Genomic DNA, 240,643 nt, shown 5'->3' with positions numbered 1-240,643 from the left:
TGCCCCCCACCCCCCTTAAAGATGATGCCCCCCCCCCATGCATTTACCTCATATTCCAGACAGACAATCTCAAAGTGAACTACTATTTATTTAACCTTTATTTAACTAGGCAAGTCAGTTAAGAACAAATTCTTATTTTCAATGACACCTCGGAACAGTGGGTTAACTGCCTTGTTCAGGGGCAGAATGACAGATGACCTTGTCAGCTCGGGGATTCTTGCAACCTTCCAGTTACTAGTCCAACACTCTAACCACTAGGCTACCCTGCCGCCCAACATGTAGTGATGTACTACAAATTGTAACATGTTTATGCACCCGCATGCCTATCAAATCAATGATGGAAAGCCTATGGTGGCGGGGCATGCTTTGCTTTAACTAATGGATACTTGTTTATTGGTAGGCCTATTTTTTTCTCAGGTTATGCCAAACATTTCATGAAGCTATACACAGTGTTGCAATATTGCAATTTGACTGCTGGCTGGCGACAAAAATGTAACTTTTTCAGTCACCCCTTACATCGCAAAGGTGTTCAATAAGGTTGAGGTCAGTGCTCTGTGTAGGCGAGTCAAGTTCTTCCACACCGATCAACAAATAATTTCTGTGTGGACCTCGCTTTGTGCACGGGTGCATTGTCATGCTGAATCCGGAAAGGGCCTTCCCCAAACTGTTGCCACAAAGATGGAAGCACAGAATTGTTTAGAATGTCATTGTATGCTGTAGCGTTAAGATTTCCCTTTCCCCCAAGATTCTGAGCCTGCCTTGCAGGGTTGGTCCTGCAAAGCCAGAGCCCCCTGATGGGAGAGCATAATATACAAGGATATTCTAAAAGCTGCTAATGAGAACCTTGACGACCTTGAACCTAGCCGGTGGGGATTCCGGTGGGGTGCCCCCACCCAGGCAGTGGCAGTGCTGGCAACATGGGGAGGGGTCACACTCGGACATTCAGAGAGGGGGAATATTATTGTGGCCCTGGTGGCACAAAATCAAAGGTCTGACTGCACAGAGATGCTTGGGAATATGGTCAAACCGGGGGACCATGTGTGGGTATTTCAGGCGAAGGGGGTATATCTGACTTCCACCTAGGACGTGACAATGTTTAATCAAATCTCCCCATTTGCAGGCCTTACTCATAAGGCTGCAACTGTATGTCCATTTGTAAATCAAGACCTTTGAGTTGGGCTCTGGGATGGTGCAACTGTTGAGAATCTAGAGTCTATGGTTGTTGTGGGGGAAAGGGGTTGAGTGTGTGTGTGTGTATGTATCCCACAACTATTGCGAGGGAGTAAAAGATGTTCGGGAAAATAAAGGATGAATCACAAAAATTGTTTGCTAAAATAATAATTGCTTGTCATACTGTAATTTTGGTAATGGCGAGACTGGTGAGAGGTAAACATTCCATTAACTGCCTACATTACTACAAATATTAACAGCTATTTATGGAAAATAAGATAACAGGATTTTTTTTTTTACCGCTCAAAGTGTTTGGGGTCACTTTGAAATGTCCTTGTTTTTGAAAGAAACAATTTTTTTTGTCCATTGAATAACATTAAATTGATCAGAAATACAGTAGACATTGTTAATGTTTGAAATTATTATTGTAGCTGGAAACGGCAGATTTTTTATGAAATACCTACATAGACGTACAGAGGCCCATTATCAGCAACCATCACTCCTGTGTTCCAATGGCACGTTGTTAGATAATCCAAGTTCATCATTTTAAAAAGCTAATTGATCATTAGAAAACCCTTTTGCAATTGTGTTAGCACAGCTGAAAACGTTGTGCTGATTTAAAGCAGCAATAAAACTGGCCTTCTTTAGACTAGTTGAGTATCTGGAGCATCAGAATTTGTGGGTTCGTTTACAGGCTCCAAATGGCCAGAAACAAATAACTAATGAAACTCGTCTATTCTCGTTCTGAGAAATGATGGCTATCCATGCAAGAAATTGCCAAGAAACTATATCTCGTACAACGCTGTGTAGCACTTCCTTCACAGAACAGAAAAGGGAGTGGGAGGCCCCGGTGCACAACTGAGCAAGAGGACAAGTACATTTGAGTGTCGAGTTTGAGAAACAGATGCTTCTCAAGTCCTCAACTGGCAGCTTCATTAAATAGTACCCGCAAAACACCAGTTTCAACGTCAACAGTGAATAGGCGACTCCAGGATGCTGAACTTCTAGGCAGAGTTCCTCTATCCAGTGTCTGTTCTTTTGCCGATCTTAATCTTTTCTTTTTATTGGCCAGTCTGAGATATGGCTTTTCCAAATCTGCCTAGAAGGCCAGCATCCCCCAGTGCCACCCGTGATAATGGCAAACATTTGTATTTTTTGGAGGAGTGTGAAAGGATAGCAGTCCTAGCTGTCAAAGTGAGTAGGCTATTCTGGATACAGCAGGTACTTTTGTGTAGTCTATTTATTGTGAGGTTTTCTGTCCTCAGATACAGAGAGCCTGTCTGCAGATTAAGAGGTCCCAATGAAGAGCAGCGGTTCTCAGTCCTGGTCCTGGGGACTCAAAAGGGTGCACAATTTGGTTTTTGCCTTAGCACTACACAGCTGATTCAAATGATCAAGTCATCATCAAGCTTCAAGTGGTATTTATGTATTCATTTGTGATGTAATCCTTGATATGATCCTGCTATTGTCACATGCATCTATCTATCCAATGTCATCATGTTTTGTTGTAAGGGATATTGTACTTAGATTATACAGGAAGTATTATTAAAGAGATGCTTTACATTGAAATACAGATACAGTTGTCCCAGAGTTAATGATCCAAGGTCAGTTTTGCATTTCACCTCCTGATGATTATGATGACTGACCATGTTAGAATAAAAAAAAACAAAGCTTAATCATGTCTCTCGTTTGCAGGTATGTTTTGATGTGAGAGGGGAAGCCAGTCCCGATTGGGAGCCCAGGGCTGGTTAGGAGACACCGCTAGAGACACTATGTAATTGTGATGAACTGAGAGAATATTATGGTAGCACTATAATTCATTAATCTTCCCTGCTTCTCTGTTTTCTATTTCCTGTCTTCTACACACCACTCCCCACCTCCTTTCTTCCTCTTTTTTTTATAATGAACACCATTGTGCATTTAAGTACAGATTGAACTTGTTTTATAATATAATATTACAACTATAATATTTATAATGAATGTATTTATAACACCTGGATAATTAACTTTCAATCAAGCATTTCACATTATCCACTGGTTGAAATTAAGTATTTCATTGGAATACATCCTGTGTCCTCAGATTAATGCAGATGAAGAAAGTTAGATATGTATAGTGTCCGTTTGTTTCTGTATATATGAATTACAAACAACCCTTTATTTAAAATCATGTTTCTAGTCTATTGCATAGTTACAATGTGTAATCATTGATGGCCCAGGAGTGGTAAACACTGTTGAAGTGTATAACATACATACATACATACATACATACATACATACATACATACATACATACATACATACATACATACATACATACATACATACATACATACATACATACATACATACATACATACATACATACATACATACATACATACATACATACATACATACATACATACACATACACACATACACATACACACACACATACATACATACATACATACATACATACATACACACACACACATACATACACACATACATACATACACACATACACATACATACATACATACATACACACATACATACACACATACATACATACATACATACACACATACACATACACACATACATACACACACACATACATACACACACACACACACACACACATACATACATACATACATACATACATACATACATACATACATACATACATACATACATACATACATACATACATACATACATACATACATACATACATACATACACAGCATCATTCAAAGAATGGAGTTTGATACACCTGGTATTGGATATGACTGAAAAATAATGTCTCACAGAGGTTCATACCTGAACCGCACCTTTACTTGCCAAGGAAGAGTACATGATCAGTGAATATATTCAATGTACAGGCTACAATGTGGGGATCTCATGCGTGGTAATAACTACAGTACATGTATATAGGACTTGCATCCTTGGCACAATAAAGTTATTATATTCTACTCAATCCATAGGCTTCATTAATGCCATTCAGACTTGAAGTCGATACAACTAAACTCAGCAAAAAAAGAAAACGTCTTCTCACTGTCAACTGCATTTATTTTCAGCAAACTTAACATGTGTAAATATTTGTATGAACATAAGATTCAACAACAGAGAAAAACTGAACAAGTTCCACAGACATGTGACTAACAGAAATGTAAGAATGTGTCCATGAACAAAAGGGGGGGGGGGGTCAAAATCAACAGTAACAGTTAATATCTGGTGTGGCCACCAGCTGCACTAACCTCTGAGCACGGAACCCTGTAGCGGGCTGAAATTCCACAACATATGGTGATCGCTACATAAATAGTCATATTAAACATTCATGAAAATACAAGTGTCTCACATGTATCGAAAGCCTAGAATCTTGATAATCCAACTGCGTTGTCAGATTTTAAAAAGGATTTACTGCGAAAGAATACGATGCAATTATCTGAAGATAGAGCCCCATAAAAAATATATATATATTTCAACCAGCACAGGCGTAACATCACAAACTGCATTAAAATAAATTGTTTACCTTTGACGATCTTCGTCTGTTTGCAATTCCAAAGCTCATTGTTACACAATGAATGATCTTTTGTTTGATAAAATCAGTTTTTATAGCCTAACACTAAACATTTTGTGAACGGCTTGTCGTAAATTCCGTCTCATTCCATTTTCAACGACACATTCCAGGTAAATAACCCACACAAAACGTGACTTTTCCAGTCATGTTTGGTTTCATTGCAATCAACTGGTTTGTTTGTAACACAACCAAACCTGATGGGCCATTTCGCAGGACGTATTGACTGAAAGAAACCGATTTGAAGACAACAAGTAATGACATCACTGTGCACCAATGATATGACCACTGTTTCGTTGATTGACTGTATTTTAACCCAATGACCACTGATCATCTTGAAATCTAGCTGGGTAGATAGCCAATGAGCTGAGGTAAACGGCAATACGCAATGGCTGTGTGTGTAAATGTGTGTGTGTAAATGTAATTTTTTTTTTTGGGGGGGGGTGAGCATTTTGCATGCATTTTGGCATTTCGTATATGGTTATTTGTTTCAAAATGTATACCTTCACCAATTTGGCCACTTGGGTGGATTTGGGCTACTTGTGTGGGACACCTGGGTGACTTCATAATAAATGTCATGTAGCATACTCATTTTGGTAGTTATCATTTTGAAACTTTGCACAAGTACTGTTGCCCTCTTATATTTTTCACTGAAATTGTCCCCATCATCCTTTCTGAATGTTTGTTTTGTCTTGTTCAATTTATAGATACAACAAATGTTTTTCATTGTATTATCTAAACCAGATCTATTGTGTTATATTCTCCTACATTCAATTCACATTTCCACAAACTTCAGAGTGTTTTCTTTCAAATGGTACCAAGAATATGCATATCCTTGCTTCTGGGCCAGAACTCCAGGCAGTTAGATTTGGCTCTGTCTTCAGGCGGAAATTGAAAAAAGTAAGGGGGTAGCTCTAAGAGGTTTAAGTACTGGATCTCCTCATGGACTGCACCAGATTTGCCAGTTCTTGCTGTGAGTTGTTACCCCACTCTCCCACCAAGGCAACTGCAGGTTCCCAGACATTTCTGGGGGGAATGGCCCTAGCCTTCACCCTCCGATCCAACAGGTACCAGACATGCTCAATGGGATTGAGATCCGGGCTCTTCGCTGGCCATGGCAGAACACTGACATTCCTGTCTTGCAGGAAATCACGCACAGAACAAGTAGTATGGATGATAGCATTGTCATGCTGGAGGGTCATGTCAGGATGAGCCTGCAGGAATGGTACCACATGAGGGAGGATGATGTATTCCCTATAACGCACAGTGTTGAGAATGCCTGCAATGACAACAAGCTCAGTCCAATGATGCTGTGACACACCGCCTCAGACCATGACGGACCCTCCACCTCCAAATCGATCCCGCTCCAGAGTACAGGCCTCGATGAAACGCTCAGTCCTTCGACTCTAAACTCGATTGCGACCATCACCCTTGGTGTGACAAAACCGCGACTCGTAAGTGAAGAGCACTTTTTGACATTCCTGTCTGGTCCAGCGACGGTGGGTTTGTGCTCATAGGCGACGTTGTTGCCGGGTAAGGACCTGCCTTACAACAGGCATACAAGCCCTCAGTCCAGCCTCTCTCAGCCTATTGTCGACAGTCTGAGCACTATTGTGCGTTCCTGGTGTAATTCGGGCAGTTTTTGTTGTCATCCTGTACCTGTCCTGCAGGTGTGATGTTAAGATGTACCGATCTTGTGCAGGTGTTGTTACACGTGGTCTGCCACTACGAGGACGATCAGCTGTCCCTCCTGTGGCGTTGTCTTAGGCGTCTCACAGTACGGACATTGCAATTTTTTGCCCTGGCCACATCTGCAGTTCTCATTCCTCCTTGCAGCATGCCTAAGGCATGTTCACGCAGATGAGCAGGGACCCTGGGCATCTTTCTTTTTGTGTTTTTCAGAGTCAGTAGAAAGGCCTCTTTAGTGTCCTAGGTTTTCATAACTGTGACCTTAATTGCCTACCATCTGTAAGCTGTTAGTGTCTCAACGACAGTTCCACAGGTGCATGTTCATTAATTGTTTATGGTTCACTGAACAAGCATTGGAAACAGTGTTTAAACCCTTTACAATGAAGATCTGTGAAGTTCTTTGGATTTTTACGAATTATCTTTGAAAGACAGGGTTCTGAAAAAGGAACGTTTTGTTTTTTAGCTGAATTTATGATAGCTGAGGTTCAGAGATTCTGAACTAATATTCATACCAAGTTTTAGGGTCCATACACAGATCGGCTACATTCTGTAGCTGGCTACACATCCATAGGCATACAGTTACAGTGGGGGAAAAAAATATTTAGTCAGCCACCAAATTGTGAAAGTTCTTCCACTTAAAAAGATGAGGCCTGTAATTTTCATCATTGGTACACTTAAACTATGACAGACAAAATGAGAAGGAAAAAAAAATTAATTAAAAATCCTGCAATGTGATTTTCTGGATTTTTTTTCTCATTGTCGGTCATAGTTGAAGTGTACCTATGATGAAAATTACAGGCCTCATCTTTTTAAGTGGAAGAACTTGCACAATTTGGTGGCTGACGAAATACTTTTTTGGCCCACTGTATTTTGTCCTCCACTACACAATAAGCAAATAAATAGTTAGCTATGTTACTTCAGCTGCATTGAATGGTAAATATAAGCAAGGAAACCTTACACAATTGTACATACAACTTACAGTAAACACTTTAGCTAGCTAGATTCTTTACATCCACTGTTTCACAAGACAACAGCCTGGCTTGCTGGTTCTCACGAGTCCCTAAAACAACACAAATTACAAATTCATACTCCATGTCATAACGCTGGCTAGCTGGCTAATGTTAGCTAGTCAGCTAACTTGCTAAATAGCGATTTTTGTAAATTAACTTTTTGACAAAAGATGCACAATCGTTTGTCTCTACTTTAACATATTGCTCTCAATTGTAAAATTTTTGCTTAACTCGTTATGACGTAACTAATTACATTTGCTTCCACCGTGATGTTTTGTCAGCCATCTTTGCTGAAGGAAGTCACCAGGGACATGTGGCTCGCATCAAATTTGTCATTGGAACCGTTCGATATGATTGGTCATATAAAACCCAAATGCATAATGAGTGCTCTAACTCCCCCTTGTGGTGGTCTGGAGCAATGAAGCCGTGACACTGGGTACCTCTAAGTCCCGCGGTGTAAGCGTGCAACTATTTAAGGAGGAACCACTGTAGTTGCTGCTCAATCCATTTGCTCGAAAAATTGATAAATGTAAAAAATAAATAAATAAAGGCCCACATCCATAGAGACACATACCAGCTCTACTGGTAGTACTGCTACTACCAGTAGTACTACACCTACACCTGTCGACGACACAAGTTGTTCTGCTTCCACGAGCACATCCAATGCTAGCATCAGTAAATCTACATTTGTTGTTAGCCCAGCTAGCATGGACACTGACTGCCCCCTTACCTGGGAAAGCAACGAACAGACAGGGACGTTGGACCATCGAAGAGGCGCAAATATGATGAGAACTACATTGGTTTGGGGTTTACTTATATTGGGAGTAGTGCTTTTCCTCAGCCACAGTGTGTTATATGTGCCAAAGTACTATCTCCCAACTCAATGAAACTGCAGACATTTAGAAACAAAACATGTCAATTTCAAAAATAAGCCACAGGAGTTTTTTGAGCGAGAAATAAGACGACTTTCGAGTAGTAAGACATGTATAAAAGCAACAGAAACCATTAGAAGGGGGTAGAAGAGTGAGCTTCCGTGGTGAGCTACCGAATGGCTAGGACAGGCAAGCCCCATAATATTGTGGAGGACTTCATTCTTCCTGCTGCTGTGGATATGGCTGGTACAATGCTGGGGGAAAAGGCCCCCAAAAAAACTCTACAGACAATGCCTTCATCAAACAACACTGTTTCACGACGCATCTGTGACATGGCAGGATGTTTTGAAACAATTACTGCTTCGCATACAAGCCAGTGAATTCTATGCTTTACAGCTGGATGAGTCAGACGTGGCGGGCCTGGCACAGCTCCTGGTATATATCCGTTATGTTTATGGGGGGGTCAATTAAGGAAGACATCCCGTGGAGTAACTTCCTTAATATTAGATTTTGTGCACCAGCTGACACAGACCACCCTCCTCGTCTTACCAGAGGCAGCTGTTCTCTTGCCGATGGACGGAAAACCCAGCCAGCTGTATGTTATCCATGTCGTCGTTCAGCCACGACTCTGTGAAACATAAGATATTACAGTTAATGTTCCGTTGGTGGGATAGTCTTGATCGGAGCTCATACATTTTGATATCCAATGATTGCACCTTGGCTAATAGGACTGATAGTAGAGGGGGATTACACACTCGCCGTTGGATCCTTACAAGGCACCCCGACCTACGTCCCCGATATCTCCATCTCATCAAACAAATCTATAATAAAGCATTGTAGCAAAGAGTGGTAGAGGAGGCACTGAGAGGTTGCACACATGGGAAACATTTTTAGTAGTGTCCTTTTATAAAAGCATTTCATGCCATTCTACAGAATATGTTTTAATACCACACAAATGATCGAAATGACAGGCTACTTTGACACTGACAAACTGAGAATCTGAACCTTATAAACAACCTTGTCTTGCATCCATCAATAGCTTAGGTGTATTCTACAATATACCCCTCTTCTGTTTTACTTTGTAAAGCAATGTTCGCTCAATAGGCTTTTTTGGAAGTTGATCATATTTTGGTCACCTACAGCAGACAGATTTCAGCAGGATCTATTTGCTTTCCAACCGGTGTTGGATTATATTTCAAATATTGTGAAAGGCCAGTTATGTCAGCATGCTATACACAATCCACAGCTAGGCATTTTTTTAAAGAAGCTATTGATCTTTAATGGCTAAATTATAGCCCTACTCATGTGGTACTAGGCTATTCTAAATTATTTCAATTCTTTCTGAACAGACAGCGGTAATTCTATAACTGTCAGCTTCAGCACCCTTCTCCGGCTAAAGTCTTTTGTTTTTGTATATACAGTAGCAGTCAAGTTTGGACACACATTCAAGGGGTTCTTTTTATTTTTACTGAGACATCCACTCTGAAATAACACATATGGAATCATGTCGTAACCCCCCAAAAAGTGTTAAACACTTCTAAATAAATAAATAAATAAATATATAGTTGGATCCTGTGTTTTACATTATAGCCATTACCATATATATGATTGAATATTATCTGCTGTTGGCTTGTGTGGATGTATGTATGTGTTATGCAACATGACTTGAAACATTGTTAAAAGCTTCAGGGCCATGGGCCTTTCTCATGATGGAAAAATACAGAGTAGCATGGGGTTGCAGAACAAGCGATCTTTTGTTAGATAACAGGAGCCAGGTGCGAGATAACGGTATCGAGCATGAGCGCATGGATGTTCTTCACAGCAACAGTTACATCTATCAACAGAAGCGCCAAGAGGCGGGGACCCGTCTGAGCGCCTGCAATAGGCTGAGCAAGTTTAAACCACGCCCAGTCTCTACTGTGATAGGCCAACAGACGGGTTGGAACTGTCTATCACAGTATAAAGAATACTGTTTACATACATCTTGTCAGTTCTCTGTTCTGCCCCGCGTGGTATTACAGTGAGCCCGTATATACGAAAGTTGCATTTGCCATTTATTACTTAGCAAATAAAAAAATACATAGTATAAAATCTGTGACTCGTTGTTATATTTATCCTGATACCAGATTCGAATTTACGCAACTCTAACAATATATATATGTAGCCATCCTTTTCCTTGATGACAGCTTTGCACACTCTTGGCATTCTCTCAACCAGCTTCATGCAAAAGGCTTTTCCAACAGTCTTAAATGAGTTCCCACATATGCTGGGCACTTGTTGGCTGCTTTTCCTTCACACTGTGGTCCAACTCATCCCAAACCATCTCAATTGGGTTGAGGTCGAGTGATTGCGGACAGGTCAGGTCATAGTGCTTCATCAGATATCACTCTCCTTCTTGGTCAAATAGCTCTTACACAGCCTGAAGGTGTGTTTTGGGTTTTTGGCCAGTTGAAAAAAAAACAATATCCATCTGGTTTACGCTTAGTGGGACTATCGCTGCAGAATGCTGTGAGCCTTGAATTCTAAATAAAATCAGACAGTGTCACCAGCAAATCACTCCCATACCATAACACCACCTCCTCCATGCTTCACGGTGGGAACCACACATGCGGAGATCAGCCGTTCACCTACTCTGCATCTCACAAAGACACAGAGGTTGAAACCAAAAATCTCAAATTTGGACTCATCAGACCAAAAGACAGATTTCCACCAGGCTAATGTCCTTTAGTAGTGGTTTCTTTGCAGAATTTTGACATGAAGGCCTGTTTCACACAGTCTCCTCTGAACAGTTGATGTTGAGATGTGTCTCAACTCTGTGAAGCATTTATTTGGGCTGCAATCTGAGGTGCAATTAACTCTAAATGTATCCTCTGCAGCAGAGGTAACTCTGGGTCTTCCTTTCCTGTGGCAGTACTCATTGCCATTGACGTGATGGTTTTACAAATGCACTTGTAGAAACTTTAAAAATTCTTAATTTTCCGCATTGACTGACCTTCATGTCTTAAAGTAATGATGGACTGTCATTTCGCTTTGCTTATTTGAGCTGTCCTTGCCCTAATATAGACTTGGTCTTTTACCAAATAGGGCTATCTTCTGTATACCACCCCTACCTTGTCACAACACAACTGATTGACTCAAAAGCATTAAGGAAAGAAATCCCACAAATTAACAATGCACTACTATTAATTGAAATGCATTCTAAGTGACAACCTCATGAAGCTGGTTGAGAATGCCAATGTGTAATTTTACAGTATGTCCATTCGAGTAAACTTGTCCTTTCTATTGCTATTATGTTGTGTTATGATTTCCTTGACATTTTCTTCAAATATCGCTTAAACATGAAGCGTCATTGGACTGGACTGAACAAACATTCGCTAGTGGGGTGCGCGAGTATGGACGGTGTCAATTATGCTGAGTGTGATTATTGTAACTTTTATAACATTTGCACATGTAAGATTAATCCTGGAGTCCAAAAGGTGGCAAACCGGGAGAAGCAGGCTGATAACTATGAGGGTTTGCCTGATCCCTGATCCTACCATCCAGCAGTTGAACAGGATAGGTACATTTTCCCTATATCCATGCAGTACATGAGGACAAACAGCGCGGTGCACAGTGCTTGCTTTGCAAGTAAGCTAGGTGTGAATCTCTCTTGTGATTAAACAGACATAAAAGGTTATTTTACTGATTTACAGATCATGGACTGTTTCCCTGTTTTATATTAGGATAAGTTTTATTATATTTAAATAATGTTTCCATATCGCAGTATCTTTAGAGTATCCTGTGAGGCAGATCAAAGTGCCCTATGGCCAGGAGGAGAGCAGCTTATTTTAGGTTTTGGGTGAATCCAAATGTATAGGCCTTTAAGACAGACAGGATGAGGCTCGTTCCCCTACAGCTGGAGAGCATGTGTAATCAAAGCATATGCAATCAAATCAGCTGGGCTCGGGAGGTCTGCTCTGTACTTAAGATTGAAGGTATTTGATAGTTTATGAGTTAGGAAGGGGGAGGCAGATTGCGCTTTATTATGTCATGTGATAAATGCCATAGCTAATTAATTCATTTGAAAAGAAACTGGATTTCCCTTTGTGTACAAAAGTTTTAAAATAATTGATCAACTAGTGATTTCTTGTATTTATATGTTAAAGGAAACTAAGGGAAAAGAAAACCTCAGACAGAGACTCTGCCTATGGAGATAGACCTCCGTTACCTCACAAGCTTCAGTGACATGAGGTTTGGAACAGTAAATGACCTTTTCCACTTTTAGCATCAAATTATAAAAGTATAATATTCATTATAGGATTCTCATTGTAATTTAACAATCAGAATGGCTTTACCTGTATTGATTTCAGTCTCTAGAGGAAATACGGCATCTCCAAGACGATGCCTACAATCTGCAGAACAGGAGAATGTATAATAGTTTAGTAAATATGTTAATCACACATTGTCGGTATTCCAACAGGAAACATTTTCATACACAAAACAGATGAATTCAATACTTATTTTTGCCACAGGAGATGAAACGTCTCTAAACCATAACAGGTTCAAATATGGCCTCAACTCTCTTGGGCTGCTCGAGGCATTGGGGAACCGCCCAGACAGCCTCCGAGCAGTTTGTGGACTCCCGCTGTGTCTTTAATTTTTAGTATAATGATGCCAAAAATCTGTAATTATTATTACGCGATTAAACTGATTAATCATGTAACTGTAATTAACTAGGAAGTCGGGGCACCAAGGAAAATATTAAGATTAAAGTTATAATATTCCTAATATAACTTTTCAGATATTTTATTTCTGATCAATTAGTCTTCTGATTAATGACTTATTCTTATTTTACCTCACGTTAGTCTCATTCCAAATGTCGTAAATTGTTGGTTATCTGCACAAACCCAGTCTTCACTATGAGTCATCCATACATCAATTGTCTTAGTAAATATATGATTTAACTAAGTAATTCACAGAAATGCATAAACAAACAGTAGTCACAAGGAAATGATAACGGAGTTTCCCTAGTGGGATAAACTGGCATCGCGACTTGGTGTACAAAAGGGAAGTGGGGTTCGACTGAGATAAGACAACACACAGTTGATAATTATAACAATTTAAATGCTAATCCTTTGCACAGGAACACTCACTCATTCGGGGAACAATTGCAATCAATATATATATTTACGCTCAGTGTGTCGTCGGGGTCTCTGTTGAAAATTTTGTTTCTGTTGGAGAGTTTGTCCTCCCTCTATGTCATGGTTAGAATGGATAGTTCAGTGACATTCATTCATGTCGTTATGGATAGATATTTCGGCAGTTGTCGGGTCTTTGAGTTCAATGATACCGAATTCCTAGCTGCAGACTAGTAATTAATATCAACGGCAGCGTAGCCTAGTGGTTAGAGCGTTGGACTAGTAACCAGAAGGTTGCGCGTTCAAACCCCCAAGCTGACAAGGTACAAATCTGTCGTTCTGCCCCTGAACAGGCAGTTAACCCATGGTCCCAGGCCGTCATTGAAAATAAGAATGTGTTCTTAACTGACTTGCCTGGTTAAATAAAGGTAAAAAAATAAAAAAAAACGACTTGTTCTTATTCTGTCGGTATCAATGGTCTAAGAGTTTAACCACGTGGGATGGTTAAAAGATTTGGCAGTCTGGTCTCAAACCTTGGCCCTCTCGTTATCAAGGTAAGCTGGTCTGCAACCTTTGTCCTCTCGTAATTGAGAGCAACATGGTCTGTTGAGAAATTCTCAAAGTGAGGGTTTTATTCGGGAGAGCAGAAAAAGTCTCATGACGCCAGGTCCGAACTGGGCTCATGGGCAGTCCTCTGATTAAGTTCACCTCAAAAAGGGAATTGGAGTTTCCTTCATTAAACAGTCCACATTACACAATTTTACAAACAGTATCATCTTCACTCATTCCTCTTATACAACAATTAGATGGACACCTCATATCTGAGGCTATTATATAAAAGAGAGTTATGGTAATGTGGCCGTATCGTCTCCCATGAGTTTCACAAAATTGTACCAAACGGACCAGTTCATAGCTGGATTCTTCACCGATCTTTTATACCTTCTCCAGAACATAAATGTTGTTCGGACCTCAAGTTCTGTGAGGTGGAAGAAATTCCTTTGTTCTCTATGAAAATTCACTCTCTCTATACTGTGGCCATGAGGAGATAATCTCCTGTAATTTACAACCTCTCTCTGACCACAGCAGCCTGGGTGTAGGAGACAGGGAGGGGGGATGGGGCTTTCAGGCAGTTAACCCACTGTTCCCAGGCCGTCATTGAAAATAAGAATGTGTTCTTAACTGACTTGCCTGGTTAAATAAAGGTAAAAAAAAAAAAAAAAAAAAAAACGACTTGTTCTTATTCTGTCGGTATCAATGGTCTAAGAGTTTAACCACGTGGGATGGTTAAAAGATTTGGCAGTCTGGTCTCAAACCTTGGCCCTCTCGTTATCAAGGTAAGCTGGTCTGCAACCTTTGTCCTCTCGTAATTGAGAGCAACATGGTCTGTTGAGAAATTCTCAAAGTGAGGGTTTTATTCGGGAGAGCAGAAAAAGTCTCATGACGCCAGGTCCGAACTGGGCTCATGGGCAGTCCCCTGATTAAGTTCACCTCAAAAAGGAATTGGAGTTTCCTTCATTAAACAGTCCACATTACACAATTTTACAAACAGTATCATCTTCACTCATTCCTCTTATACAACAATTAGATGGACACCTCATATCTGAGGCTATTATATAAAAGAGAGTTATGGTAATGTGGCCGTATCGTCTCCCATGAGTTTCACAAAATTGTACCAAACGGACCAGTTCATAGCTGGATTCTTCACCGATCTTTTATACCTTCTCCAGAACATAAATGTTGTTCGGACCTCAAGTTCTGTGAGGTGGAAGAAATTCCTTTGTTCTCTATGAAAATTCACTCTCTCTATACTGTGGCCATGAGGAGATAATCTCCTGTAATTTACAACCTCTCTCTGACCACAGCAGCCTGGGTGTAGGAGACAGGGAGGGGGGATGGGGCTTTCTGTACCCAAAGAGGGCAACGTCATGACATTCCATAAAGCCTCCCACTGCCAGGGACCTGTTTAAAGTAACCCATTCCATACATGGTGGGAACCGGTAGTGTTTGGAGAACGACACCATTTACCACTGGTTCAACTGGCTGACAGAGGTACAAGGTAAGATAGTAGTTAAAATGTTCACGTTTAAATCGCTAACTGCATATTATTCCATTTTGTGATTTAAATGTGCATTTTAAAAATGTCCTCCTCTCACAGTGGAAATGGTGTTGGAGTGTGCTACTGGAGCAACGGTGGTGCCACCCCTGGGGTTTGAGGACACCCCGACCATCGAATTCCTCCACACAGCGCGAAGATGTCTCTCCGGGCAGTAGAAGAAAAAGTACCCAGAGGCAAACATGTATGCTGAGAAACTAAGGCTCCCTCTTCATAGCACCTACAGTGACTTCATGACCTCCAGGGAATTCATGACCTCCAGTATTCTGAATTCCTCACATTTCTACAACACAGAATTGTATCTAGTAGCATTAAACTACAGTAGCAATTGAGTGTTTGAAAATGTAACTGCACATCAACATTTATCTACTTACATCTATTGTTAGAACAGAGCATTCGGAAAGTATTCAGACCCCTTGACTTTCTTACGTTACAGCCTTATTCTAAAATGGATACAATATTTTTTGCCCCCTCAATCTACACACAATACCCCATAATGACAAAGCAAAAACAGGTTCACATTTTTGCAAATCTATATTGTATTTAAAAAAAATGGAAGTATTCAGACCCCTTTACTCAGCACTTTGCTGAAGCGTCTTCGGCAGCAATTACACAATCAAGTCTTAGGTATGACGCTACATATTTATTTAATACGGCAGGTTAGCCTAGTGGTTAGAGCATTGGACTAGTAACCGAAAGGTTGCAAGTTCATATCCCCGAGCTGACAAGGTACAAATCTGGCAGCAGGCAGTTAACCTACTGTTCCTAGGCCGTCATTGAAAATAAGAATTTGTTCTTAACTGACTTGCCTAGTTAAATAAAGGTAAAATAAAAAAAATACATCAGAGCCTTATTCTAAAATGTAACAAAGTCAAGGGGTCTGAATACTTTCTAAATCCACTGTATTTCCATATTGGCTGTTATTGTTCACTTAATGATCATTACTATTAAATGATACAGTCCATAGTTTGTCTTGGTGTTTTTTGGTTATTTTTTTAGTAACACTACACTCAACCAAAATCCTTTGCTGATATTGACTGAAGTACTGCTGCCATATGACAGCCAATTCATCCAAATCTGATAATTTGATGTCCTACATTTAAGAATAAATTAATTTCAGCCATTATAATTTAATTATAACTAAATGCAATAAGAAGGCATCCCATCCATTGCATTAAGTGACAGCTCCCCTTTTGGGAACCTACAAGACGGTAGGTAGCTCTCCCGGAACAGGGTTGAGAGCCCGGCACTAGTCCATCTTCAACCACAATGTGTCAACAATGTTATGTTACTAACTGTAATATAGTAGGTTGCTGTTTATCACCATGATATAAAGTGTAACAGGGACAGAACCCCTATCTACATAATGTTTTTATAACTATAGGAAGTTACATGATTATTTGTTTTAACGATTTATAAAAGTCCCGATTGGGCATTAAAAAAAGGTAAAGTTCTTTTTTAATATAATGTCCATTCAGCATGTTCGGTTGACCTCCGACGGCAGGCACACTGCAGACTCGAATCCAGTGCAGACTCGAATCCAGTGCTTGCAGTAGGCCTCTCCTGGGTTGTGTTGTACTGAGTGGAAGACAAATATTGTGTCAGCAGATGGGGCTGTTGTGCTAAAGCACCATAGAGCAAAATACAATTGATCTCAACCATAGGCTGTATATCTTAAATTGGAGAAGTACTTAACGATTGTTAAGATCACCTGTGTCTAAACTCTGGGCCCCATCCGTTTAGAGTTGAAGATCTGTCATACCTTTCTAGAGACCCAATCATACAGAGTGTCAAGGAGGGTGTAAGGGGTTTCCAAACGCAGGACTACAGTAATGGCAAAGAAAAAAAACTATGAATAGTAGATGAATCCACAACTCAACAGGGAAATGTGTGATAAGGTCATTCAAAATCAAAGGTAAATGGATAGGAGGGGAATATGTTGAATGGAGAAGAACTTAGCAATAAGAGACCTGCCCAAAAGCTATTGCCATAGCCCACTGTAGAATTTAAACTCCCAGGCGGCCTCTGGGGCCTTCCAATGGATTTATTGTCCACAACAGTTCCATCTGTGCTTTGCTGATGGTGAACTGGATTTGTGGCACAATCACCCCATCCGACCAGTAAAGAGCTGAGGCGCTAGTGGTTGGTGGAGCTGAGGTGGTGGTGCTGGTTGGAGGAGCTGAAGTGATGCTGGTTAGAGGAGCTGAAGTGGGGGTGCTGGTTAGAGGAGCTGAGGTGATGTGGTTGAAGCTGGGGCGAACAAAATCCAGTCCGAGGGTCAGATAGGCGCTCAAAATTGCCAGGGAACCCGATACGAACAACTGCAGTGCTGACTGCCGTTGTTCAGTCCTCAGCTCATGGTGGTTCCACTGACTGGCACAGCAAATCTCTTTACGCCTGTGACAGGAATACAAAGTGCAGTGCCCACAGGTGCACCTCATTGTTGATGTCGATGATCTGCTCCGTCGCCAAGAAGGTGAACTCCAAGAATTGTAAACGTTGGAGACTCCATGCCAGATGTCCCCCCACAGCAGCTCTATCCTCTGGTTGCGAGTGCTCCTTCCTGAGGGCACTTCCCCTCTCACCATCCCTGAACTGCTTCGTGAAGGCACAGATGTGGTTGTTTGCACCACCCCGATGACATCTCACCCGGGTTAGTACTCCATAGCTGGTGATGGCTGCTTCAAATGACTCCATGACTGTGGCACTCCTGTTGCCAGGGGCCTTTAGAAACCCAAGCCTGCTGTAAGCATCCACAGCACCATGGATAACAAACCACCTAAAAAAACAAGATAGACAGTTTTATAAAAACATTCTCTTATAGGTGACACCATTGTTTTTATTATTGATAACATTATTAGTGCCTTGAGATGAGGTAGTCATTAAAAAAAAAAAAAAAAAAAATCATTAACTTCACTAGGGTAGGGGGCAGAATTCAGAATTTTGGATGAAAAGCGTGCCCAAAGTAACCGGCCTGCTACTCTGGCCCAGAAGCTTGGATATGCATATACAGTGCCTTGCGAAAGTATTCGGCCCCCTTGAACTTTGCGACCTTTTGCCACATTTCAGGCTTCAAACACAAAGATATAAAACTGTATTTTTTTTGTGAAGAATCAGCAACAAGTGGGACACAACACGCCCAATTTTTCAGTTTTTGATTTGTTAAAAAAGTTTGAAATATCCAATAAATGTCGTTCCACTTCATGATTGTGTCCCACTTGTTGTTGATTCTTCACAAAAAAATAGTTTTATGTCTTTATGTTTGAAGCCTGAAATGTGGCAAAAGGTCGCAAAGTTCAAGGGGGCCGAATACTTTCGCAAGGCACTGTAATTAGAAGATTTGGATGGAAAATGGAGATCGACCGATTATGATTTTTCAACGGTGATACCGATTATTGTAGGGCCAAAAAAGCCGATACAGATTTTAAAAAAAACAACTTTTTTTTAAAGTAATAACGACAATTGCAACAATACTGAATGAACACTTATTTTAACTTAATATAATACAAAAATAAAAATTTATTAAGCCTCAAATAAATAATGAAACATGTTCAATTTGGTTTAAATAATGCAAAAACAAAGTGTTGGAGAAGAAAGTAAAAGTGCAATATGTGCCATGTAAAAAAGCTAACGTTTAAGTTCCTTGCTCAGAACATGAGAACATATGAAAGTTGGTGGTTCATTTTAACATAAGACTTCAATATTCCAAGGTAAGAGGTTTTAGGTTGTAGTTAATATAGTATTTATAGGACTATTTCTCTCTATACCATTTGTATTTCATATACCTTTGACTATTGTATGTTCTTATAGGCACTTTATTGCCAGTGTAACAGTATAGCTTCTGTCCCTCTCCTCGCCCCTACCTGGCCTCGAACCAGGAACACAAACAACAGCCACCCTTGAACCAGTGTTACCCATGCAGAGCAAGGAGAACAACTACTCCAAGTCTCAGAGCGACTGATGTTTGAAACGCTATTAGCGCACACCCCGCTAACTAGCTAGCCATTTCACATCGGTTACACCAGCCTAATCTCGGGAGTTGATAGGCTTGAAGTCATAAACAGCTCAATGCTTGACGCACAGGGAAGAGCTGCTGGCAAAACACACGAAAGTGCTGTTTGTATGAATGCTTAAGAACCTGCTGCTGCCTACCACTGCTCAGTCAGACTGCTCTATCAAATCATAGACTTAATTATAACAACACACAGATATACGAGCCTTTGGTAATTAATGTGGTCGAATCCGGAAACTATTATTTCGAAAACAAAACAATTAATTTTTTCAGTGAAATACGGAACCATTTGGTATTTTATCTCACGGGTGGCATCCCTAAGTCTAGATATTCCTGTTACATTGTACAACCTTCAGTTTTATGTCATAATTACGTAACATTCTGGCAAATTAGTTCGCAATGAGCCAGGCGGCCCAAACGGTTGCATATACCCTGACTCTGCCTGCAGTGAACACAATTTTACCTGGTTAATATTGCCTGCGAACCTGGATTTCTTTTAGCTAAAAATGCAGGTTTAAAAATATATACTTCTGTGTATTGATTTTAAGAAAAGGCATGGGTGTTTATGGTTAGGTACAGTTGTGCAACGATTGTGCTTTTTTCGCAAATGCGCTTTTGTTAAATCATCCCCCTGCGTTGCGTCGGTTATATGCAACACAGGACACAATAGATAAACTAGTAATATAAACCATGTGTAATTAACTAGTGATTATGATTGATTGATTGTTTTTTTATAAGATAAGTTTAATGCTAGCTAGCAACTTACCTTGGCTTCTTACTGCATTCGCGTAACAGCCAGGCTCCTCGTGGAGTGCAATGAGAGGCAGGTGGTTAGAGCGTTGGACTAGTTAACTGTAAGGCTGCAAGATTGAATCCCGGAGCTGACAAGGTAAAAACCTGTCGTTCTGCCCCTTAAGGAGGCAGTTAACCCACCGTTCCTAGGCCGTCATTGAAAATAAGAATGTGTTCTTAACTGACTTGCCTAGTTAAATAAAGATTAAATAAAAGGTGTTTAAAAAAAACAAATATTGGCCAAATTTGGTGTCCAAAAATACAGATTTCCGTTATGAAAACGTGAATCGGCCCCAATTAAAAATCGGTAAACCTCTAATAGAAAACTCTAAAGTTTCCAAAACTGTTAAAATAATGTCTGTGAGTATAACAGAACTGATACGGCAGGCGAAAACCTGAGGAAAATCCATCCAGGAAGTGCTTTTATTTTGAAATGCCTGTTTTTCCATTGAAAAGCCTATCCACCATACAAGACTTAGGACACAGTTCACGATCTCTATGGCTTCCTCTACATGTGGCCAGTCTTTAGGCATTGTTTCAGGCTTTTACTCTGAAAAATGAGGGATAAACAGCACTTTCAATGATAGGACAGTGGAAATTTCCAGACATGAGTCCAGCGCGTGTCACTCCTTGTCACTAGAGACTCAAAGCCTCAAGAGGGTAGAACACATTTCAAACTTTGCTTGTTAGGGGGAGGTAGTTACAGAAACAATGGAATGTTTAGTCGACTTCCTCAATGGTTGGTCCAGATGATCCAACACCTCTCACCTTTCTTGTTTCTCCTTTTCTATTGACAAAGCTTTTGTCCGGTTGAAATATTGATTATTTATGACAAAAACAACCTGAGGATTGATTTTAAACATCGTTGGACACGTTTCTACGAACTTATGGTACTTTTTTGATTTGTCTGTCTGTTGTGACCGCGCTTTGTTCCAATGGATTGCTGAACAAAATACATTGCTGAACATAAAGTGGGACATTATCGAACAAAACGAACATTTATTGTGTAACATGGAGTCTTCGGAGTGCAAACATATGAAGATCAAAGGTAAGTGATACATTATCCCTATTTCTGACTTGTGTTACTCATCTACTTGGCTGGTTACTGTTTGTAATGATTTGTCTGCTGGGCGCTGTTCTCAGATAATCACAGTTTGCTTTCGCCGTACAGTCTTTGAAATCTGACACCGTGGTTGGATTAACAATAAGCTAATATTTAAACTGATGTGTAACACTTGTATGTAACACTCATACATTCTTATAATGAGTATTTCTGTTTTTGAATTTGGCGCTCTGAAATGTCACTGGATGTTGGCCAGGTGGGACTGTAGCGTCCCACACCCTCTAGAGAGGTTAACTTGTTATGGCTGCAATCCCAGTACCGTGCTCGATATGACAACTACCAGTGAAAATAGAGGGAGCTAAATCTCATAATTACAATTCCTAAAACAAACATGTCTTATATCATTTTAAAGGTAATCTGGTTGTTAATTAATCTCACTAAAGTGTCCGATTTTAAATAGGCTTTTCAGGGAAAGCACTACAAACGATGGAGCTAAATCTCATAATTACAATTCCTAAAACAAACATGTCTTATATCATTTTAAAGGTAATCTGGTTGTTAATTAATCTCACTAAAGTGTCCGATTTCAAATAGGCTTTTCAGGGAAAGCACTACAAACGATTATATTAGGTCTCCACCAAACCATAATAAGCACAGCCATTTTCCAGCGAAATATAGCATTCACAAAAAGCACAAGTAAAGATTTATCACTAACCTTGAATTATCTTCATAAGATGACACTCATAGGACTTCATGTTACACAATACATGCATGTTGTTTGATAAAGTTCATATTTATATAAAAAAATCTGAGTTTACATTGGCTTTCCAAAAACATCAAGTGATTTTGCATAGCCACATCGTTTCAACAGAAATGCTCATCATAAATGTAGATGATAATACAAGTTATATACATGGAATTATAGATATACCTCTCCTTAATGCAACCGCTGTGTCAGATTTCAAAAAAAGTTTACGGAAAAAGCAACACATGCAATAATCTGAAACGGCGCTCAGAACAGAAGCCAAATTAGCCGCCATGTTGGAGTCAACGGAAACCAGAAAATACATGATAAATGTTTCCTTACCTTTGATGAACTTCATCAGAATGCAGTCCTAGGAATCCCAGGTCCACAATAAATGCTTGATTTGTTCGAAAATGTCCGTTATTTGTCCAATTAGCTACTTTGGTTAGAGAGTTTGGTAAACAACTCCAAAGTCACAAAGCGCGTCCACTATAACATGACGAAATGTCCAAAAGTTCCGTAACAGTCAGTAGAAACATGTCAAACGATGTACTGAATCAACCTTTAGAATGTTGTTTACATAAATCTTGAATAACGTTCCAACCGGAGAATTAGAATGACTTCAGATGAGCGATGGAATGCAGGTCCTTCATCTGTGAACGCGCATAGTGAATGCATGGTCCACTCATGGCTGTGGTGACTATTTTCTGTGTCATTCACCCTTCACATGAGAGTCATCAGACAAAGTTCAAGACAGTTGACATCTAGTGGATGGTGTAGGAAGTGAAAACTCATCCATATCTCACTGTAATTTCAATGAGAGCTTGGTTGAAATTCTGCCACCCCCAGAAAAACAAAAAGCAGGAAGAGGAATTTCAGGTTTTTGCCTGCTATATGAGTTCTGTTATACTCAGACATAATTCAAACAGTTTTAGAAACTTAAGAGTGTTTTCTATCCAATACTAATAATATGCATATATTAGCAACTGAGACTGAGGAGCTGGCTGTTTACAATGGGCACGTTTTCATCCAAGCTACTCAATACTGCCCCTGCAGCCATAAAAAGTTAAGCTAAAAAGTGTACAACACCCATTGAATATGGCTCGTGCCAGTAAACATCGGCAAAAAAGCATAATGACATTGTTGCCAGCAGACCTGGTTAGGCTGTTTTCATGTTATCCAGAGGTAAACAAATCATTGGCCAAAGCATCAAGTGTGCGTTCTGAACGCTCAAAGAGGGAAACCCAGATGGGGGGGGGGGGCTAAAGCTTAAGACGGTGTGAACGATGCTGAATGGTGTAGACAAAGAGCTTTTAACTAGATACCAAAACATTCAAAGGCCAGTTTCTCAAAAGTGAGTTTACAAGTTGATAAAGCAGAATTACTTTCCCATTGTTCCTCAAAAATGCAGTGTATGATATACCATTTTGTAGCTCGGAGTCTCTACTTTTATCCAATGTAAATAACATGTAAAGTGTAGCTATGTAAGACCAAATCCAGGTGGCAAGTCACTTTTTTTTTTCCTTTTTCATTTTGTGATGGTCGGATTTGCGTTTATTGTTGAAGGAATGAGCGTTACACCGAGGCCTGTACTCTGGAGCGGGATCGATTTGGAGGTGGAGGGTCCGTCATGGTCTAGGGCAATGTGACAGCATCATCGGACTGAGCTTGTTGTCATTGCAGGCAATCTCAATGCTGTGCGTTATAGGGAAGACATCCTCCTCCCTCATGTGGTACCATTCCTGCAGGCTCATCCTGACATGACCCTCCAGCATGACAATGCCACCAGCCATACGCTTGTTCTGTGTGTGATTTCCTGCAAGACAGGAATGTCAGTGTTCTGCCATGGCCAGCGAAGAGCCCGGATCTCAATCCCATTGAGCACGTCTGGGACCTGTTGGAGCAGAAGGTGAGGGCTAGGGCCATTCCCTCCAGAAATGTCCAGGAACTTGCAAGTGCCTTGGTGGAAGAGTGGGGTAACATCTCACAGCAAGAACTGGCAAATCTGGTGCAGTCCATGAGGAGGAGATGCACTGCAGTACTTCATGCAGCTGGTGGCCACCGACTGTTACTTTTGACCCCTTTTTTAGGGACACACTATTCCATATCTGTTAGTGACATGTCTGTGGAACTTGTTCAGTTTGTGTCTCAGTTGTTGAATCTTGTTATGTTCATACAAATATTTACAGTTGAAGTTTGCTGAAAATGTTAAAAAGGTAAAAATAAAAAATGACACTCTTAACAAACAGTTCTTGTGCTGACGTTGCTTCCTGAGGCCGTTTGGAGTTGGTAGTGAGTGTTTCAACCCAGGACAGACGATTTCGCACTTGGCTATCCCGTTCTGTGAGCTTGTGTGGCCTTTCACTTCGGAGCTGAGCTGTTGTTGCTCCTTGACGTTTCCACTTCACAATAACAGCACTTACAGTTGACCGGGAAGCTCTAACAAACAAATGTTTAAAACATTTATTAAAACAAAGCAAACAGTGACCGAACAGATGAGGCAGGACTTGGAAATCCTAAAGGGAAAACAAAGGGAACATTCAGGCTAATGACAGCCAACCGATGATGGGTGACAGCGGGGATTCCCAACCACTAGGCTGTGGACTGGCCTGCCTTTGTTTTATAGTTTATAGCTTGGCTCATGCACAGATCTGTGATACAGGTCAGATAACCATTCTTTCCTATGCAATATTCAAAACACAAACAATCAAGATGGATTTAGGGCCTGTCTAATAACACATGTAAAACCGTGAGCCCTTGGTCTGTATGGGTCGATCTGTAACGTAGTCAGTAATGTCCAAACAGGTATTTTCCATGAATAGCCCTGCATGGTTATTACCTGTATCGTAGGTTTAGTATGAATGAGTCTGACATGGATTAAACCCACTTCAAATATACTGGGTAAAACCATAGTTTTTAGTGTCAAGGGGTATAAGTATTTGCATGGGGCGAGGCTCCCAGCACTATTTCTGATCAATTCATTGTTGCAGAACTTCTGAAATATGAACTGAAGCTAACTTAAAAAAGGTTCTACCTAAAAGCTAGCACTTTGCAGTGTACATTTTACAGACTAGTCACATAACCAATATGAAAAGAGCCAGAGGCTGGTGCTTTGGTCGGTTCAGATATTTAATTCTCCCCAAAATAATTTTATTGTTGTTTCTACTGGAACCAAAAATGATGAATCAAGCAATACTTACCATCTATGGCAGGTATATAATAATCTACAGCAACCAGTTGGTTCCTGTACCTCTTGCTTAAGGGTAATGGGATCATCCTCTGCTGATGAGGCCATCTTCTTGCTTTGTTTGTAAGTCCTTTTAGTGACATTCTATGGATGAACAAAGTACACTGTTTCAGAGTAAAGCAAAACAGTGTTGAAAAATGTGTCATGCACTCCAAAAGGAATTCATTATAAAATGTGTGGGATATACAAACATAGTTTTCAGAACCACTAAGGGTCTAGTGAGCTCTCACATAAAAAGTAATTTTTTATTCATTCTAACTATGGTTATTAACAAGTGCAACACTGCATAATAATTCGAAGGTCAATTATATTAATAAAACAGGTATTACTGTAGGAATGCATACATAAGTACAGATATAGTTCCTATGTGATAATATTACTGTATGTCTACATTGTATATTTTGTTGTATTCAGATATTGCTGTTGAAATTTCACTTCTTAACTAACAGTGCATCGTTGTTAACTTCTAATGAGCTAGCTAGAGCATACAACCACCTAACAAGCTAAAGCAGCCAACTTACTGTCTAGTTAACAGTAACTACCTACAAATGGTTTGGCTGAGCTAACCTTAGCTAGCACCACACTGATAGTAGACTGGCCTAGCTAGTAACATTAACCTTAGTTTGCTTTTTAACTGAGGTTGCTAGCTAGCTAACTTGGCTAATGTACAGGCTAGTTACTTTACATTTATGATGGACATTAAATTCGATCTGGACTATTTGAGTGGGCTTCTATCCGGGTACACATAGCCAAGCTATAGCCAGGCTAAACATGGTAAATGGCTAGTGCTATTATAATGTAAATAGCTAGTTTCATAATGTAATTAGCTAGCAATCAAAGAGTTAGCTGACAGTTGGGTAACCAATAAACTGGCTAGCCTAACAACCACTGTCAGCAAACTGGTTTATCCTGCCATGGCAACGATTAACAAGCTTTTTGCGTCAGTTATATTGTTAGCTAGATAATATAATTCGCAAACCAACAAGCTAGATACTGTTTGTGTAAACCAGCTAAATTCCAGATGTGTCACTTAGTCCTTGGTTAACTACATAGCTATGTTGCTAAAGACTGGCTGGGGCCGAGAAAAAGATGGTCCCAACAAAGGGCGCCTTATTTGCATCGAGTTTTTATTTGCATCGCTATTGCACATGAAATCCACCCACTGTCAAGACAAACATGTGAACACCACAGTGACAGTCAACGTTTACCAAGGTAAAAAAAAGAATAATACGATACATGTAGTTGAAATGTTGAATTGAATTTGTCTTGACAATGGGTGGATTTCATGTGACAACTCGATGCAAATAAGGCGCCCTTTGTTGGGACCATCTTTTTCAGTTGAACGACATCGAGGTTAACAAGTGAACTATTAACGTTTGGGGCTGAGTAACGGCTGCTACAATTTCCTGCACGTGGGTATTTCACGATAATTTCTACAATTTCCAGATGGATACATAAAGTGCGTGCTCAAATCCAGTACTGTTTTTACCTACCCCATGGATTTTTAATTGAACATGGCTCAGGTGCTAATTGATATTGTCTGCAAAAAAAAAACAACTAAAAAGAATGTTACAAATACCTCCAGAAGAAAGGCCCGCTCAAGAAATCTGTGAGGTGTCCTATCTGTGGCCACAAGCAGAAAATGATCCTGCATAATGGTACAACTGGTATTGATTGGCATAGAGAACTTTGGAAAAGTTTGAAATGAGGTGTACTGTAAGAAATGTACAGTGAATCAAATTTTCATTTTGAGATGCTATGTAGTCATTAGCTAGTGTCATAGATTCTAGGCCTGTGCACAGCCAGGCCAGGCTGACATTGACCTGTGGAGACTGGTGGGAGGAGCAATAGGAGGGGCTCATTGGAATGGCTGGAATGGAATTGACCACAAACATGTGGTTTCTATATGTTTGATACCATTCCATCAATTCCATTCCAGCCATTACAATGAGCCCATCCTCCTATTGCTCACCCCACCAGCCTCCTCTGACATATTATTTCACCAGCAGGAACACTTTTTTAAAAGTTGCTATGAACATGCATTGAAGACAATCTAAGCTTTCCAGTGGCCGGTGTCCTTCATAATTGTGTATGTCCTGCTCGGGAAATTTGATTACCAGTCTTTCTGCAAGGGCTCACACTCCTGTGTCCAGACTGCATTCCAACTCTGGACACTGAACAGCAAGGGAAGAGCTAATTGAAGAGCTTAGGAGAAGCACACCCTACCTTTGGCCTGCAGCCTACCACTCAAGATATTTAATGTCTGTCTGGAAAGCTTTTGTTCTCCTATTTACAACAATGTGGATGTATTTCAACTGCTACAGAAAAGTTAATTGATAATCATAGTGAATTACTATGATTATTGATGAACTTTTCAGTAACAGTAGAATGTAGTAGAATTACTTAGTCTACGTTCCATTTCAACTATCACTTAGTGTCTCAGTGTACTGCCCCAATAGATCCACAGATGCAATCGCTATTGCACTGCATGCTGCCCTATCCCATCTGGACAAGAGGAATACCCATGTAAGAATGCTGTTCATTGACATTTGCTCAGTCTTCAACACCACAGTACCCTCCAAGTTCATCATTAAACTTGGGGCCCTGGGTCTGAACCCCGCCCTGTGTAACTGGGTCCTGGACTTCCTGACTGGCCGCCCCCAGGTGGTGAAGGTAGGAAACAACACCTCCACTACGGTGATCCTCAACACAGGGGCGTGCTCAGCCCCATCCTGTACACCCATGACTGCATGGCCAAGCACTCCTCCAACTCCATCAACAAGTTTCCAGACGACACAACAGTAGTAGACCTGATTACTAACAATGACGAGACAGTCTTCAGGGAGGTGGTGAGGGGACTGGCGGAGTGGTGCTAGGAAAATAACCTCTCCCTCAACAGAACGAAGGAGCTGATCATGGACTTCAGGACACAACAGAGAGAGTAAGCCCCTATTCGCATCGTCGGGACCTCAATGGAGAAGGTGAAAAGCTTCAAGTTCCTCAGCGTACACGTCACAGACAATCTGAAATGGTCCACCCACACAGACAGTGTGGTGAAGTTGGTGCAACAGCTCCACTTCACCCTCAGGAGGCTGAAGAAATTCAGCTTGGCCCCTCAGACCCTCTAACTTTTACAGATGTACAATTGAGAGCAATCTCTCAGGCTGTATCACCACCTGGTACAGCAACTGCACTGCCCGCAACCGCAGGCTTTCCAGAGGGTGGTGCGGTCTGCCCAACACCTCATCAAGGGCAAACTACCTGCCCTCCAGGACACCTTTAGCCCCTGATGTCACAGGAAGGCAAAAAAGATGATCAAGGACAACAACCACCCAAGCCACGGCCTATTCACCCCGCTATCATCCAAAAGGCAAGGTCAGTACAGGTGCATCAAAACTGGGCCCGAGAATCTGAAAAACAGCTTATATCTCAAGGCCATCAAACTGTTACATAGCCATCAATAGCCAGCTCCCACCCATTCGCTCAACCCAGCACCTTAGAGGCTTCTGCCCTATGTACATAGACATGGAATCACTGGTCACTTTAATAATGTTTACATACTGATTAACTCATTTCATATACTGCATTTAGTCAATGCCACACAGACATTGCTCATCCTAGTATTTATATATTTCTTAAATCCATTATTTTACTTTTAGATTGGTGAGAATTTTTAAATACTACTGCACTTTTGGAGCTAGGAACACAAGCATTTCGCTACACCCGCAATAACACCTGCTAAATATGTGTATGTGAACAATAACATTTGATATGGAGAAGAAAAAGAAAAAAAGAGCGCTTACCCATTTTGTGTACAGAATTATTTGATAAACACATCTCAGTGATGTTGTTTCCTAAGATCATGTTTCGGGTCTTTCAACATTATACAATTTCACCCATCAGACCTTAGTTTGTGTCATAAGTGATATTATGCTAGTTCCCATGGATTTACTGATCCCCCGCCATTTAAAAGCATGACTAACCACTAGCCAACTCCATTTCACAAAATAACGATACGCACTTGTTCCGATCTTTCAGTACAATCGTGGAAGGATTGGGCCAATGTGGAGAAGACAGGGATGGGTGTTTAGGATGATGGTAGATCTGGAAGAGTCTGGCTGACTGGCAGATCTGGAAGTGTCTGGCTGACTGGCAGATCTGGAAGAGTCTGGCTGACTGGCAGATCTGGAAGAGTCTGGCTGACTGGCAGATCTGGAAGAGTCTGGCTGACTGGCAGATCTGGAAGAGTCTGGTTGACTGGCAGATCTGGAAGAGTTTGGCTGACTGACAGATCTGGAAGAGTCTGGTTGACTGGCAGATCTGGAAGAGTCTGGCTGACTGGCGGATCCTGGCAAACTGACGGCTCTGGCTGCCTCATGCTGACTGACGGCTCAGACTGCTCCATGCTGACTGGCGGCTCTGGCTGCTCCATGCAGATTGACAGCTCTGGTGGCTTCTTGCAGACTGACAGCTCTGACTGTTCCATGCAGACTAACAGCTTTGGCAGCTCCTTGCCGACTGGCAGCTCCTTGCAGACTGGCAGCTCCTTGCCGACTGGCAGCTCCTTGCAGACTGGCAGCTCCTTGCAGACTGGCAGCTACTTGCAGACTGGCAACTCCATGCAGACTGGCAGCTCCATGCAGACTGGCAGCTCTGGCTGCTCCAAGCAGACTGACAGCTCTGGCCGCTCCATGCAGACTGGCAGCTCTGGCTGCTCCATGCAGACTGACAGCTCTGACTGCTCCATGCAGGCTGACAGCTCTGACTGCTCCATGCAGGCTGACAGCTCCTTGCAGACTGGCAGCTCCTTGCAGACTGGCAGCTCCTTGCAGACTGGCAGCTCCTTGCAGACTGGCTGCTCCTTGCAGACTGGCTGCTCCTTGCAGACTGGCAGCTCTGGCTGCTTCATGCAGACTGGCAGCTCAGGCTGCTCCGAACAGGCAGGAGGCTCCGGCAGCGCTGTAGAGGAGGAAGGCTCTAGAAGCGCTGCACAGGCGGGAGACTCCGGTAAGCGCAGGAGAGGAGAAAGGCTCTGATAGCGCTGAACAGACAGGAGACTCCAGCAGCGCTGTAGAGGAGGAAGGCTCTAGAAGCGCTGAACAGGCGGGAGACTCCGGTAGCGCAGGAGAGGAGAAAGGCTCTGATAGCGCTGAACAGACAGGAGACTCCAGTAGCGCTGTAGAGGAGGAAGGCTCTGGAAGCGCTGAATAGGGAGAAAGCGCTGGCTGCGCTGAACAGGTGAGGCGCACTGAAGGCCTGGTGCGTGGTACTGGAACTGGTGGTACTGGATCGAGAACACGCACAGGAAGCCTGGTGCGGGGAGCTGCCACCGGAGGACTAGTGTGTGAAGGTGGCACAGGATTTACTGGACCATGAAGGTGTACTGGAGAGCCTGAGAGCAGGACTGGCACAGGACGTGCAAGGCTAGGTAGGTACACAGGAGGCCTAGTGCGTGAGGCTGGCACATTTTTCACCAGCCGACTAACACGCACCTCAGGACTAGTATGGAGCGCTGACCCAGGTGCCATTAAATCCCCGACACGCTCCGTCGGACAAATCTTTTACCTAAAGCACCAAGTTAGCAACTCCCTCATTACTCTCTCCTCCAATTTCCCCATTAACTCATTACTCTCTCCTCCAATTTCCCCATTAAATGCGCAGTTTTTCCTGAAAGCGTCTGTGTGTAGGAGAAATCGCTCCGTTTTGTACATCACATTTGGCTACCGAAACGAACCGAAAATTCAGTCACCTACAACGTCAAACTTTTTCCGAATTAACTCCATAATATCGACCGAAACATGGCAAACGTTGTTTGGAATCAATCCTCAAGGTGTTTTTTCACATATCTCTTCATTGATATAGCATACTTGGAAGCCTGCATTCTTCTCTGAATTCTGTGGAAAAATACTTGCAGCTGACTTTTGCGCACCAATTTCGGCGCAGGACACCGGGCGGACACCTGGTAAATGTGGTCTCTTATGGTCAATCTTCCAATGATATGCCTACAAATATGTCACAATGCTGCAGACACCTTGGGGAAACGACAGAAAGGGCAGACTTACTCCTCTCGCATTCACAGCCATATAAGGAGACAATGGAAAACAGAGCCTCAAAAATCCTGCTCATTTCCTGGATGCCGTCTCATCTTGGTTTTGCCTGAAGCTCACGTTCTAGGGCACGCACAGAAAATATCTTTGCAGTTCTGGAAACGTCAGAGTGTTTTCTTTCCAAAGCTACCAATTATATGCATAGTCGAGCATCTTTTTGTGACAAAATATTGCGCTTAAAACGGGCACGTCTTTTTATCCAAAAATGATATAGCGCCCCTAGAGTTTCAAGAGGTTAAGAAAAGGCTAAGCTTGAGAGTAGGCGCATTATTTTCATTTTATTTGCGATTTTCAGAAATCGTTAACGTTGCGTTATGCTAATGAGCCTGAGGCTTTAGTCACGATCCCGGATCCGGGATGGGGAGTTTCAAGAGGTTTTAATGAATGAATCGTGGTACATGAAATAACTGATATAAATAAATAACAACAAAACGGAACGTGAAACCCAATTACAGCCTATCTGGTGAAACTACATAGAGACAGGAACAATCACCCACGAAATACAAAGTGAAACCCAGGCTACCTAAATACGGTTCCCAATCAGAGACAACGAGAATCACCTGACTGATTGAGAACCGCCTCAGGCAGCCAAACCTATGCAACACCCCTACTCAGCCGCAATCCCAATAACTAAAAAACCCCACTATGAAATACAACAACATAAACCCATGTCACACCCTGGCCTAACCAACTAATTAACGAAAACACAAAATACTAAGACCAAGGCGTGACACTGGGCCAGACTACACTCAATCATATGACCCACTGAAGAGATGAGTCTTCAGTAAAGACTTAAAGGTTGAGACCGAGTTTGCGTCTCTGACATGGGTAGGCAGACCGTTCCATAAAAATGGAGCTCTATAGGAGAAAGCCCTGCCTCCAGCTGTTTGCTTAGAAATTCTAGGGACAATTAGGAGGCCTGCGTCTTGTGACCGTAGCGTACGTGTAGGTATGTACGGCAGGACCAAATCAGAGAGATAGGTAGGAGCAAGCCCATGTAATGCTTTGTAGGTTAGCAGTAAAACCTTGAAATCAGCCCTTGCTTTGACAGGAAGCCAGTGTAGGGAGGCTAGCACTGGAGTAATATGATCAAATTTTTTGGTTCTAGTCAGGATTCTAGCAGCCGTATTTAGCACTAACTGAAGTTTATTTAGTGCTTTATCCGGGTAGCCGGAAAGTAGAGCATTGCAGTAGTCTAACCTAGAAGTGACAAAAGGATGCATTAATTTTTCTGCATCATTTTTGGACAGAAAGTTTCTGATTTTTGCAATGTTACGTAGATGGAAAAAAGCTGTCCTTGAAATGGTCTTGATATGTTCTTCAAAAGAGAGATCTGGGTCCAGAGTAACGCCGAGGTTCTTCACAGTTTTATTTGAGACGACTGTATAACCATTAAGATTAATTGTCAGATTCAACAGAAGATCTCTTTGTCTCTTTGACCCTATCATTTGCTTACTGTGACCACAAAAAAAAGAAAATATATCTTGTGCATAAGCACTTGACCACCAAAACTCAATTGGTTTCAAGCTGAGAAGTGAGAAGATAGGGCAGGAATGAGGCAAGCGATATCCCAGGAGCAAGAGTGGCTTTGAGCTGTTGAGAGAGAGAGAGAGAGAGAGAGAGAGAGAGAGCAAGAGAGAGAGAGAGAGAGAGAGAGAGAGAGAGAGAGAGAGAGAGAGAGAGAGAGAGATATACTGTGATATGCCTCTTTATTTCAATACCTGTTATTAGGGAGACTCACATTTGATTGAGATGGGCTTCAAGTGTTTAGAAAAGTGAATTGATCGAGACTGACAATACGTGGATAAACTGGAATGTGAATGGTTCCTATCAGTCCTTTACGAGCTGAGCTCATATCACCGAAATAGCAGCTCCATCAACAGAGATGTATGCCAGACACCCAGTAGGCTTGTCTCTCTCTCTCTCTCTCTCTCTCTCTCTCTCTCTCTCTCTCTCTCTCTCTCTCTCTCTCTCTCTCTATCTCTCTCTCTCTCTCTCTTGCTCTCTCTCTCTCTCAACAGTTCAAAGCCACTCTTACTCCTGGGATATCGCTTGCCTCATTTCTGCCCTATCTTCTCACTTCTCAGCCTGAAACCAATTGAGTTTTGGTGGTCAAGTGCTTATGCACAAGATATATTTTCTTTTTTTTGTGGTCACAGTAAGCAAATGATATCTTATGAAGCCATCATAAGCCCTTCATAAGGCCTGAAGCATTTACAAGCAGATGTTGAACTATATAAAAGGGTAGTATAAGGCTTATGCCACATATGACAAAGCAAAAGACATGAGGATGGTATGGTAGACATTAGCTTCTAAATAATTTGTGACGCATTATTGGTGGCCTTAAAAGGACTTATAAGGGCTTTATTAAGCGTTATTGGATATACCTTGTTTAAAGTGTGACCCTTCATTTTTTTAATGTGTAATTACTGTCAATTCATTTTAACCTTGGAAAAAATTGCACTAGCAGGTTTGAAGGAAAATGAAGGAAATATTGAATGGTTTATTAATATGTGGTCAAAATACTGTTCTCAAAATACTTTTAGTATGAAATGTTTTATGCACTGTACCTTTGAAAATCAAGTCAATGTTGAGTGAGCAGTTGAACTAAGGTGTCATGTGTGTGTGTGTGTGTGTGTGTGTGTGTGTGTGTGTGTGTGTGTGTGTGTGTGTGTGTGTGTGTGTGTGTGTGTGTGTGTGTGTGTGTGTGTGTGTGTGTGTGTGTGTGTGTGTGTGTGTGTGTGTGTGTGTGTGTGTGTGTGTGTGTGTGTGTGTGTGTGTGTGTGTGTGTGTGTGTGTGTGTGTGTGTGTGTGTGTGTGTATCAGTGGGTTGGATAAAAAGCAGAAGGAAAATTTCCGTCTCGTCTAATAAATCTCTCTATCTTGACAGCTGCTGGAAAAGTTCCATTGTGAAGTGAACGGTAAGTGGTTCTATTTAAAGTTTATTCCTTTTATAGGCGTCAGTGTATTGGTTTAGATAACCCTTATCTTATACGCACTAAGAACAGTATAAAAGCTCTAGAGGCTTGCACAGTGTGCCCTGTATCACTCGCTCATTTTCTCCTCACATCCACACACATTGACGTGGCAGTAGGTATACTGGCAACATGGCCCCGAAAAAAGTGGAACCCAAGAAAGTCGAGCCTAAGAAACCAGAGCCCAAAGCAGAGGCCAAGGCAGAGCCAGCAAAGGCCCCTGTACCTGAGCCTCCCAAGGAGCCTGAGGTGGACCTCAAGAGTATCATTCTAGATTTCACACTGGACCAGATTGAAGAGTTCAAGGAGGCGTTCACCTTGTTCGATGAAACACCGACGGGCGAGATGAAGATCAGGTACGCCCAGTGCGGAGACCTAATGCGGGCCTTGGGTCATAACCCCACCAACACTGATGTGCTGAAGCTGCTGGGCAAGCCCAAGGCTGAGGAGATGAATTCCAAGCTAGTGGACTTTGAGACTTTCCTGCCCATGCTGCAGCATATCTCCAGAACCAAGGAGACAGGGACCTTTGAGGACTTTGTGGAGGGTCTGAGAGTCTTCGACAAAGAGGGGAATGGCACGGTGATGGGGGCCGAGCTCAGGCACGTTTTGGCTACCCTTGGGGAGAAGCTGATGGAGAGCGAAGTGGACCAACTCATGATCGGACAAGAGGACTCAAGTGGCCATATCAATTACACCGAATTTGTCAAACACATCCTCTCTACGTGAGCTGCTCTTTCTTGAGTCACATTACAAATTCTACTTTAACATTGCCTGGCTCAAAGGACTGAATGGAACATATATTGGCCTTTCTGTCTGTATGCTGAACAATGTTGATTCCTAAATAAATGCCCAGCATTCTAGGTCTGTTCAGTCATTTTTTGAGAAATACTGTTTAAAAAGCAACAGCAGCAGTAAATATAAGCCTCCAAAGTTGGCTAGGTTTGGTGATATACGGTCATTGCTGAGAAATACTGTCAGAATGTATCTCCGGTAAAGACAAGCTGTTGAAACCCATTTAGTGTCTGATTCAAAACCAAATAAGTCACAATACGGACTTTGTATAAATACAGTACATGACATCAATTAGTAAGTGTGAGAGTTGGGTTTGTGAGTAAATCACAGGCTTCCTACAGGGACAGATCACACACCAGCTGCTTTCCAGAGCTCCAGACTGATTGATACCCCACATGTCACAACTAGGTCTAGGATTTGCTATATTTTTGAAAAGGTCACAATAGATCATAGGCCAGGATTCAATCTGAGGCATGTTGTAGGGCGCTGTCGACAATGCGCCTTCTGAAGCCAAGGTCCCCACGTTCGCTGAGATTGCATTCATTACCTTTCATGTCAAGCGCTGTACAGCGCGTGTCAGATTGAAATTCATTGACTCCCAAGCACAGTTTCTGAATATACAGTGCCTTCAGAAAGTATTCACGCCCCTTGACTTTTTCCACATGTTTTTGATTTAGTGCCTGAATATAACATTTATCACGTTTAGATATTTTTTTTGTCACTGTCCTAAACACAAAACCCCATAATGTCAAAGTGGAATTAAGTTTTTTGAAATGTCTTGAGTCAAGAGGAATACAACGCCTTTGTTATGGCAAGCCTAAATAAGTTCAGGAGTAAAGTTTGCTTAACATATCCCATGATACGTTGCATGGACTCACTCACTGTGTGCAATAATAGTGTTTATTAACATGATTTTTAACTGATTACCCCATCTCTGTACCCCACAGATACAATATCTGTAAGGTCCCTCAGTCGAGCAATACATTTCAACCACAGATTCAACCACAAAGACCAGGGAGGTTTCCAATGCCTCGCAAAGTAGGGCACCTATTGTTAGAAGGATGTAAATATTCCTAAATAAAAATATTCCTAAACATGCATTCTTGCAATAGGGCACTAATGTAAAATTGGAAAAATGTGGTAACGAAATTAACTTTATGTTCTGAATACAATACTGTATATACCACTCTTTATATTTTCAAGAATATTCTCAAGCGTGGTGATGTTATGGGTATGCTTGTCATCTGCAAGGTCTAAGGAGTTGTTTTAGGATAAATAAAACCGAAAAGAGCTAAGTACAACCAACATCCTAGAGGAAAACCTGGTTCAGTCTGCTTTCCAACAGACACTTGGAGACACATTCTCCGTTCAGCAAGACAGTAACCTAAAACGCAAGGCCAAATATACACTGGAGTTGTTTGTGACATTGAATGTTCCTGAGTGGCCTAGTTATGGTTTTGACTTAAATCGGCTTGAAAATCGATGACAAAGCTTGAAAATGGCTTTCTAGCAATGATCAACAACCAACTTGACAGAATTGATGAATAAAAAAAATTAAAAAGTGCAAATATTGTACAATCCAGGTGTGCAAAGCTCTTAGTGACTTACCCATAAAGACTCACAGCTGTAATTGCTGCCTAAGGTGATTCTAGTATGTTTTGACTCAAGGGTGTGAATTAATTATTATTGTTTTATTTTTTTTTATTTCACCTTTATGTAACCAGGTAGGCTAGTTGAGAACAAGTTCTCATTTGCAACTGCGACCTGGCCAAGATAAAGCAAAGCAGTGTGACACAGACAACAACACAGAGTTACACATGGAGTAAACAATAAACAAGACAATCAAACAAATCAATGACACAGTAGAAAAAAAGAAAGTGTGCAAAAAGCATGAGGAGGTAGGCAATAAATAGGCCATAGGAGCGAATAATTACAATTTAGCAGATTAACACTGGAGTGATAAATGAGCAGATGATGATGTGCAAGTAGAGATACTGGTGTGCAAAAGAGCAGAAAAGTAAATAAAATAAAAACAGTATGGGGATGAGGTAGGTAGATTGGGTGGGCTATTTACAGATGGACTATGTACTGCTGCAGTGATTGGTTAGCTGCCCAGATAGTTGATGTTTAAAGTTGGTGAGGGAGATGAAAGTCTCCAACTTCAGCGATTTTTGCAAATTAGTTCCAGTCACTGGCAGCAGAGAACTGGAGAGAAAGGGGTCCAAATGAGGTGTTGGCTTTGGGGGATAATCAGTGAGATATACCTGCCGGAACGTGTGCTATGGGTGGATGTTGTTATCGTGACCAGTGAACTGAGATAAGGCGGAGCTTTACCTAGCATAGACTTATAGATGACCTGGAGCCAGTGGGTCTGGCGACGAATATGTTGCAAGTGCCAGCCGACTAGAGCATACAGGTCGCAGTGGTGGGTGGTATAAGGTGATTTGGTTACAAAACGGATGACACTGTGATAGACTGCATACAGTTTGCTGAGTAGAGTGTTGGAAGCTATTTTGTAGATGACATCGCTGAAGTCGAGGATCGGTAGGATAGTCAGTTTTACTAGAGTAAGTTTGGCGACGTGAGTGAAGGAGGCTTTGTTGCGAAAAAGAAAGCCGATTCTAGATTTGATTTTGGATTGTAGATGTTTAATATGAGTCTGGAAGGAGAGTTTACAGTCTTGCCAGACACCTAGGTACTTATAGTTGTCCACATATTCTTGGTCGGTTGCGGGCAGCGAATGTTTGAAAAGCATGCATTTAGTTTTACTAGCGTTTAAGAGCAGTTGGAGGCCACGGAAGTAGTGTTGTATGGCATTGAAGCTCGTTTGGAGGTTAGTTAGCACAGTGTCCAAGGAAGGGCCAGAAGTGTACAGAATGGTGTCGTCTGCGTAGAGGTGGATCAGGGAATCGCCCGCAGCAAGAGCGACATCATTGATATATACAGAGAAAAGAGTCGGCCAGAGAATTGAACCCTGTGGTACCCCCATAGAGACTGCCAGAGGTCCGGACAACATGCCCTCCGAATACTTACAGTACCAGTCAAAAGTTTGGACACAACAAACCATTCCAAGGTTTTTCTTTATTTTTACTATTCTCTACATTGTAGAATAACAGTGAAGACATAAAAATGATAAAATAACACATACGGAATCGTGTAGTAACCAAAGAACTGTTAAACAAATCAAAATATATTTAACATTTTAGATTCTTCAGAGTAGTCACCCTTTGCCTTGATTACAGCTTTGCATACTCTTGGCATTCTCTCAACCAGCTTCATGAGGAATGCTTTTCCAACAGTCTTGAAGGAGTTCCCACATATGCTGAGCACTTGTTGGCTGCTTTTCCTTCACTCTGCAGGTCCAACTCATCCCAAACCATCTCAATTTGTACTTGTATTTGTATTTATTATGGATCCCCATTAGTTTATGCCAAAGCAGTAGCTACTCTTTATGGGGTCCAGCAAAATTAAGGCAGTTTAAAACGTTACAATACGTTCACAGATTTCACAACACACTGTGTGCCCTCAAGCCCCAACTCCACCACATATCTACAGTACTAAATCCATGTGTATGTATAGTGTGTGTGTGTGTGTGTGTGTGTGTGTGTGTGTGTGTGTGTGTGTGTGTGTGTGTGTGTGTGTGTGTGTGTGTGTGTGTGTGTGTGTGTGTGTGTGTGTGTGTGTGTGTGTGTGTGTGTGTGTGTGTGTGTGTGTGTGTGGAGACTGTGAAGAGACCTCTTGTGGCATGTCTTGTGGGGTATGCATGAGTATCCGAGCTGTGTGCCACTAGTTTAGACAGACAACTCGGTGCATTTAACATTTCAATTCCTCTCATGAATAAGGAGTAGTGATGAAGTAGGTATCTCCTCCACTTTCCACCAGGAGAGATTGACATTATAAATATTAGCTCTCTGTGAACATCCAAGGGCCAGCCGTGCTGCCCTGTTCTGAGCCAATTGCAATTTTCATAAGTCCTTGCATCAATATGTTTTGACCATGACAGTTTACAATCTAGTGTTACTCTAAGCAGTTTAGTCATCTCAACTCACTCAATTTCCACATGAGTTATTACAAGATTTGGTTGAGGTTTAGGATTTAGTGAGTGTTTTGTTCCAAATACAGTGCTTTAAGTTTTAGAAATATTTAGGGTAGAGGTCGGCCGATTAATCGGAATGGCCGATTAATTAGGGCCGATTTCAAGTTTTCATAACAATCGGAAATTTTTGGACACCAATTTGGCCGATTTTGTTTTTTTGTTTTAAACCTTTATTTAACATTCTTATTTTCAATGACCGCCTAGGAACGATGGGTTAACTGCCTTGTTCAGGGGAAGAATGACACATTTTTACCTTGTCAGCTCCGGGATTCAATCTTGCAACCTTACAGTTAACTAGTCCAACGCTCTAAACACCTGCCTCACATTGCACTCCACGAGGAGCCTGCATGGTACGCGAATGCAGTAGAAGCCAAGGTAAGTTGCTAGCTAGCATTAAACTTATCTTATAAAAAACAATCAATCAATCATAATCACTAGTTAACTACACATGGTTGAGGATATTACTAGTTTATCTAGCGTGTCCTGTGTTGCATATAATCGATGCAACGCAGGGGGATGATTTAACAAAAGCGCATTTGCGAAAAAGCACAATTGTTGCACAACTGTACCTAACCATAAACACCCATGCTTTTCTTAAAATCAATACACAGAAGTATATATTTTTAAACTTGCATATTTAGCTAAAAAAATCCAGGTAAGCAGGAAATATTAACCAGGTAAAATTGTGTCACTTCTCTTGCTTTCATTGCATTGTAGTAAAACGCTAAATGGATCTACCTCCTGGTCCTCTTCCCCTGTCTCACCCACCAAGGGTAGAGACAGAGATGACCTCACCTACTGAAATACCGGATTGGGCAAAGCCACCAGAAGACGACTCAAGCCAACCAACTATTGAACCTGACTGGTGTCAGGAAGAATCACCCTCTGCCTCAAGTGACACCTCTGAATGGGAACAGCTGATAGACTCATTGCTGATAGAGTAAGGGCACTGTCATAAACAGAGGCCCATATACGCACTGTAAGAAAAGTGTTTCCTCATTGTTGCTAGAATAATAGGCTCTGTCATAACCAGAGGCCCATATATGCACTGTAAGAAAAGTATTTCCTGTTGTAAGATATGTCATCACCCTCTCTGCTCTGGGGGACTGGGAGGAGCAGCGGATCGGGTGCAGAGAATCAAAAGGTATATAAAGAGACATTTGCCATTACTTTGGCGCTGACTTCTTGAATTCTGAATTGAATTCATTTAGACAACCATTTGACTTCGGGTAAATTGACACCTGACTCAAATTACTTAAAGATTCTAACTTGTTGGATCTGAGAAGTGACTTTCCAATATACCGTTTAACTATTGAACAGCTGTTTTGTCGCATATTGACCAGGTGCGTGTGTCTCAGAACCTCGGCCTCGTTGTGTGCCACGGACGCTGCGGTAGTTCAACGGGACTGAGAGTCACTCTAGTCCTTTAGTTGATCTCTTGTTTATACCTATGGTTATCTGAATTGACCCTGTAAGCATATTGACCAGGTGCGTGTGTCTCAGAACCTCGGCCTCGTTGCGTGTTACAGACTTTTTGATATTCTATTGGGGCAAGGGATCACCAACGGGTCCTCTCATCCAGTCCAAACTTGAATCTCTAAATTTAGTAAACCACCGACTTCAAGTCAACCTCTCAGCCAGTAGAGGGGAGTTGCTACTAACTAAATTCTAAAAGAACTCTGACCGATTGAAACTCTGCTCCTGATCTTGTGGGTCTCCTCGTCATCTCTCAAAGGTAATTAAATAACTATTATAAGAATTTAATATAGAGATAAGTGTTATCATTGTACCAGGCATTTTATGAGAGCATTAAGTCATTTGCATGTTTTTGATTAACGCTGTGTGTGACCGAGTAACAAATTGTGTATTTTGAAGTGTGTTTGATTGTAAAAGACAAAAAAAACAGAGTGTTTTCAAAAATAAACGGTAGTCTTACTTTGTCTCGAGCAAAAGGTTCTCTCAAAGACAGTTAACGCACGGGAGATAACAACTCTTACACTTCCCGCTACCGGGACACTGGAAACGGGGATCAATGCTCTATGACAGAATGAGTTACCATTAAAAGACAAGGAGGAAGGTGTGTCCAGTAGTGATTCATTTAATTGTCTTATCGATCTATCTAAGTTTTATTTTCCAAGCGTTACATAGCCGACGGGCAGAGTAGTGAGACTAAGTTGACTAAAGTTCTTCACACTTTAAACTAGATACATCACAGAGGGGAAATACTCAACCACAGGGAAATCATATAGAGACTGGTAGGACTAGTGCTTAACAACAACTCAAGGATCAATTAGTGGTGAAACAAAGAGTCTGGGGGAGAAACGTGGGGTTCACACATCCCAGCTAGAGCTAGACCGTTGAGAGTGACAAGGCAAAAGACCTCTCTACGCGGACAACGTATCGATACAGAAAGAGAGGCAGGGCTACGCGAGCGGTCCTGGTTATACCGAGATAACCTGAAGTATCTATAGTGCCCTGTCCAATCCAGGGAACGGGACGCTAACCACCTCTAGCACCCTGCTGCCGGCCAAGGGGCGGGGCTGAAGGTTTCGTATCGCGACACTATGTAGAGTCAGGGTATATGCAACAGTTTGGTCAGCCTGGCTCATTGCGAACTAATTTGCCAGAATTTTACGTAATTGTGACATAAAACTGAAGGTTGTACAATGTAACAGGAATATTTAGACTTTGGGATGCCACCCGTTAAATAAAATACAGAACGGTTCCGTATTTCACTGAAATAAGAAACGTTTTGTTTTCGAAATGATAGTTTCCGGCTAGTGTAACTGATGTGAAATGGCTAGCTAGTTAGCGGGGTGTGCACTAATAGCGTTTCAAACGTCACTCGCTCTGAGACTTGGAGTAGTTGTTCCCCTTGCTCTGCATGGGTAACGCTGCTTTGAGGGTGGCTGTTGTCTGTGTTCCTGGTTCGAGCCCAGGTAGGGGCGAGGAGAGGGACTGAAGCTATACTGTTACACTGGCAATAAAGTGCCTTTAAGAACATACAACAGTCAAAGGTATATGAAATACAAATGGTTTAGAGAGAAATAGTCCTATAAATACTATATTAACTACAACCTAAAACCTCTTACCTTGGAATATTGAAGTCTTATGTTAAAATGAACCACCAACTTTCATATGTTCTCATGTTCTGAGCAAGGAACTTAAACGTTAGCTTTATTACATGGCACATATTGCCCTTTTACTTTCTTCTTCAACACTTTGTTTTTGCATTATTTAAACCAAATTGAACATGTTTCATTATTTATTTGAGGCTAAATTGATTTTTATTGATGTATTATATTAAGTTAAAATAAGTGTTCATTCAGTATTGTTGTAATTGTCATTAATACAAATACATTTGAAAAATCGGCTGACTAATCGGTATCTGCTTTTTTTTTGGTCCTCCAATAATCGGTATTGGTATAGGCGTTGAAAAATCATAATTGGTCGACCTCTAATTTAGGACTAAAGTATTCCTTGCCACCCACTTTAAAACCAACTGCAGCTCTTTGTTGAGTGTTGCAGTCATTTCAGTCACGGTAGTAGTTGACGTGTATAGTGTTGAGTCATCCGCATACATAGAAACTCTGGCTTTACTCAAAATCAGTTGCATTTAATTAGTAAAAATTGAAAAAGTAAGGGGCCTAAACAGCTACACTGGGGAATTCCTGATTCTAACAGGATAATATTTGATAGGCTTCCATTACCTTCTTATGGTATAGAGGACGGTTGCGTCCCACTTGGGCAAAAAACACGGGAAAATGCAGCGCGGCAAATTTAAAAAAAAGATATAAAAATCAAACTCATTAAATCACACATGTAAGAAAACGTGTCAGATTTTAAAAAGGCTTTTCGGCGAAAGCATAAGAAGCTATTTTCTGATGATAGCACAATAGTAAACAAAGCGGGTAGCATATTTCAACCTTGCAGGCGCTACACAAAACGCAGCAATAAAATATAAAACATGCATTACCTTTGACGAGCTTCTTTTGTTGGCACTCCAATATGTCCCATAAACATCACAATTGGTCCTTTTGTTCTATTAATTCCGTCCATATATATCCCAGTGTCAATTTATAAAGTGTGTTTGATCCAACAAAAAACAGCTTCCAAAAAACGCAACGTCACTAAAAAATAGTTCAAAAGTTGCCTATAAACTTTGCCAAAATATTTCAAACTACTTTTGTAATGCAACTTTAGGTATTTTTAAGCGTTAATAATCGATCAAATTGTAGACGGGTCTATCTGTGTTCAATACAGGAAGACAAAAAACCATGCTACTTTTCACATCTTGCGCACTCTCAACAGTGTTACCCAGTTCCTAGATGGCCTACTTCTTCATTGCACAAAGGAATAACCTCAACCAAATTCCAAAGACTGGTGACATCCAGTGGAAGCGGTAGGAACTGAAAACCAGTTCCTAAGAAATATCGTTTTCCAACGAGACTCACTGAACAAACCTAAAAAAAAAAATCTGAGCGTTTAGTCCTCAGATTTTTGCCTGCTACATAAGTTATGTTATACTCACAGACATGATTCAAACAGTTTTAGAAACTTCAGAGTGTTTTCTATCCAAATCTACTAATGATATGCATATCTTATATTCTTGGCATGGGTAGCAGGAAGTTGAAATTGGCCACGCTATTTATCCAAAAGTGAAAATGCTGCCCCCTATCCCAAAGAGGATTTATTAAAGAACATCCTATGTGTTCTGTTTGACAAGTAACTCTTTATCCACCTTATAGCAGGAGGTGTAAAGCCCTAACGCATAAGTTTTTCCAGCAGCAGACTCCGATCAATAATGTCAAAAGCTGCACTGAACTCTAACAAGACAGGCTCTCTAGGTGGCTTAAATTGAAGATGTGGCAAATAGGAGTGGCAATATCGTCTGCTATTATCCTCAGTAATTTTCCATCTAGATTGTCAGACCCCGTTGGCTTGTCATTGTTGATAGACAACAATATTTTTTTCACCTCTTCCACACTGACTTTATGGAATTCAAAGTACAATTCTTGTCTTTCATAATTTGGTCAGTGTCAGTAGTGTCAGTGTTTGTTGCTGGCATGTCATCCCTAAGTTTGCTTATCTTGCCAATGAAAAAGTAATTAATAAATCTTCTTCGTGCTAGGCCCCTTTTTTTCTCAATTTCCACCTGAATGATGTTCCCAAAGTAAACTGCCTGTCGCTCAGGCCCTGAAGCCAGGATATGCATATAATTGGTACCATTGGAAAGAAAACTATTTGAAGTTTGTAGAAATGTTAAGATAATGTAGGAGAATATAACATAATAGATATGGTAGGATAAATTTGTTTTGAGAGACCATCCTCTTAAAATGGCAAGTATAAAGTCATATTGAAAATTAGCTCCCTGGATGCAATTCCCATGGCTTCCACAGGCTGTCAGCAGTCTATGTTCAAGGTTTCAGGTTTGTAACTTCAAAAACAAATAATAAATATCAGTTTTAGTACAGGGACACAGTCTTGGAAATGTGTGTTTGCGCAAGCCATGAAGACAGGACGCACCTGCTAAAATCCTATTTCCTATTGAACATACTTCTTTCTGTAATACATATTATAGTTTGATCACATTTTAGGGTATCTGAGGAGTGAATAGAAATGTATTTTGACTTGTTGAAACAAAGTTCCACAAGTCAAATGCCCATTGCTCGTGTTTCTTGGCCCAAACAAGTATTTTCTTATTATTGGTGTCCTTTAGTAGTGCTATCTTTGCAGAAGGCCTGATTCACGCAGTCTCCTCTGAACAGTTGATGTTGAGATGTGTCTGATACTTGAACTCCATGAAACATTTATTTGGGCTGCAATCTGAGGTGCAGTTAACTCGAGTGAATTTATCCTCTGCAGCAGACTTAACTCTGGGTCTTTCTTTCCTGTGGCGGTGCTCATGAGAGCCAGTTTCATCATAGCTCTTGATGGTTTTTGCCATACTGTGGACTTGGTCTTTTACCAAATAGGGCTATCTTCTGTACACCACCCCTACCTTGTCACAACACAACTGATTGGCTCAAACGCATTAAGTAGGAAAGACATCTTAACAATGTATACCTGTTAATTGAAATGCATTCCAGGTGACTACCTCATGAAGCTAGTTGAGAGAATACCAAGAGTGTGCAAAGCTGTCATCAAGGCAAAGGGTGGGATAATTTGAAAAATCTCAAATATAAAATATATTTTCATTTGTTTAACACTTTTTTGGTCACTACATGATTCCATATGTCTTATTTCATGTCTTGTGTCTTATATGTCTTTTGTTTTTTATACGTTGTATGTTTGAATGTTGTAAATCTAATAAATTGTGTTCATGCAGGGCTCCCTTTAAAAAGAGGCCTTGGTCTCAATGGGACTCCCTGCTAAAATAAAGGTTCAATAAATAAATAAATAAAATATGGCTGTGGTCTAAAGTAGTGCAATATAAAGGGATATGGTGCCATTTGGGATGCACCAGGTGACTACCCAGTGAGCAAAATTAGTTTGGAATAATGTATTGACTCATTTTGGAATCACTTATATTGTAAATAAGAATAGAATATGTTCCTCAACATTTCTACATTAATGTGGATGCTACCATGATTACGGCTAATCCTGAATGAATCGTGAATAATGATGAGTGCGAAAGTTACAGATGCACAAAAAGTGATACCCCAAGAGATGCTAACCTCTCACCATTACAATAACAGGGGAGGTTAGCATTTTTGGGGGTATGATATTTATGCATCTGTAACTTTCTCATTCATCATTATTCACAATTATTCTTATTTCCAAATTGAGACAATACATTATTTACCATTCATGTGTTATAGGCACAAAATAATCTGAAACACAACCAACACAAACAGCAAACGCATCCAACAAATGTGTAGTCCCAAGCTTGATGTAGTCATTGCATACTATGAATATGGGACTAAATACTTAACTTTTCACTACTTTAATACACATAAGTGAATTCCTCCAATTACCTTTGATTCTCTAAATAAGGGGACTGTGTACAAAAAGTGCTGTAATTTCCAGACAGTTCACCCGATATGGATGGAAATATCCTCAAATTAAAGCTGACAGTCTGCACCTTAAACTCATAGTCATAGTATCATACAAAGTGCTCGAGGACCGAGCAAAAAAAAAAAAAGTGTCACTGTCCCAATACTTTTGGATCTCATTGTATATTTCCACACTATAAAGTTGGAATAATACTGTGAAATTGTGAAAATTGTGATTATGCCCTGTTAGTGTAAGAGCTGTTTGAAATATTTCTGCCTGTTTTGGTAGGATGGAGTATTGGCCTTCCATCGTGACATCACCATGCAGTAAATTAATAAATGGACAAATAAGAAAGAGAGTTTCAAACCTCTCTGCCAATAACAGCTCATTTTCAGTTTTCCCTTCCCCACTCAGACCACTGACAGACAGTCCTAGCTAAATTCTTACTTGAGAAATTACACTTTGCTAAGAAGCTATTTTTGTTTCTTTTCGACCATTTTAATTAAAAACAATCACAGTAAGGCAAAGCTGAAAAAATTCACACGCTCCTTAAGAGGTTCTGTTACCCTGAAATGATTTCATATTGAGATAAAAACAGCTGCATTGGACCTTTAAACATCCTCTGTATTATGTGCTTATTGTTTAAGGATGTCTTCTAGGTGTCATGTTGTCTGCCAATGGCATGTCCATCTTTTTGTGAGAAACTGCACTGGTCACTCAAAACACTTATAAAGTATTTAGAAAGTATAAATAGCCCACACTTTAGATGAGGCCACGCAAAAATATTTAAATAATGATTCATAAATGGTTTATAAGGACCTATATTTAAAATGTAATGAATTAATTGATGAATGATTATTAAATACTTGTTGTTTATACATTTGTGAATAACTAGGTTACTAACATTTACAAATGTGGGAGTAATGATTAATAAATTATGACTACACTATTTACTAATCCATTATAAATGCTTTATTAGGTGGAGGGTAGTGGTCACCATAAAACAGCAAGTGGGATCACCATAAAACAGCATTTAATGCCCTAAGTGACATTCCTGGGGCTAAGGCCAATGGCTGTAATTCAGCTAAGCACTTTAAAGTGTTAGAGACGTCTACTCCTTTGTTCACACTGGCCTTGCAAGTTGACTTGTGTTTTGACCAGGGAGGCAGTTGGTGAGCGAACAGAGATAAGGATGAGCAGATTACTACAAACCTCTCAGAGGAAAGTGTCGGTCTTCATTATGTCTGTCAATTGTTTGTCAATTAAACCTTTAAATTTAGAAGTTGTTTGCCTTACCATTGGGCTCAGCATGTTCCACTCCTTGAGCAAATCATTATTCCCGACAAGGTTATTATTTAGACTTCTGTTATTAAAGCAAGCTATTGATTAGGTGAATATAGTACACCGCTAAATAGTGAATATAGTACACCGCTAACTAATTACTAGAGACAGTCTTTTTGAAATACAGAATTGATTACTTTTACTCTGGCAGTTTTTGTGCAGTTACAATAAAAGAGAATGACATCTAACCATCTCTCTCTCTCCATCCCTCTTCCACGAAGGCTCACTTTCCAGGACACCTACAACACCCGATGTCACAGGAAGGCCAAAAAGATCATCAAGGACATCAACCACCCGAGCCACGGCCTATCATCCAGAAGGCAAGGTCAGTACAGGTGCATCAAAGCTGGGACTGAAAGACTGAAAAATAGCTTTTATCTCAAGGTCATCAGACTGTTAAATAGCCATCACTAGCCGACCTCCACCCAGTACCCTCTCCTGAACTTAGTCACTGTCACTAGTCAGCTACCTCCTGGTTACTCAACCCTTAGAGGCTGCTGCCCTATGTACATAGACATGGAATCACTGGTCACTTTAATAATGAAACACTGGTCACTATAATAATGTTTACATACTGTCACACCCTGACCTTAGTATTTTTGTTTTCCTTGTTATTTTGGTTAGGTCAGGGTGTGACATGGGTGATGTATGTGTTATGTACTTGAGTGAAGACCCAAAAGCGGTTTTAACAGAAAACAGAGTTCTTTAATGAAAAAACAGGAATGGCATAAATCCTCTTCCAACGTAGTCAATGGAACAAAAAGAACGTTAGTATAATGCAGGATGCACCTGCCAGGCAGACTCCGACAGGATAGGACAAGGTGGAAGCAAACGAGACGACAGCTTGCTTCTGGCATCAAAAACACAAACAAGAATCAGACACTGAAAGTAGCAGGAACAGAGAGAGAAATAGAGACCTAATCAGAGGGGGAAGAGAGAACAGGTGGGAAAGAGTGAATGAGCTAGTTAGGGGAGATGTAGAACAGCTGAAGAATGAGAGACAGAAGGTAACCTAAAAAGACCAGCAGAGAGAGACAGAGTGAAGAGAAAGGACAGGAACAGACATAACAAGACATGACAGTACCCCCCCACTCACCGAGCGCCTCCTGGCGCACTCGAGGAGGAAACCTGGCGGCAACGGAGGAAATTATCGATCAGCGAACGGTCCAGCACGTCCCGAGAGGGAACCCAACTCCTCTCCTCAGGACCGTACCCCTCCCAATCCACTAGGTACTGATGACCACGGCCCCGAGGGCGCATGTCCAAAATCTTACGAACCCTGTAGATGGGTGCGCCCTCGACAAGGATGGGGGGGGAGGGAAGCGGGGCGCGAAGAACGGGCTTAACACAGGAGACATGGAAGACCGGGTGAACGCGACGAAGATAGTGCGGGAGAAGAAGTCGCACTGCGACAGGATTAATGACCTGAGAAATACGGAACGGACCAATGAACCGCGGGGCCAACTTGCGAGAAGCTGTCTTAAGGGGAAGGTTCTGAGTGGAGAGCCATACTCTCTGACCGCAACAATATCTAGGACTCTTGGTCCTACGCTTATTAGCGGCCCTCACAGTCTGCGCCCTATTACGGCAAAGTGCCGACCTGACCCCCTTCCAGGTGCGCTCGCAACGCTGGACAAAAGCCTGAGCGGAGGGGACGCTGGACTCGGCGAGCTGAGATGAGAACAGCGGAGGCTGGTACCCGAGGCTACTCTGAAAAGGAGATAGACCGGTAGCAGACGAGGAAGCGAGTTGTGGGCGTACTCTGCCCAGGGAGCTGTTCTGACCAAGACGCAGGGTTACGAAAGAAAGACTGCGTAAAATGCGACCAACAGTCTGATTGGCCCGTTCGGCTTGACCGTTAGACTGGGGATGAAAGCCGGACGAGAGACTGACGGAAGCCCCAATCAAACGGCAAAACTCCCTCCAAAATTGAGACGTGAACTGCGGGCCTCTGTCGGAAACGACGTCAGACGGAAGGCCATGAATTCGGAAAACATTCTCGATAATGATCTGAGCCGTCTCCTTAGCAGAAGGGAGCTTAGCGAGAGAAATGAAATGAGCCGCCTTAGAGAATCTATCGACAACCGTAAGAATAACTGTCTTCCCCGCTGATGAAGGCAGTCCGGTGATAAAATCTAAAGCGATGTGAGACCACGGTCGAGAGGGAATGGGAAGCGGTCTGAGACGGCCGGCAGGAGGAGAGTTCCCAGATTTAGTCTGCGCGCAGACCGAACAAGCGGCGACAAATCGACGCGCGTCACGTTCCCGAGTGGGCCACCAGAAACGCTGGCGAATGGAAGCGAGCGTTCCCCGAACGCCGGGGTGGCCGGCTAACTTGGCAGAGTGGGCCCACTGAAGAACGGCCGGACGAGTAGGAACGGGAACGAACAGAAGGTTCCTAGGACAAGCTCGCGGCGACGGAGTGTGAGCGAGTGCTTGCTTTACCTGCCTCTCAATTCCCCAGACAGTCAACCCGACAACACGCCCGTCAGGAGAATCCCTCGGGGTCGGTGGAGACCTCAGAAGAACTGAAGAGACGAGATAAAGCATCAGGCTTGGTGTTTTTGAGCCCGGACGATAAGAAATAACAAACTCGAAACGAGCGAAAAACAGAGCCCAACGAGCCTGACGCGCATTAAGTCGTTTGGCTGAACGGATGTACTCAAGGTTCCTATGGTCAGTCCAAACGACAAAAGGAACGGTCGCCCCCTCCAACCACTGTCGCCATTCGCCAAGGGCTAAGCGGATGGCGAGCAGTTCGCGATTACCAACATCATAGTTACGTTCTGACGGCGATAAGCGATGAGAGAAAAACGCGCAAGGATGGACCTTGCCGTCAGAGAGAGAGCGCTGAGAAAGAATGGCTCCCACGCCCACCTCTGACGCGTCAACCTCAACAACAAACTGACTAGAGATGTCAGGTGTAACAAGAATAGGTGCGGATGTAAAACGATTCTTAAGAAGATCAAAAGCTCCCTGGGCGGAAACGGACCACTTAAAGCACGTCTTAACAGAAGTAAGGGCTGTGAGGGGAGCTGCCACCTGACCGAAATTACGGATGAAACGACGATAGAAATTAGCGAAGCCCAGAAAGCGCTGCAGCTCGACGCGTGACTTAGGAACGGGCCAATCAATGACAGCCTGGACCTTAGCGGGATCCATCTTAATGCCCTCAGCGGAAATAACGGAACCGAGAAAAGGGACAGAGGCGGCATGAAAAGTGCACTTCTCAGCCTTCACATAAAGACAGTTCTCCAAAAGGCGCTGGAGGACGCTCGCACGTGCTGAACATGAATCGAGAGAGACGGTGAAAAAATCAGGATATCGTCCATGTAAACGAAAACAAAAATGTTCAGCATGTCTCTCAGGACGTCGTTAACTAGTGCCTGAAAGACAGCTGGAGCGTTAACGAGGCCGAAAGGAAGAACCCGGTATTCAAAGTGCCCTAACGGAGTGTTAAACGCCGTCTTCCACTCGTCCCCCTCCCTGATGCGCACGAGATGGTAGGCGTTACGAAGGTCCAATTTGGTGAAAAACCTGGCTCCCTGCAGGATCTCGAAGGCTGAAGACATAAGAGGAAGCGGATAACGATTCTTAACTGTTATGTCATTCAGCCCTCGATAATCCACGCATGGGCGCAGGGACCCGTCCTTCTTCTGAACAAAAAAAAACCCCGCTCCGGCGGGGAGAGGAGGAGGAGACTATGGTACCGGCGTCGAGCGAAACCGACAAATAATCCTCGAGAGCCTTACGTTCGGGAGCCGACAGAGAGTATAATCTACCCCGGGGGGGAGTAGTTCCCGGAAGGAGATCAATACTACAGTCATACGACCGGTGTGGAGGGAGAGAAGTGGCCTTGGAACGACTGAACACCGTGCGCAGATCGTGATACTCCTCCGGCACCCCTGTCAAATCGCCAGGCTCCTCCTGTGAAGAAGAGACAGAGGAAACAGGAGGGATAGCAGACATTAAACAGGTCACATGACAAGAAACATTCCAGGATAGGATAGTATTACTAGACCAATTAATAGAAGGGTTATGGCGCACTAGCCAGGGATGACCCAAAACAACAGGTGTAAAAGGTGAACGAAAAATTAAAAAAGAAATGGTTTCGCTATGATTACCAGAGACAGTGAGGGTTAAAGGCAGCGTCTCACGCTGAATCTTGGGGAGAGAACTACCATCTAAAGCGAACAAGGCCGTGGGCTCCCCTAACTGTCTGAGAGGAATGTCATGTTCCCGAGCCCAGGTCTCGTCCATAAAACAGCCCTCCGCCCCAGAGTCTATCAAGGCACTGCAGGAAGCAGATGAACCGGGCCAGCGGAGATGGACCGGAAAGGTAGTGCGTGATCCAGAAGGAGAGGCCTGAGTAGTTGCGCTCACCAGTAGCCCTCCTCTTACTGATGAGCTCTGGCTTTTACTGGACATGAGGTGACAAAATGACCAGCGGAGCCGCAGTAGAGACAGAGGCGATTGGTGATTCTCCGTTCCTTCTCCTTGGCCGAGAGATGCGGATACCCCCCAGCTGCATAGGCTCAGCATCCGAGCCGGCGGAGGAGGGTGGCAGTGATGCGGCAGGTGGCAGTGATGTGGAGAGGGGAGCAACGGAGAACGCGAGCTCCTTTCCACGAGCTCGGCGACGAAGATCAAACCGTCGCTCTATGCGAATAGCGAGAGCTATTAAGGAGTCCAGACTGGAAGGAACCTCCCGGGAGAGGATCTCATCCTTAACCTCGACAAGGAGACCCTCCAGAAAACGAGCGAGCAAAGCCGGCTCGTTCCAGTCACTAGAGGCAGCGAGAGTGCGAAACTCAATAGAATAATCCGTTATGGATCGATTCCCCTGACATAGGGAAGACAGGGCCCTGGAAGCCTCCTCCCCAAAAACAGAACGGTCAAAAACCCGTATCATCTCCTCCTTAAAGTCCTGATACTGGTTAATACACTCAGCCCTCGCCTCCCAGATTGCCGTGCCCCACTCACGCGCCCGTCCGGTAAGGAGAGAAATGACGTAGGCGATGCGGGCTGCGCTCCTGGAGTAAGTGTTGGGCTGGAGAGAGAACACCACATCACACTGAGTGAGGAATGAGCGGCACTCAGTGGGCTCCCAGAGTAACACGGCGGGTTGTTGATCCTGGGCTCCGGAGACTCGGAAACCCTGGAAGTGGGCGGTGGATCGAGGTGGAGTTGGTGAACCTGTCTTGTGAGGTCGGAGACTTGGACGGCCAGGGTCTCAACGGCATGTCGAGCAGCAGACAATTCCTCCTCGTGTCTGCCTAGCATCGCTCCCTGGATCTCGACGGCGGAGTGAAAAGGGTCCGGAGCCGCTGGGTCCATTCTTGGTCTGATTCTTCTGTTATGTACTTGAGTGAAGACCCAAAAGCGGTTTTAACAGAAAACAGAGTTCTTTAATGAAAAAACAGGAATGGCATAAATCCTCTTCCAACGTAGTCAATGGAACAAAAAGAACGTTAGTATAATGCAGGATGCACCTGCCAGGCAGACTCCGACAGGATAGGACAAGGTGGAAGCAAACGAGACGACAGCTTGCTTCTGGCATCAAAAACACAAACAAGAATCAGACACTGAAAGTAGCAGGAACAGAGAGAGAAATAGAGACCTAATCAGAGGGGGAAGAGAGAACAGGTGGGAAAGAGTGAATGAGCTAGTTAGGGGAGATGTAGAACAGCTGAAGAATGAGAGACAGAGAAGGTAACCTAAAAAGACCAGCAGAGAGAGACAGAGTGAAGAGAAAGGACAGGAACAGACATAACAAGACATGACAGTATGTGTTTTTTGCCTTGTCTAGGGGTTTTGTATGTGTATGGGCTGTTTCCTTTCTAGGTATATTGTATGTCTATGGTTGCCAAGATTGGTTCTCAATTAGAGGCAGCTGTCTATTGTCTATTGTTGTCTCTGATTGGGAACCATATTTAGGCAGCCATACTCTGTGGGTACTTTGTGGGTGATTGTTTCCGTGTCTGTGTTGTTTCACCACACGGTACTGTCTCTCTCTCTCTCTCTCTCTCTCTCTTTCTCTCTCTCTCTCTCTCTCTCTGTCTCTCTGTCTCTCTGTCTCGTTTATTGTTTTGTACTGTTTCGGTTTATTCATTAAGGAGGAGGAAATCAGCCATGACACATACTGTTTTACTCATTTCATATGTACAGTATATACTGTATTCTGGTCAATGCCACTCCGACATTACTCGTCCTAAAATGTATATTTCTTAATTATTTTACTTTGAGATTTGTGTGTATTGTTGTGAACTACTGGAGCTAGGAACACAAGCATTTTGCTACACGCACAATAACATCTGCCAGATATGTTTATGTGACCAATAACATTTGATTGGATTTAGTTTGATTTATGTGGTGGGGAAGTTGTTTAACTGCTTAGCTGACAGAGATAGGAGCTACAGGAGTCCACTCTGTTCCAAGTACATGGCTCTTCTCTATGCCCAGCACACTGGGGACTTCCTGCAGGTAACCATGACTTCTATCAATCACCCCCATAACTTAATCATTAGTGGTACTGAGAGTTCCAGCTTTGACTCTGCATGGAGGCATTGTTATCAGGACATTTGTTCACGTAGAGGGTGACGTTAATGACTTTGACCAACTGCTTTTTTTTTTGGTTAAAAAGATGGTTGTGTACAGTGGATTGTTCTGTACTGAATGTGTACAAGTAGGTTAGGTAAGGAATGAAGTGAAAACCTTTAGGAGGATAGCTCTCCATGAAGAGGGTTGGGCAAAATAATTACAGCAAGCTGTTCAATAGTGAGCCATACTGACTGACGAGTGGCGTGGATTGGTACAGCTCAGCTCAGTACCACAGAATGTTAAAACTCATTTTACTAAATTATTATATATAGTTGCCTCTTTTGATACAGCATCAGTTGTAAAATGGGCTGCTACCGTGAATGCAATACTCAGATGTTGAAACTTTTGAACTTTTTTATTTTTATTCTCTCACTGCAGTTGTTCTCAGGAGACTGGTCAGTGTGTGTGTGTGCAGAGAACATACAATGAGTGTACAAAACATGAACACCTGCTCTTTCCATGACATAGACTGACCAGGTGAATCCAGGTGAAAGCTATGATACCTTATTGTCACTTGTTAAATCCACTTCAATCAGTGTAGATGAGGAGGGAGGAGACAGGTTAAAGAAAGATTTTTAAGCCTTGAGACGTGGATTGTGTATGTACAGTGCATATTCAGACCCCTTATCACACATGATACTGACACTAACGTGTCACTGTTGCCTGTGTTGTGGACAAATGTCTTGGTCTTCATACTGTAGTTTGTTCAGCTTTCTTAGGTTCTATTACAGTGTTGCGAGCGCGAGAAAACAAACGCTCCTCAGTCCCTGAAATATTCACTGGGGCTTGGTCTCGTCGTTATTGCTTAAAGGTAACAGGCCTTGTGATCATTGATCTTTCTGTACGTTGAAAATAACTGGGTTGCACATCACCTCTATAGTGAAGCCTGTATCCACAGCATCGAGTTTAGCACAGGACGTCTTAGGCAAATCCTGATCCTGTGCATTCCCCTCTTCCTCATACTTCTTCTGGAAGTTTTCAAAGAGCTCCTTCCTATCAAACGGGAAAGGAGATCCTGTCAGGGAACTTAGTGACTGCTTTTGGAGAATTGAGAAAGATGGACGGATAAAAAAAAATTCTGAGAGATGAGGCCACATTGAGTAAAGGAGAGAGAGTGTTTTTATTACCATTCTTTTCAAAAGACCACAAAGAAATGGTTCATATGACCACAAAATCAACATTGTCCAATGGCCATCTGTCTCTGGACTTGAACGTAGAAGAGGGCAGTCCATAAGAGCAGACAAATTATATCAAGGATCTGGAAAGACTCTGTATGGAGGAATGGTCTATGATCCCTCCCAACATGTTCTCCAATGTCATAAACCACTTTAGAATGGCTCAGTGTTGTTATCCTCGCAAGTGAACTGTCACATGCGTCATAACAATGAGACCAAGGCGCAGCGTGGGATGAATACATTCTTCTTTTATTAAAACGAAGAACACTTAAACAAAACGACCATGACGCTATAAACACACAAGAGTGTTGACATGCAACTACACATAGACAATAACCCACAAAATGGAAAATGACAACCTAAATAGGATTCCCAATCAGAGACAACGATAAACAGCTGCCTCTGATTGGGAACCAATTCAGGCCACCATATACCTAGACATACTAAAACCCCATAGATATACAAAAACTCTAGACAGGACAAAAACACCTAGACAATACAAACACTAAACCAACCACCCTTGTCACACCCTCACCAAAATAATAAAGAAAACAAAGATATATATATATATTCTTTAGGTATCTTGTGGGTGATTGTTCCTGTCTCTGTGTTTTGCACAAGTTAGGATTGTTTCGGTTTTGCCACGGTTTCTTATTTTGTATAGTGTTCACGTTTTCATCTTTCATTAAAGGTGTTTATTAAAAAAAAACACGCTGCATTTTGGTCTTCCTCTCCTTCCCAGGAAGAAAATCATAACACGTACAATATAGCTCAGTATTTGTATTTATTTTATAGTCTTTTTTTTAAAACATCTTTATCAAGGGTGGCAATAATTGATTGATTAATTTAAATAAAAGATTTTCTTTATCAATCTACACACAATACCCCATGATGACAAAGCGAAAACAGGTTTTTATGTAACGACGTTCTTCGTTTGTCGAAAGAGAGTTGGACCGAAATGCAGCGTGTTGGTTACTCATGTTTATTAATGGAACAAACGCGGTACATGAAACAACTGATACAAATACAAAAAAACAACAAAACGGAACGTGAAACCTAATTACAGCCTATCTGGTGAAACTACACAGAGACAGGAACAATCACCCACGAAATACAAAGTGAAACCCAGGCTACCTAAATACGGTTCCCAATTAGAGACAACGAGAATCACCTGACTCTGATTGAGAACCGCCTCAGGCAGCCAAACCTATGCAACACCCCTACTCAGCCGCAATCCCAATAACTAAAAAACCCCACTACGAAATACAACAACATAAATCCATGTCACACCCTGGCCTGACCAACTAATTAACGAAAACACAAAATACTAAGACCAAGGCGTGACAGAACCCCCCCCCTAAGGTGCGGACTCCCGGACGCACCTCAAAACCATAGGGAGGATCCGGGTGGGCGTCTGTCCATGGTGGCGGTTCCGGCTCGGGACGTGGACCCCACTCCATAAATGTCATAGTTCCTCCCCTTCGCGTCCTGGGATGATCCACCCTCGCCGCCGACCATGGCCTAATAGTCCTCACCCAGAACCCCACTGAACTGAGGAGCAGCTTGTGACTGAGGGGCAGCTCGGGACTGAGGGGAAGCTCGGGACTGAGGGGCAGCTCGGAACTGAGGGGCAGCTCGGGACTGAGGGGCAGCTCGGTACTGAGGGGCAGCTCGGGACTGAGGGGCAGCTCGGGACTGAGGAGCAGCTCGGGACTGAGGGGCAGCCCTGTACTGAGAGAAAGCCCAGTAATGAGAGGAAACCCAGTACTGAGATGAAGCCCAGCCAGGCAGTTGAATCCGGCAGATCCTGGCTGACTGGCGGATCTGGAAGAGTCTGGTTGACTAGCGGATCTGGAAGAGTCTGGTTGACTAGCAGATCTGGAAGGGTCTGGCTGACTAGCAGATCTGGAAGAGTCTGGTTGACTGGCAGATCTGGAAGAGTCTGGTTGACTGGCAGATCTGGAAGAGTCTGGTTGACTGGCAGATCTGGAAGAGTCTGGCTGACTGGCAGATCTGGAAGAGTCTGGCTGACTGGCAGATCAGGAAGAGTCTGGTTTACTGGCAGATCTGGAAGAGTCTGGCTGACTGGCAGATCAGGAAGAGTCTGGCTGAATAGCAGATCTGGAAGAGTCTGGTTGACTGGCAGATCTGGAAGAGTCTGGCTGACTGGCAGGTCTGGAAGAGTCTGGCTGACTGGCAGATCTGGAAGAGTCTGGCTGAATAGCAGATCTGGAAGAGTCTGGTTGACTGGCAGATCTGGAAGAGTCTGGCTGACTGGCAGGTCTGGAAGAGTCTGGCTGACTGGCAGATCTGGAAGAGTCTGGCTGAATAGCAGATCTGGAAGAGTCTGGTTGACTGGCAGATCTGGAAGAGTCTGGCTGACTGGCAGATCTGGAAGAGTCTGGCTGACTGGCAGATCTGGAAGAGTCTGGCTGACTGGCAGATCTGGAAGAGTCTGGCTGACTGGCAGATCTGGAAGAGTCTGGCTGACTGACAGATCTGGAAGAGTCTGGCTGACTGGCAGATCTGGAAGAGTCTGGCAGACTGGCAGATCTGGAAGAGTCTGGTTGGCTGAAGGATCCTGGCAGACTGACGGCTCTGGCTGCTTCATGCTGAATGACGGCTCTGGCTGCTCCATGCTGACTTGCGGCTCTGGCTGCTCCATGCAGATTGACAGCTCTGGCGGCTTCTTGCAGACTGACAGCTCTGACTGTTCCATGCAGACTAACAGCTTTGGCAGCTCCTTGCCGACTGGCAGCTCCTTGCAGACTGGCAGCTCCTTGCAGACTGGCAGCTCCATGCAGACTGGCAACTCCATGCAGACTGGCAACTCCATGCAGACTGGCAACTCCATGCAGACTGACAACTCCTTGCAGACTGGCAGCTCCTTGCAGACTGGCAGCTCTAGCTGCTCCATGCAGACTGGCAGCTCTGGCTGCTCCATGCAGACTGGCAGCTCCTTGCAGACTGGCAGCTCCTTGCAGACTGGCAGCTCCATGCAGACTGGCAGCTCTAGCTGCTCCATGCAGACTGGCAGCTCTGGCTGCTCCATGCAGAATGGCAGCTCCTTGCAGACTGGCAGCTCCTTGCACACTGGCAGCTCCATGCAGACTGGCAGCTCAGGCTGCTCCGAACAGGCAGGAGGCTCCGGCAGCGCTGGAGAGGAGAAAGGCTCTGATAGCGCTGAACAGGCGGGAGACTCCGACAGCGCAGGAGAGGGAGAAAGCGCTGGCTGCGCTGAACAGGCGAGGCACACTGAAGGCCTGGTGTGTGGTACTGGAAACTGGTGGTACTGGATCGAGGACACGCACAGGAAGCCTGGTGCGGGGAGCTGCCACCGGAGGACTGGTGTGTGAAGGTGGCACATGATGGACTGGACCGTGAAGGTGTACTGGAGAGCCTGAGAGCAGGACTGGCACAGGACGTGCAAGGCTAGGTAGGTACACAGGAGGCCTAGTGCGTGAGGCTGGCACATTTTTCCCCAGTCGACTAACACGCACCTCAGGACTAGTATGGAGCGCTGACCCAGGTGCCATTAAATCCCCGACACGCTCCGTCGGACGAATCTTGTACCTAAAGCACCAAACTAGCAACTCCCTCATTACTCTCTCCTCCAATTTCTCCATTAACTCCTTCACAGTCTCTGCTTCGCTCACCTCCAACACCGGTTCTGGTCTCCTCCTTGGCTCCTCACGATAAACAGGGAGAGTTGGCTCAGGTCTGTCTCCTAACTCAGCCACTCTCCCTCTGAGACCCCCCAATAAATTTTTGGGGCTGATTTTTGGGTTTCGCTCTGCGCCACCGTGTCTTTCTTTTCGACTCCATTCTCCTACAGCCCTCTTCGTACTGCTCCAGCGAATCCCAGGCGGGCTCCGGCACTCTCTCTGGGTCGGCCGCCCACCTGTATTTCTTCCCACGTCGTATACTCCAAGCCTCTGCTGTCCATAACGTCCTCCATTCGCTGCTCCAGCTGCCTGTTAACACGCTGCTCGGTCCGTGTGTGGTGGGTGATTCTGTAACGACGTTCTTCGTTTGTCGAAAGAGAGTCGGACCGAAATGCAGCGTGTTGGTTACTCATGTTTATTAATGGAACAAACACGGTACATGAAATAACTATAATATAATATAATTATATAATATAATATAAATACAAAAAAACAACAAAACGGAACGTGAAACCTAATTACAGCCTATCTTTTTTTTAATAAAAAGTAATTTATTATCTTCAATACCATTCATTCTTTACAACTCATAATTTACATACATACTCAAATAATGGTATTTTAATTAAACTAATTAAACTAAACATAAACCCCAAACAAAACCTCAGGGGAGCATTTTCCCTCCCCATCACCCTACAAAATACCTTTCCTTATCTCCCCGTCCCTAATCTATCCTCTTACAAATCTAAATGACACCCAGCCCTAAACCCCCCTTCCACCTCTCCCGAGCAGCATGCTGCCCCCACTTCCTCTCCTCCCTCTTCATCCTCCCCCTCAAATCTCCTTCCACCCTCCTCACTATCCCTTCCACCCCCCAATCTCTCCCTGTCTTCACCATGTTCTGCCTTGCTTCCCACAGCCCCCGTTTAAAGAGACTCATGAGAAGCCAGAGCAGAAACCTGTCCCTATCCGTCCCTCTCGCTTTCCCTACACCCCTCTCTAACCTGGCCCACGTCAATACAAAATCCCCCTTTACCAAACCTAACAACACCCGTGCCCTAGCCCATACTACTCCGGCAAAGGCACAGTCCCAAAAGACATGGCGCACAGTCTCCTCCCTGCCACAAGAGAATCTTGGACAGGTGGGGGATTGAACCAAACTATACCGGTACAAGATGGAACGTACCGGCAAACCCTTATGAAGGCTCAACCAATTCAGGTCCTTGAGCCTGTTGTCCAGACCCCGCGCCTGCACTCCCTCCCAGACCACTTCCGAGATGCCCACTACAGGCGCCGGACTCCCTGCCTTTCTGACCTCCTCGTACAGGTGCCTATGATCTAAACCTACTCGGGCAACTTCAACCTCAGGGTGCGCACGCAGCCACTTGGCCGCATGACCAAAGTGCCACGGCAGCTGTTCCGCCCGAGGACCCGTGTTAGACCACACCATTATGCTTCTCGCCTGATACGAGAAAAATACCCGCAGGAGGTAACCGGACGGGTGTATCACTGGCTGAGCAACCTCCGTTAACAAGAAAGAAACAAAAATTGTGTCCAGCTTGAGGGGGAAATGTGGTAACCCCCTACCTCCCTCCCCGATGGGACAGATCATGCGTGCCCCTGGCGACCCACTCGCACCTGCCACTCCACATAAACTGAAACACAAGCCTCACTAGAGGCCTCCTCAGACAAGCCGGCAATGGGTAGATGTATGCCAAATACAAAAGAGACGGCAACACATCCACCTTTAGGACCAGGACTTTGCCCATAAAAGACAAATACCTAGCTTTCCACATTGCTAGCTTCCTCTGTACCGCTGCGATACGCATGTTCCAGTTTAGTGTCGCTGAGCCGGAGGTCTCAAAATGGACCCCGAGAATCCTCAGGGCCCCCTCACAGAGAGATAACCCCCCAGGCACATCCGTTCTACCGCGCCATCTTCTGAAAAACTTGACGGAAGACTTTGCATGGTTCAGAACTGCTCCCGACGCTCGGGTGAAATCCCCAAAGATGGCAAGGGACCTTGTCAGGCACGAGTCCTTGCACAACAGCAAGGAAGTGTCGTCGGCGTACTGCATCATCTTAACACGCAGCCCACCACTTCCAGGGATCAGCAAACCTTCCACCCCTGTGTCTGCCCTAATGGCAGCCCCCAGAGGCTCCATGTACAAAACAAAGAGGAGAGCCGAGAGTGGGCACCCCTGCCTGACCCCAGACGAGAGGTCAAAAACGTCACCCAAGTGACTATTTACACTAACTCGGCACCCCGCTCCGACATATAATGTACGAATCCATCCTATAAACTTCTCCCCAAATCCTAATCGACCTAACACTCTGAATAAAAAGGATCTATTCACGCGATCGAAGGCTTTCGCCTGATCTAGCGCTGCTACCATAAAAGGCAGTCCTCTATCTTCAACCCAAGCGATGGAGTCCCTGATTATTAACTGTAGGTTCCATCTAATAGAGCGGCCCTCTACCCCGCACGTCTGATCCTCATGAACGAAGTAGGGAAGGGCTGTGCGCAACCGGTCTGCTAAAACCTCTGCAAGTAGCTTGTAATCTACACACAGCATGGTCAACGGCCGCCAGTTGCCAAGGTCTGTTACTTCCCCCTTCTTATATAAAAGTGACAGCACACCAACAGCCATTGATCCCCCCGGGACCCCCGTCTCAAGGATGGCCTTCAAGACTTCGAGGACCACTGGTCCAAGTATACCCCAAAACTTGAGATAAAACTCAGCCGGCAACCCATCCATCCCAGGCACCTTCCCTTTTCCCATCCTCCTAAGAGCACTCTCAACCTCTTCTAGTGAGATCTGGGCCTCCATCACTTCTCTAATGTCCTCCGGCAACCGCCTGGACAAGTGTTCTAAAAACACATTTCCCTGCTCTACATCTATTTCCCTTTCCTTAAATAAACCTTGGAAATGATCAGTTGTCACCCTGACCATATCCTCTGGTTCTCTAACTATACTACCATTTTCTTCCCTAACACCATGCATTACCTTCCTACTCTGTCTTGCCCTAACCAACTAACCAAGAACATAGCAGAACAAGTCTCATTATGTTCTAGAAAGCCACTATGCGCACGCTCCAGGAAAGCTCGAGCCTTCCGCTCCTGCAACTCCCTGAGCTGCGCCTTTAGGGTTGCGGATCTCTCCCAGTCAAACGACCCGCCGAGGTTGCCTGCCTCATATTCGAGTTCAATTAACCTTTGGATACAATCCACCTCCCTCCTCTCCTCCCTTTTTTTCCTCTTGCAAATACCCTATTATAAAAGCCCTAATCCTCACCTTATCTAATTCCCACCACTCTAACACCCCCTCGCACATGGACCGGAGGCCCTCAAGCCTCCAAAAGAAACCATAAAACCCGTCAACAAAAGCCTGCTCCTCCAGCACATCCCGATCTAGCTTCCAGTACCCCCTACCAAAGAGGCAGACTTGCGACCCCACCTGCAGGAGCACCCCGTCGTGATCCGAAAAGAAAACAGGCAACAGCCGCCCAGACAACTTACCCAAAGACCTGGGTACATAAATAGAGTCGAGCCTCCGCTCAACCCCCCTGGAGTTGCGCCATGTAGGACCGTCCATTTTCGGAGTAGTGTGCAGACCACCATCTACCAGACCATGGCAAGCCATTAGCCTGGCAATCGCGCCTGCACTGCTATCCCCCCTCTTCCTAAATCTGTATTAAAATCCCCCCTATCACTAATTTCCTATTTGTGACACACAGGGGCGTCAGACAGTCCACCATCTCCCTCCTGTCTGCCACCACCTGTGGCCCATACAGCACCACTAATCTAAATTTACAATCCCTTATCGTGACATCCCCCTTGTCCCACTCCCTCTTAAACCTACTAACATCCCCTCCATCCCTCAGGTGAACCTCCTGTAAAAAACAAAAATCAAACCCCACACCCTCCAAATAACTAAAAACCGCCCTCCTCTTAACAAAATCCCTTAAACCCCTTACATTTAAACTAACAAAAGTAAAATTAGACTCCATGAAAAAATAAAAACATGTAATACACTCAAATTCTAAACCCAGACAGAAAAAAAAAAAAAAAACAGGAGACTCACCCGATGCTCCCCTGCTCCATATCTACCGGTGAGAACACCATCCGTAATCCCGACATCCCCCCCTCTTCCTCCATCACACCATCCCAGGATGCAGGAATAGTGTTTGGCTCCGGGGTGCCCTGCACCCTGGGTCTACCCCCACAATCCTCCCCCTCCCCTGTGTTGCAGCTGGTTTGGAAAAAAATTGGGGAGGCTGAGTCCCCAAACAAAAAACTCCCCACCTCCTCCTGTACCCAGTCCTGAGTCTTGTTAGGTGTGTCCCCACCCAACAGAAGTTGAGGGCCTGGGGAAACCAGCAGCAACCCAGAGGTTTCTCCCACCCCCATCACTCTCTTGGCCATCCCCTCCCCCTCACTGTCGGCCAATCGCACCCTCCTCTTCATTCTCTTCTTTGGTGATGGCGGAAGTGGAGAGATACCACCCTCCCCACCCGCCAGCTCCTCCACCATACCCCTCATCTCTTCCACCAGGGCACTTTCCCCCCAGTCCACTTGCTCTTCCACCGTCTCCTTCTCCACCACTCCTCCCTCGCTTTCTTCTCTCTCATGCTCCTCCACTCGGTTGCCTTCTTCCGCCGCTTTTCCTGGTTCTCCTACTCCCGTGCCTTCCGTTTCCTTCTCTCTTCCATCCGCCGCTTCTTGCTCCTCTTCCTTCCTTGTGGCCTTCCCCTCTGGACCTGTACTCTGGTCATGAGGCATGCTTCCTTCCCCTCCTCTTCTTCCCCCATCCCCCGCTCCTGCTCCCCCCCCAGCCGCAGACGCATATGACCTCTGACGGGCCGGGCACCCCCGCCACAGGTGTGCTGACGAGCCACACCCATGGCACGTCTTAGGCTTGTCACAATCCCTCGCCTCGTGATCCTCAGATGCACAAAATCTGCATTTTCTTGTACTGCACGAGGCGAATATGTGACCGTAGGCCATACAGCGCCTGCAAAATGGGGGCTGACGTGCATAAAACAACGTCCCCCTTTCAGCCCCTAGGGAGAACATAGCAGGAGGATGGAGGTAGCCACCATGTCCCTTTGGGTCCTCTCTGAGGAGGGCCTGGAAGCCTCTCCTCCCATTCCAAAACCCAAGGGAGTCTTTGAGGTGCCTTGCTGAGGAGACGATATCCATGTATCTCCCCAGAAAAGCCCTCACCTCTTCGTCCTTAACGTAAGGGTTGTAAATGTTGACAGTTACAACCCTAAAGTTATTCTTCGCCAGGCTTGTTATTTCGTAGTGGCACATCGGCCTCTCACCTCCCACTGCTCTTGCCCTTCTCAGGATATCATCGTGTTTTTCCTCTGTAGATAGTGCCACGTCGTATGCTCCCTCCAACGAGTTGCCTTGGAAACAAAACACGTCCTTCACCGTCAGCTTTAGAATCCCCATCAATATTATCCTTCCAAAAGATTCCCGTCCTAAAGGCTCCAACTCCTTTTCCTTCCAAGCAAACCGAATCGTGTTGGCCAGCCCAATCCCAGGGACCGACCGTGTTGATGTATTTAGCACCATCTCCGAAAGGAGAATGGCGCTCGTTCTCTTCTCTTCCAAAACAAGTAAAAAGAAAAACCAAAGTGACTGAGCCTATCTGGTGAAACTACACAGAGACAGGAACAATCACCCACGAAATACAAAGTGAAACCCAGGCTACCTAAATACGGTTCCCAATTAGAGACAACGAGAATCACCTGACTCTGATTGAGAACCGCCTCAGGCAGCCAAACCTATGCAACACCCCTACTCAGCCGCAATCCCAATAACTAAAAAACCCCACTACGAAATACAACAACATAAACCCATGTCACACCCTGACCTGACCAACTAATTAACGAAAACACAAAATACTAAGACCAAGGCGTGACATTTTAAAAACTTTTAAAAATGTATTAAAACTGAAATACCTTATCTACAGAGGTGTCAACTAAAAATACTTGAAAGTACTACTTAAGTGGTTTTTCTGTACTTTACTTTAATATTTATATTTTTGACTACTTTTACTTTTACTTCACTACATTCCTAAAACAAATTATGTACTTTTTACTCCATACATTATCCCTGACACCCAAAAGTACTCGTTACATTTTGAATGCTTAGCAGGACAGGAAAATGTTCTAATACACAATCTTATCAAGATAACATCCCTGGTCATCCCTAGGGCCTCTGATATGGTCGACTCACAAAACACTTGCCTCATTTGTCAATTATGTCTGAGTGTTGGAGCGTGCCCCTAGCTATCCATAATTTAAAAAACAAGAAAAATGGTGCCTTACAATTTGATTAATATAAGGAATTTTACTTTTGATACTTAAGTATATTTTAGCATTTACATTTATTTTTGATACTTAAGTAAATTTAAAACCAAATACGTTTGGACTTTAACCCAAGTAGGGTTGTACTGGGCGACTTTCACTTTTACTTGAGGCATTTTCTATTAAGGTCTCTTTACTTTTACTCAAGTATGACAAATGGGTACTTTTTCCACCACTGCTTAGTTATTTACAAAATTATTCAGACTCTTTAATATGAGACTCCAAATTGAGCTCAGGTGTATCATCCATTGATCATCCTTTAGATGTTTCTAAAATTTGATTGCAGTCCAGCTGTGGTAAATTCAATTGATTGGACATGATTTGGAAAGGAACACACCTGTCTATATAAGGTCTCACAGTTGACAGTGCATGTCAGAGCAAAAACCAAGCCATGAGGTCGAAGGAGTTGTCTGGAGAGCTGTAAGGCAGGATTGTGTCAAGGCACAGAGCTGTGGAAGGGTACAAAAACATTTCTGCAGCATTGAAGGTCCCCAAGAACCCAGTGGCCTCCATCATTCTTAACTGGAAGAAGTTTGAAACTATCAAGATTCTTCCTAGAGCTGGCCGTCCTGCCAAACTAAGAAATTGGGGGAGAAGGGCATTGGTCAGGAAGGAAACCAAGAACCTGATGTTGAAACTGACAGAGTTCCAGAGTTCCTCGGTGGAGATGGGAGAACCTTCCAGAAGGACAACCATCTCTGCAACACTCCACCAATCAGGCCTTTATGGTAGAGTGGCTAAGCGGAAGCCACTCCTCAGTAAAACTCACATGAGAGCCCACTTGGAGTTTGCCAAAAGCCACCGAAAGGACTCAGACCATGAGAAACAAGATTCTCTAGTCTGATGAAGCCAAGATTAAACTATTTGGCCTGAATGCCAAGCATTACGTCTGGAGGAAACCTGGCACCATCCATATGGTGAAGCCTGGTGGTGGCATCATCATGCTGTGGAGATGTTTTTCAGCGGCAGGGACTGGGAGACTGGTCGGAATCGAGGGAAAGATGAACGGAGCAAAGTACAGAGAGATACTTGATGATAACCTGCTCCACAGAATTCATGACCTCAGACTGGGGTGAAGGTTCACCTTCCAACAGTACAACAACCCTAAGCACACAGCCAAGACAACACTGGAGTGGATTCGGGACAAGTCTCTGAATGTCCTTGAGTGGTCCAGCCAGAGCCTGGACTTGTGCCCAATCGAACATCTTGGGAGAGACCTGAAAATAGCTGTGCAGCGACACTCCCCTTCCAACCTGACAGAGCTTGAGAGGATCTGCAGAGAAGAATGGGAGAAACTCTCCAAATACAGGTGTAACTTGTAGCGTCATACCCAAGAAGACTCAAGACTGTAATCACTGGCAAAGGTGCTTCAAAATACTGAGTAAAGGGTCTGAATAAATGTAAATAAAAATTTTATTTGCAAAAATATCAGTTTTTGCTTGATTATGGTGTATTGTGTGTAGGTTGACAATTTAAAAATAAATTAATTTTAGAATGCGACTTTAACGTAACAAAATTTGGTGTAGCTCTTGAAAAACAAAACAGTTAAAATAATTTTTTGTAAAGGTCACGCCCTGACCTTAGAGCCTGTTTATGTCTCTATTTGGTTTGGTCAGGGTGTGATTTGGGTGGGCATTCTGTGTTGTATTTCTTTGTGTTTCGCCAAGTGTGGTTCCCAATCAGAGGCAGCTGTCTATCGTTGTCTCTGATTGGGAATCATACTTAGGTAGCCTTTTTACCCACCTATGTTGTGGGATCTTGTCCTTGTATTGTTGCTGTTGAGCCCTACAAGGCTGTACGTTTCATTGGTTATCTTTTTCTTGTTTTGCGGGTTATCATTAAAGAATATGATTAATAATTAACCTACCCCACGCTGCATCTTGGTCTAATTCCACCAACAACGATCGTTACAGTAAAGTCTAAAGTGGGTGGGATGTGGAGGGTTTAGTTGTTATTCTATTAAAAGTTATAGCCATTAGAACAAACACCGTGTTCAAGTGAAAATGCTCAACAGTAAAATGCTCCTAGTAGACTGTTTGTTTAATGCAATCTGAAAAAACAGCAAAAGACAGGTTAGAATTATTTTCATAATTACATTTTTTATGTTTATACTATTGCAATGAATTACTAATCAAAGATGGTTTAAATATAATCAAGCTTTTAGGAAGCAAATTCTGAGATTTGCTTGTTATGCTTTTGTTGTCATGTTCTTGAGAATAGTGCACAAATAAATATTCACAGGGCGGCCATATTCTTTAATGAGGGTTGAGTGCCATGAAGTGGCAGGCTTTGATATTTACATTGTTGATCAATAGAATTAGACGAAGTAAAGTCATAGGCTGTGGTCCAAACACTTAAAAGACACACTTCCTCATCCACTTCCTCATCCACCTCACCTTATGCACTTGGGGGAATCACCGTCACCATCATAGAGGGCGGTCCAAATGATTAGCCAACCAAGGAAAGTTTGCAACCTAAGCCCCTCAGCCCTCCTTTTTAGTCGGCTTTGCGAGTGTACAATTACAGTATGTTCACTACGGGGCCTGAAACTCCACATGATTAAATTTGGAACGATTGTACATCCACTAAGAAAAGTCTGCGAAAACTTAAACAACATCAATGGAGAAGTCAACATACAGGTGTTAGTAAAAATGAATGCAAATAATTTAGAAATTATGCTACTAATGCACATGACGGCACAAATACAGTTGAAGTCGGAAGTTTACACACACTTAGATGCTGACCAGACCAGACACGTCACCAAATAAATGTAGAAATCCATGCTATTCAATTATTGCACCAACAATGCTCACGCGCGCCAACAAGCATCTGCGATGCCAAGGGCTAAAATAGAAGTCATTCCTATTTCTGACGCAGATCGCGTTGCAAGTCCTGCCTCTCCCATCTCCTCATTGGTTTATAGAAGCAGGTACCCACATGCCATCTCCTCATTGGTTCTATCCACGTGGGTGATTGAAAGACGAACGTTGTTTCCTGTTGTCGTGGTAATACTATGAACGTTTAGATGCGATCACCATATAAGTTCAAAGATGAAAAAGCCTGGAAGGAGGAGAGATGACAAGAAACAATTCGGTTGGCCGTTTCATGTGTGAATTAATTGTCGGAGTAGAGGTCCTTGTGCATTTCAGGTAAAATAACAACTCAATGTTTATATCCCAGGACAAATTAGCTAGCAACAGCAAGCTAGCTAAATAGGACAAATTAGCTAGCAAGTGCAAGCTAACTAGCTAAATTGCCATACATGTTTAATGTTTTTCGACCTGTCCCCAAATTAATGTCATTGGTTCAGAGCTTGTTTTGATATTTTAATCTGCGTGTCGTGATCGCGTTTCGTGTAAGGGGGACAAAATGAATTTATGCACGATAGCGCATGATGGCGCACGCGCGCAGCCAGTTTGGGTTCCGTGTTAGGTTGGAATCATTAAAACTCGTTTCACAACCACTCCACACATTTCTTGTTAACAAACTAAAGTTTTTGGCAAGTCAGTTAGGACATCTACTTTGTGCATGACACAAGTACATTTTCCAACAATTGTTTACAGACAGATTATTTCACTTATAATTCACGGTATCACAATTCCAGTAGGTCAGAAGTTTACATACACTAAGTTGACTGTGCCTTTAAACAGCTTGGAAAATTCCTGCAAATGATGTCATGGCTTTATTTTTTAAATATTCTATGTTGTGTGTCTGGTTTGTCCATTTCTATGTTAGGCCTGATATGGTTCTCAATCAGAGGCAGGTGTTAGTCATTGTCTCTGATTGGGAACCATATTTAGGTAGCCTGTTTTGTGTTGGGTTTTGTGGGTGATTGTTCCTGTCTTTGTGTTTGTGGCACCAGGTAGGACTGTTTTGGTTTTTGCATGGTTCTTGTTTTGTAGATTGTAGCACTTTCATCTTTATTAAAGATGCACAAAACTAACCACTCTGCATTTTGGTCCGCCTCTCTTTCCCCACAAGAAAACCATTACAGAATCACCCACCAACCAAGGACCAAGCGGCGTGGTAAACAGAGGCAGCAGCAGCAGGAGAAGTGATAGGTGCAGCAGGAGCAACAGCAGCAGCAGCAAAAGCAGCAGCATGAGGAGCTAGCACGGCAGAGCGGCTGGAAGCCCAAGAGGCAGCCCCAAAAATTTATTGGGGGGGCACAGGGAGAGTGTGGCAGAGTCAGGAGTCAGACCTGAGCCAACTCCCCCTGTTTACTGTAAGGAGCCATGGATGGATTTGGAGCTGTCGGCGAAACTGAGTGCTGAGTCTGAGAGTGTTGAGGATATATTGGACAGAGTAGAGAGAAGGCTGTTGGTTTGGCATAGTAGGCAAGGCATTCGCCCTGAGGTGTGTGTCCCCAGCCCGGTACCACCAGTGCCGGCACCCCGCACCAGGCTGTCTCTACGTCCCATCAACACAGGTGCTCCCGCCTGTCCGGCGCTACCAGAGTTTCCACCCCTCAGTCCAGAGGCGCCAGAGCCCCTCAGTCCAGAGGCGCCAGAGCCCCTCAGTCCAGAGGCGCCAGAGCTTCTCTGTCCAGCGCCACCTGAGCTACCCGTCTGCCCAGCGCCGCCTGAGCTAGCCGTCTGCCCTGCGCCGCCAGTCTGCCCCGCGCCGCCAGTCTGCCCAGCGCCGCCAGCGCCGCCAGTCTGCCCAGTGCCGCCAGTCTGCCCAGTGCCGCCAGTCTGCCCAGCGCCGCCAGTCTGCCCAGCGCCGCCAGTCTGCCCAGCGCCGCCAGTGCCGCCAGTCTGCCCAGCGCCGCCAGATCCGCCATTCAGCCAGGATCTACCAGAACTGCCAGTCAGCCAGGATCCGCCAGTCTGCCAGGATCCGCCAGTCACCAGGATCTTCCAGAACCGCCATTCAGCCAGGATCTGCCATTCAGCCAGGATCTGCCATTCAGCCAGGAACCGCCAGAGCTGCCTGTCAGCCAGGATCAGCCAGGATCTGCCAGAACTGCCAGTCAGCCAGGATCCACCAGTCAGCCAGGATCCGCCAGTCAGCCAGGATCCGCCAGAACTGCCATTCAGCCAGGATCCGCCATTCAGCCAGGATCTTCCAGATCCGCCAGTCAGCCAGGATCCGCCATTCAGACAGGATCTGCCGTAACCGCCAGTCAGCCAGGATCTGCCGGAACCGCCAGCCAGCCAGGATCTGCCAGAACCTCCAGCCAGCCAGGATCTGCTCCATTCATCAACCTGCCTGAGCTTCTTCTCAGTCCTGAGCTTCTTCTCAGTCCTGAGCTTCCTCAGTCCCGAGCTGCCCCTCAGTCCCGAGCTGCCCCTCAGTCCAGTGTGGCCCGTTGTTAGGCTTCCTAGGCCAAGGTTAGCGGCAAGGGTCGCCACTCAAGGGACGCTAAGGAGGGGGACTAAGACAATTATGGAGTGGGGTCCACGTCCAGCGCCAGAGCCACCATCGCGGACAGATGCCCACCCAGACCCTCCCCTATAGGTTTAGGTTGTGCGTTCGGAGTCCGCACCTTGGGGGGGTACTGTCACGTTCTGTGTTCTGTGTTTTCCTTGTTTTAGTGTTGGTCAGGACGTGAGCTGGGTGGGCATGCTATGTTGTTTGTCTGGTTTGTCCATTTCTATGATAGGCCTGATATGGTTCTCAATCAGAGGCAGGTGTTAGTCATTGTCTCTGATTGGGAACCATATTTAGGTTGCCTGTTTTGTGTTGGGTTTTGTGGGTGATTGTTCCTGTCTTTGTGTTTGTGGCACCAGATAGGACTGTTTTGATAGGACACGTTTCTTGTTTTGTAGATTGTAGTACTTTCATCTTTATTAAAGATGCACAAAACTAACCACGCTGCATTTTGGTCCGCCTCTTTCCCCACAAGAAAACCATTACAGGTAGGTAAAGTTGGGTGGGCTATTTACCGGTAGACTATGTACAGCTGCAGCGATCAGATAGCAGATGTTTGAAGTTGGTGAGGGAGATAAAAGTCTCCAACTTCAGTGATTTTTGCATTTAGTTTAGAAGCTTCTGATAGGCTAATTCCCATCATTTGAGTCAATTGGAGGTGTACCCGTGGATGTATTTCAAGGCCTACCTTCAAACTCGGTGCCTCTTTGCGTGACATCATGGGAAAATCAAAAGAAATCAGCCAAGACCTCAGAAAAAAACATTGTAGGCCTCCATAATTCTGGTTCATCCTTGGGAGCCATTTCAAAATGCCTGAAGGTACCACATCCATCTGTACAAACAATAGTATGCAAGAATAAACACCATGGGACCATGCAGCTGTCAAACCGCTCAGGAAGGAGACGCGTTCTGTCTCCTAGAGATGAACATACTTTGGTGTAAAAAGTGCAAATCAATCCCAGAAAAACAGCAAAGGACCTTGTGAAGATGCTGGAGGAAACAGGTATAAAGTATCTTTATCCACAGTAAAACGAGTCCTATATCGACATAACCTGAAAGGTCACTCAGCAAGGAAGAAGCCACTGCTCCAAAACCACCATAAAAAAAAACAGACTATGGTTTGCAACTGCACATGGGGACAAAGAACATACTTTTTGGAGAAATGTCCTCTGGTCTGATGAAACAAAAATAGAACTGTTTGGCCATAATGACCATCGTTGTGTTTGGAGGAAAAAGGGGGAGGCTTGCAAGCCGAAGAACACCATCCCAACCGTGAAGAACGGGGGTGGCAGCATCATGTTGTGAGTGTGATTTGCTGCAGGAGGGACTGGTGCACTTCACAAAATAGATGGCATCATGGGGCTGGAAAATCTCAAGACATCAGTCAGGAAGTTAAAGCTTGGTCGCAAATGGGTCTTCCATATGGACAATGACCCCAAACATACTCCCAAAGTTGTGGCAAAATGGCTTAAGGACAACTAGTCAAGATATTGAAGTGGCCTGCACAATGCCCTGTCCTCAATCCTATAGAAAATGTGTGGGAAGAACTGAAAAAGTTTGCGCGAGCAAGGAGGCCTACAAACCTGACTCAGTTACACCAGCTCTGTCAGGAGGAATGGGCCAAAATTCCCCCAACTTATTGTGGGAAGCTTGTGGAAGGCTACCCAAACATTTGACCCAAGTTAAAGAATTTAAAACTTCTTATGGCTTGGGGGCAGTATTTCAACTTCTGGATGAGAAGAGTGCCCAAAGTAAACTGCCTGTTACTCGGGCCCAGAAGCTAAGATATGCATATAATTGGTAGATTTGGATAGAAAACACTCTAGAGTTACCAAAACTGTTAAAATAATGTATGTGATTATAACATAACTAATATGGCAGGCGAAAATCTGAGGAAAATCCATCCAGGAAGTGGGATTTTTTTAATGTGGGTAGTTTTCAATTGAATGCCTATAGAGAATCTAATGGGTTAGAACCCAGATTGCAGTTCCTATTGCTTCCACTAGATTTCAACAGTCTTTAGACATTGTTTCAGGCTTGTTTTTTCAGAAGAATGAGACCTTTCTGTCAGTGGACTGTAGAATCATGAATATGCTATTGTCCGGTTGAAATATTATCGATTATTTAGACAATTGACAACCTGAAGATTAATTATAAACATCGTTTGACATGTTTCGACAAACTTTACCAGTACTATAAGGATGTATTCGTCTACATGTTTTTACCTCCTTTGAGCCAGTGGATTACTGACCAAAACGCGCCAACAAAACTGAGTTTTTGAGATATAAAGAGGGACTTTATCGAACAAAACAAACATTTATTCCGTAGCTGGGACTCTTATGACTGCAACCATATGAAGATCTTCAAAGGTAAGTGATTCATTTTAGCACTATTTCTGACATTTGTAATTCCATTACTTGGTCGTAAAATGTTTGTATGCTTTTGTAAGCGGGGCGCTGTCCTCAGATAATCGCATGGAATGCTTTAACCGTAAAGCCTTTTTGAAATCTGACAAAGTGGCCTGATTAACAAGAAGTTAATCTTTAAGCCGATGTATAACACTTGTATTGTTAATGAATGTTTATTATGACTATTTCTGTATTTTGAATTTGGCGCTTTGCAATTTCACCGGATGTTGTCGAGGTGGGTCGCTAGTGGAATGCCTGCGCCAGGCAATGCTACCAAATAGTAATTGAGTGTATGTAAACTTCTGACCGACTGGGAATGTGATGAAAGAAATAAAAGCTGAAATAAATCATTCTCTCTACTATTATTCTGACTTTTCACATTCTTAAAATAGTGACCCTAACTGACCTAAAACATGGAATTTTTACTAGGATTAAATGTCAGGACTTGTGAAAAACTGAGTTTAAATGTATTTGGCTAAAGTGTATGTAAACTTCCGACAACTGCACATCCCGTAAAAAGTAAATATGTTTTTGTTTGGTTATCTTTTAGAAATAAAACATTTTCCTTCTTCAGAAGTTCCAGCGAGGCAGGCTAATGTTAGTTAGCTAATGAATTTACTATCTATCATACAGTAGGCGTATATTAATAAATATATATTTAATATAAGTAGACATGCACTCATAATTAACTGTAGAGCATATAAAGCACCCATAAGCTACAGGTGGCTGAAAACACAATCATTGAGGGATGAACGAGTGATGAATTTCTGGCCAAGGGTGGTCAATTTAAAAATAATTCCTTCCTCCCTTGCCCCTTGCCCTGCAAGTGTAAACTCATCAGACATAATTTTACATCAGCAGTGTCCACCTAATTTGAGGGCTGAGGGGATTGGGTGTGTCTTTTTAGTGTTTGGACTGCAACCAGAGTGTTCGCCAATGCATTGATCATGTGACCTTTAAGCGGAAACCGCATCTGAGAATTTGTTTTCACCGGACGACGCCCTCGTTCAGACTTTTGACCCCCCCAAAAATTGGGTAAAGTAGATCATACACAGATTATACATACTTTGTTATAACCCTCATGGACATGTGAATCCATCATGTAATTTCGTTTTAACAGAAACACATATATCTAGTTTATTTTCCATTAAAAAAACGGAAATAGCGTCTGATAGGGGGCATCTATACGCTAAATTAATTTTGGGACAGGTCGAAACACATGAAACATTCATGGACATTTGGCTAGCTAGCTTGCTGTTGCTAGCTAATTTGTCCTGGGATATAAACATTGGGTTGTTATTTTACCTGAAATGCACAAGGTGCTTTTTCTGGATCTTTGTAGAATTTTAACCAATTTTGAGTCACACAAAATAGTGTGTTCTCTACTCTGACAATTAATCCACAGATAAAAGGGGAAACCTAGATAGTTATCTCTCCTCCTTCAGTCTTCTTCTTCTTTTGTGGACTTTATATGGCGATTGGCAACCAACTTCTAATAAGGTGCATTACCACAAATAGAACCAAGTTCTATTTTAGCGCCTGGCTATGCAGATGCTCGTGAGCAGTTTGGATGAAATGATTAAATAACATGCATATGTACATTTGTTTTGCAATAATAACATATGCAACACGGGGCGGTATGGTCAGCATGTAACCTGCTGACTACACCGAGCACGCGCATGCACACGTTGATTTTGTCCATCCACACCAGACACAATCAGGACACGCAGGTTGAAATATCAAAACGAACACTGAACTAACTAGATTAATTTGGGGACAGGTCGAAACACGTGAAACATTTATGGACATTTAGTTAGCTTGCTTGCTGTTGTCCTGGGATATAAACACTGGGTTGTTATTTTACATTAAATGCACAAGGTGCATTTTTTCCTGGATTTTTGCAGAATTTGTACCCTTTCTGAGTCTCACAAAATTGTGTGTTCTCTACTCCAATAATTAATCCACGGACAAAAGGGTAAACTTAGTTTGTTTCCAGTAATCTCTTCTTCTTTTGTGGACTTCATATGGAGGTTAGCAACCAATATTAAGGTGCATTACTACAAACGACTGGATTGTGGACCTCAGTTCAGCTTTCAATCACCCACGTGGGTATATGCTCTTAAAAACCAATGAGGAGATGAGAGAGGCTGGACTTGAAGCACATTATGCATCAAAAATAGAACCAAGTTCTACCCAAAATTACAACCAACTAATTGCAGCATTACCGCAAAAAATGGAAGAGGAAAGTGGAAGGGGGAAAAAGTAAGGAATTTGTCTATACTAGTTTCATTTAATTTAAGGACCAAAAAAATGTACAGCCGTGCCGTATAGATTGCAAAATAGTTGGGAAGAGATTTTTGATGTACCGATTCCATGGCACATGGTTTATGAACTGATATGCATTTACATTTTACATTTAAGTCATTTAGCAGACGCTCTTATCCAGAGCGACTTACAAATTGGGCAAAACGACACCCTATTATACAGAATTCTTGCAACCAGCAGAATGTTATTTATATGGGGGATACAACCTTCCGAGCACTGCAGATTTTACTGCGAAGAGGCAGAATCATTAGATCATTTGTTTTGGTACTGTCCATAAGTAGCTTGTTTTTGGTCACAGGTCCAGGAACGGTTGAAGAATTGCAATATTTATCTGGAGCTAACCCTGCGGACAGCACTACTGGGCGATCTGAAAAGTCATAGTCAGTCGATCAGTAATATAACAATACTTTTAGCAAAAATATTTATTTTCAATTTACAATCTGTAGGAACAATGAGAATAGAAAGGTTCAGAACTTTTGTGAAACCTCACAGCACAGTTGAAAAATGCATAGCAAATAGAAATCCAATATGGATGGTGTTAAGAGATAGATGGGAGGGATTGAATGGAGCTGAAGGTTGGGACTAATAACAACAAGATAACAAATGTAAAACATACATAATGTGCCCGTAAAACGTATATTGCTTAAGAACTTTTTGAAAGAGCACAGTTTGAAATATATGGCAAATAGAAATCAAACCGGATGGATATCATCCATATATGGGAGAGGTTGAGGAAGGACAAGAGTTAAAAACAAACAAAATAAAACTATTGTAAAATAGTGTCCATAAAATGTATATAGTATGTATAAGATGGAAATACAGGTCTGTGTATGTATGTATATAAATATATATATTTGATAAAAAATATATGGGGGATTGGAAGTGATTCAGTCAATTACATTGATCTACCTGCAATATTAAAGCTGATTCCCCCACCCCACAAAAAAAATAAATATATTAAAAGAAAGTTAGATTTTAGCATGCACGTGAGCAGGTATGTGTAACAGGTGTGATTGAATAACAAGTATGTGTACATTTATTTTACAATGCTTGTACGCAAATCGCAGGCGATGTGGTCAGCATGTTATGTCTCGATTACACCGACAATGTTTTTGCACTTTTGCATTTTGGTACAACAGAAGTACATTAATTTCCAATGGAACATTGCACCTGCCTTGCAGCATTGCGTTGCAGAGGCAGTTGACGTGCATTCTGTGTCTCTTATGTTGGATTTATCGAATATATTCTTCAAACTGTATGCACAGGCCGCTTGACAGAAATGGTAGCAAGCAGAAGGTGATTTATGAACTTTTGTTGCACACATATCCAGACGATGCTGCGTAATCATCGTTGGTGTGATCCGAAGCGTTAGTGGAAGGTAGCGAGATAGTGTATCCAACATCAGACCAGGGTGACCGCTGAAGCACATTTATTGCACCGAAAATGTACAACTACCGCATTGACTTTTTGTTTAAAAAAAATCGAACAATTCACTCGGATAAAAACGGAATCACTCTGAACACTCCCAAATCCAAACTTCGGCAGACACATTTCACAGTCTCGCTGAAGATTCTAGCCGCAATCACAATATTTTATCACAGATAACACAATCATAGATATTTTAACGGATGTATAAATCATCCGCTTTGAGAGAGGAGGCCACTGGCCGGCAGTGGGGGAAGCAGGAACGAGATGGATTTTGGCTGACATTCTGCACATTTTCTCATCGATGAAACATTTGATCTCAATACAGTTTCCTATTCCCTACAATATGTTATTTGTTTTAAATCGTGTTGTTCAGAATGAGTACAAAGGCGAATTGGGTTATTGCACACGCGCACTTCACAGAGGAGGCGTTCCCTAACGGAGATATGCAGATGTATGCTAGAACGCGCCAATAGGATCTCGCTAGCTAGTGCCCACCTTGCTTGTTCTGCCCACTATGGCTCATTCGTTCCCATTGGAGAAGACAGGCTGTGGTATATCTTGGTTTAGTTTAACAAATCTTTGACTGAACCGAATCCGTTTGTCTCCACTCGATATACGTCATCAATTTTGGCACCAGGCGTGTCCGTCCGTAGCCTCTCACTTTCCATCTCCACATTGTCTTTACGATATGGCGACTCTGTGTGTTGACGGCTGCCCGTCGCTCCGAAAAACAGTTTTTTTATTGTTCAAAACGAGCATGTTTTTTGTGTTTCTATTTAATCCGTCTCTAACCACTCGGCTGTATTCTGAGGAGGACCCCGTGGTTATACTGACAAGCGCGACTGTCAAGCAGACTTTGGTCAACTCTTCCACAGCTTGGCTGGTCCAGTTCTACTCATCATGGTGTGGTCACTGCATCCAGTACTCTCCTACCTGGAAGGCACTAGCTGGCGATGTAAAAGGTGAGTCTTATGGATATTTAGCTAGCTAGCACGGTCAAAGAAAATGTTTGCTAGCCTTTTCTAAATTATCTCTCCCTGTTGTGTTTCTGCTTTCTTCTTAGCGGATAGCTAACAACGTTAGCTGGCTAATATTATTAGCTGGTTGATAACTAGCTAGTTTGGTAGCTACCTTTAATTGAGTTTGGATTAAAATGTGATACACTAGTTAGCTAACATTACAAATAACAATAACGGTAAGCATCATCATAATGTTAGCTATTGCGTGCATGTTTTCTTAGCTAACGGTAGCTATTTGGTTCTCGATGGGTTTTTTTTCTCCCTCATCTGCTCTTCTAGTCCGTCAACATATGGTACGGTTTAACACCGTGGTTAAAGTTGGTTTGAGTTTAGATATTTGCCGAATATTCCGACCTTGTATCTTCAATAGGTCGCGAACGATTTGATCTAACGTTACATACACCAGATGAGGCTCTTTTATGAAGTAAAAAAGCTATACAACATTGCAAGGGTCTTATTCTTAGACAGCCTTGCACACTGACACTAGTTAAAGAACAGTCAACAAAGTGCAATATTCAATAGCTTTTACACCACGTGACTTGGCAACCTCATTTGTTGTTTGAATAACAGTTTTAACATACTGTATACTGCACACTTAATGAGTGTATATAATAGTATACACTATTAGTTAATTTTAGTATACTGTAAACGAACGGTATCCTTTCAGTTGAGTGTACTAGCTCTTCGCTTGTCTACTGGAAGTTGATCCTGTTGCTATGCAACCTCTTGCTAGCTTGTTAGCATAGCAAATTACTAGCTAGACATTTTACGACTACGGGTGTGTTTCTAAATTCAATTTGTAGTGCCAGAGTGCTCTCTTCAGAGCATTCAAAGTGCACACTGGTCGAGGAGTAGGGTTGATCTGACCTCACAAAGGCAGTCAAGCACCCAAGCTAACTGGCTAATGTTGGCTAGCTTGTTAGCTACTTCCATACACAAATGAGAGAACTCCTCACTCTGACCATTTCACTCTCCCTAGCAGAGCTGATTAAGCTGTTTTCATGTTGTCTATAGCGTTGGTGTCTGTAACTGCTGCTGTATCAGTAGGCAACTAACATTAGGTAGCTCGCTAACATACAGGCACATACCGCTGTAATGATATGCAGTTCGTAAGGATAGCGTAGCTAACAAATTGTCTGCCAACATAACGTGTAACTTATTTGAAAAGTCATTACTTTATTACATTGCTCATCATTTTTTTAACATGTCATAATTATTTAAGGCAATGAATTTGTTGGACTTAGGCTAAATATTTTCTGAAGAATTGCATTATGGGCTCTAAAAGCACAGAAATAGTGTCCACTGCTTGTATACTTGATGTTTTGGTGTATTTAGTACAACATCTGGGAACTTTTGGCGTACCATACTGCACCCTCAATTTATATCACAAATAGTGCGGTTAGTATGAGTATGCAAACACAGCTTCAACTTTGTATTAAAGGCTTTATCATACTTCTGTGTTTTGGAATGCGGAAGCATCCTTTGTTGGGTATGAATAATTCCAGTCCCTTCCTTGGTTACTGAGTACAAACAACAATGGCGGATGCTAAGTCAGTGTTTTTGTATCTTACTTATCTGTACTAATAACGGGCAAAAGCACCCGTACGTACATACGTTTCCATGCTTTTCCAAGAAAATTGGAAGAGAGCAAAAAATTGGTTCATGCTTGTGAAAATAGTTGAATGCCCTACGTTTAATACTCTGTGGTACCACCTTTGTATGTAGCCTACATTTCAACACAAACGGACTACACCATTGCTGCTGGTCGCAAACTGCTGAAGATCAGAGTTGTCCTGTCCCGGTTTCGTTGGAATAACTGGGGGGAAAATCTGCCACAACAGGAATCAGTGTATGAAAGGACGAGATCATCTCGGAGATGATATTCATCCCATCCCTTCTCTGATGAAGAGGACGAGGACGTCTCTCTAGAGGTTGCAGCAGCAGACTACAACTACACGACGACTCCTCCATGTATTCCACGTCCTATGTCTAACATTCAGCATTATAGTATTAATGTAATTCTATGTCAATACACATCAGCTATGTAAAGAATGCTATGTAAAGAATGCAGCCTAACATGCTGACAACACCGGTCGCATCGCGTACCCGACCGTTGCAAAATAAATGTACATGTTTTTCAATCATTGCACCCACACTGCTCGTGCTCACCAACGAGCGTCTGCATTGCCAGGTGCTAAAATAGAAATTGATTATATTTGTGATGCAGAACGCTCTGCAAGTCCTGCGCTCTGCAAGTCCTGCTTCTCCCATTTCCTCATTGGTAATGCACATTATTAGTCAGTTGCCAATCGCCATGTAAGGGAATACCCCCCTGAAATGGACAAAAATGAATGGGAAAACTTTGGCATAGTACAAACCATGTACACGATGGACAATACCACCCAAATCGGCGTTGATTCATGCAAAATGTTTTGCAAATGCCATATGGCAATTGCCAGTTGTAACACTTCAAAAATCCAACAGGTGGCGTGTGCGCTCCACCTTGGTTTTTCATATAGGAAATGGACCCCAAGTCAACATCCAAAAGCCAAATTTTTGAAAAAATGATTTTTTTGTCAAACTTATCACCCCTTAAAAAAGTGCTTTCTGGACCGTTTTTCGAAATTCTTTCGCTTTTTTTGTCAATTACACATGTGTAAGAACTGTATGAATATACTTTTGTCCAATTTTATTATCATAATTTTTTTTTAATTACTTGCGCATAAGGCACATGTTTTGTCCATTTGCAATATGATTTCATAGGAAGTCAAAAGTCAAAAATTGCAAAATTTCATAAACTTCACACACCCCTAAAGTGCTTTCTGGACCGTTTTTCGAAATTCTTTAGAATTTTGTGTCAATTACACACGTATAAGAACTGTATCAACATACTTTAGTCATATTTTATTATCATATTTTTTAATTTTTTTTTTAACTTGTGCATTAGGCATATGTTTTCTCCATTTGGAACATGATTTCATAGGAAGTCAAAAGTCAAAAATGGCAAAATTTCATAAAAAACTTCACACACCCTTAAAAAGTGGCATATGTTTTGGGGGCCAAATGTCATAAGAAATTTGACATGCTCAAAAATCCTGCAGAAATGCAAAATTGACTGGCCTGATGAACTCGGGATGGCCGGGCATTGATTGTTGTTCCTTTCCATCACTCGTGGTGTTGATTTCATCATGTCCATTTGTTTATGTTTTCTCACTTTTGCAAAGTCACTGTGCATTTGCAATATGGTTAACTAGGCATTCACCATCACGAATTTGTCATGCTATAAAAATCGTGCAAGAATGCCAAATTGACTGGCCCGATGAACTCGGGATGGCTGGGCAGTGATTCTGGTACCTCTCCATCGCTCGTTAGGGTTGATTTCAGAATGTCACTTTTGGTGATGGTACCTCACTGTTTAAACATATTGCAAATGGACAAGAGTCACCAGCAAGTCACCGTCCATCAGTCAATTTGATATCATTCTGACACCAAACTGATACAAACTGACACCAAACCCACTTTTCCCAACTCGTTTAGTAGCCAACTATCACATACTTCAGAGCTGGCCCAAAATTCACAACGCCTTCGGTTCAAACCATAAAAAAACCATAAAACACGTAGTTACGTTCTAGCTGCGGGTCCATTTCTTGTGTTATGTGTAGGCCTAGCTGAGGCGACCCCGAATCCCAAGTTTCGGCTCGATAGGTCATTTGGTGTCCGAGTAAAACCCTAATTGGTGCTGAAAATCCATTTTTTTCAATTACTTGCTACGGGGTCCTTGAATGAGCTATCGGACAGAAACGTTGGGTTCTGTCTCTATGGGCCGAGACGGTCACAATGCACCTAGTCTTGTGACTCTGGGACATTTCTAAATGTCAACATTTTTGTAATTGGCAAAATGAATTGAAGTCATTGCAAATGTACGAGGCTGTTTCTCGGTCCGAGAACCTTCTAGAGCGACGTAACTCACCACGCACTATCGACCTGAGGTCTAGAACAGGATTCTAAAGTTTCGGAACTCTAGGTCTGACGGTTCTTTAAAAGTTCCAACAAGGTTAACTAATGCAGGGAGTGTATGTCTCTACGCACCCCAATGGGTCCCTACTTCCAAGCTGTGTGTGTGTGTGATTTAGTTTTCCTTTGAAATTTTATGGGAAAAATGGGGGTTGCCTAATCACATATATGAAGTTTTGGAAAGATCAGATTTTTTTAACCCCTCGAAACAGCCCATGAGACACCAATTATGGCACTTCCGGTTGGCACAGGAAGCTATAACTCAACACATATCCTCATTGGGGTATTCTATTACAGAATCCTGAGTTAAGTCTTTACCATAAAAACTGACTGAGTTACACAGGGTTGAATGCAGAGTCATTTTCACCTTTTCTGGTGATGTACATCCAAATACATTTTGGGTGAATTTAACCACTTCCGGTTGCTCCAGGAAGCTTAGAATCGACACAGGTAGACCTCATAGTGGTCTGATGGACTGTCATAGAAGACAGGTACATAAGGCATTCATAACCCACATAGGCTTCAGGTTGAATTTAGTGGTGAAGGCAATGTATTCCTATGGGGAGTGAAGTCAATGCAAACTGTTTGATGTAAACACCTTCTTTTAACTGTGAAGGGTTAATGCCACACGGTCAAGGTTAGGCTTGCACAGATTGGGAGGACCTTAGGAACAGTCCTGTGTTTGAATTGTCCTTCTAAACCTAACGGTTCCGCCGCTGTCACCCAAATGACGTTGTGGTGCAGGCTTCATTTTGGGCCTACTTTTCTCATGGTCGCTGCACTTAGACCGAGCGAGCTACGATCGGGATATCTCGTTGAACTCGGCAGGGCCTTGGGATTATGTTTATGCCATTGCCTGCTCTCTGTGTCTTTAAGCACCGCGCTTTGTCACTCCATCCTTGCTGTGTGTGTGTGTGTGTGAGAGAGCTTTTCTTTGACATCTGTTGGGAGAAATGACTGATTTTACAGTTCAGGAGGGTTGCTTAATCACACATATGAAGTTTTGAAAAGATCTGACCTTTTTAACCCTTGGATACAGCCACTATGACACCATTTAACCTCTTACACTTATGGTGGCGCTATTTCATTTTTGGAAGAAAAACGTTCCCGTTTTAAACAAGATATTTTGTCACAAAAAGATGCTCGACTATGCATATAATTGCTACTGTTCGAAAGAAAACACTCTGACGTGTCCAGAAATACAAATATCTTCTCTGTGCGTGCCCTTTAACGTGAGCTTCAGGCAAAACCAAGATGACTTGGCATCCAGGAAATGACAAGGATTTTTGAGGCTCTGTCTTTCATGATCTCCTTATATGGCTGTGAACGCAAGAGGAATGAGTCTGCCCTTTCTGTCGTTTCCCCAAGGTGTCTGCAGCATTGTGACGTATTTGTAGGCAGATCGTTGGAAGATTGACCATAAGAGACCACATTTACCACGTGTCCGCCCGGTGTCCTGCGCCGAAATTGGTGCGCAAAAGTCACCTGCCAGTATTTTTCCATGGGGCACAGAGAGAGAAGCAAGCTTCCACGAACTGCATGTCAATGAAGAGATATGTGAAAAAACACCTTGAGGATTGATTCCAAACAACGTTTGCCATGTTTCGGTCGATATTATGTAGTTAATCCGGAAAAAGTTTCACGTTGTAGGTGACTGCATTTTCGGTTCGTTTTGGTAGCCAAGCGCAATGTAGAAAACGGAACGATTTCTCCTACACACAGACGCTTTCAGGGAACACTGCGCATTTGGTATGTGGCTGGGAGTCTCCTCATTGAAAACATCAGAAGCTCTTCAAAGGTAAATGATTTTATTTATTTGGTTATCTGGCTTTTGTGAAAATGTTGCGTGCTACATGCTACACAAAATGCTATGCTAGCTTTGCATACTCTTACACAAATTAGTCAATTTCTATGGTTCAAAAGCATATTTTGAAAATCTGAGATGACAGTGTTGTTAAGAAAAGGCTAAGCTTGAGAGCAAACGCATTATTTTAATTTTATTTGCGATTTTCAGAAATCGTTAACGTTGCGTTATGCTAATGAGCCTGAGGCTTAGTCACAATCCCGGATCCGGGATGGGGAGTTTCAAGAGGTTAACACAAACGTTGAGAGTTTTGGGCCATTAATTTCTCACAGATTTGTTGTGCAATCATGGACTGAAATATTCTGCTGTGTGGAATATAGAGGAGGTGGTTGCTGTGTGGGTGTCACTTGTTCTCAACAGGCAGCCAGTCTCAGAAGGGGGACTTGAAGAGGGAGACTGTAAAATCCAGGCAATGCTGCTCTCTTTGTTCTGAGTGTGTGCAGTGCTAGTGTTTTTAGTTAATCTTTGTATCTCAAATATTATGTGCTCAGTGTAATAGAGCAAGAACTTTCTTAGCAGATCATGACAGTGGCTGTAGATGATGTAATGAAAAGTTGGAGGGTGGTTGTTAATGGAGGACATCAGGTGAATACGTGTCTGGGTGTTGGGCAGAACCCCTAGGTCCTGGAGAACAGGAGCAGAGTTAAAAGGAACAGGGTAGGAGACAGAGACTTAAACAAGCAGACACACAGGTTACACTTTACTGTGAAAAAAATTACTGGATTAGTGCAGTGTTAGAAATGGGAGATATGTACTTTTCAACACTTGGAAGGTATAGCCTAACTCAAACTGATCCCCCTCCGATTCAGAGCACAGAGAATCAGACTGATTTGGACTCACTGGTTCTGGTGGATGGTGGATACCTCCTTGGGGGCTCGGACAGTCGATGGTCCTAAAGTCATTTCAAGAGGTACATTTTTATACGTTTAGCAGAACTACCATTTCTTGCTATCTCAACCAAAGCTTAACATACTTTGTCTTTTGGGCTTCACTGAAGTGTAGGGCGTCATTGCTTCCAGTGGTCGACCGACCAACTTCTCCAACTGTAGAAGATTGTTGGCTTCCACCGAGGTAACCCTAGGAAGAGAAAAATATCAGTGTTAGGGTAACTTAAACTAGGGTCAGGTTATTTTGTGTGCAAATGCAAGTAATTTTGAGAATTTTTATATTCACTTTAACAGATGTTGACCCCAGCTAGTAGCGAAAGAGCGGTGAGGTGTCCCAGGTCTCGCCTTCCCTTTGTCCTTCTTCCAAACCAAGTAATTCTCCTGGATGTCGCAGCACTTGGTCCCCTTCTTGATTCTGCTCCGGTAGCTCTCCATCTGTTTCTCCTGCGCCTTGTCCATGTTCAGTCTCACCTTGATTGATGACAGGAATGACATGCAATTATATTTCATGTTACAAATACATTTCTTACATATCTCTTGGAGGGCAAGAAAATAAATTAACAGCTGACTATCATTTTTACCTGGTCAAAAATCTCCACATCCTTCTCAGTCCGTGCCTGAAGGTAGTCCTCGAAGGTGTTCTGATCTGGTTCGACAACTTCCACCACATCAGGTGGAGTTTCAGTGATCTAAAAGTACGTTATACAAAATAGCAATAGTCAAACAACACTAAGTCGATCACAAATTTATAAGACTACAGTATATGCAATAATTGTATATACAATTGTGTTGTTTGCCTCATTCAACAGCTGCGGCTCCCGCCTGTACTCGGCCTAGATGCTGCTGTTGTGTGCAAAGAGAATTAACTTCAGGTTGTTCTACCACCCTTCCTGGTACCAATCAAGGAAATTGCCCATGGCAAGAGGGTCTGGGTTGGTCCTTTCACCAAACCTGGAGGAGGGGGTAGTAAAGCGTTATCTATTGACAATGTAAGATATTAAAATGTCTGATTTATGTAGAATGGAAAAACAAAAACAAATGGTAAAAAATAAATAAAACTAACCTTTGGTGACAGAATATAACCTGTAACATCTGTACCTTGTTAAGGAGATTTACTTTTTTCTTACATCTATTGTGTCATACAGAATGCAGATTTTCATATTTGTAAGGACACACACACACACATTCTTTGATATTGCACTCTACTGTGGTCAAATAAAGAAACCATTATAACATTTTAATTGGGACACTTACCGATCATGTGCCATGGTGAAACAACTGATGGGCTTCAACCACAGCCTTCAACCTCTCAAACCTCTGCATGCTAGACAGGGTACTGACCTTTTAAGCAAACAGTGACAAATTGAAACATTATGTGCTCTCTGATAAGACATTCATTGAAATAATACTAATTTCAGATATAATAGAATGTACTTAACCTTTTCTTTATTAAGTACATTCTATTATTATTTCACTTGCCCAGCTGTCCACCTCCTTGACAATTCCCTGTCAGAATAAGTGTAGGTTGATTTTGGCAATCATGTGTCTCACTCCGAAATGGCCAGCATGCATCTGTCAGCACGGCCTCCTCTTTAGTAAAAGTCCCCCTCCTGTGTGGCTGGTCATCCTTCCCCCTGGTTAAGGGTATTTGGAATTACCATAATTGCTTTACACCTATCCATTTGATTGATCAGGTTTAACTTATAGCTAGACACCTCAATATGACAGATCAGTGGAGGCTACTGAGGGGAGGACGGCTCATAATAATGGCTGGAATGGAGTCAATTGAATGTATCAACCACATGGGAACCACGTATTTGATACCATTCCATTTACTCCATTTCTGACATTATGAGCCATCCTCCCTTCAGCAGCCTCCACTGAACTACATGTATAGCTCGCAACTAGCTAACGTTAGATTGAAAATGTTTGTTGAAAAGGGTTGTACATAGCTAAAACAGACCAGTTATCTAATTGAAGTTAACTTCTTAACATTACCTTGAATTGTGAAATTCTCAATGTTGCGATCAGTCTTCATAATACTTTGCCTGGTTTGGAAAGACGAAAGAAAATCTCGAGGGATGCCTTTGAAGTGAAAGCTACATACAAACAGAATGCTGCAATAACAGTTACAGTAGCTTACTTGCTAGCTAACGTTAGCTAAATAAAACTGTCTGGCTAGCTAGCCAGCTACTGTAGCTGGTTAGCTGACTAGGCAGGCTGAGGTATAAAATTGTAAGTATATTAGCTAGCAACGTCAATCTTAAAACAGCTTAAATTATTTATTCCTATTTAACAATATGTACTTATATACTGACAAATACATGGTAAATAAAGTTCTCTTTCCAGTATTTTCGGTCCTCTGAAGCAGTAGGCAGGTTGTCACAGTCAAAAACACCAACCTTGGATTGCGATTCTGAGGTAATAAATTTGTGTGGACTGAGCGTGCGTTTGTGGTGAACTAGAACTGCCTGCGTCCTCCTTCCTTCACGACTGCTACGAAGTAAAATAGAGCCAAACAACCAGCATAGCAACGGACGCTTTGGTTCATTAATCCGGTCAGCATGTTGCAAGTTGTAGCAACAGCCCTAGCAACAGAAGCTTGAACTCATCGAATCCCATTGTGACGTAGATGGGGACACTATTTGGCATGACAGGTCCTCAGTTTCCCACGCCAGCGAGTTTGGGACAGACACTGTTGTAGGCTATTTGCGCAAGGCATAAGAAGCAGTGCTTGACTTGGGCAGGAGCTCACCGGAGCTGAGTACCGGCATCTCAAATGTTGTACTGCTTGAGCTCCTGGTCCTCCTATAGAATATTAGCTCAAAAGTATTATGGAGCTCCTACACCTAAATTTAAACAGTACCAGCACCCAAAATGATTACCGGAACCTATTTCAGTCAAGCACTGGTAGGCCTATTTCTTGATGTTTCCACTGGATCCGATCATAACATTTTTGCATTTCACGCTGATTATCGTAAGGGAGAAAGATGGAAATATTTTTTTCAAAAACGTTGAACTCTATTGTGATTCTCAATGGTTGTAAAAACACACTATTTTTTTTGCCTGTTTTGAGGTGAAGAAAACATTTTATTTGAGAAGCTCCACAGCTTGTTAGTGGTGGTGCATTAAGCCAATCAGAAAAACTATCAGATCCCCAAATGGGCACGTTTAATATGCCTACATTTGGGCGCAGGCCAGGTAGCCTATAGGCCTACTTATGTGCTTGCGCATCCCTACTCAACATTCACATGAGCACTCTAAACAAAAGACAATGACTAAATGGACAAAACTCATAAGAAATAAACCAAAATTGGTTTCTCACATGTGTAGCATAGTTGGTGCGCTCTGCAAACAATTTGTCCACTTCGACAATGAGAATGGTAAGACTGGAATAATAATATTTTATGCATTAACAGAAATGACTGAAACAATCATTGTAGATTAAGAATTAATGGTAAATGTACAACTGGTGACGTCTACATTGGCCATGCAGCAATTACGGTGTACGGCCTCAGCAGAAGGCAGGGCATTCATACTGCAGAGCTGTTGTCAGGGAAGTAAGTTTGTTTATACAACATGTACCACCCCCACCTACCGTCAACCAATTATGTCAATGCGGAGAAGCTATACAGAGCCCTCAGCATTGTTACAAAATTTGGGAGGCGCATGGAAATGCCCTTGTTTTGGTAAAACATGTAAGATGTTTGGCAGTAAGTCCAACCGGCCTCAGAACTGCAGACAGGTGGGGTTATGGTATGGGCAGGCATGAGCTTCAGACAATGAAAGCAAATGCATTTTATCAATTGCAATTTGAATGCACAGAGATACTGTGACAAGATCTGAGGTCCGTTATCATACCATTCATCCGTTGCCATCACCTCATGTTTCAGCATGATAATCCACGGCCCCATGTCACAAGGAACTGTACACAATTCCTGGAAGCTCAAAATGTCCCAGTTTTGCATATTCACCAGACATGTCACACATTGAGCACGTTTGGGATGCTCTGGAACAGTGTGTTCCAGTTCCCGCCAATATCCTGCATCTTCGCACAGCCATTGAAGAGGAATGGGACAACATTCCACAAGCCACAATCAATAGCCTGATCAACTCTATGTGACGGATATGTCCTACTGCATGAGGCTAATGGTGGTCACACAGATACCTGGCTGTGGTAGCTGCTAGTGTAGGTTATTCATTCATCTCAGTCGAGAGGTGATTAGACATTTAGCTAACATTACTGTACATTTCAGTTACAATACGTGCTCAGCACTGTTAAGTTAAACAGCAGTTACCTTGCCAGCAACATCAGTCAACTAAAGAGTAGACAGTTTCTGATCTGCTTTCTCTTACAATTTGATGAAGGAGCGCAATACATACAGTGCATTCGGAAAGTATTCGGACAACCTTGACTTTTTCCACATTTTGTTACGATACAGCCTTATTTTTTATTTTTTAAATAAAAATCTGCACGCAATAAAAAAAGTTTTTTTTTTTAAGACATTTTTACAAATGTATAAAAAATAAACAGATACTTTCTTGCCACTGTATGTGAACCCTTTGGAAATGCCTGGATTTCTGCATAAATTGGTCATAAAATTTGATCTGATCTTCATCTAGGTCAGAACAATAAACAGTCTGCTTAAACTAATAACACACAAACAATTATGCGTTTTCATGTCTCTATTGAACACACCATGTAAACATTCACAGTGCAGGGTGGAAAAAGTATGTGAACCCTTGGATTTAATAACTGGTTGACCCTCCTTTGGCAGCAATAACCTCAACCAAATGTTTTCTGTAGTTGCGGATCAGATCTGCACAACGGTCAGGTGGAATTTTGGGCCATTCCCCTTTACAAAACGGTTTCAGTTCAGCGATATTCTTGGGATGCTTTTGTCACCAAAAGCACTCACAAACTTCTACAGATACACAATCGAGAGCATCCTGGCGGGCTGTATCACCGCCTGGTACGGCAACTGCTCCGCCCACAACCGTAAGGCTCTCCAGAGGGTAGTGAGGTCTGCACAACGTATCACCGGGGGCAAACTACCTGCCCTCCAGGACACCTACACCACCCGATGTCACAGGAAGGCCATAAAGATCATCAAGGACAACACCCACCCGAGCCACTGCCTGTTCACCCCGCTATCATCCAGAAGGCGAGGTCAGTACAGGTGCATCAAAGCTGGGACCGAGAGACTGAAAAACAGCTTCTATCTCAAGGCCATCAGACTGTTAAACAGCAACCACTAACATTGAGTGGCTGCTGCCAACACACTGACTCAACTCCAGACACTTCAATAATGGGAATTGATGGGAAAGGATGTAAAACATATCACTAGCCACTTTAAACAATGCTACCTAATATAATGTTTACATACCCTGCATTATTCATCTCATATGTATACGTATATACTGTACTCTATATCATCTACTGCATCCTTATCTAATACATGTATCACTAGCCACTTTAACTATGCCACTTTGTTTACATACTCATCTCATATGTATATACTGTACTCGATACCATCTACTGTGTCTTGCCTATGCTGCTCTGCACCATCACTCATTCATATCTTTATGTACATATTCTTTATCCCCTTACACTGTGTATAAGAAATTAGTTTTGGAATTGTTAGTTAGATTACTTGTTGGTTATTACTGCATTGTCGGAACTGGAAGAACAAGCATTTCGCTACACTCGCATTAACATCTGCTAACCATGTGTATGTGACAAATAAAATTTGATTTGAACCATCGGGTTGAGGTCAGGACACTTACTGGGGCACTGTAGAAGTCGTATTTTCTTCAGTTGAAGTTATTCTGTTGTTGATTTACTTCTGTGTTTTGGGTCATTGACCTGTTGCATCACCCAACTTCTGTTGACCTTCAATTGGGGAACAGATAGCCCACCATACTCTTGCAAAATGTCTTGAGAAACTTGAATTCATTTTTCCATCAATGATAGCAAGCTGGCCATGCCCTGAGGCAGCAAAGCAAGCCCAAACCATGATGCTCCCTCCACCATACTTTACAGTTGGGAAGACGTTTTGATGTTGGTGTGCTGTGCCTTTTTTTTCCACACGTAGTGTGTTCCTTCCAAACAACTCAACTGTAGTTTCATCTCGTCCACAGAACATTTTGCTAGTAACGCTGTATAACATCCAGGTGCACTTTTGCAAACTTCAGATGTGTAGCAATGTTCTTTTGGACAGCAGTGCCTTCTTCTGTGGTGTCCTCCCATGAACACCATTTTTGTTTAGTGTTTTACGTATCGTAGACTCGTCAGAGATGTTAGTTTGTTCCAGAGCTTTCTGTAAATCTTGAGGTGACACGAGAATTTTTCTTAACCTCATTGAGCATTCTGTGCTGTGCTCTTGCAGTCATCTTTGCAGGACAGCCACTCCTAAGGAGAGTAGCAACAGGGCAGAACTTTCTCCATTTATAGACAATTTGTGCTGCCGTGGACTGATGAACATCAAGGCTTTTAGATATACTTTTGTAACCCTTTCCAGCATTATGCAAGTCAACAATTCTTTATCTTAGGTCTTCTGAGATCTCTCTTTGTTCGGGGCATGGTTCATATCAGGCAATGCTTCTTGTGAATAGCAAACTGAAACTTGTGAGTGTTATTTATAGGGCAAAGCAGCTCTAACCAATATCTCCAATCTTGTCTCAATGATTGTACTCCAGGTTAGCTGACTCCTGACTCCAATGAGTCATTAGCCTAGGGGTTCACATACTTTTCCCAGCCTACAATGTGAATGTTTAAATTATGTATTCAATATAGATAAGACATAAACAATAATTTGTGTGTTATTAGTTTAAGCAGAATGTTTGTCTATTGTTGTGACTTAGATGAAGATAGATCAAATTTGATGACCATTTTATGCAGAAATCCAGGTAATTCAAAAAGGTTCACATACTTTTTCTTGCCACTGTACCTTATTTACATAAGTATTCAGACCCTTTTGCTATGAGACTCAAAATTGAGCTCCGGTGCATCCTGTTTCCATTGATCATCCTTGATGTTTTTACAACTTGATTGGAGTCCACCTGCGGTACATTCAATTGATTGGACATGATTTGGAAAGGCGCACACCTGTCTATATAAGGTTCCACAGTTGACAGTGCATGTCAAAGCAAAAGCCAAGCCATGAGGTTGAAGGAATTGTCCGTGGAGATCAGAGACAGGATTATTTTGAGGCACAGATATGGGGAAGGTTACCAAAAAATGTCTGCAGCATTGAAGTTCCCCAAGAACACAGTTGCCTCCATTCTTAAATGGAAGAAGTTTGGAACCACCAAGACTCTTCCTAGAGCTGGCTACTCGGTCATACAAGGTTCGTCACAAACATTATTTACCACAGCCTCAAATGTCATAAACCCTGCCTGTTTGTACAATTTTGCCTTTTATAATCTGATTTTAAACTTAACCCTAACCTTAACCACACGGTTAACATTATGCTTAACCCGCCTAAACATAAATTAAGACCAAAAAGCACATTTTTCTTTTCATACATTTTTACGATATAGACAATTTTGACGTTGTGGTAACTAGTGCAAATCCTTAATTTGGCTTCAATGTGCTGATGAGTCTTTACATAGGAATGAATGGTATCACCTGATCGATGGCTTTTTCCATTCATATATACAGTCATTGGTTTCAATGCTTACAATTTCTTGGAAATGCTTTATCCTAGTAGTAGATACAGGGGCAAGGTGGGCCTACCCTTTTTTTTTCTTAATCTCGTTTGTCCTCTGTGACCACCTAGCCAATTATTTTGTTTTCCAGTAGTTTCTTTTTATTCTCTTTAACAAGCAGCAGTTTAGCTATAGTATTATGCTCATCACATCAGGAAGTATGAACCGGTGTAGCACATAGTACTTATTTTAATCAGACGCACGAAAAAGACATTGTTTCGATCCAAGTTGGATCCTCGTCAGGTTTCGGTCTGAGTTGTATCTTCGCCAGCACGAAATGTTGTTGTCTTTGTGCGTCTGATTAAATCACCATACCAGAGTTGCAGATATTTACTTTTTTATTTAAAATGTTCATCTATCCTGCACCTGATAAGTTGGATGTGAATATTTTTCATTTTCCCCCCGTTATTCGCTCATGTATACAATAGACAAGATTGATCATGTTGGCCTAAATTCTCATTAAGAAGCATTCTGCCGAATTGCATGTTTTTTAGGGAGGCAGACTGAGTTCTTGAGAAGACGAGGAAGGATCACATCAGAGAGAGCTGTTTAATTAATACATTATACCTCTCTTTTGTTGGCACATGCTGTCGGCTGGCTGGCTCGTGAATGGGCGCCGACCAGCTGTTACTCTCTCAATGGGGGTCATTCAGGCTCATTGTTTCCTATTGACCCATGGGCTTGCATTTCTCCACATGAGCCCAGACACATTAAGGATTGTAGGAAGATGGAGAATAGGAACAGCCCATGAACACCACTGGCTCCACGCACAGCCTTTTCTTTCCATACAGTTGCGGGGGGTTAACCAACAGTTGTTTTGTATTGCCTTCAGGCACAATTTAAATAAACAATCTGTTGCTTTCTCCACCAACAATCTATTTTGCCTGTCCTTTAACTTTTTTTCCATTAGTGCCTTCCTGTCGGCTAATCAGCCGGTTACAGACTCAGTTTCAGCTGGCTACCTTTTCCACTTCGTCTTAACTATGCTACTTTTCAATTTGCTAGTCCGTCGATCCCTCTCCCACTAGAATGAACAATGTGCATATTTTAGTGATCTATTGATAGTATAGGTGCCTGTCACTCACAAAGCAATTGATGACAGGGATTTTCAGTCTGCTGTCAGTCCCGCTTTGCGGTGTTTGCGCAGTGGTTCGGTTGCTGTCAAATTTCGTTACACAGAGGAGGGGGAGAGCATGATGCTTGTGAATTTGCACGTCCCATGTAATATAAGTGGTAACAATGAGTCAAAATCCACTTAGCCTAATTATTGTTTTCTGGAAGATTTATTTTCTTTCGCGTGTTTCACATAGCCAACCACAGGATCGTGGCGCATAGGCTATTTACTGTGTTTTGATTGACAACTGAACAGCAAGTGTTGACTAGTTTATAAAAGGTGATGAACTGATGGAATAAAGTCGATCTTCTACATCGTTTTGCCATTCAAAAAATTATGCAACGTGGTTATATGTCCATGGTATTGCATTGGTACCAATGGTTTCCTTTCCTAGGATGTCGGGGCTTGGCAGACAGTGATGCTAAAGTGTGTCAGTCAGTGTAGCCTACCATTTCAGATGAAACGTGTTAGCCATCCTGATCAGCTTACCGGGTGTTTTTATTTGCTTAAATCACTGAACACAATAGGTTCTTATTAGAGACAGGCTTCTATCTCCCTGACCGCACATCACTGAGGTGAGAGCCTTTAATTTGCCTCACTAATTAGCATAGGCTACTGGTAGGCCTGGGCTTTTTGTCGATTTGCTGCAGATAAATTATGAAAACATTTTATGAAGATGGTGAATCATCATAGGTAGTGGAGAGCCTCATTCTGGTCCAAATATCAGAATCGGGGCATTAAAACGGAATTCAACAATATAAAATGTTTTATTGATGTTAGTAGAGAATCAACTAACTGTATTGAAAGTGTATTAATTTGCCCAAGTTTATCATAAGACATGAACAGAATATATTATTGATTCGTATTTTTCTTTAACTTTCTGAAGAGGCAACAACTATGCCCCTGTCTGTGTGGTGCACGTCTAACACTTTGTATAGCCGTTAGTGATGCTAATGTAAACAGTTTCATTTCGTTTACAATAACGTCTTCATATCGCAATCATGTGGTTAATCAAAATTCTATCAATGAAATAAAAAAGACACAAACCAAAAAAGTTACTTATGTTGCCATAGCCAACTACATTAAAAATAACCTACATAAAGCCAACAAATAAAAACATTGCAGCCTGCAGGTAGAACATGTACCTGATCTTAAATATCCTATAAATCACATGGCCTGTCTGCAACGAACTTGAAACATTGTATCAACTATTAACTTGGATCCAGCCCAAAGCTTGTGCTGGCGAACTTGCAACATTGTATGAGATCTGCACCAGTGAGATCGGGACAGACACAACTATAGGCTATTTGCGGAAGGGATAAGAAGAGGCAGTGCTTGACTTGGGCAGGAGCTCACCAGAGCTGAGTACCAGCACTTCAAATTTTCTTCTGCGCTCTAAACAAAAGACATGACGAAGTTGACAACTCGTAAATAGAATGAAATTAACCAAAACTTGTTTCTCACAAGTGTAGCATAGGTTGTACACTTTGCAAACAGTGTGTCCACTCTGACAATGAGAACGGGAATGCTGGAATAATATTGAATGCAATAAAATAAACTTTGGTTACAGTAATTTATTTCACATTTATTTAACCAGGTAGGCTAGTTGAGAACAAGTTCTTATTTATAACTGCGACCTGGCCAAGATAAAGCAAAGCAGTGTGACACAAACAACAACACAGAGTTACACATGGAATAAACAAGCATACTGTCTATAACACAATAGAAAAGGTCTATATACAGTGTGTGCAAATGAGGCAAGATAAGGGAGGCAAGGCAATAATTTGGCCATAGTGGCGAAATAATTACAATTTAGCAATTCAACACTGGAGTTATGGATGTGCAGAAGATGAATGTGCAAGTAGAGATACTGGGGTGCAAAGGAGCAGAAATAAATAACAGTATGGGGATGAGGTAGTTGGATGGGCTATTTACAGATGGGCTATGTACAGGTGCAATGATCTGTGAGCTTCTCTGACAGCTGGTGTTTAAAGTTAGTGAGGGAGATATGAGTCTCCAACTTCAGTGATGTTTGCAATTCGTTCCAGTCTTTGGCAGCAGAGAACAGGAAGTAAAGGCTCCAAAGGAGGAATTGGCTTTGGGGGTGACCAGTGAAATATACCTGCTGAAGCATGTGCTATGGGTGGGTGCTGCTATGGTGACAAGTGAGCTGAGATAAGGCGGGGCTTTACCTAGGAAAGACTTACAGATGACATGGACCCAGTGGGTTTGGCGACAGATATGTAGTGAGGGCCAGCCAAAGTGAGCATACAGGTCACAGTGGTGGCGAGTATATGGGGCTTTGGTGACAAAACGGATGGCACTGTGATAGACTACATCCAGTTTGCTGAGTAGAGTGTTGGTAGCTATTTTTTTAAATGACATCGCCGAAGTCTAGGATCAATAGGATAGTCAGTTTCAAGAGGGTATGTTTGGCGGCAAGAGTGAAGGATGCTTGATCTGAAGATGTTTGATCTGGGTCTGGAAGGAGAGTTTACAGTCTAACCAGACACCTAGTTATTTGTAGTTGTCCACGTATTCTAAGTCAGAGCCGTCCAGAGTAGTGATGCTGGACGGACGGTCAGGTGCGGGCAGCGATCAGTTGAAGAACATGCATTTAGTTTTACTTGCATTCAAGAGCAGTTGTAGGCTACGGAAGGCGAGTTGTATGGCATTGAAGCCCGTCTGGAGGTTAGTTAACAGTGTCCAAAGAAGGGCCAGAAGTATACAGAATGGTGTCGTCTGCGTAGACGTGGTAACAAGTAACAAACATTGTAGATTAGGAATTAAGGGTTAATTTATGTAATGGGGAATTGTTAGTGTATATCAATCAAACAAACACAATGACGTTATGAAACAATGAATGTGCACAAATTGGCGGGAGAGAGCACATTCTGGGGAGAGAAGTACATTGTGCATCTGGATGCTTGGTCATTCTGACATCTGTATTGGCCATACAGCATTTACGGTGATATGGCCTCAGCAGAAGTCAGAGCATTCATTTGCCTAGTTAAATAGTGTTTGCGTTTCTCAAGCAGTGCAGAGCTGTTGTCAAGTGAGATTGTGTTCATACCGGATGTACCGCCCCCGCCTACCGTCAACCAATCATGTCAATGCGGAGCTATACAGAACCCTGCGGTACAGAGCTCAATTTTGCCTCTGCATGTCTCTGTCCCTCTAATATTAATAATATGCATGTCACTCTCTCCTGGCTCAAAGCTTTCTGTTTGAACTACTACCTCAAAGTGGAGGAGAGATTAACTTCATCAATACTTGTATTTCTGAGAAGCATTGACATGTTGAATACACCGAGCTGTCTGTTTGAACTATTGGCGCACAGCTCAGACACCCATGCATATCTCACAAGACATGCCACAAGAGGTCTCTTCAGTCCCCAAGTCCAGAACAGACTATGGGAGGAGGTGCACAGTACTACATAGATCCATGACTACATTGAACTATATTCCACATCAAGTAACTGATGCAAGCAGTAAAATTATAGCTAAAAAAACGATTCAAATGCACCTTATGGAACAGCGGGGACTGTGGAACGGTCATTAATGTAATGTTTGTAACTTGGTAATGTAAACATGTTTATTCATGTAAGACGGATGCATTCTGCCATCTGGGAATCCGTTCAATGTTCCTATTCATGAAATACAGTACCAGTCAACAGTTTGGCCATACCTACTCATTCAAGGATTTTTCTTTATTTTTTACTATTTTCTTCATTGTAGAATAGTAGTGAAGACATCACAATTAGGAAATAACACATGGAATTATTTAGTAACCAAAAAAAGTGTTAATTTCTTACGGGCAGGTGGGACGGTAGCGTCCCATCTCGACAACTTCCGGTGAAATTGCAGAGCGCGAAATTCAAATTATATAAATATTTAACTTTCATGAAAATACAAGTGTCATAAATCAAAATAAAGTGTTACTTCTTGTTAATCCAGCCACTGTGTCCAATTTCAAAAAGGCTTTATGGCGAAAGCACACCATGCGATTATCTGAGGACAGCACCCCGCATACAAAAGCATAAACATTTTTCAACCAGGCAGGTATGCCATGAGTCTGAAATAGCGATAAAATAAATGCCTTACCTTTGGAGATCTTCTTCTGTTGGCACTCCAAAAGGTTCCAGCTACATCACAAATGGTCCTTTTTGTTCGATTAAGTCCTTTATATCCCCAAAAACTCAGTTTAGCTTGCACGCTTCATTCAATAATCCACCGGTTTCCCTCCTTCAAAACGCATACAAAATGAATCCCAAACGTTACCAATAAACTTCTCCAAACAAGTCAAACAACGTTTATAATCAAACTTCAGGTACCCTAATATGTAAATAAACAATAAAATGTAAGACTGAGAATCGTTATGGTCTTTACGGGAGATAAACAACAAAGAACGAGCTCTCATCCACATGAAAACACTACAGCCAAAATGGGAGCCACTTAGAAAAACTACAAATTCTAGCTAATTTGTCCAAAAACAAGCCTGAAGCTCTTTCTAAAGACTTGACATCTAGTGGAAGCCCTAGGAACTGCAATCTGGGAGGTTTTCACCTCATAATAAACATGACAGCCATTGGAAACAGTGGTAAACTGAAATAATTTTTTGGGATGGTTTGTCTTCAGGGTTTCGCCTGCCATATCAGTTCTGTTATACTCACAGATACATTTTAAAAGTTTTAGAAAATTTAGAATTTTAAATCCAAATCTACCAATTATGCATATCCTAGCTTCCAGGCCTGAGTAACAGGCAGTTTACTTTGCTTTTCATCCAGATGTCAAAATACTGCCCCCCTAGCCCAAAGATGTTAAGACATGGTCATGAAAATGTCAAGAACTTTGAAAGTTTCTTCAAGTGCAGTCGCAAAAACCATCAAGCGCTATGACGAAGCCGACTCATGAGGACTGCCACAGGAAAGGAAGACCCAGAGTTACGTTTGCTGCAGAGGATAAGTTCATTCGAGTTAAATGCATCTCAGATTGCAGCCCAAAGATATATTTCAGAGTTCAAGTAACAGACACATCTCAACATCAACTGTTCAGACCAGGTCTTCATGGTCGAATTTCTGTATAAGGACACCAATAAGAGGAAGAGACTTTTGCTTGTGCCAGGAAACACAAGCAATGGATATTAGACTGGTGGAAATCTGTCATTTGGTCTGAGTCCAAATTGAGATTTTTGGTTCCATCCTTTGTCTTTGTGAGACGCAGAGGAGGTGAAATGATGGTATCTGCATGTGTGGTTCCCACCGTGAAGCATGGAGGAGGATGTGTTATGGTGTGGGCGTGCTTTGCTGGTGACACTGATTTATTTAGAATTCAAGGCACACTTAACCAGCATGGCTACCACAGCATTCTGCAGCGATACGCAATCCCATCTTTTTTTGAGCTTAGTCCCACCTATCATTTGTTTTTCAGGACAATGACAGTAACCCAAAACGCACCTCTAGGCTGTGTAAGGGCTATTTGACCAAGGAGAGTAATGGAGTGCTGCATCAGATGACCTGACCTCCACAATCACCCGACCTCAACCCAATTGAGATGGTTCGGGATGAGTTGGACCGCAGAATGAAGGAAAAGCAGCAAACAGATGCTCAGCATATGTGGGAACTCCTTCAAGACTGTTGGAAAAGCATTCCTCATGAAGCTAGTTGAGAGAGCTTTGCACACTCTTGGAAATCAAGGCAAAGGGTGGCTACTTTGAATAATCTCAAATATAAAATATATTTTGATTTGTTTAACACTTTGGTTATTACATGATTTCATAGATTTGTCTTCACTATTATTATTTTACAATACCGTAAATATAAATAAACACCCTGGATTGAGTAGGTGTCCAAATGTTTGACTGGTACTGTATTTACAAACAAATATATATATGGGGAATTGGAAATTATGCTGACAATTACATTGATGGAAGCTACATTCTATCTGCAATATTAAAGCTGATCTACTGCCTAAACATATAAAAAATCTATTTAAAAAATCACTAACCAACTCTAACAACTCCAACAAAAATAAATGTATGTAATTTGGGATATGCAAAAAAAAAACCACTTTCAGATCACGCAAATTAATATACACGTGTACATGTGTGAAATTGGACAGAATAAGTATCCACCAATGTATTTATTTTAAATGTAACCTGTTAAAAGCTCCATATATAGATAAAGAATGCCAACCTATGGGCACTGCATGACCCCAATGCAATAAAAACTACACCATGTCCGGCCAACTGGCCCGGTCGTGCCAGTTAAGGAAAAAAAAGTTACCGTTGGATCCTGTCATAGCCTACAAATAGGACCCAGATTTTTTTTTTTACCTGACGAGGCCATGAGATCAGGAAAAACTCCAGGCCAGAAAAGACACGTACGAATTTAGCCACACCACTTTTGAATCTGTGGTGACGCCTTTCCTTTAAATATTAGAACTAACAAACGTCTAGAGCATAGCTTAACTGTCTTACCCCATCATAACCCAAAATATAAGGTTGCATTACTCCATTGTTTACAACAGGAACGTAAACCATGCATTAGGGCTGACCCCATTTAGTCGACTGGTCGGTTGTTTGGTCGACCGAGATTCTTTTTAGTCGAGCAGTGGCAAATAGACTTTTTTCCTCATGGCACACGAGGCACCCGTCTTTGCGCCTGTCTCAGTGGAATAATCCATTGAGACCGCGCGGATGCCACGGTCTAAGAAAAGTAGGGGTCAGCAGTACAAGGCACGGCTCTCTCCAGATTGTGCGCTCTCCCGCTAATATTCATTGTTTCATAACTTCATAGTGTGTGCATGGTTTGCTGTGTCTATCAATTACCCATTTATTTGTCACCAGGTGTAAGCCTACATTTTACTGTTAATTCCCATAATTTCTAATCTGCAATGTTTATTTGGTTACTGTAAATTCTTTTAACACATTCAAAATATTATAATTAGTCGTTTAAAACCATTGTCGGCATGGACACATAGTTTGAAGAAATCACAACCTATGCTACACTTGTGAAAAACAAGTTTTTTAAATTTCATTCCATTTATGAGTTTTGTCAATTTATTCATCAACTTTTAGTTTGAAATGCCCCTGTCAATGTTGAGTAAGGACACACACCTGATTACAAATATAGAAGTAGGACTAATCTACCTGGCCTGCGCACAAATGTAGGCTTATAAAATGTGCCCATTTGGGGATGTCTAAGTATTTCTGATTGTCTTAACTCACCACCGCTAAGGAGATGTGGAGCTTCTCAGTCATTTTTTTTTATTCACCTCAAACACCAAGTAAAATTAAGTCTGTTTTAGAATCAAAAATATTTGAAAAGTCGTAACCACTCGGCAAGAAAGGAAGGGAGAAATGTAATGTTCTTATCCAGCGGAAACGTCATAAAATACCATATTACTTCTTATCCCTTGCACAAATAGCCTACAGCTGTGTCTGTCCAAAGCTTAGTGGTGTGGATAACTCTTGAGAGCCCAGAACATTTTATACAATGTTGCAAGTTTGCTAGTGAGTTTCGGGGTGACCAAGTTGACAGTTGATACAATGTTTCAAGTTTGACTATGCATGGCCTGCCTGCAACAATGTGTTTTGTTTTTATCAGGATATTTTCTGCCTGCAGGCTGCAATGTTATTTGTTGGCTTTATGTAGGCAATTTTTACATAGTTGGCAATAAAAGTTACTTTCGATGTATATAATTTTCTTTGAGATAAAATCATTGTCTGTGTTTAGCGATACAAAGACTATTATAAATAAATGAAATAAATCTGTTCCATGAAATGCGCGTGACATATCACAACTGGCACTCAGATCGGTAGAAATGGTAAGATAAATTGGCGCTCCAAATGGAAAAGGTTGCCGACAGCTGGTGTAGCCTATTACCATTAACTTCGGGAGAATAATGGCAGATTCTGCGAAGGCCAGCAGCAGGAGGAGGAGGGTCGGGAACAGTTTACATTTTTTTTATTCTGGTTAGGCTGTCACTCCTGCTTGAGTCAGTTGTGTGTCTTATTTAATACAACAGTGTGCTTAAAACATCAGACAAGTTCAGTACATACAGTGCATCCGGAAAGTATTCACATCCCTTCACTTTTTCCACATTTTGTTACGTTACAGCCTTATTCTAAAATTGATTCAATAGGTTTTTTTTACTCATCAATCTACACCCAATACCCCATAATGACAAAGCAAAATCAGGTTTTTAGAAGAAAAAAAATGTGAATGTATCACATGTGCCCTTTACTCAGAACTTTGTTGCTCACAGAATCAAGTCTTCTTGGTTATGACGCTACAAGCTTGGCCCACCTGTATTTGGGGAGTTTCTCCCCCATTCTTGTCTGCAGATCCTCTCAAGCTCTGTCAGGTTGGATGGGGAACGTCGCTGTACAGCTATTTTCAGGTCTTTCCAGAGATGTTCGATTGGGTTCAAGTCCGGGCTCTGGCCGGACTTGTCCTGAAGCCACTCCTGCTTTGTCTTGGCTGTGTGCTTAGGGTCATTGTCTTGTTGTAAGGTGACCCTTCGCCCCAGTCTGGGGTTCTCGGTGTTCTGGAGAAGGTTTTCATCAAGGATCTTTCTGTACTTTGCTCCGTTTATCTTTCCCTTGATCCTGACTAGTCCCTGCTGCTGAAAAACATCCCCACCTGCTGCTGAAAATCATCCCACAGCAAGATCTGCTGAAACCAGATGCTGCTACTTCATCTGGTTTCCTCCAGATGTGACACTTGGCATTCAGGCCAAAGAGTTCAATCTTCGTTTCATCAGACCAGAGAATCTTGTTTCTCCTGATCTGGGAGTCTTTTGGCAAACACCAAGCAGGCTGTCATGTGCCTTTTTAATTGAGCAGTGACATCCGTCTGGCCACTCTACCATAAAGGCCTCATTGGTGGATTGCTGCAGAGATGTTTTTCCTTTTGAAAGTTTATCCCATCGCCACAGAGGAATTCTGGAGCTCTGTCAGTGACCATTGGGTTCTTGGTCACCTCCCGAACCAAGGCTCTTCTCCCCCTGATTGCTCACTTTGGCCGGGCGGCTTGTTCTAGGAAGTCTTGGTGGTGCCAAACTCATTCCATTTAAGAATGGTGAAGGCGACTGTGTTCTTGGGGACCTTCAATGCTGCAGACATTTTTTGGTACCCTTCCCCAGATCGGTGCCTCAACACAATCCTGTCTCAGAGCTCTGCAGACAGTTCCTTCGACCTCATGGCTTGGCTTTTGCTCTGACATGCATTGCCATTTGTGGGACCTTATATAGACAGGTGTGCATTTCCAAATCATGTCCAATGAATTGAATTTACCACAGGTGGACTCCAAGTTGTAGAACAGGGGTGGGCAAACTGAAATTCAACAGAGGGCCGCATTTTTAAAATCAATTTGCTGGGGCCTCCCGGGTCGCACAATGGTCTAAGGTACTGCATTGCAGTGCTTGAGGCGTCACTACAGACCCGGGTTCAATCCCAGTCTGTGTCACAGCTGGCTGTAACTGGGAGACGCATGAGGTGGCGCACAATTGGCCCAGCGACGTCAGGGTTAGGAAATGTTTTGGCAGGCTGAGATTTCCTTGTCCCATCGTGATCCAGCAACTTCTGTGGTGGGCCGGGCGCATGCACGCTGACATGGTTGCCAGGTGTGCTGTGTTTCCTCCGACACATTGGTGCAGCTGGCTTCCGCATTAAGCAAGCATTGTGTCAAGAAGCCGTGCGGCTTGGCTGGGTCGTGTTTTCCGGGGACGTTCGTCTCTCCCAAGTCCAAACGGGGGTTGCAGCGATGGGACAAGACTGTAACTATCAATTTGGATTCCACGAAATTGGCGAGAAAAAAGGAGTTACGTTTTTATGTCTCGTGGGCCAGATTGGAGTGCCCGGCTGGCTTGATACGGCCAACGGCTGTACTTTGCCCCCCCTTGTTGTAGAAGCATCTCAAGGATGGTCAATGGAAACAGGATGCACCTGAGCTCAATTTTGAGTCTCATAGCAAAGGGTCTGAATACCTATGTAAATGTTTTTGTAAATACATGTGCAAAGAAAATCTACAAACCTGTTTTCACTTTGTCATTATGGGGTATTGTTTGTAGATTGGAGTTGCTCATTGGTTTTTGGAAATAGTGGGGTGCCTGGCTGGCTACTTTACTTTTTCTATACAGCCCCGGAATCCTTATTTATTGGCGGTAAGACTGACCTGTGAACGTTGGTGTTTTCCGTATCAGAATGTACAGTCGTGGCCAAAAGTTTTGAGAATGACATTCATTTTCACAAAGTCTGCTGCCTCTGTTTGTATGATGGTAATTTGCATATACTCCAGAATGTTTTGAAGAGTGATCAAATGAATTGCAATTAATTGCAAAGTCCCTCTTTGCCATGCAAATTAACTAAATCCCCCCCAAAACATTTCCACTGCATTTCAGCCCTGCCACAAAAGGACCAGTTGACATCCATGTCAGTGATTCTCTCGTTAACACAGGTGTCAGTGTTGATGAGGACAAGGCTGGAGATCACTCTGTCATGCTGATTGAGTTCGAATAACAGACTGGAAGCTTCAAAAGGAGGGTGGTGCATGGAATCATTGTTCTTCCTCTGTCAACCATCGTTACCTGCAAGGGAACACGTGCCGTCATCATTACTTTGCACAAAAAGGGCTTCACTGGCAAGGATTTTGCTGCCAGTAAGATTGCACCTAAATCAGCCATTTATTTGATCATCAAGAACTTCAAGCAGAGCGGTTTCCATTGTTGTGAAGAAGGCTTCAGGGCGCCCAAGAAAGTCCAGCAAGCGCCAGGACCATCTCCAAAAGTTGATTTAAGCTGCGGGATCGGGGCACCACCAGTACAGAGCTTGCTCAGGAATGGCAGCAGGCAAGTGTGAGTGCATCTGCAGGCAGGTGTGAGTGCATCTGCACGCACAGTGAAGTGGAGACTTTTGGAGGATGGCCTGGTGTCAAGAAGGGCAGCGAAGCCACTTCTCTCCAGGAAAAACATCAGGGACAGACTGATATTCTGCAAAAGGTACAGGGATTGGACTGCTGAGGACTGGGGTAAAATAATTTTCTCTGAATCCCCTTTCCGATTATTTGGGGCATCCGGAGAAAAGCTTGTCCGACTAAGACAAGGCGGGCGCTACCATCAGTCCTGTGTCATGCCTGAGACCATTCATGTGTGGGGTGGCTTCTCAGCCAAGGGTGTGGGCTCACTCACAATTTTGCCTAAGAACACAGCCATGAATAAAGAACAGAACCAACAGCAACTTCTCCCAACCATCCAGGAACAGTTTGGTGACGAACAATGCCTTTTCCAGCATGATGGAGCACCTTGCCATAAGGCAAAAGTGATAACTAAGTGGCTCGGGGAACAAAACATTGATATTTTGGATCCATGGCCAGGAAACTCCCCAGACCTTAATCCCATTGAGAACTTGTGGTCAATCCTCAAGAGCCGGGTGTACAAACAAAAACCCACAAATTCTGACAAACTCCAAGCATTGATTATGCAAGAATGGGCTGCCATCAGTCAGCATGTGGCCCATAAGTTAATTGACAGCATGCCAGGGCGGATTGCAGAGGTCTTGAAAAAGAAGGGTCAACACTGCAAATATTTACACTGCATCAACTTCATGTAATTGTCAATAAAAGCCTTTGACACTTATGAAATGTTTGTTAATCTACTTCAGTATTCCATTGTAATATCTGCAAAAATATCTAAAGACACTGAAGCAGCAGACTCTTTGGAAATTAATATTTGTATCATTCTCAAAACTTTTGGCCACGACTGTACTTTTTGCCTTTTCAGTTTCACTAAATTCATTAACGGCTTAATTAGGATTTGTACCACTGCCTTATAAGGCATCCGCATGCTTCCCAAACAACAGTTCAGAAGAGTTTGTGCATATATTTGGATATTTTGTGACATTTTGTTAATTCTTTACTTTGGTGAGTTTTTCCGGCTGTTCAGGCAAACGTATTTTTTCTAGAGGCAAACCGAATTTCGGAGCCGAAGTCTATGCCCTTTCGTCAGTGATTGGTCAACTTTATTGAAGAATCCCTAAAGTCTTTGTTGTAATCCAATGCGAATGCACATTTTTTCATTAACAAATACTGCACCAAACAGATTTTACATTTTAGATATAAAATTGCATGACTCTACAAAAATGTAAAAAAGAATGACATTTCTTGAGTTACTTTAGATTAATTCTGACTATTTTTGAGGAAGTGTATACTGGCCATGGCATCTCAAAATAGACTAACAGTATTGCCGCTTCCTTCTCGTTTTTCAAGCGACGGTCTTTTAAGGGAGTATGCGTGCACACTCGTTAGGCTAAGCCACAGCCGAACTGAAGCATGCTGATGACTTTACTTTACCTTTGTCCCTGTAACAACAACTGACATCCATTTTCTCGCTCTCACAGATTGGGAGCATGCCATACGGATTGGAGTCCTGGACTGTGCTCAAGAGAATAACTTTGACATCTGCAAGGAGTTTGGCATTCACTTCTACCCCACCTTCAGAGTATGTGCCAGCCAAGATTTGAATCATGTTGGCTCCTAATATGCCACTATTGTTTTACAGTTCTGCCGCTTGTTCTTTTTTCCCTCAGTACTTTAAAGCACGTGGCCCCACATTTGATGTTGGAAAAACATACAGAGGTAAGATTTTGGTACTTGTAGGTGCATTTCGGGATTGTTTTTGGAACAAAAAAAGTAGTTTTGATTTGGATTAACTTAAATGTTCACGATATTGTTTGTCTGACAAGGTTATGCAGTTTGTAAATGTTGTGCCATACTGCCAAATGTAGACAGACCCGTACCACCGCTGCATTCTAGAATAATATATCCATCTCAAGACAGTTGTTTTCATATTTGACATTCCCCTGAAGTTGTTTCCATAAAGACCTACTGTTAGGGCTGGGATTTATGCCCTAGGAGTTACCCTCTGCAGGTACCAGGCTGCTCAGGCTTACCCTCCGGGACTTACAATAAAGCTGGGACCAGTCGGAATACAACGGGACTACTGAATAAGTTCAGGCTTTCTAGGTCCGTATGCTACAAATCTTCCCAAGATTTATGAATGAGTGGTAACAGGTGTAGGATCTGTGCCAACCCTGTTTTTGGTACCGGCTCTTGTTTCACTGATTCGTAATCTCTAGTTCGACTGTAAATTGCGGTGAACCCTGCTTGCAGCGCCAACTGTTAGGTTCTAAATAAACAGAGTAAAAAAAACTCACGGACGCTTAGTAAAGCTCAAACCAAGTTTATTCACCCACTGGGTCATACAGCTGCACAAGACAAAGAACATATTCACATAAGTTCTGGTATGTAACCCTTTCTCCTATGCTGAGTCTCCTCCTACACATCTGAAAAGCCAATACATCTCTGTTGCTTGACAGAACCTTAGTGATATCTGTTCTTCCTCACGTCATCTGACCTGACCTCTGCCCAAATTCCTTACTCCTCCCTATAAGGTCCCTGATGTCTAACAATAACGTATTCTGACAATGTAAATGTTCTACATTACCCTGTCTCCCTCTGTCATGAATGAGAATATGTCATATTTTAAAGTTAAGTCAGAACCCAGCAGCGCAAACCAGATGGGATGGCGTATCGCTGCAGAATGCTGTGGTAGTTATGCTGGTTAAGTGCACCTTGAATTCCAAATAAATCACAGACTGTGTCACCAGCAAAGCACCATCACACCTCCATGTTTCACAGTGGGAACCACACATCATCCATTCAGAGATCATCCATTCACCTACTCTGCATCTCATAAAGACATGGTGGTTGGAACCAAAAATCTCAAATTTGGACTCATTAGACCAAATTACAGATTTCCACCGGTCTAATGTCCATTGCTCGTGTTTCTTGGCCCAAGCAAGTCTCTTATTCTTTTTGGTCCTTTAGTAGTGGTTTCTTTGCAGCAATTCGACCATGAAGGCCTGATTCACGTAGAACAATTGATGTTGATATGTGTCTGTTACTTGAACTCTGAAGCATTTATGTGGCCTGCAATTTCAGAGGCTGGTAACTAATAAACTTATCCTCTACAGCAGAGTTAACTCTGGGTCTTTCTTTTCCTGTGGCAGTCCTCGTGTGAGCCAGTTTTGTCATAGCGCTTGATGGTTTTTGCAACTGCACTTGAAGAAACTTTCAAAGTTCTTGAAATTTTCCAGATTGACTGACCTTCATGTCTTAAAGTAATGATGGATTGTCATTTCTCTTTGCTTATTTGAGCTGTTTTTGCTTTAATATAGACTTGGTCTTTTACCAAATAGGGCTATCTTCTATATACCACCCCTACCTTGTCACACCACAACTGATTGACTCAAAAGCATTAAGAAGGAAAGAAATTCCACAAATTAGCTTTTAAGAAGGCACACCTGTTAATTGAGTTGCATTCCAGGTGACTACCTCATGAATCCTGGCTGAGAGAATGCCAAGAGTGTGCAAAGCTGTCATCAAGGCAAAGGGTGGCTACTTTAAAGATTCTCAAATATAATTCTGGGGGGAATTGTTAAACCCTTTTTACTACTTGATTTCCTTATGTTTTATTTCAAGGGGTTGATGTCTTCACTGTCACTCTACATTGTAGAAAATAGTAAAACATAAAGAAAAATCCTTGAATGCGTAGGTGTGTCCAAACCTTTGACTGGTACTGTACATAAAGAAACATATACAGACTTTTGTGACTCTCATAAAGGCAGTGTGTCTTTCACACAGTACTTCTCCTTTCCCACTCTGGGATAATGTGATGGGCTTTCACTGTTAAAAGTAGCTCTCTGTAGCCCTGGAGAGTCCATCCATCTGTAGGAAGTTGCCAATTTAATTGACAACTTCAGCTTTAGCTTGCTTATATTAACAGGGTGCTACCTGTTTGCTGAAATGGGTGCAAGAGGGCGATGTTTGTCACGTGTTTCGAGCATTTTTCTTCTCCACCGAGAATCGGCGCATATATGCGGCTATAAACACACTTATCGGTCTTCTAAATTATTTGGCCCGGTCAAAGTCTGCTGCAAAGGGCTGCTTGAATGCAGAGGGGAGACAAAGTTGTTTGGTAGGAATACTGGGGTGATCTTGGTATAAATGTGTCAACATGTTTTAGATGTTGCCAGCTGCATAGACTATTCTCTCTGTTTGTCACTGTTGTAAACCACTGGGGAGCCAAAATGTTCCCAAACTGGAGATTTAGACGATGGAGAATCCTCCTGGTTTATTGACCTCGCCATTGTACAGAAATAGTTCCTTGCTGCGCCTCAGAAAATGTGCCAATTAAGGTATACATTTTTATTACAACTTGCACGTAGGCTCTAGTTTTAACGGAATAGCCTGAAATGTTATTTTAAAGCTGATATTTACTCAAGAAGCCAAGAGGCCTCGGTTTTATTTTATATAATTTTTTTAATGTATTAATTCAGGTTTAGTGTGGACCGAACGGTTCGGTACAAGTACGTGTACCATTTTAATAATATTAATAATAATAATAATAATTTTTATTTTTGGGTGAAATGAATAGCTGATTGAGGACAGGAAGGCCAGGCATTTGTGCGGTTGATTCCGTTTCGGCCGTAACATGGTCTCTTAACATGAAACTTTTGTACTCCTTCCTGAAACAAGCAAATAAGTGTTTCTGTCACCTAGGCAATGCCCACCACCATGCAATGCAGCAGAATCAATAGAATCGGCTTGGAACCTCTAACTCTGGTAATTTGACTGGTGAACTCAGGTTCTGACTAGAGGGACTACAGCTACAACCGGAAGTGACGTAGCAGAATTTACAGGAGAATTTACACAGCAAGTTATGAGACTTTGGTTAAGAAAAGGGTTAGGGTTAGCTAAAATGCTCTCCTAAATTGCTACGAAAAGTAACTTACGGTCGTAGCTGTACTCTCTCTAGTCACAACCCTAAACTCATGGGTACACTTGGAATGGCTGCCCGGGAATTGTGATGCAATCATTTTCAAGGTAATATAACTTATTCATTCAAATGTTGTTAACTGATGTGGCTCATGCAATAGAATGTGTTTTTTTGTAATGTCGGTTTCCATTATGCCATCATTGTTTGAATGGCAGCATATGCGGTCAGAGGCAGAGGAGAGTAGAAAATGTGCAGCTTAATTTTTTTTGGTGTGTGTGTTTCTAATATATATAATATATAATAAAGTTTTCCCCACAAAAAGGCTTTATTACAGACATACTCAGCGTAATTTTTTTGTGTGCGTATGGAAAATTTCTGTCATCTTTTATTTAATCTCATTAAACATAGAACCAACACTTTACATGTTGGATTCATCTGAACAGAACAGTCAATGTTCTGGAATGAGCAGGTAGGTGTTCGTAATGTTTTGTACAATATTGTGAAACTAGAATTAAATGCTGAGTCTCAAATAGCCGCCTATCTCTCTTAATAGTCCGGGCAATGGCACACATTTCAGCAAATAAACACACATTTCAAGTAAGTGTCGCGTCTAAATTAAATATTTACGAGGTTACCATGAATTGTTACAAGGTTTAATATTTGATTTGTTACATTAAATAATTCCATAATGTCATGAAGAAATTATGGCAATCATCTGTTTTTATGCTCAGTAAGAAGCTGCTAGCCATTAGCTGTTGACAGCTGAGAACTGCTAGCTAACTGGCAAGCACAAAAACAGTCGTCAACTTCGGGAGTACAGACCCCCGGAAATCGTCTTGTCGCCCTCTAGTGGTGAAAACAATTGCACATTCAGAGGAGAATAATTATCGTGAATAATTAAGGATTTTTACGTTTTTAAATAGAGGCATATTAACACAAAATAAATGTGACAGTATGTAAAATAAAATATATTTTTTGGAAACTCAATGCTGGAAGTGAATGTGGAATTATTGGTAGAAATTGTAAGATAAATTGGCACTCCAAATGGGAAAGGTTGCCAACCGCTGGTGTAGCCTACCACCGGCAACTTCAGGAGCATAATGGCAGATTCTGCAAGGCAAGCAGCAGTGGAAGGAGGTGGTTCGGGATTATTTTTTTTCTGGTTAGGCTATCTTGATCTATTGCTCCTGCTTGAGTCATTATGTCTTTATTTAATCCAACCGTGTGCTTAAAACATCAGACAAGTTCAATACATACAGTGCATCTGGAAAGTATTCACATGCCTTCACTTTTTCCACATTTTGTGACATTTACAGCCTTATTCTAAAATGGATTTAAGTGTTTTTTCTTCCCCCTCACCAATCTACACACAATAATAGGCTCATAGTGAGAAAGCGGAACATGTATTTACATAGGTATTCAGAGACTTGAAATTGAGCTCAGGTGAATCCTGTTGATGATGACCATGAGGTTGAAGTAATTTTCCGTAGAGCTCTATGACAAGATTGGGTCGAGGCACAGATCTGGGGAAGGGTATGCAGCATAGAAGGTCCCCAAGAACACACATTCTTAATGGGAAATGGGAGAACCTTCCAGAAGGACAACCATCTCTGCAGCGCTCCACCAATCAGGCTTTTATGGTAGAGTGGCCAGACAGAAGCCACTCCTCAGTAAAAGGCACGTGACAGCCGGCTTAGAGTTTGACAAAAGACACCTAAATGACTCTCAGACCATGAGAAACAAGATTCTCTGGTCTTGTGAAACCAATATTGAATTCCGTGGCCAGAATGCCAAGTGTCACGTCTGGAGTAGAGCTGTTGCAGGCGATGCTAACAGGCGATGCTAGGCAAATTCTCCTCCGCCCTATGGGACTCCCAATCATGGCCGGTTGGGAATTGAACCAGGGTCTGTGGTGACACCTCTAGCACTGACAGAGTGCCTAAGACCGCTGTGCCATTTGGGAGCCCAAGCTCTGATGCTGCTGATGGTCATTAGTAGCCTACCAAACTTGCTAACTGCCTGGTACTCAGCACTCTATTATCCCTCTAATCACTCTGACATCAATGCAAATATATTCAAAAATCGAATCAAACACTTCATGAGAGTCCATGAGCTCATGTTGCACAACATTTCTTTAGGCTAGTCAATTGCGCAAGAAAACAGTGATGGCCTCTTAAAAAGAGAAGCATTGTGACGGAAAATTACAAGTTTAGAATGGTTGATGAGTACTCTCTCATCTGTGTCTGTGGTTTGAGTTGGGCCTGTGTGGTTTGAGCTGACAATTGATGATAAAAACCTACAGCTGGTAGAGAGGAGTAGAACAAAGGCCTCAATGGTTCTTAGACATCCTGGCATCTGGTAAATTAGGCCAGGGTTGGGGATTAAGACAATGCCAGGTACATATAAAGACAGGATAAGTCCAGTGTGGCTTATGATGCCCCTTGATCTGCATGACAAAGCATTTTAAACAGTCCCAGACTGTTTGGTGTATTTATTTCTAGCCAATAATAGAATAGGTCAACTTTTGTACTATGGTGGATAATATATTGAGATAGGCTGGAGGCTTTTACTGTTCGTTCGGCCTACTCATCTTGTTGGCTGACGAAAAGTAAAAGTGGACAGTCATCTATCTTCAAAATGCAATCGGAATTGGATAAGGAAGCGTGCAGTTGCGTCCCCGATGTGTCTGTCTTCACTTGTAGCCTTTGAGAAATACCCGATCACGTGAGAGAGAGCCATGTGGGTGAGAGGTGCTACAGAGCGCGCAGCACTAAACAGACTCACCCCATCGAGACGTCCCCCAAAGGCTAACTCTCTAGCCCTTGCTATCTCCTGGCCTGCTAATTCGGCCTGCTAACTGCTAGCTTGTTTAGCCCCGGTCCGCTAACTGCTACCTTGTTTAGCCCCGGCCTACTAACTGTTAGCTTGTTAGCACAGGCCTGCTAACCGTCTGAATCGCCGCGTCCCAAACACTCACTGGACCCATATTTACTTTCTATCTCTTTTCGATTTTTAATTTGTTTATACCTTCCGGTAACCTGCCTCACCCAATGTGATACGGAATCGCTATTATTTTTAATTTTTAGAACACACTCAAGAACCTCCAGAAGCTAACCAGCTAACGAGCTACAAGCTATTTAGTCATTATTAGTTTTTTTTAACCTGGATAACACTCGCCAGTCCAGCTTCCCTGCCCCATCCACCGCTGCCCCCTGGATACCGATCACTTGGCTACATAGCTGATGCACGCTGGACTGTCCATTAATCACGGTACTCCATTCTGCTTGTTTATGTTTTATCTGTCGGCCCCGTTGCCTAGTCAACGCCATTTTACCTGCTGCTGTTGTGCTAGCTGATTAGCTGTTGTTGTCTCACCTACTGTTTTAGCTAGCTTTCCCAATTCAACACCTGTGATTACTGTATGCCTCGCTGTATGTCTCTCTCAAATGTCAATATGCCTTGTATACTGTTGTTCAGGTTAGTTATCATTGTTTTAGTTCACAATGGAGCCCCTAGTTCCACTCTTCATACCCCTGATACCTCCTTTGTCCCACCTCCCACACATGCCGTGACCTCACCCATTACAACCAGCATGTCCAGAGATACAACCTCTCTCATCATCACCCAGTGCCTGGGCTTACCTCCGCTGTACCCGCACCCCACCATACCCCTGTCTGCGCATTATGCCCTGAATATATTCTACCATGCCCAGAAACCTGCTCCTCTTATTCTCTGTCCCCAATGCTCTAGGCGACCAGTTTTGATAGCCTTTAGCCGCACCCTCATACTACTCCTTCTCTGTGCCGCGGGTGATGTGGAAGTAAACCCAGGCCCTGCATGTCCCCAGGCACCCTCATTTGTTGACTTCTGTGATCGAAAAAGCCTTGGTTTCATGCATGTCAACATCAGAAGCCTCCTCCCCAAGTTTGTTTTACTCACTGCTTTAGCACACTCTGCTAACCCTGATGTCCTTGCCGTGTCTGAATCCTGGCTCAGGAAGGCCACCAAAAATTCCGAGATTTCCATACCCAACTATAACATATTCCTTCAAGATAGAACTGCCAAAGGGGGAGGAGTTGCAGTCTACTGCAGAGATAGCCTGCAAAGTAATGTCATACTTTCCAGGTCCATACCCAAACAGTTCGAACTACTAATTTTGAAAATTACTCTCTCCAGAAATAAGTCTCTCACTGTTGCCGCCTGCTACCGACCCCCCTCAGCTCCCAGCTGTGCCCTGGACACCATTTGTGAATTGATCGCCCCCCATCTAGCTTCAGAGTTTGTTCTGTTAGGTTACCTAAACTGGGATATGCTTAACACCCCGGCAGTCCTACAATCTAAGCTAGATGCCCTCAATCTCACACAAATCATCAAGGAACCCACCAGTTACAACCCTAACTCTGTAAACAAGGGCACCCTCATAGACGTCATCCTGACCAACTGGCCCTCCAAATACACCTCCGCTGTCTTCAACCAGGATCTCAGCGATCACTGCCTCATTGCCTGTATCCGCTACGGAGCCGCAGTCAAACGGCCACCCCTCATCACTGTCAAACTCTCCCTAAAACACTTCTGTTAGCAGACCTTTCAAATCGACCTGGCCCGGGTATCCTGGAAGGACATTGACCTCATCCCGTCAGTTGAGGATGCCTGGTCATTCTTTAAAAGTAACTTCCTCACCATTTTAGATAAGCATGCTCCGTTCAAAAAATGCAGAACCAAGAACAGATACAGTCCTTGGTTCACTCCAGACCTGACTGCCCTCGACCAGCACAAAAACATCCTGTAGCGGACTGCAATAGCATCGAATAGTCCCCGCGATATGCAACTGTTCAGGGAAGTCAGGAACCAATACACGCAGTCAGTCAGGAAAGCTAAGGCCAGCTTCTTCAGGCAGAAGTTTGCATCCTGTAGCTCCAACTCCAAAAAGTTCTGGGACACTGTGAAGTTCATGGAGAACAAGAGCACCTCCTCCCAGCTGCCCACTGCACTGAGGCTACGTAACACGGTCACCACCGATAAATCCATGATTATCGAAAACTTCAAGCATTTTTCAACGGCTGGCCATGCCTTCCGCCTGGCTACTCCAACCTCGGCCAACAGCCCCGCCCTCCCCGCAACTCCTCGCCCAAGCCTCTCCAGGTTCTCCTTTACCCAAATCCAGATAGCAGATGTTCTGAAAGAGCTGCAAAACCTGGACCCGTACAAATCAGCTGGGCTTGACAATCTAGACCCTCTATTTCTGAAACTATCCGCCGCCATTGTCGCAACCCCTATCACCAGCCTGTTCAACCTCTCTTTCATATCGTCTGAGATCCCCAAGGATTGGAAAGCTGCCGCAGTCATCCCCCTCTTCAAAGGGGGAGACACCCTGGACCCAAATTGTTACAGACCTATATCCATCCTGCCCTGCCTATCTAAGGTCTTCGAAAGCCAAGTCAACAAACAGGTCACTGACCATCTCGAATCCCACCGTACCTTCTCCGCTGTGCAATCTGGTTTCCGAGCCAGTCACGTGTGCACCTCAGCCACACTCAAGGTACTAAACGATATCATAACCGCCATCAATAAAAGACAGTACTGTGCAGCCGTCTTCATCAACCTTGCCAAGGCTTTCGACTCTGTCATTCACCATATTCTTATCAGCAGAGTCAGTAGCCTCCGTTTTTCGGATGACTGCCTTGCCTGGTTCACCAATTACTTTGCAGACAGAGTTCAGTGTGTCAAATCGGAGGGCATGCTGTCCGGTCCTCTGGCAGTCTCTATGGGGGTGCCACAGGGTTCAATTCTCGGGCCGACTCTTTTCTCTGTATATATCAATGATGTTGCTCTTGCTGCGGGCGATTCCCTGATCCACCTCTACGCAGACGACATTCTATATACTTCCGGCCCGTCCTTGGACACTGTGCTATCTAACCTCCAATTGAGCTTCAATGCCATACAACACTCCTTCCGTGGACTCCAACTGCTCGTAAACGATAGTAAAACCAAATGCATGCTTTTCAACCGATCGTTGCCAGCACCCGCATGCCCGACTAGCATCACCACCCTGGATGGTTCCGACCTTGAATATGTGGACATCTATAAGTACCTAGGTGTCTGGCTAGACTGTAAACTCTCCTTCCAGACTCATATCAAACATCTCCAATCGAAAATCAAATCAAGAGTCGGCTTTCTACTCCGCAACAAAGCCTCCTTCACTCACGCCGCCAAACTTACCCTAGTAAAACTATCCTACCGATCCTCGACTTCGGCGATGTCATCTACAAAATTGCTTCCAACACTCTACTCAGCAAACTGGATGCAGTTTATCACAGTGCCATCCGTTTTGTCACTAAAGCACCTTATACCACCCACCACTGCGACTTGTATGCTCTAGTCGGCTGGCCCTCGCTACATATTCGTCGCCAGACCCACTGGCTCCAGGTCATCTACAAGTCCATGCTAGGTAAAGCTCCGCCTTATCTCAGTTCACTGGTCACGATGGCAACACCCATCCGTAGCACGCGCTCCAGCAGGTGTATCTCACTGATCATCCCTAAAGTCAACACCTCATTTGGCCGCCTTTCGTTCCAATACTCTGCTGCCTGTGACTGGAACGAATTGCAAAAATCCCTGAAGTTGGAGACTTTTATCTCCCTCACCAACTTCAAACATCTGCTATCTGAGCATCTAACCGATCGCTGCAGCTGTACATAGTCTATTGGTAAATAGCCCACCCATTTTCACCTAACTCATCCCCATACTGTTTTTATTTATTTACTTTTCTGCTCTTTTGCACACCAATATCTCTACCTGTACATGACCATCTGATCATTTATCACTCCAGTGTTAATCTGCAAAATTGTAATTATTCGCCTACCTCCTCATGCCTTTTGCACACAATGTATATAGACTCCCCTTTTTTTCTACTGTGTTATTGACTTGTTAATTGTTTACTCCATGTGTAACTCTGTGTTGTCTGTTCACACTGCTATGCTTTATCTTGGCCAGGTCGCAGTTGCAAATGAGAACTTGTTCTCAACTAGCCTACCTGGTTAAATAAAGGTTAAATAAATAAAAAATATAAAAAAAAAAAACTCAGGAAGAAGGGCACAACGGCCACTGGTCGCGAAAGGCATGGATTTTTTTAGGGTGCATTATGGCCACACAAATGGGATGCCGCGGAGAAATTCAATACATTATCAAGTGTTTGTCAAATTGTGAATGACTGAAGTATGTACAGCTGCGCAAAAGACAAAGCAGAGCTCATACCTTTTCAATTAACTTGAAATCGGAAAGTGCCTTTCCCAAACTGTTGCCACAAAGTTGGAAGCACAGAATCATCTACTGTCATTGTATGCTGTAACGTTAAGATTTACCTTCACTAGAACTAAGGATCCTGACCATGAAAAACATCCCCAGACCATTATTCCTCCTCCACCAAACTTTAAAGTCGGCACTATGTATTCAAGCAGGTAGCGTTCTCCTGGCATCCGCCAAGCCCAGATTCAGCCGTTCGACTGCAAGATGGTAAAACATGATTCATCACTCTTGAGAGCCCGTTTCCACTGCTCCAGAGTCCAATGGCAGTGAGCTTCACAGCACTCCAGCTGACGCTTGGCATTGCGCATGGTGATCTTAGGCTTGTGTGCGGCTGCTTGGCCATGGAAACCCGTGTGGTGACGTTGTTTCCAGAGACTCTTTTTATGCTCTTTAGTACTCGGTGGTTACTTTATGTGAGCTTGTGTGGCCTACCACTTTGCGGCTGAGCCGTTGTTGCTCCTAGAGTTTTCCACTTCATAATAACAGCACTTAGTTGTCCGGGGCAGCTCTATCAGGACAGACATTTTATGAACTGACTTATTGGAAAGGTGGCATCCTATGATGGTGCCATGTTGAAAGTCACTGAGCTCTTCAGTAAGAGCATTCTACTGCCAATGTTTACCCATGGAGATTGCATGGCTGTGTGCTCGATTGTATACACCTGTCAGCAACGGGTGTGGCTGAAATAGCCAAATCTACAAATTTGATAGGTTGTCCACATACTTATGGCTATGTAGAGTGTATTTGAACGGTTATTACGGTGACCGGTCATATGGCTGGCCAATTACCGTCTTCCAGAAAATTCCATGACCTTCACAGCCCTGCCTACTGTGTTCTCTCTTGTATAAAGGACCAAAGTGTGTGCAGATGTCAACCTCTCATCTAGAGCTGGGACATTAAACCTGAAAATGACTGATTTTTTTTCTTGCGTTGGGAATTTTCGTGATTTTTGCTACACAGAGTTTCTGTAGATTGTTGTAAAACAATGCATCTCAACAGTAATGTCTGTTCGTTATGTTGATTCCTGCTATGAAAGTAACTGGCTGTCCCCGTTTCACTAGCAGCTGCTGTGTGAGCATGCCACTCTCCCTCTCCCCACTGTGCCCACAAAGTAGGGAGAGATGCATTCTGAGAAGCACAAGCATATGGCCGTTGCTCAAAATGCAATTGCTGTAAAATAGTTTTCAAAGCAACTATGGTTGTTTTAGTTACAGAGGGGAGAGTCACACATTTCTGTGAGCATGACATTTATCTTAAGGCCAGGCACCACATCCTCAGGGTAATTGTTTTCCCTTAATCATATCACAATCAACCTTTTATCAGTTGAAGGTAGACTAAAATCAAATCGTTTTTTTTGTATAAAATTGTCAGAAATATTAAGCTATAGGCGCATAATTAATGATATACAGTGCCTTGCGAAAGTATTCGGCCCCCTTGAACTTTGCGACCTTTTGCCACATTTCAGGCTTCCAACATAAAGATATAAAACTGTATTTTTTTGTGAAGAATCAACAACAAGTGGGACACATGAAGAGAGCATCATGAAGAACAAGGAACACACCAGGCAGGTCCGAGATACTGTTGTGAAGAAGTTTAAAGCCGGATTTGGATACAAAAAGATTTCCCAAGCTTTAAACATCCCAAGGAGCACTGTGCAAGCGATAATATTGAAATGGAATGAGTATCAGACCACTGCAAATCTACCAAGACCTGGCCGTCCCTCTAAACTTTCAGCTCATACAAGGAGAAGACAAGAGGCCCATGATCACTCTGGATGAACTGCAGAGATCTACAGCTGAGGTGGGAGACTCTGTCCATAGGACAACAATCAGTCATATATTGCACAAATCTGACCTTTATGGAAGAGTGGCAAGAAGAAAGCCATTTCTTAAAGATATCCATAAAAAGTGTTGTTTAAAGTTTGCCACAAACCACCTGGGAGACACACCAAACGTGGAAGAAGGTGCTCTGGTCAGATGAAACCAAAATTGAACTTTTTGGCAACAATGCAAAACGTTATGTTTGGCGTAAAAGCAACACAGCTCATCACCCTGACCACACCATCCCCACTGTCAAACGTGGTGGTGGCAGCATCATGGTTTGGGCCTGCTTTTCTTCAGCAGGGACAGGGAAGATGGTTAAAATTGATGGGAAGATGGATGGAGCCAAATACAGGACCATTCTGGAAGAAAACCTGATGGAGTCTGCAAAAGACCTGAGACTGGGACGGAGATTTGTCTTCCAACAAGACAATGATCCAAAACATAAAGCAAAATCTACAATGGAATGGTTCAAAAATAAACATATCCAGGTGTTAGAATGGCCCAGTCCTGAATCCAATCGAGAATCTGTGGAAAGAACTGAAAACTGCTGTTCACAAATGCTCTCCATCCAACCTCACTGAGCTCGAGCTGTTTTGCAAGGAGGAATGGGGAAAAAAATTCAGTCTCTCGATGTGCAAAACTGATAGAGACATACCCCAAGCGACTTACAGCTGTAATCGCAGCAAAAGGTGGCGCTACAAAGTAACTTAAGGGGGCTGAATAATTTTGCACGGCCAATTTTTCAGTTTTTGATTTGTTAAAAAAGTTTGAAATATCCAATAACTGTCGTTCCACTTCATGATTGTGTCCCACTTGTTGTTGATTCTTCACAAAAAAATACAGTTTTATATCTTTATGTTGGAAGCCTGAAATGTAGCAAAAGGTCGCAAAGTTCAAGGGGGCCGAATACTTTCGCAAGGCACTGTATTTTATATAGTGCAAATACATTTTTCTGGACACTGGATGAGGTCAGTCTAAATATTTTGGTTTCATTTTGTTAAGCCAGTCCAGTAGGACTGGACTTATCCAGAGCAGATTGTGGATGAATATATTTATGGGTCAATTTATCGAGATATGGGTTTTTATCAATATCGGCAAGCTCAATTCTCATCTCTCTCCCCAGGTGCAGATAGGGAGCTACAGACAGTGCGACAGCTGATGGTCAACTTCCTCCAGAACCACACAAGACAGGACTGGCCTGTCAGCTGCCCTCCACTTGAGCCTTACAGGTTTGTCCAGTGGCACACCTTGGCCTTCAACACAGTCTTGGGACCAGAACAATTAGCCAAATCCATGGTTTGCTAAATAACCTCTGTCCTTTTACACTGCCTTATGTCTGCTAATATGGGCCACTGTCAGGTTGATTTTTGAATCGCTCAATGAAAAGTGAGTGGCACACATTACAGGTGATTATCATATTAAATCGAGTGTGTCTCATTTCCTCTTTTCAGCTCTGCAGATATATTGCCTTTGATTGGTCAGAAATCCAACCAATACACAGCTGTCATTGTTGAGAACGAGGACTCCTATGTTGGCAGAGAGGTATGATGATTTCAAATGAAAGTGAACTGTACCTTTCATGGCATTCTTATACTATCAGACTTCAAAACATCAAAGTAATTTAACTTAAATGCTGCTTTATAGGGGGGTTTAAATATATATATAATGTAATGTCTACTGTTCTATAGGTTATCTTGGACCTGATGATGTATCGGGGGCTAACAGTGAAGAGGGCATTGAGTTCAGAAAGGAGCCTCACAGAGAAGCTTGGCATCAACTCTTTCCCCTCAGCATACCTTCTCCACCCTAATGGAACACATGCCATTCTGCATGTGTAAGTTGGCAACCTCTACTATATTTACTTCCCCAGGAGTTCTGGTTCAAATGTTGGAGACTCAACAAATGTGTTGTTGTAGTTGGCATAGCATCCCCTTTTAGTGGGTTGTATGTGAACAGAATATAGCGTTGTTGTTATTATTTTATATATTTTTTTACAAACTTGTAATTATTATTTAAAAATAATATTACATCCCAATTGTCAGTGAAATTTATAAATCCAGGCATTTTAAATGTCCCTCTGATATTTCTGTATCACCAGGCAGAAAAGACTGCGCTTCTTCTTCTCCTCGTTCCTCAAGCTTCTCCTAGGGGTCCACAGAAAGCTAAGCACCTCTGGAGCACCCCAGGAGACCCTACTGGAGGGGCCACGAGGTCCCGGGACGGCTGAGGCCTTGAAGGACTTTGAGAAGTGAGTCTGATGCTAACACAGTATCTTATATATGCATGAAGACGATACCAGTGGGTATGTGTGGGTGCGCATGTGTGTTCTTTGTGTGCCACCATGTCTGATTCGAGGCCCCATCACTGATTTTAAAAGTTTTGTCATTTTAGCAGACGCTCTTATCCAGAGCAACTTACAGGTGCAAGTAGGGTTGTGCCTTGCTCAAAGGATTTTTCACCTAGTCTGCTCTGGGATTCAAACCAGCGACCTTTCGGTTATTGGTCCATGCTTTTAACCGCTAGGCTACCTGTCTCCCTGATTTTCTCCAGGTCCAAGGTGTACATGGCAGACCTTGAGTCAGGGTTGCACTACCTGCTGAGAGTAGAGCTGGCTTCCCACCAAACCCTGGAGGGAGAAGAGCTCAAGACCTTCAAAGACTTTGTGACAGTGGTTGCAAAGGTATAAGTGCCCTAAGGCTGTTGTGGGTCCGCACAAACAAGTAAACAATATTTACCCTCTTGTTTCTATTAGAGAAACAGAGTAACATTTATCTTTTCTTTGATTCTTGAATCCCAGCTCTTCCCGGGTCGCCAGTCTGTGGTAAAACTCTTAGAGACTCTTCTGGAATGGCTGGTCAGTCTTCCCCTGGAGAAAATCCCCTTTGATGCCATCCTCGACTTGGTCAACAACAAGATGCGGGTAAGGAAGGCATTTGTGTTATATTTCATTATCAAGTGCTCAAATAAAATAGCCTTTTGGCATAATTTAAAGGGCCCTTCAGGAATAATTGGTAAAGTGGATGAGGGTGTCCTTTTTTGCAGAAGGGGTGTACTTGAATGCATTTCTAATGGAAACGATCCATTTCCACTGGCATTGGTACTTTTACCAAAAATGCTAGCCAGATTATTCTTAACATTGCTATGTAACCAGTAATCAAATGTAGAAACAGTTTAGAGGAAACAACTACAGCCCAAGGAAGTCAAATTAGTTAAACTATCCTTTTAAACAACCGATGTAACAAACTGTTCACAACACTTTCAGTTAGTCCCTTGATTTTTGCTTCTTGTTCGATTTTATTTATTTAACTAGGCAAGTCTGTTGTTACGCACCCCTCTATGAAGAGGGAACGCAACACCCTGCTACAACTAAACTCTCCGTGAAGTGAAAAAGTTATGGACTGTAGGTGCAAGAAAGAATGACAACAGGCAGAATGTGGTACCATTTACCAGGACTTCATTCCTTCACACGGTAATATGGGGAAAAGGGGCTGGACGGAACCAAAGCAAAGAAAGTAAATCTCAAAGCCCCCCTCTCCTATCTTACCTGCCTACCCACTACTTACCTAATTTAGCACCACCTGGTGCCCTAACCAAAATACAAGGGGGTGGTCCGCCCAGGTCTTACCTAGTGTGCCTAGACAGCGAATATGCTACGGGTATATGTATGCCCGCGGGCCTCTTGCCTAAGCACTCCCTAGGTGCATTCCCCTTACCCCCTGGGAACAAATGAAACAGAATGTTAAACAATTTCACAAACAAACTAAGAAACAAAGGACATCAAATAAGCTCTATCTGAGCAACAAACTCACAAAACATACCAACTCTCAGCCCAGCAAAATCTCTAGCAAAATCTCTCTAGCAAAATCTCTGCAATGACCTCCCAGCAAATCTCTAGCAAAATCTCTGCAATGACCTCCCAGCAAATCTCTCCCTCCTGAACTGAACACTGGCATTTATATAGCCTCAGAATGAATGGGTAATTGGAGACAGCTGCGTCTTGACGAGGGGGCGGGGTCAGCTCTCCAATTAGCCATGGAGTCGACCAATCAGCTGCTTGAGGGATTTCAGGAAGCCATTTCCTGAAATAAACACATGCAAATACACAAACTACAACACATAAACTGGGGAACGTAACATCTGTTGAAACCTCTTGCGACGAGCAAACCCGTATCCGGGAGCGTAATCATAGCCTCAAGCACATTAGCATAACGCACCTTTTCCTATTCATGAAAATCGCAAATTAAATGAAATAAATATATTCAAACACAAGCTTCGCCTTTTGTTAACAACACTGTCATCTCAGATTTTCAAAATATTCGTTACAGCCAACGCTTGACAAGCATTTGTGTAAGTTTATCATGGCATAATGCTATGCTCGGCTCAGCTGGCAGCAGGCAACATTTTCACGAAAATAAGAAAAGCAACCAAATTAAATAATTTACCTTTGAAGAACTTCGGATGCTTTCACTCAGGAGACTCCCAGTTAGATAGCAAATGTTCCTTTTTTCCAAAAATATTATTTTTGTAGGCGAAAAAGCTCCCGTTTCTTCACCATGCTTGGCTGAGAAATCGACCGAAAAATACTTAAACTATAACGCCAAACTTTTTTCAAAATTAGCTACATAATATCGACAGAAACACGGCAAACGTTGTTTAGGATCCATCCTCAAGGTGTTTTTAACAAATATATTCGATAATATATCCGTCGAGGCAGTTGGTTTCTCATAAGAAACGATTGGAAAAATGGCTACCTCAGTATTTTACACAAGGTTTTCTGCGGGAGACACCATGTGACCACATGCCATATATGGTCCCTTACAGCCATTCTTCAATGGAAATGCCTAAAAAGACGTCACAATGCTGTAGACACCTTGGGGAAAACGTGGAAAACGTAAGCTCATATTCGTAGCTCATTCACAGCCATATAAGGAGTCATTGACATGAGGCGGTTTCAAAAAATGCGGCACTTCCAGGTGGATTTCTATCTGGTTTTCGCCTCTAACATCAGTTCTGTGGCACACACAGACAATATCTTTGCAGTTTTGGAAACGTCAGAGTGTCTTCTTTCCAAAGCTGTCAATTATATGCATAGTCGAGCATCTTTTCGTGACAAAATATCTTGTTTAAAATGGGAACGTTTTTCATTGCGCCCCCAAACTCCAAAAGGTTAAGAACAAATTCTTATTTACAATGACGGCCAATCCCGGCCAAACCCTAACGACGCTGGGCCAATTGTGTGCCGCCCTATGGGACTCACAATCGCGGCCGGTTGTGATGCGGACGGTTGTGATACAGCCTGGAATCGAACCAGGGTCTGTAGTGATGCCTCTAGCACTGAGATGCAGTGCCTTAGACCGCTGCACCACTCGGGAGCCCAAAACGACCACAAAAATGTGTTAACGTTTTACTCCATCATTTGTAAACAAAGTGTTGCTGTATAGCAGGGATAGACATGAAGAAAAACTTGCACTGGCCACTCGTGCCACCAAGCCATTGAAATTAGTGGCTGAGATTAAATTCTTATTAGCCAAAAATAAAAGCATTTCGAAATAGTCATACTGTCAACTCATACCCAAATCATGCTGTTGACTCGTCATTTACCACTGCTATACAGAAACACCACTACATATCTGCAATATAAAATGTAATACCACAATGCAACAATATCACAATGTATGTGTCTGTACCTTTGTGTGTCTCCTCACAGTCCCTGTTGTTCCATAAGGTGTATTATTACCTTTAAAAAAAATGTTATATCTGATTCTACTGCTTGCTTCAGTTACCTGATGTGGAATAGTTCCATGTAGTCATGGCTCTATGTAGTACTGTATTTTAAACAGACAGCTCGGTACATTCAGCTTGCACCCCTTACAAAAACAATTAGTGGTCTATCTCTATTCCACTTTGAGCCATGAGAGATTGACATGCATGTCATTAATGTTAGCTCTCTGTACTTTTAAGGGCCAGCCGTGCTGCCCTATTCTGAGCAAACTGCAACAAAAAAATATATATATTGGTGGCACCTGACCACACTACTGAACAGTAGTTGGGACAAAACTAGGGCCTGTAGGACCTGCCTTGTTGATAGTGTTGTTAAGGCAGAGCCACGCTTTATTATGGACAGACTTCTCTTATGTACAGACTTCTTAGCTACTGTTGTATCAATATGTTTTGACCATGACAGTTTACAATCCAGGGTTAATTTCCACATTATTCATTAGGAGATGTAGTTGAGGTTAAGGGTTTAGTGAATGATTTGAGAGTGTGTTCTTTAAATATTTCCAAAACTAAAAGCAATGTATTCATTGCTTTTGGTTTTGGAAATATTTAGGACAAACTTATTCCTTGCTACCCATTTCGAAACTAACTGCAGCTCTTTGTTAAGTGTTCTAGTCATTTCAGTTGCTGTAGTAGCTGATGTGTATAGTGTTGACATCCACATACATACACACTGGCTTTACTCAAGGTCAGTGGAATGTCATTAGTAAAGACTGAAAAAAGTAATGGGCCTAAATAGCTGCCCTGGGGAATTCCTCATTATACCTGGATTATGTTTGAGGCTTCCATTAAAGAACAACCTCTGTGTTCTATTAGACAAGTAATTCTTTATCCACATTATAGCAGGGGGGTGTAAAGCCACAAAACACAAGTTTTTCTAGCAGCACATTATGATCGTTAATGTTAAATGCTGCACTGAAGTCTAACAGGACAGCCCCCACAATCATTTTATCATCAATTTCTCTGAGCCAATCATCAGTCATTTGTGTAAGTGCTATGCTTGTTGAGTGACCTTCCCTGTAAGCGTGGTGAAAGTCTGTATATTTGTTTACTGTGAATAGCATGGTATCTGGTCAAACACCATTTTTTCCAGATGTTTATTAACCTCTCTGGGCAACCCGACGTGCTTGCGTCCCACCTTGCCAACAATAAATGCAAATGCGCTACACCAAATGCTAATAGCACTCGTTAAAACTCAAACGTTCATTAAAATTCACATACTGGGTACTCAATTCAAGCTACACTCGTTGTGAATCTAGCCAACGAGTCAGATTTGTAAAATGCTTTTCGGCGAAAGCATGAGTAGCTATTATCTGATAGCAGGCAACACGCCGAAATACCAGAAGGGGACGTAAACAAAGGAATTAGCGTAGCCGGCGCTACAACAAAACGCAGAAATAAAATATAAAACATTCATTACCTTTGACGAGATTCTTTGTTGGCACTCCTATATGTTCCATAAACATCACAATTGGGTCTTTTTTTTCGATTAAATCGGTCCTTGTGTACCCAAAATGTCCATTTATGAAGACCATCAGATCCAGGAAAAACACATTTTTTTTAAACGCAACGTCATTTTTTTAAATTAAAAAAGTCGACGATAAACTTTCACAAAACACTTCGAAATACTTTTGTAATCCAACTTTAGGTATTAGTAAACGTTAATAATCTATCAAATTGATCACGGGGCGATGTGTATTCAATAGCTCCACGTCTTGAACTCATGGTCGAAAATTTCTCCTCCAAAACATCCTGCCGGAGACCGGATGGAATGGGCTCTCTCTTACTCGTTTGACCAAGAAACAAAGCCCAGGCAATTGACAAGACTGGCGACATCGTTTGGAAGCTGTAGGACTTGCAATCTCAGCCCCATGTAAATTTGGTTTCCCATAAACAATACATGCAAGTGGCGCATTCATACTTTTTCCAGTTTTCAGTGATCAGTTTTTCTTGCGCTTTTCGATGAAACACAGGCTCTGTTATAGTCACAGCCGTGATTTAACCAGTTTTAGTAACGTCAGTGTTTTCTATCCACACATACTAATCATATGCATATACTATATTCCTGGCATGAGTAGCAGGATGCTGAAATGTTGCGCGATTTTTAACAGAATGTTTGAAAAAGTAGGGGGTAGGCTTAACAGGTTTTAAGGGTTGGTAACAGGCTGATTGGTCGGCTATTTGAGCCAGTTAAAGGGGCTTTACTTTTCTTGAGTACCGGAATGACTTTGGCTTCCAACTAGGCCTGAGGGCACACACTTTTATAATAGGCTTAAATTGAAGATGTGGCAATATCGTCCGCTATTATCCTCAGTAATTTTGCATCCAGATTGTCAGACCCCGGCGGCTTGTCATTGTTGATAGACAACAATCATTTTTTTCACCTCTTCAACATTGACTTTATGGAATTCAAAAGTATAATTTGGTCAGATATACTTGAATGTACAGTGTCAGCGTTTTGTTGCTGACATTTCATACATAAGTTTGATTATTTTGCCAATAAATAAAGTAGTTGGCAATATCAGTGGGTTTTGTGATGATGGAGCCGAGTTACCCTTTTTCCAAAAATGTAATTTAATGTGCTCCAAAGCTTTTTACTTTTGATTTATTTTTGTTTCATAGTATTTATTTTTCATATTTTTTTGTTTAGTCACATGCTTTCTCAATTTGCAGTACATTTGCCAATCAGTTGGGCTGCCAGACTTATTTGCCATACCTTTTGCCTCCTTCCTCTCAATCATACTATTTTTCAATTCCTCATCAATCCAAGGGGATTTACAGTTTTTACAATCATTTTCTTAATGGGTGCACACTTATTAGTAACTCGAATAAGCAATTTCACAAGTGTCAAGTGCCGTTTTTTCTTGAGTGGGCAGCTTTATGAGAGCCAGTCAATATTTAAATCACCCAGAAAATATACTTCTCTGTTGATATCACACACATTATCAACTTGTAGTTGTAGCCAAAGCATAAATTAAGAGAAAAAACACTTGGTAAAACCCCACGTTAAGCAGATAGTTTCAATAATGCTAGCTATTTTGTGATATCATGTGACCTCACTTACTTTGGCGAAGACGGGCCGTTCTGTGATTTGTTGAAGATCAGCGTTATGCGGATAAACAGCAGTCTTTTCCCCCAAATATACGGGTGAGGGGAGGGTGACCAGCGGTTAGACACAAGCTCAATGGTGCACTCTACACACAAGCTAGGTTAAAAAATCAATAGTTACATATCGCAATATTATTTTGGACGATATTCTGTCGATACTTTATCTCCAAGTATCGATTTGTAAAAAACTATATATATATATATATATATATATATATATATGTGTGTGTGTGTGTGTGTGTGTGTGTGTGTGTGTGTGTTTGCTAGCATTTGCTAGTGCTCGTCGGCTTTTCCTGCGCCAAAATGCCAGTATTTTTCATCCTATAGCTTGTTCTCAATCTTCTTTTTAAATAGTGTGCCAAAATGTTTTCAGCACTTAAATTTACATGACTGATCAAAACAAATGTAATCATGCTCTCATCTACACCTTTCCAGTGCTTTAATATCTTTGAGGGGAGTGAAGGTAAGTGTCCAGGGCTCATTTCTATAATGAATGACAGCACGATGCCTCTCGATTTCAGCAAGTTTAGGATAGTATATCGATTGCTTTGCTACCTAAAATCTAAATAATCTGAACTGGTGAAATTACTGCAATACTGTTAATATATTTTGATCACTTTTCATGTCACTGATCAAGCAACATCGGTAAGTGGGGAACCTCTTTTATGAATCGATTATCGTTAGCTCTTACAAATGGCTACTTGTTGACAAAATGAAAGTCTGAGCCACTTGTATTTATAACTAAAATGTTGATTGTAAAATGACAACTTTATACTACTACATTACTAGCTAGCTAGATAATTATTTTGTTTATAAACCAGCCTGATTTCATTGATCTGTAGCATGTTATCTTGAATGGGCCAAGTTAGCTGCAGGTTTGAGCTAGCGTTTTCACATTGGACATGCTAGCTAACATGTAAAAATAAAAAAACTATTTTAACTATTTACTTTCAATAATCATACAATACGTTTTCATTACAATAAAGTACAGGGGGTTTAACGTATCCAAAACTTTATTTCCTCAAAAACACATTTTCATTAAATGTTGGTTTTTGCCAACAAATGGTCACAACATCCGACAGGTTCTTGTAGGCCGCCTTCAAAATTAGTAGGGTTGTAACCGTTCACTAAATCAATGGTTTGTTATGTACCTCTGTTCTTGGCCCACTGTTCTGTCAGGGGGTTTCAGTCCAAAAGGAGGGACAATTTTTCAAATTAGCAATGGTAACAACCTCATGTCAAATCCCATAGAGAATGATAACTAAATGCTAACGAGCGCATTCCGAACATATTGTACAGTTTCACGTAAACTATACAAGTAACGCAAATGCTACTTGCAGTTTGTTGCACACACTAAACAAATATTAGCCAGCAAGGCTCTCGATCCAGGAGGGGATTCTCTGCTGTTATCAAGCAAAGGCTTGATTACGGAAGAATCTAACCACTAAGCTAACTAGCTAGCATTTGGCACATTTTAGACAGTAAACTTAATAGTTAGACGATATTTTGCTGGCAAACATTTAGTTGTGAATTCCATACTGTAATTCGATCACCTGGCTCATGCTGCACAACAGTAAGAGACTCACAAGGCTCCTGTCTCTTGTTGTGTGCTTGTGAACAGACCCAACATAACTGGGGACTACCGTAAATTTCATAATAATGTGACAGATAAACAATGTTCTTTATCTCCTAACGTATTGTGCAAGTTGACTGCAGATATTTACAAATATTTACATTTATTAAAATTTTTCAAATAGTTTCAACGGTATTGAAACAGTACATTTGGAAAGTATTCAGACCCCTTGACTTTTTCCATATTTTGTTACGTTACAGCCTTATTCTAACCAACACGCAATACGTTTTTGCAAATTTATCAAAAATAAACTGAAATATACATTTACATTAGTATTCAGACACTTTACTCTACTTTGTTGAAGCACCTTTGACAGTGATTACAGCTTCGAGTCTTCTTGGGTACGATGCTACAAGCTTGGCACTCCTGTATTTGGGGAGTTTCTCCCATTCTTCTCTGCAGATCCTCTCAAGCTCTGTCAGGTTGGATGGGGAGCGTCACTGCACAGCTGTTTTCAGGTCTCTCCAGAGATGTTCTATAGGTCCGGGCTCTGGCAGGGCCACTCAAGGACATTCAGAGACGTGTCCCGAACCCACTCCTGCATTGTCTTGGATGTGTGCTTTGGGTCATTGTCCTGTTGGAAGGTGAACCATTGCCCCATCCAGAGGTCCTGAGCATTCCGGAGAAGGTTTTATCAATGATCTTTCTGTACTTTGCACCATTTATCTTTCCCTCTACCCTGACTAGTCTCCCAGTGCCTGCCTCTGAAAAACATCCCCACAGCATGATGCTGCCACCACCATACTTCACCGTAGGGATCGTGACCGGTTTCCTCCAGACGTGACTCTTTCATCAGACCAGAGAATATTGTTTCTCATGGTTTGAGAGTCCTTCAGGTGCCTTTTGGCAAACTCTAAGCGGGCTGTCATGTGCCTTTTACTGAGGAGTGGCTTCCGTCTATAAACTACCATAAAGGACTGATTAGTGGAGTTCTACAGAGATGGTTGTCCTTCTGAAAGGTTCTCCTATCTCCACAGAGGATCTCTGGTGCTCTGTCAGTGACCATCGGGTTCTTGGCTATCTCCCTGACCAAGGCCCTTTTACCCCGATTGCTCTGTTTGGCCGTACGGCCAGCTCTAGGAAGAGTCTTGGTGTTTCCAAACTTCTTCCATTTAAGTGGAATGATGGAGGCCACTGTGTTCTTTGGGACCTTCAATGTTTGGTACCCTTCCCCAGATCTGTGCCTCGACGTAATCCTGTCTCTGAGCTTTACGGACAATTCCTTCCACCTCATGGCTTGATTTTTGCTCTGACATGCACTGTGGGACCTTATATGGACAGGTGTGTGCCTTTCCAAATAATGTCCAATCAATTGAATTTACAACAGGTGGACTCCACATCTCAAGGATGATCAATGGAAACAGGATGCACCTGAGCTCAATTTCGAGTCTTGTAGCAAAGGGTCTAAGGTATTTGTTTCTTTTCCTTTTTTTATACTTTTGCAACAATTTCTAAGACCTTTTTACGCTTTGTCATAATTGGGTATTGGTTGTAGATTATGAAAACCTTTCATTTAATACATTTTATAATAAGGCTGTAACGTAACAAAATGTGGAAAACGGGAATGTGTCTGAATACTTTCCGAATGCGCTGTACGGTATACAGCCCAACCCTATAGGCTGCTGTATCAGGCCTCCGTATAGAGCTGGGACGATCAACAGAAAATTACTGACAGACATTGCATTGCCTCCCTCTTACTGACGCATTTTGTTTATGTCAGTAATCTTCTGTGGTTTTGCATGTTTCCTGTAGATTTATTCTAAAACCATAATTTGGTCAACAGTAATAGCCTATACATTGTTGATTCCTGCTATGAAAGTATCTGGCTCCCCATTTTAATAATTAAACAATCAATCTATTGAATTTATAGAGAAGTTGTCACAGTGTTTATACAGAAACCGAGCATAACACCCCAGACAGCAAGCAATGCAGATGTAGAATGCACGGTGGCTAGGAAACACTCCCTAGAAATGCAGGAACCTAGGACGAAACCTAGAGAGCATCCAGGCTCTAAGGAGTGGCCAGTCCTCTTCTGACTGTGCCAGGTAGAGATTGAATATATGGCCATTAAATTGAGTATATTGCCAGATTGTTTTTCAAAAGTTCATAGAAGAGTCAAATAGTAATCACATCCTCTCACGATGAGACCGCGTGTGTGTGTGGGGGGGGGGGGGTCTGGTGAACAGGTCAGGGTTCCATAGATGCAGGCAGAACAGCAGAAACTGGGTCAGCAGCACGACCACATGGACTAGGGACGGGGACTGCCAGGTAGTCCAGAGACATGATCCGAGGGTTCAAGTCCTTCGGTAGGGGAGAGAGAGTTGGGAGAATTAGAGGATATCTGGGATCACACAGGACACCAAATAAGACCGGAGAATTACACCAGATATGTCAGACTGACCCTAGCCCCCGGGGAACATAGACTATTGTAGTATAGATACAGGAGACCGAGACGGGGGGTCGTGGAAACCGTGGCCCAGACCAAAGTTACCCCCAGACAGGGACAACCAGGCAGGATAACACTTTGGCAGAGCACAGCCCCCACACCACTAAAGGGAAATCGACTGGCCACTAACTTTACAACCCTGAGATATGGCTGAGTATAGCCCACAAAGATTTCCCCACCGCACAAGCCCGAGGAAAGAAAGAAAGGAAAGAAAGAAAGGAAGGAAGGAAGGCTGGATGGAAGAGGAGCACCATCAAGCCAGTGACTCAACCTCGATAATAGGGTCAGAGGCAGCAGAGCCCAGTGAAGATAGGGTAGCTGGCCAGGCAGAGACAGCAAAGGTGGTTTGTCACTCCAGTGCCTTGCCGTTTGCCTTCGCACTGTGGGGCCAGACTACACTCAATCATCAATAAAGACTTGAAGGTAAAGACAGAGTCTTATGTGTTGGTAGGTACGGTAGAACCAAATCGTCGAGATTCCGTGCATTTTGAAGGTATTCAGACCCCTTCACTTTTTCCACATTTTGTTATGTCACAGCCTTATTCTAAAATAGATTGATAAGGTTATAATTGATTTAATCTAAACACAATACCCCATAATGACACTGAAAATATTTTTATCTTTTGCTAATGTATTACAATTTTTTTTTTTTAACACACCTTATTTACAGAAATATTCAGACCCTTTGCTATGAGACTCAAAATTGAGCTCGGGTGCATCCTGTTTCCATTTATCATCCTTGATGTTTCTACAACTTCATTGGAGTCCACCTGTGGTAAATTCAATTGATTGGACATGATTTGGAAAGGCACACAGCTGTCTATATAAGGTCCCACAGTTGACAGTGCATGTCAGAGCAAAAACCAAGCCATGAGGTCGAAGGAATTGTCCGTAGAGCTCCGAGGCAGGATTTTGAGGATGCACAGATCTGGTGAAGGGTACCAAAACATTTCTGCAGCATTGGATGTCCCCAAAAACACAGTTGTCTCCATCATTCTTAAATGGAAGAAGTTTGGAACCACCAAGACTTCACCAAGGCAAAACTGAGCAAATGGGGGAGAAGGGCCTTTGTCAGGGAGGTGACCAAGAACCCGATGGCCACTCTGACAGAGCTTCAGTTCCTCTGTGGAGATGGGGAAAACCCCCCCAGAAGGACAACCATCTCTGCAGCACTTCACCAATCAGGCCTTTATGGTAGAGTGGCCAGAAAGGAAGCCACTCCTAGGGAAAAGGCACATGACAGCTCGCTTGGAGTTTGCCTAAAGGACTATCGGACCATGAGAAACAAGATTCTCTGGTCTGATGAAACCAAGATAGCATTCAGGCCAAAGAATTCAAAGTGTCACGTCTGGAGGAAGCCTAGCACCATCCCTACTGTGAAGCATGGTGGTGGCAGGTTCATGCTGTGGGGATGTTTTTCATTGGCAGGGACTGGGAGACTAGTCAGGATCAAGGGAAAGATGAACGGAGCAAAGTACAGAAAGTTCCTTGATGAAAACCTGCTCCAGAGCACTCAGGAACCCAGACTGGGTCAAGGGTCACCTTCTAACAGGACAATTACCCTAAACACACAGCCAAGACAACGCAGGAGTGGCATCAGGACAGGTCTCTGAATGTCCTTGAGTGGCCCAGCCAAAGCCCGGACTTGAACCAGATCGAACATCTCTGGAGAGACCTGAAAATAGCTGTGCAGCGACACTCCCCATCCAACCTGATAGAGCTTGAGACGATCAGCAGAGAAGAATGGGAGAAACTCCCCATAAATTGACGGGCGGCCTCTTTTCTTTTCAACTGTGTTTTTACCATGTTTGCATTTAGAAATGTTTCGCAATGACTGGGCTTATCAGAATGCAAGTTTCTCTCCATGTGGGACTAGCAACTTGAAAGCGCCTCCGGAGGAATACCAGTGGAATGGTTTAGCCTACCACTCTGGGGATATCTGATTTTGCTGTTCTGTGACGTCACTCATCTTGCTGGCTGAGAAATGTAATGTGGATAGCTGTAGTACATGCGCCGTGGCAGAATTGTTTTTTTCTCCCATGTTCCTATTTGGCACATTGTGTTCAAAATTGTAATTTGGTTCACCTCATGCATAGCACATCCTGTGAACCGATGGCCCATACTAGACGGTCCTGTTCAAATACACATGTCATTACAGCCTTAATAATACAGTATGAAGTGGATGGAAAAACCTCGGTCCACTTTTCGCAAACTGCATTACCGAAACTGGCAGCTTGTGACAGTCCAGTTTTGTTTAGTCCAGTGAACGTTAACACCCCTGATCTACTCTGTGGCTTAGTAGTGAGTTTTTCTGACTCTCTCCCTGACCACCTTCAGATTTCAGGGATGTTCCTGAGTGACCAGCTGCAATGGGTAGGTTGCCAGGGAAGCAGAGTCGGACTGAGGGGCTACCCCTGTTCACTGTGGACCCTGTTCCATGTGCTGACTGTCCAGGCAGCCAGCCGGCCTGACGCATTGGCCAACACCGGTATGTATGCATGCACATACATGCAGCGAAATACTTGTGTAATTAAGAAACATCCATGTCATAGCGACACTGCACACCTTTGAAAATAGATGACAACCTCATGATTGGTACCATCATGAATAACTCAACTGTGGGTTGATTATGAAATGTGTGCCTTGTCAAGAAATCGACTGTGCTTCTCTCTCGTTCCCCTGACCACCTCCCTTCTGTCCCATCAGGCCTGGAGGAGAATCCCAAGGCAGTGCTGCAGACAATGCGCAAGTACATTGTGAACTTCTTCGGCTGCCAGGAGTGTGGGAAGCACTTTGAGGAGATGGCCGTGGCGTCTCTGCCCCAGGTGAAGTCTGTGGACCAGGCGGTACTGTGGCTCTGGAGGAAACACAACCAGGTCAATGGACGCCTCGCAGGTGGGGAACCTACATCTATATCGGCATCGTTTGAGATCTCAAACCTAACCTGAAGAATATACTGTCATTAGAAGTATATAATCCGTGTAATAGATATATACTGTGGTATAGGTTAGTAAGCAACGTCTGTTAGAATTGAGTTGGCCGGACAAAATGACTGGTGGGGCCAACAATAACTTGACCTTGTGTTATACCTGTGTTATTGACCCTGTGTCCTCTCTGTAGGAACAATGAGTGAAGACCCTCACTTCCCCAAGACCCAGTGGCCCAGCCCGGACCTCTGCCCCATCTGCCACGAGGAGCAGGATGGCATCCATGTGTGGAACGAAGACAAGGTGCTCATGTTCCTCAAGCAGCACTACGGGGCCGCCAACATCTCCCCCAAACACATGTACAGCAGTCGGCATGAGCCAAACCAGGAGGCCGTCGGATCTCCTGACAGCATGCCCATTAAAGCCACACAGGTAAAGACAGTGGCCCCTGAGAGCTCCCTAGTCCATGCCAAGCAGAGTGACGTGGAGGGAGCAGGGCAGGCGGGCACAGGGGCCCACAGGGAGACCAGGCCGGGGGTGAGCTTCCTGGGTCTGGGCTTCTCCAGTGTGGACATGAGTCTGTGCGTTGTGCTCTACGCTTTCTCCTGTGTCTTTCTCATGGTCATGTTCTTCTTTTTCCGAGTCCGCTCCAAAAGGTGGAAGATCCGCTACAATCGTCCATATGTATAGCAGTCTACTGGTCCAGGTCTGCACATTTGACTAAGCAAATAGTTTTTTTGGGGAATTGAGTTTTCTTTTTTAAGTTAGATTAGAAGGTCACATTTTTTATTTATTTGTTTATGTTCTGTATAATATTTGCTGTGAAGCAATAGTCTTCAGATGAAGTATTTTACAATAGCGACTGGTTAAAACCGTTTTAGTCCCATAACAGAACCCCATAACATTGTCTTGGGGGAAGGATTTGACTGTACACAATTCATTCCCAATACAATGTCTCTTAGCTATGATGGTAAGGAATTGTTTTTAGTATAAAACCATGGCAGAGTCCAATTAATCAAGTGTTTTTTATATCTTTCTATCTAATTCAACGGTATTGGTCATGTTTTAATGGACTAAGGATAACCTCTGGAATATTTGTATTGACTACTACTAAAATCTTACTGTGTGAATTTATGATTTCAACCTCAATGTATTATTTTCCAGACGTAACAAGGTGATCACTTATTACAACCTATTAATGTCGGTCCATAACCATGAGAAAGAGAGGAGCAAGGTACAGCCTTATTTTACCCAAGTGCTTGTTGTCTAAATACTTGGTGTGCATTTGAAGTCCTCTGTATTCTCCCAGACCCTAGGTGGCCTTAACGTGATTTCATCATTTATTCTAGTCCAGATAGTATGTGGTATAATACACTATACACTACTGTTAAAATGTTTGGGGTCACTTAGAAATGTCCTTGTTTTTGAAAGAAAATATATTTTTTGTCCATTTAAAATAACATCAAATTGATCGTAAATACAGTTTCGACATTGTTAATATTGTAAATGACTAATTGCAGCTGGAAAAGGATGTTTTTTATTATGGAATATCTACATAGGTGTACAGAAGCCCGTTATCAGCAACCATCACTCCTGTGTTCCAAATTCATGTTGTATTAGCTAATCCAAGTTTATCATTTTAAAGGGCTAATTGATCATTAGAAAACCCTTTTGTAATTATGTTAGCACAGCTGAAAACTGTTGTGCTGATTTAAAGAAGCAATAAAACTGGACTTTAGACTAGTTGAGTATCTGAAGCATCAGCATTTGTGGGTTCAATTACAGGCTCAAAATGGCCAGAAACAAAAAACTTCTGAAACTCGTCAGTCTACTCTTGTTCTGAGAAATGAAGGCTATTCCATGCGAGAAATTGCCAAGAAACTGAAAATCTCGTACAACGCTGTGTACTACTCCCTTCACAGAACAGTGCAAACTGTCTCTAACTAGAATAGAAAGAAGAGTGGGAGGCCACGGTACACAACTGAGCAAGAGGACAAGTACGTTAGTGTCTAGTTTGAGAAACAGACGCCTCACAAGCCCTCAACTGGCAGCTTCATTAAATAGTACCCGCAAAACACCAGTCTCAACGTCAACAGTGAAGAGGCGACTCCAAGATGCTGACCTTCTAGGCAGCTGTTTCCAGCTACAATTCTCATTTACAATATTTCGGATCAATTTTATGTTATTTTAATGGACAACATTTTTAGCAGTAGTGTATATACAAAAGTATGTGGACATCCCTTAAAATGTGTGGATTCGGCTATTTCATCCACACTTGTTTCTGACAGGTGTATAAAATCGAGCACACAGCCATGTAATCTCCATAGACAAACATTGGCAGTGGAATGGCCTTACTGAAGAGCTCAGTGACTTTCAATGTTGCACCATCATAGGATGCCACCTTTCCAACAAGTCAGTTCATCAAATGTCTGCCCTGCTGGAGCTGCCCCGGTCAACTGTAAGTGCTGTTATTCTGAGGTGGAAATGTCTAAGAGGAACAACGGCTCAGCCGCAAAGTGGTAGGCTACACAAGCACACAGAACTGGACCGCCGAGTGATGTAGGTTTGTAAAAATCTTATGTCCTCAGTTGCAACACTCACTACCGAGTTCAAAACTGCCTCTGTAAGCAACGTCAGCACAAGAACTGTTCGTCGGATGCTTCATGAAATGGGTTTCCATGGCCAAGCAGCCGCACACAAGCCTAAGATCACCATGCGCAAAGCCAAGCATCGGCTGGAGTGGTGTAAAGCTCGCCTCCATTGGACTCTGGTGCAGTGGAAACGCGTTCTCTGGAGTGATGGATCACGCTTCACCGGCTGTCAATCCGACGGATGAATCTGGGTTTGGCGGTTGCCAGGAGAATGCTACCTCCCCCAATGCATAGTGCCAATTGTAAAGTTTGGTGGGGGAGGAATAATGGCTTGGGGCTGTTCTTCATGGTTTGGGCTAGGCCCCTTAGTTCCAATGAAGGGAAATCTTCATGATACAGTGTTCAATGACATTCTAGATGATTCTGTGCTTCCAACTTTGTGGCAACAAAGTGGAAAGCCTTCCCAGAAGAGTGGAGGCTGTTATAGCAGCAAAGGAGGGACCGACTCCATATTAATGCCCATGATTTTAGAATGAGATGTTCGACGAGCATACTTTTGGTCTTGTAATGTACTACAAATAGGGCTGTAGCCAGTTATCTTCAGAATGTATAGGTCATAGTACATTACACGAACAAAACTGACACCCAATATTACTCAAATACCCTTGTCTTAATAAAAGGTGATCTGATGGTTCATCTGCCCGTACATTGTTGTTCATTGTCTTTGAAAAGCTTATTTCTCTACTTAAAATGGATTTATTTGATGCATAAAATGACAGAAACATTGGATAGAAACTTGTCCGATGGTGACATGATTGAGTAAATAGGATTGAGTCACAATATTGCTAATCTGCATTCTGGTTTTATGAAATGTTGTGTGTTTCTATATCTGAAATTGGGCACGTTCTTCAGCTAACTGCAATGTTCCTCTAATTTGAGACTTAATGCAATGCATGTGATATGCAGGTAGGAATGGAACCACTTACTGTAGCTCTGAACCAAGTTAGACTTAGTGCTTCTCAAAATAGAATGCTCTACAATATTGTAAATAGAACATATATGTTTTGTTTCAGGTGCTGGTCCTTGATAATGTTTTTTGTTTGTTAGTTTTTTTGCCAAAAGTAACTGTATTGGAACTTTGAATTCACAATAGATTGGTGGTATACTTGAACATTTTAAGTGTAAATTGACTTCCCTGATCAATTCTGTGAAATAAATAATATTATGCCACATAAACATAGACAAAGCTTACTTGAAGACTTGCAACTCAATTAATTGTACAATTTGCTACACAATGTAGCTCAGTCAGATTGTCGCCAGGATCTGATCGAACTGGAAAATAAAACCAAATTATGTAAATAGGTGTTTGTTACTTCTAGTGTGTGTTCTCGTTTATGTGGAGAAAATGCATTTAGATGCGTCAAGACTTGTCACTGCTACTTCATGTTGAAAAAGTGATGGACAAGTTGCACAAACCGTTTTGGCACATACTACTTTTGAGCTGCTGGAAATCATTGATTTTAATTTTAATTTTTACTCTACTGCATTTAATTTATATTTCTTACTATTTCATGTATTTTTGGTCTCCGTGCATTTATTTTTTCATTTATTTTCAAGGGTTGATAATAGGTCATTTGAAATTGTACTTTGTTTGAATAATAAAAACTCTGGCATTATAATAACTCTGAAACTCTAGTGATACTGGCCCAACCACTGTTAAGTGTAATTTAACAAAGGGTAAATATTCACGTATTCCGGACCAACCCAGATTGAGAATGGTTAGTGCTATCAGGGATCCGTGGGACGTCCCTACCATAACTACTACCCTTACCTAACCTTAACCCTTACATTCCCTTAAATTAACTGTTGACATTTTTTACGTCAATGGTGTGACGTCCCAGGATCCCGTTTAAACTTGAGAAGAGGTTGTTGTCCAGCAAGCAGCAAGCATTTAGGCCTACCTGCAAACAACTACAACGCTGGTGGAGTGTTTCATAAAGCCAGCTAACTTTGATATGCAGTCAAATTAACTCTTGATTTTCTGATTTAAGCTAAACTTGAATATGCATTGTTGTTTGGACGAGTCAATTATACCATGCCAATTTCAAGTATATTTCTCGAAAATAAGTTAAGATGATTTGGAACAGTTCACTGACTGTCTCATTTAATCCTACTTCCTGGAACAGCACCAAGTAGATAGTAGTTGTGTTCATCTTTACCTTATGCCCTATTCGAGTTAAAAATATTTCTAGTTATGATTTACTTTGAGTGTGTACATTTTTGTGTAAAAACAAATTTCCTTTTGTGTAAATTGCTTTTTATTTAATTGTGTACATTACAGTAATATTAGAAGATTGGAGAAGGACTGTTGCCTGACTGTAATATTGCCTCACATTCACCCTACAGAATATCGGATGCGATTGTCTGTCTTTTTTTTAACCTTGAAGTCAAGGCAGCGTGAGTGCAGTTCAATCTATCGTCACCGTGAGATAGGCCGTGATTAGTTACTGTACAAGGAAATGCTGAAAAATAGAACGAGGTGGTGGCAAAAAAAACGTGAAATCTTTTAATGCTCAGGATCTTTAATATTGTAGCAACCTTGATAGGCACCTTACAATCTGTCACAGCTTACAATTGCCTCACCATCTCCTGGTTATTTTTTGTTTACCTTTTGATTTACAATAAGTTTCAATTTGTGAAGGGTGTTATAATTCCATTATTAACAGTTAATAATTTGTAAATGCATTATAAACTATTAATAAACTGTTATATCGCATTGGTCAAAATAGTGCAATAACTGGTAAGTGTTTGCCCGCATTGTCATCTGTCCCTATCCAAATGGCCTGTGCTACCTCGAACTTGCCTGCCATGGAAGTCGTTTCTATCTACTTCTCCTCAATCCTGTAGACAGAGAACAGCGGCGTGCTGCTAAACGGACAGGATTGACTGCGAGAGATTCAGAGCAGATTGATTTAAGGAATAGTTTCGCTGCACTGGTGCCTGATCTACCTGTGCCTTCATCGCTGTGATTGCCTGTGTCTGACGGCAGTGCTGACTCCAACTACACTGCTCAAAAAAATTAAGGGAACACTTAAACAACACAATGTAACTCCAAGTCAATCACACTTCTGTGAAATCAAACTGTCCACTTAAGAAGCAACACTGATTGACAATACATTTCACATGCTGTTGTGCAAATGGAATAGACAACAGGTGAAAATTATAGGCAATTCGCAAGACACCCCCAATAAAGGAGTGGTTCTGCAGGTGATAACCACAGGCCACTTCTCAGTTCCTATGCTTCCTGGCTGATGTTTTGGTCACTTTTGAATGCTGGCGGTGCTTTCACTCTAGTGGTAGCATGAGACGGAGTCTACAACCCACACAAGTGGCTCAGGTAGTGCAGCTCATCCAGGATGGCACATCAATGCGAGCTGTGGCAAGAAGGTTTGCTGTGTTTGTCAGTGTAGTGTCCAGAGCATGGAGGCGCTACCAGGAGACAGGCCAGTACATCAGGAGACGTGGAGGAGGGCAACAACCCAGCAGCAGTACCGCTACCTCCGCCTTTGTGCAAGGAGGAGCAGGAGGAGCACTGCCAGAGCCCTGCAAAATTACCTCCAGCAGGCCACAAATGTGCATCTGCTGAAACGATCCTAAACAGACTCCATGAGGGTGGTATGAGGGCCCAACGTCCACAGGTGGGGGTTGTGCTTACAGCCCAACACTGTGCGGACGTTTGGCATTTGCCAGAGAACACCAAGATTGGCAAATTTTCCACTGGCGCCCTTTGCTCTTCACAGATGAAAGCAGGTTGACACTGAGCACATGTGACAGAGTCTGGAGACGCCGTGGAGAACGTTCTGCTGCCTGCAACATCCTCCAGCATGACCGGTTTGGCGGTTGGTCAGTCATGGTGTGGGGTGGCATTTCTTTGGGGGGCTGCTCGCCAGAGGTAGCCTGACTGCCATTAGGTACCGAAATGAGATCCTCAGACGCCTTGTGAGACCATATGTTGGTGCGGTTGGCCCTGGGTTCCTCCTAATGCAAGACAATGCTAGACCTCATGTGGCTGGAGTGTCAGCAGTTCCTGCAAGAGGAAGACATTGATGCTATGGACTGGCCCGCCCGTTCCCCAGACCTGAATCCAATTGAGCACATCTGGGACATCATGCCTCGCTCCATCCACCAATGCTACGTTGCACCACAAACTGTCCAGGAGTTGGCGGATGCTTTAGTCCAGGTCTGGGAGGAGATCCCTCAGGAGACCATCCGCCACCTCATCAGGAGCATGCCCAGGCGTTGTAGGGAAGTCATACAGGCACGTGGAGGCCACACACACTACTTAGCCTCATTTTGACTTGTTTTAAGGACATTACAGCAAAGTTGGATCAGCCTGTAGTGTGGTTTTCCACTTTAATTTTGAGTGTGACTCCAAATCCAGACCTCCATGGGTTGATACATTTGATTTTGATTGATAATTTTTGTGTGATTTTGTTGTCAGCACATTCAACTATGTAAAGAAAAATGTATTTAATAAGAATATTTCATTCATTCAGATCTAGGATGTGTTATTTTAGTGTTCCCTTTTATTTTTTTGAGCAGTGTATATTGACTCCGGCAGCGGCTTCGTTGTCGAGTTTCGCTCCTCTCTCTGGAGCTGACAGCGCACTGCCTGCTATGGGAGGTCTGGACCTATCGTCAGGAGCAGCGAGCGTACGCTATCCTGCTTCTCGTGGGCTGGTGAAAGGTTCAACAAATTGTCTAAGGGGTGGGAATAGGAGGATTTCTCCACTCCTTTCTCTGGCCGTTGTATTGGGCAGCTCAATGGTGAGAAATGTCTCAGATCCTGGAGCAAAAATGTTGTGCTATCCAGGAGCACGAGTACAGGACAATTAGCCAATCAGAAGCTTCTAAAGACACAATTTTCTGAGATTTTCCAAATTGTTTAAAGGCACAGTCAACTTAGTCTATGTAAACTTCTGACCTTCTGGAATTGTGATACAGTGAATAAGTGAAATAATCTGTCTGTAGATGTCCTAACGGACTTGCCAAAACTATAGTTTGTTAACAAAAATGTTGTGCAGTGGTTGGAAAATGAGTTTTAATGACTCCAAACTAAGTGTATATGTAATCTTCCCACTTCAACTGTAAATAACAGAAGGAATGGCAAATAAGTCTGGCTGCAGTACCGATTGGCAAATGTACTGCAAATTGAGAAATTATGTCACTAAACTGAATTAAAAGAAGAAACTATGGTATGAAACAAAGAAATTACATAAAGAATGATAAAAAGATTTGGAACACCTTAAAATTTTGGCAAAATACAAATTCATCTCCTTTCATTAAATCAGATGGCAATATCAGTGGGTTTTGTGAAGAATGAGCCAACTACTTTAATGATTTTTTTCTATTGGCAAGATGAGCAAATTTAGGCATGACATGCATAAGTATAACTGATCAAATTTGAATTCTGTAAATTGTGAGTGTGAAAGAAGTGGAAAAAAATTGTCTATAACAATGACAAGCCACTGGGGTCTGACAACTTGGATGGAAAGTTACTGAGGATAATAGCAGATGGTATTGCCACTCCAATTTGCCCTATCTTCAATTTAAGCCTACTTGAAGGTGTGTGCCCTCAAGCCTGGAGGGAAGCAAAAGTTTTTCCGCTAAGCAAGAATAGTAAAGCCCCCTTTACTGGCTCAAATAGCTGACCTATCAGCCTATTAAGAACCCTTAGTAATCTTCTGGAAAAAAATGTGTGTGACCAAATACAATGCTTTTTTACTGTAAACAAATTGCCAGACTTTCAGCACGCTTATAGATTATAGAAGGACATTCAAGCACAGCACTCAGACAAATGACTGAAGATTGGCTGAAGAGTGAAATTTATGATAAAAAGATTATGGGAGCTGTTTTGTTAGACTGCGGTGCGGCTTTTTATATTATTGATCATAGTCTGTCAATAGAAAAACGTAGATGTTATGGCTTTACACCCTGTCCTATATTGTGGATAGAGTTACCTGTCTAACAGAACACAGAGGGTGTTCTTTTAATGGGAGCCTCTTCAAACTATTACACTCAACGACTCGATTAGTGTAGTGTTAGCTAGCTACATAGTTGTCTTTGCTGATCGTATTTTGTCGTCCTAACGTAGTCTACACTGCTTTCTGCCCAGCAGCTAGCTAACGTCCACTAGCACAGCAGCTAGCTAACGTCCACTAGCACTGTAGAAACTATTACACTCAATGACTCGATTAGTGTAGTGTTAGCTAGCTACATAGTTGTCTTTGCTGTCTTCGTATCCAAGGTAATTGTGTAGCTTAGAGTGTGTAGACTTAGAGTGATTATCTTAATTTACCGAGGTTAGCTAGCCAGCTATTTGTCGTCCTTAACGTAGGAGTCACTGCTAGCTAGCTAGCCAACAGCTAGCCAACGTCTTCCGAATTGAACTTCAACAACCCGGTCAACATTCCGCCTCGCTCCACAGGTAGTATCACATTTTCATTTCACTTCATTACAGTACAACGGTTTGATTTGTTTGATCGTAGCTAGCTAGCTACTTAGCCGTCTTTGTATCTAAGACAATTGTGTAGTCTGGAGCGATTTTCTAGGTTAGCTAGCCAGCTATTGTCGTTCTTTTAACGTAACGTTACGTAATCAACACTGCTAGCTAGCCAGCTAGCCCCCGAATAGCAGCACTGTAGAAACTATTACACTCGACGGAACGACTTGATTAGTGTAGTGTCAACAACGTAGCCACTGCCAGCTAGCCTACTCCAGCAGTACTGTATCATTTCAATCATTTTAGTCAATAAGATTCTTGCTACGTAAGCTTAACGTTCTGAACATTCGATAAGTGTAGTCCACTTGTCATTCCAATCTCCTTTGCATTAGCGTAGCCTCTTCTGTAGCCTGTTAACTATGTGTCTATCTATCCCTGTTCTCTCCTCTCTGCACAGACCATACAAACGCTCCACACCGCGTGGCCGCGGCCACCCTAGTCTGGTGGTCCCAGCGCGCACGACCCACGTGGAGTTCCAGGTCTCCGGTAGCCTCTGGAACTGCCGATCTGCGGCCAACAAGGCAGAGCTCATCTCAGCCTATGCCTCCCTCCAGTCCCTCGACTTCTTGGCACTGACGGAAACATGGATCACCACAGACAACACTGCTACTCCTACTGCTCTCTCTTCGTCCGCCCACGTGTTCTCGCACACCCCGAGAGCTTCTGGTCAGCGGGGTGGTGGCACCGGCATCCTCATCTCTCCCAAGTGGTCATTCTCTCTTTCTCCCCTTACCCATCTGTCTATCGCCCCCTTTGAATTCCATGCTGTCACAGTTACCAGCCCTTTCAAGCTTAACATCCTTATCATTTATCGCCCTCCAGGTTCCCTCGGAGAGTTCATCAATGAGCTTGATGCCTTGATAAGCTCCTTTCCTGAGGACGGCTCACCTCTCACAGTCCTGGGCGACTTTAACCTCCCCACGTCTACCTTTGACTCATTCCTCTCTGCCTCCTTCTTTCCACTCCTCTCCTCTTTTGACCTCACCCTCTCACCTTCCCCCTACTCACAAGGCAGGCAATACGCTCGACCTCATCTTTACTAGATGCTGTTCTTCCACTAACCTCATTGCAACTCCCCTCCAAGTCTCCGACCACTACCTTGTATCCTTTTCCCTCTCGCTCTCATCCAACACTTCCCACACTGCCCCTACTCGGATGGTATCGCGCCGTCCCAACCTTCGCTCTCTCTCCCCCGCTACTCTCTCCTCTTCCATCCTATCATCTCTTCCCTCTGCTCATACCTTCTCCAACCTATCTCCTGATTCTGCCTCCTCAACCCTCCACTCTTCCCTTTCTGCATCCTTTGACTCTCTATGTCCCCTATCCTCCAGGCCGGCTCGGTCCTCCCCTCCCGCTCCGTGGCTCGACGACTCACTGCGAGCTCACAGAACAGTGCTCCGGGCAGCCGAGCGGAAATGGAGGAAAACTCGCCTCCCTGCGGACCTGGCATCCTTTCACTCCCTCCTCTCTACATTTTCCTCCTCTGTCTCTGCTGCTAAAGCCACTTTCTTCCACTCTAAATTCCAAGCATCTGCCTCTAACCCTAGGCAGCTCTTTGCCACCTTCTCCTCCCTCCTGAATCCTCCTCCCCCTCCCCCCTCCTCCCTCTCTGCAGATGACTTCGTCAACCATTTTGAAAAGAAGGTCGACGACATCCGATCCTCGTTTGCTAAGTCAAACGACACCGCTGGTTCTGCTCACACTGCCCTACCCTGTGCTCTGACCTCTTTCTCCCCTCTCTCTCCAGATGAAATCTCGCTTCTTGTGACGGCCGGCCGCCCAACAACCTGCCCGCTTGACCCTATCCCCTCCTCTCTTCTCCAGACCATTTCCGGAGACCTTCTCCCTTACCTCACCTCGCTCATCAACTCATCCCTGACCGCTGGCTACGTCCCTTCCGTCTTCAAGAGAGCGAGAGTTGCACCCCTTCTGAAAAAACCTACACTCGATCCCTCCGATGTCAACAACTACAGACCAGTATCCCTTCTTTCTTTTCTCTCCAAAACTCTTGAACGTGCCGTCCTTGGCCAGCTCTCCCGCTATCTCTCTCAGAATTACCTTCTTGATCCAAATCAGTCAGGTTTCAAGACTAGTCATTCAACTGAGACTGCTCTTCTCTGTATCACGGAGGCGCTCCGCACTGCTAAAGCTAACTCTCTCTCCTCTGCTCTCATCCTTCTAGACCTATCGGCTGCCTTCGACACTGTGAACCATCAGATCCTCCTCTCCACCCTCTCCGAGTTGGGCATCTCCGGCGCGGCCCACGCTTGGATTGCGTCCTACCTGACAGGTCGCTCCTACCAGGTGGCGTGGCGAGAATCTGTCTCCTCGCCACGCGCTCTCACCACTGGTGTCCCCCAGGGCTCTGTTCTAGGCCCTCTCCTATTCTCTCTATACACCAAGTCACTTGGCTCTGTCATAACCTCACATGGTCTCTCCTATCATTGCTATGCAGACGACACACAATTAATCTTCTCCTTTCCCCCTTCTGATGACCAGGTGGCGAATCGCATCTCTGCATGTCTGGCAGACATATCAGTGTGGATGACGGATCACCACCTCAAGCTGAACCTCGGCAAGACGGAGCTGCTCTTCCTCCCGGGGAAGGACTGCCCGTTCTATGATCTCGCCATCACGGTTGACAACTCCATTGTTTCCTCCTCCCAGAGCGCTAAGAACCTTGGCGTGATCCTGGACAACACCCTGTCGTTCTCAACTAACATCAAGGCGGTGGCCCGTTCCTGTAGGTTCATGCTCTACAACATCCGCAGAGTACGCCCCTGCCTCACACAGGAAGCGGCGCAGGTCCTAATCCAGGCACTTGTCATCTCCCGTCTGGATTACTGCAACTCGCTGTTGGCTGGGCTCCCTGCCTGTGCCATCAAACCCCTACAACTCATCCAGAACGCCGCAGCCCGTCTGGTGTTCAACCTTCCCAAGTTCTCTCACGTCACCCCGCTCCTCCGCTCTCTCCACTGGCTTCCAGTTGAAGCTCGCATCCGCTACAAGACCATGGTGCTTGCCTACGGAGCTGTGAGGGGAACGGCACCGCAGTACCTCCAGGCTCTGATCAGGCCCTACACCCAAACAAGGGCACTGCGTTCATCCACCTCTGGCCTGCTCGCCTCCCTACCACTGAGGAAGTACAGTTCCCGCTCAGCCCAGTCAAAACTGTTCGCTGCTCTGGCCCCCCAATGGTGGAACAAACTCCCTCACGACGCCAGGACAGCGGAGTCAATCACCACCTTCCGGAGACACCTGAAACCCCACCTCTTCAAGGAATACCTAGGATAGGATAAGTAATCCTTCTCACCCCCCCTCCCCCTTAATGATTTAGATGCACTATTGTAAAGTGGCTGTTCCACTGGATGTCAGAAGGTGAATTCACCAATTTGTAAGTCGCTCTGGATAAGAGCGTCTGCTAAATGACTTAAATGTAAATGTAAATATCCAGGTATAATCACGAATTCCCCAGGGCAGCTGTCTAGGCCACATACTTTAAAAAATCTTTACTTATGACATGCCCCTGGCCTTAAGTAAAGCCAGTGTGACTATGCATGCGGATGACTCAACACTATACACGTCACTACAGCGAGTGAAATGACTGCAACACTCAACAAACTGCTGCAGATAGTTTCAGAATGGGTGGCAAGGAATAATTTAGTCCTAAATATTTCCAAAAGCATTGTAGTTGGGACAAATCATTCACTAAATCATAAACCTCAACTAAATAATGTACTAAATAATGTGGAACTTGAGCAAGTTGAGGTGAATAAACTGCTTGGATTAACCCTGGCTTGTTAACTGTCATGGTCAAAACATGATACTGCAGTAACTAAAATGGGATAAATCTGTCCATAATAAAGTGCACTCTGCCTTTTTAACAACACTATCAAGGCAGGTCCTACAGGCTCTAGTTTTGTCGCACCTGGACTACTGTTCAGTCGTGTGGTCAGGTGCCACAAGGAGGGACCTCGGAAAATTACAATTTGCCCAGAACAGGGCAGCATGGCTGGCCATTAAATGTACACGGAGAGATAACATTAATGATATGCATGTAAAGCTCTCATTGCTCAAAGTGGAGGAGATACTAAATCATTACTTGTTTTTGTAAGAAGTGTTGACATGCTGAATTGCACTGAGGTGTCTGTTTAAACTACTAGCATATGGACACCGATGCATACCCCACAAGACATGCCACCAAAGGTCTCTTCACAATCCCCAGGCACAGGCATACACAAGATAAGACACGAACTCTACACACATGTGCACATGGATGTTGTATTGTAACTTTATGGTGGTGACCTGAGGGAACACACTGAATGTGTTGGGTAAGGTGTTATGAAATGTCATGTCATGTAGTATTTAAACTATGTAACTGTCTTATGTTGCTGCACCACAGGAAGAGTACCTGATGCCTTGGCAGCTAACGGGGATCCATAATAAATACAGAAACAATATTTACCTCCCGTTATTAACCATTTATAAATGCACTTACAAATGCTTATAAGTTTAACCCTTCTGTATCATCATGCAACCTTATTTTCAGTAGCTGAATAGTTCATGTCTCCCTTTTTAGGTGTGATGATGCATTGTTGCTCTGACCCAGGAACTGAAGAGGTTGGTTTTCATGATGTGTCTTGACCGACCTTTGAAACCCTGATGCTCTGGTCAAATGTACATCATCGACATTACTCAATCAACATCGCATCTCTGTGATAGTCCAAGTATGGTGAATGTTCTGGTGTGAAATGGTAACTGTAATACCTTCGGTTGGGGAAACAATGGAGGAGGTATCCTCTCACAACGTTGAACGTTTTGGTCTTCATACCCACCATTCATTGACTGAACATGTTTAATAAAGTGTTGAATCTTCTCACATGTATGTAGTGATGAGTACCAAATACTGCCTATGAGTACTGTATGTCTAAGATCTGAGTGTACCTTATTTTAAAGTGACAGACCTACAAACATAACGGAGTTACCAAAATGTATATACACTACCGGTCAAAAAATGTTAGAACACATACTCATTCAAGGGTTATTCTTTATTTTAACTATTTTCTACATTGTAGAATAAATAGTGAAAACTGTGAAATAACACATGGAATCATGTCGTAAACAAAAAAAAATGTTAATCGAAATAGATTTTATATTTCAGATTCTTTAAAGTAGCTACCCTTTGCCTTGACAGCTTTGCACACTCTTGGCATTCTCTCAACCAGCTTCACCCGGAATGCTTATCCAGTCTTGAATGCATTCCCACCTATGCTGAGCACTTGTTGGCTGCTTTTCCTTCACTCTGCTGTCCGACTCATCCCAAACCATCTCAATTTGGTTGAGGTCGGGGGATTGTGGAGGCCATGAATCTATCAGTTTCATCATAGTGCTTGTGATGGTTTTTGCTACTGCACTTGAAGAAACTTTCAAAGTTCTTGAAATTTTCCAGATTGCCATAATATGGATTTAGTCTTTTACCAAATAGGGCTATCTTCTGTATACCACCCCATACCTTGTCACAACACAACTGATTGGCTCAAACGCATAAAGAAGGAAAGAAATTCCATTAATTAACTTTTAAGAAGGCACACCTGTTAATTGAAATGCATTCCAGTGGAATGTCTATCTGTGGTTAATATCTCCTAGCTAGCTAGGTACGACAGAGGTGCTAGCAAACGTTAGCTAGCTGAGCAGCATGCTAAAGTATACAGCAGAACTTCTGTATTCAAAAGTGAAACAAATTACATACACATTTTCACACAGGAGAAATTCTCTATCTTGTGAACGTTTCTTTCGCGCAATCTCTTCTCTCTGGCCTTTTGCACACTTCTCATAACCTCGTCCATCATGATTCTTCACAACGCACTGTCACATGATGTCAGTGTCAACAACATTCTGGGCACGTTCCAGGTCTTGAGATCTTGAGATATAGAGTTAAAGTGTACCAATGTATCATCAGGGTTTCAGATGTAAGACCCATCGTGGGAGTTGACCATTGGTCTGAAACCAAACATTTCTGTTCCTGGAACAGAGCAAGAATGCATCACATCCAAAAGTGAGAAAATAAATATTGTTTAACTATGCAACCATTGGGAAAAAGTTTGCATGATACAGTACATAAGCGTTCAATATTATACGCATTTGTAAGTGTATTTATAAATGGTTAATAGTTGGAGGTAAATAGTAGCTCACTATATGGCAAGCACTGACTGGCTATCACATTGTTTTGACCAATTTGTTATAACCCATTTATTAATGGCTGATAATGCATTTACAAATGATTAATTAACAGTTAATAACAATTACAAACCCTTTACAAATGGAACCGTATTGTAAAGTGTTACCCTTTCTTGTTTATGTGCTATCAAGATTGTTATTAGCTCATTGTGAAGCTCCGGTTGTGACCACTGTTAGAAATCTGGCACTGACACGCAATAGCACTTTACAATTGTCCCACCATGTTTAAAACTATGATGTTGGTGTTGTATCCATAACTCCAAATGAATCTAAAAGTGGTTACATTTCCTCAGCTCTATTAAGTTACAGTGGCAGGGTCAGGCTGTTGAAATTACAGATTGTGCCTTTTAATATATCAAAATCCTTTTACCTCAAGTCTATGTTTGGAGGGGTGTCAATTCATTAGAAAAATACATATTATTATTAATCAGTCCACTACTAACATCACATCTGCAGATAACCATTAGATTATCACTGCAGTACAAATCCTACATTAATGCTGGCTAGATAATCAGAAGCTGACTTTCAAAATTAAGTTTTCATGCCCTTCCTCAATCTTTAATTGCAAGAATATCCTTTTCAATATAGTCTTTAGACAATAATCCCAGCAGTATCGGATAATACCCACTTATCCTCCATAACCTATGAGTTATCCTTGCCATATTATAAGAAATAACAGGCACATCCAGCTCTTTCTTTAATCACAGACGAGTAGTCATTTGTGTGCAGTGTCCTGTGTGTCTGGCTCCGAGTTGGCACATAGACGCAGTATGCACACTATGTACTCAGCATGCCAAGTTGGGACAGGCACTGCATTGCAGCGCTGTGCATTTGCCCAAGTCTTGGCACACAGGCTGTCTGATCACACAGTGTAGATCATCTACTGTAAAGAACATAAGTCGACAGTATTATACCATAGTGTACGTGACAACCCGTATGCCGGAGCTCTTCATCTGTCCTCTGTATTTTAGACGGTCTCAGTAACAATCAATCTTCCGTCTTATTAATCTCTGAAACAGATGAGGTATGTAATACATGTCTCCATTTCCCAGCTCTATAGTACACAGTCACCCTCTGCAGGGCAGTTATCCGCATTAGCTCTCTCTATGTCCTTAAATGACTCCTCCTCTCCGTCTCACACCCTCCCTTCCTCTGTCTGTGTCTATAGCCTACCCCCCTTTCCCTGTGACACATACGCTAGACGTTGCATTGATTGTGCATAGAGAACCTCACCCTCTTCTACCACCTCAGTCTCGAATGGAGAAGGAGAGAATTGGAGTGCTTCTGTTCTTTCTGGTGGGCAACCTTATCTTTATTCTGAATTTATGTTTGACTTGTTTAGAGAGGACTGTGCAGTACAGGTTAGAGACTGTTTGTAATAGGAGGATGAGTGTTGGCTGACTTTCTGTGCAGGTAACAGTTAGTACAGTCTATTGAATACCTGAAAGCATATGCAGAGCAGTTCAAAACTTGCATCTCATTCCTCTGTATAAACTGTATAAGTTCTGGAAAATAAATGTTAGCTTACTGACATTTTTTGTTGGAAATAGTTGCAAAGATACTGTGAACTCTTACTCTTTTTTTAATATGCATGTTGTATTGTCTGATTGTGGATAACTTTTTTCTCCATCTCCTCTATCTGTCTTTGTCGGCAGATGCCCTTTCAGCCGGTCCTGTCTCCAGTGAAGACCTGCTCTCATCATAATGTCCCAGCTCCTGCATGTGGAGATCCCCAACTTTGGCAGCTCTGTGCTGGAGAGTCTGAACGAGCAGCGCCTGCAAGGCCAGTACTGTGATGTGGCCGTCATGGTCAACGGCCAGTCCTTTAAGGCCCACCGCGCCGTGCTGGCCGCCAGCAGCCTCTACTTCAGAGACCTGTTCAGCGGCAGCTCTCAGGGCATGTTTGAACTACCCTCCTCGGTCACCCCATCCTGCTTCCAGCAGATCCTCTCGTTCTGCTACACAGGCAGGCTGACCATGGCTGCCAGCGAACAGCTCGTGCTCATGTACACGGCCGGCTACCTCCAGATCCAGAACATTGTGGAGCGCAGGATGAATCTCATGCTAAAGGCCAACTCTCCACACTGCGATTCCCAGACGGCCACCACCGAGGATCTGGGCTTCGAACCGTCAAGCCCCAACTACAGCCATCCGGCCCTGTTGCCAGGCGACACACTAATGGCCACTTGTAGGATTAAGCAGGAAAGATGTGAGTCCCCAATGAGTGAGGAGCACACAGCTAAGGGCCTCAAGGGCTATGCCACGAGGAGCAGTGCGCAATGTTACATGAGGGCAGGAGGGAGTGGTATTGTACCCGGAGTACAGTCGTACCCTATGGCCTCTGGTGAGCGCTCTAGCCCAGGGGCCTCCAGCCTCCCAGCCACTGACAGCCCCACTTCCCACCCCAACGAGGAGGAGTTTGAAGAGGAGTTCCACGGCAGCAGCAATACAAACGGGGTTTATGGGCAGAATTATGGGCACCCAACCAACTATTACAGCAGTAAATTATCCATCCTCTGTGTTACTTTTTTGAAGCACCAGTAGTTCTCATTTGAAACACAACTTCAGCTTTAGAATACACTGTCTAGTATTGAAATTCTGCCTCCACTTGTTCCCCCCAGTGCAGGATAAGTTGGACGTGTTGTCCCTACCTCTGGCCACTGAGAGGCGCTGTGTGCTGATCGGCAGGGACACGATGGCGCTGCCACCCAGTCTCATCAGCCAGATTGGCTACCGCTGCCATCCCACCCTGTACACAGAAGGGGATCCTGGGGAGAAGGTGGAGCTGGTGGGAGGTAAGACATAAGCAGTGACCCCTGATATAGGCCACTCTATAATATGTATGTCTATGGTGCATCTCAGCTCGCCTCAAGCACTGACTTAGTTAACACTAGAACCGCTGGGCCTTTCCGCCTTTAAGGACCCGCTAGAGAACATTGCCGGGAGTCCCCTTTAGCGTCCGCATCAGATGAATATCAACCTGCAAGGTGTGCAAACATAAGCACCAACTCTTAAAAATATATTGTAAAGGTTAAATTCTATAAAGAAATACTAATAGAAATATATCCATGTAAAAATATAACAATAGTTATTTGTTCAGATGGTGTTAAGTTTTTTTTTTTTATAATTCTACTAAGTCCTACTGAAAAACGTAAAGCCTATTTTAATTTCCTTTATAATAAAACAGTGTAATACATTTGATGCATTTTATTTCTAGATTTGATTAGTAATAGAGTTATAATAAGTATTTACAGTCCAGTTACAGATTTTTTTGACAAAGTAGAAACAGAAAATCCAGGTGTGCAGGTGAAATGATTTGCCATATTCCTCAACAGAGGCGCCAGTGCATGAATAATTGTAAAGGATTAATTGCATGAATAAATATTTGTGGAAGTATATACAGTGGGGCAAAAAAGTATTTAGTCAGCCACCAATTGTGCAAGTTCTCCCACTTAAAAAGATGAGAGGCATAGGTACACTTCAACTATGACAGACAAAATGAGAAAAGAAATCCAGAAAATCACATTGTAGGATTTTTAATGAATTTATTTGCAAATTATGGTGGAAAATAAGTATTTGGTCAATAACAAAAGTTCATCTAAATACTTTGTTATATACCCTTTGTTGGCAATGACAGAGGTCAAAGTTTTCTGTAAGTCTTCACAAGGTTTTCACACACTGTTGCTGGTATTTTGGCCCATTCCTCCATGCAGATCTCCTCTAGAGCAGTGATGTTTTGGGGCTGTTGCTGGGCAACACAGACTTTCAACTCCCTCAAAGATGTTCTATGGGGATCTGGAGACTGGCTAGGCCACTCCAGGACCTTGAAATGCTTCTTACGGAGCCACTCCTTCTTTGCCCGGGCGGTGTGTTTGGGATCATTGTCATGCTGAAAGACCCAGCCACGTTTCATCTTCAATGCCCTTGCTGATGGAAGGAGGTTTTCACTCAAAATCTCACGATACATGGCCCCATTCATTCTTTCCTTTACACGGATCAGTCGTCCTGGTCTCTTTGCAGAAAAACAGCCCCAAAGCATGATGTTTCCACCTCCATGCTTCACAGTAGGTATGGTGTTCTTTGGATGCAACTCAGCATTCTTTGTCCTCCAAACACGACGAGTTGAGTTTTTACCAAAAAGTAATATTTTGGTTTCATCTGACCATATGACAATTCTCCCAATCTTCTTCTGGATCATCCAAATGCCTTCTAGCAAACTTCAGACGGGCCTGGACATGTACTGGCTTAAGCAGGGGGACGCGTCTGGCACTGCAGGATTTGAGTCCCTGGTGGCATAGTGTGTTACTAATGGTAGGCTTTGTTACTTTGGTCCCAGCTCTCTGCAGGTCATTCACTAGTTCCCCCCGTGTGGTTCTTGGATTTTTGCTCACCACGGTGTGAGATCTTGCGTGGAGCCCCAGATCGAGGGAGATTATCAGTGGTCTTGTATGTCTTCCATTTCCTAATAATTGCTCCCACAGTTGATTTCTTCAAACCAAGCTGCTTACCTATTGCAGATTCAGTCTTCCCAGCCTGGTGCAGGTCTACAATTTTGTTTCTGGTGACCTTTGACAGCTCTTTGGTCTTGGCCATAGTGGAGTTTGGAGTGTGACTGTTTGAGGTTGTGGACAGGTGTCTTTTATACTGATAACAAGTTCAAACAGGTGCCATTAATACAGGTAACGAGTGGAGGACAGAGGAGCCTCTTAAAGAAGTTACAGGTCTGTGAGAGCCAGAAATCTTGCTTGTTTGTAGGTGACCAAATACTTATTTTCCACCATAATTTGCAAATAAATTCATTAAAAATCCTACATGATGATTTTCTGGATTTCTTTTCCTCATTTTGTCTGTCATAGTTGAAGTGTACCTATGATGAAAATTACAGGCCTCTCATCTTTTTAAGTGGGAGAACTTGCACAATTGGTGGCTGACGAAATACTTTTTTGCCCCACTGTATATGACTAGATATAAAAACAATCGTTTTTGTTTTTTTATAGAGTCAATGATATTTTTTGTATAATTCTACAAAGTCCTAGCGAAAAAGGTAGGCATACAGCCTATTTTCGTTTCCATTACAATAATAACATTTGAGCAACTTTATTTGTAGATTAGTTATAGTAAGTATTACAGTCCAGTTTCAGCTTCTCTGACAAAGTAGAAAACAAAAATATATAATAATATAACCAGTCAGGTGCTCATGTGAAGTGATTTGATGTATTCCTAAATAAAACCACCAGTGCATGAACAATTGTAAAGGATGAATTACATAAAGAAAAAGTTGTGGAAATATATCAATGACAATAATTTGTTTTTTAAACAACGTAATTTGACATTGTCCTCTTTTTCTCGAGCGGGAGCTATGGTGTGTAGGGAATAGGGAGAGCAGGACGCACTGCTGCCTTGGCGGCTGTAGCTGCTTTCTTGGCGTTCTTGTGGTTCTCACGAAGCTCACATGCCAGGTCCATGATGAAGTCTCTGCTGACTATCTTGTCAAGGCATTGCTTGTACAACACATGCGCATTGATAGCAGCCACGTCGATCACGTTGTAGGACACTGCAACAGGCCAGCGGCAAGTACCTCCTTTTACAGAGTACAGTCTTGCCATCTGGTCGAGTGCATCCACACCAAGCTATTGCATAAAACAAAATAGAATAGAAAATGTTTGAATTATATAGAATAAAACTAATAGTAATATCAATTAATATTAACATAAGACAATATAATGAAAGGAGAAAATATTTGTTGCATGGCAGATGGAAAGGCTATCTGTATGTAGCAGAGCTACATACCTTTGTGCGATTGTAGTCTGTCACTGTCTCCGATGTCTTCTTCTGGTAACTGCTGATGGCAACAGTGGGATGTATGGTGCTGAGGATTGCAAACACTCTTGTTTATTTTCCATCTGTACACTGTGAGTGTTGCGTTTACCACTCTCCATCACTGATGTGGAGTAAAGCTCCGCTGGTATGTTGTTTTGTGCAGAGGGCGGAAGCTCCGGTCTCTGTTTGTTCACTGTTCTGCGCAGGCTAGTTTTCCTTGCCAGACTCCTGTCTCACTGTGGCAGGTAGGATCACAGTCTGTTGGCCCTGTTCTGGTTTTGCTGCGGCGAGGCTTAGGCATCAGAGGCAGAGTCTCGAATCAGATGAATAATCTTCATCAGAAATGTTGATCTCAAGCTCAATATCCGATCCTCCATCCGATTCCAGCTCATCTAAATTCTACAGCATGTGCAATGCTGTCCGTGTGTCCATTTGTTTGGTTCGGCTTGCCATTGTGAACGACACACATTGTGTGTTGTTCTCAGTTTCTGATTTGACTCTCTGAGCTGAGATTATACAATTTCCAGGTTTTCAGAATCAAATAATTAGACCTCCCCACAATTCTTTATCATCATTACACTATTGTTCTAAATTCAAACCCCTTCTCCCTCGTCATTCAGATCATTAAAATTCAATCACCCTCTTCAGCTTCCTCCTCATCATTCAGTTCATTCAAATTCAGTTGTGAAGTCACGTGCACAATTATCGGTTTCTATCACCCATTCATCCATTGACAACACTCATTCAGAGTGAGGAGAGAGATGCATTAGAGCCTCTATACCAACACCCTTCAGCACATTTGTCTTGGCCCCTTAAGTTGGAAAATATGAAAAAACAACAGGTAAACAGCCTCTAAATACCTTTTCTGTTTGTGATTGAAAAATTCTGACAACTGAGCAATGTAAAACAAATATTTAGGAAAAGTCAGGGAAGGTAGCAGGGCGTTGCTATTTTTGGAGGGGCAGATTTTTTTTAATTTACAAAATCAAACGTCAGTGGCCATTGGCTGTTGTAGTGTTGAAGACCCAAGCCCTCCCATGCAGACAGTATATTTTCTTCTTTACAACTGTATCATACAACACAGAGATGTTACCATGGACATAGAGATCATTAGGGAGGCCTGCCATTTTATTGTTTTTATCATGGATGTGAACGTGAGCAGCATTGCTCTGTCCTTTTCCCCAGGTTCTGGTGTATATATGACTCGTGGCCAGTTGATGAACTGTCATTTGTGTGCCGGCATTAAGCACAAAGTGCTGCTGCGTCGGCTGCTCGCCACCTTCTTTGACAGGTTAGACTGTTAAATTATACAGTGCATTTGTAACTATATTGTCGTAGCCAGATTCTGGACCTAGACAGTAGGCTACTAGCTCTTTATAAAGCATATTTTGTCATTTTAGACAGAGAAAATGAGAGGGGGGGCAGAGAAAATGATAGAAATGAGAAAGGGAAAGCCCTATATGGATACTGATTATGCTATTGTATACATAGAAACACACTGGCCAATAGCTGTGGAACTGGAATTCGCTCCTCCACCAATGATCCCAGCCGAAAACCGTTGGACAACCGAGTCCTAAACACTGTCAAACGTAGGTGCCCTTCTGTTTTCTCGGGTGTTAAACACCATACTGGATTCATTTGGCTCAACACTGTATGTAAAGTTGACAATATGCATCTCTTTCAATGTTGTCTTGTCTCCTTCCTCTCGTTTGCAGTCTACTGCCAGAACTTTGCACCTAATTTCAAAGAGAGTGAGATGAACGTGATTGCAGCCGACATGTGCACAAATGCCCGGCGTGTGCGAAAGCGCTGGCTACCCAAGATCCAGTCCATGCTCCCAGAGACCAAGGAGAGCAGCAGAAGTTCCTGCAAGGGGCAGTCCAGGGCCTGTGTGTCATCGCAGACAAGTGTGCTGTCGTCGGCCTTGCCCTTTGAAATGGACTTCAGACACCTGACGTCGTCCTACCTGACCCTAGAACAGCAGCTCTACGCCGAGAGCCGCAAAGAGACTCTCCTACCTCACCTGCAGTTTGTGGGAACCACCAGGTCAGAGGAGGGGGCTGCAGCAGTAGAGCTGGCTGAGTCCGAGACAGAGCATGGGCCTGAGCGAGGAGGACGAGGAGCCCAGGCGGGCCAAGGAACTGAACGCCTCTCTGAGTGCTTGGAGAGAGCAGCTGAGGTCCCCTCCCTCAGCACACAGGGTAAGGCTGGGGCCGGGGGCTCCCCCTCCTCCAAACACACAGGACAGCAGGAGGACAAGTTGCTAGAAGATGACCAGTGAGGTCCTAACATCCCTCTTCTCCACCAATCTATATATGTCTATGTATGTGTATTTAAGCTTTGGCTACTCAACTGCATGTAACATCGCAGAAATTGCAGTTCAGACATGCACTTAAAAGAAAACTGATGAAAAAATGAAATGCAGTATAATAATTCCTTGATGGAGAAGAGAAGAATTGCTACTACTGTGGCACCTTGATGGACTCGCTGATAGATAAGGTGGTTGAACAGACATGGGGCGAATGAGGAAAAACGTTGAGTTTTTAGTTGTCGTTTGTACTCTTGTAAAGCCTACAAGACCAGAAGTCTAGGGTTGGCTTTTATGTGCATTTACCCTCTACAACACCACTGGTCATAATGTACGACTCACTACTACTTTATTTTACAGTACAGAAATTACCTGGTATTTTACATAGAAATAGAAATGCATAGAAATTGCATTGTAAAATGCAATTAAACAATTATAATAACCTATAACCGACATTTGTTTATTTGAGGCTCAATGCAAGTAGCACCACTCAGCACCATTTGGTACCAGGTAGTTACCAATAGTTTAAAGGCCTTTGAGGTAAGGAGCAGAAAGTACCCATTAATTTCCTAGAAAATACCAAGCAATTTCTGTTCCTTAAAATAAAGTGCAACAAACACTTCTTTATTGAATTCTGTTTTCTAATTGTTCTGCTTCCACCTAATTACCTCTAATGTGACATTATGTTCATCTATATAATCAACTGTTGGCACTGAATAAGACAAACATTAACAATAACAAAATGGGGAGGCCACACAATATTGCTTCTATATTCCTTTATTTTAATCAGCTTCAAACTGTCGGTCAACTGCGATGCATTGAAGGTATAGCCCCAGTGAGATTGATCTGTTCTTTACCTTATATCCAGTACTGTTTTGATATTACTGATTGGAATATGTTGAAAGATTCATCCACCCAGGACTCATCCATCAACATTGAGGAATATACACCATCAATCAGAGGCTTCATTAGGAAATGTGTTGATATTGTTCCCACAATAGCAATCCGGACATGCCCCAACTAAAAACCCTGGATCAACAGAGATCTCCGTAGCATGCTCAGAGCCCATACTGCAGCATTAAATGCTCTCAGAACAGACCCTGATGACTCGGTGGGGCGCGATGCATACAAGGCAAGCAGTTACGAGCTCCTTATCCATTAGTGATGCAAAAAGACAGTGCAGACTCAAACTTTAATTGATGTTTGACAACCTAGACTCGCGAAACGTGGCAAGGACTACAGACTACAAAGGCAAATCTAGCTGTGTGGTGCCCACCGAAGCCTCCCTCCCAGATGAGCTTAACACATTCTATGGTCGCTTCGAGGCAGACAATCCCGAGCCATCCAGGAAGACACTCGCTGCTCCGGACAACCAAGTGCTTTCACTCTGAGGCTGACGTGAAGAAAACTCTCAAAAGAGTGAATACTCACAAAACCGCCAGACCAGTTGGCATCCTTGGCCACATTCTCAGAGTGTGTGCTGACAAGCTGGTGAGCGTCTTCTCAGACATCTTCAACCTGTCCCTGGCTGTAGTCCTCACCTGCTTCAAGGAGACTACCATTGTCTCAGTGCCCACGAAAAACAAGGTGACATTCCCAAATGACTACTGACCAGTCTCACTCACCCCAGTCATCATGAAGTGCCTCGAGAGGCTGGTCATGGCCCACATCAAGGCCAGCATGCCAGGCACACTGGACCCATGCCAATTATCCTACCGCTCCAACAGATCCATGGAAGATCCCATTTCCATCGCTATTCACACGGCCCTAACACATCAGGACAAGAGGAACACCTATGTGGGAATCCTGTTCATTGACTACAGTTCAGCATTCAACACCATTGTTCCCTCAAAGCTCGACACCAAGCACAGAGCACTGAGTCTGGGCAGCACCATCTGCAACTGGGTCCTGGACTTCCTGACGGGCAGACCACAGGAACAACACCTCTTCTATACTAACTCTTAACACAGGGGACCCTCGGGGGTATCTCCACAGCCCTCTGCTGTACATCCTATTCACCCATGACTGCGTGGCTTTGCATGACACCAACTCCATCAAGTTTGCTCACAACACCACAATTGTAGGCCTGGTAACCAACAATGACGAGTCAGTCTATAGGGAGGTTGTAAGTAAACCGGCATTGTGGTGCTCCCAATTCAACTGTGGGAGCATGGCGGCTCTCAACACCAGGCAACAAAAAGAGCTGGCCACTACTATACGAGAGATTGTTTGTGAGGAGATTACCTCTGCCCTTGTCTACAATTAAAACCGATAATTGAATCATTGGCTGTGCTCCCTGCTAACGTGGATACCTATTCTAAAGTGGAAAGCCTGGAGAAGGCAACCAATGTGACAGAGGTGTGACTCCATGACCTGGAAACAGCGCAAGCTAAGTTGGAAGGGATAATCAAACGCCTGTAAATTCAATATGCAGGTCACAGGACTTGAAACTGGTGTGGAGGCGGCCAACCCAACTTCCTTCATGAGCAAAATCTTTTCTATGAGCTGTTCGTGCGGGAGGTCCCATGTTGCTGATTAACAGTGAGCACTGGAGCGGTCAACTCCAACGGCTCTCACTGTATGATTGTACGGATCCACAGCTTTGAAGTCAAGCGGAGAATTGTTCACCTTGTAGTGTAATCTGGGGGTTTGACTATGCAGGGAAGAGGATCAACATCTACCCAGACCTGAGTGCCAAAATTTTAAAACACAGGGAAACCTACGACAAGGTGCGATATCAGCTACGCAAGCTAAACCTGAGATTTGGCTTCATCCACTCGACAAAACTCCTCTTGATCTTCCAGAACACCACACACATGTTTTCCACTGCCAAGGAAGCTCAAGACTTCTTCAAGAAGCACATCAAACCCAACACACAACGGGACAAGCCAACAGAAGGAACCTCATGACTGGCACATTTTTTTTAAGGTATGCTATCCATGCACAATCACGCGGCCTAGCCTATGGCTATGATGCTGCCCTCAGCATAAGACAATGATGACACCCCCTAATGTTTGGGTACAAGGAACAATAATAATATTATTGCTGAGCATTAAACTTGTTATAAGTATATTGCCTATTGTCCTGGACATTTACACAGTAATGGCACCACACCAATTAATGAGCAATGGACAATATAGTTATATATAGTCAAGTAGTTTAAGTTAGTAGCTATTCCCCTACTATTTTATGTTTCATTTTGTATAGATGTTTTGCGACTGCCAAGGAGAGATGGCCAGTCCAATACTGGCTACTACTACACAATAGCTGTTTTGTTTTTGCTTTTTTTCCTTCTTGTTGATTCCTTTCCCCCTCTATTTAGGCACTAAATGTATCTCCCATGGAGGACTTGCCCTACAGCCAATGATAAATTATTATATACAGTAGCATCTAGAGTATAGACTTCACTTTTTGCACATACCCTCTTATTTGTTTTGTACATAGAACAGAGCACTTAAAGGAGGGCAAATATATGTTTAAAGTCATTCAAAGCATATTGCTAATAATTTATGCATATAATGGTTTAAGATCTATTGCTCCTCCTAGTTTTGACTGTTTAGGCATTAGACTTGCATATCTGTCATCTTTTTGTTTTCATTTTCTTTATTTTTTCCTTCATTCCCCACCCTTGCTCATCAAGTCTGCTAACTTAACTGTAAAGGTCTAAATTGGTTGCTTATTTTATGTTTTATTTAACAATAATAAGTTTTTTTTTTAATGTTATAGCTTAAGACCCCCCCTGCTGCTTAAGAGAAACAGGAGAAGGAGGGCTGGGAGAACAGGAGGAGGAAGGCTGGGGGAACAGGAGAAGGAGGGCTGGGGGAACAGGAGAAGGAGGGCTGGGGGAACAGGAGAAGGAGGGCTGGGGGAACAGGAGAAGGAGGGCTGGGGGAACAGGAGAAGGAGGGCGGGGGGAACAGGAGAAGGAGGGCTGGGAGCTACATAGGAAGGAGGGGGCTGAGGAAGGGGGGGGCAGGGAAGGTGGGACGGTTTATAGCGACCCAATGGGTCGTGCTATTTTATTTTACATCCATGATCTTATCAACACTAAGGATAACAATTACATTTTAGAAAAACTATGGCAACACTAGCTATTGTCTCATGGAATATGAAAGGCTTTAATAATCCTATCAAACATTCCAGCTGTCTTGATATTCAAGCAAGAAACCATATTGATATAGCAATGCTCCAAGAAACACACTTTCTCCATAAGAACGCACATAGAATAGAGAACCATTTGTACAAACTGGCGGCTTTTTAATGAGCCTCAAACAAAACTAAGGGTGTTATCATAATGATGTATAAGAAACTCAATCACAGTATCCCTGGTGAAGGCGAAGACCAAAAAAATGTCCATAATGGGAAGAGAATTGCCTTTATCAATGTGTATGCTCCAAATTCATATGATCCCAAGTTTTTTATTTTATTCTCTGACCAGCATATTGTTAGAATTGACTGAATTCCTACTGGTTATTCGGACAGACATGAATGCCATTTTGGACATGCGGGACAAATCTAATGAGACCAACATACTCTCCAACATACGCTGTATTTGGAAAGTATTCAGACCCCTTGACTTCTTCCAGATTTTGTTACTTTACAGCCTTGTTCTGAAATTAATTAAATTGTTTTTATCTCTCGTCAATTTTAACACAATACCCCATAATGACAGAGCAAAAACAGGTTTTCAGACATTTTTGCAAATGGATAAAAAAAACTGATATCACATTTACGTAAGTATTCAGACCCTTTACTCAGTACTTTGTTGAAGCACCCTTGGCAGCGATTACAGCCTCGAGTCTTCTTGGGTATGATGCTACAAGCTTGGCACACCTGTATTTGGGGAGTTGCTCCCATTCTTCTCTGCAAATCCTCTCAAGCTCTGTCAGGTTGGATGGGAAGCGTCGCTGCACAGCTATTTTCAGGTCTCTCCAGAGATGTTCGATCGGGTTCAAGTCTGGGCGCTGGCTGGTACACTCAATGACATTCAGAGACTTGTCCCAATGCCACTCCTGCGTTGTCTTGGTTGTGTGATTAGGGTCGTTGTCCTGTTGGAAGGTGAATCTTCTCCCCATTTTGAGGTCCTGAGAGCTCTGGGGCAGGTTTTCATCAAGGACCTCTTTGTACTTTGCTCTGTTCATCTTTCCTTCAATCCTGACTAGTCTCCCTGTCCCTGCCGCTGAAAACCATCCCCACAGCATGATGCTGCCACCACCATGCTTCACCGTAGGGATGGTGCCAGGTTTCCTCCAGACATTGACGCTTGGCATTCAGGCTAAAGAGTTCAATCTTGGTTATATCAGATGAGTGAATCTTGTTTCTCATGGTCTGAGAGTTCTTTAGGGGCCTTTTGGTAAACTCCAAGCGGTATGTTATGTGCCTTTTACAGAGGAGTGGCTTCCGTCTGGCCACCCTACCATAAATGCCTGATTGCTGGAGTACTGCAGAGATCGTTGTCCTTCTGGAAGTTTCTCTCATCTCCAAGGAGGAATTCTTGATCTCTGTCAAAGTGACCATCGGGTTCTTGGTCATTCCCTGACAAAGGCCCTTCTCCATCGATTGCTCAGTTTGGCCGGGCAGCCAGCTCTAGGAAGATTCTTGGTTTGTTCCAAACTTCTTCCATTTAAGAGGCCACTGTGTTTTTGGGGACCTTCAATGCTGCAGGCATTTTTTGGTACTCTTCCCCAGATCTGCGCATTGACACAATCCTTTCTCGGCGCCTTACGGACAATTCCTTCGGCCTCATGGCTTGTTTTTTGCTTTGACATGCACCTGGGACCTTATATAGACAGGTGTGTGCCTTTCCAAATTATTCCCAATCAATTAATTTCACCATAGGTGGACTCCAATAAAGTTGTTGAAACATTTCAAGGATGATCAATGGAAACAGAATGCACCTGAGCTCAGTTTCGAGTCTCATAGCAAAAGGTCTGAATACTTACGTAAACAAGGTATTTTTGTTTTTATTTGTAATAAATTAGCAAGCATTTCTAAAAAAACAACAGTTTTTTTCCTTTGTTATTATTGAGTATTGTGTGTAGATTGATGAAGATTATTTATTTAATCTATTTTAGAAAAAGGCTGTAACGTAACAAAATGCAGTAAATGTCAAGGGGCCTGAATCCTTCCCGAATGCACTGTACATGGAGACTGTTTTGTGACAAAAATAAGGTGTTAAATATGTACAAAAAAATGTACGTTTCCTGACCTTTCTTATATCTCTCAGATATAGGACCGACACTACAGAACAAACTTCGTCCTGATTTATTTTTTTTATTTTTTGGGGGGGGGGGGTTATCTGTTATTCAATGCGTTTGTATGGGCTAATCAAGGCCAAATAAAATTGTTAATCAAACTGGGTCGTGTTTTGGAGGACACATGACTCTCGACCTTCGCCTCTCCCGAGTTTGTAGGGGAGTTGCAGCGATGAATGTTTGAATGTTATACCGGTAAAAAATGTGTTAAAAAAAAGGAAGCAGAGGACAGACACATGCCCTGATCCACATATATGGGATTGCAGTAAAAAGAGTCAGCAGTTTTAAGTTCCCGGTGTCCACATCACCAGGGACTTGACATGGACCAACAGCACCACCACTCTTGTCAACAGGGCGCAACAGCGTCTCTACCTCCTAAGGCGGCTGACGATATTCCGCATGCCAACCCGGCTCCTCTCCAAATACTTCCGCTGCACCATTGAGAGTGTCCTGAATGGTTGCAATCACTGCCTGGTAAGGGTAATTCCTCCATCCACGACAGCAAGACCCTCCAGTGTGGTGAAGACAGCCCAGTACATCACTGGGACCATGCTCCTGCCCATCCAGGACATCTACTTGAAACGGTGCCTGAAGAAGCCCCGCAGCATCATCAAGGACATCACACACCACAGCGAAGAGCTGTTCACTCCCTTATAGTCTGGAGCATGAGGTCTGATACCAACAGACTCAAATACAGTTTCTAGGCATCAGACTGCTGAACACTTGAACTGGACTGACCACCTGCACTGACTCTCCGCACCTTAGCAAACATGCACTCACTCACATACACAGCCACACAGATACTGTATACGCGTGCACACACACAAACACACATATTCATGCTACGCACACACACATCCCAACTGCTGCTACTAGGCTCTTATTATTGCTAAATACTGCACAATTTAAATTCTTGCCCACCAAACCCCCCTTTCCCCAAAACACGTGTAAATATTGGACTATAAATTGTGCCTTCCTGTATTATATTTAAGCTAAAATATTTATTCTATTCTACTGAGCCATTTACTTTACGTTCGTATTCTTATCTTTTATAATTTCTTATTGCTGTTGCATTGTCGAGAAGGAACCTGCAAGGAAGCATTTCGTTGAACGGTGTATGTCATGTTTATCCTGTACATACAACTAATAAAACTCAGTCCGTCCCTCCATCAATAACAGTTTCTCACACTCATGTTCTGAAACGAGGTTGAGCGCAGCAGAGTCGTGGTTTTACAACAAAACAGATGCAATAAACAGAAACATTGGTCAAAATCCTCTTTGTTTTGATGTCATGTGAAAGGCAACAGAGTTACCAATAGAGGATGGTTAGAGCTGGGAGAAATGGGTGCATATATTGTATGTTAGGTTTGTTATATTGGTTGACTTTGCTCACAATTACTATTACTTGCTTGACAATTAATGTTAGTCTTTAAACCGACTCTTCCACAATCAATACATCTAGACGGGTTTGTATTGCACAAAGATTGGTCTGGCTATTGGAATATTTTCGAAACCTAATGGCTGGCTGTTCATGTCACACATGTTATTTTAATTACACTTTTGCTATACGGTATTAATTGAGTATTGTTTGTAGAAATACATGTCAATACTTATACTACTACACATACTACTACTACTGTACCTTGGATAACTTGAACATTGGAGGGTGAATGTTCATGTGTCATTGTTGTTTTGTGATGCTTTTTTGTGATGTCCTTCTGGTCCATGAGCTTCTCCAGGAGGAGGACGTGTCCCTAAATGTGAAGAGGAGGTTCCGAAACGTCCAGACAGTGTGGAACTGGTTGTTCTGTTTGAGGTGGTTGTTCTCCAGGCGAAAGAGATTCCAAATACACCGTCTGGAGGAAGAAGAATGAAAAAACAGGCTTCTGGCAAAAAAGTTGTGGCAAACCTTTGGCCAATTTGCCAAAAATGTTTGAAAATTTGTTTTGTGGCAAACTGTTGCAGTAAATATGCGGCAGCTCGTACAATTCCTGGCAAACAATTCTAGGAAACTTGTGGCGAACATTATGTGACAAACAGTATGAATATGCAAATTAAATCTGTTTTTTGTTATAATGTGTTAAACAATTCAAATGTATCTACATAAACCAAATCACATAACTTTAAATTAATTTACACTACATGTCAAAAGTTTTAGCACACCTCCTCATTCAAGGGTTTTTCTTTATTTTTTACTATTTTCTACAGTGTAGAATAATAGTGAAGACATCAAAACTATAAAATAACACATTAAATCATGTAGTAACCAAAACCGTGTTAAACAAATCAAAATATATTTTATATTTGAGATTCTTCAAATAGCCACCCTTTGACTTGATGACAGCTTTGTACACTCTCGGAATTCTCTCAGCCAGCTTCATGAGGTAGTCACCTGGAATGAATTTAAATTAACAGGTGTGCCTTCTTAAAAGCTAATTTGTGGAATTTCTTTCCTTCTTAATGTATTTGAACCAATCAGTTATGTTGTGACATGGTAGGGATGGTATACAGAAGATAGCCCTATTTGGTAAAAGACCAAGTCCATTTTATAGCAAGAACAGCTCAAATAAGCAAATAGAAATGACAGTCCATCATTACTTTAAGACATGTAGATCAGTCAATATGGAACTTTGAAAGTTTCTTCAAGTGCAGTTGCAAAAACCATCAAGCACTATGATGAAACTGGCTCTCATGAGGACCGCCACAGGAATGGAAGTCCCAGAGTTACCTCTGCTGCAGAGGATAAGTTCATTAGAGTTACCAGTCTCAGAAATTGCAGCCCAAATAAATGCTTCACAGAGTTCAAGTAACAGACACATCTCAACATCAACTGTTCAGAGGAGACTGTGTGAATTGCTGCAAATAAACCACTACTAAAGGACACCAATAATAAGAAGAGACTTGTTTGGGCGAGCAATGGACAGTAGACCAGTGGAAATTTGTCCTTTGGTCTGGAGTCCAAATTGGAGATTTTTGGTTTAGAATTCAAGGCACACTTAACCATCATGGCTACCACAGCATTCTGCAGCAATACTCCATCCCATCTGGTTTGGGCTTAGTGGGACTATCAATTGTTTTTCATCAGGACAATTACCCAACACACCTCCAGGCTGTGTAAGGGCTATTTTACCAAGAAGGAGAGTGATGGAGTGCTGCATCAGATGACCTGGCCTCCACAATCCCCCGACGTCAACCAAATTGAGATGGTTTGGGACGAGTCGGGCTGCAGAGTGAAGGAAAAGCAGCCAACAAGTGCTCAGCATATATGGGAACTCCTTCAAGACTGTTGGAAAAGCATTTCAGTTGAAGCTGGTTGAGAGAATGCCAAGAGTGTGCAAATCTGTCATCAAGGCAAAGGGTAGCATTTTGAAGAATCTCAAATATAAAATGCATTTTGATTTGTTTAACACTTTTTTTGGTTTCTATATGATTCCATATGTGTTACTTCATAGTTTTGATGTCTTCACTATTATTCTACAATGCAGAAAATTGTAAAAAATAAAGAAAAATCCTTGAATGAGTAGGTGTTCTAAAACTTTGGACCGGTTGTGTACTTCATATAGAGAAGACAATGAAACATACTAAATGTAGTAACTAAACAACATATATTCAATGTCTTTAACATAAAAAAAATAATACAATACAACTTGAAATCATCAGCATGGTAAACGAAGAAAATAACTAAGACTGGATATTTCCCAAATAAATAGTTTATTTCATCTTGTTATGTAAATAGAACATTTACATGAGAGGAATGTGAACACTATCGGGATGTTGACCTTAGGATGTGTGACAACTACAGAATTATTTACGAGCCAAGACTTAACTGAGCAATAGATTGACCAATGGAAGTTTATTAAAGGACAATCAGCCAAATTACGCTGTGAGCTATGGGGGTCATAAAGCTCTCCAACAGGGCAACGTTATGACACGGCCCTGAAGAAAGTCCTTTGTCCAATGTTTGTTGAATGCATGCACTGAAACCAATCAGTAAACAAAATTAGGATACTGAAAACAATTACTGAAAAAAAATATATATATTTTGGCATCTTAAAAATGTAGAAATTGAGTTATGCCTAATATGGAAATTCATATTATTTTCCCAACATGAGTTGTTCCTCTAAAAAAAATCCTGGGTTAAAAATAACCCAATTTGGGTAATTTCGACAACCCACTGCTGGATCAATATTGGTCAGACACAGCATTGGGTTAATTCAACCCAACGGGTTTGGGTTGTGCTTCTAACCCAACGCCTTAGGTTGAGCACTTGACCCAACTGCTGGGTAAATATTAGACTATATTTCTGGATTGTGACATAAACCCAGCACGTTTGGTTGGGGGATTGACCCAGCAGCTGGGTCATTTATGTCATCCTAATTTATATTTTGATTCGATATTACATTTGAAGGTCACTCTACTAAGGACAGACTAATGTCTCACTACTTAACTATTTCATTCATAAAGCACTTTTCACAATTCCCAAAATGTAAAATAAATGGTTGTGATCGAATGAAAGCGCAATAGAACGTACTTCAGTAGTAAAGGCAAACAAGCCACATACCGTGCTGTAGGCACAAATACATTAAAAAACAAACTAAAAGTAAATGTAACAGAGCTATAAATAGTGCCTTAAGAGCATATTAGCATTGAAATGAGACACTCATGGCTCATCCACCCATTGATCTATTATCATCCTCCTGTCACTACTCACACAACATACAGTTGACGTCGAAAGTTTACATATATCTTAGCCAAATACATTTAAACTCAGTTTTTCACAATTCCTGACATTTAATCCTAGTAAAAAATCTCTGTCAGAGAGAATACAGTAGATGGCACACGTCAAAAATAGTTATTTTATGGGTCACGTGGTTACACCCATATATGTACATCCTGTCCTTCCGTTCTCACGCTATGGAGTGAGTGTTTATGCCCATATATGTGCATCCTGTCCTTCCATTCTCACGCTATCGAGTGAGTGTTTATGTTAAAGCTTGAAGCTGTCATCATGATTGGTGTGTAGTGACCTCGTTGAACTGTGGAATGTGTTTGAACCTTTGAAAGAGTATGGTTCCTGTTCTAGTGAACTTAAGGCCTGGCTGTTGTATATGAAACAGTAATGTCCGGGGTATTGGTCAACCAGAGTATAAGTAAGAGCTGTGAACACTACGAATAAACCCCAGAACACTAAAGAAGAAATTAAACATGGATTTTTTGATCACTGACACACCCATGATGACCTTAACAACAGAAGCAGGACCCTGGTTAAAACATAGAAAGGGAAGTGTATAAAGCATCAATATACAATGCACCAAAAAAGCGTTTTCCAAATATGTATAGAACCCAAATGCCGCCCGCAACTGTGTTGAAAGATCAAGTGCTGATGTCTAATGGACAACTATGGGGTTATCTGGTTGATTACCCAGCCTGTAGAGTGAAACTCTATACTGTAGCCGAAGGAGAAGAATTTAAAGACCAGACTTTAGGAGTGGACTACAGGCTTGAAGACTGGCATGTATTTCGCAAGGTGGTATGTCCCGAACTGAGCGTTATCACAAACGGTTATAGCTTGTTCACGGGCTACGAGACCTGTTGGGAAGGTGCCCCTGACTCCTCAGGAAGAATATTTCATAGGGTGAAAATACAAAGAAAGAATGGACGACCATGTGGGTGCGTGGAGTTCTATATCAGCAACGAGAAAATCCGCAACGGTAACATCCATGATGGTGGACTAACTGGGATTTTAGGTTGCGTATGCTCATTCCTTTTAAACGTTGGGATATAATGGAATTGAAAATGTTAGTTAGTGGATGCTCTTTTTGTACAGAGCCAACAAAGGCAGAGTATTGTTAAAACTTCTTATTTCAAAGTTTGACGTCTGGATGAGAAGAGTGCCCAAAGTAAACTGACTGTTACTCAGGCCCAGAAGCTAGGGTATGCATATAATTGTTAGATTTGGATAGAAAACACTCTAAAGTTCCCATAACTGTTAAAATACTGTCTGTGAGTATAACAGAACTGATTTGGCAGGCGAAAACCTGAGGAAATGTGGGTAGTTTTCAATTGAATGCCTAATAGAGTATCCAAGGGGTTAGGACCCAGATTGCAGTTTCTATGGCTTCCACTAGATGTCAACAGTCTTTAGACATTGTTTCAGGCTTGTTTTCTGAAAAATGAAGAAGAATGAGACCTTTCTGTTAGTGGACTATAGAATCATGCAGTGCTGGTTTCCACGCGTGACCGAGTGCGCGCCCTTCATTGTTTTTCCTTTCTATACGCGTTTGTCCGGTTTAAATATGATCGATTATTTAGACAATTGACAACCTGAGCATTAATTATAAACATCTTTGACATGTTTCAACGACCTTTACCGGTATTATTAGGATGTATTCGTCTGCATGTTTTGACCGCCTTTAAGCCAGTGGATTACTGAACAAAACGCGCCAACAAAACTGAGTTTTTGGGATATAAAGAGGGACTTTATTGAACTAAACAAACATTTATTCTGTAGATGTGACTCTTGTGACTGCACCCATATGAAGATATTCAAAGGTAAGTGATTTTATCGCTATTTCTGACTTTTGTCATTCCTTTACTTGGTTGTAAAATGTTTGTCAGCGGGGCGCTGTCCTCATATAATCGCATGGTATGCTTTCGCCGTAAAGCCTTTTTGAAATCAGACAAAGCGGCTGGATTAACAAGAAGTTCATCTTTAAGTCAGTGTATAACACTTGTATTTTTTATGAATGTTTATTGTGACTATTTCTGTATTTTAAATTTGGCGCTCTGCAATTTCACCGGATGTTGTCAAGGTGGGTCACTAGCGGAACGCCTGTGCCAGAAAGGTTAAACTAAGGAAGTGCATGATATATATGAATCCTAAGGATTATGATTCAAAGGAACCCCCAGAAGGGTCATCCTCAGAAGGGTCATCCCCTGAAAAAAACGAAGTACATGGCTGTTACGTTATCCACGCCCCGATACCAAAGGAATGTTTCAACAATAAAATTGGTGACCATAAAGCCCTCTGGTTCTTCATTTCAGCATATACCATGGATATTCATATACCATATCAGGACTCCAATACGTCATGGGTACCAGACCCTAAGTACTCTATGTACACAGCCCTCCTTTCTGCTCCCCCCAGGAAGCCCCCTGACACCCCCTACATGTACACAGCCTGAGGATGTGTTTGATGTGGTGGGCAGTAGTATTTTTATGGACACCATCAAGGCCTCTGTAGCCACACTTTTAGATGTGGTGATCGGAGAGTATATAAGAGAGAAATGCCACGGTCGTGAGATCAGTCACCCCAGCCAACAACGACCTCCGTGTTTTTATATGACCCACCCAGGTACTTCTTATTCAACCACTTTGAAGAGCTGGTGAAAAGACTGTGGTCCTGCTGCTTTATACCATCGATGGTCAGAGCCCTGGAGTCTATGGGTCTTGTGCCATCTATTCCCAGGGTTTATGGTGTAACCGAGGCTTTCCTACATGAACTGAAGGAGGTGATCCTACATCCATGAGAAACTCAAAGAAATCAGACAGGCACTGGTGGACGACAACAAATACAAGGAAGCTTTGGTGGCTGATGTGGTGACTTTCTGGGTCTGTAAACCCCAAGAGAACGACTAACAATATATATGTTTTATTTAGATATAAAGCAATGGGTAACTACTGTATATGAATACGATGTTAGAAAATTAATAAATTATTTATTTTGAGAGGATTTACAAATGTTATGCAGCAAATTATTGAAAATAAAGTGAGCAATGTATCGCTCTACACAACCCACAAAACAGGGGTTATTGCAGAGTGTGTGCTAAAAATGGAACAAATCATGAGTCATGTACGACATACATACATACGGGGGAGACTCTACAATGGTCACAACTGGTATCCCGTCTTGTGGATGATTCTGAAGAAATAGAAACATCCTTGTCTGAGATTTTAGTTTATTTGTTTGAAACATCACTTAATTGTAACATGTATCATATTTGTTGTTTATCGACTTATAGAGCGGATGTATGTGTTTTAACAATTCAGCAATATAAGCCTGTAAATGTAAACCAACTATACAAGGTGTTGCATGCATGGGTCATTGAGAAAACGGGACATAATATTCTGCTACGTATCCTGAATTGTATGGATGTGTCACGGTCTTCATAAAGAGGAGACCAAGGCGCAGCGTGGTTAGCGAACATAACTCTTTAATAAAAGAGAGAACACTGAACGGAACTCAACAAAACTAACCGTGAAGCAATATGGCTAATGCAGAACAGCCAACTAAACATAGAATAACAACCCACAAAATAACCAAGGAATATGGCTACCTAAATATGGCTCCCAATCAGAGACAACGATAAACAGCTGCCTCTGATTGAGAACCAATCAAGGCAACCATAGACATATAAACACCTAGACTAGAAAAACCTCTGGACATACAAAACCCCCTAGACAATACAAAAACTAAACAAACCACCCTTGTCGCACCCTGACCTAACCAAATAATAAAGAAAACAAAGATAACTAAGGTCAGGGCGTGACAGGATGCGTAATACTTTTTTTAAATTGCAAAATGAAAATGAAATGTTCTCGTTATTTGAAAGGGACTCATTAATGTTGTTGTACATCAGATAGGCAAGAATGATGGCGGAGCAGATTATGATTTTTTTTATTATACCCCCTCTAACCCAGGATCTTATGGGGGGAAGGAGAGGTTCCAGAGAGCTATAGCTGAAGAAACAGGTAGCAGGTTAGGCGCTGCTCAAGTGAATGATTGGCAAGCAGAGCAGGATGCTTACTCTACATTAACCTGTGCGAAAACAATTTCCACAAAATAGTTCATCACAAAATACTCATCTCTTGTCCCATCTCTTGTCCCAGTTTCAGGCGGATCTATGGGACATGCAGGCTCTTGCAGATAGAAAATTATGGAAATCGATACATGCTAACGGTTATAGATATTTTCCTCTAAAATAGCATTTGTAAGGGTCTTCAAAAATAAGAGTGGGGCAGAGGTGACCCGGGCCTTTGAATCTATCTTGAAGGAAGGAGAAGCACCTAAGAAAGTGCAGACTGACGGTGGTAAAGAATCTTTTAATAATACTTTTCAGAAACGCATGAAGAAGCACAATATCGTACATTTTGCTACAGGTTCGGATACAAGTTGAAAGCTTCAGTTGTTGAAAGCTTTAACAGAACTTTGAAGGAGAGGATGTGGAAATACTTTACGGCTCACAACACCCATAGATATGTGGATATAGTTCAAGATTTAGTAAAGGGTTATAACTACAGCTACCATAAGAGTATACGGATGAAGCCCTCCAAGGTCTTTAAAAATCTGTATGGTTTGTTCCCCCTTCGCCGTAAGAAAAAAATAGATTTTAAATTCATAGTGGGGGACTTGGTACGTATATCCAAGTGGAGGGGTGTTTTCGACATAAAATATGAGCAAGGTTACAGCGATGAGTTGTTCACAGTTACCGAATGTCTACCACGTATCTGTCAAAGATTATGATGGGGAGCTTAAGACACACATGGCCTGGAGCAAAAAGCAAGATTTACAACCATGGAAGAAACAACTGTTGTACTCAAACACTGTCTCGACACCATCAATCTCTGTGTATCCATCTATGTGATACTACGGGCCAATATTCTTCTCCCCTCTATTCAAAGCATGTTGAATAAAAATGTTTTTATCCTGGGACAAGTATTCCAATCATTAAATGGACCCGCTAGAGTATGACTTGAATTGTCGGCGGTAGTTGTCAGGCGATGGAATATCTATAGATGCTGGGGATAGAAAGTGTGTACGATAGGTTTTCATGCATGCCGATGCAATAGTTGCACAACTCCAGGGGTCAATGCCGGCATCTTTGATTACCTCTTCTCTGAATCTGAGGCATTCATCACGCAGTATAACCACATCATTGTCACAGTATGACTCCGTCTCTTAACGGAAATCAAAGGTATTATGATGTACTGTCTCATACCATGTCATGAATCTCTCTCGCTCTTTGGGAGACATTTGATCACACCCGTACATTTCGGGGCTGGGATAAGATCCAATATAATGTAGATTCTCCTCAGATGTGAAGAAATGAGGAAACCAACCTTTCACAGAGTTTTCAAAACCCAAGGCCTCAGGCATTTGAGCCAATCTCATGGGTAAGAAGCTTAAAATGTCAATGTATCTCTGGTTGAAGGCGGGGTCTACAAAACACAAGATCTTACTACCTTGCGCTATGACCCTGGGTGCAACAGCTTGTATCAAGAGGTTCAAAAGAAGATAGGAATCATAGGCTCTAGAATTGTGAGCTACAAACATGAAGCTTTTGTACTGGGGTTTTCTGAAGTGTTTTAGAAACAGTAGTGCACAATTGGGGCCCTCTGCCGACCATTTTTCACCCTTGAAAGTCACGGTAGATACAAAAATAGGCAAATGAACCCCGGTTAGCTGATTAGTTTCAAAGTCATAAAACACATATTTCTCTGAATGTTCATCTTCAGTCAAGGGCTGACTATAGCACTCGTGTGGCACTTCTTGAACCACTTCAGTGTCTCTGCTTTTCAAAGGCCATTTACAGATTGGGCAACGTATGATACCACACACGTGAGGTTCAGGTTTGTCTATTTTAAGGTTGTAATTGCAATGGCATTTTGGACTTCTTGTTAATGTCACAACTGCTTACAGATTTAAATGCGTTGGGGTGCAATGTTTACATTTTGTGTTTTTCATAGCAGTAGGCAGACTGACTTGTGCGCTGACAATCTGCACACGGTATTAGGTTTAAGGGTTGCATCGGGCGTTTTTCATCCAGACATACTGAACAGTTATAATGACAAGAGTGTAGCCTGTATGACATGATGGACATACATATGGTGCTCCTTAAAAAGCTCTGATGTTGGCAATAATAATAATGGGTGTTTTGCACATAAAAGTACAGAATCTGAGGATGAGGTTGTGTGTTCTGGAATTTCAAGAGCGCTGAATTAGCTCTACTATGGTACAAAACCACAAGCTTGATGTTCAGAAATTTTTCAAATTTGACTATGACAGAGAAAGCCACAGCCACAGCATACCTAGACTGACTGCATTTTGGAACTCCCTAGCCTTTTGTAAAGCCTCGAGATCAGTACATCCAGGGTTGAGTAAATGTGATAGGCCTATTGCAATGCATAACTGATTACCAGGATTGTTAACGTTTATGAGATATGCCTTCTTATTGTTTATAATTTCTGATTGCATGAGAATATCAAGTTTCCTTCTCTGACCACCTTCCGCCTAGGGGTTGGCGAACTATTTGTACAACAAGTTCTGGGGTCCTATCAGCTATGATTGCTAAGTTATGTTGAACAAGACATTCAAGCAGGGCTATAAACTGTTCAAGATCTGTTTTGCCATTGGGTAAAACAAGAGATAGTATGCAAAACACAGTATCTCCACATATTTCAAGTCGTAAGACATCACAAGGTTCGGCAAAATCTGTAGCCCTTTCTAAAAGTTATCATAGAGTATCCAAAACCATCACATAAAAAACTGCATAATCAAGGCTCTGATTCATACATGTAAAATTTAAAAACTGACGAATCTCTGTATTGCTGAATTTATTGCGGTACACAACACGGATACTTCTATCAATACCATCCCCACTCTGATTTATTACACAATTTTCCAATTCCTCAATAATATTGTGTTGTTGTTCATAGTCATCGGACATAGGAGTTAAAGGAGGTGTGCGTGTGTGGGAGGTGTTGAAGATGTTGTGCTCTCATTCATTTGGTTAATTAAGGATATGAGTTCAGGGGTGACCTGTGATAATGGGTGTTCATGTGTCTGAGTTATTGATGGTGAGGGCTGTTGTGGGGAGGTTGGCCCTGTCTGGGTCCTGGACTTCCTGACGGGCCGTCCCCAGGTGGTGAGGGTAGGTAACAACATCTCCACCCCGCTGATCCTCAACACTGGGGCCCCACAAGGGTGTGTTCTTAGCCCTCTCCTGTACTCCCTGTTCACCCACGACTGCATGGCCATGCACGCCTCCAACTCAATCATCAAGTTTGCAGACGACACTACAGTGGTAGGCTTGATTACCAACAACGACGAGACGGTCTACAGGGAGGAGGTGAGGGCCCTCGGAGTGGTGTCAGGAAAATAACCGAACAGAACACAAGACTGGTAGGAGACCTGAGGAAGGTTGTTATATTTGTGACAGCAGCAATCAATTGCACAGAAATATTTCAATCAAGGACTAAGAAGATCAAGATCATAGAGCAGCAGGCAGTGAGGTATCTTGGGATCACAGGACTGACATGGGGAAATGTACAGGATGACCTCAATAAGATTGAAAATCAGTCCAGCCAGGAATCATATATTGGTTCATTTGCATTATGGTGTTAATCCTTCAATGGAATGCCAGAAGTTTGATGGCTAATAGGCAAGAGTTCAAACAGTTTCTTGAGGAGTTACCAGCCAAACCTGATATAATATGTAACCTAATTCAGAAAACTAGGCATATGTCGTAAGTAACAACTTCACAGGAGAGCCATTTGAACGTAAAAAATATTTTTTAAATCTAAATGAGTTTTTAGGCAGAAATGCCTTCTCGAGCATGTGAACTTTCATGTGCCTTAATAACAAACTTGCATGCCATCTGTAAATATGAATACAATTGTTACATTTATGAGCCTTGTTTGTTAAGCCACAGAAAAAGCCAGCAACCTTCTCCACTAGCCATGATTGGCTGAGATAATGAGTGGGCTGGACATGCCGAGAGAGGAGTTCAGATTGTTCTGCCATAGAAGCTCGTCAGTCTGTGTTGGTAATCCTGTCGAACGCGTCTTTTTTTAAATGCATTGTGTAGTGGAGTTGCATAAGTGTTGCTCTCCACTTTCTGGAGGATCAAGTATTAAAGTATGATAGCTAAAGAGATGGAGAAAAGATCTGTCTCTGGATTATATCTTCAAACTAAGGGCAACTGTGGTATGGCATTCCTGACAGGCAGACGTGTCCATGCACAATGATGTCTACAGGTAGATAGTCTAGCGTTAGCTAGCTACAGTACATTTTCAGATATTACACGTCTTCTAATTTTGACAGAAAGTGGTTTCATTTCAAGCTAAAGTGTACTGTTCGTTAGCTAGCTAACGTTAGCTGGCTGGCTACCTAGCTGACATTATTATTTGTTTCCCAGAGCCGTTTGCTGTCCTAGTTAGAGCCTAATGTTAGCTAGCTAACATTGAACATGGCTGGTTAGCTCCCAGCACTGTGGCATAGTTGGCACTGTTCATTGTTGTTTAACTAACTAACGTTGGCTGGCTGGCTCATTAGCTAATGTTGCGTGATGTGTGTACGACACCCATTAAATATGGCCAGTGTCAGTAAATGTCTGCAAAAAAGCATAATGAAATTGTTGCCAGCAGAGCTGGTTAGGCTGTTTTCGTGTTGTCCAGACGTAAACAAATCATCGGCCAGAGTGTCATGTGTGCGCTTCAAGAGCAAAATGAGATGGGTGGGGCTAAAGCTTAAGAGGGTGTGAACGATGCTGAATGGGTGTAGACAAAGAAGAGCTCTTCATTAGATACCAAAACATTCAAAGGCGGGATTTTCTCAAAAGTGAGTTTACAAGTTGATCACATTTCAAAGCAGAATTATTTTCCCATTGTTCCTCAAATGCAGTGCATGATATACCATTATTATGTAGCTCTAAGTCTCTACTTTTATCTAATGTGAAAAACACAATTTCAAATTTTGCTACATAAGACAGAATCCAGGTGGTGAGTCACATATGTCACCAGGAGACATGGCTAAAACCTACGCTAGATTTTGTATTACAAGGTTATGTTGCAGCCCGTAGAGAAAGGGGGAGGGTGTGCTTCCTTTATAAAGCGTGGGATCACATATAGTTGTGTGGGAAAGGGAGTTAAAGTGGTAGAGGTGTGGTTGGGAGGGGGGGGGGATATGGTAATAGTGAACTTTTACAACCCGTATGAGAGACTGGAGTTGCTGGCCCCTGGAAATGTAGAAGGTCAAGATAGGTAATGTGTAATGTGGTGTGGGGACTTTAATGCTCATAGTATGCTCTGGGGAGGGTTATGGACTGATGTAAACGGACAAGTGTTGGAGGAACTACTAGATGAGATAGGGCCTGTGATGGCCGGGGAACCAGGATTGACCCAGTAACAGGAAATTAATCTGCTCTGGATCTTACTTTGATCTCAAGTTCAATGGCAGGTAGATGCAGTTGGGAGGTTTTGGAGGAATCTACAGTGTCACTATCCTATCTTGTGCACTGTAGGATTGAGGGAGGAAGAATCAGTAGGAAATGGATTGAGGAGATGGATATTTGGAAAAGCAGAGTGGGTCAGTTTCAGGAGATCTTAATTCAGATATAGAAACAGTCAATGATGGAATTAGAGGAGCAATAGTAAGGGCCCGCAAGGCAGGTGATTCCTATGGGTACAGGGCGAAGAAAGAGAAACGCAGTCCCCTGGTGGAGTGAAGAGTGTGGAGAAGTAGTGAAGGGTCAGAACAGTGCTTTCAGAATGCTGAAAAGGTCCCTTCATTACCAGCACCCGATTCAGTATAAACACCCCATGGAATTGTCATTAGTCCTTTGTTGTTCTCCATTATGATTGACAATGTATTCCCTCAGGTGAGACCTGATGTTGGGAGGTCATTGGAGCGCTGTGGGAGAAATATTACCCATTTAGACAGAAGAGATAAAGAAGTGATTAGTGAAGTAGAGCAGTGGTCCCTCAGGTGGGGCTTCAAGTTTTCAGTTGAGAAAACACAGACTGTGTTTTTTTCTAGAAGGAAGGTTGGGGAGGAAATATACTTGAAGTTGTATGGAAGGAATCTGGAGAGGTTGGGAGTGTTTAGATTCCTGGGGGTCTGGTTTGACACTCGAATGACATGGCATGTTAACGGAGTAGTTGTCAAAGGAAAGAAAATATTGAATGTGATGCGTTGCTTGTCAGGAATGGATTGGGGGGGCAGATAGAATGGCGTTGAAAATGATATACAGTGGGGCAAAAATGTATTTAGTCAGCCACCAATTGTGCAAGTTCTCCAGCTTAAAAAGATGAGAGAGGCCTGTAATTTTCATCATAGGTACACTTCAACTATGACAAACAGAATGAGAAAAAAAATCCCGAAAATCACATTGTAGGATTTTTAATGAATTTATTTGCAAAATATGGTACCTGTAGTATGTACTGTCTTTACACACTAGGTAAGACCTGGGCGGACCATCCCCTGTGTTATGGTTAGTGCATCATGTGGTGCTAGTAAGGTAGGAGAGGGGGCTCTAGCTTTTACTTTTTTTGCTTTGGTTTCCTCCAAACATAACGATGGTCATTATGGCCCAACAGTTCTATTTTTGTTTCCTCAGACCAGAGGACATATCTCCAAAAAGTGCGATCTTTGTCCCCATGTGCAGTTGCAAACCGTAGTCTGGCTTTTTATGGTGGTTTTGGAGCAGTGGCTTCTTCCTTGCTGAGCGGCCTTTCAGGATATGTCGATATAGGACTCGTTTTACTGTGGATATAAATACTTTTATACGTTTCCTCCAGCATCTTCACAGGGTCCTTTCCTGTTCTGGGATTGACTTGCACTTTTCGCACCAAAATATGTTCATCTCTAGGAGACGGAACGCGCCTCCTTCCTGAGCAGTATGACGGCTACGTGGTCACAAGGTGTTTATACTTGTGTACTACTGTTTGTACAGATGAATGTGGTACCTTCAGGCGTTTGGAAATTGCTCCCAAGGATGAACCAGACTTGTTAGAGGTCTACAATGTTTTTTCTGAGGTCTTTGCTGATTTTTTTTTTTGATTTTCCCGTGATGTCAAGCAAAGAGGCACTGAGTTTGAACGTAGGCCTTGAAATATATCCACAGGTACACCTCCAGTTGACTCAAATAATGTCAATTAGCCTTTTAGAAGCTTCTAAAGCCATGACATTTTCCTGAATTTTCCAAGCTGTTTATAGGCACAGTCAATTTAGTGTATGTAAACTTCTGACCCACTGGAATTGTGATAGTGAAATAATCTGTCTGTAAACAATTGTTGGAAAAATGTCTTGTCGTGCACAAAGTAGATGTCCTAACCGACTTGCCAAAACTTTAGTTTGTTAACAAGAAATATGTGGAGTGGTTGAAAACAAGTTTTAATGACTCCAAACTAAGTGTATGTAAACTTTCAACTTCAACTGTATGTGGTAGTGGTGGAGTAGGGGCCTGAGGGCACACAGTCTGTGAATGTATTGTAATGTTTTTAAAATTGTATAAACTGCCTTAATTTTCCTGGACCCCAGGAAGAGTAGCTGCTGCTTTGGCAGCAGTTAATGGGGATCCATAATAAATACTACAGTCCCTAGTTTGAATCCAGGCTGTATCACATCCGGTTGTAATTAGGGGTCCCATAGGTTGGTGCACAATTGGCCCAGCGTCATCCGGGTTTGGCCGTCATTGTAAATAAGAATTTGTTTTTAACTGACTTGCCTAGTTAAATAAAGGTTAAAATAACTAAAACAATTAAATAATACAATCAGGGCACAGCAGAGGAGAGGGAGAACTCTGCAGTGTTGATTTATAACATTTGAATGTGCCTTAGATGGCAACAAGATCATATTGTACAGGTAACATGAATACAAAGCCGGCTAGAGGTGGGTAGAATAGAATGGGAGGCCAGGAGTCCATGTAACCAATAGAGAGTCAGTGTCCCGAGTGTGGGAACACACACAGACTGTCCCACAGTTGGGTAAACAAGCAAGTTCCTTGTCAACAAAGCATGCAGGAGTCATGAGGCAAATGTCATAAAACACAAGAGAAAAATATATCAACTTGGGTCTAGCCATTGTTAGTTCAGAGTCACTCGCCCCAACAGTGCACATGTGCTGGAGGCGAGCAAACGCTCGGGAGCGAGGGGGGAGTGTGATGGGGGTACCTGTACCAGACAGCGGGAGACAGGCCAGGGCAGACAGTGAACGAATCAAAGTGGGAGCAGTGGGAGCAGGCAACGGGAGTAGGTCTCACACCCACTTGGGAGAAGCTTTTTTTCGGGAGGCAGATTCCTTGTAGAAAGTCCCGGCTAGCAAGTTAACATAGCTAGTAAGTCTCTATCCATCTTTTCCACGTGGAAAAGGAGGTCGTTAGCTAGCTATATCTTTTCATTGTCGAGGAGGATATCTTTCCGTTTTGTGTTGGATGGTATTTCCAGGTTCCGCTGTGTTTCTTCTGCAGGTTTTGGCTTGTTAGAGGTTTTTTATTGATCATCCGTGGTAGTAGTAGTCCATTCAGGTAATTTAGTCCAAAATCAAAGTTGTAGGTATGGAATTGTGATTTGGAATCAAGGTTTTGATGTTGAGGTTAGTGCCATGTATAAATCCTTGCAAAACAAAAATGCAGGTACATCTGCTGCTTCCTCTGCTGGAGCTTGGTCCACGCTCTCTTTCGCTCTCCTATTCTCTCTCTTTCTCACATAAATCTCCATCTGCTTCCCTGTCCTCTCCTTCAAAACTAGACAATTCAAGACTTTAAACCTGTTGCATTGATATAAAACAATGACGATGCATCTTAATTTGCTAATCTACAAAGTTTATAGTTGGCTAACTTATTTTGCTACTACGCCGTGCATCTGTTGCAGATCCAGGGGGTGGATTCCTGCAATGTATTCTGGTAGGTATTGCCTCGGAGGACAGTGTCTTCCATTGAACCCTGTTGAAAGAGACATTTTCAACAGAAACGTTTCAGATATGACTGAAATTAATTCTATTGACAAAGATAGTTGCTCTACATATTCAGAATAAAAACACTCTTCAAAATGCTCCTCGCACACAGCATAAACCCCTTCAGGTCTTTGAAGGACTTCTTCAGACTGATGTCCCTACATCTGATGTTTGACAGCCATATCTTCCTCCTGAGTAATTGAAAATTGTGTAAGGTTTATTATCACATTTATTGAATTCACAGCAGAGGTGTGTCTGAACACACACTGACTGAGATCCTTATTTTAATGTGTTAAATTAAGTGATTTGTGTGTAGCCAGCACATTTATATGTGAAGCTTGTCTTACTTCAATTCTATGTTCTACCTTCTATTAGTATTCATTAGTTGAATATTTCAGAAGCATGTTGTTGATACATGCTATGTTGCTCATTGGTAGTGTTTGGTTGGACTGGTAATCTTTCTCTTTCTAAAATGTGTGTAATTACGGTCTTTATGTTTTCCATTTTATGGAAATATGACTGGCTAATGTGTTCTCTTTCTCTCGCACGGCAAGCAGTTTCTATCCTTTCCAGGAGCAGAAGAGGCCTCTGAAGTTTCTGGTGTTAGGTTCTAAATATCAGAGTAAGAACTCCACGGACACAGTTTATTCATCGCAGAGGATTGAACAACTAAACAGAAAAATACATATTTACACAAGCACTGGTATTTAACCTTTTCTCCTATGCTGAGTCTTACCCTACACATCTGAACAGCCAATGCATCTCTGTTGCTAGACAGAACCTTAGTGATATCTGTTCTTCCTCACTTCCTCTGACCTGGCCTCTGTCCCAACGCGCTCACTCAACTCCAAATCACAGCGGTCATGGTGACTGATACCAGACTGTCTCTTCTCCTCCCATAGGACCCTGATGGCTAAAAATAACAAATCCTGACGTAATGTAAACATTATACATTCCCCTCCCTCCCTCAGTGACATGACTAAGTACATTTTATGATTTCAAGAAATCAGAACCCATCACTGGGAATCAGTTGTTTTTAAACCTCTTCTCTGGAACCCCCAGTCATTGTGTGTATATAGGCCAGTACCAGTGTATTTAAGTTTAATTAAAGTTTATGGTTGTGTTCTAGATCATTGTTCTCTTATTCTTCTACACAATACACTGAAGTTTAAGAAGTCATTTAGATGTTTGTGAGCCTAAGGACACCACCTTTTTACATTTAAGTAATTTTAACAGAAGCTCTTATCCACTCCTTCTGTCACCTGAACCTGCTGCAGACCACCTAAACTACATTTGGCATCATCTGCTGGGGTTGTGGGTCTATGCTCATGGTCTCCTGTTCTCTCCTGTTCTCTTTCTCACCTCTACTCTAGTTTCTGCTCCACTCTAGTTTCTGCTGGATGTCTCCCGTTTCCTTATTCCCTCCCAACACCTCCTCCCTTATTCTCCTTTCCTCCCCTTCTGCCCCACCTCGTCTCCCATTTCCTTATTCCCTCCCAACACCTCCTCCCTTATTCTCCTTTCCTCACCTTCTGCCCCACCTTGTCTCCCGTTTCCTTATTCTCTCACCACACCTCCTCCCTTATTCCCCTCCCCCCTTATTGGCAGCAAAGATCAGTCCGACTGTTAAAATGAGGATGCTTAAGGTCTCCTGTTTTATAGTTCATTTAGTAGTGTAGTTATTGTTATAACATCTGTGGTGGTATATATTGTAGTTTGTAGATAATAGTTTAAATAAATAAAATAGTACTCAACAGTTAATTTAAACAGCAGCCTCGTAGTTTTTCTCTCTATGTACAAGAGGAGTATGTCCGTAGACCACAGAAGTCAGAAGAAAGGCAGCCTTACTTGCTACTCTTTTGACCCAGAACACAAATGAGGATCTTAGTCTTTACTGATCGTGTCCTGCCATAGTTGTGTACAGTGCGTTCGGAAAGTATTCAGACCCCTTGACTTGTTCTACATTTTGTTACGTTACAGCCTTATTCTAAAATGGATTAAATCGTTTTTTCCCCCTAATCAATGTATACCCTATGACAAATTAAAAACAGGTTTAGACATGTTTGCTCATGTATAAAAAATAAATAAAACTGAAATATTATATTTACATAAGAATTCAGACCCTTCACTCAGTACTTTGTTGAAGCACCTTCGGCAGTGATTACAGCCTTGAGTCTTCTTGGGTAGATGCTACAAGCTTTGCACACCAGTATTCTTCTCTGCAGATCCTCTCAAGCTAGGTCAGGTTGAATGGGGAGCGTCGCTGCACAGCTCTTTTCAGGTCTCTACCGAGATATTTGATCGGGTTGATGTCCGGGCTCTGGCTGGGCCACTCAAGGACATTCAGAGACTTGTCCTGAGGCCAATCCTGCGTTGTCTTGGCTGGGTGCTTAGGCTCGTTGTCCTGTTGCAAGGTGAACCTTCGCCACAGTCTGAGCTCCGGTTTTTATCCAGGACCTCTGAACTTTTCTCCATTCATCTTTCCCTCAATCCTGACTAGTGTCCCAGTCCCTGCCGCCGAAAACATCCCCACAGCATGATGCTGCTACCACCATGCATCACCGTAGGGATGGTGCCAGGTTTTCTCCAGACATGACGCTAGGCCTTTAGGCCAAAGAGTTCAATCTTGATTTCATCAGATTAGAGAATTTGGTTTCTCATAGTCTGAGAATCCTTTAGGTGCCCTTTGGCAAATTCCAAGCGGACTGTTGTCTTTTACTGAGAAGTGGCTTCCGTCTGGCCACTCTACCATAAAGGCCTGATTGGTGTTCTGCAGAGTTGGTTGTCCTTCTGGAAGGTGTCTCCTATCACCACAGAGGAACTCTGGAGCTCTGTCGGAGTGACGATCGGGTTCTTGGAAGACTCTGAAGGAAGAGTCTTGGTGGTTCCAAACACACAATCCTGTCTTTGAGCTCTACGGACAATTCCTTCAACCTCATGGCTTAACCATGCATGCTCTGACATGCACTGTCAACTCTGGGACCTTAAATAGACAGGTGTGTGCCTTTCCAAATCATGTACAATCAATTGAATGTACCACAGGTGGACTCCAATCAAGTTGTAGAAACATCACATGGATGATTAATGGAAAAAGGATGTACCTGAGCTCAATTTGTAGTCTCATAGCAAGGGTCTGAATACTTCTGTAAATAAGGCATTTGTTTACTTAAGAAAACTTGTTTTCACTTTGTCATTATGGGGTATTGTGTGTGTGTGATTTTTTTATTTGTATTTAATCCATTTTATAATAACATGCAGACCAGACCGCACACACACGTGTGTCCATGTGCACAATAGCGCGCATGTTGAAAATTTAAAAACAAATTAAATGTTATGTCACATGCCCCGAATACAACAGGTATTTCACCTTACAGTGATGCTTACTTATAAGCCCTTAACCAACAATGCAGTTTTAATAAAACACCCCAATTTTTTTTTTTCAAGTAGAGATAAGAATAACAAATAATTAGCAGTAGCAGTAAATAACAATATCAGGGCTATATACAGGGGGTACCGGTAGAGAGTTGAAGTGTGGGGGCACTGTTGTCAATGTAATAGAGGTAATATGTACATGTAGGTATAGTTATTAAAGTGACTATGAATAGATAATAATAGCGAGTAGCAGCAGCGCAGAAGCAAATAGCCTGGGTAGTCATTTGATTAGCTGTTCAGGAGTTTTTTGGCTTAGGGGTAGAAGCTGTTTAGAAGCCTCTTGGACATAGACTTGGCACTCCGGTACCGCTCCGGTACCCTTCTTTTACCAGGTAAATTAACTGAACACATTCTCATTTACAGTAGTGACCTGGGGAATAAGCTCAGCAAAAAAAGAAACGTCCTCTCCCTGTCAACTGCGTCTATTTTCAGCAATCTTAAATATTTGTATGAACATAAGATTCAACAACTGAAACAAACTGAACAAGTTCCACAGACATGTGACTAACAGAAATTAATCGGACCATCACCCCTGGTGAGACAAAACCGCGATTCGTCAGTGAAGAGCACTTTTTGCCAGTCCTGTCTGGTCCAGTGACGGTGGGTTTGTTCCCATAGGAAACATTGTTGCCGGTGACGTCTGGTGAGGATCTGCCTTACAACAGGCCTACAAGCTCTCAGTCCAGTCTATTGTGGACAGTCTGAGCACTGATGGAGGGATTGTGCGTTCCTGGTGTAACTCGGGCAGTTGTTGTTGCCAACCTGTACCTGTCCCACAGGTGTGATGTTTGGATGTACTGATTATGTGCAGGTGTTACACGTGATCTGCCACTGCGAGGATGATCAGCTGTCCGTCATGTATCCCTGTAGCGCTGTCTTCAGCGTCTCACAGGACATTGCAATTTATTGCCCTGGCCACATCTGCAGTCCTCATGCCTCCTTGCAGCATGCCTAAGGAACGTTCACACAGATGGGCAGGGACCCTGGGCATCTTTATTTTGGTGTTTTTCAGAGTTAGTAGAAATGCCTCTTTATAGTGTCCTACGTTTTCATAACTGTGACCTTAATTGCCTACCGTCTGTAAGCTGTTAGTGTCTTAACGACCGTTCCACAGGTGCATGTTCATTAATTAGTTATGGTTCATCACAAGCATGGGAAAGTGTTAAAATCCTTTCCAATGAAGATCTGTGAAGGTAATTGGATTTTTACTAATTATCTTTGAAAGACAGGGTCCTGAAAAAGGGATCCTTTTTTTTTCTGAGTTTGGTTACAGGGGAGAGGAGGGGGGATGAATAAGCCATTTATAAACTGGGGATGATTAGGTGACCGTGATGGTATGAGGGCCAGATTGGTAATTTAGCCAGGACACCAGGGTTAATAAATATTAATTTGGGGACAGGTCAAAAAGCATTAAACATATGGCAATTTAGCTAGCTCGCTTGCTGTTGCTAGATAATTTGTCCAGGGATAAAATCATTGGGTTGTTATTTGACCTGAAATCCACAAGTTCCTTTACTCAATTAATCCACAAATAAAAGGGTAAACTGAGTTTGTTTCTAGTTATCTCTCCTCCTTCAGGCTTCTTCTTCTTCTTCTTCTTCTTCTTCTTCTATGGACTTTATATGGCGGTTGGCAACCAACTTTAAGGTGAATTACCACCACCAACTGGACTGAAGTGTGGACCTCTGTTCATCTTTCAATCACCCATGTGGGTATATGCTCCTAAAAACCAATGAGGAGATGGGAGAGGAGCCAAGTTCTATTTTAGAGCGAAGCTACAAAGATTGTCGTTGGGGGTCTACATCACACTCCTTATCTTCAATCAAAACGAACACATTCCTCTCTGAGATATCACCATAACAACCATTGCCTGATTAGAACAGATTCTAGAAAGAAGAACCACACTTTAGCTTATCCTATGAAACATTTTCAATTACTGCTGCCGTGAACCTCCTGATTGCTCTTTTTGAAGCGATGCTCTAATTCTACACATGGTGCATGTCTGTCTTTTTTTTGCATCGTGTTCCTATTGAGAGGGGATGCTCAGCGTGTTCATCCAGGTTGTGATCAAATGCTCTTTATTCTCATGGTGTCTATATGTTCCACCACGTTAACTGGCCTTTCATAACTGTCTGCTTAAATGTACAACTTTTTGAGTTTTGTCTATTTTCTGAAGATGCATATAATTATAGCATTTTTATGGTATTCTGAACTAATCTGATCACAGGGCAAAAGAACTGAAGTTGTTTGCCGATACAATGTCTTACAGACATCAACCATAACTTAAAAGGTACTTAACGGTGTTCTACAGCTGGATAAATTGCTTTGCAATGACCCAGTGTCACAAATGACAGCTCCTATTGGTTGTGCAGCATACCCTTGGATGTATTATAGCTGGGCACATTAGTCAACTAACGTTAGCTAGCCATGCTGCCTCATGCTAGTTGTGTTATACTCGGCTATTGTTTCATTGTGTTAGAGTTGCGTAAATTCAAATCTGGTATCAGGATAAATATTACAATGAGTCACCGATTTTATACTATGTATTTTTTATTAGCTAAGTAATAAATGGCAAATGCAACTATCGTAAATACCGGCTCACTGTAATGCCACGCAGGGCAGAACAGAGAACTGACAAGATGTATGTGAACAGTATTCTTTATACTGTGATAGACCGTTCCAACCCGTCTGTTGGCCTATCACAGTAGAGACTGGGCGTGGTTTAAACTTGCTCAGCCTATTGCAGGCACTCAGGCGGGTCCCCGCCTCTTGGCGCTTCTGTTGATAGATGTAACTGTTGCTGTAAAGAACATCCATGCGCTCATACCGTTATCTCGCACCTGGCTCCTGTTATCTAACAAAAGACCGCTTGTTCTCGCAACACCCCGCTCTGAATGTGCCCCCCTCCCAACTCATTGAACAGTTCCTGTCTTCAGGCTTCTCTGTATTTTTCCATCATGAGAAAGTCCCATGGCCCTGACACTTTTAACAATATTTCAAGTCAGCTATGTTGCATAACACATACAGTGCCTTGCGAAAGTATTCGGCCCCCTTGAACTTTGCAACCGTTTGCCACATTTCAGGCTTCAAACATAAAGATATAAAACTGTATTTTTTTGTGAAGAATCAACAACAAGTGGGACTCAATCATGAAGTGGAATGACATTTATTGGATATTTCAAACTTTTTTAACAAATCAAAAACTGAAAAATTGGGCGTGCAAAATTATTCAGCCCCCTTAAGTTAATACTTTGTAGCGCCACATTTTGCTGCGATTACAGCTGTAAGTCGCTTGGGGTATGTCTCTATCAATTTTGCACATCGAGAGACTGAAATTGTTTCCCATTCCTCCTTGCAAAACAGCTCGAGCTCAGTGAGGTTGGATGGAGAGCATTTGTGAACAGCAGTTTTCAGTTCTTTCCACAGATTCTCGATTGGATTCAGGTCTGGACTTTGACTTGGCCATTCTAACACCTGGATATGTTTATTTTTGAACCATTCCATTGTAGATTTTGCTTTATGTTTTGGATCATTGTCTTGTTGGAAGACAAATCTCCGTCCCAGTCTCAGGTCTTTTGCAGACTCCATCAGGTTTTCTTCCAGAATGGTCCTGTATTTGGCTCCATCCATCTTCCCATCAATTTTAACCATCTTCCCTGTCCCTGCTGAAGAAAAGCAGGCCCAAACCATGATGCTGCCACCACCATGTTTAACAGTGGGTATAGTGTGTTCAGGGTGATGAGCTGTGTTGCTTTTACTCCAAACATAACATTTTGCATTGTTGCCAAAAAGTTCAATTTTGGTTTCATCTGACCAGAGCACCTTCTTCCACATGTTTGGTGTGTCTCCCAGGTGGCTTGTGGCAAACTTTTAAACAACACTTTTTATGGATATCTTTAAGAAATGGCTTTCTTCTTGCCATTCTTCCATAAAGGCCAGATTTGTGCAATATACGACTGATTGTTGTCAGGATTTGGCCAGGGTTGTTCCGGGTTTTGGTCACTAGATGCCCCCATTGTGCTTTTTGACCTTATGTTTTTTCCCTTGTTCCCCGTTATTATTTGCACCTGTGCCTCGTTTCCCCTGATTGTATTTAAACCCTTAGTTTCCCTCAGTTCTGTGCTCTGTGTTTGTATGTTAGCACCCAGCCCTAGTGTTCTGTGTATTCTTGTCGATTCCGGTGGATGCTCTTGTGGAATTCTGTTTTTGTTTTCGAGTATCTCTTGAGGCTTTTTTGTGCTATTCCTACCACCTTTTGGATTTGTCATTTTTTGTATTGAAGGACTTCTCCTTTTTACTTTATTAAATACACCGTCTTAAGTACTGCTGTGTCTGCCTCATCTTCTGGGTTCTGCTGACTATTCGTGGCTCAGTTGGTTAAGTGACTGTTTCTCACTCCGGAGACCCAGGTTCGTAACCGGGTCCTGACAATTGTTGTCCTATGGACAGAGTCTCCCACCTCAGCTGTAGATCTCTGCAGTTCATCCAGAGTGATCATGGGCCTCTTGGCTGCATCTCTGATCAGTCTTCTCCTTGGATGAGCTGAAAGTTTAGAGGGCCGTCCAGGTCTTGGTAGATTTGCAGTGGTCTGATACTCCTTCCATTTCAATATTATCGCTTGCACAGTGCTCCTTGGGATGTTTAAAGCTTGGGAAATCTTTTTGTATCCAAATCCGGCTTTAAACTTCTTCACAACAGTATCTCGGACCTGCCTGGTGTGTTCCTTGTTCTTCATGATGCTCTCTGCGCTTTTAACGGACCTCTGAGACTATCACAGTGCAGGTGCATTTATACGGAGACTTGATTACACACTGGTGGATTGTATTTATCATCATTAGTCATTTAGGTCAACATTGGATCATTCAGAGATCCTCACTGAACTTCTGGAGAGAGTTTGCTGCACTGAAAGTAAAGGGGCTGAATAATTTTGCACGCCCAATTTTTCAGTTTTTGATTTGTTATTAAAAAAGTTTGAAATATCCAATAAATGTCGTTCCACTTCATGATTGTGTCCCACTTGTTGTTGATTCTTCACAAAAAAATAGTTTTATATCTTTATGTTTGAAGCCTGAAATGTGGCAAAAGGTCGCAAAGTTCAAGGGGCCCGAATACTTTCGCAAGGCACTGTACATACATTCACACAAGCCAACAGCAGATAATATTCAATCATATATATACTAATGGCTATAATGTAAAACTCAGGATCCAACAATCCCCCTTTTTCACACCCCCAAGGGTATGAACAAAAATCCAGCAATGAATCATAACAGTTACAAAGTTTAAAATACCTTCATGTCCTCCATTCGATCCCACTATGTACTAGATTGGCTACCAGCCACCTAGGAACTTAAAACCCTCATGTCAAAAGAGAACAACAGCTCATTTAAAAACAGAAGAAAATGGTGTTAAATTTAAGTCCCCCTTTTGACACCCGCTAGAGTGTCACTCATTATCCTTTATTTCAGCGTTCCCAACATAGTAATATGTTAATAGCATTTCATGAAAATAACAAAAAGTTTATTATTAATAAAACATTTTTTTTTTTTTTTACAGAAAAACTGAAAATAAAAATCAACCGAGAAAAAATAAAAATCAAGTGCTATATATGCTTTTGTCTCCCCCTTTTGACAAAAATAGGATAAGACTTTATTGTTTATTGACATGTAAGATGTAAGATAAAACTTTGGTCATGGAAAACAGAGTAAAGCAAAGCATTATTATAAACCATCTGGTCCTCTCAGCTACTCCAGCACCAGGTGGGCACCATGCCACCCAGGGACTCCAAACCATGGGTCATCCTCAGTCAGTGGGTCAACCATGGGTCATCCTCCCCTGAAAGCATGATTCAGTATCAGCATCTCCAACTGGAGCATCAAGCAAAGGCATCATGCCTGAAACATCTGTAACAGACTTCTTAAAACACGGTATGATGCAAGCAGCACAACACATAAGCAATAACAAAAATACAAGAATTAGGGTTTTAAATCCAGTAACCACCATACCAGTGTACTTACCAAACCAGGCTCCCAACCAAGAGAACAGTCCAGACTCCTCCACCCCCACCATGGTCCTCATCTCAGCAGATAGTGCATCAAGCCCATGAAGGGCCTTAGATATACTACCATCTGGACTGGTGTTATTAGGAATATACGTGCAACATTGTTCACCGAACATCTTGCAGACGCCCCCCTGACTGGCAAGAAGCATATCCAAAGCAAGTCTATTCTGTCTGGCAACCCTAGATGTGGCTTCAAGCTGTTCAGACATACCAGTGAGTGCATCACGGGAGTAATTCACAAAACGCTGTTGATTATAGTAGATGTAATTAATCCATGCAGTCTGTCTAGCATCCACTATGGCTGGACCTATAATAGGTAGTAAGTGCCAGAGTCCATCATTCCTACCCAAGGCCTGAAACTCATGAGGAACCCCCACTGGCACTCCCAACAGGTTAGTGTGTATGTCAACTACATCCTCTGTCCATGGAGCACTACGTCTATGTCTCCCATGGGATGGAATGTTTTCAGGTCCCCTGGATACAGAACCCAACAGCTGCTCAGCAGTAACATCAACAATGGTCAGTGGAATTATCAAACTGGTCAGAACACACGTACCTTTCCAGTCTCCTCTAAGAATGGGTCTCAGCACACTTTTGGGTCCACAGATCCACCACACATCAGCCAGACCACTAGTTTGGTTTAGGCCTGTAACTGGCCAAGTGGAATTAATGGTTATGTTACTACTGGAATCAGCTTCAGACAATCTCCCATAATCAATGCCATTACCTGTACCCGTGATGCAACTGTAATTTCCCCCATATGCTTTAACATCCCAAGGGGCTCGATGCGGAGGTACTGTAGGAAACACAAAGCTCAAAGAGAGTTGAATTGGGCTGAACCTGGTAAAAACCTCTCAGAATACACAACCACCCCTCTCCTTCTCCTATAGTAAATGGGTGTAGCCAGAACAGGTCTAGCATGACCAACATTTCATGTAACTCATGCAGTCCTTTCTTTTCAGGGTTTTAGCTGTATACCTCATAGTACAGCCACAAATTGTCACTACCATCAAAACCAGTCTCAGTGCCTAATTGATCAATAGCTGAATAGTCTCTAACATTAATTACCTGAAAGGGATTTTTAACACAGTGGTGGCAGGTTCGGTCCAGGGGTGGTAGAGGAGTGTGTCTGGCTCTGGTTCGTCTGGGACCTCTGGTTTTGGCAGCACCTTAATAGAAAACACACCCATCGTGTCTGTCCCGGTCCTTTGTAGTCCGAGGGTGTAAGTGCCTGCATCAGAGAGCTTAATAGTTTTGATGGTTAGTAGGATTTCATCACCTTTACAAAGTTCAACAGTGCTCCCAGGTTTCCTCCATATCATGGAAAACCTATCCACCTTTGTGGGATCCCCTATGCTATAAGGATACCCTCTTCTCCAATCCCAGAACTGTCCCAAGTCGGTTATCATGTAATCCCCATACGGACACCCTCCCAATTTATTATAATTTCATTTATAATTTTCGTCCACTTGTTCTGTAGACATGCATTCAGCACTCCACGGGTCAGAACCTGGAATCCGCTGGTACCTCACCATCTATTGCCATCGATTTCTCCAGAGTCCTGGAAATAAGGCCTCGTACACAGAGAATTAGACAACAGCCCCATAAAACTAAAACAGTCACACAGGTGAATGTAGCCCATAATACAGTGATCATAATATTTTTTCTATTTTCCGAACATACTGTCAAACCAATTAGTCAGAAGTATCCACCCCAGAGTTTTCTGGCAAACCGTGAGCCAGGGTGGTCAAACCAGCTGAGGCTTCGGGCACTGATTAGTCCGGAGCTGTGTTATTTGGGATGTAAGCACAAACATGGTCCCGATAATCACGCATACTTCTCCCTTTTCAGCCAATAACATATCTAATGCAATTCTATTCTGCCAAGCCATCAGGCTGGTTGCTTCAGTCTGTTCTGCAAAACCTTTAATAGCATCTCTGGTATAATTGTTAAAGCGCTGTTGATTATAATAAATATAATTAATCCAGTCCACGTTCTTATTGAGAGTAGTCCACCCGGAAATGCTTAACTCTAATCCTGCTAGGATCTGATTTCTTGCTTTGAACTCATCTGGCACCCCCTGTGGAATCCCAATGTTATCAATGTATACTTTGTCATCAAGAGACCCGGATGGAGTAGCTCTTTTCTCCCATTTGGCTAAACTTCATGTCTTGGTGTTGAATGAGTGTGAAAGGCATTCCCAAATGTACAAGGGAGCATAATCCTGTCCAATCTGTCGGTAAAACCTCGCCCTGACATCATTTCTCAAGAGTACTGTACCGGGCTAAACTGTAATAATCTCCTCCGGTCACTGTAAAGGGAGGAACCTGTGGATATAAATCAAATCAAATTTTATTTGTCACATACACATGGTTAGCAGATGTTAATGCGAGTGTAGCGAAATGCTTGTGCTTCTAGTTCCGACAATGCAGTAATAACCAACAAGTAATCTAACTAACAATTCCTAAACTACTGTCTTATACACAGTGTAAGGGGATAAAGAATATGTACATAAGGATATATGAATGAGTGATGGTACAGAGCAGCATAGGCAAGATACAGTAGATGGTATCGAGTACAGTATATACATATGAGATGAGTATGTAAACAAAGTGGCATAGTTAAAGTGGCTAGTGATACATGTATTACATAAGGATGCAGTCGATGATATAGAGTACAGTATATACGTATGCATATGAGATGAATAATGTAGGGTAAGTAACATTATATAAGGTAGCATTGTTTAAAGTGGCTAGTGATATATTTACATCATTTCCCATCAATTCCCATTATTAAAGTGGCTGGAGTTGAGTCAGTGTCAGTGTGTTGGCAGCAGCCACTCAATGTTAGTGGTGGCTGTTTAACAGTCTGATGGCCTTGAGATAGAAGCTGTTTTTCAGTCTCTCGGTCCCAGCTTTGATGCACCTGTACTGACCTCGCCTTCTGGATGATAGCGGGGTGAACAGGCAGTGGCTCGGGTGGTTGATGTCCTTGATGATCTTTATGGCCTTCCTGTAACATCGGGTGGTGTAGGTGTCCTGGAGGGCAGGTAGTTTGCCCCCGGTGATGCGTTGTGCAGACCTCACTACCCTCTGTAGTGAGGTCAAGTCAATGCAACTGTCATTATCTGGCATTCCTGCTTTCGTGAACAGCTTTACCATACTGGCCTAAACTCCTCTACCCAGAACCATACTAGGATGTCGACCAAGAACTGGTCATATCCATCATACCACAACCTTAGATCCTCCTCCATTACTGTTTAAAGGGTTAGGCGTATCTTTATGCAATACATCCCTCTCTCCGGATTACAATCAAAAACTCTCACCTTCACTATACTCCACCTCCTTCCATACTGGGTGAGTGGATTCATATAGCCCTCTCTCTCCAAATAAGCTATGACCTGTGCCCACGATCAATATGGGAACCTGCACCGATATATGCCATAATGGCTCAGAGTCCTAGACTGCCATGTAGTTACAGACTCCATTTTGGTCTACATAAAACTCCATTGAGAGATCCTTCCCAACCTCTACTCTAACTTCCTGTCTACCCAGATCTAGGGATCTCTTATGCTTAATTTGTAACAAAATCCTCTTCGTCTAAACCATCGGTCAAATTACCACTCTCCGCATACTCAAGTAGGACGTGCTGTATCAGAAATATGTCACCCACGATAAGACAGCTCAGATGAACAGCTTCCATGTGAAGCCCCACCCTCTCGCCGAGAACACATCACTAGCAAGAGCCAGACACATCTTCACTTCTATGAACAAAAACAGGGGTGATAGGACAGGGAGGATTACTTCATTCGAGAGATGGCCCCCGGAATTCTGTTAATTCCAGTTCTCCTCTCGAACACTGTTTATTGTTTGCAGTGTCATTGTGTCTTACCCTCCCGCCGTGCGATATGAATCCGGGTAGCTCTTTCAGCTAGCTGTCACCAGGAGTCCTTGGTATTCTCCCCCCAACAAGCCTCTGGGACTGGATTGAGTGACTTCACCTGTAGTTCACCTGTAATGCATAAAATCCTGGACATACAGGCTTGGTTAACAAACAGTTTATCATATGTTTTATCTGATTATATCTTTAGTTTCTTATCCAATAGGCCCCATCCTATCCTAGACCACAATTTACCCATCCCCCTTTTGATACCTGGCTCTGCCCAGGTAACAACCTTACCTACTCTAAATAATGACTTAGGTAAGATTAGTATATTATCCTTCTGTTCTGACATTATCCTGTAGGAGCGCCCCTTTCATTCTCCACATATCCAATTCTCCCTTTTGTCTCCACTCAGTAACTGTTATCTTTGCTCGTCCTGGCGCCCTTCTAAACCTTCTCCTCTCTGCTCTCCAACCTTCAAGTTCTCCGCAGCGTGGGGAGGGCTGTTCTGTCTGCCTTTTCCCCCTTTTTGACTGTAGCTCTATTTCTCACGTTTCCAAATTTGAACTAAATGTCTCACTGTTTGGCTTTATCTAAACTCATGGATTTTTTTTGAAAAACATGTCTATGGTGGCACTTTCTAAAGTCCTTATATAGGTTAATTAAACTCCACTATAATTAATTTACCTTAAAAAATAAAATAAAAATAAAAACAAACAGTATTACCCATGACTACAAATTAATTATTCAAATGGCACCCCCTTGTGGCTGATCAGACCACCCGGGAGAGTCATGAAAGCAGGTCAAAGGTTACACCATCCCCTTACATTCGTGTTCCATACCATATTAGACATATTAAAGAACACTTTATCTTTAAAAAATTCACTTGTGTAATTAAAACTCAGAAAATAAAACTAAACCTAATATTCCATATGTGAGTGTACCCCTTTAAGATATCTTGTCTCTGGGAACAGGGAAATCCCCTTAACCCAAACGTTTACTACAAAAACAAAAACTAATAATTACGATAATCCCCTCAAACTCAAATAATTTGTCTCGATGTTTCATGTCTTACATTCGTGTTTCTCCAAATTGTCTCCCCAAAATACTTATTAAATACCCAGCCATTAGACACACTGTGATAAATGTGCACTGTCCCTTTAACATAAAATAAACTCAGCCTGCAATCCACTCTGCGGGCCTTTCATTGTTCCCCATAATGAAAACAGATTATAATGTTAGTATACCTTAACCTCCTGTTTAATTTCAATGGTGTTATCTGAACAATCAAACGTAAACCAATAACCGGGAAGTACTTGTGTACTTATTTCTCAGCACTTGGTTAGAACACCACTCCCGTCTTTCATCGACCACACCCGTCGCCCCGTACCTTGTGTATATCTTATCTATTACTCAGTGGCTCAATTAATGTTTAACGTAAGTATGTTCAGATGTTGATTATGTAATTCTACAATATTAGTATAGTTCAAACCTCATAATATAAATCTACACACAGAATTTTACGTTAATAGAGTTTAACACTTTTTCCAACAGTCATGCACACCCCCTCAATATTCTATGATATAACTCTGTGCAAACATCTCATCAGCAAGCCTGCGACTTTTTCAACATTCTCACCAGTACCAGCTCCAACTGAAATACCTAATGTACCACACTCGCATGGTCCCCGACCTCATTCATACCGATATTAGTCCCAGACTGAATATCAAGCGTATTTCATGCACACGATTTGAGTTTCACAAATCTTCATTTACGCCAGTAAGCTTCAATTTACACCATACACACACAAATCTTCATTCACGCCAGTAAGCTTCAATTTACACCATACACACACAAATCTTCATTCACCCCAGCAAGCAGACCAGTGGGAGACGCAATGGCCCCGCCTTCTATCCATTCTCTGCACAGCTTCTCACCCCGTCTCTTCCACTCCTTACCCTCTTTGCCTTCATTCACTTCTAGAGTGGACTTCAGCGTTTTCAACACCTTTTCTATTTCCAACAACATTTTATGTACACTACAATACTGTCAACAACCTATGCCTTTACTCAAACCCAAGTGGTACCCTTTCCATATGGCTAAAATCGGCCCCCAATTAGGTCTAAAGTAAGAACTCAATTATGCACTGTGGGTCCCCTAGGGTATTAAGTAGTCTAGTGCCCCCCGGATTATCACCTTTACTTCAATACCAAATGTACAAAATAAAAAATACAATCACTCCATATGACTAACGTGTCAACCGGATCACGTTTCTAGTACAACTTAATGCCTCACTCAAACTTGGTAGTCAGTGCGCCGACTTTACTCCCCGATGTACTTCACACACACCTATGCTTTGTTGGGACCTTAGAGAGACCCTCTCCATAGGGCTAAATCGGTCTCAAGTCCAATTAGTCAATTTAATTATCCGTCATTCACACTTGGCCCTGCCTAGTACATCACATTCGCATCATATGGCTTTCCATTTGCACTTGGGTGGTCACTCGTTACTCACCACTCATACATGTAGTCCCAGACTATCCAGTCACACTTTTATAATCAACTAGAATGAATCATACATGTAGTCCCAGACTATCAATTCAAGCTTTGGTGGTCACCCGTTACCCACCATTCATACATGTAGTGAGTGTTCTCTGCTACCACCTACCAGCCAGGCATACTAGTACATCCCATACACAATGCATCATTAAGTATTGTTGATCAATAATAAAATTGCAGTTGCCAATGGAGATATTACTTTCTCAACTATTTTCCAATCTCACACATCATAATAATTTAAATGTAGTAACTTACATCAAACAGGTGTCTCCCAAAACTACATTTGGATAACTCCAATGTGCAGAACTTTAGTTTTTCACAACAGGTGTCTGCTTACCCTTTTTAGTTGACCGGTCAGGATTTGTGAGACACACCGTCCGACGACAGTACTGGCCAATCGGCTGGCACACCAATGTCCAGCGATGTCCTTTTACCAGATCACGTCGGGGTCACCATGTTAGAGTTGCGTAAATTCAAATCTGGTATCAGGATAAATATAACAATGAGTCACCGATTTTATACTATGTATTTTTTATTAGCTAAGTAATAAATGGCAAATGCAACTATCGTAAATACCGGCTCACTGTAATGCCACGCAGGGCAGAACAGAGAACTGACAAGATGTATGTGAACAGTATTCTTTATACTGTGATAGACAGTTACAGCCCGTTTGTTGGCCTATCACAGTAGAGACTGGGCGTGGTTTAAACTTGCTCAGCCTATTGCAGGCGCTCAGGCGGGTCCCCGCCTCTTGGCGCTTCTGTTGATAGATGTAACTGTTGCTGTAAAGAACATCCATGCGCTCATTCCGTTATCTCGCACCTGGCTCCTGTTATCTAACAAAATACCGCTTGTTCTCGCAACACCCCGCTCTGAATGTACCCCCCTCCCAACTCATTGAACAGTTCCTGTCTTCCTGCTTCTCTGTATTTTTCCATCATGAGAAAGTCCCATGGCCCTGACACTTTTAACAATGTTTCAAGTCAGCTATGTTGCATAACACATACATACATCCACACAAGCCAACAGCAGATAATATTCAATCATATATATACTAATGGCTATAATGTAAAACACAGGATCCAACAATTGCTGGTAGCATGTTTTATCTATCTGTGATCATTGCTTTAGTGATTGATTAGATGGGTAGTCATGGATACAGCACACTATTGATTACAGCGAAAGACATGTGCCTCACCATGCAATAATTAATCCAAATGCATCTAATCTTTATTTATTATATACCTTTCAACGTCTTTTGGAAATTGGAAAACTGATTTTCCTCCGGACAGTATTGCAGCCGATTGCTATAGCCTCATCTATCTCGTAATAATTGCAGTAGTTATTGGAATCTTTGACACAAATGTAACAGTATAACTTTAGACCGTCCCCTCGCCCATACCCGGGCGCGAACCAGGGACCCTCTGCACACATCAACAACAGTCACCCAAGAAGTATCGTTACCCATAGCTCCACAAAAGCCGCGGCCCTTGCAGAGCAAGGGGAACCACTACTTCAAGGTCTCAGAGTAAGTGACGTCACCGATTGAAACGCTATTTAGCGCAAACCACCGCTAACTAAGCTAGCCGTTACAGAAACATGAGATTCCAGCTAAACAATTTCATATTAAAGCGAGAAATTAGCTTTGCGTAATGATTTGTTTTTAATTTTGCTTCCCCTCCCCTAAACAAAATCATAGAGAACATTTTACATTTATTGATGACGTATGTGTCTTATCGTGAATTTATTTTATTTTCCGCGACGGAGGACTAGTAGCGGAAAAATTTACAAAGACATCGATTTCTAGCTGTTTAAGCCAAGCATGTTTTTTTGTGTAATTTGTGAGTTGAGAATTAGCTAGCTATCACCTAGAATAGGTCAAGTACCATTTGTGCGCTACTGAATATGCATGACATTTATTTTTCATTAGGAAAACGTCCAGTACGTAGAGCACTCGTCCTAAACAAAGTAATCTCTATAAACAATTAGGTAAGTCTACCAACCTTAGTGCACTCTGTTTGATACAGATTTTAGTTTGGAAACAGAAAACTGTATGTAGATCAAATGTTTAATTGATTAGAAAATGTGCAGAATGTCAGCCAAAATCCATCTTGTTCCAGTTTCACCCACTGTGGCCAATGGGCTTCCTCACATCACCATATTTGGTAGTGAGTGGAAACGGCAACCTGATGCTTCACATTTATACATCCGGTGAAATCGTATCATTTGTTCTATCTGTGAGATTATGGGTGTGTTCGTAAATTCACTCTGAAGTGCCAGAAGGCGTTTGTAAATTCAGAGCATAGTCAGATTGTCCAAATCAAATGTTTTTGGTCACATACACATGGTTAGCAGATGTTATTGCTAGTGTAGTGAAATGCGTATGCTTCTAGATCCGACAGTGCAGCAGTATCTAACAGGTAATATCTAAGACATTCCACATCAACCTAATATCTAACAATTCCACAACAAAACCTAATTCCACACAATCTAGTAAAGGAAATGGGATAAGAATATATAAACTATATGGATGAGCAGTGACAGAGCGGCTAAGATGCCATAGATAGTGTTGGATACAGTATATGCATATGACATAAGTAATGTGAGATATGTAAACATTCTTATAGTGGTTTTATTAAAGTGACTAGTGTTCCATTTATTAAAGTGGCCAATGATATCAAGTCTATTGGTAGGCAGCCACCTCTGTGCTAGTGATGGCTGTTTAACAATCTGATGGCCTTGAGATTGAAAAACAGCTTCTATCTCTGTCCCAGCTTTGATGCACCTGTACTGACCTCACCTTCTGGATGAAAGCGGGGTGAACAGGCAGTGGCTCAGTTGGTGGTTATTGTCCTTGATTATCTTTTTTGCCTTTCTGTAGGTGTCCTGGAGGGCAGGTAGTATGCTCCCGGGGATGCATTGTGCAGACCGCACCACCCTCTGGAGAGCCCTGCGGTTGTGGGCGGTACAGATACAGTACCAGGCAGTGATACGGCATGACAGGATGCTCTTAATTGTGCACCTGTAAAATTTAGTGAGGGTTTTCAGTGACACGCCACATTTTCTTCAGCCTCCTGAGGTTGAAGAGGTGCTGTAGCGCCTTCTCCACTCTGTCTGTGTGCATAGACCATTTCAGTTTGTCTGTGATATGTACACGAGATGGCTGGTTTCCTACCTTCACCACCTGGGGACAGCCTGTCAGGAAGTCCAGGACCCAGTTGCGCAGGGTGGGGTCGAGACCCAGGGACTCAAGCTTTATGATGAGTTGAGGGTACTATGGTGTTGAATGCTGAGCTGTAAGTCAATGAGCAGCACTCTTACATAGGTATTCCAACTACATAGGTAGTCCGTTTGTAAATTCAGAGCATTTCGCTCTGGGAGTTTTCAGTGCGCACACTGGACAAGGAGTAGGGTGGATCTGAGCTTTCTGACCTCACAATGGCAGTCAAGTAACCAAGCTAACTGGGTAAAGTTAGCCTGCTTGCTACTTCTGTAAATAAATGAGAGAACACCCCACGCTGACCATTTTCCTCACCCTAGCAGAGCTGGTTAGGCTGTTTTAATGTTATCTAGACTAGAACGTTGGTAACTAACTGTGCTGCTGAAGTCTAATTAATTACGTTTTTTTGCCGACGTTTACTGACACTGGTCATAGTCAACAAGTGGTTTACGTTCGTAAATTCCTCAGTGCACACTCAGACAAGAGCGCTCTAATATCGAATAGACAGCCAGAGTAAATTTACGTTGACTACAACTTTCGGCCATTTTGGAGGCTGTCTCTAGTTCATATGACGCGTTCAAAACAACAAGGAGCTCGGTCCGTCTGAGCGTTCAAACAATTGGGCACTCGGAAAAAAAACTAAATCCAACTGGGAAAATCGATTTGAACGTCCATCCCAAAGCGGAATTCCTACTCGGGAACTCTGGCCTCTTTCTAGAGCTCCGGCTTGAAAATCACTGACTTCTTGATTTGTCCTCGTATTTTTCCGAGTTCCTAATTGTTTTGAATGCGGCATTAGTATTGCTCAATGCGCTAAGGACGGTATGTGACGTCATTATAGAACTCTTGTGAACGGTGGGGTCGACTATTCGATAGAGTACGGTACTTTCATAGTTACCACGTTATATTAGCGTGCGCTAAAGTTATCGTATAGCATACTGACTTTACATGTGTATCTAAACCAACCTGTTTATACGTTGTTTCCATCAAGGTAAACTCAAAAACATGGCAGAAAGTGACTGGGATACCGTGACCATACTGAGGAAGAAGGGACCAACTGTCGCACAGTCGAAGTCGAAACAGGTAGCTAACGTTAGTGAGGTAGAGGCAGGCTTGGGCTAATGCGTTTGCGAACGTTAGCTGATTACTAGCGTAGTCTGGCTAGCCAGCGTCTGAACACGCTTGTTAGTGAACTGGGACCTAGCTGGCTTGGCTATCTTTTTGCTTAAACGATTTTCGTTTTTTTTTTCAAGTCTTACTAGCTGTCTACCCTGCTAACTTATTTGCATTCGAACTTGTAATAAGTTGGTCAGAAATGGTTCCAAATGTACCTAGCTAGCTAGTAACGTTAGCTAACTATACTATACTGTAGCTAGTTAACCAAATATGGTGGTGGTATTATTATTGACTTTCCCTTTAACGGTGTGTGTCTTGTAATGTGGCTAACGTTTAACAAGTTAAAATGTATGAACTTTCTACACAGTTAGGACACATTGACACAACAATGTGACACGTTACTGTCGTTTAGGCTGTTGCAGCAGCTCAAAGACGTGGAGAAGAACTTGATACCACTAAGAAATGTAAGAACTCCCATCAATTTGCTCCTGTCCTTGTATTATCTTTTGGTTGGGTAGGATGTTGTGCCATGTCTGTGGTTATTATTCAATGTTGAGAAGATGGATAGCTTGCTACACACACCATCTCAATGTCATCAAGGCCTTGAGTTTTTACATTTTTGCTCTTTACTGCCAACTAGATTTATGATTTTCCAATGAAATCATGGCAGTATTGAGCAAATGTTTGAATTGTGTACTGAAGGGGAGTAAAGTTACTCATATTTTATGCCCAAACGTGACATAAGTCTAGAAATCAAGTTATTTAAATCTGCCAATACAGGTGGTTAGAGCCATTTTGTATATTCATATAGTGCTATTTTGTATGATATGTAACTAAAGGGGCCACACATTGTCTTTCAACAACTAGGCGCAGACTGCTGTAAAACTGTGATAAAAGACAATGTCAATCTTGATTCTTGGGATCCACAGGGTGTGCTTTTCCAGCCTAGTTGTAACATTGATTAAACTCAAGTGCTTTATGATTAGTTGAGTCAAGTGTGTCTCCTGGACTGAAACAAAAGCCTGCAGACCATGTGGGTCCCCAGGATCAGGAATGAAGAACAGAGGGTAGTCCTTTTAGTTTCAGTCTTGTATCTTAAAATACATTTAAGATAGTCACAATAATTAATTAGATCTTGTTGTTGAATTTATGTTAGCTTATTACCCAGAGTTTCCCAAACTTGGTCCTCTGGACCCCAATGGGGGCACATTTTGTTTTTTGCCTTAACACGACGCAGATGATTTGAATTATCAAAGCTGGGTGATTAGTTGATTATTTAAATCTGTATAGTGCTAGGGGGGAAAAACAATGTACACCCCTTGGTCTCGAGCACTGAGTTTGTGAAACCTTGCTATTACCTTTCTCTCCCTCTCTCAGGGGCTGCAGGACAAAACAAACAGCACGTGATCACCAAGAATACAGCAAAGCTTGACAGAGAGACTGAAGAGCTTCAACACCAAAGAGTATCTCTGGAGGTGGGCAAGGTCATCCAACAAGGCCGGCAAAATCAGGGCCTGACGCAGAAAGACCTGGCCACTGTAAGTACTCTCCCAAATGTGGATAAAGAGTTTAAAAATAGGAACTCAGTTCATTTTCACTGAGGGTTGTTTATTGAAGTGTATATTTACCTTGGCTTAGCAGGGCTTGGATCAAATAAATGTTCTTTACCAGTCATGTTGGTCTTTTTATTTTATTTTTAGAAAATCAATGAAAAACCACAGATAATTGGAGACTACGAATCTGGAAAGGCTATCCCCAATAACCAAGTCATGGGAAAGATTGAAAGAGCAATTGGTGAGTTTTATTTACAGGTCTTTTTTCTGTCATAGCTTCATATCACCCTTCTTGCACCATAGGCCTGTTTGACACCATTATTGGGTTATTTTTGTACTAACTAGTCTGATTAAAATCATATTTTATTATCAGTTTCACTAATGGAACAATAAAGGCCAGGTGTTTAGAGGTGGTGTCAACAAAAATCTGAGCGATTTTTTTTTTTTTTTTTTTTTTTTCCCTCCATGTTATCCATAGGACTGAAGTTGCGTGGGAAGGACATTGGGAAACCCTTGGAGGCAGTCCCAAAGAAAAAGTGAAGGCAATGCCTTGAAGCAGCTTAGCCTACAGTACTACCACCACAGCTGACAGCCTTGTCAATTCTCTGGCGCGCTAGCACATCTTAACCAGTTTATTTAATTAACTTGGGCTGCTACTTTCTTTTACTGCCCTGATTCCAGTAATGAATGTCAAGCTTGTGGGACCTGATTTCAACAATATTGCATAACTAAATTTAAATTTATTGTGCTTTTGTTTTGCATCTGGCTTTCAGCAAACCACAAGAAGAGAATGGATTTTACTGAATGGTTTTAATGTCTTCAACTATATTCTATACTCCCTGAGGTCGGTCTCCATGCTCGTTCTGTGGTCATTCCCTTTCAACTAGACATGGATAAGTTTGGCATTTTGGCTAAAATGTTTTATTTTAGTGTATGCTTTTCAAACATTTATGCAAGAATGCTGCTTTCATGGGCTGATATCTCCTGAAAAAGTGATTAATTCAATCTCAAGGGTCTAAAAAGTTAAACTAAATAATAAAATATGGTATATGGAACCATTGTCTTAATCAATCATTCTACTTTGATTGATTTTTGGACACAATGTTGCCATATACAGCTTCTGTCTTTGGTACTGCTTGTCTACCAGATGCACATTTGTTTTGCCATATGTTTTTTTTTTTTTTTTTTTTGATGGATGTGTAGCCTGCATTTTCCGTACTATATGCACATGTGCTTCGCACGGTTGCAGAATGGTTTGCAACATGGAGAAGATCATTTTCGCCCTGGTCGACCAACGCAAATGATTATAACAGATTAAAGTTATTCTCCTATTGACCTACTGGTTACATAGGCTGGGTGAGATACTAACAGACTGGTGTGCATTACAACTATTCATTACTGAACAAAAATAAACGTAACATGAAAAAATTTAAGATTTGACTGAGTTACACTTCATGAGGAAATCGGTCAATTGAAGTAAATTCATGTCTAATCTATACATTTCACATGACTGGAACTACAACATCTACAGCATCAGTTGTTCACATACCTTTATTAAAATAAGTAGTGATGTGGAACAGAACTAGTCAGTATCTGGTGTGACCATTTGCCTCATGCAGCACGATATATCTTTGCATACTGTAGATTGTGGCCTGTGGAACATTATCCCACTCTTCAATGGCTGTGTGGAGTTGTAGGAATTGGAACACACTGTCGTACACATCAATCCAGAGCATCCCAAACAAGCTCAATGTGTGACATTTCTGGAGAGTATGCAGACCATGGAAGAACTGGGACGTTTTCAGCTTCCAGAAATTGTGTACAGATCCTTGCGCCATGGGGCCATGCATTATAATGTTGAAACATGAGGTGATGGCACGACAATGGGCCTCAGGATCTCATCACGGTGGATCTGTGCATTCAAATGCCATTGATAAAATGCAACTGCGTTTGCTGTCCGTAGTTTATGCCTGCTCATACCATAACCCCACAGCCTCCATGAGGCAGTCTATTCACATTGACTACAACAAACTGCTCTCATACAACATGGTCTGCGGGTGTGAGGCCGGTTGGACATACTGCCAAACTCTAAAAAAATGTTGGAGGTGGCTTATGGTAGAGATTAACATTACATTCTCTGGCAACAGGTCTGGTGGACATTCCTGCAGTCAGCATGCTAATTGCACACTCCAAAACTTCAGCCATCTAACAGGGATGTAAACAGATTTGTGCACAACATTTGAGAGCGATAGTATTGTGCGTATTGGAATGTTTCCAATATTTTATTTCAGCTCATGAAACATGTGACCAACACTTCAAATGTGTTTATATTTTTGTTCAGTATAGTTTTTTTTTGTTTGTCTCAATCTCTAGCAACATCAATACATTTAACTGGTTTTCATATAGAGTACGGATTTCAATTCACATGATGGCATGCTAAATTACACAAGTCCTTCAGCCGGTGTCTTCTTGTCTCTAACTACAATAGTCATAATTTTGGCCTCTATGGTGACTCTTCCCCATGGGGAACTTTTATGAACTTCTGTTTGTACCACGGCACGGTAATACAACGTACGAGTTGAAAATATTGAACTCACGGTACGCACCGCAGCCTAGTGCTGGATCCCAAATTTAGCGTTGCGGACTGCTCCATTGACAATGAATGACTTCCGCCGGAACGCAGAGTTTGACACTTCTGGTGAAATTTAAGCGTTGACTTAACTCTGGCAGCAGCGACAAATACATCTCGGCTCAGCCATGTCTGATGAATTTGTGCTGTAAAACCTGCGCCAATATTGCAAATCACTACGGAATCGCACTGAACAAACCCAGTTGATAGACGTATATGTATTTTTTTAAGGAAGCTGGATCGCTAACAATGACTGTTACGTTAGCAACAAGCTAGCTAACGTTATCTATATCCACAAGTACGTGTAGTCGTCAACGTTTTACACGGTTGGGTGTCACAACAGTATGGTTGGTGACGGTGTCATTTACTAGCTACTGCCAACCAGAAAATCTAGCTAGCTAGCTGCTTAATCTGTCGCGCAACCCGAACCGTTTTCTTCGAGAACTACGACAACGCTACCCCAGCACTGCCCATCCAGGCAGTCAGTGTTAACAAAACAAGAGATTGGAGCGATGACGGCAACATCATGTCTGAGAGATATCCTTTAGTCGAGAAAGCCCTCTCGGAGGGCTATGCTCGGTTTAGGTTCAAGGACACGTCGCTGCTAATTTGGCAACAGCAGCAAATGGAGCTGGAACAGGGACCACCGAGTAACTACCTCAGTCGGAGTCAAAGTACGTGGTACAGTCAGTATGGAAACCAGGCAGTCGTGGTACGGGACAAACGAACTGTCACAGTGGATCCAATTGCTGACGCTGGAAGTTCCAGAATATGTTTGATTATGTGACAGTTATAGTGACACATACATTTATTCATATGCCCTACACTTCCATATTTGTAAACTGTTTGTGCAAAAATATATTGTGCAGACTGAAGTTGATTATTTGTGTCCGGAAAGACGTCTGCCAGAAACATGTCATGACCATTCACTGGCCGATTATGTGGTGGTCAGGGTAAGCCTGTGCATGTACATTGGGGTTTGGCAGTGTTAGCTAAGGCTTACATTGGGGCAGCAGGTGTCCTAGTGGTTAGGGCGTTGGCCATGTAACCGAAAGGTTACAAGATCGAATCCCCGAGCTGACAAGGTAAAACATGTCTTTCTACCCCTGAACAAGACAGTTAACTCACTGTTCCTAGGCCGTCATTGAAAATAAGAATTTGACTTGCCTAGTTAAATGTAAAAAAAATATATATATAGCATTTCAATGCAGTATTGTCAATATATGCGCTTGTCTCTCACAGACAATTGTTGCAACAGCAAGTACTGTTCCTAGGCCGTCATTGAAAATAAGAATTTGACTTGCCTAGTTAAATGTAAAAAAAATATATATATAGCATTTCAATGCAGTATTGTCAATATATGCGCTTGACTCTCACAGACAATTGTTGCAACAGCAAGTGGAGGTTGATTATGTGCATTGTCCTGTGAAATAGAAGTCTGCACTTTCAATTCAATTTCTGTCTGTTACATACCACAAACCTTTAACATAGCTAATGCCCCTGCCAGCTTTAACAGCTGTGGTGTGGATAGTATACAAAGACTCCAGGAGCTCACAATTGTATGTTTGTAGTTTATTAATTAAAACAAACTCAGAAAATAAGGGATCCCATGTAAATAATTACATCAAATATTCACTTTGTTTGCCTTGCATCCCCATATAATTTCACCCTTAAATCATCATGAATCTTACATTTCTCAAAGACATATCTACAGAAGTTTCTATACTGTGTTACAAAATATTTAAGAAAGTTGCAGCAGGAGGGTATGCAAATACATACAATTGTTTACCTATGTTACCTATGACCAAGAACTTAAAAGGAACAAATCAGTGAATATGGTGAAAACCCTTTAGAAAGTATTCAAACCCCTACTTTTGCCACATTCTCTTGTTATAAAGGGGTATTCAAATTAATATAATTTTCTGTCAACGATCTACACATGTCAAAGTGGATTCTTTTGTAAAAAAAACAGTAAAGAAATCAAACTCTTGAATAGGTAAATATTCAACCCTTGAGTAAATACATGTTATACTGAACAAAAATAAAACGCAACATATGTCTAAACCTGTTTTCGCTTCATCATGGGGTATTGCGTGTAGATTAGAGGAAAAAAATATATTTAATCCATTTTAGAATATGGCTAACGTAACAAAATGTGGAAAAAGTCAAGGGGTTTGAATACTTCCCGAAGGCACGGTAACATGGTCAGTTACAATACCATAATGCTCTGGCTCCAACGGGACTCTGGAAACATGGCTCTCGGTCAAGATACCCCCCATGGCTATCCAACTTGATGGAGTCTCCATTCACTGCGCAGACAGGTCAGTAGAGTCAAGGAAATCGAGGGGGGAGGGGTTTGCCTCTACATCAACTGGTGTGCTAACTCCAGTGAGATGGTTGCGCCGACCCACTATTCCCTCGTCTTGGAATACCTGATGGTCAAATGCCAACCCTTCTACCTCCCGAGGGAGTTTTCAGCTGTTATTGTGACTGTTGTATACATTCCACCCCAGGACAAGAAAAATAACAAGCTGGCACTTAACGAACTGTACAAGGCTATAAACAAGCAAGAAAACCTACATCGAGGCTGCTTTTCTGGTTGCCGGCGATTTTAATTCCCAGTCACTAAGACGTGTGATGCCCAACTTCCATCAACACGTCTCCAACGCCACAAGGGGCGATAAAGTCCGAGATCACTGTTATTCTACCAGCAAGCAAGCATACAAGCCCCTCCTTCGTCTGCCATTTGGTAAATGACTCTGTAGTCCTGCTTCCTGTTTACAAGCAGAAACTCAAACAGGAAGTACCTGTGACTCGCTCTATTGAGAAATGGTCAACAGAATCAGAGATGCTACAGGACTCCTTTACCACCACTGATTGGAATATGTTTCGAGACTCCGTCGATAACATTGAAGAGTTAACACACCTCCATCATTGGCTTTTTTGAAAATGCATCGGCAACGTCCCCACTGTGAGGGTTCGCTGCTTCCCCAATCAAAAGCCCTGGATTAATACAGAGATTGACACTAAACTAGAGGACAGGGCTACTGCACACTGAGCTAACGTAGACAAACCTGTCTATGGCTGAGGACAGGAATAAGTACAAGAAGTCCCGCTATGACCTGGGTCATGGCAGAGTCATCAAACAAGCAAATGGACAATATAGGAATAAGGTGGAATCATATTACATAGGCCAGAAACCGTCTCAGAGATTAGGGTGAGGGACAAATACCAAACAACTCGATGGCGGAGAGAGGGGACAAGAGAAGTTAATAGGAGGGGAGGCCACAGATGAATCCCTGTTTCAACTGTACCGAGCAGACAGTGTGTATTGCGGCGTGTGGGCGAGCGGTTTGCTGATGTCACCGTTCGTCCATGGCCTACACTCAGAAATGTCACCCATTGAGCATGTTTGGGATGCTCTGGATCGACGTGTTCGACAGCGTGTTCCAGTTCCTGCCAATATCCATTAACTTCACACAGCCATTGAAGAGTGGGACAACATTCCACAGGCCACAATCAGCAGCCTGATCAACTCTATGCGAAGGACATGTTGTGCTGCGTGAGGCAAATGGTCACACCAGATACTGACTGTTTTTCTGATCCACGCTCTTACCTTTTAAAAATAAAAAGTATCTGTGACCAACAGATGCATATCTGTATTCCCAGTCATGTGAACTCCAGAGTATATTTGGTCTTGTGTTTTAGGTTATCCTGCTGAAATGTGAATGTCTCCCAGTGTCTGTTGGAAAGCAGACTGAAACCAGGTTTTCCTCTATGACTTTGCCTGCGCTTAGCTCTATTCAGTGTCTTTTTAGCCTAAAAAAACTCCCTAGTCCTTGCCGATGACAAGCATACCCAAAACATAATGCAGCCACCACCATGCTTGATAGTGATACTCAGTGATGTGTTGTTGAATTTGCACCAAATTATGTGCAGTATTACTTTAGTGTTTTATTGAAAACAGGATGCATGTTTTGGAGTATTTTTATTCTGTACAGGCTTCCTTTTCACTGTCATTCAGGTTAGTAATTATGGAGAAACTACAATGTTGATCCATCCTCAGTTTTCTCCTATCACAACCATTAAACGGTGTAACTGTTTTAAAGTCACCATTGGCCTCATGGTGAAATCCCTGAGCGGGTTCCTTCCTCTCTGGCACCTGACTTAGGAAGTACGCCCGTAACTTTGTCGTGACTGGGTGTATTGATACACCATGCTCAAAAGGGATATTCAGTGTCTGCTTCTTCCAATAGGTGCCATTCTTTGCGAGGCATTGGAAAACCTCCCTAGTCTTTGTGTTTGAATCTGTGTTTGAAATTTACTGAGGGACCTTACAATTGTGTGGGCTACAGAGATGAGGTAGTCATTCAAAAATCTTAAGCACATTTTTACTTCTGAACTGATTTAGGCTTCCCATAACAAAATGGATTGAATACTTATTGACTCAAGACATTTGTTTTCATTTAATTAATTTGTAAAAACATAATTCAACATTGACATTATGGGGTAGTGTGTAGGCCAGTGACAATCTCAATTGAATCCATTTTAATTTCAGGCTGTAACGCAAAATGTGGAAAAAGTCAAGGGGTGTGAATACTTTCTGAAGGCACTGTATATACTTGTCTCAACTCGTATGACATCACTCAGGCACACCAAGCTGTTTAAATGTTTTAATGTAAGAGGTTGTCTGTTAAGAATTTAGCTGTTAAAAGTAAAAAATATCACCACTACTAGCAACTAATTTAATGATCTCAGATGCATGAATTGCCATTGTAAATTCTCTAATCGATCGCAAATACATTTACCACCTCACATCCATAATAGTAAAAACCCAGTCACAGCAGGTGTATTTGTAAAAGGGTAAACAAGCAGTTTGAATACATTATTCTGAATTTGGACTACGTTGTTTATTAGGACACGAAACAAAAAAATAAAACGCAACATGTGAAGTTTTGGTCCCATGTTTCATGAGCTGAAATAAAAGATCCCCAAAATTTTACATATGCAAAAAAAGCTTACTTCTCTCAAATTTGTTTACATCCTTGTTAGTGGGCATTTTTCATTTGCCAAGATAATCCATCCCCCTGACAGATGTGGCATATTAAGAAGCTGATGAAACAGCACGATCAGTACACAGGTGCACCTTGTGCTGGGGGCAATAAAACATCAGGTCTAAAATGTGCAGTTTTGTCACAACACCACAGATGTCTCAAGTTGAGGGAGCGTGCAATTGGCCTGCTGACTGCAGGAATGTCCACCAGAGCTGTTACCAGAGAATGTAATGTTCAGTTCTCTACCAATGTCGTTTTAGAGAATTTGGCAGTACGTCCAACCGGCCTCACAACCTCTGACCACGAGGAACCACGTCCAGCCCAGGACCTCCACATCAGGCTTCTTCAGCTGTGTGATCCTCCAGCCTGCTTGATGAAAATGTGGGTTTGCACAACCAAAGCATTTCGCCAGAACGTATAAGGGAAGCTCATCTGCGTGCTCGACGTCCTCACCAGGGTCTTGACCTGACTGCAGTTTGGCGTCGTATCCGACTTCAGTGGGCAAATGCTCCTCTTAGATGGCCACTGGCATGCTGCCGTTCATCCGCCTCCATCACCTCATGTTTCATCATGATAATGCACGGCCCCATTTTGCAAGGATCTGCACACAATTCCTTCAAAGCTGAACATGTCCCAGTTCTTCCATGGCCTGCAAAATCACCAGATATGTCACACATTGAGCAGGCCACAATTAGCAGCCTAATCAACTCTATGCGAAGGAGATGTTTCGCACTGCAAATAGCGAACTGACTGGTTTTCTGATCCACGCCCCTACCTTTAAAAAGGTATCTGTGACCAACAGATGCATATTGGTATTCTCATTCATGTGAATCCATAGATTAGGCTTATATGAACTTTAACTCAGTAAAATAGTTGAAATTGTTGCATGTTGTCTTTGTTTACAGAGGTCTTTGCAATGCTCAACTGTTAACAAAATAATTCTGTCGAGTAAACCAATTGAGTTTATACATTTTGTGTTTAGTCGATCACCCAGATGAGATGGAGAGCCCATTGCTCTCCACTCAAAAGAAACAGGCTATACTGTAAGTGTTAATTCACCTACATGTGGAATATAACCATCATGTTCAATGAAAGACTAGCCCATACACAGACAATGGAAATAGTTATTTCATTCAATAATGAAAGTTGTCAGATATGGCACATGCCAAATATACAAACAGGCCAGGAAACAAATCACAAGAGTATGTGATGCGTGTTAAAACATCTTAGGAGGGGAGCATTTAACATTAAACACTGCCTGCATAGATACATGTAAAGGACAATAGAAGTGTCAAGAACTAGCGAATAAAATTGAGAAAAACAGTCTCAACTGCTTGATAAAAGAAAATCACCTGACAAATCATCAGGTGAACTCTTTATAAAGAAGTAGATGTTAAAAGGTATGAGTACATCTAGTAATACATTACTTTGGGAAGTAAGTTCATTTGTATATGCTCCACATTCTTGATGCAAAATATCAAAGCAAAAACACGACTAAGAAAACAAGACACAAAAATGATAATTAGACAATCAGCAAAAGGTGTTCGAATAGCAACTTTACTTTGCCACAAATGTGTATATAAAATATCCTCAGGAAATACAGATAGGGCCATGATTAAGTCAATGTTCTATTCAACTGCAGTCTAGTGTTAACCCACAACTATATTTTAACAGACCCTTGAGACATAACAGATTTAAATACTGATTGGAGCATGGAAGATTGATAACAAAAATAAATTCTTTGCGATAGATGACTAGTAACCATTTGTTTTGCATTGTCAATGGAAATGAGATTTATGCTCATAAAAATAACAATCTTAATTTCTTCAATATAGCTGTATACATAAAGTAAAACAAAATGGAATGGAATGTTGTGAGGTGGCAAAGGTCAAACTACAGGCAACAGCCATCCCAGGAAGAGAAAAGACATTTGTCCCTTGAGACAATGTTGTCCAAACCAAAATCAATCTTAGTGTTTTTAAAGATTTCCTACTGGTATAACAGTCTTTCAAAGTTGATTCAGCTACGAGCACCCATGTAAAGCAGAATTTTTTTTTTTCTCTTCAATTAAAATCACTAACATGTGGTTCTGGTGATACCAGGCATTTCCCTTTGAGGGCCAGCAAAAACAAACCCTGACTATGTTCAGTCAGCTATATCTTCTTTCACATTTTCCTACTTTGTCTCTAAAGGCATTTCTAAATACAAAACATGATCAATCTCTTCAGTCATCGAAAGTCTTCATCTTATAAAAGTAATCCAGGGGAAGAAAAGACGACAATACCCTACTAGCTAAAAAGGAGGGTAAATTACCTAAGGTGAGAGAGGGACTCAGGGTATGGGGGTCTTTCTCTAATCAATCGGAGTCGCTGCTTTCTGAGCTGGAGCCACTGGAGCTGCTGCTGCCAGAGTCAGAGGAGCTGCTGCTGCCGCTCAGCCGAGAGGCGCCCCCTGCTGGCGCCGAGCCTGCCTTCTCTGTAGAGAAGGAAGGAGAGGGTTAATACTAAGGCACACAGTCAAAAACAGACAACCATCCTTTTCACAGAGAGCATCAATGGACAGTATATTATAAACAGCCCAAAGCGGCATAATTAGTAATATGCCATATTTAGTCAATACTACTTAAATTGAAGATGCAGTTATGGTGACATTGTTCAATGACTAACACTTTTGAGGTGCATGGTTAGAGGAGAAAAAGAGGTAGCCATCCAAGCAGTCAGAGTTTCTTACAGAAATGTCTGAATCGGTTCTATTTCCCTCCATGGCTAAAGCTTAACGCAGAAACACTGAAAACATATCCCATTTAGGGCTGTCCCCAACAACAACAAAAATCTTGGTGACCAAGAGTCCTCTGTTCTTTCGACCAATCGAATGGTCAACATTTTAAAATGTGTATTTTTCCGTATATTGACACAGACTGTCTTTCCACACTCAGCATCCGACGGATTGTCTCCACCTTCCACCACCATGCACCAAATACTCTGACTGTTCACCGCCATAAACATATGTGACAACAGTTCACTCATAATAACGTATTATTTGTTGAACAACAATTACAGTCCATCCATTCCCGCTGACCCCATGTAAAGTGACGTGCTCTACAATACGTCTTCTTATTTGTCTCTCCACCCTCCGCCTCTCTAATGGACCGTCACCACCGTACGCCAAATACTCAAAATGTGAATCTGAAGGCCGGCACCCTGAGCTGGTGTGGCTGTACAGTAAAAGGAGTCAACCTCAAATATGAAAACTGTTCAAGGGTGTGTAGACTCACTAGACACTGTATACCCATTATATAAATATATAGAAACATCTATTCTATCATTTCTGAATGGTGCTCTGAAGTATCCAATCTAACCAGGAAATACTTTGATATTCGGGGGAACGCAACTAGAGTGACTCTGATGAACTCTCCAGCAGACGGACTGGATTCCAACAGAGAAGACAACAATGACATAAATATATACTTGCATTTCAATGTACATAATTTTAGATTGTGTGTAATGAATCCATTCGTCTTTCCCGCTCTCAGTCCCACCCCATTCCCTTTGTCCACCAAGCTGTCGTATCAGCTTAGCCCACTAGGGACTCTTTCCTATCATTGTTAGTAACCAATATCTACTGTTTATGTATTTCTGTGATTATTTAGTTAGTAAATAAATAAATAAAATTGAGCCAATTGGTGTAATTTGAAAATGTTCCATGGTGCCCCGACTTCCTAGTTAATTCAATTTACATGATTAGTTTAATCACATAATAATAATGACAGAATTGATTTGATAAAATAAAGTTCTCACATTTAATGACAAGCCAGAGACACGACAAAACTAAAATCTTGATATAATGGCTTGCCAGTCCTTGCATCCATAGCTCCTATATGTTTATGACCAGTGCTATCCGGGATCCTTGGGACGTACCTACCCATAACCCTAACCTTACATATAACCAAATCCCATACCAAACCTTAACTATTTTCAAAATGTCAACTGACCAATAAACAATGTGGGAATGTTCTGGCACATAAAATCAGACGCAGATATTTGTATTGTAACCAAACTTGGTACACATGTTCCAAACTCTGTCAAGACTCAACATATGCATGCACATTCATATTGACCACACAGTGGTGCTACAAAAGGCTTATATTTAAATCTCTTGATCTGTTTTGAAATTGAAAACCTTTGTGGTTATTACGTTGATTTGCTTCCCATTTGAGGTCTGGAATCCTAGGATTTTTGTGTGGTGTCAAATCTGACAAATTGTTGTAACTACTTTTGCTATTTTTTTCTGGTTTTTCAAAAAGGTGCTGTCAGGAGAAACACTCACATCCAAAGCTACAGATATAGAGCTGGAGAAGTTCGCCATAAGGTGGCTGCAGCTTGCACACCAGACAGAGGCAGAAAGGAGAGGACCAAATACAGCAAGGAAAGGGCGGATAGACCCAGAGACATATTCACACACACACAGTTGAAGTCGGAAGTTTACATACACTTAGGTTGGAGTCATTAAAACTCATTTTTTCAACCACTCCACTAATGTATTGTTAACAAACTATAGTATTGGCAAGTCGGTTAGGACATCTACTTTGTGCATGACACAAGTAATGTTTACAGATATTATTTCCCAGTATCAGAATTCCAGTGGCTCAGAAGTTTACATACACTAAGTTGACTGTGCCTTTAAACAGCTTGGAAAATTCCTGAAAATGATGTCATTGCTTTAGAAGCTTCGGATAGGCTAATTTACATAATTTGAGTCAATTGGAGGTGAACCTGTGGATATATTTCAAGGCCTACCTTCAAATTCAGTGCCTCTTTGCTTGACATCATGGGAAAATGAAAAGAAATCCACCAAGACCTCACAGAAAAAAAAATTGTAGACTTCCACAAGTCTGGTTCATCCTTGGGAGCATTTTCCAAACGCCTGAAGGTACCACGTTCATCTGTACAAACAATAGTACTCAATTATAAACAAAGGGCTGTCATACCGCTCAGGAAGGAGACGCGTTCTGTCTCCTAGAGATGAACGTACTTTGGTGTGAAAAGTACAAATCAATCCCAGAAAAACAGCAAAGGCCCTTGTGAAGATGCTGGAGGAAACAGGTACAAAAGTATTCATATCCATAGTAAAATGAGTCCAATATCGAGTCCTAAAACGCCGCTCAGCAAGGAAGAAGCCACTGCGCCAAAAAAAAGCCAGACTACGGTCTTCAACTGTACATGGGGAAAAATATTGTCATTTTTGGAGAAATGTCCTCTGGTCTGATGAAACAAAAAATAGAACTGTTTGACCATAATGAACATCGTTATGTTCATTATGGTCAAACGCTTGCAAGCCGAAGAACACCATTCCAACCGTGAAGCACGGGGGTGGCAGCATCATGTTGTGGGGGTGCTTTGCTGCAGGAGGTACTGGTTCACTTCACAAAATAGATGGCATCATGAGGATGGAAAATTATGTGGATATATTGAAGCAACATCTCAAGACATCAATCAGAAAGTTAAAACTTGGTCACAAATGGGTCTTCCAAATGGACAATGACCCCAAGCATACTTCCAAAGTTGTGGCAAAATGGACAACAAAGTCAAGATATTGGTGTGGCCATCACAAAGCCTTGACCTCAATCCCATAGAAAACTTGTGGGCAGAACTGAAAAAGCATGTGCGAGCAAGGAGGCCTATAAACCGGACACAGTTACACCAGCTCTGTCAGGAGAAATGGGCCAAAATTCACCCAACTTAATTGTGAGAAGCTTGTGGAAGGCTACCTGAAATGTTTGACCCAAGTTAAACAATTTAAAGGCAATGCTACCAAACACTATTTGATATGTAAACCTCTGACCCACTGGGAATGTGATGAAATAAATAAATGCTGAAATAAATAACTTGTCTATTATTGACATTTCACATTCTTAACATAAGTGGTGATCCTAACTGACCTAAAACAGGGAATACTTACTGGGATTAAATGTCAGGAATTGTGAAAAACTGAGTGTAAATGTATTTGGCTAAGGTGTATGTAAACTTCCAACTTCAACTGTACATGTAAGGGATAAACACTGATGCTTTGTACATTATCTGGAAATAATGGATGACTTGGTCCTGCCCGTGTTTATTAGTTCCTGAAATTGTACAGAGCAGAGGCGTTTATCCCGCTTATACCACGGTTGCCAAAGAAAACAAGCACACATTTACTGGTAAAAATGACATGTAAATTCATACTATTTCATCCTTCCACTTAACCTGGTTGTTAGTTCTATAGGTTAGGTTGCTAGAGAAGCTGACTTGTTCATTAGATTTGTTTGATTGCTATGCAGGCTGGCAATGTTCTTATCCCTTGCTTGCTAGCTAGTCATGTCAAATCTGCAAATACAATTACATCAAAGTAGCTGCATTTGCATTCGTTTAAGCTGTTTTCTAGTGCATTTATTTGGGTACATCCATGCTACTGTACATGCGTGTAGTGCCTGTTGAGGGATGACACGCACACAAAGTCAATTTCATATATTTAACTAAAAGTTTTAAAATGAGAAAATGTCATGTATTTTTTTATGTTTATGTTGTTCATATTTCAGTTGATAACTGCAATATAACTACCTACATTTAATATAATATTACTAACTACATTTAACAATGTTTTAGTGGGGGAAGGGTGGGGTAGATTTGAGTGGATTTGGGACATTGTTGGGCCGACTCTGGCACAAAAATAGCACCTTTGGCTGAGTTAAGGGCTCCCAAGTGGCGCAGCAGTCCAAGGCACTGCATCTCAGTGCTAAAGGCGTCACTACAGACCCTTGTTCGATTCCAGGCTGTATCACAACCGGCCGTGATTTGGAATCCCATAGGGCGGCACACAATTGGTCGTCCGTCGTCTAGCTTAGGGTGTGGCCTGGGTAGACCGTCATTGTAAATAAGAATTTGTTTTTAACTGACTTGCCTAGTTAATTAGCAAATAAAAACAAAGTTCAGGCTACCAGATCTGGGCCGAATGACTCGGGCCTAGTCTGTACTGTCATTCATTTCGGACTCGGGCCGGATACGACTGCATTTGGCAATTTTCAGTTTGAAAGCACAAAAGCATTCACTGTGAAAGTTGTTAGGCTACATTTAATGCCATTCATATATAGCTTATATGCAATTTATTGAATCGCTTCATGTTTTCTTGCTCAAACTGTGAGCAACACCTGTCAAACTCAGACATGTCTCAAAACACAGGGATTTCGATTTGCACCGGACTAGTATTATCAGAGGACCTTGGAGTACGTTATTCTGGCTGGAATTGATGCTCTCCTGCCATGTTAAAAATTATTGACATAGTAGATTCGGACGGGACTACAGATGTGGTATTTTGTGCTCGTGCACATACCCCAAACTTTTGAACGGTAGTGTAACTTAGAAATGTCCTTGTTTTTGAAAGAAAAGCAAATTTTTTGTCTATTAAAATAACATCAAATTGAATAACATCAGAAATACAGTGTAGACATTGTTAATGTTGGCATGAGAAAATGTGAGAAAATGTGCTTTTCTTTCAAAATGGTAGTGTAATTACATTACTGATCTCCCCCAGTAAAATAAATCCCGTCCGAATAGGGCACAATAGAGCCTGACCTATAGCACATCATAATCACATCAATAAATTGGTTATAACAATCTGAACACCATAACACGTGACAGAAAAATGGATGCCGAGGATGTGACAAAAACTCGGGGGGTAAAGGGAAAGTTGTGTAGAATCATTTTGACTAAGGTAAGGAGCAAGCGCTGATCATAGACCTAATTAAGTTGGAGTTTCCTTTCCTCACTTTTCCTAGAAAATAAGGCAAGGGCTGTTTTCCTCCTCTGCATTGTTCTCAACACCAATATGCTTGTTAAATTTGCTTATATTCACATAGCAACATGGTCTAGAAAAAGGCGCCAATTCAACAGCACACTGATGTGTTTCTGAACTGCGGACAGCGGCCAATATCCAATGCAGGAGGAAGTGCATTTTATATCAAATAACGTTATTTTTATTAGTGTGGCACCATTGTTATGTAATATAACCATATACAATTTCAGTAGCACGTCTTAGACTGATGGACCGTGTCATCCCCACGGCCTCCTCAATGAATCAGTTCACTCAGACAGGTGTTACATACACCATGATATTTAAAAATATATATGTTTTGCTACTGCTCTACTAAAGAAATCTGTCTGTCAACAGCCTATCGACCAAACAATCAACGAGTCGACTCACAGGGGTCTGCCCTAGTCCCATTCCATGTTTGTATTATTTCTAATGATTGTCTATCATTATGTGCCATCAGGGTGATTGCCCACGAAACTCGAACAAAAGAGGACCATGTTTCTTTTGATTTTCACGGATTTTATCCATAAAAGGATCCTTTGGAAGAAGGTATGATTAAATTATTATTTGACATTTGTATCTTAAAGCACAATTGAGAAATAATTAATTTAAGTTTTGGCCTTACTCAGGAACTACTTTAGACACCATAATGTTTCATCTGCCATATGAAGCTTTACCACTTGCTCTGTAATATGAGTAGTATTTTGATATATAAAAAATATTTTATTGCATTCATTTATGAATAAAGATCAATCTAAACATGAATATTGAAAAACATTTTCCAATATGTTGTTGATCATAATATAAATCTACAGCAGGGGTTCTTATTTTTTTTTAGCTCGAGACCCAAATGAGAAATGAATCGTCCTCCTGTGACCCAAATGAATTATAGATGTATTCTCATAACTCGCGATCCACCTCTCACATGCCCAGGGCCCACTTTGGGTCCTGACCAATAGTTGACGAAAGAAAACCTGATCGACAGGCATATTATATCAAAGTTCCCAAGTGGGATCTCACCTAGTTTTAGAGTTATGATAAAAATTGCAGCATTATGATCCAATCCCCTTGTAGCACATACAGATTAAACATGAAGTCTTAAAGGAGGCCTGGGTAAGGTCAAACTGTCACAAATGTTCCAACTTCAAATAAAGGAATAGTCCACACAAAACCACAAAGTCGTAAGATTTACAACGTTAAATAAGCGGGAACAAGGTTATATATGTGGGAACAAGGTTATAACAAGGTTCGTAGCAGCATGTGAAAATCTGTTGCAGCACAAGTCGACTACAAAACCCATAATTTAAAGCTATCAATTTAGGAGTCCACAATCTCATGTTCAACTTGCAGTTCCTCTCAGTCTGCCTCAATGTGCAGAGTGCAGACGTTGCTAGCTATGACAACGGCCCTTTCCTACAGACCCACAGGGAGCATTGTGTGATAGAGTTGAATCATTTGGTACACTGTTTAGATTGAGGATATCTAACTGAAATATATACTTTGTCATGACGATATAAAACAGATGATGGTGATCTGGAGTGCAAGTAATTGTTTTAAAAGCGTTATGAAATGTTATGTCCCCCCCCATCTCCAGTGATGAGTACCGTATATGTATGACGCGTTCCTACACAATTTCCTGATTTCACAGACAGACCACTTAAAAGTTAAAACATGGTGAAAATAGTTATTTTACCCACTCATAAAAATTTGAAAAATTGACAGGAGTTTAAAGAGTTTATTTTCTGGGGGTGGATTATCCCTTTAATTATTTCTCAATTATACTTTCAGACACAAATGTCAAATATCTGTCAACAATCCTTCTTTCAAAGGACCCTTCTATGGATGCGATTTCATGAAAATCCCCCAAATCATGGTCCTGTTCGGTGAGGAATCACTCATCATAAAGCTACTGGACAGTGACGACTCAAGTAGGTCTATGCCACTTCCTGACACGGACCTCCATGCCTAGACAGTCGCTAGGTTGGGGGGGTAACTGATCCTTGAAACTAGAGAAACATTAATTCTACAAAGCATCAACAAAACTGCCATCAAGGCCTCAACTAGGCCAGTGAGAACTTTTCACTTGCCCATCTCTTGCCTATACTATTCTAGTCCATTTGGCAGCCTGTTGCACATTGTGAGCTCTGAAACACAGGTATCTTTGTCAAGCAGTTTCTTGTTGTGGTTCAGTTGTCCACTCACATCCCGTAGTCTCTTTTCTCTTCTTTTCCTGAACCAGTTCTTCCTTAGAATTGGCACTGTTTTCCTCAATGCCCTCTCTCAATGAGAGACACACAGTGCCCTGAAATAAGTTCCCACATGCTGTACCTTGCTGATGTGGTAACGAGCTGCATGTCTTGGTCTCTCTAACATCCATTGCTTTTTCTGTGTTTTGGTGGTGGTAATGAGTCCACTTAAAATTCTATTGGACCAAAACAATAGTTCCAGTTCAAGTCAGTTTTGCTCTCTTGAATTAGGATATATTTCTATTGTCGCATTCAACACAAGTACTCTACGTGAATTGCCAAACTGCTCTGCATATGAGAGACAATTTTATCTGAACTGAATTTTCAATGAACCACTAAAACCATGCATGCAAAGAATGGGAGGGTGAGTAACCTCAGTTCAAAAGGGGGAGGAAGAAACAAATGCAAGGGAGCTTTAAAGCATTTAGGCAACAGACAGAGAAAGGAGAGGTTTATCCCTGAAGAAGCCGTAACCATTAGTGACTGGAGAAGGGCATCTGTGAAAAACACCAAGAAAGAGTAATAGTTCACGACTTACGTAAAAGTTTCCGCTGCTTTTTCTGCAAACAGGACTTGACGTATCGTTCAAGCTCACGAAGGGTTGAGGGTTTGAGTGTCTCAAAGTCTATCTCGATCTCGTCTGGATTGGAGTCACGCAACGATGGCTCCCGGGACTGGATGATGTGAACCACCCTGCCCAACTTCTCACCCGGAAGACGGTTGATGTCAAGGCTGAGCTGGCGCTTCTCATCGTACGACATGGGAAGGGATGGCTCCTCTTCTGACTCGTTGTTCGCCACCACCACCTTGGACCCTTTCTTCGGTTGCCTGAAATTGTTTTGGTCATATTTGTTAGGCCTACAGCTTTTGCCCCTCTCAGGATGTTCAGCTTAGCACTGAGAGAAGTTCAAAGAACAGATGATTCGTGACAGACTGACATGTCTGGATCAGGCTACATGGGGATACGAGTTAAAGTGTTAACACAGCAGTGCGTAACACTGTTCAAACAATGATTCATCCAAAAGCAAAAGTTACTGGCAGTATTGAGCAAATTACTTGTGATGCTCAGGACAGTGTGATGAATTACGAAACACAGATATGAAAAGACTGGGCAGTAGTACCTGGTAGCCACCACCATGTTGTTTGGTTTCCGGGCTGGAGCCTTTTTCTGATTAGCTGGCTTGACTTGTGGTGCTGACTTGGGTTTCTTCTTGTCATCAGCCTTCCCCTTGTCCTTCTCTTTCTTCTTCTCTTTTTCCCTTTTCTCCCTTTTCTTTGGTTTACTTACTGGGGCCTGTGACAGAACAGCCAGCTGTTCGTGAACGGCCTTCAGCTGAGGAGAAAAGCAGAGTCAAGAGTCACCTACGAGTCCAGATGTTGGTGTATGCAGGGTGAAGCTGATGGAGGGACTGGGGCAAGATACTGGGAGTGATGGCAAAATACAGGCATCGATGGTTAGCTTAATGTGTGATGTTGGCACGTGTAACCTGTTGCAGAGAATTTGCACCATTATGTCTGGGACCATCTCATGTCACAATTATGACAGTGATATTAGTTATATTTTAGCCCTGGGAGGGACATTTTCTTTTCCCTTTGAAGGAGTCTCATTTTATAGCCAATTCATGCGTTTGCTTGATTTACTTTTGTTGCATCTTGAATAAGATAATACATAAATCATCCTCAAGTTATGTGCATTAATTAATGGACTACACCGTACTCGTTTCTGCAAATCTTCTCAAATGAAAGCTCAAAATATTAATAGAGGAAACAATCAAGTGTGTGATGTGTATAATGTACATTGATTTATCTCAGAAAAACAGAATACTGGCATGCAAATTAGGTGTCTCGATAAATAATTTCCCATTGGCCTGGGGAAAAAGCAGTAGGAAAAGCACACCGGGGCCACCCAGCCTGTACTGTAGCTATCTAACACTTTAAAACAAGACGCACATGCTGACTCCCCATTGCTTTTTGAAGAAACAAGTATGTAATATAGAACAAAAAAAAAATATATATATAATAACTTTGAATTGTGAACACCCTAATAAAACACTGACATTTCCTGGTCTTCAGCACAACAACATTGGTCTTTTTTATTCCACTTGAAAAAAGGACAAAATATTTTAAGTGAAGCTACAATGCGGAAAAAGCATTTGAAATCATTGCCAGAATCATAAAATTAAAAAAAAAAAAAAAAAAACACTAACACTATCACCATTCGCCACCAGCCAACACTGTCACAGTTTTATTTACAAGATACACATGGTTTACATCGTCCGACGAAATGCTTACCACCATGAAAACTAACATTTCCTATGAAAAAACAACACTAAAATAATGCAACAATGGAGGGAAAAAGTAACTATCAACAAAATCTTAGAAAGGACTCTAGGCCGACATGACAAAGAGCAAGCTGACTACTGAGGGAAAGATCATCTGCTAGGGATGGACAATAGTTTGAATACTTTAACACGGAAAATTGTATTGCAATATCCATGTTACATTGTAACATACTACAAAGATATACCATCACATTTCAAATGATTAATAAAACAAACTCTTCAATGTAGTTTTTATGACATGAGCCCCAAAAAAAGACTGGCAGCCGACGGGTAGCATTCAGTGGGTAGCTTGTTTTTAATGTTGGCCAATCAAAGTGGCAAAAAGGCTCAATGTAATTAAAAGTTAGAGATATTAGAAAGAGTAGGCTACAACGAGAAACCAACAGGTAAGCTGTTTAATCTCAATGGGGTTGGGTAGAAAGCGCAGCATGTACAGTGCATTCAGACCCCTTCCCCTTTTCCATATTTTGCTACGTTACAGCCTTATTCAGAAATTGTTTAAATATATATTTGATGACATCAATCTACACACTACTCCAAAGCAAAAACAGGTTTTTAGAAATTTCTGCAAATTTCTAAAAACTTTAAAAAACTAAATATTTACATACGTGTTCAGACCCTTTGCTATGAGACTCAATAGAGCTCAGGTGCATCCTGTTTCCATTGATCATCCTTGAGATGTTTCTACAACTTGATTCGAGTCCACCTGTGGTAAATTCAATTGATTGGACATGATTTGAAAAGGCACACAATTGTCTATATAAGGTCTCACAAGCCATGAGGTCGAAGGAATTGTCTGTAGAGCGCCGAGACAGGATTGTGTCGAGGCACAGCTCTGGGGAAGGGTGCCAAAAACATTCTGCAGCATTGAAGGTCCCCAAAAACAGTGGCCTCCCTCAACAGGGCGGCAGGGTAGCCTAGTGGTTAGAGCGTTGGACTAGTAACCGAAAGGTTGCAAGTTCAAATCCCTGAGCTGACAAGGTACAAATCTGTCGTTCTGCCCCTGAACAGGCAGTTAACCCACTGTTCCTAGGCCGTCATTGAAAATAAGAATTTGTTCTTAACTTGCATAGTAAAATAAAGGTAAAATAATAATAATAATTCTTAAATGGAAGAAGTTTGAAACCACCAAGACTCTTCCTAGAGCTGGCCGCCTGGCCAAACAGAGCAATCAGGGGAGAAGGGCCTTGTTCGGGGAGATGACTAAGAACCTGATGGTCACTCTGACAGAGCTCCAGAGTTCCTCTGTGGAGATGGAAGTACCTTCCAGAAGGATAACCATCTCTGCAGCACTCCACCAATCAGGCCTTTATGGTAGAGCGGCCAGACGGAAGCCACTCTTTAGTCTAAGGCAGAGTTTGCCAAAAGGACTGTCAGACCATGAGAAAGAAGATTCTCTGGTCTGATGAAACCAAGATTGATCTTTTTGGCCTCAATGCAAAGCGTCATGTCTAGAGGAAATCTGGCACCATCCCCTATGGTGAAGCATGGCGGTGGCAGCAACGTGCTGTGGGGATGATTTTCAGTGGCAGGGCCTCGGAGACTAGTCATGATCGAGGGACATGAAAGGAGCAAAGTACAGAGAGATCCTTGATGAAAACCTGCTCTAGAGCACTCAGGACCTCAGACTGGTGTGAAGGTACACCTTCCAACAGGGCAACAACCCTAAGCACACAGCCAAGACAACACAGGAGTGGCTTCGGGGCAAATCTCTGAATATCCTTGAGTGGCCCAGCCAGAGCCTGGACTTGAACCTGATCAGACATCTCTGGAGACCTGAAAATAGCTATGCAGCAATGCTCCCCATCCAACCTGACAAGAGTTTAAGAGGATCTGCAGAGAAGAATGGGAGAAACTCCCCAAATACAGGTGTGCCAAGCTTGTAGCGTCATATCCAAGAAGACTCAAGGCTGTAATCACTGCCAAAGGTGCTTCAACAAAGTACTGAGTAAAGGGTCTGAACACTTACATAAATGTGATTTCAGTTTTTACTTTAAAAAAATATATATAAATGTGCAAAAAAAAAATCCCATATCGCCCCCCCCCACCACCAGCCTCCTCTGTTTTATGGGATGGTAAATAACATTGGGGCTGCAACAAGTTAGTTAGTCTTGGCTGTAGCCGAGTTGCCTTGGCTAAAGTTACTTGGTCTCTCTCTCTCTCCCCCCTCCGTCTGCTCGGCTTGCTCCCATCTCACACACAATGGCCCATCCGCAGCTGCAGCAAAAATCGATCTTCAAATAATATTTTTGCAGGAATCTCCTTGCGAATGATTTTGCCGAAGACTGTATCACTGCCGGGCTGGGCAACCTGAGCTTTTGCTATCTCATCCGCCTGCTGGTTTTCTGTTATACCTGATAATGAATTGCACCCACCTGGTGTCCCAGGTCTAAATGCAGCAGTGCTCAGATGAAAAACATTTAAAAAACACATGTATTTTGAATATCCGGATATCACACATTTGATTTCAAACCCCCATCCCTACCATCTACCAAGCACACTTACAATCCGTTTCAGTGCTGGTCCCTCTACCGCTCTTTCAACAAGGTGCAATACAAAAATATAAATAGTTTTGTGGGGACGGGGAAGTAAGAGATAAATCACCTGAAAACGTTTGGCACACCCGTTTTTTTTCCCCGCCCTGTTACCATTGGGGTGCTCCACAGTGATTTGCTGGTAAGAAAGCCAAAGGGGAAATCAGTGGACAAAGATAGAAAACTCCAAAGTTCATGTTAACATCCTAGCAGCACAACAAACTATTTCATCAGAGCTAAATATTGTCACCATTGGTATGAATGAAATGTAAAACATTGCTCTAAAATGTGAGCTCTACAGTTACAGTATGCAAGCCATGATACCAAGATATTCTAACAGTTTGTGGCGGTAGAGGGTTAACTATGTCACTTCTACTGTGGATCTCTCTCTGAACATCATGTAGTGGCTTTGATTTTTAAGTGGTAGCGGTCTAAATCTGATGTGGGGGACGAAGGGGGCATCTCCCTGTTCATCCATCCACAGGTTTTGGATCTTGGTCCTTGGTTGTGAGAACCCACCTGTTCCGAACCCACCTGTTCCTGCAGTTCGGCGAGCCGCGTGGCCCGCTCCTCCTCTGAGTCCGAGCTCTCCGAGCTGGAGGTGTTGCCGCTGCTCTCACTGCTCTCTGTACTCTTGCTTACCACCGGCGTGGTGGAGGGCTGGGTGGCGTCAACGGGCTCGTCTGGCATCTTGGCAAATCGCATCTCAAACACATCCTGAGAAACAAGAAGACAAGGGGCAGTTCAACCGACAGTGCTCCAATGAGGTGAGTTAAAGATCTGATGAACTTTATCCTACCTGTAGCTTCCTGGCCATGGCTACAACCTCGTGGTCGGGGGGGTTGTACTTGTAGCAATTTGAGAACATTAACCGGACGTCCGTCGCAAAGCTTTGGGCATCTTGGTAATCTTGACTGTCAATTTTTTTCTGTGAACACAGCGCAAACAGTCAGAGTCTTATTACTGAGAAAGCTCTCTCTTCAAAACTCAAAAGCAAATCTACTAGCAAAACAAATGTAATCATCCTACCCTTAGCTGTTACGGTGTCGACTGTCGTTCAGGGACAGATTTAATCACGAAATTAAAAAAACAGGGTCAAATTATTTTCTTCCACCAAGTAAACAGCCAGGCTTTGGAGGGCAATTTAGAAGAGTTAGGAGTGAGTCGAGGGAGTGAATAGGGGACCTACTTTGACAGTGCTGAGGTCCATGGGGTGCTTGATGATCTCATGGTAGTCATGCAGTTCTAGCGCCTCCGCATCTACAGGCTTATAGAAAGGCCAAGCGTAGGCTGCGTGCTTCTTGGAGAGCATCTCCTTCAGGATGAAGTCGCAGTGCTTGAGCTGCTCGCCGGGCTTGCCTTTGCCACCGAGCAGTGGCACCTCTCCGTCCTCGGTGCCCTTCTTGGGGGGCTTGACGGGTCGCACCGTGCTCTCCCGCCTGGATGAGACTTTCCCCTGTTGGGATTCTAGGAGCTGGGTAGGGGAGTCACTTCTACTGGCCGAGATTGCTGAGGTTGTTGGAGTTGTTGTGTCTGCTTTCCGCTTCACCCCCTTTTTCTGTGAAAATGACAATGGCCAAACACAAAGACATCAGTGGCTTGCTTCTCTTTATCAAGACATGGCATATTCAACATTTTCTGATTTCTAATAGATTACATCCTAAGACAACATTTTGAGGAGCAGAATTGTAAAATACGTTCCACACGAAATCCCATTAGACTGTAGAATTAAATAAAGACCCCCGGGAGAGACCAGTCTTCCTGGACTTAACATTACATGTTTTATATAATTCAAAAAAAATTACATACAGTTGAAGTCGGAAGTTTACATACACCTTAGCCAAATACATTTAACTCAGTTCACAATTCCTGACATTTAATCCTAGTAAAATTCCCTGTCTTAGGTCAGTTAGGATCACCACTTTATTTTAAGAATGTGAAATGTCAGAATAATAGTGGAGAGATTTATTTCAGCTTGTATTTCTATCATTACATTCCCAGTGGGTCAGAATTTTACATACACTCAATTAGTATTTGGTGGCATTGCCTTGAAATTGTTTAACCTCTTACACCTATGGTGGCGCCATTTCATTTTTGGAAGAAAAACGTTCCCGTTTTAAACAAGATATTTTGTCACAAAAAGATGCTCGACTATGCATATAATTGCTACTGTTCGAAAGAAAACACTCTGACGTGTCCAGAAATACAAATATCTTCTCTGTGCGTGCCCTTTAACGTGAGCTTCAGGCAAAACCAAGATGACTTGGCATCCAGGAAATGACAAGGATTTTTGAGGCTCTGTCTTTCATGATCTCCTTATATGGCTGTGAACGCAAGAGGAATGAGTCTGCCCTTTCTGTCGTTTCCCCAAGGTGTCTGCAGCATTGTGACGTATTTGTAGGCAGATCATTGGAAGATTGACCATAAGAGACCACATTTACCACGTGTCCGCCCGGTGTCCTGCGCCGAAATTGGTGCGCAAAAGTCACCTGCCAGTATTTTTCCATGGGAGAAAAGAGAGAGAAGCAAGCTTCCACGAACTGCATGTCAATGAAGAGATATGTGAAAAAACACCTTGAGGATTGATTCCAAACCACGTTTGCCATGTTTCGGTCGATATTATGTAGTTAATCCGGAAAAAGTTTCACGTTGTAGGTGACTGCATTTTCGGTTCGTTTCGGTAGCCAGGCGCAATGTAGAAAACGGAACGATTTCTCCTACACACAGACGCTTTCAGGAAACACTGCGCATCTGGTATGTGGCTGGGAGTCTCCTCATTGAAAACATCAGAAGCTCTTCAAAGGTAAATGATTTTATTTATTTGGTTATCTGGCTTTTGTGAAAATGTTGCGTGCTACATGCTACACAAAATGCTATGCTAGCTTTGCATACTCTTACACAAATTAGTCAACTTCTATGGTTCAAAAGCATATTTTGAAAATCTGAGATGACAGTGTTGTTAAGAAAAGGCTAAGCTTGAGAGCAAACGCATTATTTTAATTTTATTTGCGATTTTCAGAAATCGTTAACGTTGCGTTATGCTAATGAGCCTGAGGCTTAGTCACAATCCCGGATCCGGGATGGGGAGTTTCAAGAGGTTAACTTGGGTCAAACATTTTGGGTAGCCTTCCACAAGCTTCCCACAATAAGTTGGGTGAATTTTGGCCCATTCCTGCTGACAGAGCAGGCGTAACCAAGTCAGGTTTGTAGGCTTCCTTGATTTTTCAGTTCTGCCCCAAAAAATGTCTATAGGATTGAGGTCAGGGGTTTGTGATGTTGTCCTTAAGCCATTTTGCCACAACTTTGAAAGTATGCTTGGGGTACTTGTCCATTTGAAAGACCCATTTGCGACCAAGCTTTAACTTTCTGATTGATGTTTGGAGATGTTGCTTCAATATATCCACATCATTTTCCTTACTCGTGATGCAATCTATTTTGTGAAGTGCACCAGTCTCTCCTGCAGCAAAGCACCACCACAACACGATGCTGCCACCCCCGTGCTGCACAGATGGTATGGTGTTCCTTGGCTTGCAAGACTCCCCTTTTTCCTCCAAACATAACAATGGTCATTAAGGCCAAATAGTTCTATTTTTGTTTCATCAGACCAGAGGACAATTCTCCAAAAAGTATGATCTTTGTCCCCATGAGCAGTTGCTGTAGTCTGGCTTTTTATGGCAGTTTTGGAACAGTGGCTTCTTCCTTGGTGAGCGGCCTTTGAGGATATGTCAATATAGGACTCGTTTTTACTGTGGATATAGATACTTTTGTACCCGTTTCCTCCAGCATCTTCACAGGGTCCTTTGCTGCTGTTCTGGGATTGATTTGCACTTTTCGCACCAAAGTACATTCATCTCTAGGATTTGCACTCCTTCCTGAGCAGTATGATGGCTGCGTGGTCCCATGGTGTTTATAATTTCGTACTATTGTTTGTACAGATGAACGTGGTACCTTCAGGCGTTTGGAAAATGCTCCCAAGGATGAACCAGACTTGTGGAAGTCTACAATTTGTTTGTCTGAGGTCTTCACTGATTTCTTTTGATTTTCCCATGATGTCAAGCAAAGGGACACTGTGTTTGAAGGTAGGCCTTGAAATGCATCCACAGGTACACCTCCAATTGCCTCAAATTATGTCTATTAGCCTATCAGAAGATTCTAAAGCCATGACATAATTTGAGAGAATTTTCCAAGCTATTTAAAAGGCACCGTCAACTTAGTGCATGTAAACTTCTGACCCACAGGAATAGTGAGACAGTGAATTATAAAAGTGAAATCATCTGTCTGTAAACAATTGTTGGAAAAATTACCTGTGTCATGCACAATGTAGATGTCCTAACTGACTTACCAAAACTATAGTTTGTTAACCACTCTTGGATAGTGGGCAGTATTTTCACGTCCAGATGAAAAGCGTGCCCAATGTAAATTGCCTGTTATTCAGGCCCAGAAGCTAGGATATGCATATAATTGGTAGATTTTGGATAGAAAACACACTAGATTCTAAAACTGTTAAAATAATGGCTGAGTATAACAGAACTGATATGGCAGGCGAAACCCCGAGGACAAACCATCTCCCCCCAAAACAATTCAGCCTACCACTATTTTCAATGGCTGTCACTTTTATTATAAGTCCAAGTCCTCCTAAATTGCAGTTCCTAGGGCTTCCACTAGATGTCAAAAGTCATTACAAAAGAGTTTCAGGCTGTTTTTTGGGGGGGAAATTAGCCAGAAATTCAAGTTTTTCTCAGTGGCTCCCATTTTGACTGTAAACAATAAACAAATTAACATTTACAGTGGCTTGCGAAAGTATTCACCCCCTTGGCATTTTTCCTATTTTGTTGCCTTACAGCCTGGAGTTAAAATAGATTTGATTTACACAACATTGAACATTCAACATTGAACATTTGATTTACCACTTTGAAGATGCAAAATATGTTTTATTGTGAAAAAAATAAATATATATATATATATATATATATATATATATATATATTCACCCCCCAAAGTCAATACTTTGTAGAGCCACCCTTTGCAGCAATTGCAGTCTCTTGGGGTATGTCTCTATAAGCGTGGCACATCTAGCCACTGGGATTTTTTCCCCCATTTTTCAAGGCAAAACTGATCCAGCTCCTTCAAGTTGGATGGGTTCCGCTGGTGTAAAGCAATCTTTAAGTCATACCACAGCTTCTCAATTGGATTGAGGTCTGGGCTTTGACTTGGCCATTTCAAGACATTTAAATGTTTCCCCTTAAACCACTCGAGAGTTGCTTTAGCAGTATGCTTACGGTCATTGTCCTGCTGAAAGGTGAACCTCTGTCCCAGTTTCAAATCTCTGGAAGATTGAAACAGGTTTCCCTCAAGAATTTCCCTGTATTTAGCCCCATCCATCATTCCTTCAATTCTGACCAGTTTCAAATTGCTGCCACCACCATGCTTTAGGGTGGGGATGGTGTTTACAGGGTGATGAGGGATTGGGTTTGTGCCAGACATAACGTTTTCCTTGATGGCCAAAAAGCTAAATCTGACCGGAGTACCTTTTTCCATTTGTTTGGGGAGTCTCCTACTTGCTCCATGGGATGTTCAAAGTTGTGTATATTCTTTTTTAGAACCCAACCCTGATCTGTACTTCTCCACAACTTTGTGCCTGAACCGTTTGGAGACCTCATTGGTCTTCCTTGTGCCCCTTGCTTAGTGGTGCCCCTTGCTTAGTGGTGCCCCTTGCTTAGTGGTGCCCCTTGCTTAGTGGTGCCCCTTGCTTAGTGGTGCCCCTTGCTTAGTGGTGCCCCTTGCTTAGTGGTGCCCCTTGCTTAGTGGTGCCCCTTGCTTAGTGGTGCCGACTCTGGGGACTTTCAGAACAGGTGTATATATACTGAGATCATGTGAAATCATGTGACACTTACATAAAGTCCACCTGTGTACAATCTAACTAATTATGTGACTTCTGAAGGTAATTGGTTGCACCAGATCTTATTTAGGGGCTTCATAGCAAAGGAGGTGAATACACCACTTTAAACAAGTTATTTTTTTCATTTCACTTCACCAATTTGGACTATTTTGTGTATGTTCATTACATGAAATCCAAATAAAAATAAATTTAAATTACAGGTTGTAATGCAACAAAAAAGGGAAAATGCCAAGGGGGATGAATACTTTTGCAAGGCACTGTACATATTTTCACAAACACTAATGACATCACACTTGCTCAGACCCACATTCACACCCAACGCTGTTTCCAATACCTGAAAGACTTTCTGGACTTACTTTGATGACTGGCTGTGCTGTGGGAACCACAGCCATCATGGAGGCAGCGGGAGACACAGCTTGGACAGGGATAACAGAGATGATGGTTGGCACTGGCGTGGCTGCTATGACAGGAGTCTGACAAACAGGTGGAGGGGAGCTGGGATAAGTGGATGGGGTTGAATCTGTTGGCTCAGCCTCTGCTTGGCTGCCTGAAAGGAAGACGCAGGAAGCAAACTTTTGTAAGTGACAGACATTTCCCCTCAAACAACTTTTCCTCAGCGCACAAGTCCCTCCCAACTGTGAAAGGATGGAGTTACCTGCACTAATAGGCCCTCCTGGTTTGTGGGCAGCTTTAACTTTGGGGGCCGGTGGTAGCAGCTCCACCTCCTCCTGAGGCATTTGAGCCACTTTCTGTAAGAAGATTTTCTCCAGAGCTTGGGCCATCAGCACAATGTCATCTGTAGGCTGTGGGAATACAAGAGGGAATGAGTTATGGGTCAAGATGAAGGCGAAGGTCAGACGGAGCACCTGATCAAAATTATCACAGTTACAGTATCAATAATACCTAGAAAGGTGATGGGGCGCCTCTAGACAGAGTAGAGAAAGTGTAAATACTTTTCAAATCCCAATCCTCATCTTGATAAGTCAAAATAATGTACACAAGTTAAAATCAATGTCACTGGAAAACTGTGTGTGTACATGTCAGTTTATGTGATCCTGTGAAAAAAAAAAGGAAGTATGCACTTTGAACTACTTGTTATTGCTGGTTTTTGTATTTCGATTTGGAATGAATGGTAAAGGAGAATTTACCTTGTTGTAGATGTAACAGTTGGTAAACATTGTGTTGAAGTCCTGCATGCACTCGCTGGCGCTCCAATAGTAGTTATTCTCTAGCCTCTTCTTTATTGTTCCCATGTCCATTGGGCTTTTGATAACTTTATGATAGTCCTATATGGCAGCATCAATTGGAAAAAAACGTTCAATATGAGGGAGCAATAAAAATAAATGGCCAGGAAATAAACATGTTTTATGATGAATGTTGAACAATGAGGGGTTCATCCTTTCACACATCGTAATGTTACTACTACTTAGGAACCACACAAAAATGTACATAAATCCACACAGAGTATTTACATTCAAATATAAGAGCCTACTTCTACCCAGAGGCAAATGTAACATTAAAGCTAGAATCCCTAGCTGTTACATCCATTTCTGGACTTATAAATGGATGACATATACCCATTGATGCTTTGAGAATATCTTAAATGCCTCATGTGCTTATTTAAACTGTCATACCCTATTAGAACCCAGAATATAAGCTTGTTTTACTCCAATGTTTGTCAAAGTAAAATCTAAACAAACACTACATAGCCTCAAAACATGGTTTAAGGTCCAATGCAGACCTTTTTATTTCAAAATAAAATAATTTCTGGGTAACAACTTACTTTACACCTTACTGTGATTGTTTTCAATTAAAATGGTGAAAAAGAAACAAAAATAACTTCTTAGCAAAGTGGCATTTCTCAAGAAGTTTGCTAGGACTGTCTGTGGTCTGAGTGGGGAGGGGAGAACTGAAAATGAGCCGTCATGGGCGGAGAGGTTTGGAACTCTTTCTCATGGGTCTGGCACCAGGCAGGCCAAAACTTCATCCCACCAAAACAGTCCTTTCAGTACAAGGGAATTATAATTTTCCCAGCATTTTCACAGATTCTAGCATTTAGTCTGTTAGTCAACCGAGATTGTTTTAGTCGAGCGGGAACAAATAATATAAACTCAGTAACAAAAGAACGTCCCTTTTTCAGGACCCTGTCTTTCAAAGATAATTTGTAAAAATCCAAAGAACTTAATTGAAAAGGGTTTAAACACCGTTTCCCATGCTTGTTCAATGAACCATAAACAATTAATGCATCTGTGGAATGGTCGTTAAGACACTAAGCTTACAGATGGTAGGCAATTAAGGTCACAGTTATGAAAACTTAGGAGACAAAGAGGCCTTTCCACTGACTCTGAAAAACACCAAAAGAAAGATGCCCAGGGTCCCTGCTCATCTGTGTGAATGTACCTTAGGCGTGCTGCAAGGAAGCATGAGGACTGCAGATGTGGCCAGGACAATAAATTGCATTGTCCGTACTGTGAGACAGGTAAGACAGCGCTACAGGGAGACAGGACGAACAGACTGAGGGCTTGTGGCCCACATGTAACAACACCTGCACAAGGTACATCAAACATCACACCTGCAGGACAGGACTGCCCGAGTACACCAGGAACGCACAATCCCTCCATCAGTGCTCAGACTGTCCACAATAGGCCTGGACTGAGGGCAGGCCTGTTGTAAGAAAGGTCCTCACAGACCACCGGCAACAACGTTGCCTATAGGCACAAACCCACCGTCGCTGGACCAGACAGGAATGACAAAAAGTGCTCTTCACTGACGAGTCGCGGTTTTGTCTCACCATGGGTGAAGGTCGGATTCACGTTTATCGCCAAAGGAATGAGCGTTACACCGGGATCGATTTGGAGGTGGAGGGTCCGTCATGGTCTGGGGCGGTGTGTCACAGCATCATCGGACTGAGCTTGTCGTCATTGCAGGCAATCTCAATGCTTTGCATTACAGGAAAGACTTCCTCCTCCCTCATGTGGTACCCTTCCTGCAGGCTCATCCTGACATGACCCTCCAGCATGACAATGCCATCAGACATACTGCTCGTTCTGTGCGTGATTTCCTGCAAGACAGGAATGTCAGTGTTCTGCCTTGGCAAGCAAAGAGCCCGGATCTCAATCCCATTGCGCACATCTGGAACAGGTTGGATCGGAGGGTGAGGGCTAGGGCCATTCCCCCCCCAGAAATGTCCGGGAACTTGCAGGTGCCTTGATGGAAGTGGGGTAACATCTCACAGCAAGAACTGGCAAATCTGGTGCCGTCAATGAGGAGGAGATGCACTGCACTACTTAATGCCACTACTTTTGATTTTGACCCCCCCTTTGTTCAGGGACACATTATTCCATTTATGTTAGTCATGTCTGTGGAACTTATTCAACAACTGAGACAAACTGAACCTTGTTTTGGTCATACAAATATTTACACGTTAAGTTTGCTGAAAATAAACCCAGTTGACAGTGAGAGGACATTTCTTTTTTTAGCTGAGTTTTTAAAAAATCCATTAAAAAAAATCTGTTGTTTCCATCTACAATAGTCATTTACAACATTAACAATGTCTACACTGTATTTCTGATCAATTTGATGTTATTTTAATGCCACACAGCCAGGTCCATGCCACACAGCCAAATCAATCAAGGTGTGGATGGACGACCACCAGATCAAGACCCTGTCATGGTCAGCCCAATCTCCAGACCTGTACCCCTATTGAAAACCTCTGGAATGTGATCAAGAGAGAGATGGATAGTCACAAGCCATCAAACAAAGCCGAGCTGCTTGAATTTCTGCTCCAGGAGTGGCATAAAGTCACCCAACATCAATGTGAAAGACTGGTGGAGAGCATGCCAAGACACATGAAAGCTGTGTTTGAAAATCAGGGTTATTCCACCAAATATTGATTTCTGAACTCTTCCTAAGTTAAAACATTAGTATTGTGTTTAGAAATTAATGAACGTATTTCTTTGCATTATTCAAGGTCTGACAACACTGCATCTTTTTTTTGTTATTTTGAACAGTTGTCATTTTCTGATAATAAATTATCTAAATAACAATATTTTTATTTGGAATTTGGGAGAAATGTTGTCAGTAATTTATAGGATAAAACATAAATGTTCATTTTACCCAAACTGGCAACATTAGATGAGTAATGGCAGAATATACGAAAGCCAGCAGGAGAGGGAGGAAAATAGTAGGGTCAGGTTACATTTTTTAAATTCTGGTTATCTAGATCTCTGGCGCACTCTTGCGGCATTTGTCTTATTTCATCAAACCGTAAGCTTAAAGCATCAGACAAGCGCAATGCATATATTTGATGTTATATGGAAAAATACACTTTAAAAATGTTTACCAGTAAATTGGTCGAAAAAACAGACAACTTTTGGTGGACCAAGGTTTTTTTCTGTAGGGGACAGCACTACTAGCTTAAAGGATCTGCTTCTACCTATTACTAACTCCCAATAACAAAAGAGAAAACTACGGAGTGTGGACTCGACTTACAGCAAGACATAATTTGATGGTATCCACAGGCGTATAAAAGGGCCACGCAAACTGATGTTTCCATAGAGTCTTCACCACAACATTCTGCATGTACTGTAGTTGGTTAGTTTTCCTGCCAGGCTTGTTGGGGTTGAAGAACTCTGGTGGCGGTGGATTAACAAGCGTCGGGACGGCCGCAGGAACAGCCGACATACTGGCAACAGGAGAACACTTCTTCCCAGTTCTGCAAAACGTCTGAGTGTTTTCAATGGATACTTTGGTCCTCTTTCAGCTCCTTATTCCTCCAGCAGTACACACATCCCATCTCATGACCTGAGTGTCTGTGCCCTGCAAAACAAAATAAACAAATATTGGAATTAGAAAATGAAGGGAGCTGCAGTTCAGAAAATATGAGACACTCAGAGTTCAAGATAGCATCCTCACAGACAGAGTCAATTAGGCTAACATTTTATGACAAAGACTAAGAGCTATCAGGTGGTAGCTAAATTATAAACAAAAAAGTCATTAATAAAAAAAAATGTGAGTACACATTACATCTAGCCTAAGTAATATAGCCTGCACAGACACCTGATCACTTAGCATTTGTAAAATGGGCAAAGGATTTAGCATTTAGCTGGGCAACAGCTAGCTAGATTGTTACACCAGATAATGTACCCCCAAAAATTGGTATCCATTACTGGGAGTTACAGGTTAGGTATTGTTTGCTATACAAAGAGTGGGTCTAATCCTGAATGCTGGTTGGTTAAAAACGCATTCCAGCTGGTGTCTATTCCACAAATTTACCGCCTGCTAAATCTATGACGTTTGTATAAATCTTACTGTCTGTCTCGCCAACATTTGCAACACAGAATTTGAATATTGAAACTATCTCCAACCGTCTCATAATAATGAACGTGTCGGGGTCGGGAGGAGAGAGGCAGGCAGCGTTTCTCAGCCTGTAGAAATCATGAATCAGCTGCCATAGTTTTTATGGATATATACAAAGAAATGTCAATTGAAAAAAAGGTATAAAGAAACGAAGTGCATCTAGTTTGCGGTCTTCCAGACGACACCCGTGCCAATATATCCTCCAAACACCGGCTTCACGGGCATTATCATTTACTGTAAGTTTAGCACAGAGAATTTCCGACCGACCTTAACAATACTTTCTTCATTCTCAATTCGCCCAAAATGTAGAATCTAAAATGTCCGTGTCCAGTTGCAGGTGGAGCGTTAGAACTAAGAAAATGCTCCATTATTAAAATAAATGTTTTGCTCCATGAAGTCATCCAACAATATGTACGCTGCCATCTTGTCCATTTCAAATATTCTCCTATTAATCGAGACAGGTGGGTGTCCACCTCAAAGTGCTGCATGTCATGACAGCCCTGTCTCGATCAATGAGAGAACACTTGAAAGAGACAAGATGGCAGTGTATACACATTGTTGGATTACTTCATTTATTTTAATAACGGAGCATTTTCAAAATTCAAACGGACCCCCTGAAACTCATTTTATGAGACTCCCGTTTCCACAAATCGACAACGAAGATTGTATAGCCAATACCAGTTTAGCATAAAATTATCTTGCAGCTTCTGTATAGGCAAACCTGTAATTACATTATATGGTGTTACAATCTGTAGCTACACTAAACAGTACCAAACCTGTAACTCCCAGTAATGGATACCAACAATATTTGGTTAAATCACATCTGTAGCTAGGCAACAACGATGCAGAGATAAAACATTCCCAAAAGCACCCCCCCCCCCCCCATGTTACGTCCAAAATCGGACACGCTTAGCAATTAAAATGCATATTGCTAAATGTACACAACTACTTATCCACCCTTTATCTCACAAAATAGTAGCTATTTTACATGTAGCGATGGTGTGCATGATGATTACGTAGCATCACAATCTATTCCTTTAAAAAGATGGCGGGCAGGGCAACGCAATGCTAGCTTGCTAACTATCCTCTCAATCGGCAAAATCCTAAATGTGCATGCCATGCAAAGAGCTAGCTCGCAACGTACATACTCCACTAGTTCGCGTGAAGTAGCTACACCTAAAAGGTTGAGTGGTGTATTATAGAAGAGCTGAACATGATATAATTAGATAGACAGCTTCCCATTTACACTTCGCATATGATAAATGTCGCTTAAGCTACTAGCCTAACAATTCCTAGCTGCTGTGTATTGTTTCAAGGCGCCGAGCGGGCCGGCCGAATCGGAAAACAACCTAGATTGAGTGTATTTGAGAAACACTTAGATATGTATCCTGTCCTTTAAATTACACAAACCAGAACAAAATAACATTTTACTTTATCACTCTCTCCTCAAATGGCTCCAGTGGTGGTTCGCTCGCAGTTTTCAGGTACTTTTTATTTCAGCGAAGTAGCTAGCATATTAGATGAGTTATCAGCATAGAGCTAGATAGAGGACAAATATTCTTTGTATCTGTTCCATTATAGCGTCTGTGGCAGCGCCATTAGACTATCTCCAATGTGAAGAGGTCAATTTTCTTCTTCACGATTGGCTAATCACTATGAGGACCCGGTTGGACATGACTACAACAGGGTCACCAGGAGGGAAGAGCCAAAGAAATTGAATTCCAACCAGTTGACCACATTAAAATGGTGGAAGCACTCATTGGCGCTAATAAAGCATTTTGGCCATTAGATGCCGCTATCATTCTTTATGGTCATCAGCTGTCGGCAATATCCATGCGCAATTTCGAGCAGCATCATGGTCCTTGTTGTGTTTTGATGGTTAAAGCATTTAGAATTGGAGGTATGTCCCTAAATTACCTACTACATATCCCAAGATGCACCTCCTTATTGCACAAGCCATGTTTTGGCTAAACATGTCGTCATGAAGGGAAAGGTATTGTTCGAAGCTGTCAATTGGCTTTGAAACAACATTATTAAATATAGACTCCGATATTACCCACAATTATACATAACTTATAGGAACAATGGATTTAAAGTAAATGTGTCCGATAGAATGCTGTAATTGAACAACTCCCTGCATTCCCAGCAAACAAGTCTAGGGAGAGAACGTGTTTCTAATGTTACCTGTAATGTTTCCCTAATGTTTTACACGGAACCCAAACCAGCTGCTGCGCGCGTGCGCTATCGTGCATACATGTATTTTGTCCCCCCTCCACCAAACGCGATCACGACACGCAGGTTCAAATATCAAAACAAACTCTAAACCAATGACATTAATTTGGGGACAAGTCGAAAAGCATTAAACATGTATGGCAATTTAGCTAGTTAGCTTTACCAGAGATGGAAAAGGAAGTGAGAAATCCCACTCGCAAGTTTTTTCTGGTTCATATAGAGTCACTGAACGAAGCAGACCAGACCCAGTTGCTAATGCATTGCTGCCTATGGGAGAGCCACCCCCTTAAGCAAACCGGAACTTATTTTTTTTTTCAATGGTAAATGTGACTCACCACCTGGATTCGGTCTTATGTAGCAACAATTATTGAATTTCTGTTTTTTTACATTGGATAAAGTTGAGACAGCTACATCATACCGTGCATTTGAGGAAACAATTGGAAAGTAATTCTGCTTTGAAAGTTGATCAACTTGTAAACTCACTTTTGAGAAAACTGTGTTTCAATGTTTTGGTACTACTATTGGAGAACCATTCTTTGTCTACACCCATTCAGCATTGTAAGGGTTGATCTGACCATTCTGTACTAATTTGCCAGCTACTTCAAGACACTTAAGAGAGAGAGAGAACAGCTCACTGAACATTATTAAGCAGAGCTG

The 240,643-nt window shown here is 42.3% G+C and overlaps 6 protein-coding genes and 3 long non-coding RNA genes across 17 annotated transcripts; 6 read left to right on the top strand and 3 right to left on the bottom strand.

Moving 5' to 3' along the window:
* Positions 1-34,557: 34,557 nt before the first annotated feature.
* cmlc1 (cardiac myosin light chain-1) lies at positions 34,558-35,330 on the top strand. The gene has a single exon (XM_064987960.1). The coding sequence runs from the start codon at positions 34,613-34,615 to the stop codon at positions 35,207-35,209; it is 597 nt and encodes a 198-aa protein (XP_064844032.1). The 5' UTR covers positions 34,558-34,612; the 3' UTR covers positions 35,210-35,330.
* Positions 35,331-40,527: 5,197 nt separating this feature from the next.
* Positions 40,528-69,610, top strand: LOC135545877 (uncharacterized). Its single transcript, XR_010456522.1, has 3 exons — positions 40,528-41,106; positions 47,930-48,033; positions 69,508-69,610. It is a non-coding gene; the product is annotated as an uncharacterized LOC135545877 (long non-coding RNA).
* An 8,002-nt stretch (positions 69,611-77,612) lies between these two features.
* On the top strand, positions 77,613-138,797 carry qsox2 (quiescin Q6 sulfhydryl oxidase 2). 4 transcript variants are annotated; one of them, XM_064973822.1, is made up of 13 exons: positions 77,613-78,022; positions 106,065-106,165; positions 106,254-106,302; positions 119,756-119,861; positions 120,084-120,174; positions 120,321-120,466; positions 120,731-120,880; positions 121,183-121,312; positions 121,430-121,552; positions 133,935-134,085; positions 134,304-134,492; positions 134,718-134,956; positions 136,813-138,797. In XM_064973822.1, the coding sequence occupies exons 1-13, from the start codon at positions 77,749-77,751 to the stop codon at positions 136,840-136,842; spliced, it is 1,779 nt and encodes a 592-aa protein (XP_064829894.1). In that variant the 5' UTR covers positions 77,613-77,748; the 3' UTR covers positions 136,843-138,797. The 4 variants fall into 4 exon arrangements, with proteins under 4 accessions (XP_064829894.1, XP_064829868.1, XP_064829885.1 ...); XM_064973805.1 differs by adding an exon at positions 84,767-84,867 and having other exon boundaries at positions 77,870-78,022; positions 134,718-138,797; XM_064973796.1 differs by having other exon boundaries at positions 134,718-138,797.
* On the bottom strand, positions 86,393-87,310 carry LOC135545883 (uncharacterized). The gene is made up of 3 exons (XR_010456523.1): positions 87,247-87,310; positions 86,843-86,892; positions 86,393-86,478 (listed from the first exon to the last, which is right to left on the bottom strand). It is a non-coding gene; the product is annotated as an uncharacterized LOC135545883 (long non-coding RNA).
* A 12,711-nt stretch (positions 138,798-151,508) lies between the features above and the next one.
* LOC135545844 (nucleus accumbens-associated protein 2) lies at positions 151,509-158,801 on the top strand. The gene is made up of 5 exons (XM_064973787.1): positions 151,509-152,414; positions 152,536-152,709; positions 156,920-157,025; positions 157,226-157,323; positions 157,450-158,801. The coding sequence occupies exons 1-5, from the start codon at positions 151,619-151,621 to the stop codon at positions 158,013-158,015; spliced, it is 1,740 nt and encodes a 579-aa protein (XP_064829859.1). The 5' UTR covers positions 151,509-151,618; the 3' UTR covers positions 158,016-158,801.
* On the bottom strand, positions 154,996-156,276 carry LOC135555421 (uncharacterized). Its single transcript, XR_010457872.1, has 2 exons — positions 155,705-156,276; positions 154,996-155,544 (listed from the first exon to the last, which is right to left on the bottom strand). It is a non-coding gene; the product is annotated as an uncharacterized LOC135555421 (long non-coding RNA).
* Positions 158,802-201,763: 42,962 nt separating the features above from the next.
* On the top strand, positions 201,764-205,280 carry LOC135545840 (endothelial differentiation-related factor 1 homolog). The gene is made up of 6 exons (XM_064973772.1): positions 201,764-202,055; positions 202,170-202,261; positions 202,707-202,758; positions 203,672-203,832; positions 203,995-204,088; positions 204,326-205,280. The coding sequence occupies exons 2-6, from the start codon at positions 202,184-202,186 to the stop codon at positions 204,385-204,387; spliced, it is 447 nt and encodes a 148-aa protein (XP_064829844.1). The 5' UTR covers positions 201,764-202,055; positions 202,170-202,183; the 3' UTR covers positions 204,388-205,280.
* Positions 205,281-206,512: 1,232 nt separating this feature from the next.
* LOC135545832 (putative uncharacterized protein BRD3OS) lies at positions 206,513-210,588 on the top strand. The gene has a single exon (XM_064973760.1). It carries the CDS (start codon positions 207,003-207,005, stop codon positions 207,261-207,263), a length of 261 nt encoding a protein of 86 aa, XP_064829832.1. The 5' UTR covers positions 206,513-207,002; the 3' UTR covers positions 207,264-210,588.
* Positions 210,589-211,135: 547 nt separating this feature from the next.
* On the bottom strand, positions 211,136-240,241 carry LOC135545805 (bromodomain-containing protein 3-like). 6 transcript variants are annotated; one of them, XM_064973713.1, is made up of 13 exons: positions 239,186-239,781; positions 236,888-237,214; positions 233,545-233,682; positions 233,052-233,199; positions 232,753-232,943; positions 227,687-228,055; positions 227,297-227,425; positions 227,017-227,214; positions 226,568-226,636; positions 222,743-222,954; positions 222,160-222,449; positions 213,844-214,005; positions 211,136-212,179 (listed from the first exon to the last, which is right to left on the bottom strand). In XM_064973713.1, exons 2-12 carry the CDS (start codon positions 237,077-237,079, stop codon positions 213,887-213,889), a joined length of 2,055 nt encoding a protein of 684 aa, XP_064829785.1. In that variant the 5' UTR covers positions 237,080-237,214; positions 239,186-239,781; the 3' UTR covers positions 211,136-212,179; positions 213,844-213,886. The 6 variants fall into 6 exon arrangements, with proteins under 6 accessions (XP_064829785.1, XP_064829794.1, XP_064829777.1 ...); XM_064973722.1 differs by lacking the exon at positions 239,186-239,781 and adding an exon at positions 240,150-240,241 and having other exon boundaries at positions 211,136-214,005; XM_064973705.1 differs by having other exon boundaries at positions 211,136-214,005.
* Positions 240,242-240,643: the final 402 nt, after the last annotated feature.

The sequence above is a fragment of the Oncorhynchus masou genome, chromosome 1 (genome assembly GCF_036934945.1).
Source record: "Oncorhynchus masou masou isolate Uvic2021 chromosome 1, UVic_Omas_1.1, whole genome shotgun sequence".
Taxonomy (NCBI): Eukaryota; Metazoa; Chordata; class Actinopteri; order Salmoniformes; family Salmonidae; genus Oncorhynchus; species Oncorhynchus masou.
Note: the sequence above shows the minus strand (reverse complement) of the source record. Positions and strands in the feature narration are given on the sequence as shown.

Bases quoted from the DNA above. Each gene is read 5' to 3' on its own strand.
- cmlc1 (XM_064987960.1), top strand. From the start codon at position 34,613: ATGGCCCCGAAAAAAGTGGAACCCAAGAAAGTCGAGCCTAAGAAACCA.
- LOC135545805 (XM_064973722.1), bottom strand. From the start codon at position 237,079: ATGTCGGCTGTTCCTGCGGCCGTCCCGACGCTTGTTAATCCACCGCCA. The intron at 233,200-233,544 runs GTAAATTCTCCT...GTATTCCCACAG, and splicing joins ACTGTTACATCTACAACAAG to CCTACAGATGACATTGTGCT. The intron at 222,955-226,567 runs GTGATTTATCTC...TTTTCTCCTCAG, and splicing joins GGTGTGCCAAACGTTTTCAG to CTGAAGGCCGTTCACGAACA.
- LOC135545844 (XM_064973787.1), top strand. From the start codon at position 151,619: ATGTCCCAGCTCCTGCATGTGGAGATCCCCAACTTTGGCAGCTCTGTG. The intron at 152,415-152,535 runs GTAAATTATCCA...TGTTCCCCCCAG, and splicing joins CCCAACCAACTATTACAGCA to TGCAGGATAAGTTGGACGTG. The intron at 157,026-157,225 runs GTTAGACTGTTA...TTGTATACATAG, and splicing joins CTCGCCACCTTCTTTGACAG to AAACACACTGGCCAATAGCT.
- LOC135545832 (XM_064973760.1), top strand. From the start codon at position 207,003: ATGTCTGAGAGATATCCTTTAGTCGAGAAAGCCCTCTCGGAGGGCTAT.
- LOC135545840 (XM_064973772.1), top strand. From the start codon at position 202,184: ATGGCAGAAAGTGACTGGGATACCGTGACCATACTGAGGAAGAAGGGA. The intron at 202,759-203,671 runs GTAAGAACTCCC...TCCCTCTCTCAG, and splicing joins ACTTGATACCACTAAGAAAT to GGGCTGCAGGACAAAACAAA. The intron at 203,833-203,994 runs GTAAGTACTCTC...TTTTATTTTTAG, and splicing joins CGCAGAAAGACCTGGCCACT to AAAATCAATGAAAAACCACA.
- qsox2 (XM_064973796.1), top strand. From the start codon at position 77,749: ATGGCGACTCTGTGTGTTGACGGCTGCCCGTCGCTCCGAAAAACAGTT. The intron at 119,862-120,083 runs GTTTGTCCAGTG...TCCTCTTTTCAG, and splicing joins CCTCCACTTGAGCCTTACAG to CTCTGCAGATATATTGCCTT. The intron at 120,467-120,730 runs GTAAGTTGGCAA...CTGTATCACCAG, and splicing joins ACACATGCCATTCTGCATGT to GCAGAAAAGACTGCGCTTCT.